The sequence below is a fragment of the Anomalospiza imberbis genome, chromosome 12, assembly GCF_031753505.1.
Source record: "Anomalospiza imberbis isolate Cuckoo-Finch-1a 21T00152 chromosome 12, ASM3175350v1, whole genome shotgun sequence".
Lineage (NCBI taxonomy): Eukaryota > Metazoa > Chordata > Aves > Passeriformes > Viduidae > Anomalospiza > Anomalospiza imberbis.
In genome coordinates this window covers 14,543,806-14,814,227 of record NC_089692.1, presented here as the reverse complement: position 1 = coordinate 14,814,227, position 270,422 = coordinate 14,543,806, and the positions used below count along the sequence as shown (strand labels likewise).

General features: G+C 51.6%; 19 protein-coding genes and 1 long non-coding RNA gene across 42 annotated transcripts in view; 11 read left to right on the top strand and 9 right to left on the bottom strand.

Annotated features, from left to right (window-relative positions):
* Positions 1-21,172, top strand: part of KIFC3 (kinesin family member C3) — a 22,661-nt gene extending 1,489 nt beyond the window's left edge. Inside the window, exons 2-22 of one of the 4 annotated variants that reach the window (XM_068203050.1) lie at positions 6,115-6,229; positions 7,873-8,018; positions 9,160-9,307; positions 11,483-11,679; positions 13,826-13,891; positions 14,322-14,465; positions 14,551-14,790; positions 15,001-15,174; positions 15,274-15,421; positions 15,507-15,637; positions 15,729-15,840; positions 15,975-16,156; positions 16,231-16,335; positions 16,556-16,686; positions 17,269-17,392; positions 17,842-17,971; positions 18,073-18,302; positions 18,975-19,109; positions 19,450-19,558; positions 19,814-19,842; positions 20,039-21,172. In XM_068203050.1, the coding sequence (XP_068059151.1) occupies positions 6,115-6,229; positions 7,873-8,018; positions 9,160-9,307; positions 11,483-11,679; positions 13,826-13,891; positions 14,322-14,465; positions 14,551-14,790; positions 15,001-15,174; positions 15,274-15,421; positions 15,507-15,637; positions 15,729-15,840; positions 15,975-16,156; positions 16,231-16,335; positions 16,556-16,686; positions 17,269-17,392; positions 17,842-17,971; positions 18,073-18,302; positions 18,975-19,109; positions 19,450-19,558; positions 19,814-19,818 (2,772 nt within the window). In that variant the 3' untranslated portion in view covers positions 19,819-19,842; positions 20,039-21,172. Of the gene's footprint in view, positions 1-5,219; positions 5,325-5,526; positions 5,646-6,114; positions 6,230-7,872; positions 8,019-9,159; positions 9,308-11,482; positions 11,680-13,825; positions 13,892-14,321; positions 14,466-14,550; positions 14,791-15,000; positions 15,175-15,273; positions 15,422-15,506; positions 15,638-15,728; positions 15,841-15,974; positions 16,157-16,230; positions 16,336-16,555; positions 16,687-17,268; positions 17,393-17,841; positions 17,972-18,072; positions 18,303-18,974; positions 19,110-19,449; positions 19,559-19,813; positions 19,843-20,038 lie in introns of those variants that run through there. The other 3 variants (XM_068203051.1, XM_068203052.1, XM_068203049.1) reach the window with 3 other exon arrangements.
* Positions 21,173-23,097: 1,925 nt separating this feature from the next.
* Positions 23,098-40,004, bottom strand: KATNB1 (katanin regulatory subunit B1). 2 transcript variants are annotated; one of them, XM_068203054.1, is made up of 19 exons: positions 39,626-40,004; positions 36,244-36,374; positions 34,075-34,192; positions 32,508-32,608; positions 31,945-31,986; positions 31,202-31,285; positions 30,147-30,262; positions 29,535-29,606; positions 29,121-29,271; positions 28,545-28,732; positions 28,294-28,424; positions 27,435-27,482; positions 27,188-27,264; positions 26,420-26,539; positions 25,506-25,655; positions 25,114-25,190; positions 24,646-24,720; positions 23,856-23,972; positions 23,098-23,273 (listed from the first exon to the last, which is right to left on the bottom strand). In XM_068203054.1, exons 1-19 carry the CDS (start codon positions 39,663-39,665, stop codon positions 23,141-23,143), a joined length of 1,971 nt encoding a protein of 656 aa, XP_068059155.1. In that variant the 5' UTR covers positions 39,666-40,004; the 3' UTR covers positions 23,098-23,140. The 2 variants fall into 2 exon arrangements, 1 of the variants encoding a protein (XP_068059155.1); XR_011003432.1 differs by lacking the exons at positions 23,098-23,273; positions 23,856-23,972 and having other exon boundaries at positions 25,114-25,655; positions 28,294-28,427; positions 39,626-40,003.
* Positions 40,005-41,322: 1,318 nt separating this feature from the next.
* DRC7 (dynein regulatory complex subunit 7) lies at positions 41,323-53,885 on the bottom strand. Its single transcript, XM_068203053.1, has 15 exons — positions 53,746-53,885; positions 53,167-53,341; positions 52,201-52,326; positions 50,869-51,063; positions 50,406-50,549; positions 49,865-50,083; positions 49,031-49,141; positions 48,181-48,256; positions 47,569-47,697; positions 46,596-46,724; positions 45,918-46,144; positions 44,815-45,030; positions 43,627-43,737; positions 42,432-42,530; positions 41,323-41,749 (listed from the first exon to the last, which is right to left on the bottom strand). The coding sequence occupies exons 1-15, from the start codon at positions 53,868-53,870 to the stop codon at positions 41,636-41,638; spliced, it is 2,196 nt and encodes a 731-aa protein (XP_068059154.1). The 5' UTR covers positions 53,871-53,885; the 3' UTR covers positions 41,323-41,635.
* Positions 53,886-55,997: 2,112 nt separating this feature from the next.
* LOC137481346 (uromodulin-like) lies at positions 55,998-60,728 on the top strand. Of its 2 annotated transcripts, XM_068203057.1 has the most exons (9): positions 55,998-56,028; positions 56,804-56,870; positions 57,378-57,545; positions 58,142-58,347; positions 58,880-59,040; positions 59,238-59,483; positions 59,654-59,813; positions 60,092-60,236; positions 60,575-60,728. In XM_068203057.1, exons 1-9 carry the CDS (start codon positions 56,026-56,028, stop codon positions 60,673-60,675), a joined length of 1,257 nt encoding a protein of 418 aa, XP_068059158.1. In that variant the 5' UTR covers positions 55,998-56,025; the 3' UTR covers positions 60,676-60,728. The 2 variants fall into 2 exon arrangements, with proteins under 2 accessions (XP_068059158.1, XP_068059157.1); XM_068203056.1 differs by lacking the exon at positions 55,998-56,028 and having other exon boundaries at positions 56,687-56,870.
* A 480-nt stretch (positions 60,729-61,208) lies between these two features.
* On the bottom strand, positions 61,209-67,392 carry ADGRG3 (adhesion G protein-coupled receptor G3). 2 transcript variants are annotated; one of them, XM_068203047.1, is made up of 11 exons: positions 65,931-67,392; positions 65,742-65,850; positions 65,043-65,183; positions 64,832-64,954; positions 64,710-64,749; positions 64,529-64,629; positions 63,938-64,050; positions 63,504-63,787; positions 63,124-63,217; positions 62,432-62,718; positions 61,209-61,998 (listed from the first exon to the last, which is right to left on the bottom strand). In XM_068203047.1, exons 1-11 carry the CDS (start codon positions 66,011-66,013, stop codon positions 61,883-61,885), a joined length of 1,491 nt encoding a protein of 496 aa, XP_068059148.1. In that variant the 5' UTR covers positions 66,014-67,392; the 3' UTR covers positions 61,209-61,882. The 2 variants fall into 2 exon arrangements, with proteins under 2 accessions (XP_068059148.1, XP_068059149.1); XM_068203048.1 differs by lacking the exons at positions 64,529-64,629; positions 64,710-64,749.
* A 145-nt stretch (positions 67,393-67,537) lies between these two features.
* On the bottom strand, positions 67,538-79,692 carry LOC137481341 (adhesion G-protein coupled receptor G1-like). The gene is made up of 14 exons (XM_068203045.1): positions 79,551-79,692; positions 74,327-74,410; positions 73,397-73,822; positions 72,799-72,922; positions 72,570-72,717; positions 72,358-72,486; positions 72,022-72,138; positions 71,428-71,473; positions 70,973-71,073; positions 70,774-70,889; positions 69,527-69,801; positions 68,806-68,917; positions 68,321-68,589; positions 67,538-68,175 (listed from the first exon to the last, which is right to left on the bottom strand). Exons 2-14 carry the CDS (start codon positions 74,364-74,366, stop codon positions 68,069-68,071), a joined length of 2,010 nt encoding a protein of 669 aa, XP_068059146.1. The 5' UTR covers positions 74,367-74,410; positions 79,551-79,692; the 3' UTR covers positions 67,538-68,068.
* Positions 79,693-88,303: 8,611 nt separating this feature from the next.
* On the top strand, positions 88,304-93,223 carry CCDC102A (coiled-coil domain containing 102A). Its single transcript, XM_068203021.1, has 8 exons — positions 88,304-88,867; positions 89,972-90,174; positions 90,291-90,399; positions 90,633-90,749; positions 90,835-91,044; positions 91,298-91,468; positions 91,598-91,701; positions 92,704-93,223. Exons 1-8 carry the CDS (start codon positions 88,349-88,351, stop codon positions 92,828-92,830), a joined length of 1,560 nt encoding a protein of 519 aa, XP_068059122.1. The 5' UTR covers positions 88,304-88,348; the 3' UTR covers positions 92,831-93,223.
* Positions 93,224-94,996: 1,773 nt separating this feature from the next.
* Positions 94,997-99,338, top strand: DOK4 (docking protein 4). The gene is made up of 8 exons (XM_068203019.1): positions 94,997-95,281; positions 96,154-96,261; positions 96,480-96,594; positions 96,691-96,810; positions 96,901-97,090; positions 97,390-97,528; positions 97,617-97,740; positions 97,834-99,338. The coding sequence occupies exons 1-8, from the start codon at positions 95,216-95,218 to the stop codon at positions 97,956-97,958; spliced, it is 987 nt and encodes a 328-aa protein (XP_068059120.1). The 5' UTR covers positions 94,997-95,215; the 3' UTR covers positions 97,959-99,338.
* A 1,254-nt stretch (positions 99,339-100,592) lies between these two features.
* POLR2C (RNA polymerase II subunit C) lies at positions 100,593-106,861 on the bottom strand. The gene is made up of 9 exons (XM_068203013.1): positions 106,668-106,861; positions 106,402-106,451; positions 106,099-106,167; positions 105,939-105,991; positions 105,697-105,825; positions 104,440-104,491; positions 103,823-103,991; positions 101,735-101,809; positions 100,593-101,105 (listed from the first exon to the last, which is right to left on the bottom strand). Exons 1-9 carry the CDS (start codon positions 106,751-106,753, stop codon positions 100,961-100,963), a joined length of 828 nt encoding a protein of 275 aa, XP_068059114.1. The 5' UTR covers positions 106,754-106,861; the 3' UTR covers positions 100,593-100,960.
* A 28-nt stretch (positions 106,862-106,889) lies between these two features.
* On the bottom strand, positions 106,890-113,925 carry COQ9 (coenzyme Q9). The gene is made up of 9 exons (XM_068203012.1): positions 113,789-113,925; positions 112,871-113,042; positions 112,142-112,277; positions 111,654-111,796; positions 111,305-111,389; positions 110,022-110,126; positions 108,695-108,850; positions 108,270-108,323; positions 106,890-107,001 (listed from the first exon to the last, which is right to left on the bottom strand). The coding sequence occupies exons 1-9, from the start codon at positions 113,844-113,846 to the stop codon at positions 106,966-106,968; spliced, it is 945 nt and encodes a 314-aa protein (XP_068059113.1). The 5' UTR covers positions 113,847-113,925; the 3' UTR covers positions 106,890-106,965.
* A 2,003-nt stretch (positions 113,926-115,928) lies between these two features.
* CIAPIN1 (cytokine induced apoptosis inhibitor 1) lies at positions 115,929-120,987 on the top strand. The gene is made up of 8 exons (XM_068203010.1): positions 115,929-116,110; positions 116,408-116,560; positions 117,401-117,477; positions 117,738-117,906; positions 118,154-118,227; positions 118,556-118,671; positions 119,183-119,252; positions 119,776-120,987. The coding sequence occupies exons 1-8, from the start codon at positions 115,954-115,956 to the stop codon at positions 119,884-119,886; spliced, it is 927 nt and encodes a 308-aa protein (XP_068059111.1). The 5' UTR covers positions 115,929-115,953; the 3' UTR covers positions 119,887-120,987.
* Positions 116,405-129,325, bottom strand: LOC137481329 (uncharacterized). 5 transcript variants are annotated; one of them, XM_068203015.1, is made up of 7 exons: positions 129,193-129,325; positions 125,642-125,905; positions 125,186-125,236; positions 124,700-124,804; positions 124,181-124,227; positions 123,694-123,887; positions 116,405-116,611 (listed from the first exon to the last, which is right to left on the bottom strand). In XM_068203015.1, exons 1-6 carry the CDS (start codon positions 129,323-129,325, stop codon positions 123,699-123,701), a joined length of 789 nt encoding a protein of 262 aa, XP_068059116.1. In that variant the 3' UTR covers positions 116,405-116,611; positions 123,694-123,698. The 5 variants fall into 5 exon arrangements, with proteins under 5 accessions (XP_068059116.1, XP_068059115.1, XP_068059117.1 ...); XM_068203014.1 differs by lacking the exon at positions 116,405-116,611 and having other exon boundaries at positions 123,028-123,887; XM_068203016.1 differs by lacking the exon at positions 116,405-116,611 and having other exon boundaries at positions 123,028-123,887; positions 124,190-124,227.
* Positions 129,326-129,351: 26 nt separating this feature from the next.
* On the top strand, positions 129,352-141,834 carry GFOD2 (Gfo/Idh/MocA-like oxidoreductase domain containing 2). Of its 4 annotated transcripts, none has more exons than XM_068203006.1 (3): positions 129,352-129,487; positions 134,535-134,882; positions 139,564-141,834. In XM_068203006.1, exons 2-3 carry the CDS (start codon positions 134,624-134,626, stop codon positions 140,460-140,462), a joined length of 1,158 nt encoding a protein of 385 aa, XP_068059107.1. In that variant the 5' UTR covers positions 129,352-129,487; positions 134,535-134,623; the 3' UTR covers positions 140,463-141,834. The 4 variants fall into 4 exon arrangements, with proteins under 4 accessions (XP_068059107.1, XP_068059109.1, XP_068059108.1 ...); XM_068203008.1 differs by lacking the exon at positions 129,352-129,487 and adding an exon at positions 130,499-130,632; XM_068203007.1 differs by lacking the exon at positions 129,352-129,487 and adding an exon at positions 133,452-134,346.
* A 1,077-nt stretch (positions 141,835-142,911) lies between these two features.
* Positions 142,912-154,363, top strand: ENKD1 (enkurin domain containing 1). Of its 6 annotated transcripts, XM_068203003.1 has the most exons (9): positions 142,912-143,049; positions 147,205-147,305; positions 147,579-147,797; positions 148,897-149,069; positions 151,148-151,300; positions 151,993-152,162; positions 153,008-153,144; positions 153,606-153,780; positions 154,102-154,363. In XM_068203003.1, the coding sequence occupies exons 2-8, from the start codon at positions 147,221-147,223 to the stop codon at positions 153,764-153,766; spliced, it is 1,098 nt and encodes a 365-aa protein (XP_068059104.1). In that variant the 5' UTR covers positions 142,912-143,049; positions 147,205-147,220; the 3' UTR covers positions 153,767-153,780; positions 154,102-154,363. The 6 variants fall into 6 exon arrangements, with proteins under 6 accessions (XP_068059104.1, XP_068059105.1, XP_068059103.1 ...); XM_068203004.1 differs by lacking the exon at positions 151,993-152,162; XM_068203002.1 differs by lacking the exon at positions 154,102-154,363 and having other exon boundaries at positions 153,606-154,004.
* Positions 153,853-161,454, bottom strand: PARD6A (par-6 family cell polarity regulator alpha). Its single transcript, XM_068202999.1, has 3 exons — positions 161,231-161,454; positions 159,763-159,985; positions 153,853-157,001 (listed from the first exon to the last, which is right to left on the bottom strand). The coding sequence occupies exons 1-3, from the start codon at positions 161,405-161,407 to the stop codon at positions 156,214-156,216; spliced, it is 1,188 nt and encodes a 395-aa protein (XP_068059100.1). The 5' UTR covers positions 161,408-161,454; the 3' UTR covers positions 153,853-156,213.
* A 3,735-nt stretch (positions 161,455-165,189) lies between these two features.
* HERPUD1 (homocysteine inducible ER protein with ubiquitin like domain 1) lies at positions 165,190-172,561 on the top strand. 2 transcript variants are annotated; one of them, XM_068203037.1, is made up of 9 exons: positions 165,190-165,503; positions 167,029-167,106; positions 167,190-167,264; positions 168,270-168,391; positions 168,867-168,989; positions 169,621-169,968; positions 170,820-170,925; positions 171,521-171,619; positions 171,721-172,561. In XM_068203037.1, exons 1-9 carry the CDS (start codon positions 165,372-165,374, stop codon positions 171,814-171,816), a joined length of 1,179 nt encoding a protein of 392 aa, XP_068059138.1. In that variant the 5' UTR covers positions 165,190-165,371; the 3' UTR covers positions 171,817-172,561. The 2 variants fall into 2 exon arrangements, with proteins under 2 accessions (XP_068059138.1, XP_068059139.1); XM_068203038.1 differs by having other exon boundaries at positions 165,301-165,503; positions 171,521-172,561.
* On the bottom strand, positions 169,252-170,578 carry LOC137481340 (uncharacterized). Its single transcript, XR_011003430.1, has 2 exons — positions 170,430-170,578; positions 169,252-170,010 (listed from the first exon to the last, which is right to left on the bottom strand). It is a non-coding gene; the product is annotated as an uncharacterized lncRNA (long non-coding RNA).
* Positions 172,562-177,997: 5,436 nt separating the features above from the next.
* CETP (cholesteryl ester transfer protein) lies at positions 177,998-187,127 on the top strand. Its single transcript, XM_068203036.1, has 16 exons — positions 177,998-178,351; positions 179,325-179,439; positions 180,609-180,746; positions 181,235-181,305; positions 181,671-181,758; positions 181,864-181,933; positions 182,208-182,268; positions 182,850-182,941; positions 183,528-183,707; positions 184,119-184,169; positions 184,509-184,676; positions 186,063-186,130; positions 186,249-186,291; positions 186,379-186,448; positions 186,786-186,871; positions 186,966-187,127. Exons 1-16 carry the CDS (start codon positions 178,141-178,143, stop codon positions 187,038-187,040), a joined length of 1,587 nt encoding a protein of 528 aa, XP_068059137.1. The 5' UTR covers positions 177,998-178,140; the 3' UTR covers positions 187,041-187,127.
* Positions 187,128-189,113: 1,986 nt separating this feature from the next.
* NLRC5 (NLR family CARD domain containing 5) lies at positions 189,114-222,545 on the top strand. Its single transcript, XM_068202736.1, is given in 50 exon segments — positions 189,114-189,290; positions 191,656-191,736; positions 192,305-192,357; positions 192,359-192,470; positions 192,580-192,880; positions 193,965-194,027; positions 195,162-195,227; positions 195,652-197,401; positions 197,790-197,873; positions 198,218-198,301; positions 198,378-198,461; positions 199,960-200,049; positions 200,949-200,999; positions 201,347-201,412; positions 201,643-201,726; positions 202,063-202,146; positions 202,285-202,374; positions 202,958-203,023; positions 204,087-204,158; positions 204,567-204,650; positions 204,858-204,941; positions 205,910-205,999; positions 206,124-206,171; positions 206,633-206,698; positions 207,357-207,440; positions 208,168-208,251; positions 208,912-209,001; positions 209,111-209,173; positions 209,748-209,831; positions 210,468-210,551; positions 211,185-211,274; positions 212,173-212,238; positions 212,737-212,820; positions 212,896-212,979; positions 213,475-213,561; positions 213,986-214,066; positions 214,593-214,673; positions 215,069-215,152; positions 215,408-215,491; positions 216,002-216,085; positions 216,178-216,261; positions 216,926-217,009; positions 217,446-217,529; positions 218,375-218,458; positions 219,127-219,210; positions 219,972-220,055; positions 220,167-220,250; positions 220,756-220,839; positions 221,111-221,194; positions 221,617-222,545. Coding segments are annotated over 50 exon segments (5,982 nt in total). The 3' UTR covers positions 221,699-222,545.
* A 3,767-nt stretch (positions 222,546-226,312) lies between these two features.
* On the top strand, positions 226,313-270,202 carry CPNE2 (copine 2). Of its 4 annotated transcripts, none has more exons than XM_068203032.1 (16): positions 226,313-226,439; positions 237,302-237,498; positions 242,778-242,957; positions 245,927-246,001; positions 248,735-248,806; positions 252,320-252,403; positions 255,437-255,526; positions 255,739-255,837; positions 256,614-256,700; positions 256,874-256,933; positions 259,325-259,458; positions 260,129-260,183; positions 264,415-264,466; positions 265,373-265,506; positions 268,492-268,728; positions 269,616-270,202. In XM_068203032.1, the coding sequence occupies exons 2-16, from the start codon at positions 237,331-237,333 to the stop codon at positions 269,721-269,723; spliced, it is 1,635 nt and encodes a 544-aa protein (XP_068059133.1). In that variant the 5' UTR covers positions 226,313-226,439; positions 237,302-237,330; the 3' UTR covers positions 269,724-270,202. The 4 variants fall into 4 exon arrangements, with proteins under 4 accessions (XP_068059133.1, XP_068059136.1, XP_068059135.1 ...); XM_068203034.1 differs by lacking the exon at positions 226,313-226,439 and adding an exon at positions 227,715-227,738; XM_068203033.1 differs by lacking the exon at positions 226,313-226,439 and adding an exon at positions 231,624-231,742.
* The last annotated feature ends 220 nt before the right edge of the window (positions 270,203-270,422 follow it).

Sequence of the window (270,422 nt, the reverse complement as noted above, 5' to 3'; positions counted from 1 at the left end):
GTGAGTGGAGGCAGTCGGAGCATCCCTCTGGTGCCAGGGAAAGGGGGACTGGATGCAAATGGACACCTGGGCAGGGCTGGGCCCGGGCTGTGGTGAAGGATCTCTGCTGGTGTCCTGCTGCCAGTGTGAGCACTGGGATATCCATTGTCCATGGTGGGTGTCGGTGATCCAGGGAGGATCCTGTTCCCATCCCCCTGGTGCCAAAGCTGCAGGGCAGCGTTGGTCCAGCATCACACACCAGCCCTGAGACCACCCCTGCTGAGCATTCCTGGGGCACAGAACGGTGACACGGAGTGAGCCAAGGACCTGAGGGGCCAGCGTGCTGTGCCCATGCCAGGATGGACTCGCAGTGGGATTTTGCAGGCAGCTGGATATCGAGCAGTCAAAGCCGGTTAGCAGGAAAGCTGTTTAATTCCATCGGTGAATATCCCACCTCGTTTGCATATTCATCCCTTTGTTGGGCGCAGCTCTCGCGATGCAGCCAGGATGCAGCTGAGCCCATCGCTCATCACAATATTTTCCTTCGCATGGCTGCATTTGCTTTATGACCACAGGGATATTTCCCTCTTCCCTGCAGAGGCTCTCACTGATTTACCTCTGCCCATGCCTTAATCAGCTGGATGTTATTAGTGAGCCCTGCATTCCTCCAGCCCCAGCATAGCACAGCCATTTACTACAGCCCCAAAACTCTATTCCCTAAATTATTCAGAATTACTGTGTTTGCTTCGTTTCTTCTCCAAAGACAAGCACATTTTGGAGGGCACTAAAAATAAATGGGTTTGCTGAGAACTGAATTTATTTCTTAAAGAGATGGCTCCCCTCCTTTCTGACTGTGCAGAGGGAAGCCTTCCTTTGCACACCTTGTCACCAGTGTCACCCAGCCAGGGTAACAGGCTCAGTGGCATTGTGGGGGCTTGGCTTCAAGGAGAAAATGAGCACCAGAAGTAGTAAAATTCTTAAAAGGTTCCAAATGCCCACTTGCAGGTTCTATCTTCAGACATTTCTTTAGTTAGAAAGAATTGCAGAAAGCACCCAAGGTCCCAAGTGGAGGGTCCCAAGGATGCCCTGTAAGCACTGTCTGGGGGAGTGCTGGTGAGCTCCTTCCAGACCAGGAGGACCAGGATCTCCTCCTGGCATGCAGCCATCTTTCCAGTACAGCCAGAATTTTTATTTGCTGGTTGAAATAGCCTGGATGGAATTCACTTGGTGTCAAGCTGCCCCCTCTCTGGGTCTGCTCCAACCAGCACGGGCATCCCCCAGCCAGCAGAGAGGGTTTAGCCTCAGCAAGGACACCTCGTGCTTATTCTTAGCCTTGTTTCTAAGAAGCGCTTTATAAGCAGGAGCCTGTGTTGATTAATGCCATGAAACATTAATGACTTAGGAGGTGAGCTGTAGTCCTCCCACAGAGCAGCTCTCCACTCCCCAGCAGCCAGAGAGGCACAGGATGAGCCCAGCACTGTTTTGCTTAGGCAAGGCACAGGCATTAAAGCCAAACCCAAGTTGTTCCTGAAGCCAGCTGAAAAATATGACAAAGATAAAAGGTAGGTAAAAGGGAGAAGGAGGCTGAGCTTTGGTTAGATGGTGTGCACTGAAGTCTGAGATAAGAAATTCGGAAGGGTGGAAGAGTCACCCACCCAAAGGCTGCTACATCTCATATGGCACTGCCCTGGCTGCCAGCACAGCAGAGGTTTTGTCTGCCTGAATGTAGCAGGTTGAAAAACGTGTTGCTTTTGCCATTTGCTTGATATATAGGAGATCTGCATGGGGGACACAGGCAGAGCTGAGCCAGGCATGCAGCAGCTCCCAGCCGGAGCGGACAGATCCTTGGCTGTGGACAGGCTCTGGGCTGCCCTGGGCTGCCCAAACCCAGCCTAACTGGCTCGAGGGGCTTGGCCAAGGTGCTGAGCTGCAGAGACACCACCACCAGCCGAAGCAGAATCCCAGTGTGTTGGATTTTGGCAGCGATCCTTGAAACACCCCTGCCCAGCTCCTGCTCTCCACCCAGTTCCACATAACCCTATCGCAAGGATCAGAGCCTCGGGGCTGAATTAATGCAATTAGGGAACTTTAAAATAGTATTAAATTTCTCAGGAACATGCTAAGACTTAATTAAAACTCCTGTCATTGTGTGAAATGGCAATGTAGGAATGTAGGAATGCAGGGGGCTCATTCCTACTTTGCAAAGCATTTCATGTTGGCTTGGCAAACCATGCCTCAGCAAAGCCGAGAAATCCCCTCACCTCCTCAAGGAGGAGCAAAATTAGAATAATGAGATGGTTTATAATTAATTGTGCTCTGGGGACACGTTCTCACGCTGTCTGATTCTTCTGGTGGGAATTCTCTACAGGGAGCGTCCCAACATACAATTGGTTTCAGGTATCAGGTGTGCTCCTGCCTGCATTCCTAGACCAGGTTATCGGGTTGCTCGAAGGAAGAATAGGAGGAGTTACATATTTTCTGGCATTTGGGGGATTTTTTAGCTGTCTTACAAATGTAGGTTAAATATTTGCTCAGAGCAGAACAAACACCCAATACAAAGGGCCCCACTCGGTGATGTGTTTCGATCGCTGGAGCTTCCCTTCATCCAAGTAAAAGGCAAATTAACCTGCCTGACTTCACCCCACCGCGGCAGCGATGCTTTTCAGCTACAGCACAGGCTGGGCTAAAAGCAGAGCTAAACCCGAGCCAAGGTCACTGTCCCCGGGCAGGGTGACCCGTGGCGGGCTGGTGCTGTCCATGCAGGGCAGATGTTTTAGCACTGATGGTCAACGATGTATCGAGCCTTCCTGCTACCTGCCGGGTGCTGGCAGGAGGTGCTGCTGGCAGCCAGCCCTGCTCCTCATTGCCATTCTTCTGCCTGCCTGCAAAGCGGCATTTCTAAAAATACCTCCAGCGATGTCGTCAGCCGGTGCTCGCTCAGGTCACAGAGACGTGACAGCCAAGAAAAGGAGGATGGGAGCATCGCTGGGGGACCAGGCTGAGATTATCCCAGCCATCGTGGGTGAATCCCTGCAGAGAGGGGGCACGAGCAGAGTGCTGCTGCCTGCACAGGCTCCCATGTGTGTCCCCTGCCTGCAGCCCCCCAGAATGTCCAGCAGCAAGTGGGCATCCCCTGGGATCCACAGTGCTCCTTTGAGCCAAACAGCATCACAGTGGAGGGAAAGGGAGCTGGTACCTGGCCAGCAGCGTGCAGCCAGAGTAACCCCACTTCTGGATGCCTGGAGAGCCTGTTCCTGGTGTGCTGGGCCTGCCAGAGAGCCATGATGTCCTTGCCAAAAATAGCCCAGCAGCTGGGAGGGGTGGGTTTTGTAATGCTCACAGGTGACTATTTGAATAGGGCTGTTGGCACAGAACCCTTCCTACATCTCAGATTTTGCTCCATGCTTATTCATTGAGTTATTCTTCTAAACTGGGAAATTCATGCATGTGCCTGCTTAATGTAGACTTACTTGATGTAATTGATACAACTTATGTGCTTTGCATAATTGCAATACCATTAAAAACCTGAAGCATTCAAAAGCCAGGAAATTACTTACCAGTTAAAGTAAATTACATAAACATTTATTTTACTCTTTACAGCTCATAAATGAAGTCAGCGATGATATGGCTTTACAGTTGCTATCGGAAAGGGGAAAGTAGCTTTCTGTGTGTCAATATTATCCCCAAACCAGCCTCAGGAGCTGCACAGATAATGGGCTACTCATGCAAATTAGACACTGCTTAGGGCCTCCATGGGTAAATGTATGTACATATGGATGTGTGTCTATAGGCACACACACCTCTATCCATCCATGCCAGGCTCCATGCTGGGAATGCCAATAAACCTCCGATGAAGGGGGAGGAAGCTGGGAGGTTTTCACTGGCTGCAGGGGAATGGCAAATACAGTGCAGAGCTGGAGGCAGCTGCCAGGCCAGGATGGCATTGGCTTCTCAGGGGCAAGTGTCTGTGCCAGGGGCATGGGGACATGGAGGTGACCCTTCACAGCCCCCTTTCTCTGGGGTGAGTGGCTAGAGCAGCTTGTCCTCCCCACCCCTATCACCCCTCAGCATGTGGCTGGCTCGTGACAGGGAGTGGAGCAGTGTCTCACGGGGGTATCTGAGAATGTCCAAGAGGGACAGGCCAGGATGAAAGGACAAAGCTAAATCCTGCTCCAAAGCTGGTCAGGAGTGAGCAAAAGGCTGTGACTGGGTGTGGCGAGATCGGAGGAGGAGGACAGGTGGTCTGCGGGGAGCGCAGCACAGGGCTGGCATCAAACCCTCCTTTCCCAAGGGACAGCCACTCCTGCATCCCCAAACGCACGTGGGACACAGGTCAGCCTGCCAGGCATGTGGATGTGAGCCATCGGCACGGGGCACCCGCTGCCACCACCAAGGATGCCAAGTGCAGCTTTGTCATGGGAAATATCCGGTACTGCCAGTTCATTACTGTGAACAAGTCATCAGTGACTTGTGTCACCCAAACCAGCCATTACTGTGAGGGCTGTGTGTGCAATACAGGGAGGCAGATACAAATCACACCCTAAAAATGCGTATATATTATATTTAAAGCTGGATTTTCTGTTGCCTTTCTGACACCAGGGCTTTTGTAGAGGTCTTGGCATGTCAGGCTGTTTTCTCCATGCCTCTGGGTTAGGAAAAGGTTGTTTTTCATGTGATATCTGTGTCCCTGGGCCCGATGAGCCTGGGGTGCCAGCTGGCATTGCTGCCAGTGGATGCTTGGGAGCGGTGGGGATGCGGCAGAGTGTGAGGAGGGCACAGTTTGGGTAGGCGGGTCCTTGGTGTGTAGGTCATCAGCACCACTGTCCCCATGGTCCCCCAGGGTCACCGTGAGGAGAGATGCCAGGAGGGGTGCACACGGGGCATGCAGTTACACTGGGACTCCCTGAAGAGCACCGGGCTTGGGGTGGGAGTGGCAGAGACACACCGGGAGTACCCGGGACACACCGGGAGCCCCCAGCACTACAGCAAGGGAGGGTCAGGGGAGCACGGTGGGGGCGGGCCGCCCTGGGAAGGGCACGGGGAACACCGGGGCTCCCCTGTGCTTCCAGAGTTCCGGGCAGAGGGGCCGGGGTGCCCCGGGGACGCACCGGGAGCCCTCCGTAGCCGGGACGGGCCGGGCCGCCCCTCCGGAGCCCCGGGGCCGCCGCCGCTGCCCGGTGCGGGAAGGGGAGCCCCGCCTCCGCCGCCCGTCGGGGCTTTCACGCGTTTCCGTGGCAACGAGTGCGGGGCGGGGCTCGGCGCTTCCGTTACCGAAGTGCCCGGGAAGGCGGGGACGGGCCGGGGCTGGTGCCGGCTGCCCCGCTGCTGCCGCCGCCCCGCGCCCGGTGAGTGGCCCCGCGGGGCGGCACCGGCACCGCCGGCACAGGGGAGCCGGGCTGGACCGGGCAGGACCCGGGCTCCCTTTGTCTGCGGGCTGGGAGCGCTGGCACGGAGCGCCCGAGGCGCGGCGAGAGCGCGCCTCCCCGTTAGCCCGCGGCGGGCGGTGGCACGGGCACCGGGAGCGGGAGCGGGAGCGGGGCTGCGCCTCCTGCTCGCTGGCACCGGCGCCGGGACCGCCCCGCTGCGGGTCCCGCCGGTCGGGAGAACAAGGGACCCCGCGGTGGGCTGGGCGGCTCCGTGTCCTGTTCCCCGCCGAAGCGGCCCCGGTGAGGTGCGGGAGTGCGGAGCGGTGTGCGCGGAGCGGAGCGGAGCGGAGCGGGCGGTGCCGTGCGGAGCGCTGTGAGCGGAGCGGAGCGGAGCGTGCGGTGCAGTGCAGGGCATTGTGTGCGCTGAGATGCGCTGGGTGCGGTGCCGCCCGGCTGCCGGGCTGCCCGTGGTCCCGGAGTTCCTAACTCCCTAAAGTCAGCCGCAGCCCGAGGTTAGGAGGGGCCTGGAGAGGCTTCAGGAATGAGTAAATTAATTACAGACACCGTTTATGTCACATCCGCTGGGAGCACGGAGGGAGCCCGGGGCTATCGCCTTTTCGGGAGCATAAAACGGGATTGATGCAACTTCCTGCGGGTTTCGGGAGTCGGAGCCGGTGCTACCGTCGTGTTTTGCTCCAGAACGTCCCACTGGGATTTACAGCTGGACACTGAGACCGGCTGAGATGTCCGTCCTTGCGCTTCTCCGCAGAGGTGCTGCTGTACTCGGGACCCCCGTGCCATGATCACATCCCGCACCGCCTGGGATCTGGGATCCGGGCCCTCCGCCGGAGCCGCCTGGAAGACCAAGGACCTTGCCCCGGACGGTGAGTACAGCATGGTGGCTTGTCCTTGCCCCTTGGGGCTCAGCCTGCTGCACTCACACCCTGCTCACTGGGGAAGGAGAGGCTGGGAACAGGCCAGCCTGCATTTTTCACATTTCTTTCCGGATGAAGGTCAAGATTTGAGAAACGGGGACTCAGAAGCAGGCACAAAGCTCTGGGCAGCCTGCTGGTGAGACTAGAGGGCTGCCTCCATCTCCCTCCTGGCCCTTCCCAGCGGGAAACTTAGGGAGAAAGGTTAAAATTTAACATGTAAGGTAGAAAATAGTGATCTGCATGGCAGGTTGAATGCGGGCCCTTTGTCTCTTGCCAGCCTCGGCTCTTGGAAGGGCTTCTTATCCCTCCCTGGCGCAGGGACCCCATGGGTGAGTCTAGTCGGAGTTTTGCTCTGTGGCGGCTGAGCTGCTTTGCAGGCAGGCGGGCAGCTGCCTGCCCCAACCTGCAGCCGCTTGTTGGGAAAGAGCCCTTCCCACCTCCCTCACCAATGGTTCTGAATGGGTTTTGGCAAAGGTGGAGGCTGAACCCCTGTATTTGAACTTCTTTTGTTCTTGGCTTCAGCATTTGCCATCCCTCTGTGCTGGCAGCCGCTTCTCTGGGCACCAGCTTCTTCTCTGGCGCTTGGGCCAGTCCAGCCAAATGCTGGTTGGCACCAAAGCCTCCAAAGCCAGGGTTTTCTGCTCTTTCTCTGCCCAACGGCTGCTGCTGCCCGTGCTGGGATGGGGAACTCATCCCCTGCTATCCGGGCATTTGCCAGCACTTTGCAAACACTCAATTTTCATGGCGTGTGCAAAATGTTATGGATAATTAGTGGCTGTGAAGAAGCCCAGAGTGATGGACTAACTTCATAAGGGCATTTCTCCCTCCAGACATTGGTTCCACCTCTGGCTCAACGTCCTCCAGGTGATTTTAGGGGAAAAAGGCTGCATTATTGAGGTTTGATTTGTGAGCACTTGATTTTTTTCCCTGCCAGCTGGAGAAGAGATTTGGCCACCTGCAATGGTGGCAGGACTTGTGGCAGACAGTTGTGGGGGGCACAGGGTCCCCGAGCAGTGGGATGTAGCCCTTGCCAGCTGCTTTTTCTGTAGCAGAGGAGGACACAGACATGGGAGAAGGTTCCTTGAATTGCTGTTTCCTTCTTAGTGGCTCAGCAGTACAGGGAAGTGCTGCCCTGGCTGCTTTTGGGTTTGGCTGCCTGACAAATGAAGGAAATATTTGGGGGCAGTGGAAGGAGGTGACACCGTCAGGGTCTGTCTGTCTGGTTTTGGTGATGCAAGCTGGCTTTGGCAGCTTTTCCGAGATGGGATCGCAGGAAGTGGAACAGCTTGGCAAGGGGTAGAGCTGGGATATCACTGGTGGGGGACAGATCTGGTCCTGCAGAGGCCAGACGGAAGCTACACCCTGAGTTCTCATTACTAGTCATTGGCAACCAGTCTCCGCCCCCCGGAGGGCTAATTTTTCTAATTAACATAATTAACATTTTTAATAAAAGTCATGCACAGTCTCTGCCACACCGGTGTGGTGGCGGCAGCAGGGAGGAGGAGGAGGAGGTGGGTTTGCTGAGCTGGCCGAAGGCTGTGTCTGTGCTGGGCTCCCATGTGGATCCAGTGATGCTCTTTGCTCCATCTCAGGCCGTGGGCAGGACAGGCTCGGCACTGGGGGCGGAGCAGGCACCTCTCCCCGGGCTCCTCTGCTACCAGCACTGCTTCACCATAAAATCCTCAGCGTGAGCTGGCCGGACACTGCAAACCCCCGTGGGCTCTGCCGGGCTCTCCAGGTGAGGAATGTTGAGCCAGCCAAGGAATGTATGGGGAGGGCAGTTTTAGGGTGATGGGGAGGATGTCCTGCACCCATCTGGGCCATCCAGGTGGGACCCAACAGGTTCCTTCCCTCACCACAACCGGTTTGTGTCTGGACCCCAGCAGCATGTGCCTCGAGCAGAGCTGCTGCCTGGCTAGGGAGGGAAAAGCATCTCTGGGGAGTGAAAAGGCATCAATGGGGAACAGTGTTCATAACAGAATAGCATTTTCTGGGTCACTTCTGGGTCATGCTGGCAGGAGAGCTCAAGGCAGAGGTGTGATAAGGAAATGCAGTGCCGTGAGGTGGTGTTTGCCAGTGGGATGGAGGAGAAGGAGGTGGAAGGGTGCCACGGCCAGGGACAGTGTCAGGACACCATGTACTGATGTAGCTGCCACTAGTTCATTCCAGGCTTCAGGCAAATCATTCAAATTCTCCTTCTTTGAAAAGAAGGAAAACACCTTCTTTATCACACACTAGCCTTGATGAATTCCCTTCGGCAAAACCCTTCTGGAATCTCAGATGCAGAGGCACCGCAGACACGCGGCTTCTCCAGGAGGATGCTGTCGCCTCCTTCCAAATTACTGGCATGTACCAGTATTTGCCCCTCTGCTGGAGTGAGGTTTCCTCGGCATCACTGGCCTGTGGGGTGATGCCACAGGCTCTGAGATAAGATTTAAGAAAGAAAAGGCATTATTGAGCAGGGTGAGCTTGGCTGATCATCCCCTTTTATAGCAGCCTTATGAAAGCTCCTTTCAGATTTCTGATTTTTTTGGAGCTGGGCTCCATCCCACAGGACATGAGCCATGCCTGCAAGTCAGAGTCTCTTTGTTTTTAAGGCCATAGAGAGAAAAATAGGAAATATTCATTATAGCTGTGTGGCCAAGCTGAGCGAAGTTTTTTGTGTGGAGAACTAAAAACATGATAAGTTCATTGTGGCAGCTTCCCAACACAGAACTCCCTTGGAGGGAGGGTTTCCCCAAGCTCTGCTGTTCTGTCTTCTGCACTTCTTGCCCCGCTTGCTCCTCCTGGCCAGCCCCGTGAAGTGCCAGCTGCTGGCACCGTGTCCAGCACGGTGTGGGCGCTCACTGTCTCAGCTCCCTGACCTGTTTCTGCCACAGGCCCTGCGGGACACGACGTGCAAGCGGCGGCAGGAGCCGCGGCACCGGGTCCCGACACCGGCCACGGAGGAGCCGCCTGCAGCCCCCCGTGAGCCAGCGGCTGCCGTGGCGGTGCAGGCAGCCTCCACCATGAACCTGGAGAAAGCAGGTAAGGGGAGAGCAGGGATGCAGTGCTGGGTGCTCAGGAGGAGGGATGGGATGGAATGAGGGCTTGGTATCTGCCAGTGAGTGTCGAGGAAACATCTCCTCTTCTGCGGTGCGCGTAGATGTGTGGCTGCGCTCACTGTGGGAACAGGTCACAGGAGAAATCCAACACCAGCCAGCTGCTGGCTGGTGACAGGGACTGATGAATTATTGAGCTGGATGAACACAGCAGGTGAGCTCCGATGAACCCGCTGCTGTTTCCTCCTTCTTAAGGAAAATGTAACGTGTGTGGAAATGCTTGCAGCATGCTTGGCTGTGCCAGGGTCAGGAAATCCCAAGGTCTCATAGTTTCCTGTCTGTCTCCATCAGGATTGAATTGTGTGAGCTTGTCAGGGCACATCTCAGGAGCTGCTCCTGGCCTGGTCCCCAGTTGCATCCCAGAGCAGCTCCTGAGGTGTGGAAGTGGTTGGGAAGGGGCAGAGATGCAGGAAAAAAGGGGGACGTGGGTCTGATTGGCAGTGGTAACAAGGCAGAGCTGAGGAACAGGTATCATTCCAAATGGCTTTCTGAAATTTGCAAATTTCGGCATTTTGGAAAGCAGGAGGGTCCCTGTGCACCCTGCCTGCCACACTCGGACCACGCATGACCACCAGCACGTCTGCCCAGGGGGAGATGTAACACAGAGCTGGTCGGTGTCTCCTCTCCCACGGATGCTGTCACAGGAAGAAGGTGCTGGAGTGTGGAGGAAGTCGTGATCTGTGGGGATTTTCCTGCCTGGCAGTTTGACTTGCAGCTGAGTGTTGCAGCTCTCAACCTGGCTCTGCCTTGGGTCCTAGCCCAGGATTAGTGTGAATGATGTGTGCAGACATGCGGTGTGTCCACAGGAGCCTGGTGCTTCCTGTAATTTTGTCTTACCCCTGCACACTCTCCAGGGGGTGAAAGCTGGTGTTCCTGACAACTTTGGAGATTTTGGGGTGGGATTTTTGTTTTTTGTTTGGGTATTTTGTGTGTTGATTTTAAAGCAAATACCATGGTCCTCTGCCTGAGCTGGGCTGAGCTTTCAGCATGGAAAGAAAGAAAAGCCAGCACTTGACAGTGTTCTTTTGGGGTATCCAGCCCATGGCAGGAAGACAAAACCTGTTGATCGCTTCTGCAGCCACTGCTGGATAGGTCCCATGGCATGCAGTCAGCAGCAGAGTTGTGGTGTGGTCCCAGCATTTCATCTTTTGCGGGTTAAGCTGCCTCCTTAACTCCATTTAGGGGTAGAAAATCTGACTCACGGACAAAAAAGTCTCTCTTTTTGCATTCAGGACGTTTTCCCATGAAGCAGGCAGCATCTTCCCGCAGGCAGCACAGTGATTCCCAGCACCAGCTCCTGCCTGTGAAACCTCAGGTTTCTGGTGGCAGCAGATGAAATCCACGGCGGGCAGGGCAGGGCGCCGGGCAGCCGGGATCCTGACCGTCAGTCCTGCCGCCGCACTGCCTCATCCCACGATGGGAATGAGTCACGCCAGCTCATTGCTTCTTGGGAACTACCAGGTCATTTGGCAGGCTCTGATGTACGGCCAGGTTGGCTTCTGTCAGCACTGGTGGCTCTATTAACATGCAGAAAGTGATGTTTAAAATAATATTAGGAAGGTTAGAAAGCCAAACACATAAGGATTAGGCAATATGGCCATTCAGGGTACCTGTATAATTTAAATTTTGCTTCCATTATGTTTGTGTGTAATGACGCAGACTTTAATGACATGATCACACACTGCTTTTCCACCGGCACCTGCTCATTCAGAAGAAAGGATGCCGGGGTGAATCAGCGCCGTGCTGAGGGCGGTTGTTATCTGAGCGAGGCAGCAGCATTTCGGCGTGTGATGGGGCTGGGTCACGGTGCACTGCTGTGGGCAGGTGCTCTGTGTTGTGGCCTGGGATGCTCTGCTGGCATCAGCAGATCCCTCTGGCTCCCACCCAGCTGGACCCCACTGTTAGCCAGGCCTGCTCTGGTGAGCACCTTGGCACTCAGGATGCGCCTCTGACACATCACTGCGCTCTCTGGGACTTGTGCAAGTCCAGTTTCCTGCCTTCCCATCTGTAGCTCAGCCCCTGGGGACTCCCCATGGCTGGCATTCTGCTCCCCAGCGAGATGGCTGTGTCCTGACCAGCTCCATCTTTGCTCACACTGTAGGAGGGAGGCTCTGTGGTGGGAAACGCGCCAGCCTGTCCACGGCCCGGCCCTTCCCCGTGATCCAGGAGGTGATGGCCTCCATGGCACATCTACAGAAGGAGAAGCTGCGGCTGCAGGAGGAGCTGCTGGAGCTGCAGGAGAAGCTCGCTGCCCAGGAGAACAACGAGCTCTCCCTCTCTTTCCAGCTGCAAGGCCAGGTATGGTGGGGACAGGGTGACACAAGGGGGGTCCATCAGGGTCTTAAGCCTCAGGCTGTGGCTTGGCTGGAGCACTGTGGCATCAGTTAGTGATGGCTGCACTATGAAGGAGTGTAGGATCTCCATCACTGAGCATCTTCTTTGCTGGGTGCTCCTGAGCACCAGCTTTAGCTGTGCCTCCCTTGGGATGCTTGCAGTCCCCAGTGACACCGCAGTGGTGCTGACAAGGCTGTGTGGCTCTGTGGACATGACATGGCCAGGAGGGCTTTGGGCATCAGGATGCAGCTCTGCACCAGTCACCCATCCACTCAGCACAGGACGGCTGTCGTGTGCTCAGCATGTTAGACCAACCTAGCAGTTTAATTTTAGTGACTTTCAGCAGGTGGAAAGTGAATGTGAAAGCACAGAATTGTCTGATGAAGGGACAGGTTTGGGCCACTGTGACACGTGCCCCCAGAACCATCTCCTGCACTGATGCAGGCATGTCCTCAGCACAAGTACTTGGGTCGTCTCAGGGACATGGAAATTTTGGCTGTTCGTAAAGAGATTTGCATGTGGCTGTTGTGGAAGCTGTTACAGTCAGGTTCTGCTTGTTCCACGGGTGTCAAAAAGGAGGAGGTAATTGTCCTGCATTTGGTTGGCATGCTCTGCATGACACAAGTGTGAGCGCAGCGGGATCTGGCCCTGCGCTCGCCAGTTCGGCAGCAAGCGCAGCCAACGCCGGCTGGAGTGAAGAGCTGGCTCAAACTTCCAAATCTTGGGGATGGCCGGGCCATGGCTCGAGCCAGATCCAGCTGCCAAGGAGTCCCTGTCACGTCCAGAGAGCAGGATGCAACTGGAGATGCCTGAGCAGGTAGGGGAAGAAGGAACATTGATGTTTTTGGGCTCCACGGCACAGGGAATGGTGGGCAGGCTCCGGCGTGTGCGCCAACTGATTGGGCTGGCGGCTTTCCCGGAACAAGCCGCGACTCTTTTCTTCTCAGTACCTCCCCTCCCCTAAAAATACTTATAAAAATAGCTTAATAATCTCCCTCAGTGGATATGGAAATGGGGTTTTCCCGCTCAGGCGCTCGGCGCTCGCTCGGCCCCCAGCCAGAGCCAGGGAGACTTGCAGTGGACGGAGAGGGATCCTGGTCCTGGCTGGGAGCAGCCGCCGTTCCCCACCTGTAGCTGAGGAGCTCCGGCCGTGCTCCAGCTCCCAGCCGTGCCAAGCACAGGAGCACGGAGGGGTTGCCCACCCTGCTGCCATCTCTGCAAGGGTGTGGCTGAAAATTTACCAGATTAATTACAGCCCCGTGTCAGCACATCTGCATTGGTTATTAATCAGCAGTTCCTAAATTATGGTCCATGGAGAGCCGGTTGCTTGCTGGTTATTGGGATGGGGCAATATCCAGGTGTGTCCCAGAGAGGGCTTTGGCAGCTTTCTGGAGTGGGGAAACTGGGAGTTGGGCTGAGATCTGGGGGATGGTGGTCAAGTGAGGGACAGAGCAGGTGGGTAAACCCCAGTATGATACAGCCCATGAGACTGCTGGCTTCACCAAGCACTCACTGCTGCTGTTTATTCCAATAACTGCAGTTTTGGGAGAGCCTCACTGGTTTCTGCACAAAAAAAGGTTGAGGATTTTTGAGATCCACCTGGTTTTGCAGGGAGGGTAGCCTGGTCCCATGAGATGGGCAGATGCTCAGATGGGGGTTGATGGAGAGCATCATCCCATGGGATTCAGACATGTGGCCTTCTTGCTCCCTCTTTGTACCAAGATAACTTTCCTAGAAAGAAAAATAGAGAAGGTAGAGCAAAGCTGGTTGTGAGGTCAGGACAAGGCACTTCTGGCTCTTCAAACACAGTTATGGATGGGTTTTTTTTTTCTCTTCTCCAAAGATGATGCCTTTTTATTTTTCTTAATAATGGTTTCTGCTAGTGCTCAACATGGACAAATTATACCCATGGTTGAACAAGGTCAAAGCAAAGCTTTCATTAATGCTCATTTTAATCAGCTCGTGTGAATCAGGCGCTCAGAGCCAGGTGGAAAATTAAAGCATAACAAAAGTGTGAGCCAGACTGGACGTTTGTGGCTGGGGCGGCACCGCGGGGTCTCCTCCGAAAGCTGCTGAGGTGCCTCCTGGTTAACCTGGTCTGTGTTGACAGGTAGAAACTCTGAAGGCAAAGCTCCTGGAGCAGGCACAGGAGATCAGCCGGCTGCGCTCGGAGCTGGTGAGCTGCCACTAGGATAGGACTGAGCCACCCTTGCCCTGAGGGACACTGGAGCTCTGGGTCACTGAGGAGGAAGAGGGAACACGGGGTGGGCAGAGATGGATTAAACCTCCCCCAGTTTGGACCGTGCAGACCAAGAGACACTGAGGAACAAAAGTGTGGAATTTTCTGTCCAGTGCAATGTGGCACTGGTGACCCTGGGGCTGTCACCCTGTGGTGGGAAGTGAAAGCCCGTCTGTGGGATGGGGCTCCCTGGGGACAGCAGGAGGCTCATCAATGCAGCAGACTGAGTGATTCCCAAAGGGGCAGCAGGGACTCCCTGGGAATGGCACACTGGGGCTGTAGGCTGGGGGAGCTGTGAGGGCAGCAGGCTGGGGCTCCTGGGGGTGCGTGGAGATTCCATGTCCTCTCCCATCCACTCCCGGCCCAGGGTGGCACGGATGCGGAGAAGCACCGGGACCTGCTGGCGGCTGAGAACGAGCGCCTGCGGCAGGAGATGAAAGCGTTGGAGGGGGAGCTGCGGGAGCTGCAGCGGCAGCAACAGGCACCGTGCCGGGACTGCCCCCACCTGCAGGTGAGTCGCCGGTGGTGGCAGTGGTGGTGGCAGGGTGATGGGCACCTATGGGTGACATGGGCCTGGCTGTCCTGTCCTTCGCCAGGAGAACGCCATGCTGCAGGAGCAGCTGTCCCAGCTGCAGCAGGAGGCAGAGGAGATGCGGGCCAAGCTGGTGGAGCTGGACCTGGAGGTGCAGCAGAAGACAAACCGCTTGGCTGAGGTGGAGCTGCGACTCAAGGACTCCCTGGCTGAGAGAGCCGAGGAGGAGGAGCGGCTCAGCCGGCGGCTGCGGGACAGCCAGGAGACCATTGCCAGCCTCAAGTCCCAGCCCCAGCAGATAAAGGTGAGCTCTCCATTTTTTCTGTTTGGGCTGGGTGTCTTACAGTGCCCAGTAGGTGCCCTGCAGGTGCCACCTGTCTCTCTGTCCTGAGCACATTAGCACAGCACCATGATTTCCTAAATTATCTCCCCCTGGGCCAGCAACAGCTCCATCCCAGGCCCTTCAGGTGCTGTTTCCCCAGTACACCCCATCTGTGGGTGCTTTCCCCTGCAGTACATCATCAAGACAGTGGAGGTGGAGTCAGCCAAGGCAAAACAAGCCCTGTGTGAGACCCAGTCCAGAAACCAGTACCTGCAGGAGCAGGTGGGGATGCAGAAGCAGGTGCTGAAGGAGATGGAGCAGCAGCTGCAGAGCTCCCAGAAGACAGAGGCTCAGCTCCGAGCTCAGGTCTGTGTGTTCTCTACCTGCCTGGTGCTTGCCAGGTGACAGGGTGTGCCAGCAGGTGGGCACTCACTCAGTGTCATCCCCCCCTTGCTCCTCTCCAAGATCATGATGTACGAGGCTGAGCTGGAGCGAGCCCATGGGCAGATGCTGGAGGAGATGCAGGCAATGGAGGAGGAGAAGAACCACGCCATTGAAGAGGCATTTTCCCGTGCCCAGGTGGAGATGAAGGCAGTGCATGAGAACCTGGCAGGTGAGAAGGGTGCAGGGGGCTGGCAGGGTTGCTTGACTGGTGTTGAGGTGTCATCATCTGCCCTCACCCTGCCTCGTGCCTGCAGGTGTCCGGACCAACCTGCTGACGCTGCAGCCGGCGCTGCGCACGCTCACCCATGACTACAACGGCCTGAAGCGTCAGGTCCGCGACTTCCCCCTGCTTCTCCAGGAGACCCTGCGCAGCGCCAGGGCCGAGGTGAGCCCCCCTGGGACCACCACTCAGCACCCCTCCAGGTGGGGTGGAGGTGCTGGGGGATCGCTGAGCCTCTGGTCTCCACTGTCCCCAGATCAGCCAGGCCATTGAGGAGGTGCACAGCACCAACCGGGAGCTGCTGCGCAAGTACCGGCGGGAGCTGCAGCTCCGCAAGAAGTGCCACAACGAGCTGGTGCGGCTCAAAGGTGTGCGGGGTGTGGTGTCCCTGAGGTGGGACAGGAGGGACACGGGAGCATCCCCATAAAGTGGTTGGATTGGCTGCAGGGTGCTTCAGCCCACCCGGTGTTTGATGGCTGACTCCCAGCTTCTCTACTCCAAGGAAACATCCGTGTTTTTGGGCGAGTCCGCCCCATCACAAAAGAGGACGGGGAAGGTCCTGAGGCAGCCAACGCTGTGACCTTTGATGCTGACGATGACGCTGTCCTGCACCTCCTGCACAAGGGGAAGCAGGTGTCCTTTGAGCTGGACAAGGTCTTCCCCCCACAAGCATCCCAGGAGGAGGTGGGTGCTACCTTCCACTGCTGGTATGAGGGGGGAAGGCAGCCACTTTCTCCTCACTCTCCCGTCTTCCCCAGGTGTTTCAGGAGGTTCAAGCCCTGGTCACCTCCTGCATTGATGGCTACAACGTCTGCATCTTTGCCTATGGGCAGACAGGGGCAGGAAAAACCTACACGATGGAGGTGAGTTTACTTGGCTTTGTTTCCATCTTCTTCCTTGGCTTCCTACCCTGCAGTGCCCAGTCTCTGTCACCCAGGCTGGTGGCCAGCTCAGACCTGGTGTGCACCAGTGATGGTCACTGCTGCTCCACAACATCCCCCTGGGCTTTGCTTCTGCTCAGAAAAAATACAGAATAAAATGCCAAAGGGTGTGTTTTCCCTGTTTGTCACCTCAATCCTTCAGGGGACAGCAGCAAACCCAGGGATCAACCAGCGGGCCCTGCAGCTCCTCTTCTCTGAGGTGCGGGGCAAAGCGGCCGACTGGGACTACACCATCACTGTCAGCGCCGCCGAGATCTACAACGAGGCACTCAGGTACAGGGATGGGGAAGAAGCTTTTCTGGACATCACCCCATGCTGCTCTCCCCCACATTCCTCCACCCCTTCCTAGACCTCACAGCTTGTCCCAAGGCCCTGGGCACTGCATTTGGCCCTGCAAGAATTTATTTTTAATTTTTTTGGTGCACACTGCCCTCCCCATGAGCTCCATTGCCTACACAGGCTCCCAGCTGTGCCATCACTCCCACTGTCTGGCCCTGATGCAGCGGTGGGGGCATCCCCTTCACCCCCCTTTCCCTGCCCACGGACACTATATTTAGGAATTTGTAACTGGGAGCTGAAAGCATGAGAAATATTTTCCTTCCTAGTCCAGCCACAGGAGGGGAGGAGCCTGGGTTCTCATCCATGAGAGTAACTGGGAGCAGGGATGGGAGCGGGGTCTGAATTGGGTGAGAGGAGGCACATGGGAGCCAAGAGAGTTGAGGTCTATAAATAGGATGTGCAGCTTTCCTGGGAAGAGATGGCTGCTCTGGCAGTGTTGGCACACAGCCCTGAGCTGTGGAATGGATGCCAGCACTCCCTTGGGATGGGAATGATAACGAGTGCCCTTTTGCCCAGGGACTTGCTGGGGAAGGAGCCGCAGGAGAAGCTGGAGATCAAGCTGTGCCCTGATGGCAGCGGGCAGCTCTATGTGCCTGGGCTCACCGAGTTCAGGGTGCAGAGCGTCGAGGACATCAACAAGGTGTGGGGAGATGGGGGCAGCGGGTACAGGAGGGTGGCAGCAGGGGTTGCAGTGAACTGGGGAGGGGTCTTTGGTGTGTGACTCCTGGATTTGGGAGCATTTCTGAAGCCATGGGGAGCAACAGAGACCAAAATAGGTCCCTGGGTGTGATGTGACGGTCACTGTCCCATGGGATGAGCTACAGGGGGTTAAAAATAAAAGCATGGGGCCCAGAGAGTTCCTGAGGGATTAGTGGGATGCGGCTGTCACCGCAGTGCCCTGCCTGTCACCCCCTGCCTTTGGTGCATCACCAGGCTGAGACCTGACAGCGGTCATTACCCTGATGGGCCAGGCACCCCGTGCGGGGCTGATGCTCAGGTTACATCCCTGGCCATCCCTGGATCACGGGGGATTTGTGGTGCCACTCAGGCTGGTTGGCCTCACCCCCTTAACTCTCTGGGCTCCCCCAGGTCTTCGAGTTTGGCCACATCAAGCGGGTGACAGAGTGCACCAACCTGAACGAGCACAGCTCTCGCTCCCACGCCCTCCTCATCGTCACCGTCCGCGGCCTTGACCGCAGCACGGGGCTCCGCACCACAGGTGGGTGGCACAAAGCAAACCCTCACCGAGGCACCTGGGCTGTGGCATCCCAGGGGTGTGTAGGGCTGGGCACTGATGCCAGCAGTGGGGTTTGTCCTCAGGGAAGCTGAACCTGGTGGACCTGGCAGGCTCGGAGCGGGTCGGGCGGTCGGGCGCGGAGGGCAGCCGGCTCCGCGAGGCGCAGCACATCAACAAATCCCTGTCGGCGCTGGGCGATGTCATCTACGCCCTGCGCTCCCGGCAGGGCCACGTGCCCTTCCGCAACTCCAAGCTGACCTACCTGCTGCAGGACTCGCTCAGCGGCGACAGCAAGACCCTCATGATGGTGCAGGTAGGGGCTGGGCACCCGGTGCCTGCATCCCCACAGCCAGTCACCATCACTTTCTGAGCTCCTTCTCGCCCCAGTGCTGAGGCAGGTGGGAGGGAGGCTGGAATCAATGGACGGGGCTCGCCCATGGGACATCTTCCAGTCTGCAATCATGGTGCCAGTGGCAGCTCTCCCTGTCTCTGCAACCTAGACAAGGCCAAGGAATGGGGAATTAACTCAGAGGTCCACGAATGGTGAATTAACTCGGAGGTCCACGATCCTGCCCTCCTTGCCTGCATATGGATGCTATCACTATGGGCACAGTCTCTTTGTATATTGTAATCTCCTCATCCCCTCTTTTTCTGGGAGGATTTTAAGCTCTAGCAGCTTCTCTACCCCTGCCCTGTGACCCCCAGCTCCCAGCTGCTGGCACCCACACTGAGCCCTGGGGGGGCTGCCCAAGCCCCTGCACCTGCCACGGCTATTCCTGGCTGTTCCTCACACTGAGGCAGTTGGTGACAGGGAATCCAGCTGGCTCAGACACTGGCTTGGGCACGGATGGACGGGGCTAGCCTGGGAGGGGCAGGTTAATAATAGCATCTCACTGGCCAGCAGCAGCAGGTTTTCTAGGGGGGAGTCCCCAGGGTGCACAGGCAGCTGCCAGGGTGACTTTGTGCCTGCTCCTCCCTGAGCCAGGTCTCCCCTGCTGAGAAGAACACCAGCGAGACGCTGTGCTCCCTGAAGTTTGCCGAGAGGGTTCGCTCTGTGGAGCTGGGTCCTGTCTCCCGCAAGGCTGAGCTGGGCTCCTGGCCCAGCCAGGAGCACCTGGAGGTACTCAAGACACTGCTGGTGCCCTTCCTCTTCACCCTCACCCCAGGGATCCCCCCTGCTTTGCCCCAACACACAGTCCCCAGAGGTGTTGGGTGTTCTCCTAGAGCCACCTCCACTGGGGACAACCACCTGGTGGGATGCAGGTTGTCCCCAAACTGCAGTGTCCAGCCAATGCTGCCACCTTGGCTGTTCCAAGCCCTGTTTTGCAGCAGCCCCATGGTACACCCTGAGAACATTTGGACACACTACGCAGGCACGCACTATCTGCCTGTGAGCCCATCCCCTTTCCTTCCCTCTGGGGCCTGGCCTGACCCTAGGGCTGTGTCCCCTCTCCTCCCAGGGTGACTCGTCGGGTTCCACAGCACCACCTGGCCGGGGTCACGCATCCCCCAGCCCAGGGCAGCTCTCCAGTCGCTCTGCCTCCATCCGCAGGAAGCTCCAGACCTCAGGTGGGTGGTGGGGCAGCTTGAGAGCCCAAACAGGGTCCCTCTGTCCCAGGAGGCTCCAGCCAACAGCCCATGGCAAGCCCTGCAGTGGGGAGTGAGCAGCCCTGTAGTCAGCTCATTAGCTAATGACTAATTAGCCATGGTTAGCATTTCCCCAAGAGTGCCCTGGTTCGAAGGCACTGCTGATGGCTCGGGGGGCTGGGGGGGCAAGGGGAGGGCAATGCCAGCAGGCTGAACCTCTTTCCCCTTCGATTTCAGCCTGACTTAGGGGCAGCCGTGGCTGCCAGGTGAGTGCCTGCGGCTGGTGCTGGTGGAGGGCCCTGCTTTCACCCCGCTTCCCAGGCAGGGCAGGGCTGCTGGACTGTGCAGGGATGTTCCTGGGAATGCTTGTGGTACCAGCTCCTGCTACAATGCCACCAGACAGGGCTGGGGCACTGGTGGCTGTGCCCCTGCCTGCTGTAACCCATGCATCTCTCCCCTCAGGGAAGCTGAGGCCAATCCCCCTGTGATGAGTGCCAGCCATGGCATCCAACCTGCTGCAGGACCCAGCCCCTCACAGTGACACAGAGACAGCTGCTGGAAGCCTTTGGTGCTGTTCCCTTGGCCACCAGGACCCATGACCAGAGGGTGAGGGCACCTCTTACCGTGAGCAGCATGCGGTCGGGGTCTCCCAGCAGCCATACCCCCCTCTCAGGACAGTGGTGCTGGGCAGAGATCTGCCCCTTGGATGCTCAGCTCTGTGAGTTTATTTTTGCTGGACAGATGTTTTTAGCCAGAGCAGGGAGCTGCTGGGTGCTCCCTCCATTTCTCCAGCTTTGCTTTTACAATGAGATCTAGCTGGAAGGGGTGCACAGAGCCAGACCAATCCCTGGCCCTGACTCTGCTACTGCCATAGGACCAGCCTGGCCACAGCTCCTGCAAGAGTGCATCTGGGCAGCCGCCCAGTGTCTTTCAGAGCAGCACTTCCTCCAAATTAAGCTACAAAAAAATCCCAGCAGGTCCCTTCCCTGTCAGTCTCTCAAGCCCTGTTGTTGCATGAAGGCCCCCGGTGCTGTGCATGAGCCGAGCTGCCGTTCCTCATGGTGCCAGTGCTGCCAGGGTCCCACGCTGGCTGCCTGTGGTACACGGCACCAGGGGGGATGGAGCAGTCTCGAATGAAGCTATTGTAAAGTTATTTACCAGATGTCTTGTCAAGAGAGATCACAGTGTGGTCGAGATGAAAGTGTTTGAAATATTTATACCTGTTTACATGGTCTTGGAATGGAAAACTAGTGGAAAACAAACAAAAAGACCCCAAACCTCCAGTCCAAAAGCCTCTTGGCTTATGTATGGGGATGGTGGTTGGCAGGGGCGTGGGAGGGGATGACACTGCCCTTGGACCTCTCAACACCCACCTGTGGGTACATTTCCTCCTGCTGCAAACCCCTGCTGGATGCACTGATGGCTCTTTCCACCACAGCCCTCTCCTCTCGCGCTTCCACAGCGTATTCTATTTAAAAACAAAAAAGGGAAAAATAAATTTAGCCTTTTGTAAGATTAGATGTTTCTATGTATTTTAATAATTAAAAAATACCCTGTTTTGTAACAAAACTTATTTTAAATAAACTCTTAAAGCCAGTCCTCCTGTGCTGCACTGTTCTTGAACCCTGCTTGAGGTGGGGTGGGTGCTTCTTCCCTCCTCCCAGCATCTCCCATAGGGCTGGAAAAGCCCATCATATCCTTCCCCTTGCAGCTGCCCCTGGGACCAACCTGGCAGCACAGTCCCCACCCCATTTTGCAGCTATCAGGCTGCTGCAATTAGCAGGAGAGCAGTGGTTAAATCCGAAGTTAGTCTCAATGTGCCCATGTCCTGCTCCACCTTGTCCTGCCTCACCTCACATCCCAACAGGCTGGTGGCTGGCAGAGCCTTTTCACACCTCATGGGGGTCCAGGCATGGGATTATCACCAGATAAAGCAGGAAGCAGCTGCAGAGCAGGAGGACACACACCCTGAGAGTGTCCTGGTGCTCGAAGCAGGCAGCACTCACCGTCAGTCCTGCAGAGGCTCAGTGCCAGGGCCTCTTGCTGTAAAAGCCACTTTCAGAGCCACGGAACAGGGCAGGCACTCCTCTTTGTTCCCAAAACGTGACTGTTTGGATGAAGCATCAGCAATGTGGGGACTGGCTTTAGCTTTCCTGATGGCCCCACTCCACCTTCCCAGAACAGTCTTCCAAACGCTGGCTCAGGAGCTCAGAGGCAGCATTGCCACTGCCCAGATCTGCTGGAGAGCCAGGGGAGGGAGATCTGTGTGCAGCCAGGGAGAAGGATGAGCCCTAAATGATGACACTGCTCCTTGGGCTGAGAACGACCCAGCAGAGTGAAATTGCCCCCGGGATTTCCACAAGCCACCTGGCAAGTGCTGGTTCTCCTGTTATTCACCACAGCCTCCCAGCAGGAAGGGTGAGAATGGTGAGCTTCCTCTGGGACAGGCAGGGAACAGAGCCCTGCTTTTCCTGGGCACTCCCAGCCAGGAGCCATGCCAAGGTGAAGAGCACTTCAAGAGATTCAGGCATTTAACACAACTTTAAAAAAATTACAAATATTTTAATAAAATTTATTATAAGTTACAGATTCCTGGAGAACAGGCTCCAGTGTATAAAATGGGAGACAGGCTGGGAAGAGCAGGGAAAGCACCAAGAGGAACCTCTTTCCCCAGAGGAAAGAAGAAGAGGGACAGAAAGGTTCTGACAGACATTTATTGGGGGGAAAAAACCAAAAACAAACCTCTAAGAATGGGCTAGTGGATGTAGAAAGACATAACTCAGTCCATGTCCCTCTGTTCCTCCACCCTTCCAAATCCTCACCCCCAAAGGCAAGCACATACGACGAGTCCTGTTTAAGTCACATGTTTTAAGAGGTCCAGGTAGACCTTAGATCCAAGGACAGTCTGAAGACACTGATCCTCTGCAGCCCTGGGTGCCAGCAGGGATGTCTGAGAAGCCAAGAGAAAGTCTCTTGGTTCAGGTCCTTGAGATGCACCAGCACAGTGGCACAGTGTCCTTGCCTGTGTCAGATGAAGCCAAAGGGGCTGGTCCCCCATGGCAGCTGAAGTCCCTTCTGTATGGAAAGGGCATCCACCCCACAGCAGGCGTTTGTGGGGTGGTGGCTGCAGTCCTCAGCAGCTGCACAGCAAGAGCGGGGCCCTGGCCCACAGGGCCGAGCGACAAGAACCGACAGCACAAGCAGGAAGGAGGGGTGACAGCAGGCTCAGAGCCCTCCTGCAGGGACAGGCCAGCACACAAAGCAGCTCAGAGCTTGATGCTGAGATGAAGAGCTGAAATGAAGCAGCTTCCCTACAGGACTGTGTGGGGCCCTCCACCCGCCAGGGCCCCTGCCACAGCACACACGTCTCTCCACTCAGGTCCTCCATCCAGCCCGTAAGGCACCAGGGCTGAGTGGGCGACCAGCCAGGCAGATTCCACTTCCCCACCATGCTGGAGAGGGGCAGGGGGAAAAGACAGACACATGGAGAGATCTGAAATCCAGCCAGACCACGAGTAGGGGAAGCTTGGCCACCTGTATTTGTACATGAGGAGGTGGTGGCCGTTAGTCCAGGACAGCCATGAGGAGAAGCAGTTCCCGAAAGGCACTACCATGGCGGCCGCTGAGCCCAGACTTGTTCTTGACAATGTTGCTGATGTTTTTCAGCTGCTTGTAGCACAACTTGCATTTGTGAAGCCTGGAAAAAAATTACAGGAGACACAGCATGAATCCCTAGCTGCCTGAGGTGTGCCAGTTCCTGCAGTGCCAGAGAGGCAACTCAGGCAGGAGAGAAAAGCCCTGAAAATGGCCTGGAAGAGGCTGAAATATGAGCACAGCTCTGCGAAAACACCAGCCATTCAGCCCATGTCCTGATGAGACAGGAGAACAACATCCACATAAGGGCTCTTTCAGCCCTCTTCCCCCTTTGGCAGTACAGTCCAAGGAAAAAGGAGGTGCTGTTTTCCAAAAGCCAATTCCCAGAGAGGAGCTATCCTGTGAATGAACTCAAAATCCAGGGGCTGGCTACCCAAATCGTATTTCTTGTGAGGCAGAGGGGAAAGCCACAGGGTGGTTTTACTCCCAATACTTTGCTTAGGTATGACTCAATGCACAGAGGCAAAGGGAAAGGCAGTCCTTTTCCTCTGAGCACAAGGGATTGGTGTTTGCAGTCAAAAGGAAGGCATGTCCAGTCTGGTATCAGAGCCCTGATGGCAAGGGCAAAGCTCACCCAAGAGAAAGGCTGGTCCCAGGAGGGAGCAAGTGGAAGCGTGTGCCTCACCTTTCCTCTCTGCTGATGTCCACTCCAACAGAAGGTGGTGCAGCGAGCATGTCTGTGATGAGCGGCAGGAATCTCTGGAGAATGAGTTTCAAGGATGTGCAGCCAGTCTGCACGTAACTGAAAAACAGAGAACCGAGTCCCACTTGAATGTCATTCCTGTCCCCCTAGCACACAGCTCTCAAACAACTCCACTCCACCACCTGTAACCAGGGAAGGAGAGCAACAGCCAAGTACCAACAACACATCTGAGTTCCAAAGCTTTCACAAAGCAAGTCTGTTCCAAAGGTCCTGGCACACACTCCACCCAAGGGGGACCTCTCTGCTCAAGGGCAGAGACGTCCTGCCAAGGGAACCTGGCAGGAACCTCTCTCTCAGAAGAAAGGAAGAGCAAAAGCTCCATCTTAAGAGAGGCTGCATTTTTTTCCCCTAAAGATGAGTCCCCAGGGCTGTTGCAGGACTTCACTCCTTGTCCCAAGCTGACAGCTTCACTCCCAGTAGTGTGCAAAGCCCGTATGTTTTACGTGACCCCTCCTGCCTGCCAGAGCTGTCTTAAACCAAAACATCTATGACAAATCCCACTATCCTGCTCTTCCTGCCCATGCATACTTTCTGTATCTTTTCCCAAACACACCTGGCAAATCCATCATTCTTTTTCAGGCATCATATCAGCATGAGACTGTATCTGCAGTGATTTCTCAGCTTTTTCTTTCAGGTACAAAATACCCAGCACAGTTCCCCTATCACTACCTACACCCTGTCCCTCAAGCACACTATGTTCTTGAGGCCTCACCTTTCATATTTACTTTGGAGTAGTTTTTCTATCTGTGGCAGGACTATAGTACACAAATCCAGCTTCCAGAGAGACCTGAAAAGAAAAGGACATATCCTGAGACTGGAGACTGAGGCTTTACAAAGCTGAGCCGACACAAATAAGACTTCCTGGCAAATGCCCAGACACACACAAGTTCACAGAGCAAGTTCACTGACTCCCCCTCGTGAGAGAAAGCGGCAGGTTCGGACATACATATTTCATTGACTCTCAGCAGAATCACTTTATGAAGCCCCAAGACTTTGATTTTCCTTGGCCCCAAATAACTCCAGCAGTTACTGTCACTGCAGGCTTGAAGATGTGACTACAAGCACATGAATTTCATGCTGCCATGGCCCACTGGACACGGGGCAGGTACAAGGCAGAGCTCCCACCTCCCAGTCAGGCAGCTCTTGCACATCCCAGGGGCTGACCCCATCCAGGACTCACGCTTTTTGGTTGACAATATTCAAGAGATCCACGACAACAGACAGATCATTGATTGCCACTGCAGAGTCCAGAGAATTCTGAGAGAGAAGGGGAAGAAAAAGTCATCTATTGCAGAGGTCAAACTAGTTAGGCTAATGTAAATTAGTATCTAGTGCTGCTTTTACAAAACAAGGTAGAGGAAACATGAAGCTGGTTAGAGAAGAGAACTCTCTCATGGGAAAGTTTTCTCCATGTTTCTTTGTGACCACTCAGCTGCAGCACTCTGTGGTGCATCCCTGGGGACAAAAGCTGTGAGATCCTGTGTTTTGTATGAGGCAGAATCAGGCCCAGAGAAGTAAAGAGAGCTGCTCAGCTGCTCCCCTCGTGAGCCTCAGGCATCTCCACATGCTTGCCTTGATGTCACTGGTGCTCCACACAGCCCGCACGGTGTCCAGGTTCTTGTGGCGGCTGGTGAGCACCACGCACATGGTCTCGTGGCCTTTCCTGATCTGGGACATGGCCTCCTCATCCACCAGCTCCGTCTGGCTTTGGTTTTTCACAGCCTGGAAGTACAGACACCAGTAACAGAGCAGGATGGCACAGAAGGGTGGGAGCATTCTCTGGCCTAGGTGAGAGCCAATTTTGGTGCAGAGATTGACAGTGAATACTGACTTCCTTGCAGATGGTTGTAAAAACCTTTTGAAATGGAAATGCTCAATTTGTTCTGATTTCAGTTACTTATTTCCTGCTTTTTCTACTACATCAATCACAAACATGTTTAAAGCTTTGGAAAAACTCCCAAAAAAGGTGAATTTAAAGTAAGTTTTCAAAACCAGTATATGTTAATGAAGAAATGTTTTCACACAGATCCTTTTTTTTTTTTTGTGTGGAACACTTGTCTGGGAACTACAAGTTTTACTACAAAGCATAAATCTTACGTAATTCATTAGACTATCAATATGCTTCCTGCCCAGGCCATGATAGAACCACTACTTCCTTTACTCACATTTAGAGTTTGGGATCATCAGGATGCTCTGATTTTCAGAGACAAGGACAAGGGAGTACCCTCCCCAAGAGAGACCAAGAAGCCTCCAAGATGCAATTATTATGTACATGTAATGGCAGACACCAATTTTTCAAATGAACCACTGTCTGGTACATGGAATAGTTCAGTGACTGTCTCACCCCTTGCTCTCTGCTTTGGTCACAGGTTCTTCATGAGCAGGGCTCAACTCTGCTGTATTCATACTTATCACAATGGGGCACCCCCTTTCTGATGCCACCCAACACAGACATTGGCTGGAAAACATTGTCCAGAGACACTTACTGGGAGAAAGTCAGAGGCCTTCAGGCCAATGGGCTCATTCCTGGCTGCAGGAATTACTGATGGCTCTGTTCTGGTCAAAGAAGTTGAGGAGGCAATCGGTGGCCTCTGGACTGGATCAGGCTGCAGGAGAAATTGGGATAAAAGCTCTAGCAGGAACAGTTTGGCCCTAGTCTGATGACCTTTATTTCTGACCTGCTTTCTTCTCACAGCAGGGCCCTAACACAGAAGCAGTCTCCAGTTTGCAAGCATAATTTAAGAGGTAATAAAGTGTCTCTCAGGTACACACCATGATGCAATTAAGGTTTGTAAAGAACACAGAGATGCCCCAGCAGAAGTGCCAAGTGCTGTTATTGTTATCTGAAATTAGGGCAATGGGCTGTGGCAAGCCTGAAGGCTAAGACAGAATTCTAAAGAAGCCAGTAAAATGAATACTGGCCCATCAGCTGCTTGCCCTTTTGGCAACAAAACAGCCTCTGTTCAAGCATTTGTAGAAACCTGGCACTTGATTCTCTGAGTGTCCCAATTTTGAGATGCAAGGAGAAGCACCACTGCAAGCACAAGCAGCAAACTAAAACAACAGAGCCTGTCAGAGGCTTGGCCTTGGTTCCACTGCTAAGGCAAGACACTTAGCAGCACAAAGCCCGGAGCTGCACTTTTTCTGCCCTGCAGTGAAGGAATCAGCCTGAGCAGAAATCACAAATTCTCCAGCTCTGCACACAGTTCACAGAGGGAGCAGGAACAGCGATTCACAGAGCACACAGTACGTACGAGCTCTTGCTTTGGCAGCGAGGTCTGGACATCTGCAGCTTGGCTGGGCTTCACTGCTTCCTTTGCAGTTCCAGGCTCTACCAAGAGGGAGAGAAGTGGGAAAGCAGAAATTGATTGTTACTTTCAAGAGTTGAGAGCAAAGGCTCTGTTTAGCTATACTGCAAGGAGTAATTTCTGCCTTCAGGTAGCTCTCTCTCTTTTGAGGGCATTAACCCCATGCCCACCAAGGGGTCATTTCCATACTCACCATCCTCAGGAGGGGCAGGAAAGGGCTCATTTCGAGGAGGAGTTCGGCCTACAGAAAAAGATTTAAATAATAAATAAATGAAGGAGCATCCAAGGCTACAGATAAGTGGTAAGTCAACCTTGGAGCAGAGAAATCTCCAACAACTCCACACATGAGGGTAATCAGTGATACAACAAGCAGAGTTATCTCTTTTGGACCTTGACGCTATTGTTGAGTTTAGCTAAAAGCTTTCAGCCTTCATGGATAGAAGGGACAAAACTGACCCCTGTGGTTCGCTGCTGCTGTAGAGGCATGAAGTGTGAGACAAGGCACTGCCATGACAAATGACATTAGGAAAAATCCACCTCCTGTTATTGATTTATATAAGTAAATTAAAATAATGCAATTAACTCCTCAGAAAGAGTATCTCATTTTTATCATTTGCATAAAAATGAGATACAGACACTGCACAATGCCTCCTAAACAACAGTCTTTGTTTTAACAAAGTATTTTGCCTTTCCTTCTTTAATGAAGACTGCTGATTTTGATATACATATCAAAATTCTAAGGTAATAAAATTCCCTTAACACTCTAATCAGAACAGGAAGGCAGCACATTTGCAATGAAGCTCTGGATTCTGAGCCAGGCTTCAAACAGACATCACTGTACCCTTGTAAAGGTGCCTCCTTTAAGCCATTCACCAACACGATCTGTGTGTCAGTGTCCAAGCACAGAATATTAAAGGAAAGCTTTCTAAACTCTCCAGTCACAGGTGAAGCCTCTGTTACAGTAAGCCAAAGGTCAGTTCTATTGAATCAGTTTAGCGCCCTGATGTCAAACCCAAACACTACTCAAAAGCACTATAAACCCTGGTACTGACAAATTGCGTTCTTGGGCTGGAAGATCTCTTTGTAATCCTCCTGGTTCTGGATCTCAGCCTTTGATTCCTTCTCATCCCGGTCATCTTCACTGCTAGGACTGTGCCTCTCACTCTCTGAGTTGTGCTTCATTCTGCTGTGGAAAAAGAGTTATTATCAGGGGAAGCCATATTGTCAGAAAGAGAGAGAACACTGAATGTGTGGGACATTTCCTTAAAATCTGGAAACTCAACAAGCCAGCAGACTGCCTCACCTCTGCGGCTTGCTGCAGCTCGTTGAGGGCCTGTCATAGATGCGGCGAAGGGAGGACCCTGTGGGGGTAGGTGGCACAAGAGGCTGGTCGTCCCTGATCAACCCGTGAGGAACAGAATCTGACTTTGGGACTCTGCTGAGATCCACAACGAAGGAAGAGACTGTGCTTTGTGCAAAGGAAACTCCTATCTGCAGAGGCAAAAGATCAAGATAATTCACCAAGGAGTAGGGTGCACACCAGCCCTTTTGAGAACAGGCACGATGGAGTGACCCTGAGCAACTGTGCTTGAGGACTGCTCAGTTCAGTGCTGCGGATTTTTCAACCTGAAGTTGCCAGCAATTTATGAAAGGCTTGGATAAAATTTTTACCAAGGACAGCTTCTAAATACTGGTCAAACTAAGCTCCAGTTCTTTCCTCCAGAAGGCAGAGACACAAAGTGGAGCGCAAGGCACACAGCCTTTGGGCATGCTGCAAGCCCTGACACAAGCTTACAGGTCTGAAGGCCTGCAAGGAGGCAGCAGGATTTTATCTCATGTTTCACAGCTGCCTACCCCTGCCTCAGGAGCAGTGTCTTACCAGCTGGTTGTTGCTGATAGACAAGTCAGCTACTTTTCCCCAGTTCACCAAGACCACATCAAAACAGCGCTCTGGCTCCCAGCCGTACACACGCAGCGAATCCTGGAAGCCACTGTACAAGCAGCAGCCATCCGGGTTGAAGAGCACACACCTGGGAGGAAGGCAGGAGGAGAATCAGGCACAGCATTCCCACCTTGCTCAGTCCTTGTGGATCTCTGACTACACTGAACACCTTCAGTTCTGTTTCTAACAACGAACCTTGCAATGTGGTAGCCACCTGTGCAACCTGGTGGGCCTGAGCAGTATGTCCAGCAGCCCAAACTTCTCCTCAGTAAAGTCTCTCTCTGAGGAAACCTCCCCCATTACCCCACCTTTAGTCTCTGCCTAGCACATTTCAGTAGGAATTTAATGTACCTGACAGGAGTGGCCTCCTCTTCAATACAGCTCACAACTTGAAACTTCTCCAAGTCCCAGAACCGAACAGTCCTGTACACACAACACAACAAAATTCATTGCTCATCACTCTAGAAATCACAGTAGGATCCAGACTTTAAACAAAACACTAACAGAATTACTTCTGCAGTTGTGCACATACAGTGACCCTACAGAGAACGCTGGTCTAGCTAAGATCCATGAATCCAGACAGAGATACTTAGAGGCTCTAGACATGGACAGGCATTTAAAGCTAGCCCAGAGCGAAGGGAACACCCTGCCAGGTGCTCTGTATTACCAGAATATAGCAGGGCTGCCTGCTGTTCACACAGGATGTCAGCTGAATTTGTGAGAGGCTTGGGGCTACACATTGATTTCTAGTGTAGCAGCAGGTGCCATCAATTTTGGATGAGAAGGGAAGATCTCCATTTTCTGCCCATCACAGATGTCATGTCCTGCTGTCTATATGTCTGGCTCTTGCAATGGCAGGTTTGAATTGAGTGACATTCCTCTTGGTCATATTCCTACAAGGAAGGGCATCAGGAAATGGAAGAGACATATACATTTCCCTTCTTTCTCCCTCCCCTTATGTACCTGTCAGAGCTGCCAGAAGCCAAAAGGTACTCATTGGGATGGAATTCAACAACATTTACTGGGCCAGTGTGTCCTGTAAACTCAAACATCAACTTCCCAGCAGTCAGATCCCACAGCTGAAAGGAAGAAAGAACAGAGACTCTTGAACACATTTAATGTTAGAGATTTCCAATACACTTGGGATTTCCTTGTACTGGCAACTTTCTAACACTTCGCCCCTCCAAGAACAGACCCAAGTCTGTCAAAGACAGCAATAATCAGGGAAAGGATACCATCCAAATAATTTAAGGCTTTTTTTTTTTTTTTCATTATCTTTTGTTTTCCATGCAACTTGTCCCCTAGAAGTTTCTAATTTATATTTAGAGTCTGAGACAAAATATAGCAGTTCCATCTGTCCCCACAGACTGTATCTCAAACATGAACAAACAAAAATCCAAAAGCTCTGAATGCCTTAGCAATTCCTTCTTCCTGTGCTCTAGTCTCCACTTGAAAATGTAGTGAAATAACCGATCAGTTAATTTCATGTGAAACTGAAAATAAAATCAGTCCTTCATCTCCATTCCTCCATACTCCATGTGAAATATCTGAAATCATTACTTCAGTCAATACTTTCCTGAAAGCCTTCTCTTGCTCTGCTCAGTCCTGACAGCAATTTTCAGGCTGATAATCACACGTAATGTGTATAACACAAACAGAGACAGAAATTAGTCTGGTGAAGCAATGTGCTGTGGACAATTCATTCTACAACGTTACTGAGGCCAACATTCAGGTATCACCACTCTACTACATCAAAACATTGATTTTTCTGTGAATAGCCTCTCCCAATGTGTCTTCTGGATAAGGGCATTTCAACCCATGCAGCTCTTCCATGGGTGTTGTGGGCCATCAGACAGGCTCCCCATAAGAAAACCAATCTCTGCAAAGCCATGGGGCTCAGCCAGCTGCCAAATGAACTAAGGGTATTTATGAGTGAGTGCTGGTAATGCCTGGTAAAAAGGCAATCCCAGCATTCCCATGTGCCACAAGCACATAAGGAAAGTGTCACAATAAATTACCTTTACAGTGTGATCATCAGCAGCAGAGGCCACCCATTTCCCATCAGGGCTGAAGCGGAGACACCGAACTGCTTCTGTGTGACCCTGAAATCAGGAAAACAAACAGTATTCTGGCTTTTGTCTTTCAATCCTATACAATATAACAAACTAAAACCAATTAAGTGTTTTACAGAGCTCACAGCTTGCAGAACACAACACTGTACTCAAGACACTACACCCAGCCACACTAAATGTGTGTAATCTCTCTCACCTAGTCACTTATGCCATCAGTTTAAGCATGGTAAATACAGATCTGGCTTCACTAAGAAGAATCAGTTCTAAATTACAGACTTACATATGGTCAGATAGAAGTGCTGTGACACTTAGTCTCTGGTTTCTACATGAAATTAATAAACAGCAAGTTCTTCAGATAGAAAAAGGTCCCAAGAACAGAACCAACTCAGTGCAGTGGTAATACCATTAAGAATATAAAGAAACCCTCACAGATGCTCTCCATCCCCCATTGAAGCCATCCACACTACAGCACATGATACCCATTGATATCCTATAATATCCATTTCATATTCTCATACAGCTTGCAGAGGCCTGCTGAAGTTTGCCAGGCCACTTCACGAATCATGCAGATCTTATTTTCATGCTGGAAAACCAGGAAATTCATTGTACATAATCACATTTAGGTTGGCTCACAAGTCCTCAAAAGAAATATTTCTCCCCTCTTTGCAAAACCTAATGAAATATTTTACCTTGAATGTGAAGATACAGCCTTTTCTTCTTACATCCCAGAGCTACAAGCAAGAAAAGCAAACAAATTGTATGTTTAGAGCAGTATGTTGGGAGCTCAAGGGTCCTGCCAGAACAAGGGATCTCTGGGTCACCAAGCTAACAGATACTGCAGAATGAATGGGCTGCTGAACCCCTGTAGGCCTTAGGGGTATTTCTAATTCTCCAAGTGAGAATCACTCCTGGAAGGTATCTCTTACTACAGCAGCTCAGTTCTGACAGTCAAACACCAGCCTGAGGAAGCAGATACAATCCACAGCAACCAGGACATCTTTGTTTGCTCACACCAGGTCTTGGCTGGCACCTTACTCAGAACCACATTCCACACCAGAGGAGTCACATTTATGAGCTGGCTGTGAAAATACACACGCGGATTTCACAAGCACTCACAAACACACCTGCCCACACATGGAAATGATGATGTGCAGGATCCACCAACAGCTTGACAAAAAACACGTTCTGGCACTCTTCAAAACAAAGACACTGCAAGTAAAGAGGGAAATCTCTGGTGGAAGCTGGGTTTTACCTTAATGTTGGTGTCCAAAGAGCCAGATGCCACAAAGCTTCCAAAAGGATGGAAATGAAGGCTGCAGATATTCGCTTTGTGACCTGGTAGGGTACGAAGAACTGGGAAAAGGAGAGACAGAGCAGAGAGAAAGAAGAGGGGAAAAACATTTAATAGTTCATTTCCACCAGACACCATGCAGAAGTGTAGCCACACTATCCCAACCATTATTTTATGGAAATGCCTCTGACTTTACCCCAGCAATGCAAAGGAACAGCAATAGAAAGTTCATGATCAATGAACTTAATGACAGTTCTGTCCTTAGGTATGGAAACTACAGACAGAACTCAAAAGATCTTCATTCTGAAATGAGGCAGCTGGCAGGCAGTGCATCTTTCCATTTGTTACACAGACAGCAAAATGGGCCAGAGGAGGAACAGTTTTGGCTGGGAAGTGAAGTGAAACAGTCTTGATTGCCTGCAGCATTCACCCTGCAGTTATTAGACAGACCTTTTCCCAGGACTCTGCACCCCATCCAGGCACCACCTCTTAGGTTCCAATATTCACCCTGGAGTCCTTCAATTGCCCCTTGCAAGAATTACCATAAAGACAGGAAGTGGATGCTTAGGAAGCAGGAGACAAAGAAACGACCAGTGTTTCAGTAAGTCATCAAGTAACACCTCCTGTAATTCTGGAAACCAGAAAGGACCAGTAGAACTGGTACATCATATCTCGGCAAGCAGTGACAAATGCAGAGCTTAGCTCTAAGAAAAACTGCTCAGATAATAACAAGGGCAATCCCTCTCCCTTATCTGTCATCTGGAACAAGCTGATGATTCCCCTGGCAGAAATTAGCTCTTGAACCAGAACTGGGGTGGACATTTGCAAAGACACTGGCTCATAAGTCTTCTAATAAATGCAGCCAGATCAGCTACTCCCCATAGGCAGAGCCAAACTATTCCATAACTGAACTGATTCTAACTGTCTGAATGACATCAGTGCTTTCCATTATTGATGCTGCCTGTGGTTTGCCTCCTTAGATCAGCCAGTGTAAGTCTATTTTCATTACACATTCCTTCTATGAACAAGTAGTAACCTATAAGAAATATTCAGTCATTTCCTGGTATTCCTGCTGGAATGCACTCAAGTGATTTATGATACCTTTGCAAACTCATTCTAGGATTTGAGGAAAATGCAATAAATAAAGCATGACTCAACAGTGGCCTTTAAAGGATCAGAGCTTGATGAGTTCATAGCTTTTACAGTTTATTAAAAATTAGGCCTTTGTGGAACATAGAAATATATTGTAAACTGGAATACAGATTTTGACACACTCAGGTCAAAACCACAGAAACTAGTTCCTCAGATCAGTGTCCCCAAAACATGTCTAAATTTCTGCTCAAGCATGAATAGCCAGCTCTATACCCTCAGCAGAAGGACAAAAATGGCAGATGCAGATGAAGATGAAAGCAATACGAGGCTCCTGTTCCTTCTTAAATCAGGAACCTTCTGGTTCAGTATAGGCATTAAACATAAGGATTCCTCAAAAAGTGTGTATGACCAGGAGCAAAAACTCATGGGCACATACCTTTGGCAGCTTCCAGGTCCCAAACTCGAATGGACCCTGACCGGGACCCTGCAACTATGAGCTTCTCATTTGGGTTGACTTGTAGGCTCTCAATGGGGGTTGTGTGGCCTGTCAAGCTCTGCAAAGAAAACCATCAGGCTCAGTCAACAGCTGCTGGCACAGCCCTGTAGGAACCATGGCACTGTTCATACTCGAGGGTAACTCTTTGGCCATGAGCTGGGACCACCTGGCTATGCCACAGTCCTTTTTCCTCAGCAGCCAGCAGGGTAGCAGGGCACTCTAAAGCCCATCACTGCACTGAGCACAGCACACCTGTCTTCCAGCATTATCTTTGGAATAACTTTCTGGGGCACGCTGACTAAGTTTTAAAGGATGTATCAACAGAGACACAGGTAGTTAAACATTAGGTGCGGATGCTCAGACAAGGTTGACACATTCTTACATCATAAAAATTGTGCTGTAGTAGCACAATGCCACCGTGTTTGCTCTAAATAGGTCATCTAAGTGTCACAAACCAGTTACAAAATCCAAGCAAGAGCAAAAGCAGGGCTATTTTGAAACCTTCACCAAGCACCAAGCCATAGGCTGCTGCCAGCAATGGATGTCACAGTGACAGCATGGTGCTAACACTGAAGTACTGACATGAGGCATAAGGCAGTAATTCACATAAAGTTCCTTTCATCCTTGAGCACCTGAAAGCTTACAAATTACATCAGCATTTTGAAAAGGCCTATATTTTAGTAAAACACAAAAATATTTAAAACTAGCTCTAGAAAACAAATCCCACCATTGCAGACTTTCTGCTTGCCAAATAAGCAGTATTCTCTGCTTTAGTCCATCCTCAAATGTCTTTTTAAATAGCTACACTAGCTCTGTGCCTCCTACACACATACAGAGGCTGGGAATGCCAGTTGGAAGCTGCCTGTTCTGATGGAGCTTTCTTAGGAATCTATGTGCAATTGAAATCCTTTAAAAAATCCACAGTTGCAACTGCCATTACTGAGAATTAGAGCTCACACTGAAACCAAGTCCCAATGTTACTTGAAAAGTTCCTCTTCTTCCTCTTTCCCAACACAAACATCCATAATCATTATACTATAAACACTGAAAATGAACTTCAGAGGACAACCCCAAAAATCAAGGTTCTTTTGATATACAAGAATGGCACAAGCAGCTTCAGTCAGTCCCTGCCTCTCAGAAACAGCAGCTCTCGGCATCTGTGGTTCCAGGAAGCACAGAAGAGGCGCAGCTCTGCCACCACAGAAAGGTACAGAGTTAGTCCTTCAACCTTCTTCTCTAGTAAGGCAATAATCCACTTTCAAACTGGAGTCATGCCACCACCAAGGGCCTGAAAAGACACTGCTTAACTAAACTATGCAAAAAGCATAGCCCTGCCAAAGGTGATCATTCACACACTTAATGAACAGAAAAATAAAGTAGACAAATTCTCCTTTTAGCCTTTTTGACCTGACTTTCCTGGTTTTTTTCTCACAAGGCTCACACTGGCTAGAGCAACACCTTTGATACCACAACATTATTGTGTTGTTAATTAAACAAATGACAGGAGATGTGCTAAAGTTGGTTTTATACAACACCCACTCAGAGTGATGCAGGATAGATATCTGTTAAATATATATTTATGATGCTCTTTAGTGATCACTGCTGGGGTAACCCTACCCTTGCTAACACATTGCAAGCAGAGTTACTCCTCCCCAGCCTACAGCAAACTATTGTGGCAACCTTCATGCTGACAGTTAGGGCACAGGTGGGAATGCATCCTGCTGGGGATATCTCCTGCTGTGACTGCAAACCCCAGGGTATAAAACTGGCCCCTGTAGCCTGCACTATAAAACTATAGCTGTTCTTGTACAAAACTCTTCCTTTAATTATTTGTAGCCTGGTAATACAATAAAGCACAGTACTTATTATCTGGGTAAGCACTGGTCCAGCTCAAGCATTCCCACAATGTCTCTAGAGCAGTGGTCTCACCAGGCACCTAGTTCTGTCCCTATCTTTAGCTAGAATCTTGTTACACAGCTTTGTGTTGGCAAACTCTACTCAAAAGTCCCACAGGCTCCACCCCAACAATCTTTCCCCTCATTCTCTACCCTCCAAACCTCAGAATTAATATTCCCATCCCCCAAAAGCTGAAAACAGGCCTGTTCTTACCATGATGCAGTTGGGCTTGCTAACTGACCATATGTTGACCCGACAGTCGTCTCCTCCAGTGGCCAGCATCCGGCCTGAACCTTTTCCCAGGACTACTGAGGATACATTGCTGCTGTGGGCCATGATCTCTTCTGTAGAAAACAAAGCAAACACTTATTACAGATCAGTAATAAAAATTTTCAACCCATCCCTCCAAAAGGTCTAAAAAAATTCTTTCTCCAGAAACACTTTCCGGTTTCCACTGGACAAGCTGCAGCAGCCACTGTTCAGATAAGAAGTCACACTATTATCTTGCTTTGAACAGTCCTTCTTGGCCCTTCCTGCTGCACTTCAAACATTTGCTGACCAAAGTTTCATGACTCCAGTGCTCACATGGCTTACAAAAAGCATCTTCTCTCACTTGCAGCAGCTCAGGAGCTTTTAAAGATTTGCTCAAGTGCAGCAAGGCACTTTACCTGCAAAAATGCACAGCAGCCAGAGTCATCTAGTGAAAGGCCCTCTAATTCTGCTCTAGAGAGCAGGAGCAGACAGTCCAGCCTGTGAGGAACTGGCAGAGGAGCAGCAGTATAGTTTGTTACCTTACCCAGAAAAAAGCCAGACTCAGCAGTGGGGAGAGGTGGAGCTCCCTTCCCTGAGCTTTGGCAGAGGCTTTGCTACATCCCCACTAGAGAACACAGGCAAAACTGAGCACTGCAGGGCATGCAGCTCTGACAAAGGAGGGTGAGTATCCATCCAAATGGGCAGAAACTAACAAATCTGATTGATGCTAAATTACTGTAAAAAACTGAGAGCTGAGGGGACGCTCTGACACTGCAACAATAGAACTCTATGAAAATCCCATCATAAAGAAACCAATTTGGGGCAAAAAAGAAGCCAAATTAGCATATTTGCTTACACATCTCACAGTAGAATTTTAAATTCACTCAAAATTTTGGCAGGGGCTTTTGACAGATGCATTTACCAATATCTTAATCTAACTGTTCTCTTCTTTGAAACGTCACAGGTTTTGCATGCCTAATAGTTATGAAACTGTAAAAATGGTTATGAATCTATAAAAAGGCTAGGTAGCATCAACTCAGCTTTCATCCAGATTGTTTGGCTGGGAGGAGCAATGCGATCATTTTACATGCAAAACTAATCCAAAAGCATTTGAGATGGCTGCAATAATAATTACAGGTACTTTGATCTCAAACTCTCAAGAGTGGTTTTCTGAAAGCAAAACTGCGCAACTTTCACTTGGGCTGGAGAAACACCTTTCAAATTACAAAGGTGACTGGACCATAAACTACATGTGAAGGGCAAATCTGAAAATATACCTGCATTGTGTTGAAAGACCAAACTTCCACATAAAAATGCTAAAACAAAGCCTGTAAGGATATACAGACTATAAGGTAACCAAAAGTACAATTAGCATTACTACACCAGCTCACTAGTTAAAATTGCAAGGACAGATGCTGAGCATTGCTGCTAAAACTAGTGTGTCAGCAGCTCCACTTTTTCCTGTCTTGATTTCCTTCTTAATAATATATTGTAAGTTTAAAAGTCATTGTGGAAGCATCCAACCCTCTGTTCCTAAAAGCCAGGTGATAAACTGATGTCTGCCTTGGGCAGAGAGGTTCATTTGCTCTCCCAAAAATCCCTTAAACCCATAAAATTTTTATTTCATGAAGTTCTTGTCACCAGCTATCACCCAGCAGCCCAGTAACATTCAACTCCTAATTAGCATTGCTGAGACATCCCTAACACTCAGAATGCTTTTCCCTCTAAAAAGGATGCTAAGGTGGGGCAGCACCCAGCAAAAATAAAGATCAAGAATCTCTGCACAGCTATGGAAAATAGAGATGGACAGACTTCCAGCTCTTCCTGCAATTAGAGTTTCAGGGATGGGAAGCTAACATAGCAAACTGGCTTTCTGCTCAGAAAGATACAAAATTCCTAAGTCAGTAATCTCAGATGACTCCATGTGTTACCAGCCAAGGACACTATTTCTGACAGCCAGTTTCCAGAGCCCACTCACTGACTAAAGCAACTGATCACATCCTATTGCTTCTAAGCATTCCTCAACAGCCCCTATGAAATAACTCATCAGTGACCAGCTAGAAATTGGCAGTCAGCAACTGTCTACTGCTCCTTCAGAGGAAGAATAATGGACATTAAACCAGCAGATTCTTACTGTCTGTTGCAAAGGAATTTCAAGAGGGTGGGACACACAGGCCCTGCAAAGATCACCTCATTTCTCCTGCAGCAGAGACCTCAGTGAGCCTTATGTAACAAGTGAGCACCAATGAAGGAAAACCCCATAGAGGCTACGTTTGGGGCCTTCTCCCTGATACTGAGGGGATGCCCCATTATTATGTGGCTCACAAGAGCAGTTTCCATTGAATGACAGACTATGCTGAGTTGGAAGGACCCACAAGGATGATCAGGTTCTACTCCTCCTTGTCCTACACAGGACAATCCCCCTTTTGCCTGAGAGCGTTGGCCAAACAGGACAGGCTGTAACAAACAGGCTTGGTGCTGTAAGTACCTCCCTGGGGAGCCTTCAACTGCTCCTGTGAAGAACCTTTTCCTAATATTCAACCTAAACATCCCCTGGCACAGCTCCAGAGGCTCGCTCAGGTCCTTTCATTGGTCACACACAGCAGAGATCAGAGCTGTCCCTCCAACGCATTCAAGAAGAAGCTGCAGCTCATTATAAGCTCTGCCCTCGGTCTCCTTCAGGCTGAAGAAGCCAAGAGATCTCAATCACTCCTTTGCATGGCTTCCCCTCTAAACCTTTCACCATATTCACAGCCCTTCTTTGGATCTCTCCAAAAGTTTTCCAACCTTCTTAAACTGTGGCGCCCAAACCTGCCCCCAGGACCGGAGGTGAGGCTGCACCAGCACAGAGCAGAGTGGGACCATCACCTTCCTCGCTGCACCCCAGGGCACAGCTGGCCCTTTGGGGTACCAGGGCACACTGGTGACTCATTTTCAACTTGACACCGACCAGGAACCCCACGTCCCTTTTTGTGGGACTGCTCTCCAGCCTCTCATTCCCCAGTCTCTCCGTACATCCAGGGCTGTCCCTTGACAGGTGCCCCATCTCTCACTGCCTCGGTTGTTCTTGTACTACAGTAGAGTCATGTGTGGCTAGACAGGCACTTAGCTTAGCGCTGCAGCAACTATCGGGAAAAAATAAAGACAGTGACCCTTTGAAAACAGCACTGACAAGGCCACGCTATTCATTGTGCCGCTACGTTCTCCAACAGGACTTCCAGGAGTTAAAAATTCCAGTCAGCAATGCAGAAAGAGGGCTGGGGCACCATATGCAGGGCAGGGATGAGGTGGTTCCTACCCCTCCCCGCTCCCAGCCGGGGCGGCTCCCCCGCCCGGCACTCACGCAGCTTCCATGCCGTCTTCGTGGTGACGGCCACGGCCATGGCTCAGCGCGGCGCCTCTCGGGCGGGCACCGCCTTCCTCCTCCCGGCGAGGCTCCGCTCCGCTAGCGCGTCCTACGGCCAGGCCGTGCACCGGGGCCGCCCGGCCGTCCTGCGGGCACTCAAACACGGTCACGGCGAGACTCTCCTGAGAGGTGGCGCGGCGGGGGACGAGGCCTCACCGCTGACGAACATCACGGGATGGGAGCGCTGGCCGGGGCGAGGGCGCTCGCCTGGACGCTGGTGGCGGCGGGGCCCGGCGGTACCGGACCGGGACCCCCTGCCCGCCACCGCCCCGCAACCGGCCCTTCACAACAACCCGCGCCGCGCCGGGCGGTTGCCCGGGCTCCGCGCGCCGCTCGGCCAATAGGAAGCGAGGGCGGGGCGGTTGCCATGGCGACGGCAGCGCGGCCGCCACTCGCAGAGCGGCTTCTTGGCGGAGCCCCGCGGGCGCGGCCAATGAGGAGGCGGCGCTCTGCATGGGGGCCGCCATTTTGCGGGGCCGCCCTGAGGGGCGGGGGCCCGGCTGCTCCCGCTCTGCGGCCGGTTCGGGTCCTGCAGCCGCTCCGGAGCTGCCGTGAGGGCGGCCGGGGTCTATCCTGGGCCTTGTCGCTCGCGGCCCGCCGACGGTTGAGGCCGTCGTGCCCCTGGGCTGCGGCCGCTGTGTCCTGCCGGGCGGGTCACGGGTGTCTCGGACACAGCCCCGGTGGGAGCGCGACTCTTGCGAGGCTTCTGTGCCTCTCCCGCCCGGCTGAGGTGCGGTCGCGCCGCTTGCGCGTGTTTCTCGCAGTCTTTGAAACCAGTTACTCCATGAAGAGAGAAAAATCCAATTAATTTGATGCTACTCCTTGATAATGACCTAAGAATGAAGGCTGAATTTCAGGGATCATATCTTTCCAGCTCAGGAGCGATGCATGCCGACAAGAGGGAAATCGGGCAAGAATGGCAGGAGGCCTTTGTGGATGGATAACAAGCTGCTGAGCAGCAGAGGAAAAAAAAAAGACGACTGTAGAAAACAAGAGTTTTTTCTCAGAAAGGAAAAAGAAACTTTCAGGAAGTGGAAACGAGGACAGGTGGTCTTGGAGGACTACAGGGAAATCCTCTGGCCAGAAGCTTGGAGCTAGATGGTCTTTAAGGGCCATTCCAACCCTGTAATGTTCTGTGATTCTATAATAAGCATTTGCTGATGGTTTGGCAGCTGCTGTGTCCCTAATGCCTGTAAAAGGATTTTTAAATTAATTTATCCTGATGTCTTCTCTGGTTTTGAATTAACACTGATGAGTTCATATCCACAGTGTTATATGGGGCAATGTTTTGTCATTACAGGCCTCTAGATCAGGTCAAAGAAACGTTACATTTGTGAACCCACCAAGTCAAAACCTTTGCTTATGGAAAAACTGACTTACAAATTCGTTAAAATATTATGTTGGAAAAGAATCTGTATTCCCAAATAATTCTGTTCCTGCTGCCAGCAGCTGTGGAGCAGATTTGGAAAACAAAAGCCCTTGAAAGACTCTGCATGCTTTGTCTCCACTTATGAAGCAGGCCTTAGGGCTAAGGTCCTACTGAGACTCGAGTGTCAAACATGATGGAGTTTCATGAGGAGATAATTGATGTAACTGCAGATGGGCCTTAGAAAAAAACAGGGGAAAGGAGAAGGTGCAGAATGGTGCAAATTTATTAAAATCTCTGCAAATCTGATCATAGTGAAAGGTTTACTGCAGGCAGTTCCAGAGAGGAATGAAGAAATCAGTCATGCTCGAGGTGCCCAGCCAGGTGAGGATTCCTGAGCAGCACCTCTTTAGGAGAATGCTTTTTTTCTATTCTGCCAACTGCTTTTCCATAGAACAAGAAGGGGGAAGTCAGAGGGAAACTGCAGTGGGACATGGATTGAAGCATTTCACAGAGTATCTTCAGTTCCAAGTTCCTGCCCTGCTCAGGCAGTCATTCCCAGTCCCTGCAGAGGCTCCACTTTACATCGTGGAGTTGGTTGCAGTGTGATGGGCAAGGGATTCATCCTCCCCTCCCATGTGCTGACTCTCCTTCTCCAAGGAACTCTGGGAGCCCTTCTGCTCCTCTTCCAGCACCTGTGAGGGAACAAGCGACCAGAAGTCGGGGAAATGGAGAGGAAAGTGAGGAGCAAAAGCACAGCTCAAGTCACAGAGCTGAGATGAAGGAAACCACAAACTGGAGCTGATTTATTTTTTGTGGGGGTCAAAAAGTTTGAGATAAGGTCTCATAAGAAGAAAACTAGGGGAATCAAAATGTGGAGCAGGAAGAGGCAGCAAATCCAAATGTTTTGCCTCACTAGAGTCAAGAAGCCCTGGAGAAGCAAATCATCTGTGATTGAGATAAGGACTAAATTTGACCCTGGGGCTATTTTGTTCTTTGATGCTAATTACAAATAAAAATACATATATCTGTATATATACAGGCATATTTATGGCTCTTTTAAAATGCTGTCCCCATAATCCCTATTATCAACTAATCATTCTTAATTGTTTTCTTTATTAACTAAACAAAACACAGTAATCTTTCTCGGTGGTGCAAGTTTTTCCAGAAAGTCAGGAGGTGACCATAGCACGACCATGTTATATTTCCCTGGGAAGGCAATTGAAACTGTGCTGACTTCCACCACACTGTGATTTGTCCCAATATATTTTAATGATCTTAAAAGCTCTTCAGAGATAATTCCTGATGGAGAAAAAGCTGACTCTAGATTTCTTTGAGTACATGTATTGAATGCTGACATCAGTGAAGTTTACTTACCGTGGCTTCATGCTGTTCTCTCTTTGCAGTGCTGTATATTGAAACTGACAATTTAATATTGGCTTCTTCATCCTCACGGACCATCAAAATATTTAACATCTTCCAAGAAATCAGAAGAAAGACCCCTCAGCTTTCCCACAAAATTATTGTACCTTTACAAGCCTGACCTGCTAACAAAGCAGATGCTGCATACAAGAATTGTAGAATAAGATTAAATATAGATCTGTGCAAATATGTCCATGTCCTCCTGATAGATCAAAAATCTAAAAAATTAAGTAGTCTTAATTTTAGATTGTTGTTGTGTATGGAGTTCTTGAATGTAATTACTGATATTAACTGATAAAACTTTTCTGGAGCCGAAGTTTTGGCACTAGTGTGGAAATTGCACTGATAGCTTTGGCTTATTCTTTGTCTTATATAAGATATGCAGCACAAGCAATGGGAATATTTTGTCTGTTGATATATCAAGACTGAGAAATTTGGCAAGGTAGTTCATGAGGTCACAGTGAACTAGCTTCAAATTTGTGAGGAAAAAATGTGATTTTTGAAAAGTTGTTCTTAATTGTTACTAACATTCTGGGTTAGTATAGTTGAGCATTCCCTCTGCAGCTCCTTCAGGGATTTCTCTTCCTCAGAAAAACATAAAAAGAAATCCAATAGCTGTGCCTCCATCTGCCAGAATGATTATATTTATCATGATGCAATTACAAAGAACACGGATCTGTTAGAGCAGTCAGTGTGATTAGCAGTACAAGCAAAGTGTTTTATGAAGTATTTCCCTACAGCTGCTCACGCAACAAGTCACTTCAATATTTTGGATAGGGTTTCCTGGCAATGCCTAGCACCTAGATATAGTATTACATACAATATCCTTTCTTTTTGGCCTCATTCCTGGGCAAATGGCAGGTAGGCTTCCAGATGCCCCAATTCATACATTGTCATTTGCTCTCTGAAACGTTTCCTCACAGGGAAGGAAGACTAAGAGCAGGAGCAGGAAAGTGCGTGATTCTCCATAAATACATTACAGCTACATCTTCACTGAACAATTCCTGAGTAGCAGGCATAATAATTCAGTGTGGACACCACCTCTGTCTTACTTTTATCACAGTTTAGGCTGAGGAGGCTTTGGCAATCAGTCAGCTGAAACTATTTCTACACCTGATCAGTTCTGACACTGTGGACACCTCCCTGTTACCTCTGCTTCAGAGTCCCGGACTTGTTGCTTCAGGTCCTTCTGCTCTGCTCTCAGCTCCCACAGCAAGTCGTAGAGACGGCGCATGTTCTTGTGTTTCTCTGAGGACCACGGCTGGAAGCAGATAGGTCAGTGAGAAACAGCAGCACTGTCTGGGTGCACAGGATCAGGTATTCTGCTGGCAGAAACTGGCATGATCCTGCTACAGCCAATAAAGCAGCACTCGTTTTTGTCATTGAAACATCAAACCCATGGTCAGCATGGGTTTGTCAGACTTCATTTTGATTTAGAATCCATCAGTAATATGAGCCAGATGGCACATCTTGCACTTTGCTGGTGCTGCTGTTTTACTGTTGGAATGAAATGAGATTAATAGGAATGTATAGAAATAGAAGTGAAAAAAATGGGATTCCAGCAATGGTATTCTGTGTATTCTCCCCAGTGGGAAACAGAAATTTTTAAAACCCTATAATATTTTTAAAAAATCCCTATTTGTAATCTCTGTTTAGTTTTCTTAAGTGTAATTGTGCAGCATCTCAGCAGAATTTACTGGCAGGCTTCTGCCTCTGGTTACAGACTCGCACTAACACTGTTAGTGGGGTGACCCCTCACCCCTGATGAGATCATTTGGCTTAATGGCAGCACTCCACTTCTTTTGGAATATCTCTTATTTAAGGCTATTTATCTATCTATCTGCAATGTATCTTGCATCTCTCTTGTATCTCTCAGCATCTTGCTCTGCATCTGCAGAGTAAACTCTGGGATATTTAAGGAATGATAGGACCCAAGAAGTCCACAGCAGAAATAGAACCAGAACAAAGAGTGTCTGCCTTTGCTGCTCTGTTCTTGCTCTTGAAGAGGGAACAACAGAGGACATTTCAGCTTCCCTGCCATGAACCTCCAGAACTGAGTCCAACAGCTGCTGAACCTACACTTTGCAGGATCCCAGGGGATGTGGAGTCTGCCTGATGACCAAATCTGAGAAGATGACCTCAGGCATGGCCACAGCAGGCCGGCCATATCACATTATGTCCTGCACTCCCAGTCCCTCCCAGCATGGCAGTGCATCTCCTGGGCTGTTGGTGTTGTCAGCCTGGAGCTGTGCAGGTGGAGTAGAGGGGCAGCATGGAATATGTCATGCTTGTAGTTCTTTCACTGACATGTCACCTTCGTGTTTTGTCATCTTCATACCTGGTATTTGACAGTGTTTTCTCTGCTCAGGAAGATTTCATCTTCTCTTTTCTCCCTCCCTATTACTCTGCAGAAAACCACCTTTGAGGCAATGGTGTCATGAAGCTCAAGGTGATATGTCAGCTGGATGACATCATCTATGACCATAAAGATACGTTCCTCTATGTCTTCGTCAGCAGGCTTTTCTGGATTTCTGTGGAAATACTCCTTGATTTGCTAATGGAAAGTGAAAAAAGATACAGAAGCAACTCAGACAACACAAAACTGGCAAAATGACAGATTTGGGTAAAACCCCAAGGTAAAAATTGTGTTTTTCTGCCTGGACTTGCATCTTTTGGCCAATGGTCCTACTGTTCTTGTCTATGCCCTAAAAAAACCCCAACCACAAAGCTGCTTAAAGAAATACAGAAGTTTCCTCTCTGGAGCAGAGTATGCTTTCCAAACTCCAAGTTAGCTTGGGATGCATCCCTGCCTGAGGGACCTGCAGGAAGCATGGTATTTTGGAGAAAAGCAAAGTTTGCCACATTTCCCAACACAGGGGAGGAAAAGGTAGCATGTTTGGTGCTGGTCCAAAGACAGGCCACTGCATGGCTCTGTCTTGGCAGGTGAAGTATCTGAGCCATACATACTGCTAGATGTCATATTTCCTCCTCCTTCTGTTCTGCAAACCAGACCTGACAAGAGGAAGAATTAGATTACCTGCCTGTAACAAATCAGAGTAATGGGACAATTCATCAGGAACCTAAAATTATATTAGTTTGGGCTCAGCACACAAAAACATTTTCCTAGTTTTGAATCTTGTGAAAATTTTGTTCAGAAATCACAGTCACTTTTTTTTTTTCTTTCCTGACACACAATTTCGAAGCCTTAGTTTCTTAGTTTAATTCTAGCCGCTCAATGCAGTTCCTGACAATTGCTCACACTGTAGCTCTCTGTCAGGGAAGCAACTGTGAGACACAGCAGCTAAACGACACTTGGATATCTCATCTGGAGTTTTACCTCAGCCATGCCCACTGAAAATGAACTGAAGCCCCAGGCAGTACGTTTTGCATAGTTTAAATATCACAGTGACCCATATTCTTCTGTTCCTGCCTTGGCCATACCACTATAGGCCGGGGGTTAGCATCAGCTGTGACGCCAGCCTTTTCCACTTTCTGGTCTCTTTCGCCAAACTCTGTGTGTCGCATGTGCAGGAAGTCCTCCCGCCCCACAAAGTACTCTGTCATCTCAGTGGCACTTTCAAAACGTTTCCAGAGGCCATCAACTCGTGCCGTGTGGTAAAACTCCACTGTGTGCCCAGTCTCAGGTTCCAGTGACATGTAGGAATGAGCTAAGGACAAATCACACACGTTTTCAATGTTAGCAACTGTAATACACTGAACACAAGCATGTCCACTGTAGGTCTCATTTTCTTCAGCTTTAGCAACAGATCTTATCCCCAGCTGCACAACACTGAGAGAACAAACATAATCCTAAAGAGAAAGTTTCAGCTTTAATCAATTCTGCTGATAAAAGTAGAAATGTATCATCCTGATATACATGATAACTATGTATTTTTCTAACACATATAAAACTACATAGATGGGGGGAGCACTGCCCAGGACTGCAAGCCAACAACCCAATTCTCTACTCTTCACTGGAGACCATTTTATTTATCTAGGCAATTTATCCCACAAGTATCCTGTTTCCCCGGCCTTTCAGCTTTGGGCTTTTGCCACTGCTAGAAGGGAGTCATGTGAAATCCCATCAGCTGCAGTGGCTGCCCAGGTGAGCTGGAATACCTTTAAGAAGGAGGGGGTGTCCTGGCCTGAAATGGTCTGTGATCAGCTGTGTTTGTTTATTTACTTCTCTCATATACAGCAGGTCTTCTCGGTGTTTGAACCATTCCTTCACCTCCAGTTCTTCAGTACCTGGCAAGAGACAGGTTATTTTGCAACCTTAGGTCACCCTGTTGGAGGTGGCAAAATTCTGATGGGCTCTCAGTGTCTGTGCCAGCACCCTGTGCTCCTGATACAGCCTCAGTGGACAAGGTACAGGCACTGGATTTGCCCCTGTGCACAGGGGAATTTTGTATGTGAATCCTGACCTACATTTGAATGGATGAATTATACCCTAAGAGGGTCTATTCCTCTCCATCAACCACAACTAGAGTAAAGAGCTCAGGAGTAGAACATGGCATGGCAAAGGGCTATGGATAGGCAAGAGAAATTCCATCCCAAATACTTAATGATTGGATCAATCAGGAGACTGGAGCATCACACTATCCAAGAAGGCTGAGGGCAGGACACTCTATGTTCAGTAAGGAATCTGCATGGTTTTGTGAACCAGCTGTTAAAAATAATGTTTTCAACTACAGAGATATCCTCAGGCTGTAGCTGCCCCTTTCTATGGCCCCTTTTGACACCAGTGAGGAAATAAGGATAGTGACACTATTGGATCAAATCGAACCAGCCTTCCATTTCTCTGAAGAATGAAAATCCAAGCAGCTGACCTGTGACACTGAACAGTTTCACTGGCATATTAAACAAATTCAAACTATTGTCAAAACCGCTAGCAATGCTGGAAAGTTCAGGGGCTCGACAGACTAAACATGATGAAGAGTTTGAGGAAAAAGTAAGTAATTCCCCACAAAGGTGAAAGGAAAATGAAAAAGCACAAGAGAGACTGGCAAAAAGGGGACCACCTCCCCCTTTCCATCAGCGTGCCCCAGGCTGTTTGCTCGGTGTGTGGAGTGTGCTCATTCACCCCTCTTACGGTCTGAGTCTGCGTAGACAGTGAGGCGTTCCACCAGCCCATCTTCATTTGCGTACGCCGCCCATTTCTCCTGCTTTGCTTTATTGTACAGGATCACCTTCTTCCCCCGGGAAAAGGGATTCTCATATTCTGCAGTGAGCAAGAGAGAAGTCAGACAAACTGAATCCCCTGTACTCAGCCCAAAAAATTAATTTAAGAGGGGGAAAAAAGCCTGGTCTAAGAGACATTATGCATTTATTTATTATGTTCTGCTGGTAATCAGATCCTGCCTATTGTCCTTTAATGTTATAACGGTATAATAACTCTTTTCTCTCCCCAAACAGGTATTTGATAATGCAGGAGCAGTTCCTTGTGCATAAAAGTAAGAGAAAGACCATCCCAGGCAAAATTTCCAGCTGGCAGGGAAAAACAGTGTGGGGTGTTAGTGGGGGATGAGACAGTGCAGCACTGAGGGCAGCCACTTGAACCAATAGCTGTTGTGACCTTCATCTATTGTGCTTCATTGTTACTGTCTGACCACCCTGAAGGGAGAGCCCAGTGAGACAGACAAATGTCCCAAACCCACTGAAAGGTCAGGTGGGGGCAAGAAAAAGGCAAAGGAAGAATACCTACCTCTGCAAGATACCTTAATTTGGGCTACCCATGATAGTGGCATCTCAAAGCTCATGCCTATTTCCTCCTTTTCCTGCTGAAACAGAAGCAGAGATTTGTGGTTTTGGCAGCATCTCCTACTGTGCCAGAAGGCATTTTGGTCCTGGTGAAGCTCATGTGAGGCTGTGCTCTGGTGAGCACCATGGCACAGCTATGACAGCACATCCCTACTCGAGCCTGATGAAATTATCTTCTCCTGGCTACTGCTATGCTGGCAGGGAACAAATGTGGCAATCACCAGATTATTTTATGTAGACCCTGGAGGACTCTTCGCTCCCTGGTTATGGGCAAAGGCTGAGAAGAGTAGATAGCAGGAGGGAATTATTATTTGCATTCCTCTGTCCTGCTGTGCAGCTGCAATGTCTGTTTTATCATGCTGTCTTCTCTCAACACAACAACATTTTTTTGCTTCTAGTACATGGCATTTTTTGTATATTAGAGGGCACACATTATTTCTGCATTTGGTTGGCAGGTTCACCTTGCAGCCAGGAGGGGAAGGTGACCAGCATAGAAAGAATGTCCACAAAAATCTCATTCTGGATTTTATTTTTTTTAATTATTTCATCCCAAAGGCCAATGCTCTGGAGGCTTACAGAGATCCCTAGCCACATATGACACCTGAAGTACCACTTGGAGTCCTGCTTCAGAAAGCACCAGAACTCGCCTAGATTGAGAAGGAATCTAAACCTGGCCAGAGTAGAAGGGATGTGACCTGGAGAGGGCAGCAGACAGGCAGATATTCACGGGCCTATGGACACAGTGGTTCCATACAGGGTCCCCAGTGCTCAAGAGCATCACTTGGGTCACTCACCATGTCATCTGTGTCTTTCTGGGGTGACTCTGTGGGCAACTGAGAGGGCTCGTTGCTCTCTGAAAACATAATTTCCCAGCAGAAAGAATCACTCAAGTCAAAGCTGAGATCCTAGGGCATACAGGAAAAACTCTTTTAACGACGGCATTGTCAAGGGCCTTACACTAAACTTGACCACTGCATCAATATGTCTGTGGTGCTCTGGACCTGCCTGGGTGTCAGAGACTTCAGGAACTCTAGAGATCTGGACCTCAGGGAGGTGAGCTCCTCAAACCCTTGGCTGGCTGGTGGGACCCCAAAGACTGTCCTTGTGCTAGGGCTTGCAGAACCCCTTCCTTGTGCTGCCTCTTCCCCAGATGAGAGGAAATGGCTGGAAATGCTTCTGCCTCCTTCCTCGGGGCAAGTATGGCCCCAAGGGCAAGCTGATCCAACTCAGACCCTCAGCTCCCAGATTCTGTGTCTGCTAGGGAGTAGCTGAGGTATGGGAAGAGCCTAATCAAGATCTTACCTGCCTTGAGCTATGCCTGACAGACCAAAACATCCTCTGCCTCAAAAGCTGTTTGAGAGAAGGAGTGCCTAGCCAGCCTTAAAAGCTGGAAACTTTTAAACTCTTGCACTGTAGGGATTTAATAGATGTAATCTGTATTTGCTAGCTCAGAGTCTGGGATGCCCTGGAGTAGTTCCATAGTCTATGTAATCAGAGCAACATGACCAAAACCAACAAGAGGAACGGTTAAGTGGAAACTGGATTACTACTGGTCTTGGACTCTCCCAGGTCTCAGGTTAGCCCAGCTGTCCCTCATGTGCCCAGGTAGGGTGCTAAGGGCTCCCTACCTTGCAGCCTTTCTGGCAGTCCTGCATGTTCACCCAGTAGTTCCTGTGGTTCCAGATGCTCTCAATCCCAAGGAAGCACTCATCCCTGGTGCTGTGGTGATTTCCCGTGAACGGGTTGATGAAGAAGGTCTCGGGAACCTTCCTCTTCCCAGAGAGCACCAGAACCCACGCGTGCACCCGTAAGCCATGCAAAGGATCTCGCTTGGGCTTATCCACTTCCTGTAGCACAGAGGATAGAGCAATCATTATTGCCATTTTACTGACACTTTGTTCCAACCCAAGGGCAATCTTATCCTTTCCTCTGCCCACTTCTAAAGAACTCCAGGCTCTTAATGCTCTTTAAGAGAGAGGAACTACATACCCAGCACATGTTCCTGTGCCAGCACACATTGTGCTCCTGGAGGCCAAGTACTCATGGCCATGATCAAGGTCATGTCATACTTCACAGAGGAGGGTGTGAGCTCCTCTCTTTGGCCAGCCATTACCTGTGTCTCAGCTCTTCTTCCTGGAGCTCACAGGAAGGTGGACCTTGCTAACTCACCGTGACCACCTCCTCTTCTCTTTCCTCCTCTTGTGTGGATTCAGTTTTTTCCTCCTTCTTGGCCTTCTGCTGAAGCTCAAACTGGCTCTGTGGCTCTAAAGGGTACTTAATTCTATACTTGTTGGGATCCTCCTCTTCTGGTACCTGCAAAAGCAGGGTATTACTGTGAAACCCAGCAGAGATCAAGAGAAGGGAGTAAATGTATGGCTTACAGGTACCTCCCAGTTCCCAACACTTGGCAGTTTGCAGTATTGCACCTGGTGAGCAGAAATCCAGTGAAGCCAAAAAGGCCTTGTAAGGAGCTGTAGAAAATCACTCAAAAGACTCCTTTGGTGGGGTCTCTGGTACAGACTAAAACCCAGTGTGGACCTGAAGCTGTTCTCCCTAGCTCAGCTCTGGAGCTCACTGAACGGGCTGAGCATGTGTGCTGGACTCCTCTCTGCCCACTCACTGCAGATCTCACCTCTGGGGGCTTCCTGAGCCGTGGGCACAGCTCCTGAGTCTGGTCCAGGGAGCACATCTCGAGGGTGGCATATCCATGTACACAGTAGGCATCGTAGCCAGCCCCGACCAGCAGGGAGCACAGCAGCACAGTGAAGTCAAAGCAGTTCCCTCGCTGGTACTTCAGAATGGTGGTTGGGGAATAGAGTGAGCTGGGCTTGAAAGAGAGAGATCATGTTCACAGTGCTTGTCTTGTGGAGCTGAAACATACACCAAGCAGAGAGCATGGGAGAGAGGCATTGCCCACATCCCTGGGCTCTGCACCCTATGGGAATCTGTTATATAACATTTCTTTAAAAGCCACTGACTCTAAAACTCCCCTCCAAAGTGATCTGGGGAAACTCTGACCCCAAATCTGGTGACAAATTTAACCACAGGAAGGGATGGACATGACAAACTCATCAAACTGCTGAAAACCTAATGCTAATCACAATCCTGGAATGGGATTTCCCTTTATCTCCTGCTGTTCTGTCTACAGGTCTTCCAAGGAAAACACCCATAAGCTAAATTATAATTCACAGGAAGAAACATATTTCCTTCTGGCCCTCACTGTACCAGTACACACATACTGCATACAGAGAGGTTCTAATCCCACTCAGTTCTCAGACATATCACCTAAGGTGATCAAGGCAGTCTCCACCTGCTAAACGGAGATCCCTTCTGTGGGGTCACAAAGTGCCAGAGCTCCTCTTGAGACCCTGGGACTCTTGGGACAGCCTGTGGCTGGTGTAGATTATTTAGGTCACTCTGCAGTCCTTGCCAGCAAGGAGTGTGTTCTCTTAGCTGATTCTCATCAAGAATTTGACCCAACTCTGGCATCATCCCTTTCTGTTAACCTAGACATCTCCCTTCATCCCAAAATATACCCAGATATGGGAATATAAATGTCTAAAAGTGCCTAAGAACAGTCTGAGCTGAGGTCAAGTATCATCCCCTAGGGTTTATGTGCTCCTCTGTACCAAGGTGTCTTGGTTTTCAGAGAGGAAGCTTGTCAGCCATTGCCTCCCACAGTGCTCCAGCTGCTCATCTGGGCTGGCTGAAAGCAGGGTCTGGTCTTGAAGAAATGGTGCTTAATTACTTAAAAGGTACCACACTGCACATGCACTGGGACTGTGGGTCCAACAGAATGCACAGGGTCTGGGAAAATCAGGGAGTTGCCTAAATAGTGAGGGGATGGTGGAAGTGTCAAAGACCTTTGTGATCCCAGGCACTGGGACTTCCCCACTGTGTCCTGCTGAAAGGCCCTTCTGTCACCTCTGTTATGTCCCTGTTGGGCCTGCAGCCCCTTTCTTACCGGTGTGACTGGGCACTTGAGGGGCTCCATGATGAGGTAGTCACAGACAAAGCTGGCACAGCCTGACCAGTAGTACATGTCTGGGTAAGGCAGCAGGGTTGGCCTCACTGTTGTGCTCACAAACTTCTGTAGGGCAACAAGAGGAGTTTGGTTAGCCAACAGGCCCTTGGCAGAGTCTCCTCTCCAAAGCCATCCTCACACCACCCCTGGATGTTGCAGATCAAATTCAGGATCTTTCCACAGTATATCAACAGCATCAATATCCCTTCTCTCCAGTTCCAAGATGGAAGTTTCATGGGGTTGGGAGGCTGTCTGTGGTTGAAATTTCAACCTCATATCAGACACATTCCAGATGTGAGCCAGTTCTTCTCTTCATTTTCAAGCAAGTCAAATAGCTACTCCCTTTTCTGGCTTTTACATCCTCCAGCTTTTTTTTTTGCCTTGCATGTTAATGATACAACACATTTTGAGGAAAGCTGGTACAAAGTAGCAATTCCAGGTGCCCAGGGGGAAACATCAGGTCCAGAACTAGACAACAGTTGTGCAGCTTGGGCCCAGAGAAAAGAAAACCAGACCACAAACTTCCACATTTACTCCTTCCCTGTAACTTCGGTGAAGTTCAGAATAGGACCTAACTCTGGATCCCTATCTGTGGCTGAGCCTGAGCCTTATCTGTTTCATGTGTTTCTTTTCCTTCCCTTTATGTTTCTGTGGTCTCTCCTGCTTCCCAAGCATCACGCTGCAGCCCACATGGCAACACCAACATTTATATGGCTCATGGATTGGGACAGCCAGGGCGTTCCTGGGGTTCTGTGTGCCTGCTCAGGGGCTGTGGGTTCAGCCAGCAGGTTCCCATTCCCTTTAGCCAGGAGGGAAGGCAGGAGAGGCTGTTTTTCCTTCACAGCTTTTGGCACTGTGGAAGCCAAGTGCTCCCTGTGCTATGGCCCAGCCCCACCCACCCCATACCTGCACACCACACTCGTTGAGCGGGTGGATGAAAAGCGGCTTGCGGTCGGGGCACAGGTGAGTGTACTGCTGGAAGAAATGGTCAGCAAGCTGCAGCAGCTCCTTTTCCTGACGGGAATTTGTCTTGTACGAAGATGGTAAGTGGGATGTGTCAATGGAGCTCCAGTCAAAATCACTTATGTGGCAGGGGGAGGCAGAGAGACACAAGTAATAAGCCAGGAGCAATACAGGCAGGATGATATCAAAACATGGCAGGGCTTCCCTGTTTCACAGGTAAAAAATGGGAGCCATATCCAAGGATATGATTTTGACATAGCCAAACATCTCTGGAGCAATGGCAAACTGACACATACCCAGAGTCTTGGAGAATCTTTATACAGTGGTGAATGGATGTACAATCAAATGAGTAATCTTGTCTTACTTGCACACCCACACTCTTGGACAAACTCGTCAGGCTCAAGAAACTTGCTCACTCCCATCACCGTGCAAGGGGATCACGTGTGCCATCCACACGTGTGCAATCACCCTGTGGGGCCCAAAGGGAACATCTCTGCTCATCCCAGCCGTGGGCAGACTTACGATTTATCACTTGTGACAGAGGCTTCCTCCACAGCTACATCTGTGTCCAGGTCATCGAGGAAATCACTGGAGATCATGTCTTCTGGTGTTTGCTCCACTTCCTCCATCTCCTGCAGAGCCTCCATTCTGCCTGGCACTACAGGAATGCACACACAGGGTGAATTCAGGGGTGGGACCCAGCTACACAGGAACGGAGAAACACTCCCATTGTGGCCGCAGTGCTTCGGCACGTGAGCATGGCTGAGACAGCCAGAGCCACGAGAGTGAAGGGAGAGCACTGAGTTAGGCTGGGTTTGGTAAATAAGCGGCTCCATGTCCCAGGACACCCTAAGCGTGCGGAGCAGGCAGAGCCTGGCTCGGGCGGGCAGCGCACGTCCCCACGGTCAGCCCGCGTGCCCCGAGTCCTCCCTCCTGCCAGGGGTGCTGCTGCTGGCGGGGCAGCAGCTCCATCATCCCGCTGGGCACCGCCCGTGCCGCAGCCCGCGGCCGCCCAGGGGCCTTGGAGGGAGCGGGCCGCTCGGCGGAGCCGGCAGCCGCCAAGGGCATCGCCTGCCGCGTATCACCGCCGGCGCGGGCGGCGTTTGTGTGCCGTCCCTGCGGTCAGGCTGACCCCGAGCGGGGCACACAGCGGGCACGGGGAGGCGCAGACCTTGCCCGGGGGCCCCGCACCGCCCCCGGCCCTCACCGCGGCTCCAAGGGCAGCGCGGCCGCTGCCGGGCCCGGCGCGGCTCCGGAGCGCTCACCATGGCAACGCCGGCGCCGCGGCTCCCGGGGACGGGGCCTGCGGCTCCCCCGCGCCCCGGCCCAGGCGGGACGGCCCCGGCGTGCCCCCAGACCTCCCGCCACAGCCCCCGGCCCCGGAGGCTCCTCGGGACCCCCGCGCACCCCCTGCGCTGCCCCAGCCCCGGCACCGCCGCCCGGCGCCTCTCCCGGCCCGGCCGGCAGCAGCGTGCCCCGGGCCCGCTGGGAGAAGGGCAACGGGCAGCAAAGCGGGGGACAGCGGCCAGCCCCTGCCCGCCGCCACGGCTGAGCCGTCCCCCTCCGAGACCTGCTCCGAAACTCACGAGTTCGGCCCTCTTAAAATAAAAGCCACCCGCAGTCATCCCGTGTTGCGGAGGCACTTACCCAAAAGCTGGCACCTTGTTCTTTTTTTCTTTTTCTGCTTCTTTTTCTTCTCCTTTTTCTTCTCCTTTACCATTTCCTTTTTCTTTTCCTCTCTCTTTTTCCTTTTCCCTTTTATATTTTTGTTTTCCTTTTTTTTCCCCTTTATTTCCTTTTTATTTTTAATTGGCTGTTCATTAGACTGTAAGCATGGTCAGATGCTAAACACTTTTCTGGTTTCTTGTTGTGGTTAAGAAAAAAATATGGATTGATGGAGGCATTAGGCACTCTGTTGAGGGAACCATAGCAATTAAAGCTTTGAGGATGCACAGACTGCAGTCAAAATATATCAAGAAGCATAATTTTGAGTGATTAATGCTGTTTGCAGCTGGTTACTGTTGCCCAAATGGCATCAACCTGTATTGAGGGCAGGGGGCAAGGGTTTAGGTTGGATATTGGAAAAAGGTTCTTGCCCAAAAGGGTGGTTGGGCACTGGAACAGGCTCTCCAGGGAAGTGGTCACGGGCCCCCAAGCTTGCCAGAGTTCAAAAAACATTTGGACAATGCTCTGAGAGGCAGAGGGTGGGACTGCTGGTCCTGTGCAGGGGCCAGGCATCGGACTCAATCCTTGCGGGTGCATTTCACATCTGGTATTCTATGAAACAAAGTGGGGTAGGACCCTCCATCTCTCACCAGTACTTCTCAGCAGTTCTATATATGTTGTGGTTCCAAAACTGTGTGAACTCAGCACCCAAAGTTATCTGGCCTTCATGTGTGCCGCGGTGGTATCTGTTGTTATTGCTGCATCAAAAATAGATACCACAAAACCAGCTGGATACCCAGACCCAGAATCCGGAGGGTTTTGCTGGTACTCCCTGTTTGGGACCCTGTCAGGGCTGTGAATTGGGTCAGCATCCACAAGCTGTGGGCTCATTGGCACGGCTATCCGTGCCGCAGGATGGACTTTCAGAGTCCTTTCCTCCCTGGCCTCCGAGGGATGCTAAGCAGGCTCTTGTGCAATCCCAAAGGCTGCGTGTTTGCGTGGGGGAGAGGGATGAGCTGTCAGAAGGCGATATAAGGCACACAGCGGGAGGCACGGAGCAACCCCGGCTGTGCCGACCACCCCGGAGGGGAAGGAACCCGGACAGCGGTGGATGGAGGAGCAGAGAGCAGCCTGGCAATGGTAAGCGGGAGGAGAGCAAGGCGGGATCTCTCAGGATTGCTGCAGTGAGCAAGGAGCTGCTCAGGGTCAGTGGAGGGGGTATGGGTGAGCTGTGTGAGGGGTGCCCTGCTCTCAGCACTGACAGAGCATTGCCCAGCCACCGGTCCTGCCTGACTTGCATCCACATCTCTGATAAGGAGTATCTGGGTCCAGGACTGATCCAGTACTGTGTCAATAATTTCCCTAAAGAAATGCATTATCTGTATCAACAGAAGGGATTGTCTTCTTGCCACTAATTTTAGAGGTGTTCAAAGCTTTGAATCTGTTTTATTATCCTGTTGTCTCCTTGTTATAGTTATGATTTATGGGAACAGTGAGGATCCTTTTGCAAATCCTAAATCTTTAAAAGAGCTGTAGTGGGAAGAGGGTGATTCCTTTCCTCTTTGAGGAGCCCAGACTGATGTCCCAGCTGTGCAGCTTTACTCAAATTCCCACCGAAATGTGGCTTTACCACTGTCAGCACATCCCTTTGGGTTCCAGGGCTGGTTTCTCCCACCTCCTTTCTGGAATAGCTACCTAAATTCTGGATAGTGTTTGACCCCTGTGTTAGCCCAATGGGGGAAGGTTGATGTGGCCCTTTGGGGTGGGAAATTACTTTGGGCCAAGGAACCTGGGAAACACAGTACAGAAATTATTGCACCAATGCTTGAGGATTCAGCCTTTCTGAATGACTGCAAACATCTCCAGCGAGCGTGATAACAGATCCAAGTTCTCCAGAATCTGCTTGTTTTTCCAGGAAAGGATTGTGAGATGTTTGCTGCTGCTCTCTGTGCTCTGCCTGGCTGGCTGTGAAGGCAACAAGAGTGAGTGTCCCTGTGCTCTGTCCCTGCTGGGTCATGGATGGGTAGTATGGAAAGGAAAGGTCAGACCTTCACCTGATCCATGTTCAAGTTCCTCCTTCAGGTCACTGCTGAAGGCTGTTAAGGAGGAACAAGGGAATAGGGCTCAGGCAGGAACTGGGGTCCAGGAGCCAGCAAAATAGGCAGAAACTGCAGGCTGTCCACCCCAGCCATAAAGGGTGTGTAAGCCATGGAAACAAGCACAGGTGCTGCAATGTGCCACCATGCTCCTTGGTGACAGTGACAGGCCCGAGCTCTGGTCCAGATTACAGCCAGGCTGAGGATGTCTCACAGCCTCCCAGCAAGCTGAGGAAGCAGGTTCTTTCTCAGATGTGTCTGCTCTGGCTCTAGGCGAGGATCTCAGCCCTTGAGAGCTGTGCAGAGCTTCCTGCTGTGGGTTGAGTTCTCAAATCTCTCATCAGGGAGATATTCTTGCTGCATTTCATCTTTCTTGCCTTTCCTTTACTGCAGGTGAGCTGGCCAGCACCCATGGCCTGAGGCCAGGGGTTGCCTTGCTTGTCAAGAGGAGCCCAGATGCCTGCCTGCCAAACCCGTGCCAGCACCAGGGGCAGTGCCAGGTGACTGTGGACAGACCAGTTTGCAGCTGCAAGCCAGGCTTCACAGGGGAATTCTGCCAAGGTAGGGCACTGCGAATGCTGGTGAGCCCTCCCCACTCTGTCCATGGGCACCAGAGGGAAGGATGATGGTCACAGTGCACTGGTGTTACCATTGCTTTCCACCCCTGGAGCATGTACCAGCTCCTGGTTCAGGTGCATTCCACACCCCTACAACCATATCCTGGCTACGTGCTGGTACAAGACCCAGCCACAGGCCATTTTCTTCTTCCCCAAAAGCCTTAATTCCTTGGCTGTGCCATGGTGTAGCAGGACATGCTGCAGGGCACAGCTGCCTCACAGTTTCAGAACAAGCAATATGCACCCTGGCACAGATACAGTGAAGGCCCTTCAAGACACTGGCCAAAAACTCTGTCTTCTTCCTCTGAAGGAGAGAGTCCCTGTCCCTCTGGTGCCCTAGACACACTGTGGGGGTTGTGTGGACAGCCCTCGAAAGGGACCAGCCTGTCTTCTGCCCAGTATCTCTGAAGAGCCCTACAGCCTGCACCAAGGCTGGGACGAGAGGCTGCTGAGCTCAGTGGGACTGTGCCACCCTCCAGCTGGCCTAGGGCTCCTTCAGGCCTCTCCCTTATTGCTATTGCAGATGGCTTTTTCCCCCAGATGTGGTACTGAAGCTGGCCTGTGAGGAAGAGCACATGAAGATGATGGTGAGGAAGGAGGTGTTTGAGCTCTTGAAAATCCCGCTGGAGCTTGTGCACTTGAAGAACCAGGCATGCAAGGTCTCAGAGAAGGAAGAAGAGGGTGAGCTGTTTTTTGCAGCCACTCTTACAGGTGAAAACCACACTGCCTGTGGATCAGTAATCCAGGTGAGAATCCATAGCTCCAAAGCCAGGAGAGAAGCAGATATGGTGAGGTGGGATAGCAAAGGGCAACCCAAAATGCTTTTTCTTTTATATCTGGGTGCTGAAAAGTTCTCATTCCCCTTGAAAGTCTTCCCCTGAGGATGTCAGAAGGCTCTTCTGCCTCTGCCAAACCCCTGCTGGCAGCACATTTTGTCTTATTTAGGAGAGCTTGGAAGTCTCATTGTGTGCTGGTAACAGCCCTCAGTTTTCTGGAGACATCCTGTGAACTCTGCAGCCCTGTCCCCTTGGTCCCTGACTTGCTTCGTGGAGCAGGAAGGGAGCAGACAAGGTGCTCGAGCTCTGCATTGCACAGGAGAGCCCTGGGCTCACCTGTGCTCACTTACTGACTCCTGTGCCAGCAGCCCCCAGACACAGGCTGAAAGCCCAGCAGATATCCAGGCCTGGAGCAGCAATAGCTGAGCTGTGCCTTCTGAATTTGCAGCTCTGTGTGTGGCTTTAGTCACAGTCGGGAGACTTGATTTCTGTGTCGTTCCAGCAAAACAGCTCCCATGTCTCGTACTCCAACGTCATTGAGTCAGAGCAGGAGGCCCGCAGGGCCATGATCTCCCGCAGTTTTCAGCTGGAGGTGCACTTCTCCTGCATCTACGCCTACGAGCAGGTTGTGAGACTGCCCTTCGCTCTCACTGCTGTTGACAAGTGAGTGTCCCATTTCACCTTGCTGCTGACATGGTGTCTTTGAGCTTGGAGAGAAGTAGATTCAGTGAGACAATTTGCAAAGGCCTTGGGGAGCCCTAGAGAGCTCTGAGAGCAATGCCAGACACTGGTGGCTTCACCTGTGCCATGTCCTTCCCACCTCCTTGCTCTGTTTGTGAGCTCTTATCCTCTCCTCGCAGGCTGGTACAGATTGTGGTCAGAGAAGGACATTTCAACGTCAGCATGAGACTCTACAAGTCCCCCTCCTACCTCGAGCCTTATCACCTGCCAAGTGTGGCTGTCCCCCTCACGGACACACTCTATGTCCTGCTGAAGATGGAAGGGCAGCACCAGCTCAAGTACTTCCTGCTGAGTGTTTTGGACTGCTGGGCCACGCCGAGCACAGATCCGCACCAGGACACGCAGCACAAGCTCATTGAGCAAGGGTGAGTGGAGTGTCCCCAGCACATCGTCTCCTTGCACCACAGTGTGTCAAGGACTAGACAGAAATAGCCTGTTCAGCCGGTGGGCTCACCCATTCCCTGTGGGATGTGTTATCCAAGGCTGGGATGCTCCACCTTGTTTGCCACCCACTGATCCAGCCCTCATGTCCCAGGTGTCCCCATGACGAGACGGTGACCTATCTGAATGCCATTGGAGAGAGCACTACTGCCAAGTTCAGCTTCCAGATGTTTCAGTTTGTTGGTTACCCTGAGGTGTTCTTGCACTGCCGTGTCCAGCTCTGTGTTCCTGATAGCCCAGAGCCCTGTGCCAAGGTGAGCTCCCTTGCTGGTCTGCACCGTGCCCTGGGTGGGTGTGGGACCTCCCTTCACTAGCTCTGCTTGGAGAAGGGGCTCTGCTCTGGTTTTGGGTGCCTCACAGAATAAACACCTCCAGAATCAGGAGCCCTGAGCACCAAAGGTACAGGGGCCTGAACCCACCAGAGACCTCCTTTCCCTCTTCCCTGGGAAAGGAAGGGAGATCTACAGGACAGCCCAGGTGCAGGGTGCCCTCCCCTGCCCTCCCATCACCCTTCCTTTGGCTTCCATGACAGCAATGCCCCAGGCACTGGAGGAGCAGGCGGGCACTGGCAGATGACTACAACAGGATTGTCTCCTATGGGCCCATCCCCCTGCTGGCTGCTCCTTCCTCAGGAGGAGAGATCCATCATTCCAGCACTGACCAGCAGGACCCAGCGGGTATGTATGTCCTCCTGGGCACCGAGGTCAGTCCAGGAGATCCAAGGAGCAGTCCAGGAGCAGGGCTGGGGGCAAGCCCACCTATGGCATGGCTCAGAGCAGGCATGCATGCTGAGCTGTAGGCAGCAGGGGTGGCTGGAAGCCATTTGAGGTGGCACTAACAGGACCAAGTCCTGTTAGTGCCCTCAGAATCCCAAAGTACCCCCAGCTCCTGTGGCTCCTGCCTGTCACAGGAGATGACCTCCCTGAATCTATTCCCAGTCAGGAGATGCCTCACCAGGGCTCAGAGCTGGCTCAGGGGACCCAGATACACAACCAGTCTCTCTCCTCTTTGGCAGGACCCAGCCCGTGGCTCTCCAGGGCCCTCATTCTGCTGTGTGTGCTCGCCGTGCTTGCTGTGGCTGCTGTGGCCGTCAGTGTGGGGCGGCGAATGGTTTAAGAAACAACTGTTTCCCAATAAACATGACAGGAGCAGAGAGGCTCTTGCTGTGTCTTTATGGGTGTTTTGGGGAAGGGGGTAATGGCTGGATGCAAACAGTGCTTGAAGGATGAGGTGCATCACAAGGTTTCTGTTCCCTCTAGCATCTCTTGGACCTTCTCCCCTGCGGGCCCATAGTCTCTAAACCCAGAATATGTACCCAGGGATAGCAGAGTCCTTCTGGTTCCCTCTTCCCCACAGAGTCACCCTGGCATGTGGGGAGATGGAAGTACCCCACTCTAGATACCTGCCCTACCAAAGCTGGTCTTTGCATAGCTCTGTGCCATTGAAAGGCAGCATTAGCAGAGAAAGAGCTGCTTTGTGCATGCACATGTCTCTGTGTGCACCCATCCATAGTGATTTCTCCCTTCATTCATGACATTTCTCTTTTCATTTGTGGCAAATGGCCAGCAAGACTTTTCCCATTGATGCATCCCTAATATTAAGCAAATAACAAACAATTATGTAGGTATTAAAGACTAAATTCACAGTGCTCAGACAGCTGGCAGGGGTTTAATACCAAAACACAGATCAGAAGAAGACAGCAGTTGCCCTGCAAGGTGGCTGTATGTGCATTTTGGCTAGAGCACCATGTCCATGAGGGAATTGCTGCTGGCCCCAGAGGCTGTTTAGCAGGAAGGACACACAGCAGATCTCTGCCAGAGAGCAAGGAGATGTTTGGCAAAGAAGCTCATGGGTTTCCTCTCCTTTTTGCTGATTCCCAGATGCAAACCTCCCACATCTGGGCTGCAGCAAATCAATCCTCTCCCTCCAGTGTCAGGAAACACTGCTGGGCTGGTTCAGCACCAGAAGCCACCTCTAGCAAAGAGGGTGATGGCTCCATCGTGGCTGAAGGCAGGTGCTTTGTGAGCTTCCTCCTTGTCCCCTGGGGATCGAGATCAGGGGCATCTCAAGACCATGGAGCTGCAGCCTGGAGCGACTTCGCAGAAGCATCATCTCTGGAGCTCCTTGCCCAGGGCAGCCCACCAGGAATGAAAGGGAAAGAAAAGAGCCCTGCTGAGGTGGATCATGCCCACTGAAGGGTAAACTGCAGCACTGTTAGCTGATCTCTCCCCCTGTGAGGAAGCTGCATCTGCCAGGATCGCTCTCAGTGGATGCAGGTGCAGGCAGGGAGAGAGGTCCAGCCAGGAGCTGGTCCAGCCAGGAGCTAGTCCTGGGAGGTTGTGGTGTTTTTGTCATGTCTGATGATGTAGGAGAGGGAACCAGTGGTCTCCTTTGTCTTTGGGTAGTAGAGGACAACCAACCAGATGAATATGAAGATTCCTGCAGGGAAAGGAAGACAAACACTCAGCAGCAGCAGCAGGACACAATAGGAAGCATCTTGCCAGGATGCTAATGGCACTTTTCTTCAGCTTCCAGGGGATTCCCTCAGCTCCCTGCCTCTCCCCCTCCTTCACATGAACCATTTGGCTGGGACATGCCCTGAGTGGATAATGTCCCTAGTCCTCTGCTAAGGAATGTCTTTCTTGGAGGAAAACCACCATGTGTGGAGTGGATGTAATTGAGAGCCATGAGCAGCTCCATGCTGGTGGTTAGGACCTCCTGCTTGATGTGCCCTGACAAAAGGAAAGGTATGACAGTCCTGGGAAGACACTGGTGCCTTGGGATCCCTTGTCAACCCACAGCAAGGCTGCTTTCTGCCTCCTCCATCTTCTCCACGCAAGCCCAGGGAACCCAGCTCATAGTAAGTGCTGACCTTGGAGAGAGTTGAGGATGGTGAAGAGGTAGAGCACAACTGTGGAGGAGATGCCATAGGTGAGGAACACCAGGGCCCAAGTGGCTCCCAGCAGGCAGAAGAGCCCTGCTGCCACCAGAGCCACCTTCCAGGGCTTATGGTATCCCTGCACTGCCCCAGTGCCCTGCAAGCTGCAGCTCTTCTGGGTCACCACCCCGAAGACAGCCATGTTGAAGAGGAAGATGAGGCCAAAGTAACCACAGTTGGTGATGTAGTGGACCAGAAGATGTTTGGAAGTGATCCAGCATCTGAAAAGAGAACCATGGTGCCTCCAGCAGCCCTGCAAGCCTCAGCAGCACCCATGGGAGCCTTCCCCTGGTGGGATTTTGCAAGGCCAGGGTGAAGCAGGGGGACAATGCTGGGTATCCGCTGCCCTCGTGTTGCTCAGCTGGGAGGGAGCCTGGACAAGCTCCAGGTGGACCTTGGACATCCCTCCACGACCTGCAGGGCTGCAGGTGTGACTGAGGAGGCTCAGCATGAGAGCTGGGGGTGGCTGATGTGTTGCAATCATAATTAAGGAAGCGGAAGCAGAAGCATGGTGCAAAGCCAAACCAGATGGGTGCAATCGCTGACCGCTGCGCTCCTGGCAGTTCTGAGCTACCCCTCCCTGTGCCAAAGGGCCACCTGAGCCCTGTGGGCAGTGGCACACGCACAGGTGGGCTATGACCTGGTGGTCCATGGTCTGGATGCTGTATTCTCCATAGCTGCCAATAGCTCCTGCCACTCCCACCACGAGAACAGGGAAGCCTGGAAGAAGGGAGACACAATCACAGAATTGTTTAGGTTGGAAAAGACCTCTAAGATCATCAAGTCCAGCCATTAACTCAGCACTGCCACAGTCACCACTAAATCATGTCCCCAAGTGCCACATCCACACATCTTTTGAACACTTCCAGGGATGGTAACTCCACCACTGCCCAGGGCACCCTGTTCCAGTACCTAACCACCCTTTCAGTGAAGAAATTTTCCCTAATATCCAATCCAAACCTCCCACTGCCCCTCTCACCCCCCATTTCCCATCCAGGCTGCTCACCCCAGCCAACCAGGCACAGCTTTGCCAGGTAGTGGTGGATGTAGATGCCGAGGACCTTGACAAAGAGGAGGTAGAGCTGGCAGCCCTCCAGCGCCGTCCAGGTGAAGCAGCAGAGCAGGCAGTAGTGGGTGAGCCCCCCCAGGACCCCACAGGTCCTTGGGTGGGTCCTGCCAGAGAGCCCACTGTTGAGCAGGAAGGCCAGGTTGAGGAGGAACAGGCTGCCCACGAGGTTCACGTGCAGCCCCAGGTTGGTGCGGACGGTCTCCTCAAACCTGAACCTGCACCTGAGTGTCCCCACAGGGACCAGGAAAGGCAGGGGTCACAGGTGAGCAGGGCCTCGTGCTGTAGCCCAGCAGGTCCATGCAGAGGCACTGGCACTGCCTCACATCTCTCCCAGCCTGGCAAGCCCCCCCGGGGCTGCTGGCACGTCCCACCTTACAAAGATGCAGAAGGCCATGGTGAAGATGGAGAAAGCCATGGCTACCCCACAGCCAGCGGTGGCAACAGCCATCAAAGCTTTTGCTGTGGAGCCATCCAGAGCTGGGTTCTGCCAAACATGCAGATGTTGGATTAGACAGGCCCTGGACAGCCTAGAAAAGCTGACTGCAGGTACCAAAGCCACGGGCGGATAACCCCAGTGGGCTGCTGCAGAGACCCCATACCAGCCCCCAGAAGATCTTCAGGGGAAACAGGGCAGTGGTGGCTCAGAGCAGATGCTCTGAGGTGGGGTGAGGTGTGGGTGGACTACCAGGAGCACCCTCCTTTGAGTCTCCACCAGGATCTGGGACCTCAAGCCTTGTTCTGCTAGATCTTGCACAAAGCTGGGCCCTTTTCCAGCCTTCCCTGCTCATCTGACGTGCTGTTGTCCTCCTGAGCTGGGGCTGGGCTTGTTTTGGGGACCTTGGCTTGCCCGAGAACAGCTACAATTGTCCCTGTGTGGCTACTCATGACACCCAAGGGGCCACAAAATGGGCAGGCAGCAGTGCCCGGGCACAAGCAGGAGCTGCAGGAAGTGGGATCGTCACCAGGAGGAGGGTGAAGAAGGTGAGATGGTCACAGGAGCAGACTGTCCCCTTGTCCCCGGGCTGCGTGACACATCCACTGCTGCGCCAGCCTCCTGCCTGCCCTGCAACAGGCACAGGGGAGCGCTGTGAGTGCCGGTACAGCGCCTGTGCCCGCCCCACACCTGCCCCGAGCAGGGCGCACCTTTGCTGGCATCCCAGAAGACGCATCGCGGGGTGATGCCCTGCAGTGGGGGAGAGCAGCATCAGCCTCTGCCCCGGGGAGGGGCACTGGAGGGGAGGGGAGGGCAGGCAGGGCTGACTTACTCGGGGCAGCTCCCTGTGGGCGAACGTGAGCTGCACGGGCTCCTGCAGCCCCGAGATGCTGCTCTCTCCCACCGTGATGCCCACCACGGTGTTGTCCAAGACCTGCGCTGTCTGGTTGACTTCCTGTGAAGGGGAAACGCTGCAAGAGCTGAGCTGGTGGGTAGCAGGTGCTGGTGGCAGCAGGAAGGATGCTGGCAATGCCAGCCTGTACCTTGAACATGCCAAGCTGCTGGATATTGAGGACTGTCACCACCACACGCACTGTTTGGCTGCTCAGGGACTGGAATATCTTCCTGGGGATGTGGATTTTACCTGCCTTCCCTTTCTCTGTGGCGTTCAGCCTGCTGGGGCCCTGCGGCAGAGAACAGCAGTAGGAGGTTGCTGCTGCCGGGTCACATCTAGGTTCAGATCCCACCAATCTTGCTCCAGGCACGAATTCAGCCCTGCCCAGCTGGGTTTGCTCAGCAACATCGGCAGAGCCCTGAGGGCAGAAGGGAAGAACTTCATTCCCAGCACCCAGCATCCATGGGGGTGGAGCTGGAAGTGGGACCCAGCAGATTCTCTACCCACCATCACCCACACGTGGTCCCCTGGGACATCCAGAGCCTGGGAGAGCCTCTGGGTGGGCAGGAGGCACAAGGTCACACATGTCTCTCCTCCTTTCCTACCTCACACTCCCCCTGACCACCTGGTCTGCTGGGATGGCTCCTTGGGGAGGGCTCTTTCCTCCCAAGCACCACTTCACGTGACTCCTTGCCAAGGCATTTTGAAATTGATGTGGGTCCGTGATGCAACCCCACAGGCAGGAGGAAGAGCACAGCAGGGCACACCAAGCCCTGGGGCAGGGGCTGAGGGATGCTTGGAAGGTGTGGGACCTTCCAAGCAAGGGAGAAGGAGGGGCACATCTCACCGCTGTGGGGGAGAAGGTGATGAGGACGTCACGGGTGACAGCCCTGCTGACGTTGAAGAGCAGAGTCTTGAGCCCAGCCAGCCAACTGTGCCGCCCCGACTGCAGCAGCCTGTGGGACAAGGGGGCTGTGGGACAGGTGGATGTGGGGACTGAGCCCACAAACCCTGTCATGGCCACCCCTGCCACTACCTGAACCAGCGCTCCCTCAGGCAGGCACAAGCGCGGCTCTCAGAGCGCCACAGCTCCAGGCACTGCTGGGACAAGTGGAGCATGCCAGTGCTGTTGCCTGGGTTCTGCTGCTCCACCAGCACGTTGCAGCACTCACGGTGCTGATCACCCCGATGCAGGTCTGGGGAGGGTGGGAGCAGGTGACCACTGGGCACCACAGCACTGGGGGGGCACTGGGAGCAAGGGTAGGAATGGGAGGAGACCACTCACCGGAACAGCTGTCCTGTCCTTCGGCAACATCTGGAAGAGGAGGATGTGGAGAAAGAGGGGAAAACACCAAAATCTAGGGTCAGCCCTCCCTCTGTCCAGAGGGAAAGGGGAAGAGAAGGCAGGAGAGTCTGGCAGCCGCCAGGTTTTAAAGGACAGTCCTGCAGTTATGTGGGCTTCAAAAACACCTGGACAGCGATTGGAGGTGGTGAGGACAAAGCCGGCGTGCCAGAGTGGCTCACAAAGGAGACTCTGGATTGCTGATCCCAGGTTTTAAAAAAGCCCCCAGCAACAAAGCCCCCAGCTCTGCTCACCTTTGCACATCCCAGTGGGGATGCTTCCCTCTGGCCTGTCCACGTTTCAAGATGAAATCCCCACATGGTCTTTTGGTGAACACCTTCCCATGGGAAAACCTTCCCACAAAGCCCATGCACCCCATGTGCTAAGGATGCCACTCACCAGGCAGCAGCAGGAGCAGCAGGACAGTGCCCAGGAACAAGTTCATGCCACTTTGTGAGGTCTCCTGGCTGCCCCTGACCATCCCACCTCACTCTGTTCCCCTTGTCCCAGCAGCTCTGCTCCTCCCCAGGTTCCCCCAGGGCTTGTGGCCACTTCTGAGGCAAGAGGCGTTTCTCATTTACCTTATGGGAAGCCCTCACGCCTTCCTGTGGGCTGGCAAGTGACCTCCTGTCCCAGCTCACAGCAACAGCAACAACTGCCAGAGCTGCAGTGTTTCCGCCGTGGCTCCTTCCCGTGACCAACTCAGGGCTTTTTGCTTTCCCTTTCTCCCCACACTCCTGCCAAGGGGTTGATGGCCCTAACCAGCCCAGCAGGTGCTGGAGCATCCTCATCCTAAACTGGGCATCTCTACAAGCCTCCAGGATGAAACATCCCCTTCCTGGCAAGGTGCCCATGCCCCAGCTGGATGCTGGAAGCTGGATGGAGGGGGATGATCCACAACCAGCTGGAAGGGGAATGGTGGGATGGGAAATGTGGTGCTGTGTTTGTAAGAGGCACAGCCAGGACAGCCAGATTCTGCCTGGCCCCACAGCCACGGAGGGGATGATTCCCATCCTTTGATGTCTCCCTCTTCAGATCCCCAACCTCCACCAGCCTCCCTTTCTACTGGATAGTGACAGTCCCTGGAGACTTCCCAAGCCATGGTACCTCCCTCCATAACCCCAACGGCACCAGGCAGCCAGTGCTCTGCCAGGAGCACCATTATCAGTCCCACTATCCTCAGCAGGATCCTACAGGGTGAAATGCTGGGTCCTGCCCCGGCAATGGGATAACCCAGATGAGAGATGGATCCCATCGAAGAGCCCACCAATGCAGCGAGCAGAGACTCCAGTGAGCCACACTCCGAGAGGAACAACTTTAATGGGCAAAAGTCTGGTGTGCAGGCATGCTCACCGAACTCCTACATCACCCAAAAACAGACATTCAACAAAATAACAAAAATAGATTATTTCAGCTGCCTGAGAGTGTGGCAGGGGCAGAGTCATTCTGTCTTCCCTGGAGAAGGACCCTCATGGTGACCATCAGCAAGGGCTGAAAACTGGGCCTTTCCCACCCATTACTCCTGGCCTCAGGATGTGGGAGAGGACATCCAAAGGCACTGGGGACCCTGTCCCTGCCCCTTCCACTCTTTACAGCCCCCACTGCCCAAGTAAGCATTCCTCCCTCCTTGCCTCCTGCCCCAAGGGTGCCAAGCCAGTCAGGATGAGAAAACTGGGGAGGGGGCCAGCAGAGGGGGGTGGCTGGCCCCGCTGTGGGTCCCTGGGCTCCTCGTGGCGCTACAGGGCAAGTGCAGTAGCAAAGCAGATGGTGTGGTCCTTCTTGTGGCCGTCCTTGGCATGGGGAGCTCTGGCACAGCACGGCCACCACAGGGCTCAGCTGCTGCTGGGCTGCAGCTTGGCACTGTCAGAGCTGCTCTGAGAGTCAGGGGACTTCCTCGCTTGCAGCACCATGGTCCAGTACCAGAGGAAGATGAGGAAACCTGGCAGAGGGGAGAGGAAGCATGGGTGAGCTCCCTTGAGGGACAAACCACAGCTGAGAATGAGCCACCCAGCCTGCCAGAGCTCCTCTTGCACACCATCACCACCCCGCCAACACCCCATGAAAATCCTGAGTCACAGGCTGACCTTGGAGGGAGTTGATGATGGTGAAGATGTAGAGGGAGACAAGGCAGAACACACCAGAGGTGAAGGAGAAGAAGATCAGTGCCCAGGGGATGCCCAGCAGGATGCTGAGCCCAAAGAGGGCCAGGACATGCTTGAGCTTGTGACCTTTTTTGTTCTGCCGGAGGATCTCCCGTACCATGGCCCCCAGCATGACTGAGTTAAAGAGGAACACCAGGCTGAAGAAACCCAGGTTCACGGTGTTATGGACCAGGGGGCTCGTGATCCAGCATCTGGAGGGAGGAGAAAGGGCAGAGGTTTACACTGTGTCCGCCCACGGGGTCACAAGGAGGGGCTGGGAGAAGCACAGAAGCAGGGTGCCAGCCCAGCACCCAGGGAAGGGATCCTCCTGGCACAAAACCCCAGAAAAGCCCCAGGCCATGGTGAAGGTTTAGGCAGCTGACTTTACCTACGACCAGAGACCAGGTAACCCATCTCCCACGGCTTACATGGTTGCGTTGGTGGTTCTGCCATCAACGGATTCATAGATGGGAATGGAGAGGGGGCCGTAGCTCGTCCAGCTAGCCAGGAGGATCATCATCACGCAGAAGAACGGGAGTCCTGAGTGGAAAGAGCAGAGTGAAGTGGCTGCCCTACTCCCTGGCCTTTGGATCTTCTGGAAGGACTTGCTGGCCCTTTCTCCCTGCACAGAGCACAAGCCAACCTCCCCCACAAAGGGAAACCCGGGATGGAACACACAGCAAGGGCACCTGGCATAAGCCCCAGCCAGGGAGGAAGCAGTGCTGTGCTGACCCCAGCTGGGACCTCCCAGGGATGTGGAGCTTGAGGCCATAAAAGATCATAAGATCTTCCTGCCATGACCTCCAGCCCAGAGCATGACAGAGAAGCATGGGCGCTTCCTGCATCCAGCCCTGGGCTGTCCCGGATGTTTCTTTCAGAAGGAAAGGATCCTACTACGATTTAAAGATCCCAAGTGGTGGCTTTCACAGGTCTCCATTGCTGGGAGATCCCCCAAGATGACCCACCCTTGCTTTAGCACCAGCTTCTGCTCTCAGCCTTCAAGTCTCCATCTCCACCAAGGCTCTTGACAGCTGCTCCCCCACAGCTGTGTCTCCATCCCCATCCAGGCATCGTATCCAGTGGGAAAGACCTACCCAAGTGCCCCTCCACCCCGTGCCCTCAGGGAGTCTCTGCCTCGTCCATGCTCACCCCAGCCAACCAGGCAGAGCTTGAGGAGGAAGTGGTCATGGTAGGCGTTGAAGACTTCGATCACAAGCCGGTAGAGGTTGTAGCCCTCAATGCCCATCCAGGTGAGGCAGCTCAGGAGTGAAAAGTGCAGAAACAGCCCCCCAGCTCTGCAGATGGCCTCGCTGCTGCTGGCAGCCAAGTGCTCAGAGATGAGGAAGGTGATGTCCAGGAGGAAGATGGCGGCCAGCAGGTTCATGTGGATGTGCATGCTCGTGATCTGGTCTCGCTGTTTGCTTCTGGAGAATCAAAGGGAGCAGAACTCACCACCGTGCCTGGCCAGCACCAGTGGTGCCCACAACACCCCACAGCCCTGCATGGGCAACTTGCCCCAGCAGAAGAGCAAGGAGACTCTTTGGTAGTGCCAGGAACTGAGACCAACCCCACAGGTGGGACCACTCATCCCAGGTGCAAATCAGCCCCCTGCAGCTGACCCTGCATTGAAGATGCTCAGAGGGCTGAAGCACTTTTCCTGTGGAGATGGGCTGAGTGAGTTTGGTTTGTGCAGCCTGGAGAAGGCTTCAGAGAGACCTTAAAGCACCTTCCAGTGCCTAAAGAGAGCTGGAAAGGGACATTGAAAAAGGGCATGGAGTGGCAGGACAAGGGGGAATGGCTTCAATCGGAGGGCAGGTTTAGTTTAGATATTCAGAAGAAATTCTTCCCTATGAGGGTGGTGAGGCCCTGGAACAGGTTGGCAAGAGAAGTTGTGGATACCCCATCCCTGGAATTGTTCAAGGCCAGGTTGCATTGAGTTCTGAGCAGCCTGGTGCAGTGGAAGGTATCCCTGCCCATGGCAGGGGGTTTGGAAATGAATGATCTTTCAGTCCCTTCCAACCCAAACCATTCTATATTTTTATGATTCTAAGATTTCAGGTCTGAATCATCCACTTAGGATCAGTGACATGACTCAGGAAAAGACACTCATATTCTCCTCTAGGTCCTTGAAAAGATCTTTGCAGACTTCTGCTTGCTGCATCCATAACAACCAAGAAGATTTCCCAAAATCATTGAAAAGAGATGGTGTTTCTGAGCACTCTGCAGGAGACCTGTCCAAGAGGGTGGATCCTGGACAGGAGAACTCTGCTTTCTTCAAACAAGGCTCCTTCACGATGCTTCTATCCAGGCCACCAACTGCTTGGAGAGCTTGTGCCCACCCAGGGGTTCATGGCCAGGGACAGACAGGGAGTGTGGGGTGAACCATCAGACTGTACCTGAAGTAGAGGAAGAAGATGGTGCAAATGGATGCCAAAGCTGAGATCAGGCAGCCAATGTAGGTTATGATACTCAGGTAATTCCTGTGCACAGAGGTGATCTCTGGAGAGGATACCTGAGGAGGAGGAGGAATGAGAGATGGTGAGGAAAAGCACCACTGGGAATTATGTGAGGGATCTGAGGGAAGGTGCTACCCACCATGAGCACAGCAAAGTAGGTGAGGTGGTTGCACCTGCACTCTGTCTGGCTGCTCCCTGTCACTGTGGTACACCCATAGCTGTCCCAGCTCCCAGAACTGGCTGTGCAAGAGAAAGGGAGAGCATCTGGTGAGCAGCAGGAACCTCTGCCATGGGCTAAAGGATCTTCAGGGCAAGGTATCCATGGAAAGAGGGAGAACAAGAGTGGGGGGTCCCAGCTTGTCCTAGGCCAAGCACACATACTCAAATAGCCCCCTCAGCACAGAAACCCATCCCTAGGGAAGGGGAAAGCTCTTAGGCTAGCTCTGGAGGGAAAAAACTGACATCAGCCCTGTGGGAATAGCTTACGGAGACGGAGCGAGGAAGGGAGGTGCAGAGCAACCTTCACCCTGCTGGTGGGGCTGTGGTACCTTGGGAAAAGAGCCTGACTTCACACCCAAGGGCAGGGGCACTCACCAGAGGTGTCCTCCTGCCAGAAGACGCACAGTGGGGTCACGTTCCTCTGCAACAACAAAACCACAGGCCCTGGTCAGGATGCAGCTGCGGGTTTGGTGCCAGCCCAGCACTTTTGATAGGGGCGGGAGACAATATGGTCTCAGGAGACAAACTACGACTTGGATAAACCAGGCTCCCCCTATGATGGGAGTGGGCTCCAGGCACAGACCACTCTGTTAACAACTGATGGAGCAGATACCTCCTTCCAGATCCTCTTTTCCAAACAAAGGGTTCAGCTTTGAGCAGGCACCTGACAGAGCCATGAATGAGCCAAGGGCTGCTAACACAGTGTGCCCCAGCTCTGGTGACAGTGCTGGATGTGACACATCTGCCATGAGGCATCTCCTGGAGAGGGGAAGGCAGTGCCACCACCAGTGCACACATTCAAGCCATGATTGTGATACAGCCCCAGAAGATACAGCAGACCCTGCACAGGCTGGCCTTGGGCATGGACCTGCTGGATTGCGACCCCACCCTAAGGTGGCAGGGGCTGAGCCCTCCTTCCCCCTCCATTCCTGGTGGGATCAGTTTCTGTGAGGCTGTTTCCCCACCTACCGGCAGCTGGTCATGGAAGAAAGTGAGGACCACTGGGTCGGAGAGGTTGGCCACCACTGTGTCCACCAGGGAGATGCTGACTACCTTGTCACCCAGGACGTGGCTGCTGTTTTCATCCTGATGGAGAAGAGGAGGCAGTGGCAGTGTGAGCAGGGAGGGCAGCCAGGTGTGAAGTAGATGAGAGTGCCCAAGAAGAAGATCCCATGACTTTACCCATCAAGCTTTTAGCTCATCTTTGAAGCATCTTCTCCCAGTGAGCACCAGCACCCTGGTCTGGTGACACCCCTGCAGCCCAGTAGCATGGGACACCCAGCATGCCATTCACGTGGGCATTACCTGGAACATGGTCTGCCTGTTGATGTCCATGAGGAGCACCCTGTGCTCCACCACCTCCTCCCTCTCCTTCACCATCATGAACAGGCTGCTTGGCAGGTCCACTGTGAATCTCTGGACCTCTCCACTCTCCTGCCAAGAAAGACTCATCAGGAAAGAGGTTGAGAGAGAGCATGATGGGCCGAGAGCACTAGGGCAGACTTTCCAGGACCCACCTCTCTCTGGGGAGCCAATGTCAGGTGCTGAGGAGCCGGACTGGGCTGGACCCTCAGGATGGTCACATGCACAGTGGCCTCCCCAAAGGTCTGGTTCTGCCCTTCCAGCTCCACCTTGGCCAGCATCTTCTCCAGCTCGCCAAGTTTGCTGTTGGGGAAAGGGCACAGTGAGCTGGATGCAGTGGGCATGCGTCGGCAGCAGCAGGAGTGGGGCGAGCTGGGAACTCACCGCCGGAGCCTCTGCCGCTCCGTGGCTCCCGTGGCTGCTGCCAGGGGCTGGGCAATGAGGTTGTCCAAGGCAGTGAGCTGCTTCTCCACATCCTGCTTCCAGACAGGCATGCTTCCTGGAGAGGCTGGTGGAAAGGAAACGCCATGAAATGCATGGGTAGAACTGGCTTCCTTATGCCCCAAACTAATTGGCAGAGCCCTGGTGGGAACAGAAAGCAGAGGGCTTCAAGGTGATCCCAAGCTGGGAAAGCTGACAGTGATCCCAACCCACAGGGCTTTCCTGCCACTCACAACTCAGCTCCCACTGAGGCCATGTGAACTTCATGGTGTAGACTGGAGCCTGAGAAACCACTGCAAAGACCTCTGTTTTCTGGGATTTTAGGCAGCATTTCGAAAATCTCCACCTTTAGGGATGCTGGGTACCAGGCCTGTCTTTGGGCTGCTTCAAGAAAACCTACATCCCCTTCAATCACCTATTTTCATATCTCCAGGCTAAACCATACACTGGGAAACAACCAGTGCTCTGATGATGACTAGGGAACAGGCTGGGGACTAAACAACCCTTTAATTTCCTTAAAATGGCATTAAGTTGCATTTACCAGAGAAGACGTAAACAGCATTAGCATCCAGGGAGGTGTTCTTCCCGCCCTTTATGATGTAGGACACATTGAAGATGTCGGCTCTGGTTCTTTCAGTCTCCTGACTCTCCTGTCCCAGAGGGATGCTGCTGGATGAGTTCCCACCCAGGGAGATGCTCTGCTTCCCATACACCAGCCGCAGGGTCCTGTTGGACTCAAACCAGTAGATGCAGAAGCGGTACCTGCCCAAGGTGGGGGCCAAGCTGTACTTGTCGTAAGAGTTTCCCCTGTTTGGCAAAACAGGCCCTTTTATCCTCAGTGCCTGGGCCGTGTTCTCGATGGAGATGTTGGTGGGGTTGTACCCGTAGATGACAGAGCTCTTCTGGGTCTGGTTTCGGTCACCACAGAAACGAAAATCCTCTTCCCTGTGGCCATTGGCTCCCACCCCTGCATTGTACAAGCACACAGAGACAGCGGATCAGCTGCAGGGACAGCCAGCCCTGCAAACACTGCAGCCCTGCAGCAGCTGTCACACATGGCATGCCAGGCTCTCCACCCCAGTTATCCCAACCCTGTCCTACAGGCTGGGTGACACCAGCCACATCCCCAGTGTCACAGCCATGCTGCAAGGATCTGCCAGGGCCCTTCGGGCAGCAGGACCTCCTATCTTTCAGGGATACTCTCTCCCATGTGCCACCACCCACATCAGCAGACACTGAAAAGGGACCTGTCCATTCCCAGAAGGGATGGATGGAGGCCATCTCCTTTTCCTGGAAAGGACACATTCTACCCAGGAGAACCACCAGAGGCACATCATCCTATGAGATGTTTTACTTCTGTGGAAACTTTGGTTGCATACATCTCATGGTGTCCCCCAGCCAATGTTTTGGTGCTGCCAGTTACTCCCAGCAGCCCAAACCCAGCTCAGCATCCCAAGGCTGGACAGTCTACCTTGGTGGAGGAAGAGAAGGAGCAGGAAGAGGACCTTCATCCTGGGCACCTACTTTGGCTTGGCCTTCAAGGAGACAGCAGAGCCTGAAAGGGTACAAAGGGAAGGGGCAACATGAGTATTTGAGTATCCCCCGTGTCATGAGGACAGGGATGGAGAGCAAAGGCTGTTCAAGTGGGACACCAGCTGGTGTCACAGCCAGCTCCCTGTTGCCTCTGCCTCCAGGAGGAGCCAGGACCACTGGGCATCCAAGCTGGCTGTGGGCTGGAAGGATGGCAGAGGCTGGAAGCCCCTGAGCTCTTAGCATGGAGAGGGTGCCCCACCACTGCAACCAAAGGAGGGGTCCCCTCTTCCGCTCTCAGCCCCACATCTCAGTTAACACCCTGACTTGTTATCATAAATGACAGGAACAGAAGGAAACTGTGGTTTCCTAATTCGCCAGCCCTGAAATTATTTTATTGGATGCTTTCAGCTCCTGCAGATTAGCTGAGGAGCTGGGCACATTGCAAACCACTCCATCATTTCAGCCTGCAGAAACAGGCTCTCCCAGGCACATCCTGGCAATGCCAGCACAGCAGCCATGGCTGCCCAAATCTGCTGCTCACAACCAGCTGGACCACATCCTGCACAGCCCCTTTGCCCATCCCTTCATCTAGAACTCTGCTACACCACCCTTTTCTTTGTCTTTGCACAAGAAAGGGTTTCTGTGACCTACACCCAGGCCAGCACTGAGCACCCTCAAGTGCTGCCATACCCCTGTGCTCACTCAGACACAGCCTTTGCACATACAGCCTTCTTGTTGTGCTTTCTGCCACAAACTGACCAAGTGTCACTTCCTCCTCACCCTGCTGTCACTTCAACCATGGGACACACCCTGCCAGGGTCTGGCAACCAGCAGGAGCCCCCCCAGCGTGGGACAGCATTGGTGGGGGCTGCCAGAGCAGCTGGCCCAGCCCAACACTTGTCAATGCCCAAAGTGAAGCCAGCACCGTTGGCCACTGCTGCACACCACTTCTGCACTGCTCTCAAACACCCCCTCAAAACCCACCAAGCAGCCAATTCCTGGTTTGTTTGCTGTGAGTTGGTGCCAGGGCACCAAGCAGCATCACCTGCAAAGGCTTATGAGCTCTCCCAGATGCTTAAGGGTCATCAGATGCTTAACAATTCATTAGCAGATTTCTCTCAGCAGCACAGGCTTTGTCTGGAAGTTTCTCTAGCCAGAACAGATCCTGCACGGGTGTACAGCCCACTCTGCATCCTTCCCCGTCTGTTTCTTGTGGTAATTTATCATCAGAACACTGGGGCTTCGGGTTGTTAATTAACCTGCTGCTGTGGCTGTAACTAAGGGACACTAACGAGGTCTCCCAGTGTGAACTGGGAGGGTATGGCACAGGCATGACTTGGCAGGAGTAAATGGATTTGGATGGGGCTGGCACCCCAGTGCCTTGCCACACACGTAGGAATCTTGCATGTATATCCAAAAAACACGGACCTGGGGTGGCAAAATGCTGTTGGTGATGGAAAACACCTGGATCACTTAAAAGCAATGGAGCTTCATGTGAATACCAACCATGTTGAGGCAGCACAGAGCTGGCAGGCCAATAAAGCATCGCCTCTGGATGGGGAATGCAGAATCCTAATGAGGCTTCAGCCCATCCCACTATGCTGACATCTTTACGGTTTTATTGGGGTGGTTGGAGGAGAGGATCAGCTCCTTTCAGCCATTACTCAACTGGGACCAGAAATCCCTGTGGGAAGGAGGGTGGGGGAGCCGGTATTTCCCCTCTGAGCCCTGTATAGTCCTGCTCACCCCGACTCTGATTGCTGTTTCCTGAGCTAAACAATAGCAAGAGAAAATCCCCTGAAAATGGTTTCACAGTGAGAAACCATGGCTTCCATCCACGCTGGCAATGAGCACAGCAAAGGTAGCCGGATGGGCTGAGTTCTCGTCAGGGCTGAATCCTGCCTCGTCATCTTCCCATACCCGGATGGCAGTGGGGAAAAATTCCTGGCTTGGCCTCAAAATCAACCAGATTATGTACAAAGAGGTGGCAGACACTCTGCCAGGGATGCACAGCTTGGAGCAGGCTCCCTTATCAGCAGAGAGGGAGGCTTATTCCTGGGCACTAATTCTTCCCATCGCCATTAAGGTACTGGTCTTGGAAAGAAAAGCTAAAGCATTATATTGAGGTCTCTAAACCTTAGATGAATGGGGGGAAAAAAGACTAAAAACCCCACAAACAAAAAGCCTGGTGTTTACTTCCACCTTAGTGCTTTCTGGGTGACTTGGCAGCGGGCATTTAAGTTTTTGGAGGTGGCATGTGGCTTTTGGATATGACGTTTTTCCCAAGAAGAAGGGAAGATGCTCTGATGACTCAAACAAACAGCGGAAGCAGGGAGATCCAGGAGCTTTTATCTGTTTTCCTTCCAGGTCCGTTAGGAAAGTGACGCTCTGTTCCTCGAGATGTGAATGAGTCTGAACCTCGTCACCGCAGCTGGTTACTCAGGCAGGGACTCAGCAGCATGATGAGGAAACTGTGGCACAGAGAGGCAAGCCAGGACGGGCTCCTGGAGATGCAAAACAGCTTTGCACAACCAGCCCCTCATCGTAGGGACCAAAAACAATGTCCCCTGGGTCTGCAGCTGTCCAAGGATGTGAGGACCCCATGGGGGTCCCCCTGCACAGGGATGTCCCAGTGTCAGTATCTCAGAGCTTCACAAAGTGCCCTTGTCCTTGGGCAGTGGTGCGTGCCCGCGGGGCCAGCCACTCGTTATTCATGGCATTGGCATGTGATTCCCGGCACCGGTGGGCGGCCGGGCCGACCGGGCACGTTGGCTAAGGCCCAAGGAGTCGAGGGGCAGCTGCACTGTGCCAGCAGCCTGGCGGTGCCAAGCTGTGCCATGGGGTGCTGCAGCTTTTCCCGGGCCGTGGCACTGCACAGAACAGCCAGCACCTTCAAGATGGGTCTTGCCAGCAGGATGAAACCAGATCTGATGGTGATTCCGTCGGGAACGGCACAACTCCCTGCCAGATCTGTTCTTTGCCAGCCACTGGCAGCCGTCCCTTCCCACAAAGGAGTGGGGAGAACCAAAGGGAGGCTGGCACAGATGCCTGCCAATGCCTGGGGCTCCTGAGACGGAGCGTTTGCTTAGAGCTGGGTCTTGACATTCAAAATTTTTTTAAAAATTTCAATTTCCTAAAAAACACCACAAACAGAAGTATCACAGTGAACTAACCCAGCACTTCCTCCAGTGCCAGGGCAATACAGCACCTGGCTCAGCGACACGCGAAGCCTTGTGGCTTCAGCAGCAGCCACACACACTCTGCAAAGGACCAGGTACACCTACACGGGACAGAGGCTGACGTGACACAGTGACAATGCAGTGCAAGGACATCTCTGGCCACAGGGGTACAGACAGTTGTCCCTGCCACACACTCCCATCACACAGTCTTCTTTGAAAGAAACCCCGTTTCTCCTCCTGCACATCCCCCTTCTAACCACTCCCTTGGGTTTCAAATGGCTCCCAAAACACCCTGTCCACTCCCAGGTCTTATCCCCATTGACATGAGCAAGGTCCTCGTTGCCTGCCTGTGCTGCAGGTGCCAGGGAAGGGAGGGGCAGAGCAGTGCAAAGTAGCTCAGGACCACCCCAGATCAGGTTCCCAGCTATTTGGCACAGAAAACAAGGTGCTGGAGCCTAGTGAGGGCAAAGTCTGCAGCACCCAAGGAGCCAGGTAACAGACTGTGGGCCTCCCGGAGTCCTGCCAAACCCCAGCTGTTGGGTGAGCTGATGGGAAAGGAGTTGGTGAGTCCAAGTGCTCCTGAAAAACAGGCGCCGGCAGGCTGTGCCCAGCTGGTCCCGTGCAGACATTGGCACGCTGGGAGTGACCCAGCCTGCTGTCTGTAAACCACACAGCCCTGACCCTGCACACACGGGTGCCACCGCAAGGTGCAGGGATGGCCAACCCCAGGGATCCCCGTTCAGGCAGCACACAGTTGCTTGCAAACCTGTTACTCTGCAAATAGCAGCCCCCAGGCCGCAGGATTAAGAGCTGGACTGCAACCAAGTATGCAGCATTTTCAGTCCTTGGCTTAATTCACATGGGAGCTGTGAACCCAGCAAGGGACACGGCAAACCCTACTGTGGCTGCAGTCCCAGGCTCAAAGGATTTGCCCCCCCGCCCCATCTCCGAAACACTCCTGGCTCCCCGCTGGTGGTGGAGCTTGTGGGGGGGTGGGGGGTGGGAGGGTTACTGCAGCCCTCAGACCATGAAATGAGCTTTGGCTGCCTTCCCTCCACAACAGCCATTCGGACTTGCTGCCAGGAGGTTATTCCAGGAGACTTCATTTCAATTCTCCAGCTGGTCTCACTGAGTTTTACTGGTCTCTCTGGAGGGGCAGCACAGACACTGGGTAGAGACCACCCCAAAGCATCCTGCATCCCATATCCTGCACCGACATGCCAGAACCGGCAGCAGCAAACTGGGATGTTGCAGGAGGAATCCCCCCAAAAGGCATTTTAGGGAAGGGAGATCACCCTGTCGAGACATGCCAGCGATCCCACGGGATGCTGCACCCTCCGCCGGGAGGGAGGAGAGGAAGGAATGGGGTGTGCTGGTGGTTCCCATCAAGTGGCAAGCAATGGCCACACACCGGCCGACGGCCGGGGCTTCGTGGAGCTCATCTCTGCCGCTGGCAGCAGCCCTGAGCAGCCGGTCCCGAACAGCTCAGGGGTCTTTGTGGCTCCATGGCCCAGGAATCCAGCCTGGCTCCGGGGCAGGCGAGTGCGAGTCCCATGGAGCAGGGATGAAGGTTGGTTTCACAGATAACTGGCACCATGGCCACGAGCAGAATCCCCGGGCCCTGCCCAGCCGGACGCATCACAGCCACCGCTGAGCCCCCGCACCCGGACCGGGGTGCTGCTCAAGCCCCCCACAGAGACCCCTCCTCCCATCCCTCCAGGCTGCTCCCTGCCCGAGCAAGCCGGGGCGCTGCCCGCTGCCACCGTCCGCGCGGAGCCCCGCAGCCGCCTGGGCTGCCCCAGCCCCGGCTGACGCCCACCCTCTTCACTCCTGTCCCGCCGCTCTGCCCGCGCCCGGAGTGCCGCAGCATCCCCTCGGCTCCCGGTGCCGGGCAAACGCCCCTCAACGCGGCCTCTGGGACCCCCGCGGCGGACATCGATCCTCCCTCGTCCCCAGCTCAGCCGCTCCCCGTTGTTCCCCTACCTGGAGTCGGGGCGGGCTCGGCACGGCCCGGCACGGGCGGCACCGCCCGGCTCCGCTCGGCTGGGCTGGCTCGGCTCGGCACGGCTCGGCTCGGCTCGGCTCAGCACCACTCCACACCTCGCAGCCCGGCTCGCTCGGCGCGGTGTCCGGAGCAGCGCCCCGCCCCGTCCCGCCGGCGGGCGGTGACTCAGCGGGGCGGTACCGGCACTGTTCCCCCCGCAGCGACCCCTCCGAGACCCCCGCGATCTCTGCGGGAGCCGCGAGGTCACCGCCGTCGGTCACGGCACCTGCCCGGTTCTGCTCGGCCCGGTTCGGTTCGGCTGGGCACGGCACGGCTCAGCGCCTCGCAGCCCGGCTCGGCTCAGAGCGGTATCCCGGGACCAGCGGCCCCACCCCGTTCCCCCGGCGAAACCCTCCGAGATCGCTGCGGAGGCTGCGGGGCCACTGCCCTCGGTCACGGCACCTGCCCAGCGAGCCCCGGCTGGGAGCACCGGGCTGCGTCCCCCCGCCCGGCCGGCACCGGCACCGGCACCACGGTGGGCTGGGGGACCTCGGCTGGGGACAGCCGGGCGTGCCGTGTCCCGTCGCCCTTCAGCTGCGGGCTGGCGGGCGTCCAGCGGTGGGCCGGGCCGGAGGAGCCGGAGCCAGCAGGCTGCACGCCTGACTGCCAACGGGATTAAAAAATAACAATTAATGGGAAAGCAGCCGGGACGGAGTGTCCCGGTGACCCCTGTCCCGCTCCCCGTAGGGTGTGAGGGAGGAAAGGAGCAGGGCAAGGAGCCCAGATTCCAGGAGAGGGATACACAGCACTCCCCTGGAGCAGGTGGGCTGGGATGTGGGCTGCAAAGCCTGGGTGCGACTGCAGAGCCCCCTCCACCCATCCCAAGGCTGGAGATGGGCACCCTGGCCCTCCGTGGGGGCTGGGGCTGGAAGCGTCGAGGCAGCGCTGGTGGAGCGGGTAAAGCCGCTGCCAAGCAGCGCCTGCACCCAGCCCTTTGTGTGTGCCCCGGGAAACAGCCGGGCTGGGGAAAGCCGAGACGCAGGGAGCAGGGCGGGGGGGAGAGCTCCGGGAAGTGCCCTGGGTAAATAGTTGCTCTTGCAGATATTTTCAATGGCTTGAATGAGACTTTTCTTTCTGCAGGGGGAAGGGCGGAAACAACTCCCCCCTCCAGCCGGAAAGGTGATGGACCTTGATCCACAAGGTTTGTGCCACCATAGGTGCCATGGCTGCTTTGGGATCCCTGGAGCAGAGGACATCCCGCACGTTTGCATCACCCCACTGCTTGGTTTAATTTCCAGTTCCAAGCCCCCGGTTTCCCTTGGCTGCCACGGGACAAGGCTCCCATGGGAAGCGGCTCACGTGGCCAGACCGTGGCTAAAGCGGCCGGACCGTGGCTAACAGAGCTGCCTTTGAAGTCCGGCCGTCCCCACGCCTCGGGGAGCTGGGCGAGCTCTGAAACGCACGCTCAAGCAGCCAGAGCCGCGGGAGCATCGCGGTGAGCCAAGCCTCCCACTGCGGGTCATCCCGACCGGCTCCTTGGGGAAACGCCATAAATCCACCTCCTGGGAATAACTCAGCTAAAACCAGGATTAGGCTCTCCTGGAGAGGGGAATTAGGTGCAGACCCCTCGGACCAGCGAGGAAAGGACTTTTTGCTGCTGTTCGAGGAACAAAGAGTCTTTTGTCTGCATTCCATGCTATCAGGAGTTATTTTTAGGTCAACGCCTGCACTTGCTGGTGTTGTCGGGATTATCTGTAAATCGACAGACCTTCAAAGACACTGCCTGAGCACGAAGAGGGAGGAAATCCTTGTGTTGTCTCTTGGAAGGGACATTTGCCCTTGGGCTCGGCCTGATAAGGGTTTATTGCTTAAACTGGGGAATTCCTATGAAAGCCATACAACTTCTTAAGAGTCCTAAGAGCTCCTAAATCCATTAAAACTCCTAAATATGCTTAAAGTTCCTGAAAGTCCTAAAAGATCCTGAAAGCTCCTAAAGCCCTAAAATGTCCCGAAAATCCTACAACATCCTAAAAGTCCCAAACCCTCATAAGCCCTTAAAGTTCCTGAATATCCTTAAAGTTCCTAAAAGCCCTGAAATTTACTAAAAGCCCTCAGAGTTTCTAAACCTCTTAAAAGTTCCTAAAATCCCCAAAAGTTCCCAAAAGGCCCTAAAGTTCCTAAAACCCTTTCATTTTCCTAAAAGCTCGAAAAGCTCCAAAAGAACCCGAAGACTTCCCAAATCCTCTAAAAGCCCTAAATCTTCCTAAAAGCTCCTCAAGGCTCCGGCGGCGGGCGGGAGGCAGCGTGCCAGCAGATCACGGCGGCGTGGCGAGGGGATGGGCAGACTCCGGCAGGAGAGGGCACGTCGCACCAGGCTGCTGCCAAACAAGGGAGACAAGCGTGGGCAGGGGAGCCCTGGCACCGTCTGCAGCCGAGGGCGGTGCCAGCCCCACTGCCAGGTGCTGCCGGCCCCACTGCCCAGCGGTGCCAGGGTGCCCAGACCCACTCAAAGCCTCTTGGGTGTTTCTACCATAAACAGGGCTCAGCCCGGCTGTGGTGGATGGCGGAGGATGAGGATGAGGAAGCAGAAGGGGGCTGGTGGGAGGGGATGCCCCTAGATCTCTCATCCAAGTCTGGTGAGCAATGCCAGGACAGCCTTGGCAATCTCGGAGGTTGGTGATCCTAGGGGAGTGCCTCAGCTACATTTGAGCGGCTGCGGGTCCTTGTGCTCCCCCTTTGCTGCTGCTCCACTTTCCTCAGCCTTCCTCCTGGAAAAGCATCCGGTGGGGAGGCGGGTCCACCCCACCCCACGTCGGGATTTCTCCCTCAACGGTAACAGCGACACAGCAGGTGCCAGGGCAGTAAAACCCGAACCCGTAGGCACAGCAACAAACCCGGATTATTTGTTTAGGCTCGGCTTTGCAAATAAACCCCCGATGATGTCAGGAAAGTCTGGGGGAAATGTGGTCCCTGAGGGTGTCTGCACAAGCACGAGGTGAGGATGCTCCCATGGGATACCCTAACTAGGCTCATCAGCTCTCCAGCAGACAAGTCCCAAAGGCAGATCCCAAAATGGAGCCAAGGTCTTCTCCAAACCTTTCATTTCCCATGTGGATTTAGTGTCTTTCCTGACTGCTTGTTTTCCCAAAATCTGTAGCGTTTGCTACAATTCCACAGCTTTGCTCCTGGAGCCAAGGTTGGCTCTAAAGGCACCGTGGTGCCACCAACCTTCCTCTCCTGGGCAGAAAAGATGGCACAACCCCTCCAGCAGCCCAGCCCTGGCCTCCTGCCAGGTAAGGTGCCCAGAAATGGCACCATTTCTCCTTGAGAAGATTACAGGGGCCAGGCCCCCTCGTGCCCATGCCCAGGTGGTGATGGAGCCAGCCCTGGCACTGTGGCACTGGTGGGGTGGGAGGGTCAATCCCAACCCTTGCTCCTTGGGGGCCTGGGGAGTGCTTCAACCCTGCTCCTGGTGTGGCAGGGTGGGAAAAGGGTGACCCCTGGGCACCAGCATTGGGCTCAGCTACCCAAAAACCAGCATGTCCCACCAGTCCCCAAAAGGTGTAGCTCCCCGGGGACCACCCAGGGATGCTGTGTTCCCGCTGCCAGGAGGCAACCACCGAGTGATTGTTTACCACACCACTCGGATACCCGAGCAAGGTGGATGTGTGCAGGCATCGGCAGCCAGAGTGACTCACACCACAAACCCCAAAATCTGGAGATGGGGAGAAGGGGCACGCAAAGCGCTGGGATGTGACTCTCCCACGGTGAGGCTCATGGGGAAAGTCGGGCACTTGGCACCTCACCAAACCCGCAGGCCTCCCAGTGAATAGCTGAAGTCACCGCCGGAGCGGTGAGCCATGCACAGCTCATCCCCGCGCGGCGACATGTGAGCCGGGGGCACCGCGGGGCCCGGCGGGCTGCAGGGAGGGGACACAGAGCCCCGGCGGGACGGGCCTTTGTCCGGGATGCCGGCAGCCCTGACGGGAACGCGGCGGCGCTGGCTGCCCTTTGTGCCTGGAACAAAGAACAACAGCCAGAGGCTTCCTTCGCTGTCCAGAAGCGTGAAGGAGCCAGAAAGGGAAACGTCACTTGGCAGGGATGGGCAGTGTGACCGGTGGTGCCCGGTCCCCTGCCACCGAGCCAGAAACGGGCAGCACCAGCTAATGGCAGCTCCCTCGCTCACCCTGCAGGTACAAGCGTTGGCACGGTGGGGACCCTGATGTCACCACAGGCGGATTTGCCATGCTGCGATGCTGGTCTGCATTCCAGCAGGCAGAGTGGGATGTCCAGCTCCAAAACCTCAGGCATCAGGAGAGGAAAAACCCCAGTAACATTTCCAGGTGATGTCTGGTTTATGCGGATGCACCATGGGCTCAGGACCAACTCGCTGCCCCCCAAAAGATGGATTTAGTCCATGGAATTTGTTCTGGATATTTATTTCCACAAGCTGGATTGCTTCAACTCCGAAAATGTTTGGTCACCTTGAGGAGCTCTTCTTGGCGTCTGCCTTCCTCAGTGAGAGCGGGAGAAAAGCCGAGTATCAGTTCACTTAGTCACTTCCCATCCTCTCCTCCACCCAAACTCGTCTGCCCGATGCCAAGACAAAGCCCTGCTCACCCATTTTCCCGCGGCCCCAGGGCAGCAGGTTGGTTCCATCCCTGCGCTGGATTTGGGGCGAGAGGGAGGGCTTCTAGTGTGATGCTGTCGTGGGTGAAAACCCAGGGTCCGGGTGGTTTTGGGATGCCACAGCCTTACAGCCACTCCTGCCAACCTGCAGCCGTGCTGGCACCAAAGAGATTTGGGGGATGTAGCCGGAGATCTCCCGCTTTTGACCGTGCCTTGAGAGATGCGCAGTGGCAGCTCCTCAAGGGGGCTCAGAGGTCCCCTCCCATTTGTCAGGGGGCACTTCGGCACCGCTCACCGGCACCGCCGCGGTCCCGCATCGCCACCGGCCGTCCCTGCGCCTGCATGTTCCCGATCGGGGACCATTCCTGCGATCCTTGTGCCATCTAGTGGGACCTGCCCCAACCGCACGGCGGGGTGTCCGAGCGGCAGCAGACCCCGGCCGGAGCAGCCCGGCTCACCCGGCAGCGGAGGAGACCCACACGGGCGATCCAAACGCGCTTCTAAAGAGAAGCAGCGGTCAGTGCTGGTCGCTAACAGAGAGACCACGGGCAGGGGGGCAGGCGCGGTCCCCAGGAGACACAGCACTCAGCGGTCCTGAGCTGCAGCCCCCCAGCAGCAGCTCCCACCACCCAGAGATTCGGCTTTTAGCCCCAAAGCTGCGTCAGGGTGCTCAAACTGTCCGGGATGCCCGCGGTGCAAGCTGTGCCCGGCAGCCTTGCTGTGTCTGCAGCCTGCCCTGTGCCCGGCGTGCCTGGGAAATGTGGTGTGCCAGGGATTCCTGGGGGGCATGGGGTGCTGATCTCCACTCTGTGAAAGGACACAGGAGATGGAATAAAGTTGCTTCAGGGGAAGTTTAGTTTGGACATTAGGAAAAGGCTTTTCACTGGGAAGGTGGTCAGATACAGGGACAGGCTCCCCAGAGAAGAGGTCATGGCATCAAGCCTGGCAGAGTTAAGGAGCATCTGGACAATGTTCTGGGTCACATGGTTTGCTTTCTGGTTTTTCTGCAAGGAGCAGGGAGTTGGACTCATTGTTTTGTCCCTTCAAACTCAAGATAGTCTGATCCTGTGATACCACAGTTTGATGCTATTGCCAAGATGGAGCCAGCATACTCCATGACATCCCCAGTGACCACAGCACAGCTCTCCAGCAATGCCAGCTGGCCTAGCCAAAGGAACAAAGGTCTTTTTTTTTTTTACCCAAAATGGTTGCATTTGCCCAAAAAGGCTTCATTTTGTGCTTCATCTTGGCCGCTGGGTCCAACTGCAGGGATGTGGCCAAGTGCAGAGTTGCGGGGAGCAGGGATGACTCAGCCACACCAGTGCTCACTGTGGGGCAGCAGTGCCACGCTGTGCTTGCCCAGCACCTGCAGCCACTCGTGCAACATTTCTGGGTCTCAGTTCATGACGTAGGGCAACCATCTGCTTCAGTCTGACCTATCCCAAATGGATGCTCCTGGGGAACAGATTTAAGGGGGCCTACTGGCCATGGCCAGGCCGGAAACCCAGAACTAGAGGAGAAGGGCGCCAGGATGGTGATGCTTGGACCACAGAAATGGGTCAGTGGCCACATCTTTAGGTGACGTGCCCCAGATTAAGGAGGTTTGATATTTGCAAGGGTAAACCCCACAAATCCCAGGATGCTGCAATGCATCCTCGAGCCTGCTGGTGTCACCAAGACACGCATGTCCAAGCAAACAGTAAAGACACGCTTAGAAAAAACTTTGCCGGTTTTAGTGCCGGGAGCGGGTTAAAGCCGCAACCACGCACCCGCAGCTCGGGCCAAACCGCCTGCAAAATCGCTTCACCGGCTGCAAGAGACGGCGCCGGTTCCCCTGGCACAAGACGCTGGGATAGGGGCGTAGGAGAGCAAAGCATCCCTCGCCTCCAGGTTTTTGGGGTTGTTTCCAGAAAAAAAAAAAAAAAAATCCGATCTTGGAAAGAACACGCACGAGCTTTGCAGTTTTGCTTAAATTTGATTTGGTTTTTCCTGCTTCGCTCGATCTCGGAAGGAGAAAAAGTTGTTGGTGTCCCATGGCATCGATTCCACGTCCCGCGGAACACAAATCCTCTTGGGCGATTTTTTTGTCTGAAAGGCATCCAGCAAAGGGAAAGAGACTGGGGCAAAATGGTGGTTTGGGGTTTTGCCGCTTGGCCAGGAGGGAGCCAGCACGGGTGTGTGTGGGGATGCAGATGCTGCGCGGCCACCGCTCTCCCGGGGGAACCCGCGTCGCCCGCCGCGTCCCCAGCCAGGCCCCCACGCCCTGGGGCAGACACGTGTGCGCAGCCCGGCAGCAGCCACGGGCAAGGTCCCCAGCCGAGCACACGCGTGTCCGAGCCCCCAGGCCCGGCGTCCGCCAGCAGGGCTGCCCGCAGCCCCCGAGCACCGGCACCCCACGCGTGCGGCCCCCCCGGCCGTGCCACGGGGCAGGACACGCAGCGCGGCCCGGGACCGGCCCCCGGGCGCGGGCGGGGGGCGGGAGCGGCGGCGGGGGGCGGAGGAGGAGGGGGAGGAGGAGGAGACTCGGCCGCAGCGCCCCGGCCCGCGCGGGCCGCCCGTACCGCCGCCGCCGACACCGCCGGGTGAGGGACCGGGCCGGGCCGGGCCGGGCGGGGCCGGCGGGCGGGCTGGGCCGGGTCGGGCCGGCGGGCGGGCGGCGGCACCGGCGGCACCGGGAAACTTGCGAGAAACTTTGGCGGGGGAGGGGCCGCGCCGGGCCGGGCCGGGCCGCGCCGGGGCGGGCGGGGCCGTGGCGAACCGGGCGGGGCCGGGCCGAACGGTGCCTCCCGGCCGGACCGGGAGGAATTCCGCCGGAGCGGAGGAATGCGGGGCTCCCGCCGCCCGGGCCGCGGCGGGTGAGTGACACAGCCCGGCGCCAATGCGGAGGCGCGGGGGGCGGGCGGAGCCGCCCCCGCCGGGAGCCCGCGGGGAGGGGGCGCGATCCGCCCGTGCCGGTGACCCACGCGTGCTTCCCGCGGGTGTCCCATGGATGTTCGTGCTCCACACGTGCTCCCCGTGGATGTTCCAGGGGTGCCCTGGGTCCACTCGTGCTCCCCGTGGGTGCTGCATTGCTGTCGGTTCTCTGCATGCGTTCCGTGGGTTTTGCGTGGGTGCTTGTGCACCATCTGTGCTCCCGTGGGCGCTGCTTGTGCCGGGTCCTGCCAATGCCTGGGATTCCTCCAGGAGCAGCCGAGAGAACACGGGCCTGGGCTTGCTGCTGAGTTTTAGCAAAACTTCACCATTTCAGCGAACATCACCAGAAAATTTAGTTCTTTCCCCCATGCAAATCCCAAAACTGCCATCGGCCTCTGTTCCCGCTGCTCCAGCACTGGTTCTCCCAGCCCAGCCGGATTTGGTAGCAGGTCTGGGCTGCACCGTCCCAAAAACCTGCCGGGGCTGCGGGCAGCCGCGGCTGGACCCTGTACTTATCCCATTAGGACGCACAGCAGCCTCCCATTGAGGTTTCCTGGGGCGGTTTGCCTGCCTGGCCGCACCGGGTGTGAGATCCATGCCGGGATGTGAGGTCCATGCCGGGATGGGGACACTCAGCACCGGCCCTTTGTTGCGGCATCATCAGGGAGCACATCCAGCTGCCTGGACACACGTCCTGCCGCCACGCCACGCCAATCCAGCTCTCCTTCCGGAGCTATTCCTGCTTTGCTGGCGCCGGATCCCGGCTGTAACCCTCGCTGGAGCTGCTGGGGTGCAGCTGAGTACCCCAACTCCAGCAGCAGGGATGGTCTTGGAGGCTCACAGATGATGTCATCAGATGACCTCATGCAGATGACATAATGCAAATAACATGTAGATGTCTTCCCTTCATAGTGGGGCGCTGGCAGAGGTGCCTGCAGAGTAAAGCTGAGACCAGACGCCGGTGGCTGGGCTGTGGGCTGTGGTCCTCACTGAGGACCTCACTGGTGTCTTCACTGGGGATCTTGGCTGCCAGCTGGGGACCTGGCTGGGGACATTGCCAGAGTCCTCACTGAGGACCTGGCTAGGGTCCATCCCAGGGATCTCATCACTCTGTGTGCCGCTCCCAAAACCAGGAACCATGCCCCTGCCGCCCCCTCCCTCCAGCCACCTGCCGCAGTCCCCAGCTGACCCCTCCTGTCTCCTGCAGGTCCCTGGGTGCAGGACGGTGACGGCCATGCCCTAGGGGAGCCCCGCCATGAGCCAAAGCGGGGCCTCGCGCCTGGCCGGCTCCCCGCCGCTGTCGGGGGGCTCGCTCCTGGCCCTGCTGGCCCCCGAGCCCTCCCCGTCCCCCCCCAGCGGGACACCCTCGCCCGGGCCCCCGCCAGCGTTGCTGGAAGGGGACTGGGAAGGGCGGGAGGAGCTGCGGCTGCGGGAGCTGGAGGAGGCGCGGGCGCGGGCGGCGCAGATGGAGAAGACGATGCGGTGGTGGTCGGACTGCACGGCCAACTGGCGTGAGAAGTGGAGCAAGGTGCGAGCCGAGCGCAACCGGGCGCGGGAGGAGGTGCGGCAGCTGCGGCACCGGCTGGAGGCCCTCACCAAGGAGCTGGCCAGCCTGCGCCGCGACCGCGAGCGGCCGGACGAGCGCCCACCGCCGCCACGGCCGCCGGCACAAGCCAGCGCCGGCAGCCCGCCCGCCGACGGAGCAGAGGGGGACGCCGGCCCTGAGCAAGAGCCTGTGCGGGATGTGGGGGCTGAGGTGCCCCAAAAAGCCAAGGTGGGCGTGCAGGGCTGTCCTGGGTGAGCAGCTGGCAGGAGAACGGGGGAGCTCCTCATCCTTGTCTGCTGCCCATGTGCACCCCCAAACCACCACTGCCTGTCCTGTAAAGATGAGCAGTGTTGGGGGACTGCTCTTGGGGCAGGACTGGGAGGGCCAGACCCCTCTCAGAGCAGTACAGGTGGTCAGACCCCTCTTGGATTAGTATGGGGGGTGTCAGACCCCTCCAAGCAACATTTTGGGCTCAGACCCCTCTTGGAGCAGTACAGGGCAGTCTGATCCCTCTTGGAACAGCACTAGGGGGGATCAGAGTCCTCAGAGCAGTGTCATGAGGAGATCCAGAGCCATCATAGGCCCATGCAGTGAGATCACCTTGGCACTGGCACCAGTCCCTTTCCTGGGGCTTTCCCTTTGGAGGCACTATGCAAAAATCATTGTGCCAGTGCAGGGGATGGTGGCATTGGCAGTGCTGGTGGCATCTCCTAGCCATGGCTTGATTGTCAGGGTGTCCATATGGGCTTCTGGCAGGGGTTTTTGCTGAAGGAAGGAGAAGGAGGAGGAGGAAGGGGGGAGCCACACCAGAGCCACCTCAGGGGTTATCCCAGTGGCTACAGCCATCCCTCCTCTGCTGCTGTTAGCTCTGTCACAGCACAGAAGTCACTGCTCGGCATGCCATGCTGTGACAGTTTAGTCCACCTGACACCACAGCTGCCAAGTGACAAATCTAATGTGGACATCCCCCATGGGCTCCACACTTGGTCCCCTGGGACATCCTGTCTCCTGGAACCCCCTGTGGCTCATTTACTGTGTGCTCAGAGTGCCTCGTAGAAGGTCACCCATGTGGCAGTCCTGGGTGAGATCGGTGTCATAAACTGGTTTTAAATTTTTTGATACTAAATTTCCAGCATGGCAGGGAGCCTGCAGCAGAGTGTGGTGATGTATGAGAGCTCCCCTGGGAGGGCAGGTTCCTCTTCATCAGCCTTAGGGGATCCCCGGGGAATGGAGGGAGAGGTGCTCTTGGTTATGGGGCGAGGGCTGGGTGCTGTAGGGGCTGGGAATCCCTCTCACCCTGTCCCCTGTGTTGGGCCACCCACGGTGCCACAGGAGCTGGAGCTGATGGAAAACATCTTGACAAGCAAGCAGGACGAGGGCTGGGAGCAACGGGGCCCCCGGGCCTCCTTCAGCCGCCAGGAACGAAGCCGCCTGCTCTGGGAGGACGTCAGCGTCGTGGAGGAGGACGCCACCAAAGTCACCGCCCTGAAGCTGAGGCTGGATGAGTCCCAAAAAGTGCTGCTCAAGGAGCGGGAGTGAGTGCTTGGGGCATCATCCTTGCAGGGTGCCAGCTGATACCAGCCTGGTCCCCACTGGGATGGCATGTCCCATGGGGTCCTGCAGTCTTGTCACTGTCATTGCTTCTCCCCAGGGACAAGCTGGCGCTCAGCAAGAACATCGAGAAGCTGGAGGGCGAGCTCAGCCAGTGGAAGATCAAGTACGAGGAGCTCAACAAGAACAAGCAGGAGGTGATGAAGCAGGTGAGCAACGTGCCTGGGAGCCCCAGGGGTGGCCTGTCCCTCACAGAGTGGCACATCCTGATGGATATGGTGGCCCACAGCCACTTCCCCAAGCCCAGGTTGCTTGTTAAGGGTCTTCATTAGTGCTGTTGATGCAGTGGTTCCATCCGTAGAGGTTGGGTGAATGGGTGTGGGCAGGGCTCAGGTGGAAGGTAGGTGTTCACAGCCCCCTTTGGTGCCATGTCCCCCCACAGCTCAATATCCTGAAGGAGATTCATCAGGACGAGCTGGGGCGCATCTCTGAGGACCTGGAGGATGAGTTGGGTGCTCGCTCCAGCATGGACAAGAAACTGGCTGAACTGCGTGCAGAGGTGAGGCCCAACCCCAACGCGGGGGACAGCTGGGGCAGTGAGGGGGGTCCTGCTGCCCCCCAGCCACCCCATGCCCCTGTTCCAGATGGAGCGGCTGCAGGCAGAGAACGCCGCTGAGTGGGGCCGGCGGGAGCGTCTGGAGACGGAGAAGCTCAACCTGGAGCGGGAGAACAAGAAGCTGCGGGCACAGATCGAGGACCTGGAGGAGGTGCTGGCTCGCAAGCGGCGCCAGACAGCCAGTGCCCTGGACACTGACCTCAAAACCATCCAGGCTGAGCTCTTCGAGAAGAACAAGGTGCCACAGGGGTGGTGCTGTCCCCCACCACCGCATCCCTGGGTGACTGTTGTGGGGCTCAGCCTCCCCAAGGACTCCCTCAAGCCCAAATTTTGCCACCACCCTTCAGTGGATGGTAGTGACCCCATCTTTGTTCCATCAGCTCCTGCGTCATGGCATGGGGCAATGGGAGAGATCCCTGGGGAGGGAGGAGGGGACACCCAATGGTGGGGTGGCTGTCCCATGCTCAGCCCCCTCCCCATGCCCACCACAGGAGCTGGCCGACCTGAAGCACATCCACACCAAGCTGAAGAAGCAGTACCAGGAGAAGATGGCCGAGCTGGCCCATGCCAACCGTCGCGTGGAGCAGCATGAGGGAGAGGTGAAGAAGCTGCGTCTGAGGGTGGAGGAGCTGAAGAAGGAGCTCGCCCAAGCCGAGGATGAGGTGGGAAAGCTCATGCTGTTGGAGAAGGTCAGGGAGCTGTTCTGCTCCCTACACAGCTGCCAATAGCACCATCCCTCCCTTCCCCATCCCATCCCATCCCATCCCATCCCATCCCATCCCATCCCACAGCTGGATGAGGCCCACAACCAGACGCGGAAGCTGCAGCGGTCGCTGGACGAGCAGACGGAGCAGAGCGAGAGCTTCCAGGTGCAGCTGGAGCATCTGCAGTCACGGTGAGCAGGGGCTGGGTGAGCCATGTAGGGACCAGCCAGGATGGGATGATGTTCTCCTTGCCACCCTTCCTCAACCAGCGTCTGCCTGGTTGAACCCCGGGCTAAGCATGGCCAAAGTGCCTCCGTCATCCTCGGAAGGGGCACAGCCATTCTCTGAGTTGTCTTCTCCCCACTTTGAGCTGGGTGGCATTCACCTCCCAGTTAAACCAGCACAAGACTGCCCAGAGACCAGCACAGGTCAGTTTTATGCTGCTTAGGGTTGCACCCACTAGTACCCACGGCCAGGGCAGGCTCCTAGCATCCCACACCAGTTTGGGGAGGTGGGAGCTGAGTTTTCTTGCCCTTAAAACTTTCCCTGGCCCTGCTTTGCCTCTCCAGCAGTAAAGAGCTGAAATGGCCGTGGGATCGATGCCGTGGCTCCGGGAGGCACTGGGGGGTGTTTATAATCATCCTTTATTTTATTGGGACATCTGCATTAAATCATGGAAGCATAATGGAGGATTCATCGTCCCCCCCAGACTCCCTGTGCGCTCAACCCTAAATAATTCATGCTTTCCAGTAAAGTGTGGTGGACTGGTTGGATCTCACTGGATCCTTGGCCTTTGGATTTCAAATTTGATTCATAACATTTCCTTGATGAATTTTCACACAAGGGCACACCACAGGTTCCTGGGGTTTTTGAGGGTTCCTCAATTTAGGGGGATACCACCTCCATTCTCTGCAGCCCTGTGTGGGTCTGTGCTGCCCAGCACAGTGATGTCCAGCCATGGAGGGGTTTAGCCTGTGCCCCACTTGTACTGAGCACCATCCACAGCCCCCCAGTTCCATGCTGGCCCCAGGCTGCGGGGGCTCATCCTGCGCTCAGAGCTCAGTGGGGGCTGCAGGAAGGAAGGAATCTCTCTGGGGTGCAGTCATGCTGTAGGGGTGCAGGGGAATGGGCTCAGCTTCGGGGCCCCCCCAGGGCCGTGCTGCCACCCCCTCCCCAGCAGCTGTCCCTCGCAGGCTGCGGCGCCAGCAGAGCGCCCCGCTTTTCGGCAAGATGCGCAGCGCCCGCTTCGGCCCCGACGACGCTGGGGACGGCACCAGTGACCCCGACGAGGATGAGGACCTGCAGATACAGGTGCCCTAGAGCCCAGGGCCAGTGCCACCACCGCAGGATGTCCCACATCAGTCCTGTGCATTCAAGTGCATGTCACCACGGGGCCCATCTGTGCGCTGATCCTTGTATGGGGAAACTGAGGCACGGAGCGGTGGGGAGAAATCTGGCCGGGGTGCTCCAAAACCCACTGCTTCTTGGACAGTACTGGATGCCCCTTTGGCCACTGGCATCTCCTGGAACACTGATGTGGCCACTAAAGCCAGCATCACTAAGCAGCCCAGGAGGAGGAGGCGCAGGCCAAGAGAGGCACCGAGCTTGGCAGCCACAAACTGCCCACTTCTTTTTATATATATTATATATATGTATGTATTTGTATATGATTTTTTATTATAAATTCAGAGCCCAGATGGGCCCAGGCTCTGGTGGTGGTGTGAGCTGCTGGTCTGTCCCCACACAGGAGTGAGGGCGGGGAGGGGACACATCAGGGAGAGCTGGCATTTCTTCACCAGCCACACACGGGCCTGGATGTCACCCACTGGCATCCCTGTCCCCATGCCTGGAGACCAGCCCAGTGTGGGGGTAAAGCCTGTGCAGTGAAGGGTGTTCAGCCAGAGGTGCTCACCCTGGGGACGTGCTCAGGTGCTGACCCAGGGGTGCAGAGTGCTCACCTGTGGGTGCTGATCATTGCAGCACAGCCCCTTCAGCCCAGCCCCCCAGCACAGGACCTTGGGGGCTTTGGAAGCGCTCAGACACAACCTTATTAAAAATTAATATTTTGGTGAGCTAATCCCCTCGCTCTGCCTTTTAATTGATTGGCTAAAAGCGCAGCTCTTTGCTGTTCATGAAGATTTTTTAATGCCCTTTTATTTCCAGCGATTATTCACATTTTTATAGCCCAACAAGTGAGGCCGCGGGGGTGGGGGTGCCTGGGGGCAGTTTTAGTGAGAGGCCTGGAAACCAGTTTGGGGGGCACAGAGCGGGGATGAGCTGACACCTGAGCGGAGGGACGGACAAGAGGCTGCTGCCGCCGCCCGTCCGTCCGTCGCTGCGGGGTGTTCACCCTAAAGCCTGACGATGGAAGCCTCTTTCCCGGGCGGCCGGTTGGGCAGCCGGGGGTGGAGGGAGGGTACCGGGGCGGGGCCTGGCGGGGCGGGGCGGGGCCGGGCGGGGCCGAGCGGCTCCGGGGCTCGCAGGACGCGGAGGATCCGGCGGGTTCGCTCGCACCGGGAGGCCGGGTAAGGCGGGGGAACCGGCGGGGGAACGGGGACGGGCGGAGCGGGTGACACCGGACGGGGCTTGACCGAGGTTTGGGCTGACAAGGGTCGGGGGCGAGCGGCCGGGAGGTGACAACGCCCGGAGGGACGTCCCGGTGGGAGAACGGGTGTGATGGGTGATGAGGGGTCGGGGGGCGCCGTGGGGATGCCGAGGTGACGGGTCGGGGGTAGGGGGCAGGAGGTGCTGCCCAGCATCTCTGAGTTCCCTTGGGGTGTGGGGTGGGGTGATGGGGATGGGGGAATGGGGGGGATATTCCCCTCAGAGGGAGCGCTGCCCCGGCCTCTCCCAGACAGCGGGTGGTCCCCGAGGTGCTGTCCCAGTCGGATTCCCTTGGGTGCTGGGCTCTGGGGACCAGGGCGTCGCTGGCATGGAGGAGCATCCCCGGGGATGGCCGATGGCCCTATTCTGTTTCCTGGGTTACTGCCTTCTACCTGGGACTTCTCCACCTGGGAAAGGAACCTGGTCCCCACCTGATCCCACCGTTCGGGGCTGGGGCAACCAGCGGGGACCCGGCTGAGCGAGGCTGAGCTCATGGGAGGGCTGGAGAGAGGCTGGGTTACACCAGGGGTGCGAGGTTGGAAGCCGGGGTCTCTCTGGCACCCGGTGCCGGCCAAAACACCCCACACCAGAGCCGGCCTGGCCGTTCCCACTGAACCCAGCCCGTGCCCAAGGGCCGGGGCCATGTTGCTGCCCAAGCGAGCAGCCTGGGAGGAAGGAGAGGCAGTGCGAGAGGTGATGGAGACCTGTGGGCGAGGTCTGCTGTGGGTGTCCCCTCGGACACATGTTGGAGCTGGCGGCAGGGGACTGACCACTTGTCTGTGCCACCCTGGCTCCACCGTGCTGGCAGGGGTTAACACCGGACTGTTCCACTCGGATGGTTCAGGCAGCGAAGGGAGGAGGAAGAGGAGGAGGAGGAGGAGGGGAAGGAGGAGGAGGAGGACGACAAGGAGGAGGACGAGGAAGATGTCACCCGTCGATCTGTCATTTCTCTTTTCCAGCCAGAATGGGGGACACTGCTAGCACCAAGCTGGGCCGGTGGTGAGACAGGAGGGGTAGGGAGGAAGAGGATGGAGGGGGGGGGGCGAAGGTGAAGGCAGCCCCCCCCTCCCAAAATATCCCCTACCCTATCGAGCCATCGCCATGGCGACGAATTTTAACGACATCATCAAGCAGGGCTATGTGAGGATGAAGAGCAAGAAGCTGGGGGTGAGTGGGGATCTTGGGGAATGTGGAGGTGTGGGGGGGAACACCCATGGATTTGGGGCACTGGTTTCCCATTGAGGTGACGTGGACAGGTCCCTCTTGTGGCTTCCTGTGCCCTTGTTTTGGGGTTGAATTAGCAGCCTTTTGGGGGCTGTGGTGGCGGAGGAGTGGGGGATGGCAGGGACAGGCCACTTGTTGGTACCCAAATCATCCAGCAGCCACAGGGGTCCAGCTGCTGCACCGGCCGAATCCTGCACTGAGTAACACCCGTTCACCTGTCCCAGGTCACCCAGGGTTTGGGGAGTGTCTGTGAGCCTTCCCTTCCCTCCGTGCCTCAGTTTCCCTGCACACACAGTTTGGCATCGGGAATGCCCCACACTGGGAGGGACTGGAGCTGCTGGGTGCAAATTAGGGTGGTCTGGGAGTACAGCACCCATAGGTGGGGGGTCAGGGGGTTTGGTCGCCCATCTCCGTGGTTTGGAGCCGCAGCAACGAGCATGCTGGGTAATTTCATGCTAATTAGGGAGAACAAAGAGGGAGCGGGATCGAGGGGAGGGGGACATGCCTGGGGACGGTGGTCCCACCACCCTTAGAGGCAGGGGATGTAGGAGAGGGGACGGGGAAATGCCAGAACAGCGGTCCCCTTGGGAGCTTTGTCTGTGTTCATTAATTAAGCTCTGTAATTAGCACTGACAGGGGGTGGGGGCAGATGATGGCAGCCCCGGCATAGCCCTATCCCCAGCATCCCCTCCTGTCCCCAGGCCAGCAGGGTCAGCAGAACCAGGCACGGGCCCTGGGGATGGGGACAGGGGGATGTGGCGGGGACAAGGGAGCCCCTCTTGCACCAAGCAGCCGCCGCGCTCTCTGTCCGGCAGATCTACCGGCGGTGCTGGCTGGTCTTCCGCAAATCCTCCAGCAAAGGGCCCCAGCGCCTGGAGAAGTACCCGGATGAGAAGTCGGCGTGCCTGCGGGGGTGCCCCAAGGTGAGGGGGTGCGCTGGAGGGGTGCTGGGGTGCTGCCCGCTGCTTGGGGACCCGTGCCAGAGCAGGTCCTTCCTTGCCTAAATTCGCTGGGTGGCTGTCACCCCATGCGCCCCGGAGGGGGATGCAGCTGGCTCTGGGTGCTGCAGGTGTCAGGGTCTGCGTGCAGCAGGGAACAGGGTCTGGGAGCAGCTCTCGGTGACCCCCCAACTCCTCTGCAGGTCACCGAGATCAGCAATGTCAAGTGCATCACGCGGCTGCCCAAGGAGACCAAGAGACAGGCGGTGGCCATCGTTTTTACCGACGACTCCGCCCGGACCTTCACCTGCGACTCAGGTACGGGGCAGCGCCCAGGGGAGCCGGGCTGAGGGTGCTGGGTGGGGCACCCCGGCGTGGCCAGGGTCGCCCAGGGGCTGCCGTGGTGCCTTGCAGAGCTGGAGGCGGAGGAGTGGTACAAGACGCTGTCGGTGGAGTGCCTGGGCGCCCGCCTGAACGACATCAGCCTGGGGGAGCCCGACCTGCTGGCGCCCGGCGTGCAGTGCGAGCAGACGGGTGAGCGCGGCGGGGAGTGCTCGCCCGGGGCTCCGCCTTGCTGCACCCCCCGCTGATTGTTTTATTTTCTTTTTTTTTCCCCCTTTCCAGACCGGTTCAACGTGTTCCTCCTCCCCTGCCCCAACCTGGACGTCTATGGCGAGTGCAAGCTGCAGATCACCCACGAAAACATCTACCTCTGGGACACGCACAACCCCCGGGTGAAGCTGGTCTCCTGGCCCCTCTGCTCCCTGCGCCGCTACGGCCGCGACGCCACCCGCTTCACCTTCGAGGCCGGACGGTGAGATGTCACCCTGGCCAGGACAGGGATCACAGCTGTGTGCCTTCCTCCAGCTGGGTGCTCCAGGCAGTGGCACTGCTGGCATCACCACAGGGCAGGCCTGAGGCTGGGGTGATGGCCGTGGCCTGTACGGTGTGCCCAAGGCAGGCGGGGCTTGGAGCTGGTCCCAGATCAGCGCCACGAAGGGGATACAGGCACAGCTCTAACCGTATGGGAAGCTATGCCAGCTGTCATCTGGGTGGGTTTTATCATCCCTTGGCTTGAAGACATCCGTGACATCCTGTGCCCTGTCCCCACAGGATGTGTGATGCAGGAGAAGGTCTCTACACCTTCCAGACGCAGGAGGGTGAGCAGATCTACCAGCGTGTGCACAGCGCCACATTGGCCATTGCTGAGCAGCACAAGAGGGTCCTGCTGGAGATGGAGAAGAACGTCAGGGTGAGCTCCAGCCCATGCTGAGGGGGGACACAGCCGGGGGAGACTCTGGGAGCCCTGTGTCACCCTCCTCCCCCCCCATCCACTGCAGCTGCTGAACAAGGGCACTGAGCACTTCTCCTACCCCTGCACCCCCACCACCATGCTGCCCCGCAGCGCCTACTGGCACCACATCACTGGCTCCCAGAACATGGCTGAGTCCTCCAGCTATGCTGGTGAGTGTCCCCACTCCACACCGAGGAGATGCTGCTCCTCCAGCCTCCAGAGCTTTCCCCACCAGGTGAGCCCACCCTCTGTTTTGTCCTCAGGGGAGGCATATGCAGGCGCCCAGGCCAGCTCGGACACCGACCTCCTCAACAGGTTCATCTTGCTGAAGCCAAAGTCCTCCAAAAGCGACAAGCCTGAAGACAGGGAGCCCACATCTTCCCCATGAGCTGGTGTCGGGGGACTGTGGCAGGGGTCCCCTTTTTCTTCTCCAAGGGGTGGCAAGGACGCAGGCAGTCATCCCTCAGAATCTCCAGGAGACCGAGCTGGGGCACCTTGGTGCCAAGACCTTAGGAAGCAGGCACTGGCTCACGCCCTGGTCTGGCGTTAGTGGAGGCGATGGCTGGCTCAGCCTCAACTGACTTCAAATATATATTGAATACCCTTATTGTAAAAGATATTTCCTTCTCACATGAATGCAAATGTGGTGGCTGCTGAAGAGCCCTTGGGCAGATGCCCAGAGGTTTTTGACTCTTAGGGATCCAACTGGGAGGTGAAGGGGGGGGGGGGGGGGGGGCGTGTCAAGAAATTGGGAGTTTTCTGCATGGCAGGAAGGCTGGAGGATCAGTCTGCCATGGCCATGGAGCAGCGTCGGAGGATGCAGCTGTGTCAGGCTGATGGTGCAGGGTCCCACCCCTCCATGAAGAGCAGGGTGCTTCTGAGGACACCCTGCCATCCCTGAGCTGATTTTTGCACTTCTTCAAGCTATTTAAACGCTCGCTGTAGAATTTATATGTCTCAGGAGAAACTGGTTTTCCTTCCAGGGGGGTTGGCTGGGTTGAGCGGCCAGGCAGAGCCGAGCTCCCTGGCTTCTCCCACCCCAACACCCCTCACTCCTCCCACAGCTGTGTCCCCCTGCCGTGCCCCTGGTTTATCTGCTGGTGGGCAACCATGGGACTGGTTTTGGCCAGTAGCATCTGTCTCTCAAGGGGCAGCTTTATGGATATGAGAAGCCCCACGGCAGAGAAACCCATGCTGATGGGGAGAGAGCCACATTTTTCTGTGCATTCCCACAGCCCTCACTTCCTCCTCACCCACTGGAGGTGGAACTGGGCTTTATGTGCTGAACTTAAAAAGCAATTGATTTTTTCTAGTTCTCCTATTTATTGACCTCCTTTAGAAGGGCTATCTTTTTATTGCCGTGCAAACCTTGGTGTTTCTTTGGAGTCTTCTTTCCGTCTGGGTTGGATGCTTGGTGATTTTATTTATGCCCTTTAAAGCTCCAGGTCCATGTGTTGGGCACAGGGAGTGTTGTGATGTGGGAATCTGTTGTCTGTAAATACTGTGTTTCAGGGTGGTGTAGCTTGTGGCTGAAGGGGACATGGGGACAGAGAAAGGCTGCTCCTTGCAGCATGGCTGGGCACAGAGGGGCTCTGGACCCTAGCACTGCCCAGCAGTGTGTCCTCCCTGGGGTGAGAGGTGGAACTTGCCCTCATTTCCTGGCTACACACCTCATCTGGAAAAGATTTAACATTTGTTACCAAAAATGTTTGGGTTTTCTGTTTTTTAAGGAGTTGCTCAATGAATAAACAACCCTTATCCACATCCACCCTTCCTGTTTGTCTGTTCCATCCAAGCGCGCTCGGGAAGCGCAAGTGGGAGTAGTGCCTGCCAGAGAGAAAAATGCTGATGGGGGGAGATTTCCTGAGGTTCCTGGCAGCACGCTTGGCTCAGGGCTTTGTTCTGCCTCCAGCCATGGCCAAGACATTTCAAGCAAAGCCCTAAAACCACTGGGATAGGAAAAAGGGTAAAGGGAGTTGCCACTCTCCATCAAACAACCCTGAGTGGAACAGGATGCCAGCACCCCGCTGTCACCCTCACCTCCAGCTGCCCGTGCCTCTGGGGATGTGCCAGGCCAGTGGTGGCTCCAAGTCCCCAGGTGAAGGAGTTTCAAGGCACACCATCTCCCAGCTCTCCCAGAGCTGTGCCAGGTAAACTATCCATGCCATGACTGCCTGGCAGCACTGGCCTCAAGGTAAGACAGTCATGCCAGCCAGCACCGTGATCCCTCCAAGGACAGGGACATGGGGAGCCATACTGCAGCCAGCTCTGCCATGGCAAGGAAATGGAAGCAGCAGCCTGGTTGAAGCAGCTTTTGCCTGGAGGAAAAGGCAATGCTGACATAGGCTGCTCTCCCCAGCTCACTGTGACCCTAGCACCACCCCCTGAACCATCCCCATCCATACCAGGATGACCACAGGGGCACACACCCTTCCTCCCGGCCCCCATGGTACAGGAGCTGCAGGTCTCTCCAGGAAAATGTCACCAAGAAGCTCATCCCAAGTCATGCTGGGCAGTGATGAAGGAAGAGTGGTGACTCTCAGCCACTGCCAGTGGGGTCAGGGCATGGGAACTGCACCTCACTCCAGCCCAGCACACACTGGGGGCAGTGGGCACAAAGAAAGGTATCAGCCAGGGACCATTACTGACAGACCATGTGCCACCCAGCTCCTCAGAAAAGGGTAATACAGCACAGGGGTGGAGTCTGTTCCAGAGGATTCTGTAAGTACAGCTTTGCCTGCCTGGCCCAGCTGGGCTCCCCTGCAGTGCTGCCTTCTGCAGCATCTTGCCCACCCTGGCCTCAAACATCTGCTTTACCCACAGCACTGGGTCAATGAACGACGGGCTGCCTGCAGGAGAGTGCTGCTCTCCTCGGGAGATAATGCCACAAGCAGCAATCAGCATCAGCGAGCAATGCTCCCTCCAAAGCAGATCTCATTAAGTTAATGTCTATTGGAGAGAAGTAAATGATGTGACATCTCCTCCAGCAGCCTCGGATGAGCTTTCAGAGATAACAGAAAAATTTGAGGGTAAGGCTTTATTCAGCACAGTAAAGAATGGACATGTAAATAAGGTAGGGTTGTGTAACAAAGGTACATGCTTCCTAATCCCAAACACCACATGCACAAAATCCAACACCAGAACCAAAACTCCAGGATCATTTGGAGACAAAGCCTGTCCCAGCTAAGATGCTCACTGACTTGATTCCCTTCCTCTTTTACCCTACACATCACAATGGCTTTCCCTGGGAAGGAGGCCCAGGGAAGAGGCATCACCAACCAAGTGCTGGGCCAGGAAAGGCAGAAGGAGATGATGGGGTGGTAAAAGCCTCTCCCCAGATCTCAGCCAGGAATCACTCACAGCTCACAGTACTCTCTTGCAAGGGCCACCTCAGTTGATGGTGAGGACATCGCTCTGGATCTCGTGGCTCAGCTGTGTCTGGAGGTCGCTCAGTTTCTTCTTGAGGCCGGACAGTGCAGACAGGACGATGGTCTCAGGGCGCAGAGAACCGCAGGACTCCACGTTGTAATAAAACCTGAGGTTACAAGGCAGGGGCTTAAGTCACCATCACCTCTGCAAGGAGGTGCAAACCCAGACAGCACATCATTCCAGCCCATCCACACTCACAGCAGGGGGATCTGCCTGGAATCCCAACCATCATCATCATCATCATTCACCTCCCACGCAGGGCTGCCCTTCTACAACCATCGCACCAACACTCACAACTTCATGGGCTGCAAGAGCACTTCTGAGATTGATTTCTGTTCAGCACTGTGACCTGTGAGCCAGCAGCCCCAAGCCAGGGACTAAGGCTGCCTGAGGTGCATTTGCAGTGCAAACCAGCAATCAGAGCAGGAAACACACACAGGTGAATGAATACCTTAAGCCAGGGTATTTGCCCTGCAGGCCTCACACCTCACTGAGTGTGCACCACCCTTCCTGGCAACACAAACTCAGGAGAACTGTCTAGTATCTCCCAGAGGGGAAAACCTGCCACATCTAGGTATATCACCACTTAACGCCAACTCCTGCCCTGCTTTTCAGGGAATCCCTGGGCTTGCAATTTCAGCACAGTGTAGACACTCTTCTGTTAATGAGAGCCCATGAGATGCACCCAGCCAGTCACCCCATCTTCCAGCTGCAGCACTGCATTCAGCTCCCTACCTCTCTGGCTTCCCGTTGGGGTCGTAGGGAGCCTGAGCGTCCTCGTCGTCGATCTCCGAGTACTCACTCTTGGGCCTGGAATCAGAGAGCAGGAGAGGTTACACAGAGCCCCTGCTCCAGACTGGCCCCACAGAGCCCAGGCACTGTTTGGCCCCAGTGAGTGAGTACTGGGGCTCACATACAGCACACAACAGGGTGGTCATCAAACATCAAGTCACAGAAATAAGCTCAGTCACACACGGTGCTTTCTGGCTCCTCATTAATGCCATCAGCAGCACTGGAAGAAGGGGATCAGCCCTGCTCTGCCCAAACTCAGCAAGCCCTGTACTGTGGCTCCATCCACCTCCACTGGTAAAATCTGGCAGGTGCTTACAGTGAAGGGATGTTGATTCCTGAAAGGGACTGTGTTTATGGAGCCTGGATGCTCTTATGGAGTAATGGACCTTGGGTTATCTTTTCTTTCTACTTCCCACTGGGCCAGGAAAGCACTGGAGTACTCCAGCACTCAAGTCTGTGAGGCACAGTTGGCTTGGACGAGCAGGAAAACAAACTCCTGTACAACAGACACCACCTGCATCAGTGAGCTCCATCCTGTTGTCCTGCACCTCCACTCCTCTACCAAAATCACTGCAATACCTGTGCATCAGTTAGGCAAACACATCTCTCTACCTGCTGCATCCCTTGGTTTACAGAGCACCACACCAGAGAGACTGTGTGGAACCACTTAATCCATGTAAGAAAACCCAAAGCCTTGAGCTGTCTGAGAAGCCAGCACAGAAAATCCTGTACCCACCAAGGTCTCCGGTTGGCCTTCCTCTGCCCCAGAGATACCCAGAAACACTGATCCCAGCACCCTGTAATCAGCTGCCACAAACCCTCTGCTTGTACAAACCACTGAGAAAGATGAAGTGTTAGTGAAGGTGGGATTTCTTGTTACTTGCAGAACCACCCATGACCAAAATAGTGCAGAGGTTTCCATGACTCTGACAGTTGTTTCCATGACACTGCCAACAGCCTCAAAAAGCAACTAGCATGACAAACTGAAACCAAAAATCATAGCTGGCCTTGGACAGCAGAAGGCTTTGGCTCAGTATTGTCTTCACAGGGAGTCAGATGAACTTGAAAAGACAGACATATCGTCAAGAACTGGCAGCTCCAATATCAAACCTCTTTTGGGATTTTGCCAACTTTTACATATATTTTGCCTAGAACTTCTCAAAAACTGTTTCCTGGTGCCCTGTCTGTTGTATGCCACACCAGGCTTGTGAGCCTGCCACTGATCAATGTTTACAGCAGCACATCCACCACCCTGCCCAGTCCCTGCTCTCAGCCTGCCCTGCCTAAAGCACCTGGTTCCTCATTATGCTGCTGGCTCCAGCGTGCTCAGTGACAGGATGTCTGCTAGGTGATCACTGGGATACAGAGCCAGGAGCAGCTCAGGTACCCATTCATGAAAAGGGATGCTGGATAAAGTCCTCACCCAGGCCAAAACAGGGCAGCAGCTTTCCAAAAGTAAAATATGTCACTTTTGGATGAAAAACTGTGTGCAACTTCTGCAGAATGGTATTTCAGAGGACAGGAAAGGGCCAGAGAGGGAAACCCTGCCAGAGCTCAGCCTCCAGGCATGAGAAGAGGTATGGGTTAAATCACAGCCATACTGGGCTTCCTCAAGCCAAGCTGAAAAATCAGTCTTGCAACCCAACCTTCCTCTCTTTGCTCTCATAACAACTTCTTTTATCTCATGTGGATCTGTTCCTTCCTCGGATCTTACTCCAACCTACAAAACACTTGCACAGGGAAGAAAATTCAGCAAGAAGTGGCGAAAAAGGGCATGAAAGCAAGGCAAACCAGCAGCGATGGTATGTGAGGGAGGACAAAGGATGACCACAAACCAGTCCACCTTGTGCGTGCAGCTGCCAACAAGTGACTGGCCTTGCTACCCAACCCCAGGAGCAGAGTCTGCACAAGGGGATGTGGCAGGCACGCTCCCCATCACTTACTGAGCCAAATTATCCCCAGGGCTGAAGTGTAAGTTGTGGCCTGCTGGAAAACCTTTCCCAGTCCCTGCAGACAGACAGCAGGACATACCACTCCTCTGGTTTGGGGTACACCGTGTGCCTCAGCGCGTTGTCGGGGTCGTACTCGAAGGCCACGCCGGCTGTGGGGTTCCACTTGGCGTGCTCCTTGCCAAAGCCCTTCTTGGCATAGGCCCGCAGCCGCAGCTCCTGCCCCTTCCGCAGCTTCACAATCAGGATGTCTGCAAAAGCACACAGAGGGGAGAAATGAGTGTGCTGGATCACACTCTGCAAAGGCAGATTTTTGGCGCCCAGGAAGATGTCACAAGCTTCCAGGGTTTGATTGGATTCTTAGAGGGGCTCAGCTGTGTCCCCAGAACAGCTAAAAAGGAGCTGCACTGGCCCCCAAGGAACAGCCAACAACACACCATTTCACCTCCTTGCTGTCTCTAAGCTCTCACAAGGAGAGACAGAAGCACCCTCTGACACAGGACTTCAGTTCTGGGACGATCTGAGTGGCATTAAGACAAAATGCTACCCCACTCGTGCAGTGACACCAGCTGCTCAGAAGTGTCATATTTACAGCTGCCTTACGGTTGCACAGCTAGTAAAGGAAGAATGAGTTCAAAGAACCTGAGAGAAAAGGGAATTTCCTCCTACAGTTCTTATTCCCAGTCACCCACCACTCACCATCCTGCTCCACGTAGTCATTGGGGTCGTTGTCTCTGCTCCGAGATGTCACCTGCAGCAGCCAAACAGAACCAAGCAAATTAGGGACAAGATCAGCTTGCATGAGTGCTCCAGCACAGCACATCTGCTTGGTTCCTAAAGTCACTCCCACAACTGCTAAAGATGACACACAGCACTCAGCCAAAAGCAAGTAACAGACAGCAGGCTCCAGCTGGGCTTTACCCAGGCACACACTGTCACCAGGCAGCAGGAGCAGTCCAGGTTGTGGTGACATCTGGACCCACCTCAACAGTGCACTAGAACATTCTCTGTAAGTCCCTTTGCCTCTGTCCCACTTTGGCACCACAAACCCTCCCCAAGACAACTGCACAGCAGCTGTTTGGCAGCACTGCCATGGCCCAAGCTCCTCACACTCTGCCATGCTGAGAGTCAAGAACCAGCAAGCTGGAGCCTCAGGGTAGCCAAGGATTTTGGGCTGAGGGGTGCAGGATGAGGCTACACTGCTTTGCACCCCATCAGACAGCAAGTGAAGGACAGCGCAGCAGAGACAAGGAGGACCCTGGCACACACGCTGCTCCTGCAGATACTCCTGCTTTGCTCAACCCCTACGGTTTAAGTGGAGCTTTAGGCAATGTGAAATGTGCCTCCATTCCATGTGTTTGCCACCCTGCCTCAGCAGGAGCAGGGAGGGCATTGGCACTGGTGAGGCCTGAACTTGGCACTGGTGAGGCCACACCTTGAGTGCTGTGTCCAGTTCTGGGCCCTCAGTTTGGGAAGGACGTTGAGACGCTTGAGCACGTCCAGAGGAAGCAATGAGGCTGGAGAGGGGCTGGGAACACAAACCCTGTGAGGAACGACTGAGGGAGCTGGGGGTGTTCAGCCTGGAGAAAAGGAGACTCAGGGGTGACCTCATCACTCTCTGCAACTCCCTGAAGGGTGACTGTGGCCGGGTGGGGGTCGGTCTCTTTCTCCAGGCAGCAACTGACAGAACGAGAGGACACAGCCTCAAGCTGCATCAAGGGAAATATAGGTTGGATATTAGGAAAAGTTTTTCATGGGAAGAGTGATGTAGTACTGGAATGGCCTGGGGAGGTGGTGGCGTCACCATCCCTGGGTGTGTTTAACAAAGCCTGGATGTGGCACTGGGTGCCAGGGTTTAGTTGAGGTGCTGGGGCTGGGTTGCACTCGATGATCTCGAAGGTCTCTTCCAACGCAGTGGTTCTGTGAACTCTGTGAGTGCAGAGGGGTGGCACTGACCGGGATGACGCGCGGGTTGTTGGAGATGAGGTCGCGAGACGTCACGTGCCGGGTCTGGTCCTCGTTGCAGCGAACGTCCAGCGTGAACTCCACGGAGCACTCGGGGCAGAACTCATCACACGTGCAGTCCTGGCGCACACACACACACACGGGTTCTTTATGCAAGAAACTGCCAGAGCTCCCCATCAGAGCTAACACCACCACCCTCAAAATGATTCCCCACAGCATCTCACTTGACTCACTCTGGAATACTGCATCTTATCCACAATGTCGTCGCTGGTGAGCGGGATGAGACCTGTGAGAAGCCGGAAACCAGAGGAACCTCTGAGTCAGACCACAAGGGCCCCTCACCCTGATTTTGCCCAGAACACACCTTCATCTTCCTCCCCAGCCAGCACTCACCCAGCCTGTGTGCAATGAACTCATCGTGGAGCACGGAGGAGTTGGCATCTATCTGGACCCAGTCAATGGCTGCAGAGAAGAGAAAGTCACAAACAGAAATACTCATGTGAGGAAAAGCCAGCCTGCGAGGACACAGCACTGCAGAGACACTGAGGCAGCATCTGCAGGGCACAGTAATGGCTGAACACGGGTAAGGAGAGGCAAAAGCAGAGAGGAGGTGTGGGAGAACACAGAGGGAAAGTGATGGGAGCCACACGGAGAGCAGCCCAAGGCACTGTGACCAAGGTAAGTGAAAGGCCTCACCTATGATGGGGACTTCTGCGATGAACACTCTCCGAATGGAATTTGCCACCCTGAGGGAGGGAAACACCCGTGTGTGGGCATGAGAGCGTGAGGCTGCAGGCCCGCACAGACCTGGCCGAGGCTGCTGCGGGGCTTTGCCTCAGAGACCCTGCCCGGCCGCACCGGCGGCGCCCACGGGGAAGTCGGGTCCATGGGGCCGCCCCCGGGGCCTCCCGCGGCCGCTTCACCCCCGGGCCTGTCCCCCCCGGCCCCGCGGCGGTGCTCACGCCAGGTCCGTGTTCTCGATGATGAACTTGACGTTCTCGTCCGTCAGCTCGGTGATGCGCACGGTGGGCTGGTTGGCGTACGGCATGGCTGCCCCGCCCCGCTCCCGGCCCCGCTCCCGGCCCCGCTCCCGGCCCCGCTCCCGGCCCCGCTCCCGCCGCCCGGGCCGGCCCGGCCCCGCCCCGCTCCCCCCGGTCCCGGTGCGCCCGCAAAAAGAGTCCGTGCCAGGCTGAGCACGACTTTATTGGTGCCGGGGAAGGGCGGGGCGCGGCCTCTCCGGTGCTCGCCGCCGCTGCCGCATCACCGGCGCTGGTTCAGCCCCGCCAGGTTCTTGATCTGTGGGCACAAGGAGAATGGGGTTTAGTGCCCCTGTCCCGGGCGGCCGCAGGGGGAGGCCGGTGTGCTACGAGCAGAGATGCGGGGCCGAGAGGCATCTCTGTGCTCTGGGGACGGGCAAGAATCAAACTGGAGCCAGCTCCGGCCACCCCTCGGAGCCGAACCTGCCCTCCCGGCCAGCAGGCTTCAGCTTGGGTCGATTTCTGCGGCCACACAGACCTCGGCGGTGAATCTGTGCCTTTGGGGCATGGGGCTTTTGGAATGCGCTCCCCTGCAGTTCTGTATTGGGGTGATTCTGCCCTAAAGCCATCTGACTACAACCCACCCCCCCTCAGAATGCATGCAGGTCCTCCCGTTTGTCTGGGCAGCGGATCTGCTGCAGGGACAGACCAAACATCGGCAGTGGAAGATATCCCGGACCCGAGCGCATCGTGTGGGTGTGAAACAGAGCCCGGGACTTCTCTAGTGGAGGATCCTTTTGGCATGTGTAGGTATGAGAGAGGAGAGAGCCTGAGAGACACTAAATTCCACCACTACTGCAGGGGGAAGGAGGTGGGAGAAATTCTTGAGAAGTGCTTCATCAGTAACAACGATGTCTAATTTACGTTCCAGCCAATTTGTCTTGTCTTGCTGCAAGGTAAATGTATTTCTGATAACAAGGAAATCACTTTGTTGCTAAATGCAACGGCAGTTGTCCAAAAATAGGATCACAGTGAGGCCCTGAAGGCCTTCAAAAGTCACTCCTGGGTACACAAAGGGTTATTTTGTATGCCAGAAAAAGTGCAGTTCCCTCTGCATGGACAGAAAGCAGTCCAGGACACTAGCAAGAAGTAAATGAATTCTTGGAAGGACACTGAAGTCAAATGGAAGAGCTTGAGGAAGTCACCCTGCTGTGGCTCAGGGACAGGTGCCACCTCCCAAGTAGCCATGGGGCCACAGACCCTCCGTCAAGATTTCCAGCACAGGGCCTGGCACGGGGAGAGATCTTGTGACAAGCAATGGAAAACAGTTGTATTTATTCTGATCACCTGTCTCTCATCCCTAAAGCTCACCCTGCAGCTTCAGACTTAATTTCCTTATGCTCTATTCAAGTTCTTTCACCACACAACAGTGAACTAACCTCAAACTACCAAGGAAATCACCCTTAAATCTAAGCCATGAAAGACGATAGTTTTTCCATGTTGTCCTCTAGATTTGGGAGGAAAACACATGCTAACATTCAGAAGCAATTCTGCTCTCACAGCCCTGCTGGCTTCAGCATTACTTACAGTAACTGCAGCTCCCATCAGGCCCTGGACAACAGCTTCTCCAGTGGATTGTACCTGGGAGACACCGGGAGAACACGACCTTTTGCTTCCTGCAGTTGCACTCGTGGCCCCCAAACACAGAGAGGGAATGCACAACAAACATGTCTCTGCTACAGAAAGGTGCTGGCAGCACTGCAGACAAGTGACAGCCACAGACAGGGCACATGGAAGGGGTTTCCTGGGATGTCTCCTAACCACTGGGACAGTCTGACAAAGAGGGCACCTACATGTCACTTTACTAAACACCACATAATCATCTATTGATTTTGAACTGACAGCAACAAGGGGGTCCCTCAGCAGACGTGCATGATGGAAAAGCCAGGTGTGCCTGCATATATCCTTGTGGAGAAGGGATTTGCTGCATGCACACCTGTCCCTAAGCTTACCTGACTGGCTGTGTTGCTCATGGTCATGGCATCAGCCACTCTGTTTGCCAGGAAGCGCCAAGTGTCCTCGAAGCCAGGGGACGAGTCCTGCATCATCACCAGCTCCGTGGTGTTGTAGATGCCAGTGAGCACAGCCCGCCGAGTGTACCAGTTAAACTGCAGGGGCACAGGGGGAGAGAGAGAAAGCTGTGCTCTGCGTGCACATCGAGAGTGCAGCTACCAGAGAACAGCAAGGGAAAATCCCACACCCACAGCACGTTCCTTCCCACAGAGAGGAATTTGCCATTTGCAGCTGGATCTCTCAGGGCCTGAGACAAAACTCTTTCTGTTCTCTTCCTGTTCCTAAAAACCCACCTGAAGGGGTCTCTGAGGCATGAGAATTCTCTGCCTGGCTCCTGGTGTTGGGAAGAGGGATCTGCTATGAGCAACTTCAAACCCCATTACTAGGAAGGAGGGAGCAGGCTCAGCATCACAGCTCCCCTGGAAAACTCATGCAACCAGTCAGGAGGTGCAAACAAAACACAACTTTAGAACCTCTCCTAATCCCTGCATCAGTGAGACTTTAGGAACAGCTCAGTGCAGACACTGGCTCCAACATGTTGATTTGACTTGCATAACACGTAAGGGACTTTCAGTTCCTGAAGCAATTGTGTTCTTTCAGTTGTCTTCTGGTTTATTCCTTTAATTTTTCTGCTGTCTTATTTATTTTTCACTGCAGTAGCTTCTCTTTTATACGCAGATAAAAGAAGCTTATTAAAGTAGTTTGTTAAAATGGTTCATTTAGCTTTTTCCATCTCACCCTACATCTATAAGAATTAAAGTAATTTATTAATTGCTATAATTAAGGTTATAATTTTCTTTTATTTCCTGCCAGAAAGATGAAAGCTTTAATAAGCTACTGGTATTTTTAGGTAGGTTCTTTAAAGGTTTTCAAGTCAAGTCTGTAAATGCTATTGCTGGTAGAAGAGAGCTGTTTGACAGACCCACTGCTCACTTTCTGAAAACTGGATTAACTTCTCAGTCTCAAAATCTCAACAACTTTGTCTGTGTCTTCAAAAAAGAAAAATGAGCACTTAAGAGCGTAGGAAAGTAGGTCCTTTTAATTCGCACTAATCCCATTGGCAGTAATTTGCATTTAGTCTCAGTGGCTCTTAAGTCTCTTTAGAAATTAGACTGGTTTATAAGGACCCTTGTGTGCCTCTGAAATGCCATCTCTCCACAAATGGGCCATTTGCAGAGGGACTCAGCCCCACTCCTATTTGAACCCGTGATCTTGCCGAAGTGCTGAGGGGTAGAACCAGCTTGTCCCCAAAGCACAAGGACTCACATCTGTGGACTGGTCCCCAGCATAGTGCCAGATATCATCAATCATGCTGGTGAGGAGGTTGAGGCTGGAAGGGATGTTACGTGGGAGCAACAGGACACTCAGGGCCTGCAAACCAAACACACACAGAAATGGGAGCCAAAGAGAGAAGGATGTAACAGTAAAAGAGACCAACACTGCTCTGCCCTGTTATCTTTTCCCTGTTGCTGCTGACTTGCCTCCAGCTCCCAGTGACACATCCTCCCAGCTCTTTGCAGTCTTTACAAGCAGGAGGATGTGCAGGGAACACACAGCGTGGCTCGTAAGTTCAGGCCTCAGCCTATACTGGAGGCAAAAGATCCCTGCTCAGTTCAAACATCCCTGTGCTGTCTCTCCTGAGCTGCCTCTCTGGCATGGAAACATTAGAGCCCGAGCTGACTCACACTGTGCTGTGCCCCTGTGGGCAGGGAGTCACATCTCTCATTTCTCTGAATTTGACTTTGAACTCAGAGCTGCAACCAAGGGCAGAACAGCGCCAGCCATAATGGCCCTACTGGGATCCTGCAGCCTTTGAACGTAATCACACAGTGCCAGGAGAGACACAAACCACCCACATCCTTCACAAGGCAAATTATGCTAATCTGAAAGAAGAACATGCAGCCTGTACTCTCTCTCTGTGCATGGGGTGCAGGATTCAGCTGCCCAGAGGCCAGCAGTGGCTCTGGACAGAGGCGGACCTCGCAGCAATCTTTGCAGCCCAAGATTAGGAACTCTTTGCTTGTCACTGTAGCCACACTCCAACTCCCATCCCCCACTGTGGGAAGAATGGCTTGAGAGTTAAATCTGAATTTAGAAGGATGGAGCCCTCTCAGTTCACAGCTCTACCCTCTACCCTGCAGGTGTTTGTCAGTCACACACTTGAAGGACAGTTTCCTGCAGCAAAGCATTTCTGCATTTCCAGGTGTGATCCCAGCGCAGCCACAACAGAGCTGCACGGAGCCTGACTCGCAGTGACCCTGCAAACAGGGCTGAGCAGAGACACAGGTAATCCCCTGGGGATGCCAGATGGGTGGAGTGAACAACAGAGAGCTTTGTCTTTCCAGAACTTCGAGAAACAGTTGCTCTAAGGTCACCTTTAACTGCCGCCTTCCAAGGCTGCTCTCCTCTTCAAGGCTACTAATCATTTGAAAGCAGCCAGGGCTTCATTTACTACCTTGAACTAATCTGGTGGAGAGACTATGTTGAAAGTCACAGGGTGTTTAAAATACACACACACAAAAGAGACAGTGTTGATATTACTTTTATACCTGGGGCCATTTCTCAATGTATGGAATCAACATCCTCAGTCTGGCTTCCACAGCATCTCTCAGGAATTCATCTATAGGCTTCTTCCTGAGTAAGGAAAAAAAGTTAAGAAGAATATCCAAGTTAAACTCAATTCTGATCTTGAAAGATCAATCTCCACCTGGTTGAACAACAGATAAGCAAAGTATTATATATCCTTCATGCCTTTGGTCCTAGTCTGTATCTGGGAAGATGGCTTTATGTGGGTAAATTATACTTTTAACTTAAAGCATCTGTGTTCCAGGTGGCCTCTATGTTTACCCAGCTCCCAAAATCTGCAAAGGAAGACGTTTGTTCACACCCAGTACTCACTCTGCTTCACCCAGCTGCACTAGTTTCTGCTCCTCCTTCAGCAGCTCGGACAATTTGGTGTTGCACTCAGACACAAAGTGCAGGATCAATTCACTGCCATCACTGTGAAACAGCCCTGCTGCAGCAACAGAGAGGCCCAGGGTCTGTAGGGAAGAAGAGAGAAGCACAGACCAGGTCAGACACTGCTAAGCAGGATCCAGCTAGAAAAAAGTTGTGAAAGATATGTGAATTGAAACAAAGCAACACTGCATTAAAAAGTACTTCCTAGACATGTTCTCTCTTTAGGATTCACTACTCTACACTGTTCCTTAGTCTGTCTCTGAAGGGGTTATCCTGTAGCAGCTGTAGGGTTTCATTCCTGCCCAGTAGCATTTGCTGACTAGGATGCATCGCCCAAGAGTATGTGGGGGAAGCATGCAGGCCTGGCTGTCTCTGCACTTCAGCTCCATCCAGTTTTCAGCTGGTTTGTTGCTTCTCTCCCCACATACCTTGGCTCCCTCTGCAATGGCCTCTGCAGTCCAGCCATGCTCAGGCACAAACTCCAGCGCCGCTGTGAGGATTCGATGCTGCAGCTGCTCCTCGCTCTCATAGTCCTCAGACTCCTGGCCGCCCTGGCCAGTGTAACTATGAGAAGGTATTGTTACAGTGAGGGGAATGTCACCACCAAACAGCAGAACCCTGGGCTCTGCCACTCACTCGCTGACTCCAGGCACATTCTGAGACCTGCTGTGTATAAATCTGGCCTCCTCCAGTAAAATGCTTCCCTGTCCAGAAAAACGATTCTTAACGAACCTTTGCTGAGAGAGAAGAGAAAAATAAGGGAAGGAGGGCTCAGTGGAGATGCCTCCATGGAGACCAATCAGCCCCAGATCCCCCTCCTTTACAGAAAAGCAAACTATAACCTTTTCCAACGTGGGCTTTATACTACGGGCATATGGACAACATACGGTCTCGGTTTTTTTAGATTCACACAAAAACCCAGGCTCAAAGACGTGCGTTTTGCAGACATGAGAATTTCCCTCTTGAAAACAAGCCCCATACTGTTTCCATGGTGGAATTTGCATGGTCACAGCAAACCAGCTCTCCAGCTGCTGCAGTCTGGGCCTCCTTAACTCTGGATCTCGTTGTCTTCCAGTTTCAGATGTGAGGTTCAGGAAAGCAAAAGCCCTCCGATCCCTCTGTCGGTGGGACAGTGCTAGAAGGAGCTGCTGAGTTACCTGGGGTGAGGGCCCTGAGGTTTCTGCTCAGGCTGGTGACCAGCTGGAGGTGAATCAAAGTGCTGCTGAGAGGAAGATGCCAATGGCTCCTTCTTGTGCTCATCGGGGGCTCTCCTCAGCGCAGCCGAGGCCTGGAGAGCACGGAGTGGTGGGTACTGCTGGCACCTGACCGCTGCAAGGGAAACCAAGAGTCAGCATCTCCTTCCAACACCAGGAAGCATGGAAAACTAAGGTGAAAAGAGTTGTGGTGAATGCGGCTGAACAGAACACAAATTCACAGTGTCTTTTTTTACGCTTCTGTTAAGTGCCGCTCTCAGCTGAGCTCATGTCTATGTGACTGAAGCAAAAATGTTTTGTGAGGGAAAGAACAGTGCAGAAATGGCATGTATTGCAAACTGTTTCCCAGTCTTGGACTGGAAACCGGGCACCCAAACATGGCCTCTCCCCATTTGGTCCCCGATTAAGGAGTTGGGAGGAAGGTGCTGATTCCGCAGGGGATGTAAGGCAAGTCCGACTCGGGAGCAGAAGAGCCCTGACAGACACCACACACTAGCCACTGAGTGATTACTCAACGGCACTCTGGGCGAACTTTTAATTTAGTTGCTGGTTTTTTGATTTGGCGCTTTTTTTTTTTTTTAATAAACTGCGTTTCGCGGCCCACGCTTCCAACGAAAACCACCACCGGATAACCTCCTTCGAACCCACCCGCTCGGCGCCCGCCCCGCTTCCCTCACACCCCTCGTGCCCTTCACCTCACCTTGCCCCGCCCCGCCCCGATCGCCGGGGCGCGCGCACGGGGGCGCGCACGGGGGCGCGCACGGGGCCGCGCTCCCCCGTGCCGTGCCGTCCCGTCCCGTCCCGTCCCGTCCCGTCCCGTCCCGTCCCCGCCCCGCGTCCCGGGCCCCCCCCGCCCCTCACCCGCGCGGCCCCGCCACAGCCGCCAGCCCGCGCGCCGCAGCCCGCCCGCCGCCGCCATCTTGGAAGCGGGCAGAGCGCGATGACGTCACGGTGACGGCGTCAGACCGGGACGGGCGAGCGGAGCCGAGCGGGCCGAGCCACGGGAGGTGAGCGGGGAGCGGCGCGGGACGGGGCTGGCGCTCCCCCTTTTCCCCCTTTTTCCCCTTTTCCCCCTTTTCCCCCTTTTCCCCCTTAAAAATATTTTCTGAGACCTCGTCTGAAGCGCTGGGTGTGTGTCGGTGGGTATGTATGTGTGTGTGTTTGTGTGTAAGTAATCCCTTCACGAAATTTCCTCACGTCTCCTGTCCTTGCTCTCGCTGAACCGTCCGTGCTCGGTCACCGTGCGCTTAAAATGCTCACCCGCTGTAGGGCCCGCAGCCTTGCGTCGCCGGAGCGTTCCCGGGCCGCCGGGGGCCGGAGCGTTCCCGGGCCGCCGGGGGCCGGAGCGTTCCCGGGCCGCCGGGGGCCGGAGCGTTCCCGGGCCGCCGGGGCCGGAGCGTTCCCGGCCGCTGGAAGCTGGCTGTGCTGCGTCAGGAGGGTGCAGTTTACAGCCCTGGTACGGTTTGGGTTGGAAAGGACTGTCAAGATCATCCCATTCCCACACAGCAACTTTCTAATCTACTGAAGCGGAACCTGTGCTATTGTTTAACCCCTTTCCTTGCCCTGTTCCTCAGGGACTGTTAAATATGTGTGACATGAAGATAAGGGCCCCTCCTCGCACCACCCTCACGGGATCTTCGGCCTTCTCGCCGTATCTCAGGGAGGTGGTGTTGCTCTTGATGCAGTTTGGGCTCTGACTGATCTTGCAAGGTCATAACCTGCTGTTCAGAGAGGAAGTTGTGACTTCGGGTTTACCTTTCCCACCTTAACCTAGCAGCTTAGATAACTTTTGAGATTTTCAGCCTTCTTCTTGGGAAAGGTGACTTTTTAATGGGATTAATATGAGTGATTACAAATGTTACTGTCTGCTGTAGCTGCTTAGCTTGTGTCACACATGCAAAGCCAGCTGTGAGATGTTACAACCTGCAGTCTACATCCAAGGTGTATATTCCCTACTGGGTTGGTATTGTGGTTGTTTTAATGTGAATGCCTACCACAGTAGCTCAGAAAAGGCACAGATTGTCCCATTCTGAACTTGTTGACAGTTTCTAGGAGGGAGGGGGAGTGCACAGCACACAGAGCCAGAGGAACTGTGGGTCAAAATCCACTCCCTATCTCACTGCAGTTAAATTTGGTACAGCATGTCCATGAGCTGTGCTTTAGTGACAATGTGGTGGCTGTAAGGCGTTATTTAGGATGTGTGTTATAGTGATTCCTGGTAAAGACCTTGCTTACAACTGTCTCTCCAGAAATAGGTGTGTCATTTCCAGCTAATTGAAGATACACTGGGCAACTGTTCTGGTCAACAGTGCTCTCTGTGGTCGTGTTAAATTAAGAAGAAAATAGGTTTGTGTTGGATAGAGGAAAGAGGGGAGGTCACGGGGTTCAGCAGCTGGTGCTACTGAGAACAGGTGATGATGGGATACTATTGCCATACAAGGAATACAATCTCATATAAAATATCAGTGGAGACAGCTTTCTCAAAACTGTCAGTGCACGTTCTGTTCCACTCCTCCCTCCCTGTAATTTCCTCATCCAGTGCCACCAGTCATAACGGGGGGAAGAGCCTCAGTCTGGAATGCTGGGAAAGTTACTTTTTTCTTCTTATGTACTGCATAAGCAAACTCTGCTAGGTCCTGCTTGGAGTAGGAGACACAAGGCAGTGTTTAATGTCAAATAGCTGTCACTGCTCAGGAAATCCAGAAATCCTGTGTTTGTCTTACTCAGATTTTTAAGGAAAGCAGGTAAGTTTTTTTGTTATTTTGTTGGTTTCTTTATAAAGCATGGTGTGCAGTCTCCCAACAATGAATTCGAGAGAAATTGAATGATGTCCTGAAGTGTAGCTCTTTCTTCATGTCCTGCTAACGCTCAGTTTGTAGGAACATTGTGTTGCCCATTTCCAGAAAATTATCCCCATTTATTAAAACAACTCAGCTGATCAAGTCACAGTCCACAGAGGTTCGTGCTGTGCTCGGCGCTTACCTTTCCTCTCTCTCCCCAGCCCCTGCCAGGTTTGCTGTGCTGAAATGGGGGAGTACGGAGTGGCTCCAGGCCAGCGCGTGGCCATCATCTGGGACAGCTCCTCGCCGGTCGAAGCCCTGAAGGGTTTGGTGGATAAAGTCCAGGCACTGGTGGGAGCTGATAATCAGATCTCTGTGGAAAATGTTAACCAGCTGCCTCAGTGTAAGAATGAGCTTAATTTTTCATTGTTTCCTTAAAAGGGAGAGGGTTCTGCTGCTGTGTGAACCAACAGCTTCCCACTTTGGGAGTCAGCACTCAGAACATTGACAGCACCTGCTGCTGCCTCTTACCTGGGCAGTACAGCAGGGGAAGTGATGCACCCTGGCCGTGCTTCTATGATTGGTGTCTTTAATCAGTTCCTGCTGTTGTACTCAAGCATGAGAGATGAGGGAGGTGGAACTGGTGTATTAAGCTCTGTGTGTGCATGTTAAATTGTATTATCTTGCTCTTTCTTCACAGCGGCTCACAGGGAGTCCAGTTTTGATGTAATCCTCTCTGGCATGGTACCAGGCAGTACAGCACAGCACAGTGTGGAACTCCTGGCAGAAGTAGCTCGGATACTTAAGCCAGGGGGCCGCGTCTTGTTGAAAGAACCAGTGGTTACAGAATCAGGTGAGAGAATCTTGCTTCCTTGGCAACATAGCATTTCTCATGAGGATTAGGCTGAATTAGAAAGGAACCCCAATCGACATTGAGAGATTTTCATTCTCCTGACACACTAACTCAGATCTCAAGGTTTTTATCCTGTGCTTATGCTAGTGTCCATCAGAGATGTTTGCAGTCACTCTCAAAAATGCTGGATAGGCTTGTTGCTAAACTACATTGAAAAGCTCCAGTGACCGCTGTTTTCTCCTCAGAGGGCAGTGTTAAGTGGTTGTAGATGTTGTGTTTCTGAGGAGCTTCTGAAGTGGTTTTAAAAACAGGTGACAGATGCTGAAGAGATTGCCCCAGAAGTCCATTGAGAATTACTTATCCAGAAAAGGTTAAAAGTCTTTGGACTGAGTTTTAGGAGAAAAGCCAGAGCACCTGCCATGGGACAGCTGGAGGAGCCATGAGAAAGCGAACAAGGTGATTTCTTAATGTAGTGTGTTCATTTAGGAGTCCATGTTTTGAAAACTTCGTGAGTAGTTTAATAGGTAAAAATGTTGGGGAGGGTGTTTGTTTGGGGTTTTGTTTAATCTTTATTTGATGGGTTTTGATTAGATTGAGAAATGTTTTGGCATATATAGAACATATTTGTAGCTAGAATAGCTTTGTGACCCCACACTGTTATTCTGATGAACAAGCTGCTGATACTTTTTCTGGTTAATTCTGCTATCAATTAGAAAGGTCCCAATTTTGGTGCAAAAGTTGGGCTCAAGTACTTCCCTCTAAACTTCTTGCTCTTTCAGGTTTCTCAGTGAGCTGTTCTTGTTCTTGCCTCCTCCTACTCTCTGCTTTTGTGTCTTGCAGGAAACAATGGCAAAATCAAGACAGCAGCCAAGCTCCTCACAACTCTGACTCTCTCTGGGTTGGTGGAAGTGAAGGAGGTAGGGATGTGTTTACCATTTCCAGAAATGCTCTCTGGCAGTTACCCAGGGATTTTTTGGGTAATGAGGTTTTTAGCTACCCTGGTTTAGGGTAAATGCTGTAAATGTGCATGGCCAGTGCCTGGCACAAACTTTAGTTACTGTCAGCATAGTGGTTTTCTTTAGGATTGAAAATACTGACTATTTGTTCACTGGAATGCTGGGCTTGGTGTTAAAATAAAGGGCTCTGCATAAGGTTAACCTTAAATCTTACTTGGCAGCTGCAAAAGGAGGCACTGACCCCAGAGGAGGCCCAGTCTGTTGGAGAACATCTGGGTTACCAAGGCAATGACCTTCTCATTATTCAGATAGAAGGCAGGAAGCCCAATTTCGAAGTGGGATCCTCAAGTCAGCTCAAACTTTCCTTTGCCAAGACATCTGGTCCTTCAGGTAAGGAGTGGTGCGTGCTGGATATCTGGATTTCTTGGCTCTCAGTGACAGGCATCACTTGCAACAGGAAGAAAGTTCCTGAGTAGGGAGTGCTACAGTAAAAAGCTATCAAATGCGGCTGGGGCTTTCCAAAGCTGCTTGAACTCTTTTTTTTTTTTTTTTTTTTTTTTTTTTTTTTTTTTTTTTTTTTGAGTAGATGGGGCAAAGGCTGGAATAACTGCTATTTGTTCCTTTGTTTTGGCTCCAGGAAAACCCCCTGTGGACCCAGCTGTTGCCAAGCTGTGGACACTGTCTGCCAGTGATATGAATGATGAAGAGATGGTAAGTGGTTTTCTTTGTGAGGCTTTGCTGTTCCTTCTCTCTCCCCATTCTTTCCTATTCTGAATACTTTCAGTCATGCCTCTTAGGAAGCTTTACAACTTCAGAGGTAGAAAAACCTCCCTAGGGCAAAACAGCTCATCTCCTGTGAGCTCATCTCCTCACCTCCTCATGTGGTGAGGGCAGAGAGGAGACAGGGATAAGAGGGCAGAGCTGCAGCACTTTAATGCCAGTGTACAGATAGCACCATTTCTTTGAATGTAACTCAGCAGTGTCATGCCTTACTGAAAAGTCCATTTCCTGCATTTTGTCTCCCATGGTGTGTTTTCAGGATCTTTTGGACTCTGATGAGCTGTTGGATTCAGAGGATTTGAAAAAGCCAGATCCATCGTCCCTTAGAGCTCCATCCTGCAAAGAAATGGGGAAAAAGAAAGCCTGCAAGAACTGGTCAGTGCTGGAATTCATGTATCAGTGAACCTTTCAACTGCTGTAGTAAGAGTTGGAGAGATTTAAAAAAGATTGCAGGCAATTTGCTGGTTTTCAGAGCCCAACTCTCTTAGTTCATGTCCTTTCTTATCTTAATTATTGGAATGTAAATCCAAATACAGTGAGAATTGACCTGTGACTGCTACAAATTATCACGATGGCACAGCATCTTGGAGGTGACTGCATAGCTTGTGCGGCTTGCCTAAAACCCTGGTTTATCACATTCCAGGGAGAAACAGCACATGTAGCAGGTGCTGTAGTGTTATTTCCCACTCAGTTTAAACTTGAGGAGTGTTTCAACACTTGTTATACAAACCGTGGTATTGAAGAGCAAAGTGAGGAGCGTGAGTCCCAGAGTCAGCTGTGTCGTGTGGCAGCGAGGGCTGTTGCATGTGAGTAGGGCTGGCACAAGTGTTGATGACTCATGACCTTTAAGCAGATAGATGTAGGTGACTTCTTTGTTTTTCTACAGCACATGTGGCCTGGCTGAAGAACTGGAACAGGAGAAGAAGAGCTCACAGCCCAAATCTGCCTGTGGAAATGTAATTAGTAATTTTTGTCTTTATACTATGGTTTGCAGTATTGTGATCTCTGTGTAAGAATTGTGTTCCCTAGTCACTGCAGCCTGAGCTGGATCACTGCTTCCACACACTGCCTATGCAGCTTCTGCAGAGCTTCAGCCTTTGCCCTGTGCCCATGTGCTCTGTACCAGCACATGCAGTCTGTTCTGACTCCCTGGGGGAATCAGAGTGAGCAGAGACCCTTTCCCCTCTGCTCATGGCCTAACCAGGGACCTGCCCAGAGAGGATTGCCGTGTGGGAGCTCAGGGGGGCTGCCCCAGCCTGGGCACACCAAGTGGGGTGGAGACTCATTTCTATGTGAGGCTGCACAGCTCTGCCACCCACACGAACCAGAAGTGTTGAGAAGGGGGTAGAAGGGAAGCAGTTTCTGTGCTCATAGATGCTAAGGAGCATGTTATCTCTTGACCTGGAGAAACCATATCACAGGGGAAGAGATGTGAAAGTGGCACCTGATTACATACAGTGCTCTTCTTTCCCTTGCCAGTGCTACCTGGGCGATGCATTCCGCTGCGCCAGCTGCCCTTACCTGGGGATGCCTGCCTTCAAGCCTGGGGAGAAGATTCTCCTGCAAGAGAACCAGCTGCACGATGCCTAACAAAGACATGTCCTGCCAAGGACTCTGCTGCTTTTCCATCACTCTGAGGTTCTTCCTGCAGTCCTCCTCATCCTCTTCAACTCTTGCTCTCCAGCCAATACTTCGTGTGGGGAGGGACACTGCAGACACTGACACTGCTGTGAGCTCACCACTTGTCATCAGCCTTGGGCTACCTGATCCTCTGGTGACAAGTCACGTATTAGACTTCATGTTACACCTTGTTTTGGCTGACCTGACTTGATCCTGGACGCTGGCCGTCACAGCGTGTCCCACCAGCAGAGGGAAGTACAGTCACGTGGCAGGTTGTCCTTGTGTGCCTGTGGTATTTCTCATGCCCATGTCCTACAGCTCTAATTAGTCCTGATTTTCCCTGCTGAATCAGCAGCTCTGGCTCAGCCCCCGGGGTGATGGGCTCCTGCTCTCTTTGAAATTTTAACCTGCAGCCCCTTATGTGGAGATGGTTCAGCAGCTCCTGTGGCAAGTCAGGAGCAGGGAGGACACTTAGCAGTATGTACTCTTAGCAGTGTGCATGGGAAAGGCTGGCAGGCATGATGAATTTCCAAGTGTATTGGGAGCCCCTACCCCCAGCTGTTTTCAGCAAAATGACAACGATTCAGTCCCACCAAGAACTCCTGCCTTTAAGGCTGGGAGCTGATGAAACAAGATCTGTCTTGTCTTCCCACAGCTTTCAGTCCAACACGAGCTGATAACACAAGGGCAATCTGAGACCATGACCTCTCTTGGTGGTCACCCAAGTGAGTTACCTGCAGTGTCAAATACATAAGAACATAGCAATAACTTTGTGGTGGCCCTCTGCTCCCTGTCCATGAGATACTATTTATTTGTGTAGTTACTACTAGTGAAGCATCCTGCAGGTGTGGGGTCAGGGTGCTGTTCACATTTTGTGCTGGGCTTGCTTCTCACCCAGGGAGGGTGAGGAGGAAAGCCCACATTCAGTGTCTTAGTGGGGACTGCTTTGTTTGGAGCTCTTGCTCTACAGGATGTGACTTCTTCCTGTGTGCTACCTGAGTTACCAAACTCATGGAGGGGGCTGGGATGAAAGGCTGTTCTGTTCTTGAAATAAAAGTGACCAATAGTAAAGCCTTTGTTTTAAGGCTGGTATTAGTGGTATTCTAAGTGTTCCTCCTTCTACTCAGCCTCTCAGTGATTTCTTAAACTGTTCAAATGCTAGATTGCACCTTGGAGTTCTCCATAAATTGTTCCTCTGAAAATTTGAATATGTGGTATGCACTGGAAACAACAGATGTTAAGGAAAACTTAAGAAAACACCTTTCTGACTGCCCAGATGCTGCTCTGGGAATCACACTTGTACTGCCCTAGGCTGTCACTGGTGGGATTGAAGCCCCTTCCTTCCAGAGCACAGCTTTCCCAGAACCCTCTTTCACTCCTCCCCAGTCCCTGCTTCTGTCATCAGTGAGAACAGCTCCCAAGGAGACAGGATTTGTGTGATAAACCAGCTGTTCAACCAACTTGTTGCTCCTAGCTAGTCTTGATCCTAGAAGGAAATAGGCAAAAGCCTCTGCACACTTACGGCCTTTGGGGGTTTTATTGCCTTTTCTCAGCCTCACTGGTAGTAGAACATCAGATCTCTCTATGAGGTCCTCGTTAAAGGCAGCCCTAACCCTGAACTCCACTTTTCTCTTGCCCAAACTGGGAGAAGCAGCACTTTTGTTTCTCTGCATGAGTCAGCCTTCCTTTTTATGGCCAGCAGAACTTGGGGGACAGCAAGGACACACTTTGTGCTCCTGGCATGAAAACCCATTGTGGATGTTTCACTCACCTGCCTTGGGTGCACACAGGGACAAAGGGCCCTCTCCGTATGGAGGAGTTTGGGGAAAGGAGAGCATTGTATTTATAATTGCTTTACCTTCACACACTTGCTTAACTGCTTGTGATAGCATCTTTCTGAGAAGTGAAATTTGGAGGCTCAGCTCTGGCCATAGTAGCTGCTTCACCTTTTTAAAAATAGCCAATGGGCAAAGATTGCCCCCACCCTTCCTCCCTGCACTGGAGAGGCTGCCTCAGCTAGTTCCTCCAGCAGCCCTGGCTGCCTTTCCCTGCCTCTTGTTCACTGGTGTTATTGCTCCAAGGTATTTCAATGCTTCTTGCCTGGTTCCCTGATAAAAATGCTATCCCAGATCTGATTCCCCACTAACCTTGAGCATAAAGGAGGATGCAAATGCAGCACTATGAATGTCCCAGCTTTCTCCATTTCATTGATCAATATCTCTTCCCTGGTGAAGCAATGAGCCATGTTTTTCCCTCCACTTCTTTTTTAAGGCAGTTAAGCAAATGCAGAGCCTCTGGCAGCCCTTGTTAGTCTTAATTTGATTTGTACCTTAGCTTTCCAATTTTGCCTCTTTGCAATTTAGTGAGCATGCCATTCTGCTCATGTCCTTTGTGGTTTTCCTCATGGCCTTCTATTTTGACCAGTGGGATTCTGAAGAACTCTGCGGCTATATTTGCCTCCTCTGAACCTCCCCCCCCACTTCCCTCAGCAAGTAATAAGTGGCTACCAAGGTTGTTAGTACAAGTCTCAGGTGTCTGGCTCAGCTCTTCTTGAATTCATGAGCAGTCTGTCCCTCTTAGTTGAAGGTTTTTAAAACCTTTTCTCTTTAAAATAACAATATACGTTATTTCATGCTATAGACACAGGAGAAAGGCTGTGCTGGTCCAGCCTAAGGGCCACCCAGCCTGGCTGTAGAGAATCATGGGATCCTTTTAGGTCAGAAAAAAGATGTTTGAGTGCAACAGTTGCCCCATCCCTGCCAAGCTTGTGCAGGTGTTTATGTCACTGGTGGCAGGGATGTTGGGGCATTGAATGGAACCTGGTCATGCAGGTGCTGATGTTGTCATGCCTGGCAGAGAAGCTGATGAGGTGGGTTGTTTAATGGTTGGATATCTGCCCAAGTTGGATCATATGCTTTGGGAATAACCCAGAAGATCTGGATGATCTTTTTAGGGTAATCTCTGAACCTCAGCATCTGTTGTGGCTGTAACAAAATCATTAGAGCTATGTGCTGTTTTCAAACCCATTGGGAAAATTAACTCCTCTCAAGCTGCTCCTCTTCCCCCATCCTCTTCCAACAGTGGAGGAAACACCAGGAGAGACCACATGAGGGAATCACAATTTTACTGAAAAACTCACAATAAACACAACATTATCAATAAAAGAGGGCACAAAAGAGAGTGCTCTGCCTACGAGAAGGGTATTCACCACCAAACCAGCAAAAACACCTAGCCACTCCCAGTACAAAGCAGATCCATGTGCATCACTGCAGCAGCACCTCTGTGAAGCAAGCAATGCTTTTCCATCCTTGCCCCTTGTGTTTCAAGTGAGTGAACGAAACAAAGGTCAACCCACATCACAGCAGGTGCCTGCTCCAGAGAAAATCCAGAAAATTGCTCCAGGACTTCACATGGCCAGCACGTGCTACCCAGCATGTCCAGGACCAAGCTCTTCCTGAACACCATGTTGGCCACACAGTGTTCAGTGTCATTCCTGAACACAGAACAAGAAGCTAGAGGAGCCTGTCAGCAACTGGAGACAGTGCAAATAGTTGCTGAGGCGTGGCAGTGCTTGGAGCTGCAGCAGGCAAGGGGAAAACGGGCTCAAGAGTCCTGTCCTCACCGTGAGACATGGCTTCTTCCAGGGGAACATAAACTAGGGTTCTACAGCCACTCGGGGTAATAGGTGTCTTTGGTCCCCAGGACTGCACTGCTGTATGAGCTAACATCTAGTTTTTGAGGAGGATGACCCCAACAGGTGGACAATAAGCTGCTCACCTCCCTCACTTGCCCTCTTCCTTGGGGGAGACATCCACCTCTGTGCTGGCAGCATTGCCATCCCCACCGCTCTGCTTCTGTTGCAATGGCTTGATCTCAGTGTAAATGACATTGGAGGAAGCAGATGCTGTCCCCTTCTTTTCAAAATTCAGGTTGGCATAAGTCAGATCCTCAGTCCCTGTCACCGGGGCTGCCTGCAGGGAGAGAGCAATGAGTAGAGCCTTGGCTTTTCTTTTTGTGTCTCCCCTGCCAATATATTTCCACTGGCACAACTCTTTGTGCTGCCCAAGCATTACCCAGATTGCTCAGAAGTGCCACCTACTCACACACTCATAAGCCCTTATTTAATAGGAATTAATAAGTGTTTAGGACCATGTTTTCAGAAAGCAAAGCTGCTTTTACTATGAAATCCTTAAAGTGGGTATTCATCAATGCTTTTTTGGACAGGGAGGAGGAAGCGATACGTGCAAAACCTCCCCTGGCTTACCGTACTGACCTGATTCCCCTCTGCCACTTCCCTGCTCATGAGCTCTCCTGAAAAAGGAAACCTAGTTTTAATAGTAGTTAAAATAGTGACAATGATGGATCATTGTTTTATATCAAGAAAATAACAAAAGAATGAAGCAAACATCAGGATTGGTCCTGCTTTTTTTGTGGGAGAGGATGAGGCACTGCAGCTCTGTGGTTCTGAAGATGGTCAAAGGGCTGCAGAGGTTGGCAAGGGCTTAAAACCCCTTGGAGGGGCTGGAGAAGAGCTCTGAGATGGACACTTCTGAATATGCAAGACCTGTTTCAATCATACAACAGGTTGTGCCATTACCAGACTCCCACCAGCAACTGACCAGAAGGAAAGGAGGGGGGGTGAACCTTCTCACCACGCTGGGACAGCTTGTTCAGGAGGACTTGTGAAGAGAACACAGAGCAACCAAGAGCAGTAGGATGTCAAAGATGGACATTTCCCAAGCCTGGTTTTGTCCAGACCAGCAGCTGAGGAAGAAATGCCAACCTGTTCTGTTCCTTCTGCACTGCCACAGCAGGAAGCCAATTACCGGCATGTAAAGGAGCGTCCCGACTGCTAAGCCAAGGAGGATGCACAGGAGGAGGTTGAGTCCTGCACACACAACATCACAGAGGCACTCGTGAGCCACCATCCCCCCATGCAGGGACACGTGCTGCCATTGCCTCCTTCATGGCATGGTCAGTTTCTTCCCAGACTTGGGCTTCCAGACCCTGAACCATCTACAGCTTCAGGGTGCTGACAAAATCCAGTAGGGAATGGTCTCCAAACTCATCCAGGGGGTAGTTGGAGCATCAGAGCCCCTTCCCAGCATCACAGCCTCTGATCCACTGGTGCCTACCCCAGTTTGGCAGTGGGTCCCACCCACTCATGGGAAAACATCTGGCTATCTTCTCCCTTACTGCTCCTCCCTCTTTTTCCCTGAGGACTCCTCCTGCCCTCCACTCTTGCAGCCAGGGGACTGTGGGGACACACCTGTCCAGATCTTCCCTGTGACATCAGTCTGAGCTCCTGGACAGCCACAGTCTGAAAGGCAGAAACACGAGAGAGAGACTGTTCAGAGGCAGAGAACACCCTGCACCCTGCTCTGCTTTGGAGCAGGAGCCTTGACTCCCCAGTCCTGGCTGTCCCTCTCCTGCCACCACAGCTCCAGCCATGTCAGTAGTTGGCTGATGTGCTGCAGCTGGAGAATATGGCAGGTCCCAGGAAGGAACCAATGGCCCAGCAGCACCATGGTCTGTCCCCACCAGCTCTGTCCCCCCATCCCATGGTGGGATGAATCTGCCAAAAGCTGCTGTGCTGGGGTGGCTCCTCCAGTACTCAGGATGCTCTCAGGGGAAACAAGGCATGGAAGAACCAGAGGAGTGCTGGATGTAGCATCCTTCCCTGCCCATTCATCTCCCCCACGGAAACAGACCCACTGCCACTTACTGCAATCTGCTGCTTGTGTGCTGTTTCCAGTGTCTGTAGAGTTTGGTCTTGTGATGAAGACTCTACATTCACAGATTCCTGTGCAGGCTGTACACAGGTTTGAGCTGGTGAAATTCATACAGTTTTCACCCAGAAACACAGTGTTGGTTTGATTCTCCCTCTCCAGACATTCAGGATTGTACCACTTCACCTGCACCGTGAGATTCTCCAAACCAATCTCAAGCTGCACATTGGTGACTGGCTTTACCATCTGACTGGCTGTTCCTGGAGGAAACAAAACCAGAAGTGATAGCTGAAATATATATGATCTTACAGGGTCATGTCCCACATGTAACTCATGAAAGACACAGTCAAGAGACCATCTTTTTCTGCAGCAGCTGATGATCTTTTCCAAATCTGGCTGCTAATGATTCTAAGCATTCTAACCATGCTAAGCACTCAACACTGAAATGTTGCATGTTAACTTGTACCATTGGATGCTGCAGTGCACAAACTTCTCAGTGCCTCAGGAAGGACTGAAAATGTGAGGATCAGGGGGAAGGCACCTCCTCCACAGTGAAATAGACAGCCAAGTAGGAAGTGCCTCAGGCTCCACCATTTCATGGAGCGTGAGGTGGGACTGGGGGATTGGCAGTGGAGAACGGTCAGCCCTGGAGAAGCAAAGAAAATATAGTACACAGATTCCCTGCAGCCTCTCTGGCTTCATTCCACCCCATAATGCTCCCTCTGGAGTACTTCAGAATCACTCTCTGAGCTGAAGTCACTTCACATGTTCTCAGCTGAGTCCTCTCTCCCTCACCTCTCTTCAGCCCTTTCTTTCCACTCCGAGGGGTGTTAGTGGACTTCTGTCCCTTACCACCCTTGCTCAGTTCACATCTGTTCTTGGACGTGTTCTTTGTGTTCTCCACCCTACACGTGTATGTTCCTGCATTTACTTTGTTCACATTGGCAAAGATGAACTGGGCCAGATCATTTTTCTTCTCCACACCCTCTCTGCTGTTATCCATAATTTCAGGTGACATTAAACCACTTCACCTTCCTGGCAGTTCTGCTCGAACCTGCCTGAGGCAGACACTGCAAGATGAGACCTAACCCTACCAACACATCAACTGTGGCTGAGATCTGGTGAGCAAGTCCTGCTGGGAAAAAAAACCCTATAGGAGGGCTGGTTTTGTCTTAAGGAAAATTCACATCTGCCCTGTGAAGCTAACCCCACTCTGCAGTAATCAGGCTTATAAGCATTTCTGTTTCCTTCCCCCCGGCTGTTTTCTCTCCCTGCTGCTGAAGGCAAAGCTGGTTCAAAGCCCCTAGAGCTCATAGCCTGTGCGTGCACAGCTGCAAGGCACATGGCAAGGTGCTGCTGCAGAAGAGGGGCTAAATGATGCAAGAGGAGAGAGAGATAAAAGCAGCAGCAGGCACCTTCTACACCTTCTGCAAGCATAAGCAAAGAGTTCAGAGCAGAGGCAAGGGCACTGGGGGACTCACCAACTGGCAGCCAGATGAGGAGCAGCAGGGGCAGAAGGGTGTTGGCCAGCCAGAGCTCCATGCTTCCCAACAGCCTCATGCTGACCATGCTGGTGGGATTGGCCGGGAGTCTCCGTCTCTCCCTGCAGTGTGGGGTCACTGCTCAGCCAAGGGGAGCCGAAGCCTTGCCAGGACCTCACCCCTGCACCACTGGGCCTGGCAGTTTCCTCTGTGCTCATAGGCTTCCCCTTCTCTTGCCTCAGCCCAGTTTTTATCTCCTCTCTTCTCTGATTCCTCCTCTGGTTTCATCCTGACCACATTCTCTCGGCCCTGAGACCCGACTAATGCCCCGGGGGCAGCTGATGGCCATTTCCCCTTACGCTGGGGCCCGGCCCAGCAGCTCCCTGCCACTTCCCCAGTTTCCTACAGCACCCCCTCCCCACGCCACCCAAGCCTGTTCTGCTTTGCACCAGGGAATGGAGCCCTTGGAGGAAGCGGTGCTGCCGTCATGGCAGGGGGTGATGTCCACACCCATCTGGTGATCGGCTGTGCTCGCTGCTGAGCCCAGGTGGGAACACACACACCCTGCCAGCCCCCAGGGACTTGTGGTTTGACATAGGAATGGGCTTGATCACAGTGTTCTGGTTGTGGGGTGGACATGGGCCTGCGGAGCCCTCCCCCACTCTGGCCATGAGGACCCAGATCCCAGTTCCTGTCACTTCATTGCCACTTCCCTGTATTTCCTCCTCTGGCATGAGGGACATGAACATCCACCAGACCAGACACAGCTTGTGTCACCCTTGCCACCAAAGGGACATGAGCAACAGTCAGCAGGTGCAGGCCCCTCTGTCCCCCAAGCCTCTGTGGGTGCAATCTCTGCTGCTCTCCACTGCCTGCCACCACTCTTCCTTTTCATACTCAGAGAAAAACCTACTCCCATCTGCCATTTCTTCCCCTCTAGTTTCTATCAGCATCAACAGTAACCACCCCTCCATGCTGGGCACACAGAGCCCAGCCACACGTGTCTCCAGAAGAAAGGGTGTTCACTGGAGCTCTGCTCCACCAGCCAGTGGAACTTCCTGGCTGAAGCTGAGGTCTCAGCTGTAAACCAACCCACATGAGGAAACAGCAACACCAGCATGGTATTTGCTGATAAGATGGTGCAAGATCCACAAGAATGACAAGTGAGAGGTTCTGTATCCCTCTTGCTCTCCCCTCTGGACCTCTGCATCTCTTCCCATGCTCTTTCTCATGTTCACTTCCTCTCTGCATTCGAATCTTCAGCTTCTCTCATTTCACAACTGCATAACGATGTGTACTTGTTTGCTTCCTTCCTTTTCATTTCTATTCTGGTTCTCACGTTTCCTGGCACTGATGAAGCCAAGACCTTCTCCAGCAGGACGTGCCTTCCCCCTGTTCCCAGCTGTGGTGCTGGTGGAACCAAAGGTTAATGTCTTGCTTTCTGCTGACTCCACAGAGGTGCTCTCCTACCAGAGACCCTTCCAGCTCCACAGCCACATTCCATGGTGCTCTCTGCCAAGGAGAAAAGAGAGCAGGAAATGACAATGCTGCTGTTAGTGACAGGGTGCCCCGTGTCAGCAGCAGCTGCACCAGGCACTCCACAACGGCCACAGCAACAGGGAGGCTGCAGTTCCTCAGGAGCTCCCCGCTCCCTTGAACGCACGAGGGAAATACAGAACGTGCCACCAAGGTCTCCCTCTCCCAGCTGCTGGGAGCCGGCGAGCAGCCTCCCGTGCGATGCTGGGGAGGATGAGGAGCGCTGTGAGAAGTGCTCTTTTCAGTCGGCCCGCGGTGGCTTTACAGAGGCTCTTCCTTGGGTGTCGCGGTGCTCTGCCTTCCGCAGGGCCGCCAAAAGCGATCCTGCCCTTCGCCCGAACCTCACAGCACCGTGGGGCTGACGGGGCTCGGGGGCATATCGATCTGAGGCCCCTGAGCCCTCACGGGGCTCGGAGAAGCCAGCGTCAGCGCACCTGGTGCTGGTGCCACGGAGCAGGAGGTGCCGCAGACACTGGCGGTGTCCGGGGCTCCCTGAGGCACAGCTCCGGGCACAGCCCCAGAGGCCTCACCACAGCTCATCGCGCTGCTCTCCCATTGGCTGTTGTCGCTGTCCGTCACCACAAGTCCCGCCTCCCTGTCCCTCTCCGGCCGCAGGATTGGCCCTCCCTTACGCGGCGCGTGAAGCCCCCTAGGCGCCGCCATGATGGCGGCCGCTGCCCGGCGGAGGGGCGGCGCGGCGCTGGGCTGTCGCGCATGCGCGGCCCGGGCAGGGCCGCCGCCCCGGGAGCGCGCGGCCGCCTCGGGAGCGCGCCCGGCCCGAGGATGCGCCAGGCGGGACAACCCCGGTGGCCCGGCCGGGCACAGGTGAGGGCGGCTCCGGCCCCTCGAGCCCCCCGGGCTCCTCCGCTGTCCCGGGGCCGCTGGGCGGCGAGGGGGGAGCGCTCCTTCCAGAGGGCGCGGGGCCGGGAGCGGCTGGGGAGGGACCGGGGGTACCAGCTCCGTGTGGGCCGGTGAGGTGAGGTGGAGCCTGTCCCGTCCAGAGCCCTGAAAGTGGGGAGGTCTGGTGAGGCGAGGTGAGCCCTGCCCCGTTGCAGAGGTGAGGCGAGGTCGGGTGAGCTCTGTCCCGTCCAGCCCTGCGAGGAGCCCGCACACGCAGAGCAGCCGCCCAAGCCCGCTCCCCCGGGCAGCACGGAGCACCGTGGGCCACGCCAGAGGCATCCCGGGGCTGCCGCGGCCGTGCCGTGAGCTTTGCATGAAGGCCGGGTTGGTTGCCAGGATTCTCCGGCTGCTGCTGTCTCCGGCACGGTCCTCACTGCCACCTTCGACCTCGGGCGGCACCTGTGGGAAGTGCTGTGCCTGGAACGGGGCCTTTGCTGCTGTACAGGCAGACCAGGAAGGACGGAGTGCTCTGCTGGGCTTCCTCGAGGGCTGGTGGGAGTTCTTGAGGCCGTGGACTCGAGGGTTATCGCAGAGCCCGCTGGCACTGAATCAAAAACGTGTAGTAATGAAAGCACGTCGGTTTTGACATCAACACATGAACCATTTCACACACAGCCTCAGATATATTCGTGCCAGAGGGCAGAAGTGTTTGCTGGTGTGCTCTTCCACCATGTGCCTCATCTTTCTTGGAACCCAAAAGGAACTTTTTAGGATAAGTGGGAGACACGTGAAAGTTTTCTCTTTATGCAGAGCCAGTGCTACCCTGCCCAGCACCTTTCTGAACATGGGCTGTGACTTTCACTACTTTTGGCCATCTGTAATGGTCCACAACAGTTTCTGGGCCCTGTGATCCTTGACTGTACTATCTAGTTTTTGAGACTTCTGCCTTTGGAGCTCCCAGACTGCTTCAATGTGGAATTGAATGGGATCCTGTAGGAACTATCAGGTTTTTCATTGCACTGGGTCACAAACTTCTTGTTGCTGTGTGTACCAAAAGAGTCAAAAAGGTTTTTCCTTTCTATGACCAGGATGGGACTTCAAACTCACTGTGAAATTCAGCAAAAATGAAGGTGTTTTGTGGCCACCAAAAAAAGGAATGGCAGAACTCTTAAGTTCTTCTGTTGGAAAATTCAAGTCAGAATGATGTTGCAGGATTGATTATTTCATCTCTGTTAAAAAGAAATTGATTTTTTATCTCCTGACATGCAAGATACCTGTTGCAGTCTGGTTTCAGTTGCCCATAAAAGTTATGCCTTTTGTGTTTTCTGGGGGAGGGTTCTCACTGAAGTGTTTGTTCCAATGTTTGACTGCTGGAGAGGTTGATGCACTATGATTTTAATTTTTGTAACTAATTCGCTGAGGCTTGCTTTAAAGTTTGAGGCTTGGTGGGTTTTAAAGTAAATATGTAGAAGTTGTACCTAATTCTAAGCTGGTGTTGGGGCCAGTTTCAGGCATTTCTTTCTCAGAGCTGTTCCCATGCTCTGCCAAAACCAGTTTTCTCTAGTTTTCAGTTCAGTGCTAGATGTGATTTCTGTGCATTCAGTGAGCCTCAGTGGATAGACAGGAGTCTCTCTTTTCACTCCCTGTAAATGACAAATGACTGCACTGTCTCATGGCAAGGGCACTTCACAACTTAAAAAGGTCTGCTGCAAGGAGCCACCTCTGTCAGGTTGTTTTGATCCTGCCTTCTCTGAGCTCCATGTGATGTGCTCTTACATGGTGAAGGACACTGAAAATTTCGGTTTTCTCCATCCTAAGCTAAGCCGCTCTTGACTTTGTCTTCTGATATCTCTTCCAAACTGAAGAATCTTTTCTTGCTTAGGTCTTACTTTTCAAAATATTTTGGTGCTTTTGATCACCTCTGCAGCACTTCCACTTGTGCTCCCCCCTGCTTAGAGGAAAAGTGCCAGATGTGCACCTAGAGCTCCAGACGATGGTGCTCTGGGGACTTCTGTGGCAGCACAGTGCTGTTCTGAGATCCCTGTTCCTTCTTCCCAAGCTGTTAAATACAGCTGCCTCTCCTCAGCAGTGGGCTTTTTCTGACATAGAGGGTTTAGGCTGTTTCCTCAGGGTGGCCTGGGCTGGAATCCCTCTCCTGCCAGCGCTGGAGTGTGTCTGCAGTGTGTGGGTGTGTGTGAAGGCTGCAGTACCCAGGTGTAGCCCTTTTTAAAAGCTCTCTCAGCTCAGTTCTGCTCTGTGATTTGCCCCATGTAAGGATTGTCTTTTTGTTGCCCTTCAGCACCCACATCCACCCTGCTGTGCTGCCCTGCCAGACCAGGACTTCCCAGTAGGTGCAAGTCTGGTGGGAGAAGAGGAGGCTGCAGGTGGCTCTTAGGGGAAGGAAGAGAAGAGAAGCTTGTCCTCTGCTCAGGGCCACTCTGCAGAGCCTGGTGGCTGCAGTGTCTGGGGTCTCCAGCCTTGTGGGGCCCTTTGACCATGCAAGCTGTGTCTGCATACCCAGAGAGCTCGGGCTGCCCTGCTGGAAGTCATTGCTGAGGCTGGGTTGGCCACTTTGTGGTGGCACTAGTGGTGAGCTGGTGACCTGAAGTTCTTGTAGCATCAGGAACTGGTGCATGGTAGCTAATCACTAGATTTTGTAGGTTTGTGCCAATGGCTCCTAGTGATACCAATGTAGAAGCGTACCATGTTTTGGGATAAGTGAGTTTAAGATTAATTCCACCTGACTGAGATTATTTTTAAGAGGCCGTTGGATGGAAAACCAGGGAAGAGTAACACTTAAACTGAGTGATTGTTACAGAAATCAGCTTATCTGAGTAGCAGGAGTCTCCTGTTGCACACACTGTGGTGTTCTCCTAGAGCATTTTCAATGAATTCAGCCTTTTCTGAGCCATTGTGGTGTTGTGTAAGTTAGACACATCTGTGTGATCTGGTGCAAGCAGGCACACACTCACCTGGTCTCTGTTCCACCTCACTTTCTGTCCCTTCAAACAAAGATGTTCTTTCTGCTGTAAGAATTTTTAACTCTTCCAGACCATAAATTGCTAAACAGATTTGTGGACACTTCAGTAGTTATGCCTGCTGTCCATCCAGTTGCAAGATTTTTAAAGTTTGGTTTTTTTGTTGTTGTTTTTTTTGTTTGTTTGTTTGTTTTGTTTGGGTGATATATATAAAGCAAGCCTGGGTAGGAGCCATCCTCCTTACCAGTATCCCAGGGTCCCACCCTTTTATATAGACTAGTAAATATTTTCAAGATCCTTTTGATCTTTGTCACTGTCTTGTTTGAGTGTTCTGCTAAATGTTGGATAAAAAGGAGTTTTTGCCAATGAACTTTGTTCATCTTTATAAAGAATGACAGTGACAGTATCACTGCAAATGCTACATCACACAGAATAGGGAAAAACATATTGAATTAATTAAGTAAATATTTAATAAGTTGTTTTATAGCATCTGTAAACATTTGTGCATTTTGCAAGATAATTATTCTCAAGCATTTCTGTTTTCTAGTTTAGGGTCTGTACTACAGAAATACCTAGGAATTCAGTCAGGGTTCAATTTTATAACACCTGCTGGGCAGTGTAGGCACCCCCAGACTAATGAGATGCCGATTGCAAACAAAGCACTTGCACTGGGAGTAGTTCCACTTCTGTGCTGGTACTGCCCAGTGCTGTGTCAGGGTGTGCTTTCATGTGTTGTAACTTAATGTGAGTATCTTGAGATGGGGAGATGAGTAACACTGTTTCTGAAACAGGCCATGGTTCATGCTGCTTATAAGTGTCTTTTTTCAAAGGTGTTGATCTGGTGCTGGTATCAGTTCTCTTTTTAAAATACGGTCTTTGCTTTTTCATTGTAAGCTTCTAACAAAAATGGAACTAGTCATGTTTTTCTCTAAAAAATAAAAAAAAAAAATCCAAAAAGGTCAAGTGGGTGTAGTAGATGAGAATTCAGAAAGGCACAGAACAAAAGCTGGATTGTAGGTTTCTGTGGTGTCAGAGATTGAGGAGACTTCTGACATCTCTCCTTGAAGTTGGTGCTAAAGCGAGTGCTAAAGGCAGTTTGGCCAGGTGTGGGCAGCAGCTGTGCTAAGGCAGACTGGCAGGGATTGAAGGAATTGATTTACCAGGAAATATTTGGAAGAACAAAAGGAGTGTGACTTGGCCAAGTGTTTGTGTGTATGGAGTATAATAATTCTGTGCAAACCCTGCATTCCTGGAGATGAAGTGGCATTGGCAGAAGGAGATATTTTTAACTGTCCTAAGTGAAGCTTTGACTACCCACAGTGGACACAGAGGAGCGCCCTTTTCCTTTCAGCAAGCAGATTTCTGTGTATTTAAACACTGACATTCTCTCTCCTTGTAGACTTCTCCTCCCCAGGCAAAACAAGCTCACTGAATCCAGGCTTTCCCCACAGGATACATTTTCTAAATCTTCTCTAGACTGACTTATCTATTTGCCATAAAATTGTTAAGGTCCAAGTAGTTGTTTTCAGTTTGTGTATTTAATTTGGAAGAAAGATTTATGTGTCCCAAAGCATGTCTGTTATTTCCAGCTATTTCAATTGGTCTAATAAAAGATATTACCTCATGTCACAAACCTTTATCTCATTTAGGGACTTACATCATCACAAATAGAGCAGCACTGCTTTTACTGCTGGTGTGACAGACTCCATGTCCTGTCCTCTTGGTGTTTCCTGTCACTCCCAGTTTGTGCCTCTCTGTGTCTGGTTTATCCTGCCTTCTTTTGTGTGTTTCTATCTCCATGTGCTGAGCTTTGAAGCTGAGGAGATGACTCTGTCAAGCTGCTTTCTTACCATCTTTCTACAATAGGTTTGTTGGGTTTGTCCCTTAATACTGTATCTCTATAGATTGCACCTTTTGGGGGTTTTGGTTTTTGTCATTAGGATGTTTGAGAATGTTGAAAGCCATACAAAGGACAGAAGGTGGCATTCAGGGTAGGTGTGTTTGATACCACAATGTGCCTTTTCCTGATAATGACTTGTGACTTCACATTTTAGGAGCTGTGGATGGAACACCGAGCTGAGGAGCCGAACATTTTATTGAAGGCCTGTGTGTAGACCCTGATGCTTGAATAAATGAATGAAGAATGAAAATGCTCCCTGGAGTGGGTGTGTTTGGAACTGGTAGTGCTGCCCGGGTCCTGGTACCCTTGCTGAGGGCAGAAGGCTTCTCCATTGAAGCTCTTTGGGGGAAGACTGAAGAGGAAGCCAGGCAGCTGGCAGAGGAGATGAACATCTCCTTCTACACGAGTCGGACCGACGATGTCTTGCTGCATCAGGACGTAGATTTGGTTTGCATCAACATCCCTCCACCACTGACTCGGCAAATTGCTGTGAAGGCTCTAGGTACCTTTTCATCCTTGGAGTTGGACCAAAAATCTGTAGCTTGTTGGCAGATTGAGATTTGAAGCTGCTATCCCAGCACAGTTCTGGTTGCACCAACGGGCAAATGCAGTGCTAAAAATGTTGTGTGGCGTTTGTGAGAAGGGTTACCTGTTTTTTTTTTGGTTTGTTTTTTGTTTTTTTTTTTTTTGTAAAAATACTGTTAACGATTGCTTATAGATCTGCTTGAACAAATTGGGCTAAAATATTTTGCTTGGGTCAGACTGAAGTTATGGTAGAGAGTTTGTAACAAAAATCACCTGTATCAAAGACAATAATGAGATAAATGGTAAATGGCTTTATGCCCATTAAAAACCCCAGAGCAATAAAAAAACAAACAAACAAAAAACCAAACCAAATTGTTTAATTAATTTTAGATTTTCCCATGTTCTGTACTAGGAAACTGAGATTTGCCTGGAAGGGGAGGGTTGCTCAGCTCTGCTTTATGCTTTCTCCACAAGTAAAATCAAACTTGAAAGTTGAAGGCCTTTGAAAAAATATTTGTAGGCGCTGAGTAGAATCTTGTGAATGAGGAGCTAAGAAATGCTGTTTTAGCTGTGACCCTGGCCGCTACCTGGACCGCTCTTGGCACATCTGTGTCCATAGCAGGCTGGTGTGGTCCCACGTGGAGGAATCCTTCTGCCTGACTCAGGAGGGCAGGTGTTGGGGACAGCAGGAGGAATCCAGCTAGATGAGAAAGAAGGGATGACACCCCAGACTGGTTGGGCAGGGAGATGGGAGCCAACTGCCCAGGCATCCTGACATTTCTTAATTCCCCAGTGTGTGACTTTGTAGTGTTAATGTCCTCTCCTGTAGTGCAGCGTGGGTGTCAGTTTGCTTGTAATTCTGTAAATAACAAGGGTGATATTTTTACTGTGTTTACAGGAGATACACAAGTTAATTTTAGGACAGGTAATCTCAGACCATGTGAGCCAGGGTGGTTTGTTGTGCCTCCTTCCTCTACAGTAATCTCTTTTGGAAGTAAACAAGTCCCTGCACAAGCATTTGCAATGCCTCTTAGATATGCAGAGAGAGATTTCAGGCTTTTTTTTTTCCTTTTTTATACTTTTAGATTTGTTTGTTTACCTTGTTAGAGTACTGTCCTTTGAATTTTAAGGAATTTTAATCAGAATTGATTTTTCAGTATTTGAGCTGTAAGTTAGGATTTATCTCTTCAAATATGCTAAAAGCTCTTTAAAGCACTTGTTAGGTAATATGCATTTCACTAGGTCTTGTGGCTCTTGATGATCAAGTGGGCTAAAAAGGAGAGGATTCACCATTCTCTGATGGATTATTAACTAAAAGGGATTGGGATTCCTTAACTGAAGCCTGGGAACCCATAAGGTGACATTATCCAGAGGAGGAAAGGGAGGTAAAGCTGGTGCAGAAATACAGAGGTTGTATGTATGCTTGAATGCAAGTTTAGGAAGTGGAAGGCTGAAAAAGCCAGGAGAGGGTAACAATCACTTCCTGTGTCCTGAGATGTTCTGGTCTGTAAACTGATGCAGACATCTCAGACCAGTGTGGTGCTGACCTTGCCTCTCAGCTTTCCAGGTTCATTGCTGTGGTATTTGCAGGTCTGCTGTCCAGTATATCATGACTTATTTAAAGCCAGGTGGGTGGTTTCCTGTGCCCGAATATTCTGAAGAAACACAGGACCAGGGTAGGGCCAAAGATGGCAGCAACATTTTTTTTTGGAAGTTGAGATTGATACAGTGATGATTATAATCAGAGAATTATTTGCTGTTAATTGTTTATAACAGATTGGTGTTTACTTGCCAAGAGACTGGGCTTTAGGAAATGTCAGAAGTGGTGCAGTAATAATGGTCTTGTGTGTTGTGTTTTGTTTGGCTGTGTTTGTTTGTTTTAAAGTGGTGACACTTTTATCACTTTTTTGTACATTTTTTTACTTTTTTAAGCTTCCATTTGGTAAAGAGAAGAAAAAAAAAACCCCAGCTTTTCTAGGTAGTGCAGTTTTCTTGCCTCAGTTTCTTGCTGACAGGCATCCATGAACAAGCCTGGGGACAAAGCAGTGACACTGGTTTGAGTTCATGAACTAGACAGAGCACATCAAAGCCCAGGGGATAGTTCATATTAAAATCAGTGTAATCTCATGGTTTATCTCCACAACAGGCAAAGCAAGAAGCTCCCTTTAAATTTACGCTTATTTTGATCTCAGAGGAACTAAATAAATTTCACCAAATGTCTGTGTTGTGGTTCATGTCCCACAGTTAAATGCACCCATCCATGCTCTCATGTCTCCTGGCTGGTGAGGACCTCAACTGAAAATTTTGCGGCTGTGGTTTAGGAAAACAATATGGTACAAAGTTCAGGTTATTCATTACCAAAACAATAGTAGCAATCCCAGGGATGTAAGCTGCACTGCCTTGAAAAACAAAAGGTATGGCCATTACCTTGGTAAGGGACCTTGTAGCCATCTCTGACTTGGCCCTTGTCCTTGCTTCACGGCCATCTCTGTGAGCTTGGGGACAGCTGGAGGGGTGTTCCACTGAAGGCAACAGCAGGATTATTCCAGAGCTGTTCTGTGTTCCCAGGTCTCCATCCTGACACTCTGGCCGTGCGCAGTGAGCTGTGCCGAGCTGTCAGTGTGCTGCACTGGCTGCCATCCCAAAAAAAGGCATCAGCCAGTTTTAGCTCCTCAAGTGGCTCAGCCTGGGCTGCCACAACAGGCACAGCACTGAGCGAGGATGAGGCTGGTCAGCAGAGCAAGGAGAGCCCCGTGTGACAGGGCTGTCCCCAGGCTGGCTGTCTCTGCTCTCAGTCCCTGCTGCAGGGACCCAGGGCTGGGCAGCAGGGGAGCAGCACCAGCAGCAGGGGAGCAGCACCTGCTGGAGAGAGAGTCACTTCGGTTTTCTGCAAGCTTTGAGGGTACAGATCTGCTCGGGATGCTGCGAGCATCCCTTTGCTTTCTCTGGTGGTGCTTTACTGTAACCTGCCTGGAGACAAGCACCATTTAAACAGGGCAGATAAACTGGACTGAAGCAGCTCCAGATGCTTGTCCAGGTGCTTCAGCTAGCCCTGAAAAGTACTGAACTGAGTGTTGTGCCTTCCCTTGGCAGCAGGACTGGGGACTGGGGAGTCAGAAATGGTCCCTGAAATGGGGATTACCAATGGACAGCCAGGGTGTCCACTGGGAATTTGACCTGACCCTTTGTTCATTAAAGCTGCTGTAGACTCGTATCAATACAGGGGATTTCTCACTTGTAGTCTTCCCATTTTCTGACTGGATTTCACTTGTGTCTATTAGAAACAGAGGTTCTGAGTCTCCTGTAGCTGTCCCCTGGCTGAGCTGTGTCACGGGAGCGCGCTGGCCCCTGGCCCTCTCGGAGGGTTCCTGGAGGGCTGGCTGGGTGCAGCCGGGAGGGAGAGCACAGAGAGCAGGAGCCACAGTGGGGAATGTGCCTTCCCCTCGCGTGCCAGAGACCGATTGAAGTGCCTGTGCTGGTACCTTCTCACTGGGAGTCAATTAAAAGCTGTGCTGAGCAGGGGCACAGTCTGCTTCTGGCTGAGGAGGAGCTTTCAGAGAGGTGCCCACCACCGTGTGCAGTGATTCCTGCAAATCTGGGGCAGAAACTGTGGTGTGCCATGACTGACCTTCAGGTCTGGCATCCCCAGTTAGTGTCTGTAATAATAACCATGTTAGGAATAACATGGTTATTACACTGAAAAATGTTTAGATAAGTATTTGATATTAGATAAGAACAGATGTAAAACAGGAAAAAACAGTAAAAAGTAAAGCCCTTCCATGAGAAGGGGGACACCAGAAAAGCTCCAAATGTAAGAACTGGTTAAAACCTGTACTATCATGCTTTTTTGTATTACCTAATTTCTGCTTTACAGCCGGGGAAAAAAGAGGATTATTGACTGCCCCGTTGATTTAGGCTGAGCACAATGTAAAGTGCTTCAGGAGCAATAACAGTGCAGTGGGTCAGCTTGGGGTGCAGATCTTGTCCATGTAACTCAGTCACCTTTTGTCTGATTGTACAAACAGGCTCTATGTGCAGACCAAAATGATTTGATTTCTAATAAGAAAGGGTTGTTTTAAAACAGTCCACTTACTAAAACATTATTTCTAATTCTTGTGCTCTGTACACAAAATCTGTATGTATGTATTTTATATATATACATTTTTATATATAAGTAAATTGTGTGCCCCATTTATATTAATTTAAAAAAATAAAATTGTATAGTGATGGTGGAATACAAAGTGAAAATCAAATCTCCGTTTCCCCCACCTCTTCCCTGCAGGGTACATGGCTTTTTCTTTTTTTTTTTTGTCCTCTGGCTATACATGAGTGCTTTAACTATAGCATTCATATTGTGTCTTGTTTTGATGCCATGTGATGCCATTTGGACATTTATCTTTCATGATGTAAAAATCCTCTCTTTATTTGGAGCCTTCCTCTGTGAGAGTTTGTCAGCTCTGCAACTGGACCATCTTGGAAACAACATTGAGTCTTGCTGGACTTGGCATTCCTACTTTAGTTCCCAGATCTTTACCTTAGAAATTGCAGCAGGAAAGCCCAACTTTTAAAAACACCACTTCTTGACGACCTTTGGGACATCTGAGCATGTTTTGCTCAAGTGTGCTAAATATTGTATTATTTTTTCATTTATGCTGCAGGAATAGGGAAGAACGTGCTCTGTGAGAAAGCTGCTACCTCTGTGGATGCCTTCAGGATGGTCACAGCTGCCAGGTATTACCCCAAGCTGATGAGCATCGTTGGCAACGTTCTGCGTTTCCTGCCCGCCTTTGTGAAGATGAAGCAGCTGATAGAGGAGCACTACGTGGGCAACGTCATCATCTGCGACGTGCGAGTCTACGGGGGGAGCCTGCTCAGCCACAAGTACAACTGGATCTGTGACGAGCTCATGGGAGGGGGTGGGCTGCACACCATGGGCACCTACATCATCGACCTCCTGACTCACCTCACCAGCAGGAGAGCTGAGAAGGTCCACGGTTTGCTCAAGACTTTTGTGAAGCAGAACACGGCCATCAGCGGGATCCGCCACGTCACCAGCGATGACTTCTGCGTTTTCCAGATGCTCATGAGCGACGGTGTCTGCTGCACTGTGACTCTCAACTTTAACATGCCCGGATCGTTCATCCATGAGGTCATGATTGTGGGCTCTGCCGGTCGCCTCATAGCTCGTGGGACAGACTTGTACGGGCAGAAGAACACTGCGCTCCAGGAAGAACTACTGTTTACAGACTCTCTGCCTGTCAACAAGGGCCTTTTGGATAAGGGCTTCAAGGACATCCCGCTGCTGTACCTGAAAGGAATGGTGTACATGGTGCAAGCCCTGCGGCAGTCTTTCCAAGACCAGGAAGACCGTCGGACGTGGGATCATAAACCTGTGTCTATGGCAGCCTCTTTTGAAGATGGCCTGTACATGCAGAGTGTGGTAGAGGCCATCAAGAAATCCAGTAGGTCAGGTGAGTGGGAGACTGTGGAGGTGATGACTGAGGAGCCAGATGCCAACCAAAACCTCTGTGAGGCACTTCAAAGGAATAACTTATGAACATTCCTACCTTGGAAAATAGGACAATTAACACTAATGGCTGTAATGTAAAAAACCCCAGTTTTTAAGATATGTAGATTCTTATTTAATAGCCTGAGTTTCTTGGTTTTTTTAAATGTGTAAAATATGTTCTGATAGGAACAGTTCTGGTTTAAATTGTTTGAAGAGTTTTAAATGTTTCTGTTTTCTGCATTTACTTTTTGTCTTTGGAGACTGGTAGGAAAACTTGAATTGCCCTTTGCACTTGCAGTAGCTGAAGTGAATCGTGGGATCTCTGCCATTGCGTGGCTTGGAAATGGGACACAACCCCTGTTGCACAGGTTGCTGATTTAACCATGAGAGCACATAGAGCAAGATCAGGGAGTATCTGTTGTTCAGATGCCTTTTTCTTCTCTCTTGGAGACTGATTTATGTTTTAATCCTCAGTTTGTAAAATTTTAGGAAAGAGTTTAGTGATGTAACAAGTCTCTAAACTCCTATAGGACAAAAAGTAGAAGGAATGGATTAAAGTCAGTAACACAAGGATCAGCCTTTTGGCTTCCTGTCTGTGGTAAATGTCTTTCAAATTCATTCAAACTGATGTTTTATTTAAATGATACTATAATTCACTGTTGGTGTCTTGGCAGGAAAATATTCAGGAAGTCTGTGAGCATTGAGCTATTCTTCCATATCTGTAGACATTATTCCTTCTACTCAAAAGGCTGCCTGCACCAGCAGCTGTTTTTCCATAAGCTCTGTGCTTATGTCAGTTGTGTTTACTGCCTGGCAGCACCCCTGCCGTGCCTGTGGGGCCACGTTCTCATTTCTGTGACTGTTACTAAATAAATGCCTCCCTGGGTCACGGGATTGCCACAGTGTCGTGGGTAACAACGTTGTACAGCATGAACCTTTCAGGGACCTGAAAGTGGAAGGAAGGAGGTATTTCCTACCTCTTGCAGCTCTCTTAATGTGCTGGCTGGGTAACTGTCACACTACACACATCCTGATAGCTGAGAGAACAGGGACTGAACTGCCATGGGTAAATGTGCTCTTGATTTCAAACACTGGCTATTAACCCTCTGGTCCAGCCCATCTTCACGCTCTCCTGCAGCTGGTGTCCAGTGGAGAGATTGTTGGAAAATGATGGGGTGGAAGTTCATTCCTTTTGAGAAATGTTTCTCTCTGAGGCAGGTATGTGGAAAGGATAGTCTAATTTTACTACATTTGTTTTGTGTACTTGAAAGCTTTTTTAAAAATGTATTTCCCACTAAATTGTAACCCTGTGTATTTATGTATATTAACATGCACGCTGCTGTTCATAAGCTGGACCTTCCTGAAAAGTTTCATGTTTTCTACAGAAATAAAAAGTTGTGTTTGTTGAGGGAATTCTCTATGCAGCTGTGTGCTTGTGTTTGATTTGGTCAAGCTAAAACCATCTTAATAAAAGTGAACAGGAGACTCAGTCCTTCCCTACTTATCGTACAAGTTGCCAGAAGACACCAAGTAAGAAGCAAAATCCCTGCAGTTACTGATGGGACCACTTTCTATGCTTGGTGTATAAATTAGGTATTTACCTTTGGATATTTACTTTCCAGACTCTGACAGGAACAAGTCTACTGCTGTGCTGTTTTAAAGGATAGGAGCATGGCTGCTCTTGTGCTCTGCACATTCTCATCTCTATTGTGAGCTGTGTGAAGAAAGTGCATGGTTAGATTGGATATTAGGAAAAGGTCTTTCACCCAGAAAGTGGTTGGGCACTGGAATAGTCTCCCCAGGGAAGTGGTCGTGGCCCCAAGCTTGCCAGAGTTCAAGAAGAATTTGGACAATGCTCTGGGAGGCACAGGGTGGGATTCTTGGGGTTGTCCTGTGCAGGGCTGGGAGTTGTACTCAATGATCCTGCCATAGGTGTGAGCATCTAATGTCTGTGGAGTCTGTGTGCTATGTAAAACGGATGAGATAATGTGTCCTGAGCTCACCTTCATTCAGGTAGAAGAGCCCTGACTGTTTTCATGCCAGTTTGGGGTCTGTTTTGAAGCTGTCCTGGAACTGAGAACCTTCCTTTGTTCCTTTGTCACTAAGTTTGTATTGGGCAGAACAATCTAAAGCGCAGCTCCTTCTCTATGAGAAGAAAGAAGCACAAAACATCTTCGGATGATCCCAGTGGAGGAAGGAGGAAGCCGAGACTGCTGGGTGAGAAGAAGACGAGACCGCAGAATAGCGCGGAGAGGTGAAAGGGGCCTCTCGTGGGCTGGCTGCAGCCTGAAGCAGGCAGAGCGGGACGGTGACCACCGGAGCGCCCGTCTGGGCGAAGCGGCTTCCAGCCGTGGAGCCTGGATTGCCCCGTGCCGTCCCCGCGTGTTCAATGCAGATGTTGTGCACTGGGGACCGGGGCCGGCCGGGGGCTCCGTGTCCCCCGTGTGCTGCGGCTGCCCGGGCAGTGCCGGCGGTGCCGAGGGAGCGGCGCCGGGCCCTCGGGGCCGGGCCCGCCCATCCCGGCGGAAGCGGCGGTTGCCGGGGAGCGGCGGGGCCGGGCCGGGCCCTCGGCTGCCGGCGGGCGGGCCCAGCCCAGCCCGGCCCGGCCGGGAGCGCTTCTCCGCGGCCTCCCTCGGTGAGTCCTCTCGGGGCAGCCGCACAGGCCCCGGCCCGGCCCGGCCCGCCCGCCGGGGCTCGGGAGCGGCGCAGGCCGGGGACGGCGGGGAGCCGGGCCGGGAAACGCCGGGCCCGGGGCAGGGGCAGCGCCCGGCTGAGGCTGCGGGCCCCCGGCACCCCGGGACCGCGCTGCTGGCAGCGCCTCCCGAGCCCCGGCGAAGGGAGCCAGGGGGTCCCCCGGTGGTGTCCGGTCCCCCAGCGGGGTCCGCTGTCGCTCCGCGCGGTGCCGGCTCTCTCTCAGCACGTGTCCCCGGGCAGGGCCGGTGCCGATCTCCCGTGCCAGCCCGGCCGAAGGAGCTGGGGGCTGCCACACAAGCTCCAGCCTCAGCACGGGGCTCGTCCTTACATCCGAGAGGAATCCCACGCGTTGAGGTGGGGCCTCCGCGTCCTCACCTGTCCTTGCCCTCCGGAGAGAGGCCTGGGCTGCAGCTCTGTAGTACCCACAGCAGCCTCTGGCCACCTTCAGTGCCGAGCACGGCCCTCGTTCAGCTCCTGCTCCGGCCACTGCAGGAAATGCGTCTGACTCCCAGGGCAGACTGTCCAAGCTGCCTTTATTCCTAAAGAGCTGTTGGTAGACACCAGCTCCCAGAAATGCAAATGCCAGTATCGCACCTGGCTGTACCTGTCTCTTTGTTTTCAGAGAGACAAAAGGAAAAATGGGTCTTTGAGACTGGCAGATGGGGAAGATCTGGTGAGACCTGGGGAAATCCGCGTGGAGAATAGTATTAAAAGGAGTTAATAATTAATAGTAGTTAGCAAGGAGAAGGCTTAGGCAGGGACAAGAACCACTGGTTAGGTTCACAGCACACTGACCTTTGGTCCCAAATCCCAGTTTTTTGAGAGGAATGATCACAGATCTATTGGTGCAGTTTTAGTGCAGTCCTCAGGCATGGAAGTTATCCTGATGTGACTTTCCATTTCAGCTAAAACTGTTGAGGAAGGAATGAAACATGTAAGACCAGCTGCACGGAGATTAGCCCTTTGATTTGCTGCAGATGACTTGCTCTGCTTATCACAGCTTATCACAACCGTGGGATGTTTTTTCCCATGCTTTTTGCAGAGATTGGCTCACGAAGGCAAGAAGCTGGGCTGGCATCAGCTCTGTGTGTGGTAGCAGCTTCCTGGCCAGGGACCCAGGCACAGTGGAAATGTCATCTGTGAAAAAGAGGGAATGCTTCAAAGTCAGATGCTGAGGCTCAAGGCTGTGAAATGCACCTGCTGGAGGCTTGTTTGTTCCCATGTTCTGCAGTTACCTTAACTGTGATGTCAAAAACAAGCCACTAAAGGAAGTTGTGGTTCTTACAGGCTCTGAAAGGGCTCAGTTTACCAGGGGGATAAGCAGCATTTTTACCACTTGTTCAAGCTGCAGCAAAGGGCACAGACTCAAGTTAATGGTTATTAAACTTGCAGACACTGAGAGAGAGAGAACTGGAACGTGCATTGCTTGGCTCCTAGGCCAACATAAAGCCATGGTTCTGGTGGAGGGAGCAGCACAGTGGGCTGAATGAGCAATGTTGAAGTTATTGGGTTACTCCAGCAACTTCTCTGTGCCTCCTGCAGCTGTGCAGGGTGCCTGGGAGCTGTGACTTATCCCTAAGGAGTCTGCAGCCTGGTGGGGGGCAGGAGCAGAGAGCAGTGGCACACATCCATCTGTTTGCTTGGACTTACTCAGCCTGCTTCTGCACAGTGTGCCTGAATCTCACAGCCTGTGAAAGCATAAATAGTGTGTGTCTGCTGGCAGCAGGTCAGGTTCTGCACTGTTGATGTTTAGGTTTCTGATGTGGTGGTAAAGCAGATGCTTTCCTGGGTGCAGGAAAGCCCCCAAGAGGGCTGACCCTGTTTCCTCATCCCTCTCCTCTGTTCATATGTGCTCCTGCTGTGTTTCCCTGGTGCTTGCTCCAGTGCTTCTCTGATCCCCTGTGGATGTCAAAGTCACGTTCCTTTTGGACAAAAGCTCACATGGGCAGAAAACAAACCCAGTGAAAGAAGTGACTTGTTTGATGCAGGGCCAGTGAGCGGAATTGGCTCAGCACAGAACTGTTGGTGCTGCAAATCTGTCCCAAGAAATGAAGCAGGTGGGAATGACAGCAGAGGTCATACAGTCCCTCTTGGCAGGAGTGAGCCATCTCTCACTGTGTCCCCCAAGTGGGCCCGTGGTCAGCAGGAGCAGAGCAGCAGCTGGAGAGGTCTGTGCCAGTGGCTGGGGCACTGCTGCTGGGGGCTTGTGTCCCTGTAGGTCCCTACACGGACAAGATGCTCCCTATTGTAACGAGGTTGTCTGATCTTGCAAGATCCCATGCCAGAGGTGATGTGACTTGCAAATTAGGGAGTGGGTGTCATTTGCAAATTCCCTGCAGCAGGGCAGGGTGCAGTTGGGATGTAAAGGTATAAAATGAGCCTTCATCCCCCGCCTCCCATCAGCTTGCCTTTCCTCCTTCAGTCCCCCGCAATAATTGTCTGCTCTGTTACAGGTCTTGATTTCAGCCTGTCATTTTGCGTGTAAATCACTGGGTTGGGACTCGAGTTCAGATCAAGATCAGATGTGCATTTCAAAGCCAGTAGCTGTTCTGGAGTGATCTCATGGTGAACGCTTTCTTTTTTTTTTTCTTTTTTTTTTCCCTCTAGAATAAGAGAGGCTCTTCTGGCTTAGTTGATCCATTATCGAGGAGATTAAATAATACTAAGCCAGCATCCTTTTATCTCAGGCTGAGAGTCTGTGCCTGCTTTTCAGAAATAGCTTTTCCAGAGCAGCTGGGTAGAGGCTGCACATGCATGCTGGTGTGCAGCAGTCAGCACTGCTTGCATTGCCTCTGCCGCTGTGTCCAGGAGATGAATAACAGCATTTTGCTAATGGGTCTCATGTCAACAGGGGTGATTTAGCAAGGAAGACTGCAGTGCATTAGTTGCTATGAGCCAGATTCACTCAGCCTTGCACTGATCGTTTATTGGTTTATAAATTAAACTGCAGATGCTGCGTCCCGTCAGTGCTGGCATGCTGAGGATCCTGAAAGGGATTCTTCCCGTCGAGTTGTCTCAGAAATGTTTAAATTACTGCCTCAGGAGTCAGGGAGTGCAGGTTGTAGCCCCAACTCTTACAGCAGTGACTCCAGCCAAGCTGCCCTGGCGCCTGTCAAAATTGTGGTGTGACTCTGCTGAGGCTCTTGTGGCATCTGCTGAGAACTCATCAGCAGCTGCTGCTGGGGCATTCTGCATGCTCATGTTCTGAGTGGGTTTGTTGTAGATATAAAAATGCTATCTAGGAGATCTTGGTGAACAGTGTAGGGAAACTGATGCTGGCTGCTCCTGTCCCTTCCTGGTGGAAGGGTCTGTGCTTCTGTCATGGAGAGAAGTAACAGGGAGTTGTGTGGGCCAGAGCATGGGCTTGTGGTTCTGTGCTGCTTTGAAAAGTACTTCAGAAATGAAAACATGTTCTTCTAAGCAAGTAACTCTGTTCTCCCCAAGACCTGAGAAACCATCTGGGCTCTTCCCCAGAAATCCAGTCTCTGCCCCGCATGGTCCTGGAGGGAGGTGTTTTGTCTTTTTGTGAAGTGTTTGTCCTTCTGAGGGTCAGCCCCAGCCTGCTCAGGGGTGGTGACAGCGCCGGTGTGTTCTCAGGGAGGATATGGCCATGTGGGGCAGGACCTTCAGCTTCCTCTGGACAAATTGTGTTTGAACCACAGGAACCATTTAGAGGGAACCCAGGGTACAGGATAATTCAAATCTCAGGCTAAAACCTGTCAGATGATGGCCAGCTGCCTCATGTTTCCCAGTCACTCCTTCTGTGTCTGCATTCAGTGTTTTCATATGGGAGAACAAAACCACGAAGGATTTTTTGTACCAAAGGTACCAATATTACAGCAACTGTGGATATTTTCAGCACTGGTTAGAACACTGACCCACAGCATGGACAGGGCTGCTGGACCCTTCACCTGCAGAGAGTCCAGTTTGGGGTGGTTTCTACCTGCAGGACATCTCTGGAGCTGGGGGTGAGGTGTCAAATGAAAATCAAAAATTCCACTATATATATATGTATATTAAATGTAGCTCTTCAGTGGCTCAGTGAGCCCTGTTCATTTCTGTTCTCAGTGGTGGTTGGTTTCTGTGGCAGAGGCAGAGCAACGTGTGGCAGGATGTGTGAAGGGCCATCCAGGATTTCTGGACCCATTCCTCCAGACCCAACACTCTTTCCAGAGTATTACCAACGCCCCGTCTCAGGTGAGTCCTTGATGCTTGGTACAGGTTTGGGGGTTTGTGCTTTGGGTGACACAGCTTGATGTCCTTATCCCTTGCTGTCCTCGACAGTCTCTGTTCCCACTGATGAAGGTGCTTCTGGTGGTGATCCTAAAGTAGTCTGTACAGCTGGTTGAAAGATGGGAAAGCATAAGGCAGAGGTGAAGAGGGGGTCATCATGTTGTTTGTGGGCTGTGGGTGCAGAAAACTGAGGTAAGATCATTTCCTGACAAGATTCTCCTTTTTCTTTCCCTGCAGCTCGAGGGAGGCTGGAAGGAAATGCTCAGAAGCTGTATTTAACCTCCCTGGACCCGGTTCCCAACCCCTACCCTGCTTTGGGCAGTGCCCGCCAGGCCCAGCCAGCCCCTCGCATTCGCCCCAGCGGAAAGGACTTCCTGGAGAGGGGGCAGAAAGGGACACTCAGCCTCTTACTGCAGCTCCAAGGGATCTCCCTTGACGAGGGAATGCCAGTTAAGAGTGAGTACAGCCAAGTCACTGCTGCCTTCAGCTGCCTTTGGGGCCAGGGATGAAGCATCAGCGATTTGGGGTGGATTCCCAGGATCTGCTGCCTGAGGAGAGCTTGAGCTTCACAGGGCTGGTCACCCCATCTGCAGCTTTTGGCCTGGCAGTGGAGTCACCTGTGCTGGAGCCAGTGATGTTTTGGTTTCAGTCTCAGGTTTAAAATGGGAAGAGGGACTTGAAAAAAGGTGCAAAAATATGGACTTCTTTATAGGCAAACTTCTATATGAATCAAACAAAACACTGATGTATTGAGGATGTTTAACGTGGTGAGTTCCTAGTTGGTGAAGCCAGGCAGGATTTGGGAAGGGTGCCTATGTATGTGGATGCGAGAACACCTTTGCAAAAGATGTTCCCTTCTGCAGGGCAGGGATGTCACCCAGAATACATTCAGAGGTCCAGGAAGGAGATAAGGTTGAGCCCTGTGTGTCATTTAAATTTATTTCATGTGCTGGCATTGCCCTGAGCTGGTGCCACTGTGGTAGATACCACAAATGCTGTGCCCAAACAGGGAGGGGAATGGATGAGCATCTGGCTATGTCAGCTGAGATATTCCCTGCCTTGGGAAGCCCAAGGAAGAATAGTTTTTGATTCAAAACCAAAATAAAACAGACCGCTAATCCATAATCTTGGTTGTGTCCACTTGAATGTGGAACAATGTCTGACCCTGAAACCAGGAACAGGGCAAGTTCAAGGCTCTGCAGACCTCTCTACTTCAGAAACACCATGTGAGCTGAACTGGGAATTGGCCTTGCTCTCGAGAGGATGCTGGCATGGCTTGTCCTTACTGGGACAAGAGGATAACGAAGGAGTCTGTGAACACCAGCAGTGTGCACTGACCTGTTCTGATGCTCATCTGGGCACAGTGGGATCCTCTGGCAGAAGAGTCAGTCTGGGAGTGGGTATCTAACAGGGACAGGATGCAGAGATGGTCTAGTCTGCAGGAGAGAGAACTTGCTGGTTCTCTTTGGCTGTTGAACCAGCTTTGGAAGGGATCTGTGGCTGCATCCTGTGGCAGTGTCTGGGAGGTGAAGGTGTGTCTCCCCTTGCTGAGCAGGGAAAGAGGCCAAGGACTACGAGAAGGAAAATGTGAGGCGGATAAAGGAGATTCAGAAGAAGTGCAAAGAGAAGGAGCGAGCCCAAGAGCACAGTCAGCCCAAGCCTGTGAAAGCTCTGTGGAAATCCCAGAAATATGAAAATGTGGAGTCAAAGGTGAAGGCCAAACTGCAGGTTGGTATCTGTGGAGGAGCTCTTGAACTCTCCAGGCTTGGGGTGTGGCTCAGCCATGATGGGATGATGGAGACAGGGAAGTCCTGGAGCCTGCAGGATCTGGGGGCATCTCAGTGCTGAAGCACACTGGGCAGATGTGGCAGTGGGGCTGTGAGTGAGAGCATGTGGTTTGGGTCCAGCAGGTGATTGCTGCCATAATCCCTGTCCTGCTTCCCCCTCGTAGCCATATTTCCTGCCAGGGGGTGCTCCCCTCTGGCTTTTCAGCTTCCCCATGTTTGGGGCAGCACTTCTCTGGGATTTGTGCCAAAAGGCTGTGGTGTTTTACCCCATGGATTGTGGTTCTCACAGGTAGATCTGCAGGCTGCAGTGAGCCTCAGTCCAACTATTCCCACCCTCTGGATACACAGTGGGTGGTGTGTTCCATGCTTTCTTCCCCAAGTGATTGTCCTGGTGAATAACCACTGCTCGGGGGGGCACACAGACATCTCCAGGCAGTCAGGGTTGAGGCCTCATAGATCAGCACAGCCTGTGAGGGTGCTGAGTTGGAGCCTTTAAGTTCCTCCTCATCTCTGCATTGCTTCCCTTTCATCTGTGGCCAGCTTTTGATGCTAAAATGACATGTATTGATAACAACTGTAAAAATTGGCAAGAAAGATGATTCCCAAGCCAGTGGTTCCAACTGCTGTGTCCCTTCTTCCTGGTGTGTCACCAACCTCTTTGGTATCTGTGACCCTTCCACACATGGGAGCAAACCCACGAGCACTTCAAGAACACAAGCCTACGCTCTTGTTTGACAAATCCTCTGGGTTAGAGGAAGATTGAGCTCATTTCTTCCTTTGTTTTAGGGAAAGGGGGTGGTCTCTGCGCAGGCAGGTTCTGCGTGGTGTGTTACTTGTGCTCTGTGTATTCCTCCAGAGAGGCCCTGGCACTGACTCATGATGCTTTAACTGTTGCTGTGGCTCTCCTGGAGCTGAGGTGTTCCCTGTGAAGGATCTCCATCTTCTGTGCTACTGCTGCTCAGAGTTTCAGTTGATTCTGCTCGATCTTGATGACTAATGCAGAGTTTTTTCTCTGTCATCTGTCTCTGAGGCTGTTAGCTGTAGCAGTTGTCTTGGAAAAGGTTCTGGCAGTCCCAGTGCTCCGTGGAGGGACATGGGGCAAGCTGTGCTCTGTGCTCCTGAGGTCACAGACTCAAACAACTTTGAGCTAACTGTGCTAGGTAAAGGCAATTCTCATTAACATACCAGGGAGATCCTGATCTCCTGTTGAAACAAGACTGATCATCTTTGGAGCATGAACAGTCTGGGCAGTGCTGAGGGCATCCTGCTCCTCACAACAAACCCACCCATGTGGCTGCCCAATCCCACCATCTGTCTGCAGCTCTGCCCAGCTGAATGGGCCAGGCAAGAAGAAATCTTCCTCAGGGAGCTGCAGTTCAGCTGAGACCTTGGGTGTTTGTAAAGATCTGGGAGTGGCTCTGTGCAGTTCCCATCACTCCCAAGGGCAGAGCAGTGCCCCAGCTGCATTTTTCATAAGATCACCCACTTGCCAGTGTCAACTTTCAGTTTTCAGGGTTTGTTTGCAACAAGACTGTCTGAGATAGTCCCAGACCACCCAATAGACATCAAGTACTGGGAGCCTGTGCCACAGCCTTTGAAGATGCCCTTCAGATGTAATTCCACCAGACTCCTTCGTTCTCTGCTCCTTTTTCTTTGTAGAGTGATATGACCACAGATTTGAGGTGCTGAGCAGAGCAGCACTCGAGAGCAGCACCTCAGCAGGCAGCCTCGTGCCTACCTGCTTGATCCAAATGTGTGGAGAGTTGGGAACCCCTGTTTCACAGCCATTCATTCAGTGGCCAGGCCTGGATCTGTTGCTGTTTGTTGGCCTTTGCTGGCTGACTACAGATTATCTTTCCCCAAGAACTTCTGCCAGGCCATGGGAAAGTGTGTGCTGTCGTGTGCCTGCTGGAAACCTGTGGCTGAGCTCGTGGTTGACCACCCAAACTTGGTTGAGAGGGTTTTTCTTTGCTCCAGCCTCCCTCCACTAGTGGATCGATCTTTTCTTGCCTTTCCCAGGAGACCTCCCCACCTCCCAATCCCGAGGCTGTGAACTTCCTGAGGGCATATTCCCGCTGTGGCTCTGGGATCAGGCCATGCAGACCACTGTCCCCAAGGCCTGTCAGAGTGAAAGCAGGAGCAGACCCAGAGGCACAGGGTGCTGAAACCAAGGTGAGTTATACACTAACTGCATCCATCCCAGGGATTTCTGGCATTGATCCATTGCTCCTGCTTTGAACTCTTCATGTCTTCTTCTAAAGTGTTGAGTCAGATGTGCTGCATGAGTAGGGAGATCTGTAAATACTGTTCCTGGCTGAAGGGAAGGAACAGGGTCTTGGTCACTGGGGTGGTGAGATGGATATTCAGGGACTGTAAATTCTAGCTTCATCCTCACTCACAGTTAAGGAGATCATGAAATTCCCTATGAAAATTCCACCTCCTCCTGCCAGCAATCTCAAATCTGCTCTTCCAAGGGCTTTGCAGGAGGTCTTGGGGTTTTGGAGGTTGTTCCCACTGTAATCAAAGGAACTGTGGCTTCTGGAGGTTAGATAAAATTTTGGGAAATGTCAAACCTGTTTTTTTTTCTCTCCTGGCTTTTAAGGCATGTGGTCACCTTGTGTACCTTAAAGAGGCCAAGATTAGGCTTGGCTTTTGGTGCCTGCCTCCCCAAACCATGGCCATAGCTCCTGCCTGTCTGTGGCTGCACACTGAGACAGGCTGTGCTGAGGGTGTGCCTGTCCTGCTGTCATACAATTCAGTATCTTGTGTGGTGCATTTTTGCTTTTTCCCTCGTGTGGACAGTGGCAGCTGGCTGTGTGCACGTGCCCAGCCTGCCCCTGATGCCTTGCTCTCTCTTTTTCCAGATGCAGTTGGAGGGCAGGAGCGTTGACTTCATCAGGCACAACGCCTGCACTGCCAAGCGGGCCCCGCTGCGCCGCTCCCAGTCCCTGCAGGCGCTGGCCGAGCTGCTGGAGCAGAAGCACCGGGAGCAGGAGGAATACAACGCCAAGCAAAAGGGCCACGTCCCCCAGTAGTATGTGTGCCCCTCTCTGCTCCACGAGACTCTAACAGCCTTGATGCACCCCTCAGCTTCTGCCTAGAGAGATGGGCTGGGCACAGAGGTGCTCTTGCAATGTGCAGCAGTGCCATGTTCTGTGACCTGGGGAGTAAATGCTGCTTTCTTGGCTTAACCAGCATCCCATGCCCATTGTGATAGGGCTCAGAGGGAGTTTTGTCTCCTCCTCCCTTACTTGCTGTTGTACAATGATGCTGATATGGGGAAGCTCTGTGTGCCTTGAGAAATGTGCTCCTGCCCCTTTGTAAGCTTTGTTCCATGTGATGTAGCTGTGGCTTGAAGAGGTCTGGTTTTGGAGAGGCAGAGAGCTCGTTCTGGCTCACCTCATCCTTCCTTGGGCCTGGGTTCTGAGGAACATCCAGCTAGTGCTGTGCATTTTGAGGTTCTGCATGGGAAACAGACCCTGTCCTAGGACTGACTGTGGTGCCAGTCCTTTGCCTGTGCTGTCTCCTGCCAGCAACCCTGGCCGTCAGCTGCTGTCTGACTTCGTTCTGCCATTGACCCACAGATGGTTTGGCGAGGACACGGTGAGCCAGAAGCGAGGAGCAGCAGCAGCCCTTGTCTCCAAGGAGCACGTGTTGGCCTGAGTGCATCTCTCCCAGCAGCCCTTTGTGGATGTGGAGCACGTTTGCTGGTCCTCATGTGATTTAAACACGGTGTATCCCCCACCATGAGAGTGTGTGCCAGCACGTGGCTCCCTGGGGTCCTCAGCCACTGACATGGAACCTGGCAGGCTTTGAAGGGCGCATTCCTGGCCTCTGCCTGTGCCAGATGTACTGACACCTGCTCTCCTTTGCCTCCAGCCTGCTGGAGAGGAAGGAGCTGTGGCGCAAGCAGACGGAGGAGCGGCTGCGAAACCTGCCAGACCCCGACACGCCGCCCGGGCACACCATGATGCCCGAGGGCCAGCGCCTGGAGACCCTCGACAACCTGAAGCAGAGTAAGAGGGAAAGAAACAGCGAATCCAGCTCAGAAAAACAAACAATCCTAGGCAGGATAAGGGAGAAGAGACACAGGGACATATTCCTGCCACTTGGAGAGTTGCCTGGATTAAGGCATATATAGGTAGGATGTGAGCTGTGTGCGTGGAAAGAGGAATCAATGTCCTGCAGGTTACAGGACTCGCTCTCTGGAGCACTTGTCCAGTGGACTCGATGTTAGGGTTGCTATTGCTCCTAAAATCTTAGAAAAACTTTGGCTGGAAGGGACCTTCAGAGGTCTCTAGTCCAATCCTTGGTTCTCAAAGCTGGAGCAGGTCCCTCAGGTCTTCATCCAGCTGAGCTTTAAATAAAAGGATTGCAGTCCTTGTTCCAGTGCTGCCATTGTGTTCATAGCACTAGAAAAAGGGTGGATTTCTTTGCTTTTCAACTTACACAACTTTTTTTTTTCCTGTTTTTACAGGCCAGGAACAACTGATAAAGGACCTGGTTCTGCTGCCAATGCGTGGAGACAGCCTCAAGATGCAGAAGAGGCGGGTAGAGCTCGAGAGGAAGCTCTCCCAGATAGACGAGGCAATCAAAATTTTCTCAAGGCCAAAAGTCTTCATCAAGTTGGACTCCTGAGCTGGTGGGGCCAGGTGTGCTGTGCTGCTCTGCCTGAACCTCCTCTGTTGCTGGGCAGGAATGGCCATCACTTTTTGGGAGGGAAGGAGAGGAAGCCAAGTTCCAGACCCTGGGCCCATGCAGGTGCCGATAACAGTGTCCAGTACACAGCTGGCATCTCTTGCTCAACTTTCAGTGCTGTCTTGTGCACAGAAAAGGGAGGGAGATGCCCTAATAAAGGCCCTGCTCAGTGGTCTGGGGAACAGTTGTCTCTGCTGCTTGACTTCTCACAGATCAGCTCTCTGCTCTGGATCTGTGGCATCACCTCTTACTTTCCCTTTTTTTCCTACTTCTAGAAACTGGTAGGAGGTCTCTTGTGCTGCTCCCTGTGCTATTCCTTGTTATTCTCCTTCTCCTGAGCTGGACCGTGGTCATGGCTCATCCTGAGCCCCTGAGAGCTCAGGGGACAGCTTGGGGACAAGAAAGGGGCTCAGAGCTTCAGTGTTTTCTGCCCAGGGAAGGGCTGAATTGTCAGGAGAGTCTGGTCGGATGTCTGGAGAAGGCTTTGTTGTCTGTGGGGCAGGAGATACACTAATAAATCATCATTTCCATCTTGCAGTGTGTGTGCAGCTCCCAATGGGCCCAGCAGGGCCTGAGGAATGGTGTGGGGCAGCAGAAACCATCAGCATTGGCCCAGTGCAGGCAGGGGATGAGCCATGGGTTTCACAGGGCTGGCTGCTGGCACATGGTGGTGGGACATGGACTGGAGAATGTGCAAATTCCTGCTGGATCTCCATCCACAGGCTGGCAGGACAGGGCTGGAAGGTGCCATCACATAGGTGAGCTCACTGCTGCCTTACCTTCAGATGCCATACAGGAACCTATGCAGACCTTTGCAGGGATCTTGCTGCAGGATGGCTGGAGGGCTCAGTGCATCTCCTGCTCAGCAGAGGCATGGTGCCACAGCTTGGAGCCATATCCAACTGAATTAGGAGAATCTCCAAGGAGGGGCTTGCCCCATCACCTTGCTGGGGCTCTGTCTCCACATGGTGCTGGCCTCAGGGGGAACACTTTTCCCCCTAAAATCCCATCAAGTTTTCCCTTCTTGCAGCTTGTGCTGTTGCTCCTTCTCCATTTGCTACAGAGGGTAGGGATACTGTGTGTGGATCTCCCAAGCAGATGGGGTTTTTTTTGCAGGGGTTGCTCCATCCTGGACAGGATTTTGTGGGGTGGGGATATTATGGAGTATTCTAGCCCTGCCTGTGCCATCTGGCACACTGCAGTGCCCTGGGATGTCAGGGCTGACATCGCTGCCAAGGGGTGGGGAATATTTTGGCCCTCGAGGGCTGGAGGAGGTGACATGCCAACTGGAAAATCACCCCATGTGCCCCTGGGGCCACCTCAGGGCAAACCCCACAGCCAGGCTGAGCCGGCTGGATGAGAGTGACTGGGGGCCATGGGCACAGCCCCTGGGCACCTCCCTGCCCAAAACAAGCCTGGACTAACCAGCCCTGCTGCCAGATCTGCTCTCCGGTCTGCCTGGGCCCTGGCTGTGTGCCATGAGTGTCCTCAGCCCTTGCTTCACTCCCAGCCTGCCCTGGCCTGAGGCTCTGAACAGAGTTGGTGCTGGCTTTTCAGACCCTGAGAGCTGCAGGTCTTCCTCCTTGCCAATCCCACCACAAGCCCTTGGCAGCAGTGAGTGCCACCGTCAGCTTGGCACTTTTGGGAGAGGGACTGAGGGTGCTGGGAGCCCCAGCAGAGCAGCAGGGGCAGGTGTGGACCCCCCCTGCCCTGAGCTTGGGGCTGAAGAAGGAGGATGGGGCTGCACTATCCCCAGCAGTGTTTGCAGGGCTGAGTGACAGCCAAGGTGCTGCTGCCAGACCAGGTGTCCCCTGCATTACTGAGGGCCCTGCAGCGGGCACAAGGTGGGAATGGGGGACCAAGCAAGGCTGACTGCATCAGGCCATCAGGCCAGGCGGCTGCCCAAAACAGCCTGGACATAGTCCTGGAACAGGCACAATGCATCTCAGTGGAGTCACCCAGCACAGCAGCAAAGTCACAAGGTGTGCTAAGGTCAAGGCCACAGCCCCCAGGCACTGCCTTCCGTGCACAGGGCTGGGGTACCCACCCGCTGTCCCCCTCCTCCCTGCAGTGACATGAACCAGGGACAAGCATGCTGCTTTCTAGAAAAAGTTTTACTGTCCATTGCAATATATTAATGATGCATATTTCAATAAAACAATTAAAAACCCCCGCTTGCTTGGAAGAGGAGGCAAGGATGCTCAGAGGGTCAGTGCCTGGCTTGAGTGGATCCCACAGTGGGGCTCCCGGGGTCAGAGGGGGTGGGAGAGGGCAGAGGGCAGCCCCTCTCCACCCCTGCCCGCTGGCCACATCATCACCCTGGTGTCCACATCCAGCCCAGATCAGCGGAAACCCGGCTGGCCACCGAGTGGCACAGGCCCCTGCAGCTATAGGGTGAGGAGGGTGCCATCCTCCCGTCCGCTGCCCCTGCCAGGGCTGCCGTCGTGGCTGCCGAGGGACTGCAGGGAGCCCCGCGAGCTGTGCGGGGACAGGCTCCGCTGCAGGGGTCCGTCCGCGGGGCCCCCGTTGGGGCAGCCCCCGGGGATGTAGTGGGACGCGCTGTCGCTCTCGATGACCAGGTCGCCCTCCTCGTCGCTCTCGGCCGTGCTGTAGTTGCTCAGGTACTGCGAGGCCGGGCTGGGGGTCTGCTGGCTGGGGGTGCTGTCCGTGGACATGCCGGAGCTGCCCGAGGCCTTGCTGCTGCGGATGACGTTGTTGCGCTGGTTGGCCGGCTTGACAGTGATGATGAGGTTGTGGCTGTTGGCCACCATCATGTCCGTCACTTGGTCCAGGGACTTGCCAGCCACATCGATGCCGTTCACCTCCAGGATCTCGTCGCTCACCGCCAGCAGCCCCGTGCTCTCAGCCAAGCCGCCCTTCACCAGGCGGGAGATGAAGATGCCGGGCACCTTCTCGACGCCCTGCGGGGCCACGCGCACGCTGACGCCGTCGCGGATGTAGAAGCCCAGCGGTTTGTCGGAGCCGTGCTTGTGGAGCCGCACGCGCCGGTGCGTCTCGGGCAGGATGTCCACGTCGATGATGGAGGAGATCTGGCGGAAGTCCTGGGGCATCCCGATGAGGAGGTGAGGCTTGGCTCGGTAGTGTGTTGGGCGCAGCAGCCCTTTCTTCTTCCGCTGCAAGGAGTTGGAGGCGAAGACACTGGCATCAGACTCTGCTGTAGGGAGCGAGGGAGGACACGGGTCAGGCACTGCAGCTGCCGGGGATGTGAGCGCATGCCCTTGGCCCCAGGTGCTGGGGCAGCAGTCAGCAGGAGGGCCCTGCTCACAGGTCTCACCGGCTTTTCCTCCCCAGATCATCAGCCTGGCTTTCCCTGCAGCCTGTCTCCGCTGGGGCCCATCTCCTGGGATTACCCAGTGTACACAGGCACACAGGCCAGGATTAGTGGGATCGAGGCAGTGATTCAGCCTTAATCACACTTTAAGCCAAACTCTGCAGTTTAACACTAGAGCTGCCAGCCCTGATGGCCTGGGAGCTGCAGCCATGCCCCAGTTTGGGTTTGGGGAGAGAGGACCCCCCCAGATAAGTGTGCTGTGGTGGCAACCAACTCCCTTAGGGTGAGTCCAACCCCAGGAGACAGCACCAGAGTCCTCTGCCCCACCAGAGCAGGGCTATCTCTGGCATGGGTTGGTGATAGCCACAACTATGTCCTGCAGGACTCTGGCATTCCCAAGGACAGAGACTCCCCACCTCCTGGAAATTCATCTCAGGGCTACAGCATCCTCAGGGCCCCTGAATATCCCAGACTGTGATTTGTGCCCATGTCTCTTATTGCACCATCAGGCACCTTCACACAGGGTTTGACTCCCTCCTTCTGGACCGAGGCCTGGGGCTGCTCTGTGGGGCCCAACTCCAACCCATCACTCTTGGCCTCATCCACCAGGTGCTGGGGAGTAGCCCCTGGTTCCTCTCTGGTTTCTCTTTCCATGGGGGAGCCCAGATCTGGATGTTCCATGGTCAGCACATTCCACACAGTGTCCCCCACCAGCATCTGGACCCTGCTCCAGCTGCAGGGCTGCTAGGGATGTCCCCAAGCCCAGGGGACATGGGATTTCTCCCTAGCCAAGCCAGCCTGCCAGGGCTCCTGGTTTATAAATATCTCCCTGCACACACAGCCTTGGCATATTTTTAGCTCAGGGAAGGGTGGCGGAGGCTTTCCCACAGTTATTTCAGCACACAGCTCCTCTCCAAGGCGCGCAGAGTAGCTGGGCCAGGCAGGTCCAGCACGCCAAGGATGAGCCCCGTGGTGGTCCTGGCGATGTCCCACACTTTCCCCTGCCCTTCCCATGAGCCTTGGCCCAGCCAAGGAGGGTCAGCGCCGTTGTCCCAGCCAGGCTGCCCTGCAGGGATGGCTTCACCCAACGGGGTGATGGCACAGAGGGGAGCCCAGCTGCAGCCTTTGCTTTTTGCCTCGCTGTGGCAGGACTGGCTGCTGTGGAGCCCACTGACAGGAGCACACCTGTGTGTGTGCACAGCTCCCTGCACCCGGTGGTGTGAGAGGCTCTGCAGCCACATTCCTCAGCGACCCAGACCGGTTCAACGACAACCCAGCCTCGGGATGACCTGGATCCATTTTAAATTAGCTGTGATTCACCCAGGACTTGCTCCTGGCCTCTCTGCTCACCTCCCTGTGGTGCTGCCAGCCCCATGGCCCCTCTCCTGCGGGCACAGTTGGGTGCTGGGGCTCCCTGGTGCTGCTTGCTCGCCTTCCTTATCATGCTGCCCATGGAGCCAGGCTCTGCCTGCTCCGTCTCCACACTGTGCTGTCCTGGCACAGTCAGATGTGGGCCTGCACAGGCTTTTCCAGCAGCCCACAGGGTGGCTCTTGGGAGCAGGAGTGATGGTCCTACTGCAGCCATGGCACACCCACCCCTGCACTGGCTCTCCATGTCACAGCCTGGGTCCAAGCATTGGGCCAGGAACAGGAGATAGTTTGGTGCTAGCAGCCACAGCCCCTGAGTGCACCACAAGCTCCAGCAGCCTGGATCACTGCTGCCAGCCCCCACACTATGTGGCCACAGGGGAAACACATGTCCAGAGCATCCCACACCACTCTGATGTAAAAGCCCAGGAAAATTGAGACAGCAGCCAGGGCTGGCCACCAGCATCACCTCTCGCCCAGAGACTTCATACTGCTAACATGAGCTGGAAACACAGACTCGCTTTGGATGCTGTGCTGACCCTCTGGCTCTGGGTCAGGCTCTGGCTCTGTGAACTGCTGACTGATGGTGCTATGGAAGAGAAAACCTCGGTGCTGCTAAACTGAGTGGAAGGGGATGGGCTTGCTTTCCCTGCAAACAGGAGGAATACTCGGAGTGTTTGTCACTTGGAGGTTTTCATCCTCACCAGGATGCTGCTATCAGGATGCTATCAGGTGTACCTGTGCAAGGAAGTGGTTCTCTGGGAATATGCCACTAAGGTAAGGGCAAGCCCCTGGTCTGCCAGGGAGGCACCAAGCCTCTTCCCAACACCAAAAAATCCAGCAGCACCTGGCACCCTGAGAGCTCTGCCAAAATTATGGCTGTTGCCTCCTCAGGGCAGGAAGCTGGATGGGGCTGCTGGCGCAGCGCTCACAGGAGAAAGACGGGTGTTATCTGGGAGCCCACGCAAGCTTGGCTGGAAAACACAACTTCAAAGGGGTGAATTGCAAGGATATGCCTTTGTTCGCCAGGTCGCATGGGGCTGGGCTGAGGCAGGTGCCCTCAGCTGCCAGGGAGAACCTGTGCGGTTGCCACAGCCCTGGCAGAGTTCTGGCAGCCTCCCAGTACCACCATCTCCACATCCATCCACCAAAGCAGTGACTGGAGGGTATGTGACCAGCCATGCCCCCACTGGCACAGTCCAAAGGTGGAACCAGCAGTACTGCAGGTTGTGGCTCATCTCTCTTGGCAGGAGGACACATCCAGTGCCCCGCTTACCCTTCTTCTGGATGATGACCCTGAGGAGGGGGTTGGCAGAGGACAGGGCTTTGTGGTAGTTGTCGTCATTGTTGATGGGCAGGAGGTCGCCGTGGATGTCTGTGTAGCCCAGGAGCACGTCCACCCGCGGGATCTGGTGCACTGTCTGCAGCAGCTGGTAGAAGTCCTGGAAGCTGCCAGCGCTGGAGCGCTTCATGGCAAAGCGGCGAAATTCAGCGTCGAACTGCAGAGGAGGACGAGGAAGAGGAGGAAGAGGGTGACTCTGGGCAGGGCTAGCCCCGGTCGGCAGGACTGATGCAGGCAGGGCACCACACAAAGCTGCCACAGGGCAGGCAGAGCCAGTCAGGAGAAGCCCGTCCCAAAAACAAAGTAAAAGGAGGAAAGCCGTTTTTCTGCCCAAACACTGAAGTGATGGGGAAGAAAGATGGCCCCGCGGCAGAGGAAGGACCTTCTGGCCGTACCACCAGCTGTGGCAGACTCCGTGCTTGCCGGGAGGCCCTTCCCTGCGACACGGGCGCTGCCGTAGCACCTGGTGAGCAACAGCGCTAATTAATGCCTCCTTCCGTCACGACGAACGGGAAGCCAATTAAGAACAGGCTGAGGAGCGCTGCGAGGATCGCGCTGCCCGCGGGGGTCACACCCCAGCTGTCGGGGCAGGCGGTGGCCACCACGTCCTGGGAAGGAGGACACTCTGCACCCTGCCGGGGGTCCCGAGCAGGCAGTGGCACAGCTGGGCGAGTGCACAGCTGGATAAGGGTGCAGAAAGGGAGCGCACGCATCTGGATGAGCACAGGGGTGGGTGGATGGGCACAGGTGGACATGGTGCATATCTTAGTGACCGCACACATCTGGGCAAGGGTGTGCCAGGTGAGCACATATCTGGATGAGCAGACACGTCTGCGGGAGACCACAACTGGGCGAGCGCACAGTCATGCAGGTGTGCACATCTGGATGCACGACAGAGGCTCGTCCCTTGCTGGGGGCGCACATCTGGGTGATGGCATAGCCGGGGATGAGCATGCCTTGGCGAGCACGCACATCTGGGTGAGTGTACATCTGGGTGAGGTGCGTCCCCGGGGTGACAGCACACCCCGCACACCCGCACCGGCGGGGCCACCCCGCACACCGGGGCCGCCGGAACGGCGCACCGGCGCCCTGCGCATCTGGCGAGCGCTCCGCGGCGGCGTTCCCACGGCCGCGCCGAGCGAGCCCGGGGCCCGGCAGAGCCCACGGTGGCGGGACGCCGCGGCCGCCGGGCCGGGCTGCGCTCGGGGAGGCTCCGGGCAGCGCCGCCGCAGCGCGGGGAGCCGAGAGCCCGCACGGCCTGGCTCCCGCGCCGCTCCCTGGTGCGCGGTGCCACCCCACGTGTGCTGCCCGACGCGGGGGCGACGTTCTCGGTCGTGACCCGGCGGAACCGGCACGGGCATCGGCATCGGCATCACCGGCCCCGTCCCTGGCGGGCGCTTACCTTGCTCTTGACCTCGATGACGGGCTCGGCGGAGCGCGCCGGCGTGCGGTGGTGCTTGGCCATGGTGCGGGCCGGGCCGGGCCGCGGGGCCGCGCCGCCACCGCCGCTCCCGCGGCCACGGGGGATTTTCACCGGCCATGACGTCACCGACGGGCAGGCCGGGCGCCGCCGCGCCATTGGCCCAGGCGGGGCGCGGGGCGTGGCCGGACGGCTGCTGACAACGTCGCCGTGGAAACGGGGGTGGGGACGGGAGGGCGGCAGGACCCCCGTCCTCATCCCCGTCCCCATCTCCGTCCCCAAGCCCGTCTCCATCCCAATCCCCTCCACGTCGGCCCCGTCCGCCCGAGCACGGCTCCGCTCCCCGCCGGGACGGCACCGGGCACCGCGCCGGTAACCTCGGGCATCCCATCGCTGTCCGGAACCTCATTAGCGACACATTAAACCCAAGAGCGGCCCCTCTCTGGGGACACCGAGCTCCGACACGCGGCCAGCATCCGCACGGAATCCCCGCGAGTGGCACCGGTGAAAGCCTCGGCCCTGCCCGGGAATATCCCAGCGTTTCCCTGTGCTGGGAGGGGGCTTCCCATGCCACCGGTTTGGTGGCCTTTGGCAGAGGCAACCCTGGTAGCAGGGGATGTTTTCCAGCTGTGCCCCTCATTCCTCACCTCCTGTTTCGTTCTGGCGTTTCTCCCTTGTCTGGCAGGGAAGCTTCATGCTGCCCCAGAGCAGTGTGGGCCAGGGAAGGTTCATTGTTTTGGGGATGATTTGCTTTACTGAGCAGTGGAACAGCTGAGCGAGTGGAGGGAAACCGAACAAGTTCACCAGGAGTGCGGCAAAGCCTCGCCGTGCCCGTCCCAGCACCAGGCTGCCAGAACGTGCAGCCAGAGCACATCTCGGTGCTGTCAGGCTGTGCCTGCAGGTGATGCCCGTGGGATGTGTCTCTGGCAGAACTGGCACTGCTTGGGCACAGAAACTCTCAGGGACAGCCAGAGAACCCCTTCCCTGAAGACCCTGCTGCAGTGCAACTCTGCCAGCGATGCCAGAGCACACTGTGAGCTCTCTGCTCCTTCCAGCACCAGGGTCACCAGCCCCAGCGCCTGAACAAAGCCAGACTCTTGCTCACGGACTCGGAGGAATTTTGGAGCCAAAGGGGCCATGACAGCAGCACCATGAAACAGTTTTTAAAGCCAAACACCCAACGAGCACAGTGCTTCTGGCAGAATAAACATATCGAACCAAGCCCAGAGAATCAGCTTGGCTTGTCTGGATTCTGCTGCCCTTTGATCCTTGCCTTATCCTGGCCCAGGGAGCAACTTTTAGTCAGGATAAAATTGCATCACACCGTGGCATCCCTACAGCACCAGGCCTGTGTCAGCTGCTCTGGGGCTCCTGGCAGGCTCGTCCCTTGTGTCACTGTGCCTGGGTGAGCAAAGGAGCATGCCAAGCTGCAAGACCGTGGGGCATCTCTTCATGGGCTGGCAAATTCTCCTCTGGCTGTTCCGGCTGTGCCAAGAGATTGCCATGCCATGAAAACCAGCCTGACCACAAACAGAGCTGTAAACTCATCAGCAACAGCCCGCTCAGCCCCCCCAGTTTTGTTTGGGTTTTTTTTAACAGAGTAATTGTGTTGAGTTCAGAGAGATAATCCTGATTTACACCGTGGTTAATATTTACGCAGGCGACAAAAGCAGCTTGCAGCCCTTCATCTCCAATTTTGGTAAATTGTAGTTAATTGTTGAGCAGGACAGTGGGGTGATGTGCTGGTCACACCTTCTGGTTTGTGCTGTGTCCCCTTATCTGCTGCAAACAGAGTGAGCTAAGCTAAGCAGACAGTATCAGGGCAAGTGCTTGTTCTGCCTCAGACCCAGGAGCTCTGAATCAGCCTCTGGAACTGGAGCATGTGCTACCCGCTGTCCAGATGTGTCCACTGACTCCAGATCCACCAGTTCTTGGCTGCTGTAGGTGAGAGCAGTGAGGGTCTGGCTCTCTGGGGGGTCCAGCACCCCCAGACATGGAGGGGGGCTGCTGAGGTTTAGCACTCAGGTGCCTCAGGAGGTTGTTCCTCCAGCTCCTGCTCCAAGCCAGGGCAGTGCTGGATTCAGGTAAGTTTGTCCAGTGAGCAGGCATTTTTCCCACAATGGCTCAGACAAGGAATGAGCAGAAAGCAGCTCAGTTGAGTTCTGCCCCTCTTGTCTGTGATGAAGGAGAAGCACAGGAGCCTGAGCTCGAGGCAGGATCAGCACTGTGGCTACAGCTGTGCAGCTGGTCCATGGGCGAGCAACAGCACAGGGAGTCCCAGAAAAAACACACAGAGCCCAAGATCCTGGTCACTCCAACACCTGCACAGCCTTACCCTGTCCCTGCCACCCATGGGAACTCGCTTGGTGCTCTGAACAAAGGCAAGCGAGCCGCAAAGTCACCTTGACTTTGGCAATGGCCCTGGACACTGTGTTTGTCTTTCCCCACTGTCAGCAGGAGCTGAGGGATGGGGATCACGATCTGTGCTGATGGAGCAAGAGCGGCAAATAGCTCTGGCAGTGTCTCCTTGGGTTGGTGGGACACAGAGCAGAAGTCCGGGAGGCAAAGCCCACATGGGCATTGATCCCTCCCAGGGCCAGCAAGGACAGAGCAGGCAGGAGTGCAGCCCCAGTGCTCGCTGTGGGATGTGGATGCGAGAGAGGAATGGGCTCCGATGGAATTCTCCACCCTCACAAGGACGTACCCTGGCAGCTGCGGAGGGTTCACCCGACCAGACCCAGGCTCAGCTCACTTCGCGATTTTGTTTTGTCGGTCCCTTGGGCTCGGCTCTGCCCCGGGCAGCCGCGGGGTGATGCATCCCCGATGTTGTAGATGTCGGCGAACCCAATGGGAAGAATGATGATGTCTGACTTATTTCAGAAGGCTGAATGATTTCTTTATTATAATTATGCTATGATACATTAATATACTATATAAAAGAGGATACTAAAAACTACATGCTACTCTCTCTAACTATCCTAACTCACTCACCACTCGTGACCCTGTTCTCCAGAGTCCAGACACAGGTGGATCTGACTGGCCATCAGGCCCAAACAATCCACTGTGATCCAACCAGGCATTCGCTCTAGGTAAACAATCTCCAAACACATTCCACAAGAGAAAAACAAGGAGCAGAAATAGAAATTGTTTTCTCTTTCACTTCTCTCTGTGCACCTTTATAAAAATCCTGAGAGAGAGAGAAATGTGCTTGCCACACCCCGAGGCAGAGCGGCTTTCCTAGTTGCAAAATCTAGACTTGGCTGCAGACTCATCCGTGCCTTTGGGCAACAGCTCTGGCTGCCAAGGAATACTGAGCAGCTCCTGAAACACGCAGAGTAAATACCTGGTGCCGAGAGATAAACCCGACGTCTCACGTTCCTACAGCCCTGTTTTGAAGGACGCGAAAACCCCCTCCTGGTGCACCAGGATCATTACCACGGGCTTTTTACGTGCTGGGTCGCATCTCACAGGAAGATGGGCAAGAGGAGGAGCACTCAGAAGCTGCTGGTCCACATTTTTATGGCTTTTTTTTTTTTTTCTTCTAAGTAAAAATGTCATGAATTATTAACTTTCCCCAGCATCTCTGCACGCTTCTTTTGGTTCCACCCAGAAATACTGTTTGTCCTGTGCCCACAAAGCCCGCAGCAAACCGGCTGAGGTAGCTACACAGACCGGGTAAAATAACCATGGGGAAAAAGGGGATGTTTCACCTGGATCAGGCTGTGGATGCAGCACGTGCAGGGCTCCACAGAGCTGTGCTGCTCCAGCAGGCGAGGGGAGAGGGAAGGCGAAGCAAGGGATGCATGGCGTTGGTGCCGGAGGTGATGTGGTGGAGGGAGGTAAGGAGGGGCAGACGGAGGACAGCGGCACCGGCGCGGCCATGGCCCCCACCCTCAGGGCCCGACCGCATAGCCCCGCCCCCCACCCGGCACCACCCAATCAGCGCCTCCGTTTCCTCAGGGCGCTGCACGCGAGGCTCCGTCCCATTGGCCCACGTGGCAGCCCCGCCCCTTCCCTCATCGCGGCCAATCAGCCGCAGCCACCGCGGCCCTGCGGCGGGGCGGGCCCCTATAAAGCTCTCGCCGGGGGGAGTTTTGCCCTCACCATCCGCGTCGCGCCCGCCATGGAGGAGCCGCTGTCGCTGCTGGTCCGGAGCCCCGCGCAGCGGCACCGCGACCTGCGGCTCAGCGCCCAGCCTGCCTGGACCGTGCGCCGCCTCAAGACCGAGCTGCGCCGGCTCCTGCCCGACGCGCCGGTGAGTGCGCAGTCCGCTCTTCCCGCAGCCCTGCCGGGCGGCTCCCCGCGCGCAGCCCGGGTGGGTGGGTGGGTGGTGGGGGCTGCCTGGCTCCCCGCGGGGCTCCCGTGGGCCCCCGGGACCGGTACCTGCCCCCCGGGGTGTCCCGGGACCGGTACCTGCCCCCCGGGGTGTCCCGGGACCGGTACCTGCCCCCCGGGGTGTCCCGGGACCGGTACCTGCCCCCCGGGGTGTCCCGGGACCGGTACCTGCCCCCCGGGGTGTCCCGGGACCGGTACCTGCCCCCCGGGGTGTCCCGGGACCGGTACCTGCCCCCCGGGGTGTCCCGGGACCGGTACCTGCCCCCCGCGGTGTCCCGGGACCGGTACCTGCCCCCCGCGGTGTCCCGGGACCGGTACCTGCCCCCCGCGGTGTCCTGGTCCCGGTTGCGTCAGCCGCGCTTGGGCTATTTTGGGGCTCGATTGCGGCCCGGCCGCGGTTAATCATTAACCGCCCTCCCGGCACGGCGCGTCCCGCAGCTGTGCGGGCACGTCAGAGCCCGCTGGCCCCGGGGAGCAGCGCCCGGCCAAGGCCCCTACCGGCGCTTTGAGGGCACGTTCCCGATTGGGAGGGCGGGGATCTGTGTACGGCGGGCGCTGTGGCGTGTGGGGCCGGAATGCGGGAGTGTGCCTTCCCCCTGGGCCGCAGGACACGAGAGCTGACGCGTGAGCTGCTGCAGCAGCTGCGCTCCGGGTCCCGCCGCTCCCACGGGCGGCGCGCCCGCGGGAGGCTCTGTGGCCTTCACAGAGTCAATAAACTCGGGAAAGACCTCCAAGTTCAACCTTCGACCGAATGCCGCTATGCCTGCTGAGCCGCACTGTGACATGCCATGTCACACGCGTTTTTTGAAGAGTTCCAGGGTTAGTGACTCCATTTCCCAGGGTAGCCCATTTCAATGCTTAGCTATTCCTTCAGTGAAGAATTTTTCCATAACATCCAACTGGAGGCTGCCCTCCAAACTTAAGGCTGTTTCCCCTTGTCCTGTCACTAGTTGCTTGGGAGAAGGCCTGATTCCCATGCCTTTGCCGTGCTTTCCCTGGGAGTGTGGTGAATAGCCAGAAACAGTCTCCGTGTGATTCTTCTGCTGCTGCGGGACAGCTGCTGGGCCCCATTGCAAGGGGTGTTACAGATTTACTTGACACCACCTCTGGTGTTCCGTCTAATCTAATCTGATCTGGTCTGATCAGATTAGATGGAACTCCAAACTTCTGTTTTTAAGAAATACAAATGGTTTTGTTGGGACTGTAAAAGATACAGCACATGACCAAATTCTTTGCCCAAGGGACTTCAGATTCTTATGCAGGTTTGCACCTTGGTATTATCCCACTTGGGCATTCAGTTGTTCTCATAACTTCAGCTGAATTTAGATGTGCACCTTAATATGTGGGATGCTCCAAGCTCTGTGCCTTTCTCCACCAGCTGTAAGCTGTATTGGTTAATGCTTGGTAGAGCAAGTAATCCTATTCCTTGTTTTCTTTCTTCAAAGCCTGAAGAGGACCAAAAGCTGATTTATTCTGGGAAGCTGCTGCTTGATCACCACTGTCTGGGAGAATTGTTGCCAAAGGTATAAAAAAGTGTCTTCTATGATGTGCTGAAATATATCCAGAGAAGGGATTTTTTTTTAACAGATCTTCCTTTATATTTCAGCATGGGGAGCTGCATGCTCTTCATTTGGTATACAACTTCAAGACTCCTGCAAATATGCAAGGAACCAAATCAGAGGTAATTAAACTTAACTCTGTATCTTGGGTTTGTAACTGAAAACAAGAGGTGTTGGGTGACCATTTTAAAGTTCCATTTTACTGCAGGCTTTCCCTATTAGTGCAACAGTAGTATTAGTTTGTGATAATTTGATTGGGAGTGTGAGAATGTATTTGAATTAAGCTGAGTATAAAAAATTGCCTCTACAGTTCATCAGTAAAGATTCTCATGGTATCTGTTAAGAAAGATCTAGTTGTCATGTGCTGCTCAGTGGAGAAACGCTTTCTGGTAGATTCAGTTTTATTAAATAGATTGACTTGCTATGTCCCAAGCATGCTTGGACAGACTGAGCTTGTGGAGGGAAGTGGTTCTCATCTGTGTGGGGAGGGAAGAAGGCTGAGAGCTGCTGACACTTTAACTGCTCCCATTAATGACTCATCTCTGGCTTCCTCTCTACAGGCTCAGCCTTAGTGCTTGAGCTCAGTATGGGCTGGTCTCAAGTACTAATGGCCAAAACCCATTTTTCTTTCAAGGGCAAATGTTTCTAGAGGTGTGTTCCTGTTGCCCGTTAGAGGCACTGTGAGCTAACCCTACCCATGCCTGCTGGTTGCTAGATATGAGCCAGCTTTGGCTGGGTGTCATACATCACCACAGGACAGCTCTTGAGCTGTGTGCAGCAGTTTGTGCAAGTACACATTTGCCATGGGAAAAAGCCAAAGTGACTTTTGTATTTTATATTTTTATAGCCAGATGGACACTGAATGTGTCCATAAGAAGTAACAAATACTGTGTGGATATTGTGAAAGAGTAGATTCAAATCAGTTTTGCCTCCCAGTCATTTGGTTCCAGGAGGTTTAAAATACTGACAGAGGTGCTTGTGTGGTTCCCAAGAGCAGGGACAGTACTGAGAAGTGCTGTGCAGGAATAGGTGTTAAAACACAGGCATACTTTGTGGAGTGCAGACTTTTTGTATAAAGTGTGTGTGCTGTCCTGAGTAAACCTCACTGGCTGCCCTGCTGTCTGTAGGTTAAAGCTGATCAGCCCAAGTCACCGTCAGAAGCCAGGCAGGAATCCAATGTGTCTTCCTCAAATGGTGGAAGGTCGAGGAGCTCTTCAGGTGTCCACTCTTCAGCAGAAGCCAGTAATGGGTAAATACAATTTTATGTACATCTTTGATATTTTTAAGATGGTATGTTTGTGTTGGATGCCAGCTCCTCGTGCCATATATACTGTCATAAGTCCATAGAACATGGGCCACATATGATGAGGCTTTATATAAAAGCTTTAGTGGACAGACAATAATTTGGATTGGAAGGGATCTTTAAAGGCCATTTAGTCCAACCTTCTGCCATGAGGGACACCTTCCACTAGATCAGGTTGCTCTGTCCCACCTGGCCTTGAGCACTTCCAAGGATGTGGCATCTAAAGGAAAATGCACTGCTCTGTTAATTAGGAAGAAAAGTATTTGCTTTTTTCATGTGGGTAAAGAGGTGTCTAGAAGGAAGAATTAATTTTGTATTTGGGTGCACAAAATCACAGAAGCTTATTTACATTGTTCTGGAATAAATTGCTTTTGTTGTTAGTCCATTATTTGCTAATGAATGTGTTCAAATTTTGACCAAGGCTGGAAACAACTCAGCATCCCTTCCAGAGTGTGGCTCCTGGCTTCTCTGCCTACACAACCTACAGCATGCTTCAGATGTCCTGGTTCCAGCAGATTTATGCAAGACAGTATTACATGCAATAGTAAGTGTTCTGTTGCAAGCTGCCAGTAGGAAGTAGAAACTGTAATACAAGAAATTTGAGAGCTCCTAGCAATTCTTCCTCTTTTGATGGTGCTTGGAGACTTTTTCATCATAACTTGTGCTGAATGTTGTGGCAGTGTACCTCTAGCTGTGCTGCTCTGCTGCTGCTCAGGCCAGTGATTCTGAATCTTGCCCATTGCCTGTCTGACTCTTCCTTGGCAGGGCAGGTGTCTCTGGAGTAAATCTGATCCTGTTGATAAGCCTTTGTTCTTTTTTTTTTTGATTGCTCAAAGTGCATACGGCATTGACTGGACATCAGTGATAGGTCAAGCTGAGACTCGCAGAAGGCTTTTAGACTACCTGCAGATTGCTCTGAATTGTTTTTGTGAAGTATTGACATTACTGTTGATAAAGGGGAGGGGTGCCTGGTTTGATTTGTTGAAGTCACTATCCAGTTGTTAAGGGTAGAACTAAAACTTGTTTATAATGCTTCTGTAGCCTCTAAACTTAATGCCTTCTACTTGCATGTGATCTGACTATTGCTAAAGGTGGACAGACTTTCACAGACAGGGCCTGTGTGAGGTGAGAGGATTTGATTAAGCCTCACTCTGTACTTTGTTCTCTGGTTCCAGCTTGGCTTCTACTGCTGCATCTGCTGACCCATCCCATGCACGGCATCCTCAGGAGATACCAGTGGCACCAGTGACACCTCCAGCTCCTCTCCCAGACCCATTTCCTGCCCAAAACCAGCCTGGAAACCAGAATGTTGCTGCTCAGGTTAATGCAGTGGCTGACCAGAACTTGAGGATGAATGCCCAAGGGGGGCCCCTCATGGAGGAAGATGAGGAGGGTGGCAATCGAGACTGGTTGGACTGGCTCTACTCAGCAACACTGTTATATGTTTTTGTCAACATGGTCTATTTCTACTCCAGTATCAGCAGACTCCTCGTCGTCATGGGTGGCACTGTTCTGATGTATCTGTAAGTGTATGGTGCTAGTATTTGCTGTTCAGAAGGGTTTCACTGAAGTACTGAGTTCTGTGCTCAGGAAGCTCAGCTTCCTGGTGGTTGAGCTTCATAGGAGTCTTGCACCTGGAAAGGGCAAACCACTCCTCTGTATTCTGGTATAACTCAGTATTTAGAAAAATGATAATTAAGCCTATGTCTGGATTAAATTAAGAATGTGGATAATCTGACTGGGATTTTGCAGTTTCTGGTGTGGCTGTCTTTCTATTTCAGAAAACTACTTGAAACCAAAGTAGCCCATGTGGTAAAGCTCCAGCAACTCAGCAGCATAGAACAGACAAACCTCTAGGTTCACTGTAGAAAAATACAGTTTATTGTTGGGAAATTAGTGGTTGAAGTCTGGGAAGAGGGTCTCACACTTGCTGTTTGTCATGCATTCATGCAGATCTGCTGTGTGCCCCTCTGGAGAGCACAACAAACTGAACTGAGTGGAGTGTCCTGGACTGCCTTTGAACCTCTCTGTGTGGGGGAATATAATTAGGATAAAAACACAGATGATAATGGACCCTCAGCTGCTATGCTTTGGATGTCTTATCTGAGAAAAATAATCTGTCCTCTTAAATTCTTTGATCACCTGTGAAACAAGTGATGTAGGTGTCTGAATTGTGGGTCTAGGAGTTAAAAGTGGAGCAGCTTTTCCAACATCTATGTAGACTTGGAGAGTTGAAGGTTAATTGTTCTACTGAAAGTCCTTAAATTTTACTGTTGATGGTTGCCAGCAGCTCTGAGCAGTCAAATGTGCAGCTGTTGCGTAACAGGATGAGTAATGTTGAAACATTAATTAATGAATTTGTTGGTTTCCCCAGGCACCATGCTGGACGGTTCCCATTTAGACGAAGACCAGTTCAGCCCTTCCCAGGCAATGTTCCTCCTCAAGCTGCTCTAAACCAGGACCAAAACAATAATTTTCAGGTATTGTCTTGCTATATTTTTAAACTATGAAACCCTGGGAAGTTTTGCCTTTGATTTAATAATTGTGTAGTAGAAAAAAATATTTTCTTGAAGCTTCTGTAAGACAGTATTGGAGAATAATTGCCACCTGAGTCCTCCATTGGTGTAGTAAATTCCTTAGTTCACCAAAATATTTCAGGGTGAAGGTTATCTTTTAGCTGCTTCTGTCCTTCAGGAAGTTGCAGTGGGAAGTGGTCTGTTACAGGCTGTAACTGAGGGCAGGGTTCAGGCTACACCTCTGTAGGATTTGTGTCTATGAGCAGTTTGAGTCTTTCATTTCAAGCTGACAGTTCTGATGTCAATGAAAGTTAATTAGCTGTAAATATGTAATTCACCTGATCTGGTGCTTGATGGCTGTCCAGACAGTGTTTCTGGACACCAGTGTGAGTTAACCAGTAGTGTCCATGTGCAGTGTGGGCTTTTGACTTTGTATCTGGGGCTACTTGAAAAAAATTATATTCAAACAGTGACATTTTGGCAATAAAAACACAGTTTGCCAGATTTTTCTAATGTGTTTCTGAAATTCTTCTTTACCAAATATCCTTTATTTTGACAGGGGGAAAATGGAGGCAGAACAGATGAGTCTGAGGCACGTCCTGATGAGGGACAGGCTTTCCAAGAACTGCAGCAGGCCAGCCCTTCACTCGTGAGCACGGTGTGGGTTTTTTTCAAGACTTTCTTTGCCTCCCTCCTTCCAGAAGGGCCTGGACTGACCCGTAACTGATTTGTCACCAATCTGCTTGTCTGAAACTGCAGTGGACACCTGAGAGAACCAGATACCAACTCCAGACTAGGCGTGGAAAGGGATGGCACTTCCTCTGGCTTTCACTGACCAAGCAAATAAAGCTGTAAGAAGCCTTACATCATTACAGCCCAGAGACTGAGATGCTTGTCCTCGTTCCAAAGAACTTTCTTCCATAGCATTTATTAGGTACCTGTGTAGAGGCTTGGCATTGTGGACTTGTGCACTAAAGGCACAGGCTCTGAGTGGGTGTGCAAAAATGTTAGGGAAGCAAATTGCTTCTTCTGTGCAATGTGATTCCTGTTGGAATGTTTCAAATGCTATTTTAATTACACTGAGTGTAGGATCTCAAACAAAAATTGCTAGATATGCATTAGCAGATTTTTAGGAAAGATCTATTGTTAAATTGCTTCAATATTTTAAATTTTCTTTGTAAATATTTCCCTATGAAGAATGTATTGTGCAATCTCCTTGTTGGACAAAGCGGAGGACTGTAAGATGGTGATGTAGATAAGCAATTACCTCAGTGGAGTTGCAGACTAAATTTCATGTTGCCGAATTCAAATAGTTTAAATTCAAGATTTAATTCCCCCTGCTCTTCCTCCTTCCCCTCTGCCCTACTGCCAGATCATGGGGGAAGAGTAAGTGTGTTCAGGTATAAATACATTTAGCAAAAACTTAAGCAAAATGTAAACTTCTTCACTGCTTTTGGATGCAAAGTTCAAGCAGTCTAATTCCTGTGTTCAGCTTTGCATTTTCATTCCATTGCAACTCCTCTTGTATTGTTTCATTGTGTTCCCTTTCGTTTCTGATATGATTAAGGGCTGTTATTGAAATAAAATTTGCAGGCATTTATATCCACATTTGTTTATATCCTCTGAAGCACAGGGTGTGTTTTTGCATATTTTTTATTGAAAAGTCATGATGAGGGAGATGGGATATGAGGGGAAAAGGTGCTTAACTCAGTTCCTTGCCCAGCTGTGTCCTTTGGCAGGTAAAGTGCCTTGAATAGTTTGGAGTTTGCTTATGGAAAGCTGGTAACAGAAAGGCCATGGACATCTTGAAATGGGTAATTCTGTAGGTATGTGGAAAGCTGGGCTCCTTGAACCCTGCCTGAGACTTGTGGTGGAGTTGCTACACAGTCTTGGCTCAGGGTTTAACTTGGCTTGGAATTGGCTCTCTAGGAACAGCTGCCACTCCTGGAATTTGTCACTCTTTTCCTCTGCTGCCTGCACTTGGCAGGGCAATTTGAGGAGTGTTGGCAGGGCCAGCACACATCAGTTGGGCAGGTAATGCTTGATCTTGCCGTGTCACATCAGACTAATGCTGGACGTGGTTTGTTGGCGTTACCTGTGGTAGCCACTTAATCCTGGTGCTGGTTTTGATTTGAACAAATTCTTTTCCAGGCTTGTTTTTCTGCCTTATCTTCACTTTGCCGGAGACTTGGAGGAGGGGTCGGACAGTGGTAAAATAATTAAGTATTTAAAATGAAATCATTTGAGAGGAGGTCAGTTTTGTTGCCCCAGATATATCCTGCATAATCCTTTGAGGATGTTCCTGGAGGCGGTGCCCACTCTTTCTTGCCTTGATAATGGTCTGGTGCTGCTCTGGGAATTGCACTCCCCCAAAAAGAGGCATCCCCAGGCTTTTGCATCCTCACAGTCTGTGTCCCTGTGGTAGGCACAGGGTGGGTGACAGCCATTGCCCTACCCTAGACACAGCTGCAGCTCACACCTGAGCTGCTGCACTGGGTGTGCTCCAGATCAAGGGTGCTTTGTGGATCGAGGGTTTTTCTCCCTCAGGGAGAGCCATCACTCAGGTATCTTGGCAAAGTGCCTAAATTAACAGAGCTTTTTGCCTGTGCTCAGTTTTAGCCGGAGAGAGCAGTTCCTGGCAGTCAGAAATAAACTGGTATGGTTAAGACAATGAGCACATAATGCTGGATTACTTGTGAAATCTCTAGTCTGAAAATGTATACGAGACAGCAAAACATCTGTTGTCTTGCAGCTTTTGCCAGGAGCAGGCCAGATGGATTTAAAACTAGTTGAAAAATTAATGAAGCGTAGCTAATGCCACTGCAGAGATGCAGTGAGAGTCCTGGACCTTAGAGGAGATTTCCTTAATGGTTCTGTGAAATGCATAACCTCTGCCATTGGGGTGGAGGGGAGCAGAGGCCACGTAATGTTGAAGTAAATCCAGTGTAATCCTGCAGAGGCAGCTGCCAGTGGTGTGCACCCAGGCAGGAGCACTGGGATGTGAGGGAACAGTGCCTGGCTGAAGGCTCCAAGCACTTCTGACTGAGCCAGCCTGGTGTTATGGGGAGTTGGGAGTTTGGGGTGGCCCTAACCCTGCCACTGAGCCCTGACCAGTGGATGCCTCTGGTTGCCTGAGACCCTGGGAGCAAGCAGAGACAACTGAGGTAGCTCAGCTTGGAGAGATGTCAGTGTAAACAGTGGGGTATGTGAGGAGGGATGGCAGGGAAGGGGATAGAGCCAGGATGCCAGCTGTGGCTGCCAGTGGGCATGGCCCTGAAAATGAGGGAATCCAGGTTGGACATAAGGCAAACACGAGCCTTGAGTCTTTCAGAGCAAGGCTCTCCCCTCTGCTGGGACAGAAGCTGAGAGACCAGAAAGGGCCTTGAGGCTTGTGGGTGTAGGAGGCTGGGTTTGCCTTGGCTCACACTTGAAGCTCTGATTCTGCTGCTGGTTTGGCTGCTCTGCATGTGAGCTGCAGCACCCAACCTGTTCATGCATTGTGTAGGGCTCCTGAGAGCAGGCAGGCTGTGGCAGTGAAAGTCCTCTGAAGGTCCACAGGGTGGCAAAGTGAGCAGCAGGATAAAGCCAGTTCCTCTGCTGCTGTGTCCCCTGGTTAATGTGCGCTGGCAGCTGCTCCTAGCTGAGAGCAGTTCTCTGTCCCCACTGAGAAACAAGCTGGAGAAAAATGTACAATCTGGTTTTCTCAGACACCTTTGTTCTTACTGTGGGAACTCCTTACAGGCTGTTTAACTGGGGAGCCACTCAAGTCCTGTTTGTCACTATGGATATGGTCCTGGGAACACAAGGCTCATGAGAATGAGGTTGATGCTGAGCCGATAAGCTGGTGCTGGTGCTGTTTGTGTGTGGTTTCCCCTTTTCTCTGAAGAGCTGTTTCATTTTTGTGCTGATTTGCCTGCTGTCCCTGGTCTCAGCAGCCGGGGGCATCCCAACAGCTGTGCAAGTGCCCAGCTGAGTTACAGGAGTTACAGCCTCCCTCTGCTCTTTGTCCCGTGATCCATTTCTAGCTGTGGGTCTGGTAGGATTTGCAAAGCCTCCTCAGAGGCCATCCCAGCACTCCCCCCCCCGTGTTACCAAACGTGCCAACTGCATCTTCATCACCTCCCTCCAGCCCTTCTGCTGCACAAGAATAGCTCTTGAAGTGCCTGCTAGTGTTCAATGTGGTGTGAATTTCAAATGGAGTGATGTCATGGGCATGAACCAGTTCTGGTGTGACAGCCCCTCACAAACCTGCAGTGAGTTCATGTTCAGCTGCCTGCCTGGGAGGGTTGGACAGATCCTGGGAAATGTTGCTTCTGGGCCCATGTCTTGTGTCTGCTCAGTGGCCTGTGCTGCAGAAGAACCTCCCCAGTTTCTTACAGTAGCACTGAAAGTTGTATTTGCTTCTCTTTCAGTCTGGATTTGCCAGTGCAGAGTCAGTGCCACAGAACTGCAGCTGGCTGCACTTCCAGCTCCAACCCAGCTGCCCTGGGCACCCTCAGCTGTGAAAAGCCTGGGCTGACCTGTGTGTGCTAGCTTATTTTTCTTTTTAGAGGTTGTTATGGATAATACTGGTACAGAAGAGAAGGAATTGATTTGCTTCAGGAGAATCTGGAGTTGCAGTGGGAGAACCCTCCCATGGGGTCAGGACATCACCCATGGACACTCCTTGAGATTGAGAGCCCTCACTTCATCATGTGATGGTGGATTCCAGGTTACTCTTGCTTTCTAAAATTTCGAGAGTAACTCGGGTAATGCCAATTTCATTTGGCATCGCAAATCTGTATTTAAACATTGCACAGCTTTAATTGATTTAACTAGATTACAAAATAAATCTTATTTGAATGTTATTTATCTCAATTTCATAAACGTCTAGGACAAATGGGAGCAGTGGTCTTTGGGCTGACCCTGCTGCCATCCCAGGGCTGTCCTGCAGTGTGAATCCTGGCAGTGGTGCTGGAGCCCATCCTGCTGACGGGTGCAGCCGGCGTACCTGGAAGGCTCTCAGGAAGCATCTGCAGGGTAACACCAAATGTTTTGGTCAATGCAGCACAAAGATTAATGGCACTGTGATGTACCTCTGCCCTGGACAATGTGGGGAAAAACAACCCCAGTTACAGGACAGTCCACAGCAAGGTGGTGAGTACATGTGTGCATGCACGGCCTTCAGATAAAGCCTTACACAGCAAGTATTTATCAAAACATCTTCCAGCATCCCCTTTGCAGCTTGGGTGTTTAACTATTCTTTGGGGTTTAAAGCCTGCCCTGCCTCCTGCTAGCCAAAATTAACCTTTCCTCAGGCTTTTAAATCTGACCTGACTTGTGCTAGCCTGACCTTGCACTGGGAGGAGGGTGGGCTGTGGTGTCCCTGCTGCCCTGGCCTCTGCCTGGTTACTCCAGGACAAGGATGCTCACAGCATCTCTGTGTTCCACATGCTTTTGCTATTGTAGGCAGAAAGTCTCCAGCCTTCCTGTTCCCACTGGAGGTCAATGCCCAGCAGTCCCCTGTTCACCTTTTCTCTGAGCTCTGGCTGTCTGCTGACTGCAGACTCTGCAGCCGTGCTGGGGCAGGGAAGCTGGCCCCTAAGGGGGCTGGGAATGCACTGGTTGTACCAGGACCAGCACAATGGGTCTGGGGTCTTGGACTTTGTGCCTTTATCTACCCTGGGGACAAACACCCCTGTGTCAAAGTGCCAGTTTTCCCTTTCCTCCATGCTGATGTGAATTGCTGCCCTGGGCAAAGAAGTGGTTGTGACCTCCTGGGGCCTGCAGGATTCCCTTTATTCCAGGCATTGGCCACTGTGCCCACACGCCTTAAACTCAGAGGACAGAAAATAGAGCTGTTAGATGGTTAAATCCTCTTGAATTCCAATCCTTTTGTAACATGCCCAGGCTCTGTGCAGCTGCCCTGGGAAGAGCTCTCCTGGCCAGGGCAGCGGGGATGCTGTGGCAGCTGGGATGATGCCATGGAAGCTCTGCTGCTCAAGCACCTGCTGTCTTTGTACGTTGTGTTTCCAACAATTAGCTGTTCATTTATAAAGCACTTTGGGCTGGCAGCAGGCAGTCTGTCCATGGCCACCACGCTGCTCTCCTGGAGGAGCCTGGAGGAAGCTGCAGATGCTTGGCTTCCCTCGGGGTCAGTGACCGTGAGTGCCTCCCGCGGGGTACCCGAGGCCGTTCACTTTCTCAACTCAGGAAGAAAACAGCACGGCAGGGTGGGGGTTGCTGGACAGCAGGGACCCCGCAGGAAATGTGCTCACCCTGCCCAGGGAGGATGAGGCATCTGCCAGGGAGAGGAGGGAGGCTGGCACCTCGCCGCGCTCAGGGCATTGAAGCTGCCCCTGCAGCACTGCCAAGTTCTCACCTGTCCTTCTCCCTCAGCCTTTTCTGGCAAAAAAGGTTCAGGGGAGCTGTTGTGAGCCTCCTTTCTGAAATAACCCCACTCTGTCTTGTGCTGGAGGTTGTTTTGGGGTGGGGATGGGCCCCAGCAGCACAGCAGAGGTGCAGGAGGACAGTGGCATACCGGGCAGGTATGTGGGTGTGATCTTGGGTCGCTGATGTTCCCCAAATAGCAGCTGAGAGTCTGGGTGCATGAAAAGCTCTGCCTTAGTGGGATGGTGGCAAGTCAGACTGTTCACCAACCCAGATGAGAGGCAAAAGGCATCCCAGTCCTGTGATCATGGAGCTTTCCAGGGGTGTGGGAGATGTGGGTTCACCCAGTGGTAGCAGGAAACACCCCTGTCCCAGGACTGTGCCTCAGTTTCCCCGCAGTGTGTATAAAATCAGTGGAAGGGGGAGCAGTGAATGATGTAGGCACCTTTCAAACACGGCTTTGCTGGGGAATTACTGCAGGAATACAAAATAAGGAATATTTCTGCATGAAGAAAAAATGATGAAGTGGCTTGAGGCAGCATGTGGGGCTGCTCCCTTGACTTTATCCTCTTCCACTCTCCATCCCCCTCCAGCTTTTTCCACTTGCCCTGGTGTGTGTCCATGTCCTGAGTTAAAGCAGTCTTGGCAGAAGCACCGAGCCCTGCAGCCCAAACTCCTGCTGAGGGAGGAAGGCAGCGTGCAACATGACTGGTGTTAAGGAAACTATAGGAAGATTAGGAAATGTGTGATGAGTTTTGATAAGTGGAGGAAGCAGGTCATGTCCTGCTTCGAGTGGGCTCTGCTGGGGGTATGAAAGCAGCCTCTGCCTCCGTCAAGAATCACTTGGTCTCATCAGCACTCTCTGCTCTGCTGAGGATGTACTGGGCTGGCAGGATCATGCTGGGGACCTTCAGCATCTTGCTGGGGCTTGTCCACGCAGCAGCAGCCTGCGAGTTTGGGCCCTTTCCCTACAGAGGCACAGGGATCGTCTGCAGGATGACCAAGCCCGCGGCATTGCTGTGTAAGTGCCTCTCCTTGGGGCTGGGTTTGCCCCAACTCTGCTACAAGTCAGTGACAGAACAGCCAAGTGAGGGGGTTTCTTGCTTCTCTGGCTCTTGTGTAAACACCTGCCTGGGAGCACAGGTTAAAAGCATGAGCAGGCAAAGGAGTTTGAAAATTGTCCCCATCCCCTCTCCTCAGCCACAGGATTTAGCACTGTTCCTGTTGGGGCTTGGCATGATGAAAGAGCTTGAACAAATGTGTGTTTGATTTCTCTCCTCATTGCAATCTCATCTCTTGGGGTCGGTAGGTGGAAGGGGGAAACAGGTTCTTGCCTGCTGTGGGCTTATTTGCAAGGATTTGGGAGCTTTGCAGGTGGGAGAAGAACTTAATTCTTCTGTGGAGGGTGGGAACATCTCTGTCCTGTCCCATCTGACAGTGGTACATGCAGAGAAAGATGTATTCATGTAGGGCTGAACTAACAGAGGGTATTTCTGGAAGAAAAAAGTCCTGTGCAAGCATGTGCCTGAGGCTGAGGCTAGAAGGGGCTGTGTAATGTTAGGAAAATGGGCACAGAAACTTTTTCAGAATTTTTTCTTTGTAGACCGAAGAGCTGACTGCAATACAAGTAAGCAGAAACAAAGCAAAGCACTGGGGTAAAGTCAACAGCTTGTGTGGTGTAAGGACTAGCACAGCCTTGACTTTTCCAAAATCTGCTCCTGAGGTGTGTGAAAGCTGGCCATGACTCCCTGGGACAGCTCCCACTGGTGGCTGTCGAGCCACACATGCTGTTGTCCCTTGCTGCCATCAGCTGTCACAGTTAGGGATTTTTAATTTTTAAAATTTACTCTGAAACGACTTCTAGAGCTTCCTGAATCTAACGCAAATGCCTCGGATAAAAGCCTTCTGTAGTGCTTTAATCCAGAGTGCAGATCTGGCTTTGCAGCCAGGACAGATTGCAGTTTGACATCTCTGCCCTTTTCTTCCACCAACAGTGAACCAGGAAACGGCCCAGGTCATTCAAGCAGCCTTCAGAAACGCCAAATTCCCAAACGTCACCGGGGAAAGGTCCATGCGGCTCCTCGGGCGGGTGGCGTACGCGCTGAGCGAGTGAGTGTCCTGTGTCTGTGTCAGGGGATGTCATGGGGCACAGAGGCGACCAGAAACTGGCCTGGGGGGAGCTTTGGTCCAGCAGCTCCTGGTGAAAGCAAAGGTCTGGACTGCGGCAGACACAGTTTTGGATCTAAGCCTCGCAGACAATTTGCGTGTTAAGGTTTAGGCTGCTAATGTGTTATTTAAGAGTTATTTATTTTTGCAGCTGAGTGGGAAGGCAGTGTGTAGAGCCCACTTCTGCCAGTGGGGATGGGGAGTAATGTCCCTGTGGGCTGGGGCACCTGTGGCCCCCGATGACAGATAGTGCCCGAGGCACACTGAGAGGCAGAGGGGACCCATCCGGGACTGCCAGAGCCACCCCTGTCAGCAGGATATCACTTGGCTGTGCTTTGTGACAAACCAGGCTGGGTGTTGCTGTGTTTCTACCTTTTAGTTAGGCACCAAAATTTCAGTGGTGTACTCCCAGAACAGACTTCCTGCCATGACCACGGCTGCACAGAGCACTGCAAGGAAACAGGGTTGCGTTGTTCCATGTTTCCTGTTTAAATCATTCCAAAACCTTGTATCCAAGTACTGCACGGTGCACCAAGGCTGAGCACAAGCATCACTGTTGCTGTCCTTGTACCTGGCCCTGGGATTTGCAAAAGCTCCAGAGTCTGGCAGTGGCACGGGTCCCTCAGAGATCCCATTCCTCAGGAATAAACCTGTCCTGCCCCGTGGCAGGCACTTCTTCTCTCTCTCAAGATTTTTTCGTAGAGGAACACAAAGAGAAGAAAGAGAAAAAAATTTCTATTTCTACTCCTTGTTTTTCCCATGTAGAATTTGTTTGGAGAATTGTTTACTTGGAGTGATTGCTTAATTAGATTCTAGTGAAGATTATTTGATCCTGATGGCAAATCAAATCCCCCTGTGTCTGCACTCTCAAGAGAGGGTCACAAGTTGTTAGAGAGTTAAATATAGTAGTTAGAAAGTAGGTATGCAGTTGTAGTAACTCCTTTAAATAGTATATTAATGTATTATAGTATAGTTATAATAAAAACATCATTCAGCCTTCTGGAGTCAGACATCATCATTTCTTCCCACCGGGTTCGCCTGCATTTACAGTACTGCCCAACCACAGCAAACGGCTCTGGAATGGGGACAAACTCTGCTTCTGCTGTTTCTAGCATCCAGGTCAATGATTTGTCCATCGAGAGGAGTGAGGTGGAGCTCAAGGAGGAGGACAGTGCCATCCACATCTCCATTAGGAACGTGACAGCCTTGTTCAAAGGGACCCTGACCTACGGCTACGCCGGGGCCTGGTTGTGAGTACGGGGCCGGCGCTGCTGGGCACCACTCCAGCTCTGCTGCTGCCCCTGGGGCTGGCCCGTGGCCCAGCACAAGTGGGGCTGCTCTCCTCAGTCTCTCTGGCCATGCCTGCATTGATGGCTGCCTGAGACGGGATTTTATACTCTAGCAGTGCTTCTAAGCCCCACCTTGCTTTCTGCTTTTCTGTCCTCACCTTGCATGACAAGACCAGATGGCCAAAGCAGAGGAGTTGACTTAGTCTCTGTGCTTTGCTGCTCTGTAAACTCCGAGTGGATAAAAAGGGAGGGTTAATGCTCCTAAGTGCCACTAAGGCAGCAGTTTGCAATGATTTAAAGCCAGAGTATCTGAGATGGGCTGTGGTGTGCTGGGGGTTGGCCCATTGCAGTGCAAGGACGGGTGTGAGAAGTGTTATAAAATCCACATCTGTCAGGGAGAAGCTGCTCCTGGCTCATGTTCCTAAATGTCCCCTCTTCTGCCATTACAGCTTGCAGCTTTTTCATTCAGTTGATTTTGAAATTGAGTCTTCCATTGACCTCCAGCTAAATATCAATCTGAGTAAGTATGCTGCAATACACAAACATTTTGCAATATGACTGAATTCCCTCTCCACTCTGGCTTGTGGGTTACATGTACTGTCCACGTTCTCCTGGGTCATGTTAGGGGACAGCTGAGTCTCTGTGGGCAGGAGCTAGGGCAGAAACCATCCAGGTGCAAGGTAACCCCACCTGCCCCAACGTGCAGGGTTGGAATCTTTTGGAAGCATCCCCTGGGAGATGTGGGGAGCCCTGGCTGGCCCTCTGCAGTGATGCCCTGCTCCAGGCCTGCAGTGTCTGCACAGTGTACTACTCTTCCTTCTCCTCTCAGTAACAAATCAGCTACAGTTTTTTTTTTTTTTTTCTTTTTCCTTTTGTCCCATGCAGTGTGCCAAAAGGACCAAGTGGCTCCTGATGCTTCAGACTGCTACCTGACTTTCCACAAACTCACACTTCACCTCCAAGGAGACAAGCAGTGAGTCTGACCCCTTTCAAAACTGAGATTTATTGTCCCCCTGCTGGTCCCCAAATGCCCCCCACCCAAATGTGCAGACCTCACTGTGCTCCCTGTCTTACACAGACCTGGCTGGCTGAAGCAGCTCTTCACAGATTTCATCTCCTTCACTCTGAAGCTTGTCCTCAAGAGGGAGGTAAGATCAGCCTGTGGACCGAGGAAAGCTCTGTGTATGCCACACACTTTTCTTGCCCACAAGACAGTAACAGTGACATGTTAGTGCTCATGAAAAATAAGGCAAATAAATTGAATCCACAATAAAAAAGCAGCTTGGGCAAAGTGAGAGCTTTGCTGACCCTGAGGCTGTCTAGGGACTCTGACCAACAGCTCCTAGACCTTAATGAGGTCTGCTCCACAATGCAAAATCCTACCCCTTCCCCTAATTTCTCCCCCCTCTTTTCCTGCTCTAGGTGTGCAAGGAAATAAATGCTGTTGCTCAGACCCTGACAAATTTTATAACTGATTTAGCAGGTAAATATTCTTGGTTTTTCTGCTTTCTTTTTTTATGTACAGCTTTTTAATGTTTGAGGGATAACCACATCCATCAAAAAATGTCCTTCAAAATTGTGTATGGGATCCCAAGCCTTCAGACAGCAGCAAAATAAACCTTAGTAATGTTATGTTTGGTTTTTCTGCATCAGGTTGATCCTTTAGGATGATTACATAGATTCAAAGACATTTCAATTAATAAAGAATTTCTCTTCAGTATATACTGATCAGCTGTGCAGGAAGCTCCAGGACCAACGTTAGCTAGAACAGGAGCATGTACTGCAGTATTAGGCATGAGGTTGTACACCATCTGGAGATTTTTCCACTCCCAAATATCAGGGAAAAGGAGTGGAATGTAAAACTGAGTGAAATTATCCCAGTTTCCTAGAGAAGAAACAGAGTCAGTGAGCTGTAGCATCCAAAGGAGTGGGAATCCTTGTCCCACCCCTGTGTTCTTTCATACCATCCCTGTCACCACCTGCACCAAGTCCTAAAAGTGGCTGTCACAAGCTCTGCTTAAGGTCCTGTTTCTGGTGTGAGGTTTTTGTGTTTTCTTCCTGCAGCCAATTTTGTCCAGGACAAGGACATCATTGTTGATATCTCCCTCGCATCAGATCCTGTGATAAAAGGAAGATACATAGAATCCCACCACAAGGTAAAGCAACCCAGGCTGCTCAGACACCAAAGGTTTTCTGGCCATGGCGTGCTCTGGAGGGCTTGGAGGGGCTGGTTCTGTGGGGCTGTGCTGTGCCACTGCAGCTGGGCTGATGCCAACCTGCTCCCTGCTGTGTCCAGCCAGGCCATTGCCTTGCCATGGAAATGCAGGTGTTGGCTTTTTGTCCTGTCTCCTGTTGTTATTGGACACAAAATGAGTACACAGAAGTTTGGTAAATTCAAAAGAGAAAAAGACTTAGTTTTATTCAAACATCTGGTATTTATAGAATTCTGAAGGTGACTGGATTGGAGGATGGAATTACCACCTCTCCAACCACACTGGTCTAAAGATCAACCAATCACTTCTCTTTACCCACAGAGAAATATGTAAACTACTTTATTTATACATGAAGTTGTGTGGGAACTCTGACTTTCGAATGTGTAAACATTATCAGAAGGCTAAAAAGTTTTATGAGAACTTTAAAACTTTCAAAAGAACTATAAAAGAAAACTTAACACATTTAAAAAAACAGGGCAACAGTCTCCCTGCTTCTTGCTGTGGCCAACACACTTGTTTTCCTTTCCAGGGCACTGTCCTGTACAAGAACAGCTCCAGTGTGCTCAGTGACTCCGTTTTCTCCCCGTCACTGCTGACCGAGTCCCGAATGCTCTACTTCTGGCTCTCCGAGCACAGCCTCAGCTCCCTGGCTGCAGCAGCTTTCCTAGACGGGCAACTGGTGCTGAACCTCCGAGGGGAGAAGTTGCAGGTCATTCCCAGAGGGGAACCCTCCGTACCCCATACATCGTATTTTGGGGAGAAAGTGAAAAATTCACTAAATACTGTGTTTTGGTGAGAGCTGGTTTCTGTGGGAGATAGAAATCTACAGTCAGTCACTGCATGTGATCCTGGAATTGGTGCCCTCTTATCAAGAGGGCAGTGTTATTCCTTGGAGGGATAACAGCAGCTGATAGGAAACTTGTCTGCTGAATTGTAGAGGGATGTGATTTTCTGGGGGATCACTGGGATGGAAAAAAGGGTGGGACCTGGGGGAGCTCAGCCATGTCCTGCCCTGGGCACAGGCCCCACCTCAGTGCTCTGGCCTGTCCAGCCTACACCAGGAGCAACCATAACCTTATCTTTTGTTTTTTCACAATCTTTTTCTGGTTTGTTTCTGAAGGAGCTGTTTGAGATGGAAGACACAGAAATGCAGAGGAAGGCAGTGCAGAGGGTAACTTTTTGTCCTATTCAAAGCACTGCATGCCAAATGAGGAAATTTCAAACGGATTCTGTTGCATTGTAACAACTTGGGTCCTTCCCTTGGCAATCTGAGACTTGGGTGGGCCAGATGGAGAAAAAGAGGGGCTGATGGAGAAGCAGTTGTGCTTTGCAAGGAGGATTTCTCCATTTTCCATGCTGGCACAGTTTCCCTGAAACCTGGCTGAGTTATTGGGCTTGGGTGAACAGGAGGTTGAACTGGGGACTGCAAAAGGAATGCAGCTGTGAGACAAGTTGGCACGAAATTGGTATGGAAAAAGCCTGACTCAACTACTTCTCCTTACTCGACCAGATTTTTCAGGGCACCTCCTACAACGACTCTGTGGCCAAGGTGTGGAGTCTCACCCAGCCCCAGATTTCCTTTCAGCCTGAAGGGACAGTCGTGTCGTCCTCGGTAGCAGTGGAGGTCAGCATCCTTCTGGCAGGAGAAGAACCCCTGGTGGTCCTGTACATGGAGAAGGTCAGTTCTGGCACCTCCTGACTGTGAAGACCTTGGGACAGGCTCTGTCCCAAGTCAGGACCATCCCTGGTGTGCAGGGACAGCAATGGCAGGGAGCACTTTGGGAAGGGTGGGTGGCTAAACCACGGGAGGTGGAGAAGGCAAATCAGTTTCTTTTAACACTCCCGTGTGTCCCTTAGACCTTTGAGGCTGGGAATGATGATAGTGACCATGTTGGCTCAATGACCCAACTAGGCCAGCCCACTATCGGTGTGCAAGGTGGTCAAAGCAGCAGAAAGCTCTGAGGAGCCCCCATTAACATTTATCTGACACAGGGTAGTGTCATGGAGATATTTTAGGAGAAAGTGAAGGCACCATGGGAATGTATTTGTTTTGAACTCTCCTTGTACCCAAATTCTAGCTCTGGTCCCCACTGAGAGTATAGCTGTGTCAGAAATGGACATGAAGCTCTGAATAACGTGAAGCTCAAAATCTAACCTTTTTCTCTATGTGGGCCTGTATGAAGGGTCCTGATCACACTGTGTTTCACCCCAAACTGCTTTACAGTGAATCTAAGGAAGCAGAAAAAGGAAATGCCAACAGCTTCCCTGTCATGGTTAACATCACAGGAAAGCAGTGTGTTTGTTCAGTCTTGTAGCTGTGGGCTGACAGACACACAAAACCATCCCAAATCCTTGCCTGAGGGTTTGGCACACTCAATTTTAAAGATTAAACCACAGCTAAGACTAAATCTCTCAGCAAGTATCCTATGTTAGCAGGGTGTTAAAGGAAATATGCATGGCTGTTTCTTATGCCCCAAATGGTATCTTGAAATGCATCTCAAGGATTGCAGAAGTACTGGACTAGAGGTGATCCCCAAAACTGTGGCTCCTAGGATGAGCTCCTGCACTGCTGAAACCCTGGTTGTGATCTGTAACTGCATCACAAAATGTTCCTCTTAAATGAATGTTTACGTGCAGACAACAGCAAGACAACGAGCCTAAGTGGCCAGAATTCAGTGGTTGCTTTCTTTTTCTAATTTGGTTTACATTGGCTTAAGTACCTGTGGCAGCCCTGGCTACCCTTAGGATGTTCTCTCTACATCCAGTCAGATGTTGAGGTGGATGTCATTGGGAAACAACACCCCACAAAGCCATTTCCACTCTTGTGCAGGATTTAAAAAAATAGCAAAAGTCCAGTGGATGAGCCAGAGACTGAGGCTGTGGGCATGAGGGGGGAGTTTATGGCATGCAAGTGGAGAAGGAAAGTGCTGGCCTTCTCTAGCAATACCTGGAGGTAAAGCCAAAAGGATGTTGAACTCTGGCTCGTAGAAAACAACCCAAAATATCCAAATACAGCTCCTTGCTATAAGGCTATGCCTGAACCCTGCTGTTCTTCTCTCTGCAGGAAATCACAGCTACCATCCAAGCTACCTATGCAGAAAAGAAACTCATTTTGCAGCCTGTGGACTCCAGGTTGGTGCTGTGCTCTCTTGAGAGTTGCCTCTTTTGGCCCATGTTTAAAAGCAGCACAAAAGGAGGATCTCTGCAGCACTTAGTGACATTTCTTCCCCTTTTTTCCCCTTCCCTTCAGTGTAGAGATTAAAGTGTTTAAATGCACAGCTGATCCAAGTGAGGTAAGTCCTAAAAAAAGTATTCTCTAAGCCATTTGAGGCTAAACAACATCTTTTAAAGCATTTTTCTATGAATTTTATGGTTTTCAGGAGGACCCATCCATACAAAGCTTCCTGCAGAATATGATCTTGGTTGCTGGCATTCCAGAAATAACTTCAAGTGAGTTTTCATCTGGGGAAATGCCAACCTGCTCCATAAATTGTCTAACATCAGATCTCCTAAACCTGAGTACTGAAAAAAATACATCAATAACACTGACAACTGGGAAGTGAGGGGAACCACATTTGTGGTTTGAAATTCTGTTGAAATCTGTTTGAAATTTCTGCTGGATACACTTGGGGGATGAGGAACCCCGTGTAAATGGCTGGGAGAAAGGAAAAATGAGTTTTCTGTCAGGCTGAAGGTTGTGGGACATTGAGGCACAATTAGCTTTTGGCAACAGGCAGCATGCCAGGATGGACATCCCTGTAACGGGATGGGTTTGCTGATTCCACAGGTATTGGATCAGCTCTGACTTCACTGATGAACAGCAAAAGGCTTGATCTCTTTGATATCATAAATCCTGAGATCATTACCAGAAAGGTAAGCAGAGCGCAGAGCCACCCAGCTCTCAAAGCCCTTTTGGGATTGTGGCAAGAACTAAAATAATATTTTTTGTTCTCTCCCCACTTTTTAGGGATATGTAATTGTACAGCTTGACTTTGGCTTCCCAAATCATCTGCTTCTTCATTTTCTTGAGAAAAGTTTGTAGAGCTCATCCCTTCACAGAGGAGCAAAGGAGCTTGTGTACAGCCAGAAAAATTGTGCCTGGACCAATTAAAAGATGAGCTGCTTTAAATCAGTTTTGGTTGAATTTTATTTCTTTTTCCTGAGAAACACTCTAGGCTCTGTGCAACTGTGCTTCCATGGAGCCTTTCTTCTGCAAAGATTTTGAAGTCTGCACCTCAATCCACACTATTTTTTCAGGATCTTTAAAGGGCTTGTGTAATTAGGAGTCAGGGCTGGGCTCTTGAAGTGCACGGGCTTTGGGTTAGCAGCCTCAGGAGGCAGCAGAAATTGGTTTTGCCACCTTTTGGCATCTCTGTTGTTACATTTTGGAAATATAGCACCTTTTGTTCTCATCCTGGGTTTCACTTCCACCAAGATCCTCCTGATTTTGACAGAATCCAGCCATAGTCAAATGATATTACCGAACTCCAAGTAAGCTTAGAACCAGTAATGCTAAAAGACCTGGATATGGCTGCAAAAAGTAAACGGGATGTGAATTTGCAGTGCAGTGCAATAACAGAGATCTTGTGCCCAGGTAATTTCTTTACAGACCCTGACGGTTCAGTGGAGAGCTCCAAACTGGTAATGGCCATGTTGTTGAGACAGTGACAGCAAAGATGAGAAAAGCATTGAAAATTATAAGGAAATGAAAGAGATTATAAGAGAAAGTTTAAGTGTCTAGTCAAGCATCAAGTTCCTTTTCCTTCCTACTACAGTGCAATAATTTATCTCAAGTGGCTCGGTTATTTTCCTGTACAAGTTCATGCTTTTTTTTTTTAAGTCTTTTCACTTGGAGGAGATCTTGGGTGATAAATCCAACACCTGTAATGGTGATCACATTAACAATGGTAGAGATGATGTTCTCTTCCACCAGAGCAGTATAAAAGCATTAAACTCTGTCCCAGAAAGAGGCTGGTAGCAGGATGGGCTCAGTTTCCTGAGCTCCTTGGGCATGGTGGTTGCTCCCTCTGCTTTACCATGGATAAAAGCCAGGTCCCTCTGCCCTGCTTCTCTCTCACCCACAACACCAGAGGCCCTTCCTTGTTCTGTGTGACTGCTGGGCTGACCCTCCCTTCAGTAGTCCTGGTGCCCAGGCTGCAGGGGGACGAGGCTGGAGGGGCCTCAGTGGCTCTGTGGCAGCCAAGGAAGGTCTGAGCCACCTGTGGCCATGAGACAGCAGCAGCCGAGAGGCACGAGAGGTGTGATGCCGTGGTGGGACCGACTGTGCCCTGGCAGAAGCCCTGGTGTAGTGGGCAGTTTTCTACCTCCCTTCTCACCCTGTTCCCATCACATCAGCTATTTCAGTACCAGCAAAGGGCTTGTCCATGTTCCCTCCTGCTCTAAAGCCACCAGTGCTCAGGTGACATATTCACTCCCTGTGCAGCAATGTCTGCTGAGGACCATGGGGACCTTCCATCAAGCCACAGCCCTCTGGTTATTTTAAATGACATCCCACAGGAGCGGTGAGCATTAATAAAAAGGAAATGGCAGGAGAAAAGCACCCTTTTTTCTGCCGTGGAGGTGCCTTGCCCCACTGGGGGCTGCTCAGTGGGGACTGGACTGGGGAAGGACTGTCCTCTCTTCCATGGGGACAAAGGAGGGCAGTGGAGCCGGGGAAGGATCTGGAGCAGAAGTTTGATAAGGAGCAGCTGATGCAATTGGGAGGATTCAGCCTGGAGAAAAAGAGGCTCAGGGAGGACCTTGCCACTCTACAAGTCCCTGAGAGGAGGGTGGAGCCAGCTGGGGCTCTGTCTGTCTTTTCTCCCAGGTAGCAAGTGACAGAACGAGAGCAAACTCCCTCAAGTTACAACAGGCGAGATTTAGGTTGGATATTAGGGAAAATGCCTTCACCAGAAGTGGGCACAGGCTGCACAGGGTAGAGGTGAAACCACCATCCCCGGCGCCGTTCAAAAGGTGCGTGGGTGTGGCGCCTGGGTACACGGTTTAGTGGAGAACACAGCAGCGCTCAGTTACTGAACTCGATGATGTTACAGGTCTTTTACCAAACGAAATGATGCCAGGAGGGAGCGGTGAAGCCTCCGCTGCCTCCCTGGGGATGCCGAGCTGCCTCTCCGCCATCCCGGGGGCCGCTGCCCCCCCAGCCCGGCTCCGCAGCCCCACGTGCTTTCCCGGCAGAGCCGCTCCGCCGCCGCCGCTTTCGCTTTCGGGCGCGGCGCCGCCGCTGCCGCTGTCCCGGGCCGCCCGCGGGGAACGGGGAACGCGGCGGGGCCAGGTGAGCGCGGGGGACGGGGACATCGCGCTGGGCACCCCGGGGAGGGACGGGGCGAGGCGTCGTGCTGGGAACCCCACGAGGCTTTGGGGCTGGAGGTCTGCCTCTTTGCCCCCCAGCCCTGAGATGTTCATGTTTTACGGGAAAAGCCGGGATAGAGAACGGAATCGTGAGCGCTCCAAGGTCATGGAGTCCAAACTTGAGCCGAACTGGTGACTTGTGCTCCCAGGCACAAGGTGGGCCGGGAGGTGGCAAAGTGGGGCCGAGCCTGGCAGGTGTCACCGTCGCCCTCTCTATCCACCCCCGGTTCTCCGGAGCTCCCCCCACTCGCTGTACCATGCTCAGGGTGGGACAGGCAGAGTCAGTGTCTGTCCAGAGACACGGGTGTTGCTGGATCTGGGTAATTTGTTCCTCTGATAAGTGAATTATAGCACAGCACGGTGTGCCATCTTGCCTTCTCTGGGACTCGACTACAGGCCCCATCTAGTTTTCCAATGCAGCTTCCCTGGCCTTCAGAGAAATATTAATAACATTCCATTGTTTGTTGCAGCCCATCCAATTAGATCTGGAAATCTCTGCAAACACAGCTCTATCTAGACATGGGATCTTTTATCTTATCATTCACATCTGCTACATTATCACTTAAACCTTGTCCTTATTCCAAAGGAAAAGCAACTTGTTTTTTCCTCTTAGATATAATGGAAGCGGTAATTAAATATTTCCCGATGTACCAGAATAATTTGATTTATGCATGTGAGTAGAAATATTCCCATTGCAAGTGCCATAACCAAAACCAAGTCAGAGTTTACTCCACTAACTATTAACTCCAGCAACTATTGTTTCTTGCCCTAGGTACCATTTCTTTGGACTACTCCTCAAATACTTTACCTAAATTATCACCTAGCTATAGATTTTAGGCTTGGATGTTACCCTTCCTCTGTTCCGATTGGATATTTTTGCTCATTTCTCTTTTTTTTACTGCAGATACATTTCAGTTGGGGAATTCCCGCTGGTTTTACTTTCATTTTGCTCAGTCTTTTGTTCAGTAGGTCCCAAAAGGCACGGAAGGGCTTTGTGCCTGGGGACAGTGGTGAGTGAGCACGTGAGGAAATCAAGGCAGTGGATATTGTTCTCCAGCTTTGTTGTTTGGTGACCCGCACACTGGTTTTGGTGCTGGTACTCTGTTTCTGGGCTTCTGGTAAGTACTGTGTGCCCTCAGGGCAGGCAAGAAGTTGGTAGATTTGCAACAGGGACTCTCACATTTTAGTTTAATTTTTTTGTGTCTGGGAGCAGTGAAAGTGCCAAGTTGAGGAGGTTAAGTTCTGCAAAGTTTGTTAAAGATGGTTTTGCATTTGAAGGGTAAGGATCAAGACTCAAAAGTTTTCCGGCTTTTCTTGGGAGGTTTTTGTGCTTCATTTTGGGATCAGAGGTGTTTTACTGAAGGTAACTCCCAATCATTCTTGAGCAGAGCAGTAGTACAGGAGCTGTGCAGTGTGGCTGAACTTTCATCCAAATTTTCCGTGTTGTTTTTGTCTTGAATATGAAAACAATATGAAAACAAATTCATTGATTTGTATGATTCTACTCTTTGCCTGAATGGCTTTCAGTCTTCATTGGCACGAAGGGCTGATTTTATTCATTTATGTATGCATTTAGTATGGCTTTATTAAGTCTGTTTTTGTCTGTTGTTCTTGATTGGACTTGTTCTCGATGTTGTCTGTTGTTCTTTTTCTTTCCTCTTCCCTTTCCCTGTGGTAGGGGTGGCTGGACACCAACTTCTGCCAGGTGCAGAGCTGGCTGAAATTTCCCTTCACCCTTTCTGCTGAGAGGTGGGGAGCTGGCACTGGGGGCTTTTTCAGCTCCCTACACTTGAAACTCTTTTGTGAGAGCTGTGCAGTCTCAGAGGATCAGCTTTCGCAGTTTTTCTGGTGTGACTGACTGCCTGACTTGAGCAAGATGCTGCTGCTTCTGCATCAGCTTCCTCTGACAGAAGCAGAGTGGCATAGCCCAGCTCAAATCAGGCAGTGACACCAGGAAAGCTGTGATTCCCACAAAGTGTTCCTCTAAAGCTGTATTCACTTGCATCCTAGGGCACAAGGCTCAGTCCTGCATTATCATGAGACCAGGAGTGAATCCTCAAATGTCGAAACTTTGTGGTCGCTGCTGGTTTGAATGAGAAGAGACAAAAAGCATCACGGCTGACCCTTGGATCGAAGGCAGAGCTCCCACATTTGTGACTCACATAATTGCCATGGCCTGGCATGTCTACATGAAGCTCTGTTGTTTTTATCCCCAGGCATCTGTACCAAGTGTACAGGCATGTCCCACGTGTTGGGGTGTGTCTGTGTTCTGAGACTGCCTCTAGCAGATTGATTATTTGTCAGAATATGGAGCAGAAGCCATCTTTGCACTTGACAACTGGAAGGAGACTGATTACACAACAATGCAGGTAGGAGATCATGTGTGTGGCTTTGTGGGAAAGAAGAGGGAATGGAGGTGGCGTTGTCACCAAAGCAGAAATGGGTTGTTCATTCCCACAAAATGAGCAGCAAGAACAGTTGCCTAAGCCCTTTGTGCAGGGGGGTCCTGCACAAACTTGTGAACTGAGATACAGCTGAACAAGTAAAGCAAAAGCTGCACACACAAGGGAAGCAAACCGATGAATTCATTCACAGCTTCTCATGGGCAAGCAGGTGTTCTGCCATCTCCAGGAAAACAGGGCTCTATCACATGCAGTGGTGATCTGGGAGACAAAGATCATCACTCTACCTCCCTGCCTTACTCCTTCTTACCCCAACTTTGTGTTCTGAGCATGATGCCATATGACCAGTTGAAGTCAGCTGTCCTGGCTGTGTTCCCTCCCAACTCCTTGTGCATCCCCAACCTGTTTGTTGGTAGGGTGTTATGAGAAGCAGAAAACCTTGCCTCTGTGTAAGCACTCTTGAACAATAACAAAAACATCCCTGACCTCCCCAGAGGTCCTGGTACTTGTGAAAGATGCCTGGGTTATTTGGCAGATGGCCACTGCAGCGATACAGATGTCAACTGCTTCTCCCTGGCTGGTGCCAGAGAGATTGCCCGTGTCCTTCACAGTCCTGCTGTCAGGCACTGTGCAGACAAGGGCTGCCATCCTTGCACCCTCATGACTGGGCTCAGATCTCTACTCTAAACTCAGCAGTAAAAGTAAGAAATTATAGGTTAGGCCAAGGGGTAGATCAAGCCCTGCAGGGCTGTGTGGGTGAACATCTCTTGCTCCTGTGCCCACTGCTGCCCTTTGTCTGCGTCCCTGTAGCCCCCATTTCAGAACGATGACCTAGACCTGCCAGCAGCTGTAGCAAGAGCCCGTCCCCAGCTCGTGGAGTTCCTCACTCACTGTCCTGAGTGGCTGCTCTCGACTGCCCGGCGCTTCGTCCCCGAGGCAGCCCTGAGCAGCCTGGGGGACATCACCAGCCCCAGAGAAAAAACCTCAGTGCTCCTTGACCTGCTGGAGGAGGCTGGCCCTGCTGCCTGGAAGCACTTTGCACAGTCTGTCTGCATGGAATATGACCTGCCCCTGGATCTGGAGGTCCTGCTCATGAGCTCTGCGGGAGAAGGTAAGAGAGGTCAGGCCAGTTTCCCCTGACCAAACACAGCCAACGCCTTGGCCACCCATTACCATCACCCAGTCTAGGCAGTGGGACCACCAGTGCCCTCAGTTGCATGGCCTTGTTTTTCTTGTTTTCTTGGAAGCACAGCTTCTGGCTTAGAAATGTAGTTTGAGGTTAAAACCCCCTGATATTAACAGATTAAAAAAAATTAAAAAAAAAAAAAATAAAAATTGCACACCCCCACATAACCAGATAAGCTGTGCCTCTCCTTTAGTGGGTTGCTTTATCTGGTGATTAATTCCTCTCTTCTGCAGGAAGTCTTACAGGATGAGTCCTTCTCAATGATACTTTCACATTCTGCTTGCAATAACTCTTCTTATTTGCATAATTTGGGTGGATGCAACCTTTGTAACCAAGTGGAGCAGCAGCTCCTTTGGTTGAGATGAAACAGAGCAAAGACCAGACAACCATCAGGGAATGTGGGCTGGTGGGGGATATCTCTCAGGACTGAAGCTGAAACAGTTTTCAGCCTTTTGGTACTGTGACATATCATAAAAGATGTCTCTTAAGGTTTTGGAGCTGGCTTACAGTGGTTTAGCTTTTGTAGTAACAGCTGAGCATCACTAATCCTTCTGAAGGTGAATTGCTTCTGGTTATGCTGAGGCGGTTTTGTGGCAGCTGTGAGCTATACAGTGAGTCAGAAAAGGCCCTTGACTGGGCTGCCAACTCAGCCAGTGGTTTATTCACAGAAACCCCTTCTTTGCAGGGAAATAGGGCTTCCCTTTTGGGCCACAGTGTGGTTTTAGATCAGCCAGAGCTGCCCATACTCCAAGTTTGTTTGTATCAGAGTGTAAAGTTGTATTTCTCCTGCCTTGAAAGTGGAGCTAACTGTACTGTAGAGTAATCTGGAAGGAAAAGATCAGATGGAGACATTGAACCTGGATGTTTGCATCCCTTATACTGAGCCTTGGTTTGTGCCACTGTCTGTGTTGCAAGGTACTTGTCCTTTGTCTCTGGCCAGCTGCACTCCGAATTTCAAGAGCAGAATGCTCACATTAACCAAAATTAATTTCCCATTCAACTCCTTTAGGTAATTTCAGCCAGACAGAAGAATCAGGCACAGACACGAGAGCCCAGTCATCTGTGCCAACTGGTAAGGCTGGAACAGACCCTGGGCATTGTGCTCTTGGAGTTTTTCTTCTCTGCTCATGGCCTGGGCAGGGCTCCAAATGTCTCAGGTATTGACCCTCAGCACTGGCAAGGTGTGGAGAAGCCACTGCAGCTTGACATTTCATTGTTCTGTTCTTGGTGCTTTGCATGTGAACCTCCCTTGTTTTTGTTTTCTCTCCCTGACTTTCAGAAAAGCCTTGCTGGCCCACTGCTAAGGAGCTCACTCAGTTTTTATGGGTATCTCCCACCCACTCTACAAAACCCATGCTTTTTGTACTTTATACTGTGGCCAGCTCATTGGTAGGTGGAAGAAGTTGGTTTGGCTTTTAAACGAAGAGCAGAAAAACTATTCAGGTGTTGATCAAGCAGAAACCACTCCAGAGTTGTCAGAATAGGAGCTTAAGAGAACAGATAGTAAGGTTTTCTTCAGGGGTGCATTTGGAACTGAGACTTTCCTAGCTGGTGCAGATCATGAAGAGACCCTTTTGCCTCTGCTTTATGCTCAGAGACTTCTGAGTCACAGCACTGCAAATGTCACATGGCTGTCATGTGCATCATGTGCAGGTTTAAGATGTTGGAAATACGAAGAAAAAAGTCACCTTTGCTCTGCATTCAGAATGTGCCAGCTGCTGTGTGTCCTAGTGAGTCCATCTCACCAAGTGCTGGTGGAATGGAAATTTGAAAATAGTGCTGAAATTTACAAAGACCAGTTAAGAAAGACATGTGCTTCTCTCAGCTCTGTCCATTCTTTCCATCTGACAGTCCACCATAAAAAAACAGGAAATTAACCACCATAAACAGCCCTGGGGATCTCTGGGCCCTGCATCCCCCAGAAACAGATATTCCCTGCCACGTTCCCCAGGATATCAAAGCAGTTCCTCTGTTCAAAGCGAGGCAGGTGCATCATCCAGCCTTCAAAAAGACACACCAGTGAGGTGCTTGTGGCCCATCTCAGAAGAAGCAATTCTGTAATCTCAGCCTGAGTTTATAAATAGTTTTATCTGTCCAGTTTTTCCTCTTCAGCTCCCCAAATGCTTTGCTGGAGAGCCTTGCCCAGCTTTAACATGCTGCCATTCAAAATGCTCTTTTGGCGTGGTTCTGACCTTTCAATTTGCAGGGTCTGCTCGCCGCCGCCATTGCAGCAGCTCTGGGAGTGACAAAGATGCCAAACAGCAACGACTGGGTATGTGGATATTCCAGAAGCTGTGCTGGGCTTCCCTCTGAGGAAAGGACCTATTTAATGTCATTGCAGAAACGCCCAGGAAATCAACTTCCAGCATTAAGAGGCCAGCATGGGTGAAGAGGGAGCTAGTGAACAGGGAATAATATGCATAATACACAGATACCTAATTCTCATCTTAGAGATAGTAAGATTTAGTTTCATAGAAAGCTGTCTCATCTTTTTCCTGAATGTTGTTCTTCTTTGGCCTCTGTGAAAAATTAGGAAGAGTTATAGGTTATTTTCAGTTCAACATTTGTCATTTCTTCCCAGCAACCTCTGATCAGGGCCACTGTTTCTCTGCCTATAAGTGGTAGTATTTTGGATATGTTGTGACTCACAACTAACTTTTTCACCCTCATAACCCCTCTGTTGTCTTCTCTCTTAGATGCATTTGTGAAGTACCAGCATTTCCTCATCAATTCTGTCCGCCAGAGATACGGAAGCAGGAGAGCAGCAGAAGCACAGGAACAAACACAGCCACTCCCTTTCAACAAAACCTTTGTCAACGTTGTCATTCATCAGAGCAAAGCCCCTCGCTTAAAAGAGAGAACAGAGAAACCCCGAGAGGACATGGCAGGTGCTCCTGAGGCAGAGGAATGTGCAGATACAGCTGTGAAAGTGTCAGATCTGCTCTGTAGTGAGGCCCCGTCGCACACGACGAAGGTGATATTTTTGTTTGGTAAACCAGGTATAGGCAAGACCAGGCTAATGCACAGGATTTGTCAGAAATGGGCAGAAGGTGTCCTACCTCAGTTTCTCTTCACTTTCTTGTTTGAGTTTCGGCAGCTGAATTTGTTAAAAGGAAAATTGACCCTGAAGGAGCTTTTGTTTGACATGTTCCTTCAGCCAGAGGACAGCCCTGATGCGGTGTTCCAGGGCCTCCTGGAGAATGCCCAGCAGACACTGATCATCTTCGATGGCCTGGATGAGTTTGCAGCTAACATGGACGTGTCATCCTCCTCTAAGAGAGGCCCAGCTCTTACCTCCCCTATGTCCATATGCCAGCTCTTTGCAGACCTCTGTCATGGGAACCTCCTGCCTGGTTGCACGGTGTTGATCACCAGCCGACCTAAGAGGCTACCTGACTTCTTATTATATACAGTAGGCGTGTTGGCAGAAATTTGGGGATTTGACCATGAGAAGGTGGAGGAATATGTTAGCCACTATTTTTGTCAGCATTCTTTCAGAGAACGAGCTATTGCTCATGTGAAGAACAGCACCAAACTCCTCAGCATGTGCCTCATCCCTGCTCTGTGTAACATTGTGTGCATCTGCTTGGAGTATTTGTTCCTCAAACACCAGATGAGTGTGGAGCTTCCTCAGACTATGACACAGTTTTATATCAAAATGTTTCTCATCTTCCTGAACAAGCAGCAAGGAGACTGTGCAGGTGATGAGGAGACTCAGCTGAACTGTAACAAAAAGGCCATTTTGGGTCTGTTTGATCTTGCACTGAGAGGTCTGGAGGAGAAGAAACTTGTGTTTTATGTCAGTGATATTCCTGAGGATGTGAAGGAATTTGCTTCCTTGCATGGATTGCTGACTGTCTTTGAGGTGAAGACGAGAGGCACTTGCCCAGAGGTTGGCTATGCCTTTGTGCACTTGAGCTTGCAGGAGTTTTTTGCAGCACTGTGTCTCATGGTGAGCAGGAGGGTGGACAAGAACTACCTGAAGAAGAGGTTCTTCTTGAAGTCAAAATGGACTTTAAAGAATGAGACAAAGACTGAGTTTATGGAGAGTTTTCACATATTTCTCTCAGGCTTGTCTTCAAGAGAGTGTAGGACATTCCTCATGCTGCTGGCAGAGAAAGATGAAGCTTGGGTGCAGGAAAAGCAGGATGTGATCCTGCAGTCTCTCAGGAAACTGGCAGCCACTCATCTGTCAGGGCCTAAGGTCCTTGAGCTCTGCCACTGCACCTTTGAAACACAAAACCTCGAAGTAGCCCAGCACATTGGGAGCCTGCTGAATTTCAAGTATGAGTTTAAAAACTTCAGACTGACAACACTGGACATGTCGGCTTTGGTTTTTGTCATAAACTTGGGCCAGGATTTGATTTGTTTGGATTTTGCAGGATGTCTTGTGGACGCTGAGTGTTTGGAGGTTCTGGCTGGCTGTAAAAATGTGGAACACTTGAGGTAAACACAGTGAGTGCTGTGAGCTGCTGGGTGGGGTGAAGGTCTGAGGGACTGGAAGGTCAAACCTCAAGTTTTTTCTAGAACAGAGAGAGAGAGAGATGATGTGAGAAAATTTGATCAGAACAGCATAACTTCAGCACTGCAGAAATGTATGAACTAATGAATTTATGAGTGATTGAAGGATAATAAGGCGATAAATCCATTCTGGCTTTATTTTTGTTTGTTTTTCCATTTTGATTAAGGTGAACAACAGGGTAGTTAATGCATTAGATAAGAGGGAAGATGATAGACATTTCTTTTCAATACAAAGGAAGGGTGAATCCTGCAAGCAAATGAGAATATCAGCTTTTGGTGTGTTTATCTTTTTCCCCTTTTCTTCACATTTTAGCTTTCGTAGCAGGAGATGTGGTGATGACTTTGCTGCTGCTCTTTCAAAGGGCTTACAAGGAATGGGGAACCTGAAGAAACTAGAGTAAGTCTTTGCTTGTAACACCAGTGCCTTCTCCCTTCCTTGTCTGTTCTCTGTTCAGTGACTTTGGCTCACCCAGGTTGATCTGTTCTGTGCAGGGTAAGAGGGTACACAGAGCAGCACAGACACGTGTGGCTCTTGTTTTTTGCTGGCATCAAGAGCAGGGTTGTGTTGCCCTGCTGGAAAAGGAGCATGAAGTTGGGTGCAGATGGCAGAGCCAGGCTGCTGCCTCAGTGTCTGTATGCTGGGCACATGGTGCAGGCGTGGGTCTGAGACAGGCTTGCCATGCGCTGCAGGGGATCCTAGTCCTCCGTTTGCTTGGTTTGAGTGATCCTTTCTCTTTCCAGGCTGACAGGTGGGAGCATCACAGCTGAGGGGATGACTAACTTGGTCCAGGCTGCATCACAGTGCCTCCAGCTTGAGGAAATAAAGTGAGTGTGTTGCGGCAATGACCATCAAATCAACCATTCCTTCCTCGGGATACTAATGAGAATGAATCCTCTGCAGCTTGCAGGGCAATCGGATACAGGATCCAGAAGTGAAGAGGGTGATGGACCTGTTTTCCAGAATGGAAAAGCTGAAGAAAGTAGAGTGAGTAAAAATGGCTTAAACCTTGGCTACTGTGAAGGCAAACATAGCACAGAGACGAGGGGCACCAAGCTGAGGCACAGAGATTTAAGTGCCAGCAGGGCTGTGCTGGACTCAGTTTGAGATAGGCTCGGCCTCACAGTTCTTATCTCGTTCTTTTAAAATCATCCCAAGGGAGTCCTGGCACCACTGACACCTCCCCAGGAATTACAGTGCCTGTGCTCAGCTCAGTGCCTAGCTTGACTTCTCCTCTTCTCTTCCCCTTGGTGAGGTTCAGGTTGAGGTATCTCACCTCTGATTAAGGGAGGATGGCTTCTTCAGAGTCTTCCCAGCCTTTCCAAGCCCTCTTCTCCTGTGCTGCTCCTTCTAACACTCCTATGGCCATCCAGAGCTGACTGAGAGGGACAGACTGCTAGCAAAACTCCCAGAATGGATCTGCAGCTTTTTAGGTGGAGAGAACCAGCCTGGCTGAAGGGATTTAAAGCCTTTGAAGAGCTGCCAGGGGCAGTTGAAGCAGCAGCAGAGCTGCTGTAAGTGCTGGAGTCTGAGTGTAGTTTGTGTGACAGGACAGGGATAGACACAAAGCCATGGAGTCAGAGCACTCCCTGCCCACCCCAGCTGAAAGGGGGAGGCACGCTGCCTTTAAAGATCTTCCACACATCCTCAGGTGCAAGCAGGTGAATCCAAAATACCTGCAGTCATTGCTGGATCCCATCCAGGAATTAGTCACTGGTTTGCAGTGTGGTTAGAAGTGTTTAAAAGCATGGCAGAAGGAGGGAGGAAAGGAGGAATGTACCTGCTGTTCTTGCTTTCCTGGGCACACTTGAAGAAAGCACATAGGGAATGCCAGCCTGCCCCCAGGGAACAGAAAAGGCAGGAAAACAGTGTCAATTGTAATCCCCACTCCCTCACCCATCTCTGTTACACACACAGTGCTGTTCTCAGGGATGGTTCCTTTGAGGCTCTCAGGAGTGGTGCCCCGTGGCCCTGAGAACAAGCAGAGGATTTGTAGAAGCAAGATTTTGTGTTTCATATCTAATGAGGTCCAACAAGTAATGAAATAGAACGAATGTGCAATTAAAGAATAAATCCTCAGAGGCTGGAGGATTCTGTTCAGGCCTCCCTGCTTTAATAAGCCATAATTAAATTGGATTTGTTGTAGTGGGAGTTGAACTGCACTGTGGTTCAGTGGTGTAATCATGAAGTTATAAACTACCTCCACTAACTAACCCAAAACTGGTTAATGATCATTCTGCTGCACATGGAAGAGTTATCTCTGAGTCTAAATTCATGGGAGCTACAGCTTGCAGAGAAAGAACTGTGATCTGATAATGCTTTTGTTGAGTCCTAGATGGAAATTTCAGATGTTTTTGAGAAATACCCTTATTAAAAGATCGTGTGCTTCAGGATGTTTGGGGAACAGAGCAGAGGGCATTTGTGTAACAAAAGAGCATGCTGTGGGGTCCAGCAGCTGAGGTTCTATTTTTCCTCATGTTCACAGCCTGAGCAACAACCATCTTTCCTTGAATGCTGTTCTCAGTTTGGCAAAGGAAGGCATCGTGTGTCAAAGTGTTACTGAGCTGTGTGCCAGGTATCAATACATGGGAGCTCTTACAAAAGCAAGTAGGTTGTCTCTTTAGATGCTGATTTCAAATGGACACTGTTTTTCAGCTTAATTGATGGCTAATTGAAGTGAACAAACATCAGTTTGACTTCTTTCTTCTTTTCTATTGGAAACAAAATGTGAATTCATCATACCATGTACTTCGTCTTTGTATTTTTAATAGGTCTTTTTATCCTTGGTCTATAAAGCCATTTGCAGGGTATGATATTTATTCTTGTATAACAGAATTTAAACTTGCTTCTAAGCTCTGCAATATATCAGAAAGGAAATTCTTTACTAACTAGCATAAATTTGCTATCAGTCAGCTAAGTTTAGTGAAAATGTATGAATTTAGCTCTAGCTCTGCATTCCTTTAAATTACAGGTTTTGGGGTTTTCATGTGTCCAGTGTGACAAAGGGTAGATTTTTAAAATCATCCTGGCTCTTGTGATTGTCTTATGTTCTAAGTTTAACAGGACAAAGTAATCCCTGGTGTAACCCAAATTGCATGTGGCTTTTTCTTATTTTTTCTTGCTGGAAGGGAGTTCCTACTGAATCTTTTTCCAACAAACTTCTGGTCTTGGAAAAAAAAAAAAAAATCAAGGTGTCCTTTGGCACTGAGTGGAGTGTCCTTTATATCTTTTTCCAACAAACTTCTGGTCTTGGAAAAAAAAATAAAAAATCAAGGTGTCCTTTGGCACTGAGTGGAGTGTCCTTTGCCCTCTGAGCACGTGGCTGCTGCTTGGCTGTGCCAGTGAGCTGGTGAGGCAGGTGTCAAGAGCCTCCTCAGCATCCAGGCAACAGCTTTGGTCCTTACCAAACACCTCTGCTAAACAAATGGCATCCTTCCACCTCTTTCCTAATACAGACCTGGATCTCTTTTTCAGGGTGGACACCATGGTTATTTATTTTTCTGGCACGTCTGGGAAAGCTCAAAGGTGAGACACTGCACTTGTGGTTACGCTGTGTTTAGTCATGCTGATTGAAGCCATTGGTGTCACCATAAACCACAATGACACAGCTGGTGCCCACTGCCCTTGCATCTGCCTGAGCAATGAGAAATGTAACAAAAATAGCTGGGTTTGCACCCACACCTACAGCCAGTTCCATAACAGCAGCTCTTTAGAGCCTGGGTAAGCTTGAGGTGCCATGTTTCTATTGCAAAACTGCTGAAAGACACAGAACACAGACCTGGTGGTTTCTGCTGGGAAATATTAACTGGGACCCAAATTGTCAGATATTTCATGAAAGCGTATTAGAAGCCAAATATTTTGCTTGTTTGCAGATCTTCAGATTTGAAGTTGGAAGAGAATAAAGAACACATAATTCCAACTAGACATGTGAATTTATGGTAAGAGTAGACATATAGAGTCCTGCTGGTGCGTGTGATTTGCAGATGACAGGTACTGTAGAAGGGCCAGAGAAGCAGGTGTGTTCATCCTTAAGGACAGAGGATACCCCCACATGTGGAAAAGTTTGAAATAAACCTGAATCAGTAAATAAAAATGACAATAGAAATCCTGTCTGGCCCAGCCAGAGAGGCCCATCCCTTCACTGCTCACCAAGCCTTCCTGTTCACAGCTTGCAGGATCACAGGCTGTTTTCCCAGCATGCCAAGATGATTGTGGCCATTCTCCAGAGCTGTCCCTGTCTCTCTGAAGTGGAGTAAGTTCCTCCTTTCCTTCCTGTTGAGTGGCTGTAGGCAGGTGATGTGGGAGCAGGGCATCATAGGATCACAGACTGGTTTGGGTTGGAAAGGGCCTTAAAGATCATAGATTATCTAAAGCAAGATGGTTGGGATCTGAAACATGAATCATGTTGCCCAAGGGCTAAAACTTTTTGTCTGGAGTTGATTCATGTAGAAATAAGCAGCGAAGATTGATCTGAGAGAGAAGAACAGTCCAGGCAAAAAAGCAATTGTAGGAAAGGGAAAGCGAGCGGGTTTTGAGGGCTTTGTTTTTACTGCTCAAATCAGTCCCCACTAACTGGAAAATGCTTCAGTTTATCAGGCAACAAGCTTGGAGATGAAGGCTGCAGTTGTCTGCTGGAAAGCCTCCCCTCTATATCGATTTCAAAGCAGCTGAAGTAAGTGTTGCCTTGTACAAAACCAACCTGCCCTCTTCTGAAGGGAAATGGTTTCAAGCATGCAGAACGGTGGTAGCTGCTTCCCAGGACAGTCCTGTGGGCTTTCAGGGACCAGCTAATTGCCATTTTCTTTCTTAGTCTCAGTCAAAACCGCCTCTCTGTCACTGGCATTTGCAGCCTGTTGAAGTCAGTAAATACCTGCCAGAAGGTGATGGAGCTGCAGGTCAGGTATGTAGGTCTTGAATCATGCCCAGGGTCAATCCCAATGTACAAGTCTGGGAGTTACATCCTGAGGTTTTTGTTGAGTCACCTCAGGTGTGAAGAGCGTGTCCCAGGGTGGTTCCTAACGCTGGCACTCGGTGACACATGGCTGTGAGCTGATTGTACCAGGGCCATCAGCCACAATTTGAGTGCTTACAAAACTGCCTGTCCTTTCATGCATGGGGGAGTTTTAAAATGCTTCCCTGCTCTCTGCCTTGGGAAGTTTTGGAGACAGGATCTCTGCAGAGTATGAGAACTGGTGACACCTCCTGGAGCAGCACTGGAAGTTCTCCTCTATTACTTTCACTTGAAAACACTCAAGTACAGCAATTTCGTCTGTGCTTTGTCTAGTGATTCAGAGAAACTGGATCATCAGATACTGCATAACTGATCCAACCAGAGTAAAAACTGATGGAGATTATTTTTTGTTGCTTTAGGAATGTTTTAAGCACAAGTGATTGGTGTCACCAGGGTTTTGCAGAACAAAACCAAACAAGAAGTCCTGTAAATAACCAAACCATGACACATTGATTACTTCTCTTCTTCACAGCCTTTGTCGTGATACTGCAGTCCTGAGGTTTAGAGAAGACAGAGAGTTTGCTTCCCTTCCTCCTAGGTAGGCTGTGTGTGCACAAATGGTGTTATCTCAGCATCCTGTTTAGTTCTTGCATCCTGTGTAGGTACCAAGGGTAACACTCTACTTCACAGCAGTTCCTGCCTCCCACCCCAACCCACAAATCTAAATGTAGAACTGTCTCCTGGCTTCCTCAGCCACTTGAAAAGTTGTCACTGCCTTCTGTAGTGTTTTATGTCTCTAGAGCACATTTCATCCCACAGCGTCCTAAGCAGAGCAGGCTGTTTCATGACACCCGTGCTGTCTGATAATAGTGAGGGTAAAAAACCAATGAATGCCACCCCAAATTCTGAAAAGATTCACAGATCCCTGCAGTTCAGAACACTATGCATTCTGGATCATGGTGCTCCTAAATCATGAGATGTTTGGAGTTTAATTTTTCCCCTCATAAAATTATGGTTAAAACAGCTCAACCAGAAGGTTTTGACCAAGAAATGGTTTCCTGTTGCTCCTGAAATTTTAGGTTCACTATTTATACCCTTGTTCTCTGTGGACTGAGTTCACTGTAAAATAGCATTCCCCATGGAATAACTGCATTCCACCTCTTAGCCAGAGAGAACAGCAGCACTCTTATAGGCACAACCCAGTGGCTGTGCTTGAAAGAGAGTGACAGCCCGAGACAGGCGACCTGTGGACTCCTTTAAGGCACCAGGTGGCATTTCAAACTCTGATATTTTAGGTTTTCCATGTTCCATTTAGTTGTGAATAGTCAGATTTAGTTATAGTTTTACTGTTTATAGTTGTAGCTTTTAGTTACAGTGTTCCATTTAATTATGAATAGTGAGATTTTTGTACAAGCTCTTCACAAACTTATTTAGGCAAAAGCTAAATTCAGCAAAATTCAGCTGTATTCTCCATCAAACTTAGACAGAAATATCTCTTCCCCCTTCTCTCCAGTTGCCTGCATGTTCAAATATTTGGGTAGAAAAGGAGAGCTTGCAATTGGCAAGATACAGGTGTGGGCTGGAGCCAGGGTAGCCCCAGGGATCTGCCAGACTGCTAAAGCAAAAGAGTTTCACCTTTGTTTGGTTTTGTGCTCCCTTAGGGAAGAGCCTGTGTCCTCTACTGATGACCAACAACATGGGGAGGAAAACCAGACCACCTCCCAGAAAATAAGGTACCCTGGCCAATTTTCATTGTATTCCATGCCTGTCCCATCTGCAGTGTAACCTGCATCTCTAAGAGGTGACTCACAGGAGAACTGGAGATCTCCCAGCTCAGGTGCAGCTGCCAGGGGAGCTGCACGTTCTGCCCTGGCTGGGGGGAATGGCTGGAGCCCCTGGCAAGGGGCTGGGACCTGGTGCCCACCCTGTGCCTTTCAAAGGACACAGGGACCTGCAGTGGGGGCTGGGGGTGGCCCGTCACCTGGAGACTGTGGGAGCTGGTAAGCAGCAAGGTGTTTCAAGGGGATTGTTTAATTTCGTTATTATCTCTTCACTGATTCTCTAGTTTTCAGAGGAGTGAAGTTCACAACCTTGTTTGAAATCCTGCAGACCTGGATGATTGATTTCTTTTTTCCCCGTAGACTGACAGACTGTAATTTTCAAGCCAGTGACCTGAAGAATGTGTGTGCAGTCCTGAAGGAGTGTGGCCACATCTCTGAGCTGGAGTGAGTCCTCCTTAGCTCCCGTGGTGTTCACCTGCAGTTATTTGGGATGCTGAGAAAATGCCACTTGTTTGTTCTGCAGTGCTGCACAGGGAGTGGGGTAGAGGCATAGCCTGGTGGAAGGTGTGGCTGTACAAACAGATAATAGAGCTGATGGTGCGTACTGCGTTTTCTTACTGTGAAAATTAAATGCCTTTCTTTAAATCCTAGCTTATCACAGAATTATCTGGGAGATGAGGGACTTTTGCAGCTGTTTCAGTGCCTCCCAAAACTGAAGATGTTACGTTCTCTCAAGTGAGTAGCTCCTGTTTTTTTCCTTATGCATGGACTGGGTTGTGTGAAGCATTGTTTGTGGAAGCACAGTGCACATTTGGGAAGGGCTCTTCACAATCAGTGCAGAATATTCTGTGTTGGGCAGATGCACTGTGCTGTCTGGTCTGTCCCCACCTCCAGTCCAGAGCAGATTGACTCCACTTGAAGCTTGACTGAGATCAGTGCCCAAGAGCCTCTGTGCTCGCTCCTCCATGAAGGGGACAGGTGGTTTTCTGTCAGGTGTGGCTGCTTCTGAAACAGCCTGAGGTCTTTAGCAACTCGTTGAATTTTTCCTCTTCAAGTTCCTCACTGGGAGGGGGAGCAGTCCTTCCTCTCCTGAGGGGAACAGCTTGGAAGGAAGGGAAGTGCTGGGGAGATCCGGCTTCAGTGGTGGAGTCTGAATTCATCTGTGGTGGTGGCTTGTGTTTATCTGGGTATTTCACCTGCACTCCCATTGCAAGGGCTCTGTACAGGACTGTGGCTTAAGGAGTATGGCACCATTCTGTACTGTTGAAAGAAATATTTATTGTTCCTGTTTGATTAATTGAACTTGTCTCAAGCCAAGACTGTTCCACCTACAGACAATCTCACAAGAACTAGTTGCCCTGAGAGACAATTCTGTGTCTTTGGAGGTGATAAAAACCCAGCTGTACAATGTCCTGAGCAGTCTCCTCATGCTAACCCTCCTCTGAGCAGGAGAGTTTCATTAGATCAGCTCTAGAGATCCATTCCAGCCTTGGTTATTCTGTGATTCTCTGAGCACTAAAGGTGAGGGATGAATTTATAATACATGGGAGTGAGTTGTGCCTGCAGAACTGCAGCAGGGAACACAGGCAGAAGGTGCAAAGCGGCAGCCTGGGAGTGCTGCACAAGGATCACTGTTCTGTGGTGTGGTGTTAGTTTTTATCAGTTTTGCTTGCAGCAGCTGATTTCATCTTTTCTTCCTGCAGGTTTAACAACAACCAGATCTCCCTCAACTCTGTGTTTTTCTTAGCTCAGTCATTAACTACGCTGGAACACATTAAAACAATGAGCCTCAGGTATGGCCAGGAGTACTTTTTATATTCTTTTGCTATTTAAAACCTCAACCTGTGGCTTTTGAGGAGTGATACAGGAGTTTGTGTTGTCAAACTCCATGCTGATGATGTTCTTTTCTGCTTACAGCTTAGGACACACACAGGTGGTTCATCTGACCTTTTGGGAAAGAGTCAGGTAAAATCATGCCCACTCATATAAGTCTTTTAATCTTCCTGGGAAATTCTAAACAGAAAGTGACGTGTGGGTCCCCGAGCTGTGTCCACAAAGAGCCAAACTCCAGCCAGGGTGGGGGAAGCCCAGTGAGCTGTTTCAGGGCTGATGGATTGGCAGCAGCTGGAGGGCATGGGGCAGCCAGCAGCGCCCAACTGCTGAGCCAGGCTGCAGTCATCTCCCTGCTGGCCAGGACACAGCAGATGCCCAAGTTCTGAGTGGCTGCAGAGCTCTCTGGAGGCTGGAAGAGGGCTAATAAGGCTCTTTTTCTTCTGGGGATGGGGTGAACCTCATTCTGGCAGGTGGTAAGGGGAGGCAGATTGGAACAGGAGGCCACTGCCACCACTTCACCCCCTTCATGGGGAGTTGGCTACACGGGGGCAAGACCATCACACAGCTCATGGGCTAAACTGTTCTTTCCCCAGAAGTACCAGCAGATGGAGAAGTGGTTCCCTGGCATGTCCCAAGCAGGAAGCAGGACAGTGCTTTCGGTATGGCAGCCCCGGCTTCCCTTTTCACCAGGACTGCAGGGAGACATGATTGTGGGGGTCTGTGTCTTCAGGGCAGTGTGGTGTGTGGGACAGACCCATCCCTCCAGCTGTATCTCCTCAGAGAGGAAAATAAATAGTGCATTTTTTGTTTGGTTTGAGGGGCTTGTCTTGCTTTCCAGCAGAGGAAGCTTCTACCCATAAATAATGAGAGACAGACCTGTGTGACTGCTACATTCATCCCATGGAGACCTGCCAGTTTGTCACCCAAAAAGGCTTCTAGGATTTCCTTCCTGGAGAAGGACAGAGGAGGCACCATTTCCAGCCTTTCTCTGGGAGAGCCAAGACAGTGCTGAGCGGGGAAAGATGCTGTCCAGTCTCCTGAGACAACTGAGTCACCAACGATGTGGCTCTAGGGAGGCAGCACCCAAAGTATTGGCATTTTGGTGGACTGGCTCTTGAATTAGCTCAGGGATGCTGAAGTCATCTGCTTGTCCCAGGTTTTGATTTCTTAGTCCTAGACCAAAGGTAGCAAAATGTATGTAGTAGAAGTGAGAGGGTCAGCATGGGCCTTGTCCTGGGATGTGAGGCTCTGGGATATGCAGGGACTGGTGGCATCCTGTGCTCATGTTCAGCTCCCTGAGTGCTTTGTTTGCTTCAGTCTCAGGGACTGCAGAGTGGGTCTGGAGGATGTGACCAGGCTGTTCCAGATACTGGCTCAATGTCCCCAGCTGACAGAAATCGAGTAAGTCAGCCTGTCTGTCTGTCTCCCCAGCCCCAGACACAGATTTGATGTTCAAACCCCAGATCTGATGTTCAGGGTGGCAGCTGGTGTACACCAGCTCTCCTCTCACCATGTCTTCACCCAGATACTTAGCTAAACCAGACTTTCTACTGTCCTGTTTCAAAGAGAACTTGGCCTCTCCTAAGTCTACCACATCAGTGTGTAAAGGCTCCAGAACATGTGTGTGTTCTCATAATCTTCCTCAGTCCTGTGTCTAGAAACAATTATTGTCATCTATTCCTCAAGACCTCAGCTTGTAGGACAGCCAGAGCAAGAGCTCCTGGCCCACTAAGGCATGAACTCTGCTCCTGAAGGGCTGGTCACTCCAGGCAGGAGCTTGGCACCGAGAAAATTAGAATGCTGGTCAGAACAAAAACTGAGTAACGGCAAATAAAAATAACTTCATTCCCTATTGCCTGCATGAAAGACATCAGTAGCATCATTTTGTAAACGTACAGTAATGGAAAAGTAAGACTCTTGAAACTGGAATGTTGATTGGCTGTAGGATGTAAAGAAACACAAAGATCAGGCTGTAAGGACTAAGTCTTGCCCAATTTTCATGGCATTTCTGGACATGTCCTTTTATAGAATTTGCCCATTTGTGTGTGCGTGTCCATGTAAACGTTACAGAAATAATTAGAGATTGAAACAATTTCTCCTGGGTTTTGTTTCCATCCATGTTTTACAGTCTGTCTGGAAATTCGCTGAGTGACCAGAGCATCGAGAGATTGCTGAGCTTTCTGCCATCCCTCTGTCATCTGTCACTACTGAGGTAATGTTTGGGGTCCCTGCTTTGACTGCTGCCATGAAACATTGGTTTGGAAAGTGTTAATACCACAGCAGACCTTAGGAGCATTAATCAGTAATTGTAAACTAACAAGCAAAGCAAAGAAAATGCAGAAATGCTTTCACACCAATTTCTTTCTTGTTTCTAGAAGTAAAGCAGCACTTTAATGATATTTAGCAAAGGGCAGTTGAGGCTGGAATTCAGGCCAGGGAAGCCCTGTCAGGGGATAGGGCACTCCACTGTGTGGACTAAAAGCCCCCGAAGGAGCTTGGCCATCTTTTGCAAGGTGTTGTAGCATGGAGGAGCTGCAGGATCTCATGACACTGAGTTTGCCCAGTCTGGAGGTTGCTTCCAGTCTGGGGTATCTCTAGTCCAGTAGCCCCAAAGGAGGAGTTGTTCAGTGTAAGCCCTTGGTATGTGCTCCCTTTTTAGTCAAAGGGGACTAAAGGAGACTCTCCTTTAGGTAAAGGAGCACTGAGTGCCAATGCTCAAAACTTTAAGTTCTTAATCCCCCATCCTGAGTTAAATGGGATGTATCCAATCTTTTGTGTCTCAAAATGAAAAATGGGAAAATTGGGCTGTGTGTATGGGAGCCTCTCTTCTTAGGAGCTGATTTCAGTGTTTCTCCTCTCCCTTCCCTTACAGTATTAGGAAAAACTCCTTGTCCCCACGTTGTGCTGTTTTACTCCTCAACTCCATCAACCTCTGTGAGCGGATCAGAGTGGTGGAAGTCCGGTAAGACACTCAGACCGTTTGGAGCCCACCAGCTCAGCCCTAAAGGGCCTACAAAGCCTGTCATCTTTGGAGATCAGTGCTGAAGGACTGTCTTTTGTGTCTGCCTCAGGTCAAGTGAAAATGCCTTCTTGCATTTAGGAGCGAGCCCACAAAGCCAAAAGACATCCTGCAGGTACTGGCGTAGAACACTCTCTGAATTCACTGTGGTGGGTTTGAAGCACAAGTGCAGGGAGCCAGGTTTCCTCTTGTATTGAGAATTCATGGGCTGGTGGCCAAGGAGCTCGGGCTAGTAACTTAAGCTTTAGGGCTCAATTCATCTGCTTAAGTGCAACTCAGAACCATTTGGATGCATTGGGATGGCAGAGGCCAGTGCTTTTCTTTTTCTCCTTTTTTTCTGAGCTGCTTATGATCATCTTGAGTGGCACCAAATTCTGCTGCACAAGCACCTGAATTGAGGCCTCATCAGTGCATTTTCCAAAAGCGTGCCTTAAATTCTGGGGGATAATCTCCACATAAACATCTGTGTGATGTGAGATGTGTCTGCAGCCTCTCTGGAGTGATGGCTCTGGAGTGCCCCTGGACAGGAGCCTGTAATGTGTCTCTGTCCCAGCACCAAGGAGATGGCAAAAAAACTGTGAATGCTGCACAGAGACTGTTGTAAAGGTGCAGCTGCTGGTGGGCAGTTCTCAGTGCTCAGGCTGAGCTGGTTGCTGGCCATGCTTTAACTCTCTTGCTGTCTCACACAGGCTGACAGGCTGTGCCATTGGAGAAGGGCAGGTGGAGGAGCTCTGCAGCATCCTGGAGCAGCACGGGTGGCTGGCAGAAGTAGAGTAAGTGGGGCTTGGGGTGTTACCAGGATCTTGAGCAGGGTCACTGGGGGAGAGCTGTGTTTGTGGGGTTCAGCATTACCTGGAGTTTCCCAGCCTGTCTGCAAGGGTGTGTGTGCTCATTCAGACTGCTGAGAAACACAATCAATTGGAAATTATACATTTCAAGGACAATTATAGGTCCTTTTCAGCTGATGGGACAGCTTCTTTGGGATTTTCACTCCTTTATTGTTTGGGGGCATTTGTGGTCTCACCTGAGCTCTTCGTTTGAGCTTGCTCTGGAGCTTATGCATGAGGTAATTTGATAAGGCAGTGATTTGTTTTAAACAGACCTTTTTTGGCTAAGCTAGGATTTAAGTGCAAGAAATTTGAGGTTTTTCTTCAAAGCTTCTCAAAGGAGTGTTGCTTTTTAAAAGAAATATAGAATTATAGAATACCTTTTTTTTTGGAAAGGCTCTTTAAAGGCTATCTAGTCTAACTCCCTGTCATGAGCAGGGACATCTTCAACTAGATCAGGTTGCTCAGAACCCTGTCCAACCAGGCCTTGAATATTTCCAGGCACGGGGAAACCCCCACCTCTCTGGGCAACCTGTTTCAAAGGCTGAGTTTTGGCTGGCCACATGTTCTTCTGCCTTTCAGTCTCTCCAGGAATCAGCTGGGAGATGAAGGCCTGAGGTGCCTCTTGGACCACTTGCATCGAGTGCCTGGTACCTGTTCCCTCAAGTAAGAGAACACACACTGAATCCGAGGAGCAGAAGGGTGTTGGTGTGATCCTCCATGAAGCTGCTGCTTGTGCTTTTTGCCCTCTCCTGCCTTAGGAGGAAAGCTCTGACTGAACTATGAGCACAGCTCAAGGCTACCAGGCTGTGGTGACTCAGGGTCTGACCCAAAACCTGCTGAAAATAAGCAAAAATCTTTTTAGTAGTGCCAGCAGGAAATAGCAATGCCCGGAGTGGGGTGGTGTGACAGAAGTTGACCCAGTCCCCAGAGCTTTCAGTTCATCACTCTTCTGGGTGTGGTGTTCTCTTTGAGTAACTCAAGACCCACAGTTGCTGTGAGCTGAGCTGTGTGAGCTGAGCTATGGCCTACACCAGCCTCTCCCCTTCCCTTTCTGGTGGGGCAGTAAATGTTCCAGCTGCTCCTCTGTAGTGCAAGAGGAAAACTGCATTGGCTGTGTCCCCCAAGTCATCAGCGCTGCCTTGGGGGAGTTCAGTGACTGAGCAAAGCTGAAGGGGCCCAGCACCCCACAAACTGCTCTGTCTTTGGTGCCAACTTGAATTTTGCTTCTGTGCCTGAGGAGCCTGGGGACAGCCCTGACTCCTGACACGTGAAAATCCTTCCTTCTCTTCTGTGCAGTCTCAGCCATAATGGGATTTCTCAGGATGGGGTCCTACATCTCATAAATGCCTTTGTCACATCTGGAAACACCTCTGAAGTTCAAGCCAGGTGACTGCTTTTCTTCATTAATTTCTGAGTTTTCCCTGCTTGTTTTCCTCTTAATTATTGAAAGTTTGTGATCTTCAGGTAAGAAAGATGAGGACCATGTTTTCAACTGCCTAAAGCTTTGGTTTATGTCCTTTTCGAATGGCCAAATATAACTGCCAAGCAGAACTGCCATTCCAAAGGGCCAGGCTATTTTTGTGTATAGACACAGATATTCAGCTGTACCAACAATTATTGTCATCTATGTATCTGTTAATGAACCTCTTCAGGGCAGGAGCCAGCATTGCCCTCTAAGGTTCTCTTCAGTATGTTGAGATTTCAGAGGCAATAGAAAGCAATTTCCCACATTCTTTTACTTGGATTTGCATTTTATCTCCTTTCCTCTCAGGCAAGAATATCCCATGGGCTCTGGGCCTGTTGCTCTGGCACAAAGTGCTTTTCTCACAGATTCCAGTCATGAGACTGGGCTGTGCTGCACATCTGTGGGACCTTATCAGTGTTGGTGTTCATGGGGCCAGCTGCTCTGTCCTGAACCACTTTTAACCTGGGACACTTCCATTCATTCCTGCAGTTAGGTGTGGCTGCTGAATCTTTGGGCTACTTTAAAGTTGTACCTCTCCCCAGAGCTCAACAGAGAGTGCAGAGGAGGCAGATAAAAGCAGGACAGGTCACAATTGCTTTTCCAAACACCAGTGCTGCCTTTGTGCCAATTTAGCAGGAGTGAGACCCTATTGAAGCATTTCCCTGGGCTGGTTTATTTTAGGGAGGGGTGAGCTGTGCCAGGTACCTCTGTCACTGCTGTGCTGGATTATTTTCTGGAGTTTGGTATCATTAAATTCTGAACACTGGTAAAAGTAGTAATCATCCATCTAAATCTTACACTCATGTCTTCTCTGTGCAGTTTGTGCTCCAAAGAAACTTTAATTATCAAGCTGACAAGCAGAGATGACCCAAGAAAAATTTTGAGGTAATGTTACAGACTTTTTGTGGTGATTTCTTTGGCAAAGGTGGGGTCCTTTTTTGAGGGACAAGACAGACAAAACCTCTTTTTTCTCCTGGCACGGTGATATGTTGTACTAATAGCTGATACATTTCCTTTGATTCACCTTGTGAGAAGAGCTTTCTCACATCACAGAGAATCCCACATCCCTTTCTCTCTTTGCTTCCCCACTGTCTGTTCCTCACCTGGGCACCTGTAGGTGTTCCTACAGTCACAGGACAGGGTCCTACAAAAAGCAGTGCCATTATAGCATACAGGCATGTTCTACCAGAATATCTCAACAGATGCTTTTGAAGTGTTGCCAGAGCAATTTTATTTTTTTTTTGGAAACTCTTAAAGGTATTTAAGGTTTTTGTGCCATCCTTCTTTCTCTGTGGAGTTAGGCTGTGCTGCCTGACATTTCCAGCTCAGAAAGCCTGAACTGTTTGTGACAAACTAAGGCTGTTCTCTCTCCTATCTTTTCAGACTGGCAGAGTGCCACTTTCAGCCAGAGCACTTGGAAAAGTTGTTCTTGCTCCTGGAAAAGTGCACTGGTCTGACAGAGTACACGTGAGTTAATGGCTCTTGGACCCGTTTGTGGGGGTTCATTTGTGAGCTGTTCATTACAGTGAGCTTTGGTTCTAGGTCCTCAAATAACAACATGACAGTCCAAGCTGCAGAAAGACTTCTGCATTCCCTGAGGAAAGATCTGGGGCTGCTGAAAATCAGGTACTGTGTCATTGTGCTTTTTTAGATACTGGTCTGAGACTGGTCTGATCTTCTAAGATCTCCTTTCAAAAAAAAAAAAAAACAACCAAGGTGAACTGTGCTGCTTCTTCTGAAGGCAGGGAGCACTGGCCTGAGAAATTCCCATGGCTGACTCTGTTACTGGTGTTTTGATTGATCTCCTTGATCCCCACTGAGCCTGGTGTACAGCTCTGGCCATAAGCTGCCAGCCTCACAAAGAAGGGTGATAATTCTGGTGGACACATTCCTACTGCCACAGCATCCTGCACTTTGCCTGGGTGGCAAATTCTCCCCTCCTCTGCAGGGAAGCTGGGCTACTTCTGCCTGCTCCCAGGCTGCCCTGTCTCCCATGCAGACATTGCTCTGCTAAGCCAAGCAGCCTTTCCACGTGTTTGAGCGTGGAACACTCAGCTGGCAGAGGCAGAGATGGATCCAAGTGTGTGAATGAAGCAGAGCTGCCTGTGTTCTGCTTTGCAGCATAGAAGAGCCATGGGTGTGCAGAGAGAGAGTCGTGAACCTTCTCGAACTGGCTGTCCAGGCCTCTGGAAGCATCACTGAGATCACGTGAGTGGCACCTCAGGTTCTGGTGTCTTCCAGATATTTTCTTTTAGCCTGATACTCTTAAGGAAATGAAATTGTTTATTTACTGTCTCCAGTGCATTTGTGATCTATTTGCCCACTTGAACCAATTTTAACCCAAATGGCTGGTGGGTAGAAGTGCTTAGAAGGTTTGTGGTCGCAGAACTCAGAAGGTTTAATGGGAAGGAGACCGTTTCCTGGTTGTCCTTGGGAGAAAGGGTGCCAAGTTTAGGCTGGTTTTGGAGCTAGTTTAAACATTACAAATCTCTTCAGAGATGGGTGAATAGCTTTCATGTGCCACCATCACCTTGTCCCATTCAGCCCTCCTGATTTTTCCTATGGAAAATAGTATTTTATTCCTTCAGGAGTTCACAGGTTCATGCTGTTCTCTAATCTCTTAACTTTTCAGGATATGTAAAGATAAAACCCTCTTCCAATTAGTCATAAGATTCCCACATTGCCTGGAGAAGACAGAATCAGTCGTTAGCAGGTGAGAAAGCAACCATTTATCATTATTTTCTGCTTGCTTTGAATTTCAGGGGGGATGAAAAATATCTTCAGAGTGTCTAAGGCTCCATAGGTTCAGTCTCAGAGTGCCTCTGTGCCACACATGTGGAAGAAACCTTAAGCATGTGCATGGTCCTTTGGGCTGCTCTCCTTCAGGCCCATACTGGACCTAAACAAGGCAAAAAAATCCATCTACCTTCCTGGGAGCAAACAGGAATCAGGAGCACTTTGAAGACTCTTAAGACATGCTGGCTTGTGCAGAGAGAGCAGCATCAGTGTCCTTTTGCTTTTGTGCAGCTGAAGGAAGAGGCAGCTCTTGTCCTGGGCAGTGGGGATGGGCTGTGTTCCTCTGCATGCACTGTGACATAAATGGGACATGGCAGGAAAGCCCCAGGTGGGCTCTTGAAAGCCCTGATCTGTCCCTAATTGCGTCCCTGGGGGGCACCAGATGCTGCACTGGGCTCTGCTGATCCTCACTGACAGTTGTGTTGTGTGTTTGTGTCCTGCAGACTGAGTCGGTACAAGCCAGAAATGAAGCACTCCTTCTGCCAAAGGCTTTGTGAAAAGTGTGCTCAGCTTCAGCAGCTGAGGTGAGTTACCAGGTGTTGTAAAGGATTTTTAGGGAGGGGAGCAGCTTGTCCTGGTGAGTGCAGCACTCTGATCACACAGCAGAGCAAGAGAGAGGCCAGTGCAAGGTCCCAGTCCCTGGCTTTGGATCCCCTTCTTGGAGTGTTTGAATGGAAAATAGGAAAGACCCATAGACCTGGTGTCTTCCTGGGGTATCCTTTGAAATCACCTCAATCTCCCAGTGCCCAGATAAGCTATACTCACTCACCATGGCTGGGAGATCCCATGGGACCTTGCCAAGTATCAGTGCTGTGTCACTCCTTCAAGGTCCCAGCACTGCTGTGTCTTAGCTGTGGGCTTGGCACAGAGCTTTTGCCACCACTGGACAAAGCCCAGACCTGTCGTTCCCTCCTTGCAGATGGTCTCACATGGAACTCCACGAGGAGGAAGCAGAAATGCTAGTCAGGATTTTGCTGCCTCTTCCAGAGCTGAAGACGTTTGGGTATGTGTGACCTTGGGTGTGTGTGTGTGTCCAGCTGTGACCTTTCCCACATATTTATTATTTGTTCAATCCTCTGCCTCAGGCCAGTCCTCTTAGTCCTGCACACTCGGGGTGTGGAAATCTCTCCAAACTTCCTGGTCCCTGATGTCTGTGCTGTCTGGGATTTGGGATGGGGCAGTTTGCCTGTCAGTGGAGTAAACTTTGTCTCAGTGTGCTGAGACCTAATCTCCTCATTTGATCCTTGCTGTTTTGCAGGCTGACCTCTAGCCGTGTTGCACCAGCTGGAATTGATTATTTGATCTCAGGCTTGCAGAATTGCCAGGCCATTGAAGAACTCAAGTGAGTGTGTTGTTACCAGGCTGACCAGAGGCTGCCAGGTCTTTCTAGAAGCTTTAGTTAAACTGCAGCCTCTCTTCTGCATCTACTGTGGACGGATGTACTTTTCCTGATGGCTTCTGATGGGAAAGAAGCAATAATTATTTTATATTTGCAATGAACAGTGAGTGAGAGAGACAGGGATCAGTAGTCTGTGGCAGAGAATTCCAGTGGAGAATCAAATGTTTTGGCAGTGGTTTTTTTTTGCATGGATCTTGTTGCCTTGTGGTCACAGTGGCACCTTGCTCCATGAGGGGCTGGGCTCTTGCTCCAGAGGTTTGGTATTCTGTTGGTATTTTATCAGAATCCAGATGGGTCCATTAGAATTGCATTAAAGAACAAAACTGAAATTACTCACAGGGACTAGAATACACTTCCTCATCTCTCCCACTCCTGTTCTGCTCCCCTCTGTGCTGAGTGCTCACACGACTGTCCCTGGGGAGTTAATTGTACCTTTGTTATTTCATCCTTCAGCCTGGGCTACATGAAACTCAGCAGGGCTGCCATCCCTGGGCTTGTGCTGGGCCTGTGTGAGATGCCATCCCTGAAAAGGCTGATGTAAGTACGTGACTGCAGCTGGCCTCTGGCCCAGCCTGGGATGCTGAGCAGCAGGAGCTGAATGTCCATTTTCCTGGGGATGTTGTTTCCAGCTTGAACCACAACAGTATTGGTAACGATGGCTGCTCCAGACTGGCAGAAGCCTTGAGGAAAATGCACAGTGTGGAGGAAATCAAGTAAGTTTCTCCTTTCTTGCAGAGAGGTGACCACTAGTGCCAGCATTTGGAGAGAACCAGATGTGCTTAAACACAGTATTGTAACAAAAGAAGGGAGGTTGCAAAATGCTCGTGTACGAGGTACCTTGGACTAGAGGAAATCAGAACTTAATGGTCAGAAAAGGAAACTTTGCTCTTACCCCACTCTGCTGCAGTCATGTAGAAAATGGTTTAAACAGAATTTAAATCTTCCCTAGGATCCGGAATAGGACTAGGATTCCCTTCTGTTCTGGGAAAGCCTCAGGCCCAGCATTTGCCTGAAAAGATCTGTACTGGAGCCAACCCCAGGCTTTCTCTGCTTTCTCCCTCTCTTGCCAGATGCTGTCCATTCTCTGCTGTAGCAATTTGTAAAATAATAAACACCTGTCTTCATCCTGTCTTGGTATTCTGGCTGAAATAATTTCCTACCTGTCAACAGATTCCTGTGATTTTAATTGTTCCTTGAAATTTTTTAAATTCCTCATTAACACCTATTAATTTTCTGTGAGATAGTTGAGATAAACAGCTCTTTGATTCTGCTGGCAAGGCCTGAGGTGTCACCCAGCAAATGGGACACATTAAATAAGATCTTGCACTTTGCCTGCTGTTTTCCTTTACAACACAGCCTTCCATCTCTTCTTTAAAGTTTAAGCCACAACGAGATTGGAGATCCAGGCTTGATAAATCTTGCTGCTGTCCTGCTGGAAATGCAAAACCTGAAGAAAATCGAGTGAGTCCCTCTGTTTTATTTCAGCTGTTTTGGTCATGGCCATGGTTGGTGGGGAAGCCTAGTGGGAATCCCTGGGCAGGGCTGAGACACGGATTCAAACTGTTCCTTCTCCCAGGGAACAGAAATTAGAGCAGCCAGGCTCTTTGTTAGGCTCAGCTCTTGGGGTAGGCCTTGTAACTTATTGAAATTAAAAACCTGGCAATGACTTGGAGCAGAAAAAGAAGTTCCCAGTTCTGTCTGTGAGAGTGAAAACTGCTCCTTCCCCACAGTGCCTGCAGGGCCAGGAGTTACTCAGCAGTTGACAAAAGAACCTAAAAATCCCCAGACCATTTCCTAGGGGCCCGAGTCTCCCATCACAGCAGGCAAACAGTGAAATATCTTAAGCTGGTACATTCTGGTTCTCATTTAGTTACTGAGAGTCTCATGCTTGTTTTAGCCTTTCGGGGAACTGTCCCAGTCCTGCTGGAGGGGAAAAGCTGGTGGAAGGTCTTGCCCATTGCAAGCACATCAAGGAGTTACTGTAAGTGTGTAATTTCAAATATCCTTTTGGGAAGCTGGGCAAAAATCAAGGCATAGAAATCTGATATGGCTCTGATAAAGCCAAGAATCAAGGACCATTTGATTCATGTAAGAGCAGGGTAAAAACTCTGCTACACACCATAGAAATGTCTGGTGCTGGGTGTGGAAGGTTTGGGGATTGGTTGCTGGATTGTCTTGAAGATTTCCAAGAACTGTGCAGTCTGCATTAGTGGATAATGGATTCAGGAGCTGAATCTGCAGGTTTATAGGCAGTGTCAGGAGCTGTTCAGTGCCTGTGTTGCCCAAGATATCACCATTAATCTGTCTGGCTGCAAAAGTGGAGGGAAGTGGACAGACAAAGACTTTACACAGTCAGATCTATTGATGTTCTACTCCAGACCAGTTTAAACAATGTATGTGCCCTGCCATATTAAATAAATAAAATTTAAAAATTAACAAATAAGGAAAAGTTATGGTTAAACTACTGGAACTGTCCTTGTAACCTTCAGATTAGGGTGTGTGTACTATGGGCACATATGAAAAAGTGCAATTTCAGTTCAATTCCAGCTCAGGTTACCCAGTCAGGAAGGGAGACAAGTGTGCTTCTGGGAAGTGCTGCTCAGTTTTACTTTCCTGTTTAACTTCTGCTGCAGGATTTCAAAACCTCATTGTTTCTTCCTCCCACCCTCAGAGTCCTTTGAATCAGGCACATAGGTCCTTTCAGCACAGTCCCAGGCACATGGGGGTGAGGAATGGGGGTCACACATCCCTGTGGGGGTGACACACAGGTGAGGAATGAGGCTCTGGACTTCACTGCCAGTAACATTTCACTTCTGCTTCTTCTAGACTATCAAGGAATGGTTTTGGAGACAGGACAGCAGTGACACTTGCCCTTGGTCTGCCTCACATGACCAACCTGAAGATCCTGCAGTAAGTGTCAGCCTCTGCCCGAGGAATGCTGGATATCCTGGGGAGTAGGGGGATTGTTGAAAGAAGGAATGGGAAAAGGCATGGGCACTGGTTGTTTAGAGAGTACTTTCAGTGTCCCAGGATTGAGAAACCCTCCACAATTACTGTGCTGTAAGAGTCACATAAACTCTTCTTGCTTAATCTCTTGCAGCATCAGCTATAGAGATCTGCCAGGAAGAGAGTATACAGTAAAATAAGCCTAAAATTGATTTGGAGTGTGGTGGTTTCTGATGCTTCTGGTGGAATGTAAGCATAAGGATGAGCATCTTTTATGGACCCTCACTTTTTTGTGCAGGCACCTCTGAGTCATTTATTTTCCCTGAACTCAGTGTTACCGTATTTTTAAAACTTTTGTGTGAGTCTTTCCAGGATTCTAACATGTAGGGCTTTCTTGTACTGTTTTATAGTAACAAAGCAAGAAATTGGTGAGCTAGAAGTGCTCACTGGGTTCAGTTAGCCTAGAGGCATCTCTTGCAGCCTGTGTCTAAGATGTCATCAAAAGATAACTTAGAAAAGGAAGCCCAGTGGTAGGACACCATCTCTGGTTAGGTTCTTGGCAGGTTAAATATGAGTTTCTGTTACAACTTTATTCCAAAATAATCATCCACTGCTTATGTTTCCTTGGTTAGCTTCCAGAACAATAACATCGGGCAGGCAGGAGGGCTGGAGCTGGCCAGAGCCCTGGTGGTGTGTGGGCTGCTGGAAGAGATAAGGTAGGTCATGGCAGGTGCACTTGGGATGGTGCCAAACACATCACAGGCTGCTTTGGGTTGGAAGGGACCTTTGATGATCACCTTGCTCCACTCCCCCTGCCATGGGCAGGGACGTTTTCTACTGTCCAAGCCCCGTGCAGCCTGGCCTTGGACAATTCCAGGGATGGGATATCTACAGCTTCTCTGGGAAACCTGTGCCAGGGCCTCACCACCCTCACAGGGAAGAATTTCTGCTTCCTAATACCCAATTTAATCCTTCCCTCAGCTTGAAGCTCTTTCCCGTTGTCCTGTCTCTCCATGCCCTTGTCCAAAGGCTCTCTCCAGCTCCCTTGTAGTCCCTTAAGGTGTTGGAAGGTCTTCTTCCCTTTCTCCCTTACTGTCATTTCCTCTCAAGTCACACCAGTCATTAACTCCAGTATAACTTTTTATTTGCAGTTTCACATGCAACACATGATGTGCTGCAGATCTGTCCTTCTTTGACACAGGAATAACCCCATATTTCTGTCTGCAAGCAATTCCCTGCTGCAAGGACTGAGGTTGTGAGTTACAGCAGGGCTGTCACTCCCATTGTACCAAGCAGTGAATTGAATTAAATTTGCTATTTACCAATCTGGCTCATCCCCACTGTCTACAGAGTCCTCACTTAGTCTGGGTAGTTGTTATTAACTTGCTAGTTCACATGATTATGTTTTCATGGTGGCTTTTCTCTGACTGTACCTGCTTTTTCTGCACCACTCAAAGCTTTTCCATCCCTCTTGCAGCATAGCAGAAAATGGCCTTGGGGAACAGAGTATCCGTGCCCTGTCCAAGGGGCTGCCGTGCTTCAGACACCTCCGGAAGATCGAGTGAGTGCCGGGGCGTCGGGGGCAGAGCACCGCAGGACGTGGTGCTGTGCTCCCCACAGCTCTGACACCAGCACACCATGCCCTCTGTTTACTCTCTCCCTGCTGCTTCAGCTTGAAATTCTGTGGAATCACTGATGCTGCTTCAAAATCACTCTCTCTCGGCTTCCGGCAGTGCCCTTCCATGGAGGAGATAATGTGAGTGTGGGGATGGGTGGGGAGGCGCTTCAGCACACACAGGTCACTGTCATTTTAATGTCTGCTCCTGTCTGGAAATGCAGGCCACTTCTCACCCTGCTGAATTCTTGTTAAAAGTATTTTATAATACTTTCCACCAAGTACATTTCGGTGGTAAATGTACCAGTAATTTACTAATTGATGAAATACACTGCTAAAAAGTTTCACGGGGTAAAGCTGTGTGCTCAGCAGTCATTTCCAGCTTTCACGTCTCATTCCCTGGGCTTGCAGGACTCTGACATAACCACAGTCCACAGACATTCCTTGGTGTCTTATCATACATGGAAATATGTGATGAAATGGAGAAAAATCCTCAAAATTAAGCTTGTAATCCAGGGGAATGTTCACCTGTCATGATAAGAGGGTGATTAGCTCTTGCACAAAGGCTAATCCACAAAGGGTAATGTCACAGTAGTGGCACCAGCTTTCGTCCAGACTCACAACTGGGATTTCTTGTCTGCCCTAGACTGTCTTGGAATGCCCTTGGAGATGAAGGAGCCCGAGAGTTGGCCATTGCTCTGCCCAAGATGGAAAAGCTAAAGGTGTTAGAGTGAGTACAGCCCTGAGAAACACCCTGGGAAGGCTCATTTTTCTGTCATTGAGCCTTGAAGCACGGGACTTCCAAAAAGGGGATGTACTTTAGGAACAACAGGCAGGCTTCTGCAGTTTAAGCTCCATGCACCAAGGGCCAGCCTTGCCTGGCTGATACACTTGAATTAACACTTATTTTGCTTAAGTTGATTACAACATGGGACAATTCAGCTGTTTTCCACTCTGGATTCGTTTGGGATTTCAAAATTCTCTTTTGGTTTTTGAAACAGCCTGGAGAAAAACCGCATAGGAGCCTGTGGGGCCACAAAGCTCGCGGAGGAACTTGCCACGTGCCCAGAAATTCAGTCCATAAGGTGAGCAGGTGTCCCAGAGTTCCATGGCTTGGTCTTGGCTCAGCAAGGAGAGGTCAGGGTGACAAGTCTGGGGACAGATGTGACCCATGCCCCTGCTGCCTGGGTTAGCTGCAGGGAATGCAGACACAAGACAAGTAAGCTGAGGGTTCTGTAGGACAGCTTCACCTCCTCAGAAAGTCCAGGGGAAACAGGAACTGAAAAGCTTGCTGGCTTTAAATGAGGCAAAAACTGAAGACCCATTTGTGTAATATCCCCATCAGGAAGTGTTGCATTTGTTGTTAAACGTTTTCTTTCTCTCATTCCTTCTGGTTTCTCTTCTGATGTACATTCCTGCCCTGTCCCACTCTCTCCGGAGATCCACATCTTCCAGAGACTAGGGCACCATGCTTGGTCCTGCAGTAACACATTTGCTGTCCTTGCAGGCTGTGGGGCAATCCAGTGCCCAAGGGCCTTCCTGAGACTTTGACAAGCCAAGACCCAAGACTGTGTTTCTCCTTCAACTAGAAAAGAAGACCCTTGGCCTAACTAGGAGTTGCTCTGTCTGGTATTGCCCTCAAAACTGCGCTGAAGAACCAGGAACTCCAAGTCTCTACAACTGAAAGCTGTAAATATTGGATTTTTCTTTGCTGCACTGAACCGGTTGTGGACACTGGGGTGTTTTTGTTTGGCTTGGGTTTTTGTTTAGTTTGTTTCTGTTGGGTTTTTTGTTTGTTTGTTTTGTTTTTTGTGATCTTTTATGCTGAAGAAGAGAAAAATACTGTAAGTAACTGCTGCTAAGCAGGCAGTGTGGTATTCTTGGTGTAAAAACACTGAAACTATCTTCAAGAGAATAACTTTCCAGAAAGTTATTAGCAAATAGTAATAAGAATGCTTATGTACTAGACATTATTTATTTATGTATTGCCCTACAATGAAACATTCACCATCACCTCCATCCTAGCTTCAATTTCAGATTAGAAATTCAATACTTTTTATTTTGAGAGAGGGGCAGTGAGTGACAGAAAGAATAAACACCATAATTAAGTTCTCACATACAGTCACAAAAAAGCAGATATAAGGTTTTCTCAGAGCTGTGAGATTTTGGAGTCACCCTCCCTGGAAGTGTTCAGAAAACGTGTGGATGTGGCACTTGGAGACATGGTTTAGAGATGAACGTGTTGATGCTGGGTTAAGGGTTTGGCTCAGTGATCTTAGAGGTCTTTTCCAACCTTAACCCTCCTATGATTGCATTATTCTAGGATGAGATGCACCTTCTCAGGCATTCAGAAAGCCAGCAAAGTATTTAATTATCCTTAATCAAGATTACAACACCTGCAGGATGTTGCAGTAAAAGAATACACATCCTCCAGGAAAGAATGTAAAATTATTTACAAAATTGTAAATTGTTGACGTTGTTACAGATGAACTCCAACAGGCTGCTTGAAAATCATCTGTAACTGTGTGAGATTCCTCTATGATTTTTAGGGAAAACATAGAATCACAGATTGAGTTGGAAGGGATCTTAAAGACCTAGGTCCAACACCCCTGCCATAGGCAGGGACACCTTACACTAGACCAGGTTTCTCAAAGCCAGGTGACCTTGAACACTTCCAAGGATGGGGCAGCCACAGCTTTTCTTGGGAGAAGAAAAAAAAGGATAAGCAAAAAATTAGTATTTGGTTTTGTTTTCTTCATATCAGCCTCCTTTTCACACAGAATTGCCTCTGTTTTGTGGAAAAAATAAACTTCAGGACATCTGAAATTTCAAGTCATTGCCCAAAAATGATCAATGTTTATATTGTGATAAAAAGGAAATGTTGGTATTACCATAAATTTCAATGAGAAACATTAAAGAACTGAGGTTGTAAAACAGCTTGTAAGCAAACCAACTGCTCTATGTGACAGGAATGTGCTATAAGGACTGTTTTCTTGTGGGGTTTTGTAGAGCTTTGTGGGATTTTGGACTGGTTGCACTAACCTCTTTCAGGAGAAGTGAGGGGCCAATTAGTTGGAAATGTTGTCCACATGAAAGCTCCTTCAAGTCTCTACTATCCCCTGAACCCCAGAGCCTGTGTGTCACTGGGCAATGGATGTTGGACCTGTGGGAGCTGCAGGGGGAAGATCCCAAACACCAGTTTTGCTCCTTAGAGGAGACAGATGACAACTGCCTTTGGACCTATGGAATTCTGGCTTGTGTCATAGGAGTGCAGCCACACTGTTCTCTTCTGTTACCTGGTGTTTTAGTGTTTTCTTTTCATGTTTGTGCTGTAAATATTTAAATCTTGTGGTGGATTTATTTATGGAATTTTGTCTGCAGCAGTGTTTGCCTGGGGAGATGTAACTGATCTGATTTGGGCAGGGCAGGCATCTGGAATGAGAAAGAAATGCTGGTCCAGCAAATCTTTGGGCAGCTGGTTGTGAGCAGGTGGTGCTGGTTATTCCTGGGGGAGCCACTGTCCCTATTTAAAGATCAGCATCATGCTTTGTGGCATAATGACGTGGTGGTGTAAAAGTGGGACACATTTTGCAGAGACTACTCTGAAAAGTATTTAAAAACAAAAACAAAGGAGGTAGTGAAATTCCTCATCAGGCTATAATTCAATGGAGTAAGCAAGTACCTCAGATCTAAACACTGCCACTTACAAAAAGCTTCACCAAATGTGGTGGACTGATATGAGGAAGAAATTCTTCCCTGTGAGGTTGCCCAGAGCAGCTGTGGCTGCCCCATCCCTGGAAGTGTTCAAGGCCAGTTTGGATGGAGCTTGGAGCAGCCTGGTCCAGGGGAAGGTGTCTCTACCCATGGCAGGGGGTTGGAACAAGATGACTTTCAAGCTCTCCTCCCATCCAGACTGTTCTATGGTAAATGAGGCCTGAGGTTCCCCCTCTGCAGTCCCCCAGATTCCTGAAGCCCATCTGTGCCATGAGGTTTGCAGTGATGTAACACATCGTGCAAACACTCTTGCAGCACTGCTCTTGTCTTGAGATGTTGAAAGAGGGACTCTGAAATCTAACTGCACACCTGCATTTCTCAGGGTCTCCCCCAAATTCAGGACTCCAGTCTGACCTGAGAGAGTGGCCTTCCCAACAGGAGCCAGGGAAGGGAACTTGCAGGAATACACAGCATCTTTTCCAGAACACCAGGTGTCAGCAAAACCCCAAAAACGGGGAGCAGTTGTCTGTAACCCAGCGGTTTTGGATGAAAACGGGCTCTGTGCTGTATTTTATGTGCATGGGTTGCATTTTTTAAAAATTAGAGGTTTGGACCGAGTTGTACATGGAACACAACAACACGATGGGTCTGTGGTTCATTTCTTCCATGTAATGCCAAGGACTTCTGAGGCGTGCTTCCCATTTCCATTGTGCTTGCGATGTGCATGCTCCAGCTGGTGCTCGTTTCTGAAAGTTTCTGAGGGGAACTTGTGGGCTTTGTCCAATTTTGAGGGGTTAAATGTATCTTCTGGAATGCAGGAAGACGTGAGGCCATTAGGGATTGTGTGTGATGGCCAAAAAACAAACCAATTCCCAACCACCTAATTACTGCGGGCCATTTTTAGAGCTGTTACTATTAGGTTTCGGATTTATCATGGTCCAAAAATGGAAATGCATCAGGACTCTCTGCACACCCCTATTGTTTCAGTCTCTGGAAGACAATGTCTGAGCTAGTCAGTACTGGTTTCATACACAGAAGGCATTTTGCCCCCTGAGACCGGATCTTTAGAAAGAAACACTGTGCTGTAAATAAACACGCTGCTGGAGGGCGGGAGGGAGCCCGGATTTTGTGCTGGGGAGCAGCTGGAGCCAGGCTGGGCCGGGCTCCTGCACACGATGGCGGCAGCTCCGAAGAGCTGGAAACGCAGCCACTGTTTTCTCTCTGCTAAAACCAGTTCCAGGTAGCCCTGAACCTGCTGTGACTTGGGGGCATCATGCTGGCAGGAGAGAAAACACAGGAAAAACTGATCTGGGAGAAAACAGGCAGATTGGCATTTGTGAAATACTGTCTGCCTCTCCCTTTTCCCCTCAAATTGACATTTTAAGCCTCAGGCAAGGAGGTAGGAGAGCAGGTCTTCCACAGACCCCACTTCTCCCACTGGATTCCTCTTTCAGGCACAACCTTGTCCTTTTCTGTGATGGTTTCTGGCCACGCAGTTCTTTACGCAGAAAGAACAGGGTTGCTCCTGAACATTAGGCTCAGCTTAGTTGGGTGCTGCCTGTGCTGAGCAGGAGCCCTGGTGACCCCTGGGCCTGTCCTGTGCCCACTGCTCCACTCCTGGGGCTGGCAGAGGGAGCGCCTTGTGCAGGCTAAAAACTTGGTGCCTTAAAGCTCCTATGCCTTCCACAGCTCAGACTGAAGGAGAAGAAAGTATTCCAGCTGGACAGGGGAATTTGGGACTTGCTTATTTGCCTGTCATCTTCTAAAAGCATGAGCAGAGCCCGTAGCAAAGAGCTCTGATCAAATACAGACGGTTTATTTAATCAGCAGCCTCAGAGAGAGGCTTTCAGCCTTATTATCATATCTCCACATCAAAAATATCTCTATAGATATCCTGGACACCTGAAGATGTGTCCACCAAGGGCTGGGTAAGGTTGCTAATGGCACTCTGGGGACAGCCCCTGGTGGTACCAGCCTCGAAGGGAGCACACGGCAGCTCTTCGGGGTGAGTGGGTGATGGGTCGGTGTGACACCGGCCAGCCTTTCACGTCTGGGCCGTGCATTTGGAGTCTGCTTGTTTTCCTTCTTTAACCATCTTTTTCCCACGGGAAGTGGAATCAGGGGGACACAGTCCAGGCCTGAATGATTCCAGCGCCGGGAGCACCCACATTGGCTGGGCAGGGAAAACCCTGCTTACACCCAAACAGCACAAAACCCAGTGGTTTTGCTTAAAAGTGATGAGTGTTGATCCAGCAAAGTTATATTTTTCCTTGGATCTGAGTGCATAACATGGAAAATAATTTTCTAGATGTATTTTTTTTTTGGCTGTTTTTAAGCTTTTTTTTCCCCTTTCCTCCAAACAGCGAAGCAAAAGCAGCCAGCGAAGAAGTTTTGGGGTGGATCCTTTTTGGGTTTTCTTTTTTTTTTTTAATCAGAAACGGATGATGCTCGTTCCGGGAGGGGGGAGCCCGAGCACGGCCGCGCCCGCCGCCCGCCCCTCGCCATCAGCGTACGGGGCGGGTGGGCGGTGATGGCGAGGGGCGGGCGCGGCCGTGCGGAGCTTCTGAGCCCGCAGCCCCGCGGGAGCTGCTCGGCCCGGCCCGGCCCGGCCCGGCGGTGAGTACCGGCAGCCGCCGAGGATGCCCTGGGGATGTCGGAGTGGGGCTGCTCGGCGGGATCGTCCGCCGTGCCGCGGGCGGGTGCTGAGGCTCCGGAGAGTCCGGCGGGAGGGTGGCGCTGGCCGGGACAGCCTAACACCGGTGTCCGCCACCGGACGGGGAGCTGCAGGGTAGTGTCCTCCCCACTGGCTCGTCCCGAGGTGTGTGGTGGCGCTTCTGCCCTCTGTCCGTTTGGGCAGATCCTCTGTCCTCTGTCCGTTTGGGCAGATCCTCTGTCCTCCCAGACAGACCCTCCGTGCTCTGGGACAGACCCTCCCTGCTCCGGGACAGACCTCTGGCTCCTGGACCACCCCTCAGGACGGCCCCCTGTCACTTGGCGCTCCCCTTCCCCAGCCCAGGTCCCTCCATTCATGCCCGCTGTGGAAGTTGTTCTGCCCCCACTCTCTGTGTGTCTCTATCCACTTCTAAAGATGTCAACTGGGCATGCGACCCCCAGGCAAATGCCGGGGCCTGGTGGCTTCACTCCCCAGGCCTGAGGATGTTTGTAGGGTTTTTTTTTTCCGGGCAGCTGCTGCAAGCCCCTCTCCTTATCCTCTGGCATTGAGTCACGGGGGGAATCGGGCGAGTTGGAGGCTGAGGAATCACAGAGTCGCTTCTTCAGAAGCTGTTTGCAGCCCAGTGCTGCTCCAGCTGGCGATGATCTCCTTCATGCCATGCATTTTGGGGGCACTGGGAGGGTTTATGCTCACGGATGCGCTGCCTCTCTCTCCTCTGTGCCCAGCAAGACGCTTTGTTCTCTGAGGAAGAGGCGAGCGGAGCGTTTCACTCAGCCGTGTGAGTGAGGGTGCTTGGAGGATGGCAGGCAGGGAGCTGTTTTCCTGACAGCTCTGCCAGCCTGAAGACCTGATGCAATAAGTCTTTGTGTGAGTAACCCTAATTTAGACAAAGTGGCTGGACTAAAGCCAGCAGGACTGGAGGACTTGGTGGGCAAACACACCCTTTGGAGCTGGTCACCACAAGGAGGGTGGAACAGGAAATAGAGGTGAGTAGAGAGCTGAGCCTCGGTGGCAGAAACATCTCTGAAGGGCTGGGTCCTTGCTGCTGACTCCCCAGAGCGTGAGCTGCTTTGTGAAAAGGAATTGGGAGGATCCTCATGAACCTCGAGGACCAGGTTTGAACCTCCTGGCAATACACCTGAACCTCGCTGGAAAAGCTGGAGTTGCGAGCACAGCCCAGGTGTGCTCAGTTCTGATCCTGCTCCCCTGTCACCTGCATCAGCCTCCTCGAGCCAGCCCAGGTACTGGGGCCTGTGATACCACTGTGCTTTTCTGGAGTCTGAAAATTATTTATTATCAGCCAGAAATAGCCTTCCACCAAAGCCATTGGGGGCAGGGAATGGAGAGATGGGAGGAGGAAGGCTGGGAACAAAAGCTCAGGGCATGTGGAAAGGAGTTGTTTTGAAGAAGGCAGTCAGTGGAGAATGTTTTCCTGTAGCTGCCTTGGGGAAATGCTGCATTTGCTTTGGTTACAGCTGTGTGATAGCCTGGGACAAACGTTTTCTGGTGATGTGTGTTTTTCTTTCCCTGCTATTGCTGCTGGATCATCCTGACTGGGATAAAGTGGAGGGAAGGAGTGAGGGCATCTAGTGAGGCTTCCAAGTGTCCCCAGATTTCATCTTCCTGTGATGTAGGCAGCCCCTAGCCCCTGTCTTGGGTAGACACACAGTCCTGGAGCTGCTCTCTAAGAGCCAACGCTCTGGATTTGGTTGCTCATCCCCAACCCCAAGGGGATGGAATTTGCCAGCAGCCTGCCTCTGCTGGCACTGTTGGCATGTGCCCTGCTGTTCCCAGGACCTGCTTGGTCAGGAACACAGTTTGTATCTCTTGCAGGGGCTGCAGACACTGCCCTGGTGCAGTGTGCGGGTGGGCAGGGTCGACACTTTTCCTTCCCTACTGCCCTGTGAGCTCCAGCTGAAAGGAGCTGAGATCCTGAGGATCAACATGCTGTGTCCTGGGGACATCCTTGCTCCCAGGGTCTGTGCTGGGGGACAGCAAGGGATTCATGCTGGTTGCTGATAAGCTGTTGTGAAGCTGTTGCTTATCAGGGTTAGACAACTCCAGTGCGTGGCCAGTCTGTGCTGTAGGAGGGGCTCTGGACCCCAGGAACTGGGGACTCCAGTGTGGAAAAATCCTTTTCGGGTTCAGCTGCTGGAGCTGAGCTGTGGATGAAGATGCTCTTTGCCCTAAAGGGATACATCAGCTGCACAGCCCTTGGCAGTCCTTGATTCTGCTCCTCTTCCAGTGATCCCTCTCCCTCACCCCAAAGCATCGGGATTTTGCGGTGCTGGGGCAGCCGTAGCTACTCCACGATTTACCAGTCTGCCCAGCTGTGTACTGGAATTGCAGCAGCTTTGTTTGCCTTTCAGCAGTCTCAGTGTGGTGCGTGAAGAGTCTGGGAGGAACAACTTCTGCTCCTGTTACACTTGGTGGAAAGAGTTTCCCACTGACTTCAGTGGAAAGCCCTGCCTGGGGGGAGCTGGCCGGAGCCGCTCGCGCCACCGTGAATCAGGGCTTGTTCTCCAGGAGCCGTCGGTGTGCTGGGAACATAATTCCAGGTTAATTGATGAAAAAGCAACGCTTGCAGCCTCCTGTTCAGGTTCAGGGCTGCCAGCTCTCATAAGGAACTCTTTATGTGAGAACCTTGGCTGGTGTTCAGAGGCAGGGTGGGGGGATAGAAGTAATGGTAAATTTTCTGGTGCAGTGGAGTCGCCTGGCATTTGAAATAGTGCTCCTGGCAGGATGCAAAACCCACAAAACAGTGTAAAAAAAAAAAAAAAAAAAAAGAATTGAACACTTCCCCACTCTTTCTGCCCCTGAAATGTTACAGTTTGTCTTTTAAACCTCTGTGAAATATTTGTTGAATGACCTGAGTCATCACTTTTTGCTGCTTTGGCTCAGTTTCCTTGCTGGCTTTGCGAGGTTACTTGTTTGGATCATAGGAGCAGGGGAAAAACTAATTCCCAGTAACTCAGGTGAGTTTGGAGATCATAACATTGTTGTTAAAATGCCAGAAAAACAAACGAGTGTAGAATTCAGCAAGAAGGGCTCCAATTTTATTTGTCTGCTGCTTTTGCTAAGGCCTTGTGTTTAGGAGCTGTCATATTTTCTGCCTGTAGCCAGCAGGAAAAATCTTGTGTCTAAAATAGTCGCCTTCCTCCCAGCCCTGGATTTTCCATCATCACGTGATTCCAGAAGCTGAGGATTTAGGAAGAAACATCAGCTGTCATGAGGCTGATTTTAAAAATTATACAAGCTGGGAATACAAGTTTTGCTATTAAACAAGTCCAGTGCTGTGCAACCATTTAAACCCAGTCTGATATTCCCTCGAGCGGTGTCTAAAGCTGTTGAGAAGGGGTCGAGAATTAGTCAGACGTCATTCTCACAAACCACAGCATTTTTGTGTTGCTGGCACACAATTCTGTCTCAGGGTGAAGCTTCACACATCAAGTGGCAGCATCTCTCTGCTGCAAAGCAGGCCAAAAAAATTAAAATTCTCTGGGAAAATGTTGAATCTTAGTGATGAAAATCCCGTCTGTGAAGGGGAAGGGATGGGGGGCTCTGAGTGGTGGGATGGAAGGGAGGGGGAAAGGTGGCTGCAGCCTTGGGGACATCAGTGCTCTGCATGACTTGGCGCTGGAGTCCCAGTGCAAACAAGCATTGCAATAAATACCCATGAATTAATATTTATTTATCTTATCAGCTCTGAAGCACTGGTTGCTTTAGGGATGAAATAGTGCATGGCATGGAGGGACCTGCACAGCTGCCTGCTGCTGGGGCTGTTCTTGCTGACATGAGGTTAGGCTGACATGCAGTGAGGTCCAAAAGCAGTTAAATATATTTCTGATCACATAAATGGTGATTTTTTTTTTCTTCCCCTCTCACATGTGATAGGTGGTGTTGGCTGGGAATAGGAATACAATTAAGATTCAGAAAGCCAGCATTTTTGTTTTCAATAGCATAGGAAAGTGGTTAATAAGTTAAGCAGCCTGTTACGTACATGCTGTATAGTTAGGATGTGAGAGGTTCCCTCTGCACCTGCAAGGGAGCCCTGATGGCTGCATGTCCTTTGCAGCCCTCCCCACAGCCCTGATCCTTTACATTCCATAGGGCCTGGCTTTAATTAAGTCCACTTTTTCCTCCAAATCCAGTTTTGAAACAGATCTATACCCCCTCCTTGTGATGGTGTGCCCTGCTTTCATATGGCTGCTGTAGGATGGGGCAGGGAATTTTTAATACTGGAAGCTAAAATATGCCCCAAATCCTGAGAGAGCCTTGTCCTCCCTTGCTGCATCTCCTGGTTTGCTTGTTTGTCCCACCTGGAGCAGGTGTCTGACAAGAGCATCGCCGCCCTGAGGAGGCAGGAGATTTGTGTTTGGCGTTTCCCTCTTTCGGACAGGGGCTCCCACGGGTGCTGCCTGTGGCTGCTCCCGCAGGACTGAGCCTCCTCCTCACCCGTGGAACGGGCAGCGTGGATTTCTGCCTGGGAACGCAGCGGGTGCAGAGCCGGCACACGAGCCTTTCCCTTGGGTCCGCCTTGTAGGGCGGTTGTGTGCAGGGTTTGATGTGATCGCCACGATTCTCAGTGACATCACGATGTTTTCTGCCCTGAATCACAGATTTCCCTAAATTGAGCCCCAGAGGAAACTCGTAGTCAAGCGAAAACGTGCAGCCCTCATCGGCGTGTCTGAGCCAGATACGTGCGTGTCCCTGGAGCCGGGAGCGGGGTCTGTCTGTGCGGCTCGGCCATCGCTGTGTCCCACGAACGGGGGGAGCTCTACGCTCTCACCTCGCCCTGCTCCTTATTTGCCCTTTCTCCTGTCTGAGCAGCAAGCCTGGAAGGCACACGTGGATGTGTGAGCAGGGCATGGATCTGCGGGCCGGCAGTGAGCGCAGGGCTGGCACCAGGGTGGGCTCTGCCCCCTGCACACGCACCCCTGGTGCTGGCCGGTAGCAGAACCCCTCTGTTTCCTCTCTGGAGGAAGGACTTTTTCCCGTGGTGTTTTTATTTTTTTTTGTTAGGTTTGTTTGGTTTTTTTGTTTTTTCCACTTTGTGACTTCGTGAGCACACCCCCAGCCCCTGCAGCTCCTCCCGGCCCGTGTCACCAGCGGCGCTGCCTCTGTCCCCACGTCACCGCGGGGTGTGGAGGACTGGGTTTTGCTTTCGTTTGCCAGCCCGGAGCCCTCGGCTCCGCGACGGCGCTGAGGATTGCGGAAACACCTCAATCCTCGCGATTTCCCATCGGTAAGTAGGTTTAGGTACTTTGGGGGACATTTTCAGACTTCATCTGTAGAGGGCTGGAGAACAAATTTGTTCTTTGGTCCCTAGTGCCAGGGCAGGCTCTGCCCGAAGCTGTCTCCATGCCAGAAGCACATAAAGGTGTTTGGTTTTCCTCTCACATCCCTGGCTTGTTGAGACTTCCAGTTTTGGTGTCTCTGCCAGGGGTTGTGAGCCCCTCCGTGAGGACCTGGCTCCATGCTCTGGTCCTGGAGCAGTGGCCAGGCAGCGGCTGTGCCCCTGCTGTTGCAGAGGGACCGGCGTTCACCCCGCAGGGATGCTGGCACAGGGGCTTTTGCCTTTCCTGGTGCCCTCCAGCAGCTCACCTCAGCTACAGGATGGCTGCTTGGAACAGAGCAGCCCCAGGTCCTTCCAGTTCCTGCTCAGATGGAGGAAGCAGCCAGGGTGGCAAGTTTGGTGGTCGCGGGGGGACCCTTGGGATCGTGGTCAGGGCTGTGAGGTGGTGCGGGGAGCAGGATACAGGGCAGGAGGAGTCACTCCCACCTTGCCACCCTTCAGTGTGAGCCAGGCTCTTCACTAATGCCACTGCCTCCTGGAGTCCAGCAGCTGCTGTGCCACGTGTGGGGATGGCAGAGAGGCTGCTGGAGGTGGTGGATCCGTGCTTGACATCAGCAGTGTCCTCAGCTGTGTCCTGGGCATGGGAAAGTGCTTTGGGGTTGCTTTTCAGGTGATGATATTTTCGAAATGAGATGAGCCACTGGGGATGTCCAGCTCTGGTTCCACAGGGTTTCCCTCAGAGTTTTCTTGCGATTTGTGATTCCAAGGTTACCTCAGGTGACTCCTCAGGGCTCTGCTGATCCTCAGCCCCTGGAGAAGCTTTGCTGGGTGCTGCCAATGTGCTGGTTGGTGCAGCCACTTGGGGATCCAGCAAGGTGGGTGCTGCCCTCACTGGCACCAAACATGCAAAGACCTGTGGGTGAGAGCTTTTCTGGGGACAGCAGCGGTCTGAGAGGAGCTGTGGGTGGGGATGGCCCAAGCGTGAAATGGAGAAGCAGTCACTGTCACAGCAGTGGCCACCAGCCCTTGAGAGGGAATTTTGGAGTGCTGCTGTGAGAAGCTCAGCTGTCAGCACCAGCAGCGTTGTCTATTGCAGCCCATTAGGGACAGTTTCCGTCAGGAAGGGTTCATTGGAGATACCACGTTATTTAGGTTGTCCTTCTGTATCAGGCACCAAAGTATCTCAGTACAGTCCCCTTGGCTTCCAGCAGGCAGGACTGTGGGACTTGTGCATCAGGCTGGAAACAAGAGCCCTGCCTGGGCATCTCTGTCTGCTGGGTCTACCCCAAATCTCTGTGAATTTGGGAGAATTTGAGCTCAGTCCCAGCCGTGCTACCTGTGCTGGGATGCTCAGAGGCAGTTTTCAGCCTTTTCCTGCCCAATGGGAGCATGAAGGTCCTCTGATGGTAGCAGGTACCCAAGGAGCATCTACAGGGGTGTACCAAGCATCCCTTTTCTGCCTCCCAGCCTGCTCATCTGTGCAGAGGCATTTGCTGGGGGACCAGCAGCAAGGTGCTGTGTACATGACCAATTGCACCCGTGTGCAGAAGGTAACGAGGCTGCTAAAAGGACCAGGTGCAAGCTGTGAATCCACTGAACTGCCTGGGTGGGGCTGAGAGGCAAACGTTTTTGCTTTGCAAAATAATTCTGGAGATGACTCTGTTTGTCAGCAGGAGAGGGGAAAGTGACCACTGTGAGTTGTGGTGGTGCGGGGAGCTGCCTCGGGTGTCCACTGCAGTGCATCCTGGCTTTTCCTGATGTCTCCAGCTCCATGTGTCCTGTGTTTCAGCTTTTCTGCTGCTCTGGGCAAGCAGTTTCTGTATCCTCACACTCCCCTCCTGCTTCAATCATCTGACAACCTGTTTTCACCTGCCCCTAATCCTCCCTCAGGTACTGCTGCTCCTCCCTCTGTGTCTCCACTGCCTGTGAGCTCAGATGTGTGATTTATAACAACCCCAATTTACCTGGTTCATACTCCTCTCTCATTTTCGCCTTCCTGAATAGGCTGTAGTAGGACAGCCTTAGTGGGGAAACAGTCACAGGTGATTTTTGTGGGCTTTTACAGAAATCGTGGATCATCCCAAAGAAGGATCTCCTGTTCCCTGGGATGGACACAGCAGAATTTTGCATGGTATCACTGTTGGGTGTTGGTACTCCTGTGTCTGTTTCAAATATGCCTGGTATTGGCCATGAAAAGAAATTATTTCTTTAATGGGAAGAGATCACTGAATTTAGGGCACTATTAAGATTGAGCCCCTCCCCCCAAATGTTTTACCTAAAGCACGGCTTTATTTTTCCCCTCTGTTTTTCATGTTAATTCTTAAAACAGAACTTTAGCATGGCCTGAGGAACTGCTGCTCATGGGGCTGCTCCTCTGCAGAGGGAAGGCAACCTCTTCAGTCATAAGTTACTTTGCAAAACAGATATCTCCTTCCCCTCTTTCCCTTTCAGATAAGAGAGGAAGTAAAGCTCCCAGGTTTTTCTGCTGACCCTTTTACACTTCATAAAAGTGATTTTGCTATCTGCTGTAGAGATTGGGGTGCCATGGGATGAGACTCTGCTCTGGGACTGCTAGATATTCAGGGCAGCCCCAGGGCTTGTGCGTGCCCCCAGACAGCAAAACCCTTCCCTGTGGGTTGTTGTGGACATGAAGCAGCTTGGAAGTGACCAGGCCATGGAGAAGAAAAGTACCTGAAAGTTGTAAGCACAAAGATGTTCAATTCAGAAGGTCCTGGAAGCTGGAGCCCAAAAGGGATTTGGTGACCATGTCCCTGTATTCTGGTCCTGCTCTTGTGACACCTCTTGATAGCAGACGGGACCGTGGGGCAGCCAAACCTTCAGGCTTGTCCCTGAGACCCCTCATTGGTAACCTGGCCGTGTTTCCTTGGGAGAGCACGTGTCTGCGTGCTCGGCACGGCGCCGGCAGCTGGGATGGAACATCAGGAGAATATTTGGCTGCAGATGCTGAACGAGTCACAGGACTTTGTTAAGGGCAGCAAATGTGGGGAGAGGAGAACAAAAACGGGAGGAGAGACTGGAATACAGATGATGGCACGCCAACTCTTTCGGTGCCAGCTCAAATACCCCCTGAATTTAAAGCTTTTGTGGGGTGTTAGAATGTGCTGGCTCGCTGATGGTGCCTCACATGTGAAGCCTCTGAGCTGAAGCTGAGGCAGCAGGTGCTGAACCCGCACCTGGCCCTGGGGAAGGTGTTGGATCCGTGCTGGTGTAGCAAGAGGAAGGTGCTGTATCCGTGCCAGTGCAGTGGCAGGAGAGGTGGCTTTCCAGTGTTTGCTCTGGCTGGTGCTGGCCATCTCCTCATCCCAGTGCCTGTCCTGACTGTGCGCACCCTGGGGAGCCAGACAGGCTGAGCTCAGGGGCTGGCGTACGGGTGATGTGCTGTGCACCAAGAGGATGTTTTAGTGTCTGCCAGCCCTGGGAAAAAAGGTTTTTCCACTGAGTCACTTACTGCCTCTGCTTTTTATGAGACAGCACTGAGATCTTGGAGAAGGGGAGATGGAAAAACCCAGCCCAGATCTCCCTACTCCAGCAGGACCAGGTCCATGTCAGCACAGCTGCCCCATGTTTGCTTTTCAAAGGGAGTAGTAGACAGACAGCAGCATAAATAGAACAGACTTGGCTATTTTAGGACATCGATTACATGATCAGTGCATTAAAGAAAAATAATTTTGTAAAATCTTCACTTTAGCTGCAGCTGGCAACATGGGCTTGGGTGGAGCAGAGGCAGGGATGGGCACCTTGGAGCTCCCCCCCAGCCATGGTGGATGAACCATGAGGACTTTTACTTCTCCATGTGTTCCTCCTTGAAGCTGCAATAGATGGAAGGTTTCCCACATGTGCCACCGTTCTGGTGTGACACTGCCACTGCTCTGGTGTGACACTGCCACTGTTCTGGCATTGTGCTGCTGTGCACAGGGGGTGATGGCACGAGACAGGATTGGTCTAGGCAAGGGGGAGCCACGCTTGGGAAAGGGATGTGGGTGCTGTTTTGGTGATGTTCACGAGTGTCTGCAGCCAGGGATGGGGTTTTCCTTCTTCTGGAGAAGTTTCTGAGTTCTTCGGGAGCTGGGATGGTTGTACCACTCTCCCTGAGCAGCAGTCTGGGGTGAAGAGCTTGTGTTTACTGGTGAGGGTTAAAACCAGGCTTGTTTCTGGTGACTTAGTGCCAAGCAGAGATCTTGGCAGGCAGGAGAAGAAGGCTCCAAGCCTTGGGAGCTGGAGCTGTTTTCTGCTCAGAATTCATTGCAGCAGGGCTGAGCACTCGGGACAGCTGGTGGTGAGCCCAGAGCTCCTTCTCCCACAGCCCTGCTGGGATCACCCTATCCCTGCCCTCCGTCCCCATTCCAGCTTGGAAGCTGAGCTGCAAGGGAAAAGGGCAGCAGCCCAGCTCCTGGCAGCACAAGGGCTTGTAAATACTCATACCCAAGCAAAACAAATAGATAATATTAATTGGGGTTTCAATGCAAAATAGAAGCAGATGGTTTATCAAGGTGGAGGAAGGCAATGTTCGAGGGTTTCAAATAAAGTGGATGAGCCAGGAGCCACTCTTGAAAGAGAAGACAAAAGATATTGGAGCAGTTGCTGAGAGGAGCTCACTCTCCACTAGCAGCCATAGCCACAAAGGTTTGCTAGTATAAATTAACCTGAAAATGCTTTTCTCCTCTCTTTTTTCTCCCCTTTCTTTTCCATTGAAGGCCACTGGTGATTCATGACAAGTGAAATGCATATCAGAAGTCAAGTCTGTCCTGTGGTATGGGGTTTTGCACTAATAATGGTATAAAACACATTTATCTCTGCAAAATGGCTTTGGCAGCAGACTTTTGATAAGATTTTAAATGGATTTTTAGTCAGGGCCCTGTAAATGGTGCTCCAGGTCATGCAGCACTTGTCACATGTGCCTTCACTGCTCTGAAACAACTATTGCCACTTTTTAACTGCTGCCAGAGCCACTGTTCTCTGCTGGCCTTGGGAGCTGGGTGGAGATGGAGCTGATTGAGGACTGGAGCTGCACTGCATCACACTCCTCCTCACAGTCTCACCCCTTTCCCTATGATGATTTGCAGAGCAGAGCTCAAGTTTGCCCCTCTTAGCTTAGGTCCGTGGTCTGTTGCCTGGGGACAGCCAGACAGCAATCAGGTTTGTGCTGAAAGATGGTGTGGAAATGTGGCTTCTCAGTACAAACAAAAGCCCAGCATGCTGGAAGAAGAGGTCGGGGTGTTCCCTCTCCCTTGAGGGGGTAAGATGTTACCTTTCCTTGAAAATCTGTTATTTATGGAGCAAACTCACAGCAGGTCATGGGTGCTCTGCTGGGCTTCCACTCAGGACATCTGGGAGATGGAGCCAGGAGAGCCTCATGGTTTGGATCATGTGTGTAGCTTAGAGCAAGAGGCTCTGCCTGTGGCCACGCTGTGTGTGCCCAGCCCAGCAGTGCTGACAGAACGTTTGCTGCCTCCCAGCCCTGAGGTTTCTCCCTGTGCTGTCCCACAGACTGCCTGGAGCTGCTGCCACCGGGCTCCATGGCGTACACCATGACTCCCACGCCGGCGGGGCCCGTCGGCTCCCAGTACTGTGTCTGCAAAGTCGAGTTGTCCATCTGCGGCCAAAACCTTCTGGACAGGGATGTCACTTCCAAATCCGACCCTTTCTGCGTCCTCTTCATGGAAGTCAACGGGAAGTGGGTGGAGGTAAGTCCTGATGTTGAGTGGATTTATTCCTCCTGTGGTTTGCTCGTGCTGGTGTCTCTCTCTCTGTGCTTGTGCCTCCCTGAGCAGAAGTGGAAGCTTTTCTGGTGCTCCTGAGGCTGTGAGTGGCACCAGTGTGTGAATTGTTCTATGTCACAACTGCTCCCTCCCCCATCAGTGCTTTCTGCTTTGTGCTGGGCATTGGCTTTAACTGCAAATTCTGTTTTATACCTGCAGCTGTAGATGGTTGGTCTGGGAGGGAGCAGGGTATGGATATGTGATGAATACAGGCACCCACACTGGGTGCAGCAGACAATGAGGACAATGAGGATTAAGGGATTTAAATCATGTAAACCGAACTAAAATTTTCCCAGTTCCTGGGAAATTAGGTGGTCTCATTCAGGTACTTGGCTGAGGAGCTGGTGAATCGCCAGCACCACCTCAGGTGTCCAGCAGCTGATCTCATGTTCAGCAAGGAGAGTGTAGGGGAAAACCTCACTTTGCCACAGTCTGCAATTAACTTTTTTCAGCAGCCTGGATGAGACTAATGAGCTTTCCAGCCTTGATAGGTGTCATCTCTGATCTAACTGTGCTTTTCAGGAATTTTTCTTTCTGTCAGTAATGTCTCAGTCCAGCGGTTTTGATCCTGAAGTTTTCTATGTGATACAAATGTGTGGTGCTTTTAGGTTTTTGTTTTTCTTTTCTCCTGCTATTTTTAGCTTCTTTCTAATTGGCACGGTGGGCACTGGACTGAGCCTTGAGCAGCAGCTTGCTCGTGCTCTGCTGCCGTGGTGTCAGCAGAGGTACAATGGGCTGGCACGGGGTGTGGTGTGCCTCTGAGCTCTGGTCAGTGGCACCTCGGGGACACTGCTGGCATGGAGATCCCCCAGCACTCACACGTGTCAGGGGTGCTGTGGGGGTTTGGCTTGTGGCTGGGTGCTGGGGGAGGGTCAGGAGAGGTGGGATTGCCCGTGAGAACCTCGCTGGATCGGATGTTTGGTGGGCTCTTGGCAGCTGATGCCACATGGTTCACAGCTACCCCCTTGTTCTCTGTGGATTTGGGCCACACAGATGTGCCCCTTGCCCTAAGTGGAACCTCTCCTGTCTGAAAGTGGTGGCTTTAATAACACAACTGAAGTGTAGGGGACGGATGGGGACAGAATAAGCTCATTGGAACCCATCCCACCACACTGCCCCTTTGTCCTCCACACCAGATTAGGGACATGTCCCAAGCCTTGGACCTGGTTGTGGTGGTGGGTCTCCTCCTTTGGCACCAGCCCTGGTGCTGGTTCTGAGCTGGGCAGTGGGACTGTGGCACCAGCTGATGCCAGCAGGAAGATCTCTGCTCACTGTTCTTTCTAGCTGTAACATTTGTTCCCAAATACAATTATTTTGTCTCGCTGAGCTTAATAGGAATTAAAAATCTTTGTGAATCAGCCTTGGAGGAGTGGGGGAGGGAGGGAGGATAAACCACAGGCTGGGAAATAAAGATGGGTGATGTTTAAACGTTCTGCCTGGTGATGTCGTCTCACAGAAGCCATGAAAGAGCTGACCTGTGGTGCCAGGAACAGGGACAAGGGACACATGACTCAGCCCTGCAGCTGCCTTTGTGCCACTGAGTCATCCAGGCAGTCCTGCACCTTCAGCATGAACTTCCCTTGGCACTTCAGACAGCATCTCCCCATGCTGGAGCATGAAGCACCTCCACATGCTGGGGATGCTTGAAGGTCCCCAGGCAGCCTTCCTCTGAGCACTGGAAGACCCTCCAGCTGCATTCACTGAACACAAGGGCTGTTGCTGGAGATGATTTCCTGGGTTTGTGCTCGATTTGCCGAATCGTAGAATCGTGCAATGGTTCCTGTTGGAAGGGACCTTAAAGATCACCTCGTTCCTACCCCCCTGCCATGGCCCTTGCTTGAAGTCACATCAACCTGGCCTTGAACATTTCCAGGGATGGGGCAGCCACAACTTCTCTGGACAGCCTGTGCCAGGGCCTCCCCACCCTCACAGGGAACAATTTCTTCCAAATATCCAATCTAACCCTGCCCTCTGTCAGTTTGAAGCCATTCCCCCTTGCCCTGTCACTCCATGCCATTGTCTGAAGTCCCTCTCCAGCTCTCCTGTAGCCCTTTCAGGTGTTCCAGGGTCTCCCCTGAGCCTTCTGTCTTCTGAACAATCCCAAGACTCTCAGCCTTTTCTCACAGGAGAGGCACTCCATCCCTCTAATTGTCTTTGTGGCCCTTTGAGGCTCTTATCCAAACAGATTTTTTAAATTAGCCTGGCTGCCTCTTAAAAACCCTTGTGCTTTTCTGCTTTTTGGTGGCAAAGGCTCTGTTCTTTCCAGGGACTGCAGATCGGAAGGAGATGGCAGGAGCTGATGGCAGGTGAGGGATGGTGTGTGAAGAGGCCTCATAGGTGTTGGTCACCAGCAAGGTGATTTGTGCTCACCAAACCGAAGATCAAACCTTGTGCAGCTGTCACTGGGGATATTGTTGTGCTTCACACTGGCACTAGGCAGGAGATTAAATTCTTGAATCTGGGTGTTAAAAAGCCCCATCACTCCCATGTTTACCTCAAGCTGGCTGGGATTTTCATTCCCTTCCTTCAGCCACCTCTTCCAGAACAGAGCTGGAGATGGGACTTCAAGTCATCTTCTTCAGATTGGGATCTGGGTGTGAAAGGACTGGTCCTTGGCTTCCCAGCCATTCAAAGAACATGGTAGGATTTAAAATCCATCTCTGCTGCCTGTGCAGTCCCATCTCCTAGGCCTGAAGAGGGATTTTTGTATGTTGTGCTGCTGAAATAAAGCAGAGCTGTGGATGCCCTCTGCTCCTGGTCCAGCTCACCCCTGAGCAGATGCTTGGCTCCTTTGGTACGGGATGGCAGCAGAGAGGGAAGGATCTGGGTGAAGCTGTGTGGCCCTGGCCAGCTCACAGCCCACTGGTGTTGATGGGTTTGGTTCCCCAGGGTGCAGCAGGTGGCTATTCTGGGAACACAGCGTTTACTTTAGTCGTTTCTTGGCAATTAAGACAGACTAAGCGAGCAATTTCAAAAAAACCCTGCGATCGGTGGGTATTTATAGCAAACTCACCACATTTCCACTGAGCCCCTCCAAAACCTGCCTTCTGTGCTGAATGAGTTTCTTTGGGACTAAGGTATGTGTTTATGTGTTTGCTTTTTTTTTTTTTTTTTTTTTTTTTTTTGAGGCTTTTTTCTGCTCTGCATATTCCTGGCTCAGCAGCTCTGGCAGACATCCCACCGTCCCACAGCCTGGTGCTGCCCAGGGATGCCAGCTGCTTTCCAGAGAGGTCTTGCCCTGGATCTGGGATGCACAGACAGCTCAGCCTTGCCCAGAACTGGGTGTCCTGGCTGCAAGACAAGGTGGAATGCCAGCCAGGGTCACAGCATGGCCAGAGGCTTTGTGCTGTCCCACAGGGAGATGGGATGGTCTTTCCAGACACCGAGGGCAGCAGCTTTTGATAAAATCACACTGGATGTGCCTGTGTTTCCTTCTCTTTTAATATCCATGTTACCATTTCCTGGGATAACAGGGTGATGTGGCAAAATGCCAGTGCTGTCATAACACCTTCCACTAGACCAGGTTGCTCAGAGCCACATCCAACCTGGCCTTGAACACTTCCAGGGATGAGGCAACCACAGCTTCTCTGGGCAACCTGTGCCAGTGACTCACCACCCTCACAGGCAAGAATTTCTTCAGAACATCTCATCTACACCTGCCCTTTGTCAGTTTGAAGCCATTCCCTGTTGTTCTGTCACTCCAGGCCTTTGTCCAAAGTCCCTCTCCAGCTCTCTTGGACCCCTTTAGATGCTGGAAGGTGCTCTGAAGTCTCCCCAGAGCTTTACCTTCTCCAGGCTGATCAGTGATATCAACATGATACCATCTGCTGCTCTTCTGACAAAGCTCCTGCTTGCTTTGCATGCTGGAGGATTCCCTCCCAGCTGTGGTGGTTTCTTGTTCAGCTCTCAGGCTCTGCTGCCCATGCCCTTCCTGCCCCTTTCAGCTTCATAAGGATATTTTGCATGTCAGGCTCTAAACTTGCCCTTGTCTCCCACCTTTCAGCATGTCTAGGGGGGAATGTGGGTTCTGACACTAGAGTTCAGACTCTCCTTGCCCATGGACTTCCAGAAGCAAATACACCAGCTTTTCTCAGCCTCAGTTTCCCCGGTTTCTAACACTTTGGCCGAAATCGTGGGCATTTGTCTTTGTGCAAGCTCATCACAGGATCCCTGCTGGTGCTGCCACCCTTCCTGCAGTGTGAGTTACAGGGTCTGGGACCAGAGTTCCATTACTGGAGGGCAGCATTCCAGGATCTCCATCGTGACTGTCCTCAGGGTGTTTTTTTGGCTCACACAAGGCTTTCTGACCACCTGTGCCATGCAGTGTTGTAGACCCACTCTTCCACCAGCTGCCTGCCAAGTTTCTTCTGCTCCTATCCCTGCTCTTGGCTGTGGGATGCTGCAGAGAGCCATGGTGCTTCCCCTCTGACAGTGGGCTCCCCATGTGCCTTGCAGTTTCCATCCTCTCTCTGTGCCTGCCCTTCCAATCCATCGGGGACATCATTGCTTCCAGCCTGCTCGCAATAGCTCGGGGTGACAATATCTACTGAAGTTTTGTCTCTGGGCCCTTCCAGCCTCTTGTTACTACTAATGCTTGATGAAATCTATGAAAAAAAGGGACTGTGGTGATGGCTTTTTTTATCTTTTTATCTATGGAAGGCTAATAAAGAAGAAACCACAAGGATGTTTTGGTTTGAGTTCTAGAGGGAAATGCTGGAGAGTTGTGTTCTGGCTCATGACACTTCTTGTTTTGCTTGTCCTTGTTGCTGGCTGCACAGACTAGAAGAAACAAGTTTGGCACTACAGCTGTGAGGGTCTGGTTGAGGATCAGAGGAGTGTGAGAGCCTCAGTTCATGGGAGAATAGGACTTAGGAGCACATGAGGCAATTTTGGCTTCAGTGATCCTCAAGTCCATGCTGAGCCTTGGCTGGGTGGGCACTTCCATCCTGGCTGTTGGGTGGAGAGGGTTGTCCATGCACCCCATCCTCGGGGAGGCAGCTCTGCACAAAGTGCCATTGTGTGTTTAGATGGATCCCAGCTTGTGCCCCTGGGTGTCACAGCCTGTGTTTAGGGACAGCTTTGCTGAGGGCTTGGTGTGCTCATTCTGGTGATCACCATGGGGTTTCTGGGTGGCTCTGGCTGAATTCAGTTTCAATGACAAAGGTGTAAAATGCACTTGCCTAAATGCCTCTTTTTCTTTGCAGCTGGACAGGACAGAGACAGCCGTGAACAACCTCAACCCAGCTTTTGCCAAGAAGTTCATCATTGACTACCACTTTGAAGAAGTGCAGAAGCTCAAGTTTGCCCTGTTTGACCAGGACAAGTCGAGCACACAGCTGTATGAGCATGATTTCCTGGGCGAGTTCTCCTGCACGCTGGGCACGGTGAGTCTGAGGTCCCTGCAGCAAAGGGACCCCAAAACACATCAGACACAGGGATGTGGTGAGGTTACAGCTGCTCTTCTTACCCCATGCAAAGTTTTCTGGCTCCTTCCTGGAAAGACAAATTTCATTTGCTTGTCACACTTCAGCTGTTGAGGTTGAACTGCTCCCCAGTAGGGAATGTCTGCTTGCTCCAGTCTCAGCTAGTCATGGTGTGGGTTTCTGCTGCTGCTGGCAAAGAGACATCAGCTGGAAGCTTCTGGCACTGTCTTCACCATGGGTTGTAGTAAGGGCCCTGCTGACCAGTTTGGGCTTGGGAAACTTACAGATATTAAAAGTTAGGATGCATGTAGTCTGCCTTTCTTTTTCTTTTTGAAAGTTTTGTTCATTGCTGTTGTGTAGCAAAATGTTCCTCCTGCTTGAGCATGTTGGTGTTGGAATGTGTCTTCTGCTCTTCCTGTGGAAAAGCTTTTGAGACACAATGTAGTTTAAAAGTTTTTGGAAGGTCTTTTCATTCATGAGCCCAGACCCTGTTAGGAGCTGGCAGCTACATTCTCCAAATGTCTTTGTCCTCTGGCTCAGAAGCGGAGAATGAGGGGGATTTTTTCCATCTTTTTGCAGCATCCAGCAGCTGAGGGCTGCTGTGGTACCTGGCACAAATGCAGAGGCTGGGAGAAACTGCTTCTGTTGTGCTCAGTGCTGAGACTGGGGAGGAAGGAGGTGCTGTAATAGGTGGGTCAGCATGGGGAGCCAGCCCGAGGTGCTCAGGGAGGCTCATTGATCACAATTGCTTTGTTACACAGCGTGCAGCATGGCCCTGCATGTGGCAGGAAGGACCAAGGACTTTACCACTGCCAGCTCAAGAGCTTGACATGTTAGAAGAGCACTGACATTTACAGAGTTTGGAGTTTAATGACTGGAATTTTGGAAGTGCTCTGTGATGACCTAATTCTGCTCCTGCAGAAGTTAAGAGAGTGCAGGCAACAGCTCTGGCCTATGTTCAGTGGTTCAGCTTAAACCCATCCTTTACTGTTAGTTCTGCTGTGCTGAAACACATCCAGCTCCAGTGTGGGGCAGCTCAGCAAGGGCTGCTTGTGAAAGTCATGGTCTTGGTGGAAGCAGAGAATTCATGGACATAAGGACACAGCTGAAACCTTGCTGTTCCTGAATGTGACTCTGCAGCAGCCCAGGGCTCTGCAGGCTCATGTTGGAGAAGAACATTATCCATATGCAGTGGGGAGGAAGGTGGAAGGGTCTGAACCATCTTCTCCTTCTTGTTGGGTCTCCCAGATGATCTCAACCCTTCTGGTGCTTGGGAAGGTCATTATGTCAGAGAGGAGCCTGGGCAGACCCTCCTGGGCTGTGGTAATGCTGGGGATGGGCAGGTGTTGGCAGGTCTCACATCCAGGGGCTCTCTCAGAACAACTGATGGTTTTGCCATGGTGGCATCACTGTCTGCTGTGTCTTTGGGCACAGCTGGTGGGCTTAGTCTGTCAGGAAGAAGAGAGCTTGGAACTCTGTAAACTTACCCCAATATTTCCACTCTGCAAAAGAGAACTTGACCTGTGCCCAGTTTTTGCAGCAGTTCCAACATCAGCTTCTTGGTCCAAAACAAGACACTGGCTTGGAATGGAGGAATATTTTCATTTCCCTTTTCCCCCTGAAATCCTGTTTGCCTCCTCTCCCTGTGGCCAGCATGGGCTGGCAGCACAGCCCAGTCGTGGAGCAGAGGTGGACTGGAGGGGTGGCACTTGTGCAAGGGTGAGGAGAGGAGTGCAGCAAAGTGGATGGGGGCTTGTGGGTTCAGCCACCCTGCCATGGGTTTCCTGGTGGCTGGAATTTGCTTGGCGAGTTGTTTCCATGAGCTCTCAGAAGCAGAGAGCAGCTGTGGGCAGCAGCAACTGGGCAGTGAGAATCTGACTTTTCAATTCTGAGTTTGCATCAGAGCTCTGTCAGATTAGCCAGGTTGCTTAGTGCAGCTAATGAGGTCTGTAGTAGGATTTAAAAGGACAACTGGATCATTCCCAGGCCTGTAATGACCTCTGTGGCCTAAGGAAATGTAGCAGGGATCAGACTCCAGGCTGGAGGGTGTCCATGGTTTCTGCTAGCTGGGGTTGTGAGCTTTGTCCTGCCTGTACCCAGTGTGGCACAAAGATCTGGTTACACTGGCTGGTGATTCCTGTGCATCAAAAGCACTGGGATTTGGCTGGCTCCTCACAAAGGTAAAGGGTTTTTGCTTTGAAATTGCAAGAATCATAGGATCACAGAATGGTTTGGGTTGAAAGGGACCTTTAAAGCTCATCCAGTCTCGAGGGGGACCCTCTGGATGTGGGATCAGGGCACACACAGTTCCAGCAGGTTGCTGGATCTCCATGTGGGCATCTGCACCTCATAAGGAAAAATTACAGGAGACTGAAACTCACTGAGCTGGGAAAAATCCCAAGGGTTTAATTAATTTCCCAGTTTATTCTGTCTGTCCTATTACAAACCAAAAGTGAAGGGAAGAACATGCCTTTGGGGGTGCTGTCCCTGCTCAGGGGGTCCAGAATGATGCTGGGGGAGAGCATCCAGCTTGTAATCAGGATCCACCCATGGAAACATGTCCTGCAATCAAGGTGCTAGCAGGGGTCATGGTAGAAGTACGTGAAATGGGCCTTGAGGGATAAGTGGTGATGTTGCTGGGAACAAATTGCAGTAGTTCTGTCTGTGTGAAGACCCACTGAGCTCCTCCACTGGTCCCTGGGTTCAGTGGGGAGTGATGCTTCAGCCTCCTGTGCTGTCACCGTGCACCCTGAGGGCTGGGGTGTCAGGTGATATTCCCACTCTCACAGTCACCCCTGCATATCGGTGCCTTTCTTCTACTCTTGCAAATGCTTAATCTGAATTAACCGACATGAGCAATGATCAGTTGCTTATGAGTCTGCTTTTGATCACTTGTACAATCATGGCTTTATTGTCTTTGGCTTCTCTAGATCGTCTCCAGCAAGAAAATAACACGGACTCTCCTTCTGGGGAATGGCAAGCCAGCTGGGAAGGGGATGATAACGGTACGTTTTCTCCTTTGTGCTACTGCTGGCCCTGTGAAGGTGGATGGGGGCAATGCAGGACACTCACAGGGGGTCCAGGAGATTGGGGTGTATCTCTTGAATATTTTGCCCTGTACCTCTTGTTTTCCTGGCCACTTTGGTCTGTTTGGAGGACAGTTGATTTGGGACACTGATCTTGCTCGGTGTCTGTCCTGTGCTTAGCACTGTGAGTCTTCAACTTCTGCTTCAGCCTCAGAAATAAAAAATACCTCAGTCTGGAGGAGTACAAGGTAAATCTATGCTGCTGTTGTTTGCTATCTGGTGGAAGGAGCCTGCTCAGACCTCTCTGGTGCAGCGACAGGTAACAGGGCTCATTCCTTTTGAAGGGATGGGTGATTTTGTTTGTAGGATGAGGATGTGCCATGGCAACGACTCTCATAGCAACAGCCACTGATTCTGATACAGACCCCTTCGGGCAGTGGCCTTCCTGCTGTGGATCTCTGTAGCAATGTTCTTTTTTAAAAAGAAGATACTAAATTTAGGTGTGTTTCTGTTCTACCTCAGCTGCCATCATTTTTGGATCTCTGCTGTGTTACGTTTTTTTGTGAAATGTGCAGCTGGGCTGCAAAGTTGTGGAAGGAAGGGCCAGCAAGGAGTTAAACTTCTGTCAGGTTTAAAAGCACTGGAAAGGTTTAAAAGCCTGGGACCTGGTGCATCTCCGTTGCTGTTTGCTTTAGGGGAAGATCTTTTTCTCTTCTAATTGCTGCAGTTAGTCTTTAAATGCAAGAGGAAAAGCCGCAGTGAGGTTCAGAAGTGGGGCCATTCCCAAGGCTCTCGACATCCCGACATCCCATCCGATGCTTGAGTGGGAAGAGCTGGAAAAGTTTCCAGTCAAATTCAAAGGTTACCTGCTTTAGAAAAGGAGGATCCTGTTCTGTCACTAATGTGTCATTAAACATCTAAGGGGCAGAGAGACATCTGCTTAATTTTGTAGAACTGATAGGATTTCTTGATCTGGGTTTTTAGTCCTGGCCTGGGTGATGGCAACAGGGTTGTGTGTGGTGGGCACCTTTCCCTGCTGCCTGGTGCAGTGCTGGAGCACAGGCTGTGGACACCACTGGAGGAGCAGGCTTCAGGGAGTTTGGAGCCAAAGCCTGACTTCCTTGTCCTCATTCCCTTCAGTTTTGCCCGACTATCCATTTTCCTAGCTGAGATGCCACACAGGTGAATGCAGCAGAAGAACCTTGGCTGAATAGATGGGACTGTGTGGGGGTCCCTAAGTTTGAAGAGAGAAGATCCCAAGGCAAACCTCAGTGTTTGTAGAAGTCAATTTTAAAATCTTGCTGCTCACCTCTGCTGGACATAGTGGTAGGGATGTTGTTACTGTCTGTGCTGGCCAAGAGAAGATGCCACCAGCAACCTGTGGCAGGGTGGCACAAGGACATTCCTGGTTTGTCTGCACAGCCTGGCTTTTACATAGCCTACAGTGAGCCCCAAAGTGCTGGATTCCAACTGGGCATGCTTTTGTGGGGCTGAGGAAAGGACAAATTTCATCCTCTTCCCTACAGTTTCTCTTCCTCCTGCTGGTTTTGGTGACTGCTTACACCCACCAGGGACTAGGTGGGAGAGAAAAGTAATTCCATGGCATGGCAGTAGGGAACTTCTGTATGGAGCAGAGGGGAAAACTGGGGTTCATATGCAGTGAATGGGTCCTCTGTGGACCAAAGAGTTGTGTCCACCATGGGAAGGCCAGGAGGTTGTCCAGGAGCTGTGGCTCATCCCCTCACCCAGCTGCCCAGGCAGATGCAGAAGCTGCATCTCTGCCTCCTCATCTCTGCCAACTCCCCAGCTCTCCTAAGTGCCAACAACCCTCTGATTGCTTGTTCTGTAGAAAATTGTCCCCTGGAGTTCTGCAAGTTTTTTTTAAAGCCTTGGTGTAATGACACTGCATCATTTCAGTGCAGGACAACCCCTTGTGAGAGCCAGCAAACGGCCATGCTTGGGGCACTGTGCACAAGGACAATGTCCGTGCTGTGTTCCTGGCTGTTCTGGTGCTGGCTCCTGCCCTGGGAGAAGGATGCAGCTGGGAATGCTGGGGAACAGCTCAGCCCCCCTCGAGAGATCAGAGAAAGGAGAGGTGGAGAGCAGATGCTTGGGCAGGAAAAAAAAGACAAGTGATTCAGAAAATGGCTTGTAATAAAAGTGAATAAATGTGGGGTTTTGTTATAAACATTCCTTTAAAATACCAAGAGACTGATTAGACCATATTCCAGACAAAACTGGCCCACTGGGGGTTGGCAGCCGAAGCCCTTCTGGAGCATGTGTGAATAAAGTCTCTCAAACTGAAGTGGTCTGGGCTGTGGTCCTGCCAAGCAGCTCCTCAGGAGCAGTCATGGAATCTTCATCCTTGGGGCTGCCTTATCAGGTGGTCATGTGGAGACATGGCTCAGCTCCTGGGGTCCACCAGCATGTCCCCTAAGGGAAATGTTCCCCTAAGGATGTTTTTGCCATGCCCAGCCCAGGACATGGAGCATGAGGTGGCACATCTTGCTGGCAAGGGTTTATATGGCGTCTTCTTCCTCTTGGCTGTCTTTGGACACTCCTCCTCCTTGGAGGTCCTGAATGAGCCTTGGTGCAGAAAAGCCATGAGAGACCAAGTCCAGCATAACACTCAAGAAAGGGGTTGAGTTTTTTACCAGAAACTTTTTTTTTTTTTTATGCTGAAAATAAATGCAGCCTTCCCTTGTCTTTCAGATAGCTGCTCAGGAGCTCTCAGATAACAGGGTGATTACTCTGAGCATGGCTGGCAGAAAACTGGATAAAAAGGTGAGTGGAGCTGTGTCTGGGGGATGCAATGTTAAATTTCTGCCCTTGGGATCTAAAGAAATCTCTGCTTTGGGTGTAGCAGTGACAGAAAGCAGTCCCACTGGAGAAAACTTCAGAGTGAAACTGGGCGAGATCCTCTGGCTGTTGGGTACAGCTGTGCCTCAGTTTCCCTATGGTCACGGTATTTCTTCCTTCATCACACGTCTCGAGATGGAAGGATTCTGTGTGGCACGGGATCTGTGTATCAGCATGTCTCAAAGACAGCAGATTTACTTCTTCAGTGGCAGCTGTTTGGAATTGCCTACTGACAGAACTGGAAGTTTTGATGACCCTTGACTCTGTATCTCAGATGTGCTGAGAGCTCCTGGCTTGTCACCTTCAGCCTCTCTGGAAATGGGGCAAAAATCTGCTTCTGCATCAAAGTGTAGGGTCTGTCTTCTCCAAGGAAGTGAGGATCTCACAGAGGCAGGTAACACATGAGCTTTGGATGTGATGCACAGGAAACAGTGAGCCTCTCTGAACGGCATCTTCTGACCTTATTTACCAGGCAACCAGAGCTATTCCTCTTGAACCAGTCCTGTTGCTAAGCAATCAGTGGGAATATTATTTTTTCCTTCTTCCTAGTCTCTCCAGAGCTTGTTTTATTGGCAGGATAGCCCTCAGTTTATTTGAAAGCAGGGTAAAGCAAGCAGCCGGGCAGAAGGGTATTTGCTGGGGCAGAAGATGGGATTCATCCAGTCCTATTGTTAAAACTCAGTGGGTATCTGGTTTATCCAAGTGTTTTTTCCCACCCCTGTTGGAAATGGCTGTTTTCTCACCCTTCTACTTACCTTGCCTAGTGCAAGGAGCCAAATGCCCCAGTTAAGAGGTAACAAACAACAAACAACTGAGTTTCATCTACAGGTGTCAGCAGAAAGGGTCGTGCTCAGTGACCACCTGCTGCCACCAAGAACTGACAAAGTTTCTTTACCAATTCCCATACTGCAGGACAGAGTTGCAGTGCTCAAAGTCCTGCTCATGAGCAAAGGATGCTCAGGTCACTTCATGCAAATTAAAATGGCCCTTGAACAAGGAGATTGAATGGAAAACAGTATTTTTGTGTCAGTTTTGGTTATGGTTGAAATGCAGCTGTGGGAGCTGGGTAAAACTTGTTTAAGCTTAGGAAATAGTGAAAAATTGAATAAACAAAAGGAAACCAAGGCTGAGGTTGCAGCCTGGGGAGCTGCAGCATCCAGTACCACACAGCATGGAGCTGGGGAGCACGGCCACAGGCTCAGACATTATAGGAGGGGACTGGATCTCACAGGATTTTGTGGTGGGGTCATGGGGTCATCGTTAGTGCACACACCAAGCTGAAGCTGTGGTCATCCCTTACTGGCAGCTGTGCCACAAGCCCAGCCTGGAGCTGTGTTCAGCCCCAGGCAGCTCCTTTTGCCATGGCTACCCTGAGGCTGGGATCTCTTTGAGGCTGCAGGCAGGTCCTCCTCCCCATCACATGTCAATTCTCTCCACCTGCATCTCACTACCTTGATTTAAATGTTGAAGCTGCAAAGCAGGAGCATGTCAGCAGCAGATTCAGCCTGGGGCTCTTATATCTTATGTCAGATCAGTTCTTGGGAGAGTTGTTGAAAGATAAAATATCTTGCAGAAGAGGAGGTATTTTCACCTGGGCCATGTGAAGCCCAGAGCTGTCCGTGCCACCACAGCAGTGGGGACAGCAAGAGGGCAGTGGTGCTTCAGCATGGCTGGGGGACACCAAGTGCTGCAAGCCAGGACTGCTGCTGGAAGCTGTGATTTAGGGATCTGTATCTGCTGGAAGTGCCAACTCCACCCTCCTTCTCCATGGTGTGTTAAAACCAGTTTGGCTCATTTTGATTCTTGGATCAATTTGCAGATCGATCTTGTCTGCTGAGCTCCTTTGGTTGCTCAGTTTCCATCTCCTGCCAGGTTTGCAGGGGTGAGATGTGTGTGGGTTTGATGTTTTAAAATAGCAGCCCACAATCTTGTGGCTTGGAGGCATCTCCCACCCTGCTTTGAACAGAACAAGGCCAACTGGACTTGCAAGCCAGGCTGATCCACGTGGGATGGCAGCAAACATCCTTCAAAGCTCCCCGGTGCCTCTGCCAGCCCACGCTGGGCTGGTGCTGATGAAGCTGCCTTGGGTTGGAGGTTAAGCCAGCACAGGCAGGGTCGGGTACCCACCACGGGTTCTTTAATCCATCTGTGAAGCCTGCAAGTGCCAAGCCCAGGTGGTGGGTGAGCAGGATCAGAGCTGTGCTATAGCCCTAAAGCTGCAGAAGGAATGGCTTGTGTTTCTATCCTACAAATGTGTGAAAAAGGGTAGGAAAAAAATAGCCTCATCTCACCAGAGAGCCTTTATGGTCTGCTTCTCTGCAGAAGAATTTTGACTGAAGCAGGTTGTAGTTTCCCCAAGCCAAAACACTTTGCAGTGATTTACTTTTCTGTCTGGCTTCAGAAACAGGATTTAGATAGAAATGTTGATGGGTTTTCTGCTGGGACATCGTTAGAACCCATATGCATGCCAGCTGCCATCTCCTGGGCTTGCTGTGGACAGGAGGTTCTGGAGTGTCCATGTTTCCTCCTTCTCCATGCACAGCCCCTTGCATCCCCACTGTATCACTCAGAAGCACAAACCCATAAAAAGTTCCTCCAGCTCTTTGAAGGATTTGCACACCCACCCTCCTCTAGGAGGAAAACCCAACTGAAATAACTTGAATTCTCAATAAATTGGAATATTTGGGATTTGGTTTCTTGTTAGCAACTCCTTGTTTTTTTCTGAATGGGAATGAAGTTCTGCCTGGAAAATCTGGAGTTTCCCTGTCGGTGCCACCAGCGCCTTCCGGCTCGCCGGGCTGCGGGTGCCGAAGCAGCCCCCGTGCTGCTCCCCAGCAGGGGGGTGTGTATGTGTACATGTTCCTCATAAAGCAGCAGCCCTTTGTCAGGGGATTATCTGAGGAGAAGCTGGCAGCAGAGGCAGCACACACTGACTCAGGGCTGCGTATCTCAGGGTGTTACATGATCTCTGTCAACACCAGGGCAGCTAACTCCTTAAAGACTTCCTCTGCTTATGCTTTGCTGCTGTGTGTAGGAGGGTGGATTTTCTTCCTTTCTCCCCCAAGACATGCACTTCAAAATTCTGTTTTTCTTTTGAGGCTTTGGATGTTTTTCCAAGCCCAAACACAGCTGCCTCCCAGCTGGGGTTGTTTTCTGTGGCATCTGTGTCCAGAGAGCTTTTTGGGTACAGGCACACGCTGGGGTGCCAACACACCTGCCTTGCAAAATGTGCTGGGGAAATCAAGGGGATTCACACAACCAGGACAGGGAGGTGGGCAGGACACTGCCTGTGCGTGCTGCCTGTTTGCCAGTGTGCCTGACCTGGCCCCATGAGGACAGGAGAGCGTCTGCAGGGCTGGCAGTGACACAGAAACATCTCTCTTGGACCTCTGCTGCTTGCAGAGCACCACGTAACCCATCCTGTTCTTCTCCCTCCAGGACCTTTTTGGGAAGTCAGACCCCTTCTTGGAGTTTTATAAACCAGGTGATGATGGGAAGTGGATGCTGGTTCACAGAACAGAGGTGAGCAAAACTCCAACCTGAGCTGCTGAGACACCTCCATCCTCACATCAGCTGCTCTTGCCCTTCATGGTGCTATCCGTTGCCTGTAGAGCAGGGTGGGATCCAGGGATTTCAAAACCTTACAACTCGCTTCCTGGTGTCCAGTTGAGGCTGCTGGACTCCAGCAGATGAAGGTTCACTGGGGCCAGCAAAGTCTTGAAATCTTTCCTGTGCTACCCACTGCTGTATCTAGCATGCAGAGAGGGAGATGGTCTTGAAGCCCATGATAATCTCCAGTCTCATCTGGGCTTAGACTGCACCCTGGGCCACTCTCCCTCCACTTGCAGGAGCATCAGGATGAGCTGTGACCTGGGGAGATGGTGAAGAGAGGTGGTGTGAGGTGGGAAAAGGTTAAAATGAGCTTTTGCCACACCTCCACCTAAGCTGGGTGCTCCGGCACCTCCAGTTTCAGTGCATGAGCACTCGGCCTCGTGTCTCTCATGAGCCAGAGCCACAGCCAAGCAGGCAGAGAGCTGTACCAGGCTCTTGGTGGGTCTGATCAGGGCCAACTGACCCTCCTCTCCCTCATTTATACCTGCTGTGGTATTTTGGTCTGAGCTAGTCACGTTCTCAAGCTGCTAAAGCCAGTGATGTTAGGAATACCAGGCACAGCATAGGCAGGGAGAAAAAGGCTGGATTTTGCTTTAACAATGGACTAATAAGTACTTTTCAACTGCTTTCTTTCTTCTCCTCAGAGCTTGTTTCAGGCTCTTTTTAGTTTGCACACAGTTCCTGATAGCTGGCAGAGAGAGGAGGGGGATTCACTGGTGGGGGGGCACTGACAGCAGCTTCCATGGCAGAGGAAGAGAGCTCCATTTCACCCCATCTCACATCCTTCTTTTTCCATCCCTTTTCTTGTCCCCTCAAAGCCTGGTTAAGGAGTTGTACCATCACAGGAAGCTGCTGTAACCAAACACAGGGGGAGCTCAGGTGGAAGGAGAAAGTGGTGTTTATTTACAAAGTCTCTGCATATGTTTGGTTTTACCACTTCTGTGCAAAGTCCATGAGGATTTCCTTCACTCACACACCCACATGCACATGAGCACCAGGATGTGGGTAATGCCTTGTGTCCTGTGGTACCAGTACAGGCCATCGTTATAACCTCAGCTCTGCTGTTTATTTTTGGTGCTTTCCCACACGCCTTTCCATGCATATTTAGTTCACATCAACCTTAGTATTTCTCCTGTATTTCTGTGGGAGCAGAAGGCTGGGGCCTTCCTTGTTTTTTCCCTCATGATTCAGTGTGTGTAGCTGGGCTTTGGCTCAACAAGATGTGTTTCTCTCAGATGTGGGGGTTTGGAGTGGCCTCCAGCCCTTCCTTCTGGAAGAGGCATGGGAAGGTGACTGTGCACCAGCCATTGCTGGCATCTCTGTAAGCATGCCAGGTTTGTGGGGAGCAGAGTCTATACTGGTTTTTCCTCTGAGTTGCTGCCCATTTCCTGTCTCATTGGATCAAGGTCTAGACAAGTTTTCTTTCAAGTAATGGATGCTCCAACAGCCTCCACCTTACCAGCCCTGAATACATCCAGCTGCCCTGAGAGGGATGCCACGTTAGGTGACCCATCCCTGGAAGTGTCCAAGGCCAGGTTGGATGGGTCTTGAAGCAACCTGGTCTAGTGGAAGGTGTCCCTGCCCATGGCGGGGGATTGGAACTGGATGATCTTTGAGACCCCTTCCAGCCCAAACCATTCTATGATGCTGTGACCGTCTTTGTGCTTTGAGGCTGGATATAAAGAAATAAAGTTCTCCATTCTTGCAGCTTCCAGGGCAGGAATAGAGCCAGCTTTCAGTCTGATGCTGGCATTTCTCCTGCCAGCAGACAGGGCAGGTGTGACAGGGCAGGATGAGTGCACCACTGCAGCTTGTTGTCTAAGCACAAATGTGAATGCTCAGCTGGAACTCTGGATCCTTCCCCACCCACCCTGGTGACCTGGCAGCCTGTGGGCAGCATCTTGGGATGTGTGGGTCGCCCTGCTCCCCCAGGCTCCTGGAGGAGGTGTTTACAAATTCAGCGAAACTGTTCCTGCAGTGTCAGGGTTTCCCCCTCTCTCAGTGAGAGCCTCGCTGTCAAACAAGATGCCAGTTCCAGGTCCCATGCAGCTGTTTGCCCGCAGCAGCAGCCGTGGATCTCTTCCTCACTGCTCTGTGCAGTGACTGTCCCAGCTGCAAAGATCCAAGGTCCTTCACACCAGATATCCCCCGTGTTTGCCTTGCACAGAGAAGGGTTAATTTGCTGCCTGTGCCTGACTTTCTGAATCTCTCTTTGTAAGCACCACACCTTTGTGAAAAGGGATCTTTGCCTGCCCTGCAGGCACCTCTGAAGTACACAGCATCGTGTGCCTGGAGCCTGCTCCAGTTTGCTTAGGTTTCCACTAAGCAATTGCATTCTCTCAGGAAATGTCAAAAAGCATCAATTAATATTTCTCCAGCCTAGGCAGCAGATGTTACACAGATGAGACGAGAGAGCTCAGTGTGCCCCGGGCTGTTTTGGCTTTCCAAGGGCTGGTTGCAGCATCTTGCTGCTCCATCTTCCCAGTGGTCAGACCCCAGATGGATTCAGGCTGTGTTTGGGTGCTGGGGGGCTGTAAGCAATGAGTAGGGGGCAAGCAGTGGGATGCAGAGGGCATAAATAGTAGCTGCTGGCCTGGGAGCTGTGGAGTGAGTGGCTGTGCCCGTGCTCAGGCATTGCTGTGCCCCTGCTGCCCAGTGTGCCACAGCTGTTCTCTCAGGCAGTTTTCCTTAATTGCTCCCAGGGGCGGATAAATCACCTAGCGCAATGAAAACAAACCTGGTTTAACTCACACGTGCTGCAGCCTGAGAAGGGGAAGCTCCTGTGTCTCAGTTATGGAGGCAGGGGAGGGCTGAGACAGCTTGCCTGGCCTGGCCCACTGGGAGCTGCTTCAGGGTGGCTCTTGGACATGTGTCCCTGCTTTGTCCTGATCTCTGCCTGTGGGTGTGCCCTTTGTAACAGCATCCCTCTGCTCCCACCCCCAGGTGATCAAATACACGCTGGACCCCGTCTGGAAGCCGTTCACTGTGCCTTTGGTGTCACTGTGTGATGGAGATATGGAGAAGCTGATAAAGGTAGTGGGGAGCCCTCTGGCTTGTATTGTGGGGATCAGCCTCTGGGATTGACTGTTAAACATCTGAACCCCCAGGGCTGGCTTATTAACAAACCCAAAAACAACAAAAAATTCCTTGTTTGGGGTCTCCAGCAGGAGAGGCTGGGGACTTCAGCAGCTCTTGCAGGAGATAGTTCCTGTTTCTGAGGCTGGCTTGTGCTCCTTCCACCCCAGGTGGTGTGTTACGACTACGACAGTGATGGGGGACATGACTTCATCGGGGAGTTTCAGACCTCAGTGGCCAGGTTGTGTGAAGCCCAAGATGCCTCTCCAGTAAGTGCTGACATGCTTTTGGGGAAGAATGAGGAAGAATGAGGGAGGGGTTGATGACAGACTTTGGTGTTTGCACCCTCAATCTGTGCTCAGAAGAAGCCAAGTCCAAATTCCTTTCTCCTTCCACCCGCACCATGAGTGACCCAGGCTATGGCTGTAGCTAAAACACCTGAACTAGAGAGATCTAAGGCACACTTTGTGAAAAACAGGCTCTGCTGGGTGTCTGAAGCAGCACCCATGACTTGGAGGTGCCCTGTGGTTTAGGGGGCCAGAAGGGGAGGTGTGACTTGCTGCTGGGGCTGCTTCTGCAGCAGGGGCAGCCTGGTCCCCAGGAGTGCAACTCAACACCAGTTTTGTGCCAAAGGTGTTCCCATTTTGCCCTGAAGTGCTGGCCAAGATCCTTGGCAGATACCTCCTGACTGAAGGTGTGTTGTGAAGACCCCTGGATAGCAGAGCTTTGCACTGCTGTCTTCACCAGGATGGCAGGCCAGGAGATCTTGGCCAAGGTACGGAGGGGTGTGAAACACCATGTGTGCCTGGGGAAACTGAGGCACAGGCAGGAAAGTGCCCTGTCTAGGACTGCACAAGGTTGTAGTGCCAGAGACAGGCATTGAGCCTGTTTTTCTTCTGGATTTGCAATCTATAGCCTGGGAATAAAACCTTCCTCTTCAACACTGGAGGGAGGCTGCCCCCAGGACATGCTGCTGGTGGCATCTGCAGCCACGTGGCACAGCCCAGCACTGCTCTCACACCAGGGTCTGTCTCGTGTTTTACAGCTCGAGCTAGAGTGCATTAACCCCAAAAAGCAAAAGAAGAAAAAGAATTACAAGAACTCTGGGATCATCATTGTCAAGTCCTGCAAAGTGAGTATTTGACTGAGATGTTTCCTTCAGCCCTGACTGAGCTTGGGTCTTCTCGAGCTCCCCCGTCCCTTATCCTCTGCCTCTCTTGTGTTTCCAAGGGCCTGCATAGCCTGAATAATGATGACAACGATGACAATTGCTGAAACCTGCTTTTGTTTGCTTTTTTCTTTCAGATAACCAGAGATTTCTCCTTCCTGGACTACATCCTGGGAGGCTGCCAACTGATGTTCACTGTAAGGACTTTTGCTTCTCTTTGCCCAGCAGTAGTAACACCTATGTGATGGGCAGAACTGGGGAGTGAGGTTCAGTGTGAGATTTGGCACCAGCTTGGGGGGACTTCTCATGACAGTGAGGAGCTGCCTGTTTTGCTGTTAAACCATGTGGATTTGGGGATTCTGGGGATGCTGAGGTACATTCAGTAGCATGGAGGGAGCTGGCTTGACTTTGACTGAAGGCCAGATTTTCAAGAAGACCCGACCCTTCACAAAATCACCAGCTTCTCTCCATATTTCAAGCTTTAACCACCCTCATTTTTTTAATGGCAGCTCTCCTTATTCTGAACCCAGATGGGAGGCTTTGGGATGTTATAGAGATGGTTTTCTGCATTTTTACTGACATTTCCACCTTCTTTCAAGTTGGACCACAGCTTGTCAGGAGTAAATAAGCAAGAACATGACATTCCTGAGTGAAACCACCACAATGCAGAAGTGGGTTTCTCAATTTCTGCAAACTTTCCCGGAGCAGGATCCAGAGAGCTGCAGGCACTCGCAGTTAGATCAGTTTGTATTTTGTTGTTTTATCTGAAAACATGATGGGGGAAGAGTAGGAGGAGGAGGAAGAGTTGCCATAGGAACAGCAATGACTGGGAGAGCTTTTTGTGTGCTGTTCTGCCTCTGTGTGCTTTGGTCTTGGTGCTGGAGAGTGAATAGAAGAGAAAATCAGTGAATTTATTGGTAGTACAGAGCTCTTGTGTGAATTAGGTTTGAATGCAGAAATTTTCCCCCCATCTCAAGATCTGCTGGTTATTGGAGGGCTCCTCCTCCTCCCAAGGCATCTTTGGTCCAAAGGGTGTGTTTCCAAAGGCAACACTGCAGAAACACCTGAGCTGGCAGGAGGATTCTGCACTCACCTCCTGCAATTTCGAAAGGCCACTGGCATCCTCCCCACCGAGGGAGGGGCTCAGGAGAGGAGGGCTGAAGCCAGAGAAGAGGGTTTTGGGCCCAGTCATGTGCCTGGTCTTGGAAGCAGACCAGCTGTGTCCCTCTCAGACTCAGTGCCTGAGTCCTGCTCTTGATGGCGTTGCTTGTATGAGTGGGGCCCCTGCCTGTCTGACTCCACTGAGTCCCCACCCTGTGCCTCAGTTTGCCTCTTGCTCTCTGGCCACGGTGGCTTGGCCAGAGCTGGACGCAGAGGTGTTCCAGAGGTGAACCACAGGTTTGGTGAGGCTGTACAGTTGTTTGACAAAGAAGTTAGGTCTTCATGGAACCATAGGATGGTTTGGGTTGGAAGGGACCTTCAAAGATCATCTTGTTCCACCCTCCTGCCATGGGCAGGGACAACTTCCATTGGACCAGCTTGCCCAGGGCTTCGTCCAACCTGGCCTTAAGCACTTCCAGGGATGGGGCAGCCACAGCTTCTCTGCACAACTTGGGCCTCACCACCCTCGTCGTGCAACATTTCTCCCTTATCTCCAATCCAAACCCACACTCTTTCAGTTTAAAAACGTGTTCCCTTGTCCTGCCATGCTGTTTTACCAGCCACCCTGGCACAAGGTGGTGGCACGTCCTGGGCTGTGATGTCTTCTTACCCCAGCCAGGCCAAGGTCCCTTCTCAGGCAAACTGCCATTCATTCTCTCCCATTATGGTTATGGAGCAAAATCTCTCTCAAAATCCCTGAGCTCAATTTAGCCAGTGGAGTTATTTTGGGTTTTGCCTCTTTGCTAAGCAAACAAGTCGAGAGCAGTCACGCTGCCTGTTTGCCTCGTCCCAACTCTTCCTTCCCAGTCGTATCAAATTGGGTGGCTCAGCATCTCGCCTCTTCTGGCCAGATTTATCTGGGTCTGAGATAGGCATTTCTACAAATGCCTTTAAATAGAAAGCCTAATTTAGTGCCTTCCTGACAGAGTCCCCTGCGAGCTCAGCATATATTGGTCCCTGGGGAAGCCTGGTGAAGAGCAGCTCTTCCTGCCTGCAGAGAAAGGTCTGCTCAGGGTTGTGATTCTTTGGTCAAAGACCTTGAGACCCAGATACTCAGGTGGCCCCGGTTGCCTTGGTGTCCCTGGGGCTACTCAGTTCCTGTGCACCTGGGAGATGGGCAGTGAGAGTCCTCAGCTGGAGGTGGTGGTGGCTTGCTCCAGGAGTTGGGGCTGCTTGGGGACACCTTATGTGATGCTCATTGATGAAAACTGGAGGGGTAAAAGTGAATGACTTTGCCTAATGTAGTATTTAATCAGGTTTTTGCAGGGAAGGTGAAGAAATGGATTTTGTTGAACTTTTTCCAAAGTTTGAGGTTTGGGGTTTGAGGGAACTGTGGGTGGGCCTCATAACAATGGAGGCTTGGTGGCCAGGTCTCTGGTGGCATTTGCTAACAGAGGATGGGTTTATGCATCTCTCTTGTCCTCCAGGTTGGGATTGATTTCACAGCTTCCAATGGGAACCCCCAGGAACCCTCCTCTTTGCACTACATCAACCCCTTGGGGACAAACGAGTACTTGTCAGCCATCTGGGCTGTCGGCCAGATCATCCAGGACTATGACTCGTAAGCACCGTGCCCTTCTGCCACCACACCTGTTTTGCAGATGCTTCCCTGCCTTCCAAGAGGCTTCTGGGATGCATCTGCCTTGGTCCGGGGCTAAGTAGTACCTTAAGGATGTTATTTACCATAAACATCAGGATGCAGGAGGAGAGGGTTGGGACAGGCTTTCTCCTCTCCCCCCACTGCTGCTGTGGAGGGGAAGGAGCGTTAGCAGAGGTGGAACATCCTCTGCTGGGGGCAGGTGCCCTCAGCTTGCTGTTGCTTACTGTCAGAGCTGTGACCCCAGATTGTCTCATTCCTCAGACATCCTGAGGAGTGGAGAAAATATCAAAAAAATACCATCTCAGACATTGATAGAGAAAAGAAAACAGAATCTGTTGCTCTCACTGTGATGGCTTTTGTGACCAAAATGGATTGCTCACTTTTTAAAATCTCCAGGGTTACATGCCTGCAAGAGACGCATGTGTTTGGGCAAGAGGATGCTCCTGGTCTCTATGGGAAACAGAGCAAAGCTGGACTCTTTTTTCTCTAAAGATCAAATTCAAGGGGGAATATCTGTTCTCTCTTGCGAATGTTTACCTCCCATTTAAAAGCACTGTATGTTTTGGGAGAAGCTGTGCAAGCCTGCTTTGTGTGTGTCAGTACACCCATATGTTTCTCTCCTTCTCCTTAGGGACAAGATGTTTCCTGCTCTGGGATTCGGCGCCCAGCTCCCGCCAGACTGGAAGGTGAAGTGCTGTGGCCACCTGAGTGTTTGAGATGGGTTTGTCCTGATATTGCCTTGGCAAGAGCAGAACTGCCAGGGCTTGGTCAGGGAAAAGCTGCTGGGGAGAGGAGGAATGGGCAGATGTGGAATCTCAGCCGGTGAGATGTGTCAGTGTGGGTGGGCAACAAGGCAGGGATGGGGCATAAGCAGCCCATTCCTTCATTCTGCACTGGCATGAAAGCAGCAGCTCCTTGGCATTAATAGGCAGAGCCAGGCATTGATTCATTTTCCTGGCAGAAGGCAGGAACAATTCTGGGGAAGGGAAAAGGCCTCTGGATGAATGTGTCAGACGGCAGCTAAGTCTGGAAGGGGGCTGGGAGCTGGGGAGCCCTGATTTGATGTTGCACAGGCAGAGCCTGCAAGAACTGAAGCAGAGGAACTTTCCCAAAAATCCACCTTGATCTTTGGTTAGGATTAGACACTGGTCCTACAAGGGCTGAGCTGCACATCCTGCTCTTCTGGAGGGCAGGGAATGGGGCTGTTCCTGCAGCCTGGCTGGCAGATGGGGAGCATCTTCTCATGGCTGAGACAATGTGCTGGGACACCACCATCATTAATTACTGGCTGGGTATTCTGGCCGCTCTTTGCTCACGCCCTTCATGTGCATTTTCTTTCTGCTCACTGGTTTTGAGGCGTTCCCAGCTTCAGGCTGGGGTTGGATCTCAGCGAGCCCTTTGTGTTCTGTGGGAGGGGAGCTGTGCTCTGGGCTGAGCACAGCGGGGCACGTAAGTCATGAGCAGCTGGGAACTGGGCTGGGAAGCTCATCACTGCCAACCCTCATGGCTGAGGATGTCCTGACCACTCCGGCTTTGTGCTTTTCTCTGCCCTCCCAGCAGCCAGAATTCATATGACTCAAGTGGGAGCTCTTGCTGTTTGCCAGCCACAGAAGGAGATCCCTCCATGTGTACTTTGGGGCTGATTCATCCTCCTTGGCCTGCAAATGTCTCTGGTCTGTCACTTTATCACTTTTGTTGGGAAAATCTAGGTAAGCAGCTTCCAAGGTCTAAGAGCCAGCTGCTGCCAGGGATTTATTACTTGGGGAGAAAAATGGGAATGGCAAATGCAGTAGGCATGGAAAAGGCACAGCAGCTCAGGATTGTCATGGAGAGCATCCTGTTCTGCTGCCCATGCGTGTGAGTCAGTGCCGACGGGAAGGCCATTGCTGGGTTGGAAACAGCCCTTCTGGCAAGCCCTTCTGGCAAGTACTGGGTTGAGGATGAGGGCTGGGGGCTCTGCACGTGCCTCCTGCAGCCTCCTGTGTGCCGGGAGATGCTCTGTAAAAGCTACCAGAAAAAGCACCTTGTTTTTCCCCAGAATGATTTCTAAGCCCAAATAAATGCCAGTGAGGAGCAGCTTCTTCCTCCCCAGGTGCTTGGGCCATGCCTACAGGTCACCCATGACCCATCAGTTGTCTCATGTTATCAGTGTGGCCATCCCTGGTGCATATCTCTGCACCACTCCAGCTTGGGGCTTCATCTCAGTTCTCTCTAAGCATCCCTGGCTCCACTCACTCATTAAAGACTTTTTTGGCTGTCAAGGCTCATTGGGTAATTTCAAAGCCAAAGCAGCAGCTCTTCATGAAATCCTGCGCCCTGTGTGACCGTGGACAGAAAGCAGAGACCCAGAGACCCAAGTAAAGATTGCCAAGAGATACAAGAGGTATAAATGGTGCTTTGTGCTCCTGTTGCCATGGCTCCCCCAACGCTTCTCAGGCGCCCGGCGGAGCAAGATGTTTCGCACACAAAAGTCGCGTTGGAAATGTCAAAGAACATCTTGCCGTGTAACAGCTCTGTAGAGAGCCTTGAGTGGTTTCCTAGTAGGGAACGGGAGACGGAAGCAGATGGGTTGTGGTTTCTGGGGGATGAGCAAAGGCAAAGCAGCAGAGGAGAGGGGGATTCTAAATGTTGGGGCCATACCGGTCACCTGGATTTGGGAGATGGGATCAGCCAAAGGAAGCTGGTGGCTTGACTGATGTGCAACCTCCAAGGCTTTCCATCCTTTTGCCTTATATATATATATGTATAGGCAAACTAAGTCATGACACGGTGGGATTCCTTCTAGGGGTGGCAGAAAACCCTCTGTGAGGTTGTCCTTAGCCTTTGGGTTGGTTCAGAAGTTTCTCTCTGTGAGTTACTGTGGAATGGGATACCTGTAGGTGCTCCATGTACATTTAGCTGGACTCCACAGAAACTGTTTTCAAAGTACAAGCTGAATAGGGAATGACATCCTCTCTTTTAAGTTTTTTGTTATTTTGAAGCTCTCCTGTTTATTTTTATTAGGAGTTATGTATATATAGATATATATTTTTATATATATGTAAAATTCATAAAAACTCCAGAGGAGGTTTTGCAACACTTCTGCCACGTAGGGGTTCTGCTCTGTAGACAGTGAAGAACACAGCTTGAAACCATTTCATTGCTTCTTAAAAGAAAGAGAAACCCCTCTTTTGCAGAGCAAGACATGGAAATATTTCTGCCTGCCTTGTCTATAAATACTTGTGACAGAATTTTGAAAATCCTCTAAAAAAAAAAAGAAAAAGCAAGCCCATTACAACTGCAAGTCAACTGAATTTGGGTATATTACCCAAAATCAAGGCTTCTGTGAGAAGGGGTGTATACAAAACACAGTCATATATTCAGCTTGTCTATACCCTGGTGGCTGTGAGTGTTCCTGGTGGTGCTCTGCAGGCATGGAGAGACTTGAGCAGGCTGTGGCCGGTCACCAGCCAGGCAGCCCATCAACTTTGCAGTATGGGGATGACTTTTGGTTGACTTTACTTTTGTTTGGTTGCTATTTCCCACCCCACAGCCTCTTGTAAAAACAGTTTCTGCTGCTTTCGACACAATGCCCAGCATAACTGGAAAGTCTGAATCAGACGCGTGGTGCGTTTGCAGCCTCGGGAGGACTCTGGCTTCAGACAGCTTTGGAGGACACTCGTTTTTGCCAGCATTGGGAATATGTGTGTCCCAAAGCAATTCCCTAGCTGAAAAGCTCAGCAATCCTCCACCCTTCCGAGAGGGAGACAATATCCTTGTTTTGTAACACTGGCACGAACAGGGTGGGAGCTTTTTGTTTCAGAGTCCTTGAGCTGGTGGCCTGAAGGCCCAAATCAACTCTTCTGTTTGCTTCTTAGAGTGCCTCAATTGCTGGGAGCAGAGTGAGGAATGTCTAACCCCACACATCTGCTGGCTGTTCCACAAGCAGGATCTTGACCCGCACCAGCACTGGAAAGGTTCATACTGGAAGTCAGGAGCCTGCTCTTGCAGCTGGGCTGCTGGGCTTTCTTTGCTGGCAGAGACAGGTTCAAAGCAACCGCTCTCCCGTGTATCAGCAAGGGATCAAGGTGTGGGGGCTGTCTGCTCTTGCCACAAGACCATTTTGCAAGACCGTCTCCCTCTGAAAGCTTGAAAGGAGGTGGTGGAAAAGCTAAAGGGTCTTGGATGTGCTGTGGTGAAAGGATGGGTTCGTAGGCAATGAAGGCCAGCTCAGATTGTGCTGGGACTCGCTGTCCATCACACCCAAGCTTTCACATCACCTCTCCCACGCTGCCTTTCACCCTCATGCTGACGCAGATGATGAAGTTAATCAGCTGCTGTTTTGCCATTGTACCTGACATGCCAGACCAGGTCTTCAGCACAGCTCACGCTGTGTCTTCTTCCCTCCTGCTGCATCATCCTCGTGCAGAGAGATGGGGAATGGAGATGCTGCCAGGACTGGCACTCCCTGTGATGAGTTTGAGTTTTCTCTCTTTAAAACCTGCTACAGGATGAAGTAATTTTTTGTAGTCATTGGTGAGATGGCACAGCTGGCTGAGAATATCCCTTCTGCCTGCTTCCCCTCTGGGCAGGCAGCAGGAAGCCACGTGGACAGACCTGCTTTGATAACTGTGGAAGAATGTATGGTGTGATAATTTCAGGAGGCTGCATGCCCCCACTTAATGGGGGCACTGGAGAACTGGTTCATCCTCAAGTGCTGCTCAGCCCTGACCACGTTTGTTTTTGCTGTTTGGGTAGCAGAGGGCTGGGAAGTGTCACTGATCCAGCAGTTACGTGGACCATAACTCTGTCACCACCTGGTTCTGCTCCAGAGGAGTGTCACACTTAAACCAGCCCTGCAGCATCAGCTAAACTGTTAGTGAGCTGCCTGCCCTGCACTGGCCCTCCAAATTAATTTGGGTGTTTTCTTCTCCACAGGTATCCCATGAGTTTGCCATTAACTTCAATCCCAGGAATCCATTCTGTTCAGGTAAGCATCTACCAGGCCTTTAGGACTCCTTAGATGCCTTCAGTGCCTTCTGTCCTTCCTCTGCATTGCTTGACTAACACCTTCATCCCTGGATGTGTTCAAGGCCAGGTTGGATGGGGTCCTGAGCAACCTGATCTAGTGGGTGGCATCACCACCCATGTCAGCGTGGTTGGCACTAGATGATCTCTAAGGTCCCTTCCAACCTGAATCATTCCATAATTCTGTGATCATGGGCATTTTTCAAGGCATGTTCAGAGACAGACATGAACGGTGAAGCAGAGCACGTGCTAAAGGCACACTCAGAGGAAGGCAGAGAAAATTTGGGGGTGTGTAGGAAGGCCCAGGGTAAGATGCAACTGGATTCAGACTGTGTAAAATCCGCCTTCGCTCTGCTGTCTGGTGTGTCCTACCAGCCGTCTGCTCTCCCAGCAAGGCTGCAAGAAACACAAGGCCTGTTGAGCAGATGGGGAATTCAAACTTAACGCTCCATTTAGCAGCTGATAGCTGCTCACAGTGATGGCTGAAGGACTGCTCAGATCCTATGTGGTAAGGGCTACCGTGGACCTTCTATCTGTTTTTTGGTTATGTTCAGAGACCAGGAGTTGCTTTTCTTTTTGCTCCTCCTCCTTGGTTGATTCTGAGATTTTTTCACAATCCCAAGGAATGCCTTCATTGACCGTGGGTACAACGAGGGCTTCCCTACCACAGAAGGTCTGAGGACCCACTGCAAAGTGACTGAAGAGCAAAGCTTGGATATTCAGAAATTTGGGATGAGTCGGGCAGGAAGCGGGGGGAATAGATCTGACTTCAGCTCCATGACAGCATGAGCTAATGATTCCTAATTGGGCTTGCTGTGGTCCTGAGTTGTGACACCCTGTAATGCCTGTTTCTCTGCCTTCCCTGAAGGTGTGGAGGGCATTGTCCAAGCCTACTCTGCCTGCCTGCCCCACATCCGCTTCTACGGACCCACCAACTTCTCCCCCATCATCAACCACGTGGCCCGTTTTGCAGCTCAAGCCACCCAACAGGAAACTGCATCGGTAAGTCCATAAGATTCCACGATCTGATGGCAATCCTGATGGCTTTGGGCAGGGGAACACAAACCTGAGCTGGGTTTCACGTCTTTCCCTTGTCTGTGAGTCCAGCCTTGCCAGTGGTGACCAAGGTGTCCTTTTAGGGGTGTGAAGAGCATCTGAAGTCTGCAAGATAGAGCTCCCTTGGGTCCCTGTGGCAGCAGGCTGCCCATGGAGGATGGCAGATCTGGCCCCTGGCTTTTGCTGGCCAAAACAGCTCAGCTTGGGCATCAGCAGTTGCATGGCAGGAGATGTTGGGGTAAAAGCTTCCCTGATTCACACTTAAAACCTGTTCCCCACGAGGACATTTTCCAGCCTTGCTGTGAATGCTGTTGCTCTTCCCAGCTCCAGGCATAAGGAAATACCGAATTTGGTTTAATTCAGCACAGATCCAGGTTGCTCCTCTTTTTTTCATTTTCCGTGTCACTGTCAGTGGGGGAGGGAGAGCCCACGGGCTCAGCACTGAGCAGAGGCGCTAATCGTATGCAAATTGCACCCCTCTGCTGGCACTAATAGTTTAATCAAGGGAGATTTTAAATAATGGGCACTAATAGTGCAGTCAGAGGCAAGCCTGGCTCGGCTTGGGTGTTTTTTTGGCAGCACAAAGCGTTATTGATGAGGGATCTCACTCCCCCGGGGTCTTCTCCTCTTCCATCCCATCTTCAGCTCGCGCATCAAAGCCACCCCTGGTGCTGACGGCTTCAGTGGCTGCCTGAACCTGCCCTCCTCTTCCTCCCGCTCTCGTTTGCCCCCAGCATTTCAAATAAAACCAAAAAGCCTCGTAGTTTTTCCATAGCAACACAGATCACAAACACAGCCCTCAGCTCTTAAGGGATGGGAGACTAAAACATCCTGGGGCTGGGGGAGGGACAGAGGGATGTTGCACCTTTTGACTCTTGGGAAAAGGATTAATAAGCTTTGGGGAATTAAAACTCACCTCTCTAGCAGGGTTCCTGCATCCAAACCGTCTCTTTTCTTACCTCATGCTGTTCAGTGCTGCCTTATCCCTCCAAGTCCTGCTGATATCATTAACAAATGGGCTGGGAATCATCCCAGGAGCCCACGTGGATGCAGAGGTCAGCCATTTTAACAAGAAAAAGAGGAGAAAGGAGCCAGGTACTGCTGGTTGGTGTGTGATGGACCCCCCTAGCCTGGTCCCTGTGCACCAGGAGCTCTGACTGTGGCTTGGCAGAGGTGCTGCCCTGGCTGAGTACTGCAGCTGGAGCCCTGAGGTGCCACCAGCACACCTGTCCTGCTGTCATTTACTGACACCACCAAAAGTGTCGCTGTTCCTTGGGGAATCTCCCACTGATGCTCTCCAGCAGTGCCTCCTGGCCCCAGCTTCATCACCCCTACACAGCCCCTGGGCTTTGCGGCTGATCCCCAGCATCAGCTCTTACTTCTTTTGACCTCTGAAATATGTTGTGAAAAACATTTGACAAGCTCTGCCTCCCCACCCCTTTTCCTGCATACTTTCCAGCATTTTTCCCAGATCTTGTTACAGATTCCACAGAAAAAAAGGGAACAAAGGGAAATAACCCTTTCCATGTTTCCAGTAGAGAGGCCAGGCAGGGACAGGGAGAATCAGCTGAAAGTCATTATCAGCTGCTCCTCTCAAGGTTTTATACTCTTCCTCCCATACTGGTTCCCAGATGGGGCGAGGTCCAAGTCTTGCTTCCAGTTATGACCAGTGCAGGTCATTCCTGAGGTTTAGTCCTGTCCTCCAGACTCAGATGTTGCAGTCCTGCTCTGCATACTTATGTTTCACCATATTTTGCTCTCAAAAGTTCATATTTAGATAAAAACTGAGCCCTGGACAGTGCTGTGCAGGCAGGGTTAATGCATCAAAAGGGGCTGGAGTGGGGAAGGGTCTGGCTTGGGAAAATCTCCTCACCCGTGTCCTCAGGTTGTGTTTAAGCTCTACCCAGCCTTGTTAGTACTTGGAGTTTAGCACTGCAGATCATCAAGAGCAGATGAAGCTTCGGGAAGGTTGCAGGGGATGTGGGCTGGAGGAAGACCAGAAAAACAGGCTTGGGGCAGCACTCCTTCCTTTGCTTTTCCAGGATGCTGCACTAGTGGTTTTCAGAGGAAATGGAAAGAATGAGGAGAGGAACAAAGGGCTTTAATGCTCTTAAGTGCTTGTTTTCATCATTTCTCCAGCACACACAAGCTCTGTAAAGTGCCAAAACTGAGCTGTTACTTTTCCTGGGGACGGAGGAGATGGGATTTTGGGGGGTCCACATGCTCCAGGTTTGCTGAGCTGAGTCCAGCAGGACCATCTGTCCATCTCTTTGTCCATCCTTCCCCAGCTCTGCAGGACCAGCCCTTTCCCAAGGAAGGGGAGCAGTTTCTAATGCTGCTGCTCTGTCATCCCCCAGCTTGCTGGTATCCTCTGCATCCCATAGCCATGGCTTTGTGCAGGAGACGGACGAGCCCTGAGCACGGGATGGCCCCACAGCCTGGCAGTGCAATACAGGAGATGATCCCCATCAGAGCAGGGAGGTGTTGATGAGAGCACCCCAAAAAACACCCCACTGTGTTCAGGCAGAGGGAGATTGCATTTCCCAGCTGGGCTCATGTCCCAGCCCTGAATTCCTCCTGGCCTTGACAGAGATCCTGTGCAGTTTAGGAGTTGGGTTTTTTGCATCATTAAGTACAGTAAATCAGTAATTCAGGAAAATATTTTGGAGCGAGAGCTGGTTTGTTGTTTGTTTAAGATCTTTCGAAAACCAGGGGGAATAGGAACACCTGAATTTCTGGATTCTGCTAAAGGGCATGATGCCAGCTGACCTGGGAAATGGTGAAGCTCACCCCCAGATCCCCAGGGGACCTGCCACCCCTCCACAGTGTGAAGCACCCTGGCCACTCAGAGCCCGCAGTGTGAGCCCTGGCTGCAGTGTGAGGGGGAACTGGCACCCCACTGGGTCTGACTCTGTGCCCTCCCCTCCGCAGCAATACTTCATCCTCCTCATCATCACGGACGGGGTGATCAGCGACATGGACGAGACGAGACACGCCGTGGTGCAGGCGTCCAAGCTGCCCATGTCCATCATCATTGTGGGCGTGGGCAATGCTGACTTTGCTGCCATGGAGTTCCTGGACGGGGACAGCCGGGTGCTGCACTCCTACACCGGCGAGGAGGCCGTGCGCGACATCGTCCAGTTCGTGCCCTTCCGCAATTTCCGCAACGTGAGTGAGGGCAGCGGGGAGGTGATCACAGGGGGAGATCACAGGGCTGTCAGACCTGGAAATCACTCTGGAAGTGGAACAACCACGGTAGAGGCAGAGGCAAGAGGTACCTGCCTCTCTTGCTCTCAGGGATGCTCTGGCATGGATCACATAAACCAGCACTGCTGGCAGGGGCAGGGAGGGGTGACTGTGCTCTGCAGCTCTGTAGTGGGTTCCACCTGAGTGTGCCATGTTTCTCCATCCCCTGTCATTGTCAGACAGGTGGGAGCAAAAACCAGTGACTCAGAGCAGGATCTGGATTCGTGCAGCAGGGTGTGACAGCACTGGGCTCACGCCCGTTGCCACAGCCCTGTGCTGGTTTTGGTGACTCCCACTCAGGCCTCATCCAGCACCCCTGATGTGCCACACAAAGGACTTCATGCTGAATTGTCCTGAGAAGGAGCCCCATGCCCCCTGATCCCCTGTAGGAAGGGGCAATGGTGGCACTGGCCCTGCACGTCCCCCCTGTGGAATGAGTCCATTGCAGTCATCCAGCAGACAACTCTGGGACAGAGGCTGTTGCTAGCATGGGATTGATTGCCAAGGATGAAGCTTGTGCTCATCTTACCCTTCTTTGTAATTAATCAGTGTCTTTCTATTTCACCTCCTGCCACCCACATCTGTTTTTTCTGACTTACCCAGGATGTTTTACCAGTGAATTCTCTCCTGTAGGGAAGGGTAGTATAGACTATAATAATCCCTGGTGTATAAAATGCTGACTATCAATAGACTCCAGCAGGTATTGAGTGAAATGCCAAGATCTGGAGCTGGGGCCAGCCCAGCCATGTTTGCTCAGTCAGTCGCCTGTGGCTGTCCTAACACTGGTGTTGGTTCCCTTTGGCTCACAGGTCCCCAAGGAGACCCTGGCCAAAGCTGTGCTGGCAGAGCTGCCCCAGCAAGTCGTGCAGTACTTCAAGCACCAAAACCTGCCACCCATCAACTCGGAGCCCGCGTAGAGCTGTGCCAGGCTGCATCCTCTGCATGCTGCCGAAGCCCGTTGGTCCTGCCAAAAGCACGTTCCACATGCTTTTAAGAGAAGAATACCCTCCCTGAAACACTTTGTACTTCTTAATTTAATTGCTAAGTTCTTAAGACGCATCCCAGCAAAGTGTCTGGATTCATTTTGTACAGTCTTGACCCAAGTAACACTAAGCAGCCAGGCCATGCCTTGGTCCTGCTCTGTTGAGTCACTTTTCAGTATTGAATGTACTTTGTATAATTTCAGTGGTACAGAATACAATTTTTATGATCAAAACTTGCTTTTTCCAAGCAATGAAATGCTTAATATATTATCATTCAATGAACTGGTCGTTGTATAGTTCATGTATTTGTGTTGTACCTGTACACCTGTCAGGTTCTGTGTTCATTTTTATACTGTGTACTTGTTATATTTGTTATACTCAGGTTAATAAAGAAACTTGGACATTTAAAACAAGAGTCTCTAGATGGGAAGGTCTGGGAGTGGCTTACACTGTCAGCAGTGCTGGGTGTTTGGAGTCACCCTGACAGGGCTTGTCCTGGTCCCTCAGTTGTTCTGCTGGCTGTGCCCAGGATCAGCCCAACACTGTCAATGGCAGCATCCCAGAGGGAGATTTAGCGAAGGTGGATATTCTGGGGAAGGCAGCATGCCCTTAATGCCTGCCTGAGCCGAGTCT

Coding starts and splice junctions, on each gene's coding strand:
- CETP (XM_068203036.1), top strand. CDS start 178,141: ATGAAAGCAGCCTCTGCCTCCGTCAAGAATCACTTGGTCTCATCAGCA. Junction 179,440..180,608: donor GTGGCGTACGCGCTGAGCGA/GTGAGTGTCCTG, acceptor TGCTGTTTCTAG/CATCCAGGTCAATGATTTGT. Junction 180,747..181,234: donor GGCTACGCCGGGGCCTGGTT/GTGAGTACGGGG, acceptor CTGCCATTACAG/CTTGCAGCTTTTTCATTCAG.
- DOK4 (XM_068203019.1), top strand. CDS start 95,216: ATGGCGACGAATTTTAACGACATCATCAAGCAGGGCTATGTGAGGATG. Junction 96,262..96,479: donor GCCTGCGGGGGTGCCCCAAG/GTGAGGGGGTGC, acceptor ACTCCTCTGCAG/GTCACCGAGATCAGCAATGT. Junction 96,811..96,900: donor CGTGCAGTGCGAGCAGACGG/GTGAGCGCGGCG, acceptor CCCCCTTTCCAG/ACCGGTTCAACGTGTTCCTC.
- GFOD2 (XM_068203006.1), top strand. CDS start 134,624: ATGAAAATGCTCCCTGGAGTGGGTGTGTTTGGAACTGGTAGTGCTGCC. Junction 134,883..139,563: donor AATTGCTGTGAAGGCTCTAG/GTACCTTTTCAT, acceptor TTTATGCTGCAG/GAATAGGGAAGAACGTGCTC.
- LOC137481341 (XM_068203045.1), bottom strand. CDS start 74,366: ATGAAGGTCCTCTTCCTGCTCCTTCTCTTCCTCCACCAAG. Junction 73,823..74,326: donor CCTTCTCTTCCTCCACCAAG/GTAGACTGTCCA, acceptor TGTACAATGCAG/GGGTGGGAGCCAATGGCCAC. Junction 68,918..69,526: donor GCTCTGCCTGGTTGGCTGGG/GTGAGCATGGAC, acceptor CTTTCCACTCAG/GACTCCCGTTCTTCTGCGTG.
- ENKD1 (XM_068203000.1), top strand. CDS start 147,221: ATGTGTGAAGGGCCATCCAGGATTTCTGGACCCATTCCTCCAGACCCA. Junction 147,798..148,896: donor CGAGGGAATGCCAGTTAAGA/GTGAGTACAGCC, acceptor CTTGCTGAGCAG/GGAAAGAGGCCAAGGACTAC. Junction 153,145..153,605: donor CCTCGACAACCTGAAGCAGA/GTAAGAGGGAAA, acceptor CTGTTTTTACAG/GCCAGGAACAACTGATAAAG.
- ADGRG3 (XM_068203047.1), bottom strand. CDS start 66,013: ATGCTCCACTTGTCCCAGCAGTGCCTGGAGCTGTGGCGCTCTGAGAGC. Junction 65,851..65,930: donor CTGAGGGAGCGCTGGTTCAG/GTAGTGGCAGGG, acceptor CTTGTCCCACAG/GCTGCTGCAGTCGGGGCGGC. Junction 63,788..63,937: donor GCCTTCTGCATCTTTGTAAG/GTGGGACGTGCC, acceptor GGGGACACTCAG/GTGCAGGTTCAGGTTTGAGG.
- POLR2C (XM_068203013.1), bottom strand. CDS start 106,753: ATGCCGTACGCCAACCAGCCCACCGTGCGCATCACCGAGCTGACGGAC. Junction 106,168..106,401: donor CGCAGAAGTCCCCATCATAG/GTGAGGCCTTTC, acceptor TCTTCTCTGCAG/CCATTGACTGGGTCCAGATA. Junction 101,810..103,822: donor TACCCCAAACCAGAGGAGTG/GTATGTCCTGCT, acceptor CTCTGATTCCAG/GCCCAAGAGTGAGTACTCGG.
- LOC137481346 (XM_068203056.1), top strand. CDS start 56,735: ATGACTGCAAACATCTCCAGCGAGCGTGATAACAGATCCAAGTTCTCC. Junction 57,546..58,141: donor CACAGGGGAATTCTGCCAAG/GTAGGGCACTGC, acceptor TTTTTCCCCCAG/ATGTGGTACTGAAGCTGGCC. Junction 59,814..60,091: donor GCCCAGAGCCCTGTGCCAAG/GTGAGCTCCCTT, acceptor CTTCCATGACAG/CAATGCCCCAGGCACTGGAG.
- HERPUD1 (XM_068203037.1), top strand. CDS start 165,372: ATGGAGGAGCCGCTGTCGCTGCTGGTCCGGAGCCCCGCGCAGCGGCAC. Junction 167,265..168,269: donor TGCAAGGAACCAAATCAGAG/GTAATTAAACTT, acceptor TGCTGTCTGTAG/GTTAAAGCTGATCAGCCCAA. Junction 171,620..171,720: donor GCCCTTCACTCGTGAGCACG/GTGTGGGTTTTT, acceptor CTGAAACTGCAG/TGGACACCTGAGAGAACCAG.
- LOC137481329 (XM_068203015.1), bottom strand. CDS start 129,325: ATGGCGGCGCCTAGGGGGCTTCACGCGCCGCGTAAGGGAGGGCCAATC. Junction 125,237..125,641: donor CACACAAGCAGCAGATTGCA/GTAAGTGGCAGT, acceptor TCTGCCTTTCAG/ACTGTGGCTGTCCAGGAGCT. Junction 124,228..124,699: donor GTGCAGAAGGAACAGAACAG/GTTGGCATTTCT, acceptor TTCCTTTTTCAG/GAGAGCTCATGAGCAGGGAA.
- CPNE2 (XM_068203032.1), top strand. CDS start 237,331: ATGGCGTACACCATGACTCCCACGCCGGCGGGGCCCGTCGGCTCCCAG. Junction 255,527..255,738: donor ATATGGAGAAGCTGATAAAG/GTAGTGGGGAGC, acceptor CTTCCACCCCAG/GTGGTGTGTTACGACTACGA. Junction 256,701..256,873: donor TCATTGTCAAGTCCTGCAAA/GTGAGTATTTGA, acceptor TTTTTCTTTCAG/ATAACCAGAGATTTCTCCTT.
- COQ9 (XM_068203012.1), bottom strand. CDS start 113,846: ATGGCGGCGGCGGGCGGGCTGCGGCGCGCGGGCTGGCGGCTGTGGCGG. Junction 110,127..111,304: donor ACATTGAGAAATGGCCCCAG/GTATAAAAGTAA, acceptor TTTGGTTTGCAG/GCCCTGAGTGTCCTGTTGCT. Junction 108,324..108,694: donor TGAGCAACACAGCCAGTCAG/GTAAGCTTAGGG, acceptor GGTGTCTCCCAG/GTACAATCCACTGGAGAAGC.
- DRC7 (XM_068203053.1), bottom strand. CDS start 53,870: ATGGAGGCTCTGCAGGAGATGGAGGAAGTGGAGCAAACACCAGAAGAC. Junction 50,550..50,868: donor GGCTCAGGAAGCCCCCAGAG/GTGAGATCTGCA, acceptor CTGCTTTTGCAG/GTACCAGAAGAGGAGGATCC. Junction 42,531..43,626: donor TCCGGGACTCTGAAGCAGAG/GTAACAGGGAGG, acceptor ATTTCTTGGAAG/ATGTTAAATATTTTGATGGT.
- PARD6A (XM_068202999.1), bottom strand. CDS start 161,407: ATGGCGCGGCGGCGCCCGGCCTGCCCGTCGGTGACGTCATGGCCGGTG. Junction 159,986..161,230: donor TCATCGAGGTCAAGAGCAAG/GTAAGCGCCCGC, acceptor CCTCCTCTGCAG/TTCGACGCTGAATTTCGCCG. Junction 157,002..159,762: donor GGTCATCATCCAGAAGAAGG/GTAAGCGGGGCA, acceptor CGCTCCCTACAG/CAGAGTCTGATGCCAGTGTC.
- KATNB1 (XM_068203054.1), bottom strand. CDS start 39,665: ATGGCCGTGGCCGTCACCACGAAGACGGCATGGAAGCTGC. Junction 34,193..36,243: donor GCAAGCCCAACTGCATCATG/GTAAGAACAGGC, acceptor TTTTCTTTGCAG/AGCTTGACAGGCCACACAAC. Junction 23,973..24,645: donor CTCCAAAGTAAATATGAAAG/GTGAGGCCTCAA, acceptor TCTGTTTTTCAG/TTACGTGCAGACTGGCTGCA.
- CCDC102A (XM_068203021.1), top strand. CDS start 88,349: ATGAGCCAAAGCGGGGCCTCGCGCCTGGCCGGCTCCCCGCCGCTGTCG. Junction 90,400..90,632: donor AGCAGGAGGTGATGAAGCAG/GTGAGCAACGTG, acceptor GTCCCCCCACAG/CTCAATATCCTGAAGGAGAT. Junction 90,750..90,834: donor TGGCTGAACTGCGTGCAGAG/GTGAGGCCCAAC, acceptor CCCCTGTTCCAG/ATGGAGCGGCTGCAGGCAGA.
- CIAPIN1 (XM_068203010.1), top strand. CDS start 115,954: ATGGGGGAGTACGGAGTGGCTCCAGGCCAGCGCGTGGCCATCATCTGG. Junction 117,907..118,153: donor CAAGACATCTGGTCCTTCAG/GTAAGGAGTGGT, acceptor TTTTGGCTCCAG/GAAAACCCCCTGTGGACCCA. Junction 118,228..118,555: donor ATATGAATGATGAAGAGATG/GTAAGTGGTTTT, acceptor GTGTGTTTTCAG/GATCTTTTGGACTCTGATGA.